The sequence below is a fragment of the Podarcis pityusensis genome (genome assembly GCF_964106645.2).
Source record: "Podarcis pityusensis genome assembly, chromosome: 3".
Taxonomy (NCBI): Eukaryota; Metazoa; Chordata; class Lepidosauria; order Squamata; family Lacertidae; genus Podarcis; species Podarcis pityusensis.
Genome location: NC_138026.1, coordinates 120,197,327 through 120,457,711, shown reverse-complemented (window position 1 = coordinate 120,457,711; position 260,385 = coordinate 120,197,327). Strand labels below are relative to the sequence as shown.

The following is a 260,385-nucleotide window of genomic DNA, read 5'->3' as shown; positions in this document are numbered from 1 at the left end:
ACAGCAGCGGTTGACATTTGTGCCATCCCGATACAGGAGGGAGGTTAATCGGAATCTATGTTGGAAGATGCGGGGCAGAGAAAAGGAAGGGCGTTTTCGTGCAGTGCAGTGTTAATCTGTGGAACTCACCGCCGCAGGAAGCAGTGATGGCCACCAGCCTAGATGGCTTTGAAAGAGGGTTAGACAGAGTCATGGAGGAGGAGAGGGCAATCGGTGGTGTGATAGGAATCTTAGATATATATTCATAAGTGTACCAACCAAGCACGTACATAGATCAGCACAGGAAGACTAACCTGAAACCGTTTTGATTCCCAAACTGAGCAAATGTTTTCTCTGCTAGGTCAAAGGAAAATGGAAAAGCCTCCCCATTGTCTTTTCCTTCACAAATCCTGCCTTAAGGGCACATTTAAGATATGAATAGGGTGTGAGGCTGTGACCTGGCTCAGGAACTAAGTATTTATCATTACAAAAGACTGGCCAGGCTCCCCAGGCAATCCAATCAAGTGAACATTAAACAGGTAACCTGGCAGACAAGATAAACAACACACTCAGATTTCTGCTGTAGACCGCCTTTTCTGTAATGTAGGTATGATGTATCTGGGGGGTGGTCTTAGGTTACACCCCTTCTGTGATATATGTATGATGAATGGAGGGGTGGTCTTGAGCTCCAGAGCAGGGAATTTAAAATGTCTATATAAGGCCTTGCACGCTATTGTTCTGGGTTCCTCCTCTTCTCCTGCATGTGAGGGGAGCACCCTGTTGCAACAGATCAATAAAGATCAGGCTTCTTAGCTGCTTTGCTTCTCAATATTCTCTGGTTGGCCTCTGTTATTTTCTCCTACCAATAGGGAACCTATGCAAGGACTCTATATGGGCTCTTGGGTACCCCATAAGGGAAAAAGGGCAGATTTTTTGTTTACAACAGTGGCTACTAGCCAGGATGTCGATGCCTCCACTGTCACAGGCTGCGATTCTTCGGGATCCCAGTTTCTGGAAACCACAGGTGGGGAGAGTGCTGGCCTTGTGCTCTGGTCCTGCTCACTGGCATCTGGTGGGCCACTGTGAGAAGAGGATGGTGGTCTAGATGGGCCCACTGGTGGACTGATCCTGCAGCAGAGGTTAGGAGTGGAGTGCTCCAACCAAAGTCCTGCCAGGTCATTTCTGCTGATTCCAAGGATAGAGAAATAAGACCTTCTGCCTGCTTTCCCCAAGGCCATTTTTCAGGATGGGCGAGGAAGGAGAAACTGTCCATCTCAATGTGGGTTTGTGTTTTTTAGCTCAGAGCATATAAACCATCCTTTTGTGGCTGAGTCCTGATAATGGCATTTGTTGTCCAAAACAGCTGGAGGGAATGGAAACAGATTGGGGAAAACTCTCATGAATCATCAGGCTACCTCTTTTCAAATAACATTCTGGTTATTTTCTCCCCATCTCTCCCCCAACGTGTATGTTTTCCCAGAAGAAAAAGGGGGTGGGCACGTAATTTCTGCCCTTCCACGCTCCTAAATTTCTGAGAATCGCATCTCTCTTTCCCGTAGAACCAGAGCGTCGCCGCCGTGTCATTTGTTGGGTGTCGTGCTCCAGCTCCTCATCGCTTCGTTTGTTCAGCTCATTTGCATACAGTTTCTCAAAGGTCATCGAGGCATAAATTGAGGAGGTTTGATCTCTCCTCTCCCCACCAAACTGCCCGATTAAATAGGCCGCGATTGCAGGAAACATCTGGCAATGAGCGCCTGGCAGTTAATTCTCCCGGCGCGGAGGTGGAACTCGGGCGACAGCGCGGAGCGGAACGGAAGATTTATCCTGGCACTAAACCTCGTATGTGGGAATAAACAGCTTCATTTGCCCCTTTATTCATTCTCCAATTTAGTTCATTGTTTAAAGCGGGGCAGAGCGCTGGAGCTGGAAGCAGACAGGCTGCCGTTCTCACTTGCAAAAAAAGCAGTAAAAAGACTGAGCCCACCCCACCGGTTTCATAATTGGGTGGGTTTCTCCATCCCGTATAGTAAAAGCTCTGGTTTTCCCAGTAGTGATGTATGGAAGTGAGAGCTGGACCATAAAGAAGGCTGATTGCCGAAGAATTGATGCTTTTGAATTCTGGTGCTGGAGGAGACTCTTGAGAGTCCCATGGACTGCAAGAAGATCAAACCTCTCCATTCTGAAGGAAATCAGCCCTGCTCACTGGAAGGACAGATCCTGAAGCTGAGGCTCCAAGACTTTGGCCACCTCATGAGAAGAGAAGACTTCCTGGAAAAGACCCTGATGTAGGGAAAGATGGAGGGCGCAAGGAGAAGGGGACGACGGAGGACGAGATGGTGGGACAGTGTTCTCGAAGCTACCAGCATGAGTTTGACCAAACTGCGGGAGGCAGTGGAAGACGGGAGTGCCTGGCGTGCTCTGGTCCAGGGGGTCACGAAGAGTCGGACACGACTAAACGACTAAACAACAACTCCATCCCCTTCCTTGGAAAATGCCCCAGACTGGAGGTTACATAAGGCAGCCGCTGGGTCTTGTGGGCACATGGGACACTCAGATTTCGGATTGGTTGGTCTCCAGGATATTTATCATTTTTAAGACTCTTTCACTCGCCTAAAAAACCAAAAAAAAGTTACACTGGTAATCAACAGCCCTTACACCAGAGACCTAGTTCTCCCTTGGAGTGGGGCAGAGAACTCCCAGGGAATGTCCCTGAAGGACTAACTACCAAAAAACCATAAATGTGAATGCGGAAAGGAGCTGTGAACATAGATGGCAGACACTGCCTTTTCTGTGATGGCCCCCTGTTTGTGGAAGGCTCTCTCCAGGCAGCCTCACTTGGCACCATCTCTAGGTGTCAGGCAAAATCTTTCCACCATAAGCAGGCCTTTGGCTTTAACTATCTGTGACCTTTCAGAAATGCTTGGGATGGTATAATGTATTCCCCTCACCCAGGGCCGTCTTTACCCGGGGGGTGCAAGGGGTGTGATGCACCCAGGCACCAAATTCTGGGGGGGTGGCTGCCGCTGAAGCCTCCTAAGCTCTTAACAGTGATCCTGGGGTGATTGCAGTCAATGGGTAATTTCTGCAAAATCAATGTATCTGGCAGTGGCGCCTAGTGGTGTCTCATTTTCGCATAATTGCAAAATGGAAAGATGGAGTTATTGCTACCGCTTCTTTTCTTTCTTTTTTTCATGCTCTCCTCCTTAAAAGCTCAACAACTTTGTTGTTGTTGTTTAGTCGTTTAGTTGTGTCCGACTCTTGTGGACCCCATGGACCAGAACAAGCCAGGCACTCCTGTCTTCCACTGCCTCCCGCAGTTTGGTCAAACTCATGCTGGTAGCTTCGAGAACACTGTCCCACCATCTCATCCTCTGTCATCCCCTTCTCCTTGTGCCCTCCATCTTTCCCTACATCAGGGTCTTTTCCAGGGAGTCTTCTCTTCTCATGAGGTGGCCAAAGTACTGGAGCCTCAGCTTCAGGATCTGTCCTTTCAGTGAGCACACAGGGCTGATTTCCTTCAGAATGGAGAGGTTTAATCTTCTTGCAGTCCATGGGACTCTCAAGAGTCTCCTCCAGCACCAGAATTCAAAAGCATCCATTCTTTGGCAATCAGCCTTCTTTATGGTCCAGCTCTCACTTCCATACATCACTACTGGGACCTCCCCTCCAAAAATTTGGGGGTGCTGGGCGGATCTTAGCACCCCAGTGCCTCATATGCTAAAGACAGCCCTGCCCTCACCCCCTGGTTTTAATGTCCCTATGGGGGGAGGTTGGGGGCTGTAAGTTGCTTTGGGTTGCCGTGGGCGACTAACAAATTTAATACATAACAATATATTGGCTGTGAGTCCTGGAAGACCTGCTCCTTGCCTTGCAGGCTTTTCCTAGCTGGTGTAGGAGGGTGGAGCCTGGACTGACTCCAGCTACAAAAACTGTCCAGCAGGCTCTTGGGGTATTGTTTAGGGGAGGTTGTTGGGGGTGGGGTTGTCGCCGTTACTGATATTATTATTTTTTCCATTCCTAACCACGTTGGTGTCCAAGATTTGAAACCGGGCTGCATTTGGCTTCATTCCTCAACAAAAACAAGGCTTTTATAGGCTGCTCCTGGCCTTATGTTTACAATGACAATGCTTCTTTAAATTCTGGGTTACTCTCTCCACAATTCATTAAGATGCCTTTTGAGGGGGAGGGGAGCAGAGTAAGGAGGACACAGTTTGTCAAGGGAGAGAAGGCAGGTGAAGATGAACCCAATCTATTCTGACAGGCAGGAGACTCCGATCAGCGAAAGAGCCCGTTCGCAATTACTCCAATTTGTTCGAGCGCCGCTGGCTGTGCCTCGTCCCCTTGTTTGTGTTTACTCTCCAGCAAACAATGTTCAAATCCACAAAAGGAATCGGGCAGCCCTGGATCTACTCTGGTCATGAGTTGATCAAAGCAATTAAGCACATCAGAAGCTCCTGCTGGAACCAACCAGCTCAGATGGGTGAGGTACAAATAATAAAAATACTATTATAAAAATATCATCATTGTTAGGTAAAGGAGCCCTGGACAGTTAAGTCCAGTCCAAGGCGACTATGGAGTTGCAGCGCTCATCTCGTTTTCAGGCCGAGGCATAGCTGTCAACATTTCCCTTTTTTAAAGGGAAATTCCCTTATTCCGAATAGGATTCCTCGCAAGAAAAGGGGAAAGTTGACAGCTATGGGCTGAGGGAGCCGGCGTTTGTCCACAGACAGTTTTCCAGGTCATGTGGCCAGCAGGACTGAACCGCCTCTGGCGCAACGGAGGACCGTGACGAGTGCCAGAGTGCATGGAAACGCCATTTGGGGGGACGACGACCTCTGCCCCTATTCCCCAAAGAAATGCTTCAATATTCTTGTGTGTGGGTAAGACTGTTTTAATCAACCTTTTTAATTAATTTTGAAGACCTTCCTCTCTAGAGGCAGAGAAAGGCAGGTGTCTGTCTAGAGAGAGGATACTTTGATGCTGGAAGACTCTCCCTCGACCGTTGCAGGTAGTTTTGAATACATGGACGGGACAGAACTTGCACTGGTCATCTAATTAGGAAAAGGTAAAGGACCCCTGGACAAATAAGTCCAGTCAAAGGCGACTATGGGGTGCGGCACTCATCTCGCTTTCAGGCCGAGGGAGCCAGCGTTTGTCCACAGACAGCTTTCTGGGTCATGTGGCCAGCATAACTAAACCACCTCTGGTGCAACGGGACACTGTGATGGAAACCAGAGTGCATGGAATCACCGTTTACCTTCCCACCATAGTGGCACCTATTTATCTACTTGCACTGGTGTGCTTCCCAACTGCTAGGTTGGCAGGAGCTGGAACAGAGCAACGGGTGCTCACTCCATCACAGGATTTGAACCGCCCACCTTCTGATCGTCAAGCCCAAGAGGCTCAGTGCTTTTTAACACAGCACCACCTGTGTTCCATGGCATCTAATTAGTACACTGGTACCTTGGTTTATGAACTTAATCCGTTTCGGAAGTCCGTTCTTAAACCAAAGTGTTCATAAACCAAGGTGTGCTTTCCCATAGGAGCTGGGGACTCAATTTACACTCAGCAAGAAGCGGAACGTGTTCTGCTTCCAAGGCAAAGTTCACAAACAAAAACACCTACTTCCGGGTTTGCAGCGTTCTTAATCCAAGTTGTTCATAAACTAAGATGTTCTTAAACCAAGGTACCACTGGCAGTGGGGTAACTGAAGTCCTGCATCTAGTTCTGGGCACCACCGTTTAAGAAGGATATTGACAAGCTGGGAACAGTAATCAAGATGATCAAAGGTCTGGAAACCAAGCCTTATGAGGAATGGCTGAGGGAGTTCCAAATATCTCAAGGAGGATGGAGCAAGCTTGTTTTCTCCTGCTCTGGAAGGTAAGATCTGAACCAAAGGATTCGCATGTCAAGAAGGCAGATTCTGACAAAACCTTAGGAAGAACTTTCTGAGAGTAAGAGCTGTTTGCCAGTGGAACAGACTCCCTCGCAAGATGGCGGACTCTCCTTTGTTTGGGGTTTTCAAGCAGAGGTTGAGTGGCCACCTGTTAGGGATGCTTAACTGAGATTCCTGCATTTCAGGAAGCTGGACCAAATGACCTCTGGGGTCCCTTCCAACTCTACTATTCTCTTGTTTCTTCTTTCATCTGTGATAATTGTTGTTGTTGTTTAGTCGTTTAGTCGTGTCCGACTCTTCGTGACCCCCTGGACCAGAGCACGCCAGGCACTCCTGTCTTCCACTGCCTCCCAGTTTGGTCAAACTCATGCTGGTAGCTTCGAGAACACTGTCCCACCATCTCGTCCTCTGTCATCCCCTTCTCCTTGTGCCCTCCATCTTTCCCAACATCAGGGTCTTTTCCAGGGAGTCTTCTCTTCTCATGAGGTGGCCAAAGTACTGGAGCCTCAGCTTCAGGATCTGTCCTTCCAGTGAGCACTCTGGGCTGATTTCCTTCAGAATGGAGAGGTTTGATCTTCTTGCAGTCCATGGGACTCTCAAGAGTCTCCTCCAGCACCAGAATTCAAAAGCATCCATTCTTCGGCGATCAGCCTTCTTTATGGTCCAGCTCTCACTTCCATACATCAATAAGCATCTCTGCAAACTGTGCACATACACCCCATTTTGGCTCAGCACTGTGATTACAGCTTGAAACAAGGTTCCTTTATTCAACAAGGGATTTGGCAATGCCAAGGTAGCTTCATCGCATCGCGTGATTGAGACTTTGCACATCACATAATAACATTTCCCATGTTGTCTGTACGTTTTTTCCCTTCTGGATCATCTAAGGCTCAAATTGTCTCAATCACACACGCATAAACACACAGATGCCAGAAGTGCTGCTTTCGTTGGAGAGGATGAAATTAAACCCGCTAATTGCAGAGCACCTTCGGGTTATCGCTCTTGTTATTTGCAACAAATTATCGGTTAATTGCACACCGAGCAGGCTTATCTCTGTCCCCACAAGAAGATGCAAACGACACAATGCCTTGTTTCTTCAGATTAAAAACTAAAATATGCACAATTTGATACATGGATGCACACAGAGACATGTAACATTGTGCATTAACTCGGGGACAAGGGGACCCAGAGATGCCACAGCATTAAGTAAGGGTGATTTCATGGTAATACAAGAGAAATATTGCCTAAGGCTGATGGCTAACATCACGAGAATGACCCACGCCACTTTGTAGGTGTTTATCCATCAGCAAATGGGATGGTCTTTGCTTTCTTCACCAGCGGACAGAGTTTTCCTGAGAGGGACAAAAGCAGCCCACTGGAACGGCCATGAATATGGGATAAATATAGGAGCAACAGATGGATACAGTGGTACCTTGGTTCTCAAACTTAATCCATTCCGGAAGTCCTTTCCAAAACCAAAGCACTCCAAAACCAAGGCATGCTTTCCCACTGAAAGGAATGCAAAACGGATTAATCCATTCCAGACTTTTAAAAACAACCCCAAAACAGCAACTTAACATGATTTTTACTATCTAACGAGACCATTGATCCATAAAATGAAAGCAATAAACAATGTACTACAGTCACACAATCAATCAATCAATCAGTAGCCGAACTGGGTTCCACACAGTCACAAAAACAAAACAGAAGAGTTGCAAAAACAAAAACGCAAAATAAATAGCAAAAACAGACAGACCTCAGCTTAACACTCAAAACGAAAGTGTTGCCCTCAAAATGGAAGTGTGGCACTCAAAACGGAGAATGTTTGGCTTCCAAAAAAAGTTCACAAACCAAAACACTTACTTCCGGGTTTGCAGTGTTTGGATTCCAAGTTGTTTGAGTACCAAGGCATTTGAGAACCAAGGGACCACTGTATAGGAAAAACGGGCCACAACATTATCAGCTAATAAGGACCTGCAGCCAATAAAACACGTTAGCAGCAGGTTCAGCCAGTCACACCAGTGCAGGCACTGTGATCTGAGCATAAGATGATAGAATCATAGAACTGTAGAACTGGAAGGGACCCAAAGGGGTCATCTACTCCACCCCCTTGCATGATGATGATGATGATGAATAATCCCTAGCTGTGAATTCTGGGACACAATCTAGCCCCTCCTGTCAAAATAAAAAAAATCCTTCCAGTAGCACCTTTAAGACCAACTAAGTTAGTTCTTGGTATGAGCTTTCGTGTGCAAGCACACTTCTTCAGATCTGAAGTATCTGAAGAATTGTGCTTGCACACGAAAGCAAGCAAGTGTGTATCTGAAGAATTGTGCTTGCACACGAAAGCTCATACCAAGAACTAACTTAGTTGGTCTTAAAGGTGCTACTGGAAGGATTTTTTTTATTTTGACTATGGCAGACCAACACGGCTACCTATCTGTAACTAGCCCCTCCTGAGCTTCCTTGCCTCCACCTGTAGAAGCTGCAGCCATGCTATTCACATTGAATGTTGAGGCCTCTGCTTCTGAGTCAGGATGCCATGGGCTGACTCAATTCTACACTTTATTGTTGTTGCTAACAGGTAGGTGCTCAGTGCTTTTCTCTGGTGGGACACAGGGGTACGCATACCCCTAAACATTTTGTGAATCTAAGCTTGGCCTCTTTGAGGGGCAGTATTTCAAAATGAGTAGGAAAATGAGAGTACTGCTAAATGTTGTTTTTTTTTAAAAGAAAAAAAGCACTGTAGCTGCTTCTTCTAATGGAAATGAGAGGTGGGTGGTGACACAGGCACTATCCAGTAGGTACCAACCACACCCAGCTTTTGTTCAACAGGCTGAAAAGGCGTAGACCCCCCCCCCCGGCATCTTTCTAGAGCTTGTCCCATTGCACCTGTGTTTTCAGAGCAGCAAAAGTGCTCAAATAAACCATCTTCAGAAAGCAAACTGAAAGCAAGTCTTGCATCTTTGCAAACAGCCTATTACCTGGTATGTCTGCCACTAAAGTGTGTGTGTGTGTGTGTGTGTGTGTGTCTTTCAAAATGGGAAATTTCAATAGCAGGGGCTTTCACATAGTGGAAGATAAGCTTACGAACGACTTGTTGGCCAAGAGTAATCTGCTGTTTGTCTGAACTTGGAGCCTCCTCAGACCTTGCAGGCTGTTGTCGTTTGAACGCAGTGATTGATATCACAGCCGAAGGACCATTTGCTAAATACTCTGTTGCAAAGGAAGCCCCTTCTATCTCAGCAGGGAAACAGGCAATAGCTCTGGCTGACTGTCAGGCCAGTTTGTCCTTGTTAGGCGAGACCAAATGAATCTGTCCGATCTGCGGATAAGAGTCTATAGCTGTAGCGCGGAGTAAGAAACTGGGGTGATAAGAAAGGAATGGACACTGTGCCCATCTCTGGTCACCTTGCCTCAAAAAGGATATTGCAGACTTGGAAAAGGTTCAGGGAACCCAAATGACGGAAAGAATACGACAACTGCAAGGATGCTGGCAGACTAAGTTGTTGAACTATGCAGAGATGGCAGAAATGACCGGGAAAATCAGAAATCAGGAGGATCAAAACTTCAATAAAGAATGGAGGAAACTGATCTGAGAGACCACTGTAAATGTTTGAACTCTTTAGCAGGGCTTAAATATCTCTTGTAATGTAACAAAAACTTTGGGCATAATGGAGAACTGAAAAATTAGAGCGATGTAGTATGCAGCTGAAAAGGTTAAGTAAAGAACCTATGGAGGGAAGTCTAGACATTTGGAAGAATCTTGTGTATTTGTTATCATTTGTGATTTTGAATGTAAACACTAATTTGTAAAACCAAATAAAAATGATTTCAAATGGCCAAGGGGATGGAGCGGTTCTCTTATGAAGGAAGGTCGCAATGTTTTTGGCTTCTTAGTTTAGAAACAAGGCAAGGAAGAGGTGACATGAGAGACTGCGGGGGCGCAGTTAATGCCAGCACCATCCATTAAGAGTTTGGGTGTAATCCTCAACACCTCCCTTTCCATGGAGGTGCAGATTGCAGCTATAACAAAGGCGGCATTTTTTCATCTACGCCAAGCTAAGCAGTTGGCTTCTCACCTCTCTCGCCCTGACCTAGCCACTGTGATCCATGCGATGGTCACCTCCAGAGAAGAAGACGAGGAAGAGTTTGGATTTGATATCCCGCTTTTTCACTACCTGAAGGAGTCTCAAAGTGGCTCACATTCTCCTTTCCCTTCCTCCCCCACAACACTCTGTGAGGTGAGTGGGGCTGAGAGACTTCAGAGATGAGGGACTGGCCCAAGGTCACCCAGCAGCTGCATGTGGAGGAGCGGAGATGCGAACCCGGTTCCCCAGATTACAAGACTACCGCTCTTAAACACTACACCACACTGGCTCTGAGAATGACCCAGAAACTGGGCTTCCACCATTATGTCCCAGCTCCTGCCAACCTAGCAGTTTGAAAGCACACCAGCGCAAATAGATAAATAGGTACCGCTGCGGTGGGAAGGTAAACGGCGTTTCCATGCGCTCTGGTTTCCATCACAGTGTCCCGTTGCACCAGAGGCGGTTTAGTCAAGCTGGCCACATGACCCAGAAAGCTGTCTGTGGACAAACGCTGGCTCCCTCGGCCTAAAAGCGAGATGAGCGCCGCACCCCATAGTCGCCTTTGACTGGACTTATTTGTCCAGGGGTCCTTTACCTTTTACTAATTAGATGACCAGTGCAAGTTCTGTCCCATCCATGCATTCAAAACTACCTGCAACAGCCGAGGGAGAGTCTTCCAGCATCAAACTATCCTCTCTCTAGACAGACACCTGCCTTTCTCTGCCTCTAGAGAGGAAGGTCTTCAAAATTAATTTAAAAAGTTGTTTAAAACAGTCTTAAGGTAAAGGTAAAGGGACCCCTGACCATTAGGTCCAGTCGTGACTGACTCTGGGGTTGCGGCGCTCATCTCGCTTTACTGGCCGAGGGAGCAGGCGTACAGCTTCCGGGTCATGTGACCAGCATGACTAAGCCGCTTCTGGCGAACCAAAGCAGCGCACGGAAACGCCGTTTACCTTCCCGCTAGACCGGTACCTATTTATCTACTTGCACTTTGACGTGCTTTCAAACTGCTGGGTTGGCAGGAGCTGGGACCAAGCAACAGGCGCTCACCCCGTCGCGGGGATCCGAACCGCCGACCTTCTGATCGGCAAGTCCTAGACTCTGTGGTTTAACCCACAGCGCCACCCACGTCCCTAAAACCCACACACAAAAATATTGAAGCATTTCTTTGGGGAATAGGGGCAGTGGTTCCCCCCATGAAAGTTGGTTAAATTGTTTATGGATGCTTCCACTCCAGCCAGAATATTGCATGTTCAGAAATCAAAAGCAGTTCCAACGAAAGAGGAGTAGACTTCAGAGCTATTGGACTATGTGGAGATGCTTAAATTGATGGTGAAAAGAAGAGACCAAAAGGACGAAATGTTTGTGGGAGAGTGGAGACCCTTTCCAGGTTATCTGAGAAAATATTATAGGCAAATGAAATCGCAGGCAGGGCTGGAAATATAAGCAAAGGAATGTGAATGATAAAGGAATATAATGTAGTATATATGTTATAGAAATAAGTATTAAAAGGTTTTTGAAAAACGCTGGATGGCTAAGTCCAGTCAAATTTGCCTATGGGGTGCGGCGCTCATCTCCACTTTCATGCTGAGGGAGTCAGAAGTAAGTATTATATTTAAAGCAGTCGATAAAAGGTTTTGCACAGAAACATCAAGGACAGGAAGTCGAAATGCTAAGGGAATATTGTATGGAAACTGAATTGGATTTGTTAAATTGTATGAAAATCAATTACAAAATTATGAGGCTGATTCATTTTTCAGGTATCCGGTGGAAATCCCATTCATTTTTACTTTTAAAGAGAAATTAATAGCACGTCAAAGAGGGGGGCATGTGCCCTTCTTTGCACAAACGGTTCAGACGTGTGGACCTGGCGCGCGTGCGCGCGCACACACACACACACACACACATATATATATATATATCCCTTTTGGAAATTGGGAGCGAAAAGGGGACCAGGCCTCCAAAGAGATGTGCCATTTCAGAAAAACACGCAGAGGTTCTGCCGCCTCCTCCTTGTACTGCACACACAGCGGGGGCATCGTGACATTTCCTTATCTTCAAGGCCGCTCTATCCCAGAGCAAATCATGTTTGCTTTATTTATTTATTTTCCCTGAGAGTGAGATGCTGAGAACACAAGCGAGATAAAAGGAGGAGGATGTTGCAAGGGGGAGAGAGGAGGGGGGGCAAGAACAGAGCAATGAGAAGATTTGGGGGGGGGGAGTTGGCGGCTTTCAATGCAATAAAAGTCTTCCAATGGAAACGCTTCGTGATAGGGCCGGGTTCCGCCGCTTCGGGTTAGCTAATAAATCCAGGGTGCCGTCCGCGGAGCACGATGCCCTTTCGTTCTGCCTCTTATCTGACGGATGGTGACACTCCTTAATTAGCTGGGGGGGAGCGGTCCACCAAAGCCCTTTCTATTAGCCCGACAGCTCTGCTGCTGCAGGGGACAAAAATAAAATAAAATTCTACCCACTGACATTTGTCTCCCAAGTCTTTTGCAATATGATCGGTGGCCCGGTTTCATAAGACGCCTCCTTTGTTAGCAAAACCAGGGCCATAAAAGAGAGATGGCATGGGCCAGTTTTCCAGGTGGCATCGCCTTCAACAAAGAAGCGGCATGAACCGATTCTCAGAGTTCAAAATCTCTCTCTCCCTTTCTGCCAGTTAATTTCATTGATTTTGTTTTGTTCGTTTATTAAATTTGTATGCAACTTTATACCACCAAGTACTATCAAGAGATGGTAAGGTAAAGGGACCCCTGCCCATTAGGCCCAGTTGCGGATGACTCTGGGGTTGCGGCGCTCATCTCGCTTTATTGGCCGAGGGAGCCAATAGGAGAAAGGGAGAGGAGAAAGGAGGAGGGAGAAAGGTTGTTTTCTGCTGCTCCAGAGAAGCGGACACGGAGCAATGGATCCAAACTACAAGAAAGAAGATTCCACCTAAACATTAGGAAGAACTTCCTGACAGTAAGAGCTGTTCGACAGTGGAATTTGCTGCCAAGGAGTGTGGTGGAGTCTCCTTCTTTGGAGGTCTTTAAGCAGAGGCTTGACAACCATATGTCAGGAGTGCTCTGATGGTGTTTCCTGCTTGGCAGGGGGTTGGACTCGATGGCCCTTGTGGTCTCTTCCAACTCTATGATTCTATGATTCTATGATTCTATGAGCCGGTGTACAGCTTCCGGGTCATGTGGCCAGCATGACTAAGCCGCTTCTGGCGAACCAAAGCAGTGCACGGAAACACCGTTTACCTTCCTGCCAGAGTGGTACCTATTTATCTACTTGCACTTTGATGTGCTTTCGAACTGCTAGGTTAGCAGGAGCGGGGACTGAGCAACGGGAGCTCACTCCATCGCGGGGATTCGAACCGCCAACCTTCTGATCAGCAAGTCCTAGGCTGTGGTTTAAGCCACAGCACCCTTGATTCAAGAGATGGTACCTCAGTCTAAACCACTGAGCCTCTTGGGCTTGCTGATCGGAAGGTTGGCGGTTCAAATCCTCGCAACGGGGTGAGCTCCCGTTGCTCGGTCCCAGCTCCTGCCAACCTAGCAGTTCGAAAGCACACCAGTGCAAGTAGATAAATAGGTACCGCTCTGGCGGGAAGGTAAACGGCGTTTCCGTGTGCTGCTCTGGTTTCACCAGAAGCGGCTTAGTCATGCTGGCCACATAACCCAGAAAAACTGTCTGCAGACAAACGTCGGCTCCCTCGGCCAGTAAAGCGAGATGAGCGCCGCAACCCCAGAGTCGTTCGCGACTGGACTTAACTGTCAGGGGTCCCTTTACCTTTAATATATATTCTTATGAAACTGCAGGTTATTACAATAATCCTGCTAATGTTTTCATCTGTTTGCAATTTATCTGTAAATATTCAATAAAACATTTCCGTTCTTAGATTAAAATTTCTGTTATCTTCATTTCTTATTCTTCCGGTAAATTTCGCCATTTCTGAATATTCCACAAGTTTTTGTATCCATTCTTCCTTTGCTGGGACTTCTGCTTCTTTCCGCTTTGGGGCAAAAAGTGCCCAAGTGATTCTGTTCTCCTTGATGCCTGTGGGCTGCCCTCGCTTCAAGCCGATAGAAGACACGTCTGACATCTGAGGACTCTATGAATATTCAGCAACAGTCGCGGCCCTCCCCAAATCTATGCAAGTTGCCCACTTAGCATTGATTCAATCAGTGTCTCGTGCTTCTAATTGTCAAACGCATTCAAAACTCGCAGCCATCAGATCACTGACATCACTCTGCAGTCGCAGTCAATTGGCTGCGAACGCAACTGCCTCCTCAAAATTCCCGTGTATTCTCATGCAAATTTGCATTTGCAGCCTGCGCCATGCATTATTCAGCTGCATAAATGCACCGCATTTCCATGCTCCTGACCTAAGCCGATCATGGCAGGCCTGTCTGCTGTACCTGTTTAGCAGACACAACGGCCTTACAGATGCTAAGCGCCATCCTCAGTTACGCAGATTGCTTCCTATTAGTCCAAGGTGATTGGTGGTGTCTCATCAATGAGGGCTAATGATAGAAGACAGGCTCCTGGTAGCTGGGATTCTATCCAGAAACTTTGGAATGAGACACCCAGCATAGTTTGGAGAAGTTCATACTGCTTCAGTGGGGTGAGATGGGGAGAGAGGGAGCAAAAGGTGGTTAAAGTGGATCACAAGAGCTAAGAGTTTTCTAGTGAGAGTTGACTGGAAAGTAGATGGAGCCTTGGAAGATGCTAATTATAATATAATATAATAATATAATAATATAATATAATATAATATAATATAATATAATATAATATAGGTATAATCAAAGGAGGATTCCCTGGATGGCAAGATCCAGGTTTGGGACAAGAACTCTTTGCTGAGAGCACCCCAGCAGAAATTTAAAATCGCAAAATAGGCATCAAAGTAAAGCATGGAAATATAGACTGTAAAACCTTTAAAATGCAGTCATACCTCATGTTACGTCCGCTTCATGTTACGTTCTTTCAGGTTACTTCCGGGTTTCGCCACTTGCGCATGCGCAGAAGCAGCGAATCACAATCCGTGCATGCACAGACACGCCACTGCGGGTTGCGCTCTTTTCATGTTGCGAACGGGCCTCTGGAACAGACCCCGTTTGCAACCAGAGGTACCACTGTATCCCCTTCTAAGTTGCTTCCAAAGTTCCCCACTCTCCTTAGCATAGAAAAATACCACTCGTTTGGTGAGTTAAACATGGTTTACTTACAAACTCTTCAAAGGTCAGGTTCATGTGCTTTTCCATACAGCAGTCAGAAAACACAGGCCGTAAAACTTAGGTTCCAAAGTGGTGAGTGTTTCTAAATCGTTTGTATAGGAGGACAGCCTACTCTATGACCTTAACCCCTTTCATGCATTAATGAGACTTAAGCATGTTGGTTATATGAGGCTGCTTATCCCACGGCTTCTGAACCCCAGTTGCTGGAAACCACAGGAGTGGAAGAGGACTCTTGAGCTCAAAACCTGCTTGAGAGCTTCCCATTCAGGCATCTGGTTGGCCACTGTGAGAAAAGGATGCTGGACTAGATGGGCCATTGGCCTGATCCTGCAAGCTCTTCTTATGTTCCTATGCTTGTTAAGCCACTTGTAGCCCTTTTGCATTTCCCAGTAAGCCTCTTATAAGCACTGATGTACGGAAGTGAGAGCTGGACCATAAAGAAGGCTGATCGCCGAAGAATTGATGCTTTTGAATTCTGGTGCTAGAGGAGACTCTTGAGAGTCCCATGGACTGCAAGAAGATCAACCCTATCCATTCAGAAGGAAATCAGCCCTGAGTGCTCACTGGAAGGACAGATCCTGAAGCTGAGGCTCCAAGACTTTGGCCACCTCATGAGAAGAGAAGACTCCCTGGAAAAGACCCTGATGTTGGGAAAGATGGAGGGCACAAGGAGAAGGGGACGACAGAGGACGAGATGGTGGGACAGTGTTCTCGAAGCTACGGACATGAGTTCAACCAAACTGCGGGAGGTAGTGGAAGACAGGAGTGCCTGGCGTGCTCTGGTCCAGGGGGCCATGAAGAGGCAGGCACGACTAAACGACTAAACAACAACAACAGATCAAGACCACCCCCAGAAACATCATACATACATCACAGAAGGGGTGTAACCTAAGACCACCCCTCAGATACATACATCACAGAAAGGGGTTGAGGGAGGAGTTGTGGTGGTAACCTGAGTGTCCTGTCACCTGGCTGGTTCCCCCTTTCCCCCTCCCCATGAGTACTTTCCAGGTGACAAAGGGGAGTTTGCAGTTTCCTGCCCCCAGAGGGAAGAGCTGATTATTGTCCTTTGTTCCAGTCCGTGCTGAATCCACTCCCATATGCAAGTTCTTTGTGATCTTGATGGTCTTCTGTCTAGGACCATCAGGGTTGGCATAGCAACTGGGCAGGGCTCCTGTGGATGTGCTGGGATGCTCAAGGGATTATGGCTGCCCTGTATCAAACCTTCCCCATTTTGTAGTCCTTCCTTCATGGAGTAAAATAAAAGTGGAACAGTGCAAATCCGATGTATGGTTGATTTTCTATGAATTTATAACAGAAGCGTAGCGTATGTAGTGTGTGAGTGTGTGTGAAGTTTGTACAAACTGAATGATTGGGGGGGGGGGTTTCCTGCTACACCAGTGAGCTGTGTACATAAAACAGAGAGCCACACACACATACGGAGCTACAAAATTAATCATCACAAAGTCTGCTCTGTAGCTAGATTAGCCTTCTCTTCTCCAAAGTCTCCTGAGCACTATATTTTGATGACTAGCAGTAAATTCTTTTAAAAGGAAAATACTCAAATGTGCCCAGAAGCGTTTTGGGGAATTTATGGGGACTCTGAACCAGTCCAGGCAATAGTTAACTTATTGGCTGCCGCATGTTAACCATTCTGTGATTAACAGGACAATTATCTTAGCTGAACTTTGGCCTGCAGCTGGAGAAAGGGGACAAAATGCATTTTCCGTCTGCTTCTTAAGAGTCTGGGATTTAAGATTTGGGGAGGGGATGCCTGCCCCACCGATGCAGACACTACTATTTATTGATTTGAAGTAGGGTTGTGGTGGTATTCATTTGCCCAAGTCCCATGGTGGTTTGCACCAGTTAGAACAGCAATAAAAGCAACAGTAAGGGAGGAGGAAGGGACGCGGGTGGCGCTGTGGGTTAAACCACAGAGCCTAGGACTTGCCGATCAGAAGGTGGGCAATTCGAATCCCCGCGACGGGGTGAGCTCCCGTTGCTCGGTCCCTGCTCCTGCCAACCTAGCAGCTCGAAAGCACGTCAAACTGCAAGTAGATCAATAGGTACCGCTCCGCTGGGAAGGTAAACAGTGTTTCCGTGCGCCAGAAGCAGCTTAGTCATGCTGGCCACATGACCCGGAAGCTGTACACCGGCTCCCTTGGCCAATAAAGTGAGATGAGCACCGCAACCCCAGAGTCAGCCACAACTGGACCTAATGGTCAGGAGTCCCTTTACCTTTTAAGGGAGAAGGAACCCAAATATACAAAGAGCAAGGCTGCAAACAACATGAGAAAGAGCAGCGGTTGGTTCCAAGAAGCCATCCGAAACTTCTCATCTGCAGAAAGTGGGCAGGAGGTGTTTGAATGTTAGGAATGAAGCACCTATAGGAAAATGTCTGCTCCCTCAGGCTAATGGGGAAAGGGTGTGGCTCTGGGGAGATAATTTGCCTTGCACTCAGAAGGTCCCAGGTCCAAACCTCAACATCACCAGTTAGGGCTTGAAAAAGTCTTCCTGCTTGAAACTTTTTCCTCTGGTCCTGTCAACTGCTAGCAAGCTGCCCCTGGAAAGTTATTTATTTTAAAAAATTGTACACGGCTTGATTGTAAAATAAAATGAAACTCTCAAAGCAGTTTACAAAAAAAGAAAAGAAAGATGATAAATTGGTCACTAAAACAATTAACAGTAATTGTTAGGGGGGAAGCAAGGGGGGAAGCAATAAACAGAGGAGGAGGAGGAGGAGGGGGAGGAGAAGAAGAAGAAGAAGAAGAAGAAGAAGAAGAAGAAGAAGAAGAAGAAGAAGAAGAAGAAGAAGAAGAAGAAGAATTTATTATTTATACCCCGCCCACTTCCCCAGCCACTCTGGGTGGCTTCCAACAAAGTATTAAAATACAGTGGTCTGTTAAACATTAAAAGCTTCCCTAAACAGGGCTGCCTTCAGATGTCATCTAAAAGTCTGGTAGTTGTTGTTCTCTTTGTCATCTGGTGGGAGGGCGTTCCACAGGGCCGGTGCCACTACCAAGAAGGCCCTCTGTCTGGTTCCCTGTAGCTTGTCTTCTCGCAGTGAGGGAACCTCCAGAAGGCCCTCGGAGCTAGACCTCAGTGTCCGGGCAGAACGATGGGGGTGGAGACGCTCCTTCAGGTATACTGGGCTGAGGCCGTTTAGGGCTTTAAAGGTCAGCACCAACACTTTGAATTGTGCTTGGAAACGTACTGGGAGCCAATGTAGGTCTTTCAAGACCGGTGTTATATGGTCTCGGCGGCCACTCCCAGTCCTCAGTCTGGCTGCCACACTCTGGATTAGTTGTAGTTTCCGGGTCACCTTTAAAGGTAGCCCCACATAGAGCACATTGCAGTAGTCCAAGTGGAGATAACTAGAGCATGCACCACTCTGGCGAGACAGTCCGCAGGCAGGTGGGGTCCCATCCTGTGTACCAGATGAAGCTTAAATTATGGAGATTATAACACCCACCCACATTCTACATACCTGGATAGGATAGGCTATTATTTTTTTTGCATCTGCCGGATACAATACAGTGAAGGCGCCTGCCTGATTTCCATAGGCAGGGAGTTCCACAGTGCAGGTGCTGCCGCAGAATGTGGAATGAAATATACTCAGAGTCGCAAAGTGATTTCATGCTCTTTATTCAGCTCATAGTGGTGAGGAGGAATGAATGAATGTCCCCTCACAATATCTGCTTTATATACATTATTTACACAATGGGCTGCACATGATTGGCTAATTCTGGAATTCTACTGTAAGCCAATCAGGTTGTGGATTTACTTCTATCTGGAGCAGGATTGGGTGGTTCCTGCCAACCAATCATACTGCTGCATTGTTCTAGGACCAATCAGACTGCTGCATTCTGAATCCTATTGTTCTAGGACCAATCAGACTGCTGCATTTTGGATCCTATTGTTCTAGGACCAATCAGACTGCTGCATTTTGGATCCTATTCAACTCAGTACATAACATGGAATTATGTGGTACTTTTTAACAGTGCCCCTTCCATAGATTGATATGGCCAAGTGGGCATGTAACGGGTAAGGCGATCTCACGGTTAACCAGAATGCGGCTCTCTGGATTTAGAAAGCTCGCTGTCCTTCCTAGAACGCTATCCAGGCTCATTTGTTCTGCTCGCCCAACTTTCAGCCAAGGAGGTGTGTCAGCAGGAAACAGATGAAGAGGGGAAAGGGATGGAGTCGCAGTTTGAGGAGGTTCGAAAAGCAGATTCTCGTGGAGAATCCGAGCTGTGATGCTCACCTCAAGGACATCGGAAGGAAGATCTCCAGCTCAGCAGATGGGAGAGAGAGATACGGGGACAGTGTTAAAAGCAGAAGGGGACTGTGCTGACCCTTTCATTCCAGAGACAACATATCATTTCTTGGCAAAAGCCCCAGAGTGGGTGCCCAGAAACTATCTGGGCGTCATTCCGGAAGCTGCCTCCTTCCCTGGAGATGATTTCACAAATACCAACAATCTGGTATTTTTAAGTTGAACCTGGCAAGGGCTCTGCTATAGAATATAGAACTGTAAAGTTGGAAAGGACCCCAAGGGTCATCTAGTCCAACCCCCTGCAATGCAGAAATCTCAACTAAAGCATCCATGACAGGTGGCCATCCATCCTCTGCTTAAAAACCCCCAAGGAAAGAGAGTCCAGCACCTTCCGAGGGAGTCTGTTTCAGCATCAAAGGGCTCTTTCTCATGTTTAGTTGGAATCTCCTTTATTATTACTTGAAGCCATGGGTTCGAGTCCTACCCTCCGGAGCAGGAGAAAACAAGCATGCTCCACATTCCATAAGGCAGCCCTTGAGATATTTGAAGATGGCTCTCCTATCTCCTCTCAGTCTCTTCTTTTCCAGGCTAAACATACCCAGCTCCTTCAACCATTCCTCATCAGGCTTGGTTTCTAGACCCCTCGTCGTCTACGGTTCCCCTCCTCTGTGCATTCTCCAGCTTGTCAATATCCTTCTTAAATTGTGGGGCCCGGAACTGGACACTGGATTCCAGGTGTGGTCTGACCAAGGCAGAATAGGGTGGGACTATTACTTCCCTTAGGGATGTGGGTGGCGCTGTGGGTTAAACCACAGAGCCTAGGGCTTGCCGATCAGAAGGTTGGCGGTTCGAATCCCTGCGACGGGGTGAGCTCCTGTTGCTCGGTCCCTGCTCCTGCCAACCTAGCAGTTTGAAAGCACGTCAAAGTGCAAGTAGATAAATAGGTACCGCTCCGGCGGGAAGGTAAAAGGCGTTTCACCAGAAGTGTTCACCAGAAGTGGCTTAGTCATGCTGGTCACATGACCCGGAAGCTGTACGCCGGCTAAATCGGCCAATAAAGCGATATGAGTGTCGCAACCCCAGAGTCGGTCACGACTGGACCGAACGATCAGGGGTCCCTTTACCTTTGTGACTTCCCTTGATCAATGGCAGAACCTACCCCAGACCCAGTTTAGAAACCCCCTTGTTTTGGGGCCCTTCCCCGATACATGTCAAGTTTCCTCTGCTTTCAACGCCTCATCCTTCCTTCAGCACAAATTGCCAGGATCATCATTAAAGTTTGCTTTAAAGAATCTCTACCTGTTGTCTGTCAACTATCTCAAACTGTCTCAAATTAACCACAAGCCAGCCTTGCAGAGGTTACTCATTAACCCTTTTTTTCCTGGAAAGTGGCCTTCCTTGCCTCCTCCCAATTCCAGCAGCTGTTCTCCTGAGATCTGCTGTAGACCACACCCGCCTTGTCTCGGAGGAAGACCCTCAGTCTCCTGCTAAGCTTTCCTTTGGATATTCAAAGAAGCCACAAACACAATGGTAAGAAAACTCTCTTTTAATATATATATATATATATATATATATATATCCTGGAATGGATCTTGTTCTTCATTTTGAAGCTGGTGGGTGCGGGGAGCAGAGGGAGAACTGGACACAGTGGCTTAAAAGGCCATCCATGCACTTAGAATCACAGAATCGTAGCATTGGGAGGGACACCCGAGGATCATCTAGTCCAACCCCCCTGCAATTCAGGAGTCGCAGCTTTCCATTAAACCATGGGAGTGGAGTGCACAGAACAAAACTGTTCCCTTAAGTTGGCTTGGAACGTCTGTCGCCAAAAGCAGTGCAGATGTGAACGGGTTTTCTTTTTTTAAAATAAAATGTATTTATTTAGTTTTTCAGATTAAAACGATACAGTCACATATCCAACATGCCAAGAAAAAAGCACACCAAGAACTGAGGCCAATGTAAGTTTCAGTTGTGGGAGTGGTCCCTATTCACAAATCAATAGTCAATAATAACAAAAACTACCGTATTTTTCGCCCTATAGGACGCACTTTTCCCCCTCCAAAAATGAAGGGGAAATGTGTGTGCGTCCTATGGGGCGAATGCAGGCTTTCGCTGAAGCCTGGAGAGCGAGAGGGGTCAGTGCGCACCGACCCTTCTCGCTCTCCAGGCTTCAGGAAGCTATCCACAAGCCTTGCAAGCCCGGCAGGAGGTTCCGCGGGCTCGCAAGGCTTGCGGGCAGCAGCCTGCAGCCCACAAGCTTGGGGGATAGCGGGGAGGCGGAGCGCCGCCACCCCGCTATTCCCCAACCTGATCTGGAGGCTGGCGGGGGGGAGAAGCAAGCTTGCTTCTCCCCATGGCCAGCCCCACAAGCTCGGGGGACAGCGGGGCAAGCCGCTGCCCCACGGAGGCTAGAGAGGCTGTCCCTGAAGGCAGAAGAGGGAGACGGAGTGCTCCGTCTCCCTCTTCTAGCTTGGGGATGGCTGCGCAAACCTGGGGGGGGGGGGGAATAAAAAAATTTCCCTTGATTTCCGCCCCAAAAAACTAGGTGCGTCCTATGGGCCGGTGCGTCCTATAGGGCGAAAAATACGGTAATCCATTCAAAAGCTTTTCTGTGCGTTTTCAATTTGGAAGTGAGCCTGTTACCTTTTATATGCACTTAAAGGGGTAGATGAGATCCCTAGATCTTAACGGCACAGAGTTCTAAAGTTCAGCTGCAGTTTAATTTGAGGTCTTAAAGAAATGATGTATAATCCTGATAGCTATTCAGACCCGTAGGGGTCATGGTTTTAAGTAAACGCACAGAAAAACTCAAGATACACATTGATCTACCCACACGTAGTTGTTACCCCTGAGAAACGTAGAAAATAACAGGATATATTTATCCGAAAGTCTTCAAACTTACACAACCCTTTAAAAATTGGTTGATGAAGGTGAATACATCGAAACGGGGTCCTGTCCTGGTTTGTAATCCATAATTGACTTCTGACAATTATGCTCTATGTTTAAAACTGGGACCTTTACGTCGAATTTGACTTCTGACTTCTGTTCAATGATTGAAACTAAGACTTCCACGCCAAATCCGACTATGGACTAACATAAACTTACCTCTACTCATAAACTCTTATCCCTAATTATGTAACAAATTATTGTGTTACACATATCCTTATGAGTTTGAGTTTGTAACCTCTATTTGAGTTTGTAATCCTTGTCAGAATACATACTTTTGAATGGATTAGTTTTTGTTACTATTGACTATTGATTTGTGATTAGGGACCACTCCCACTATTGAAACTTACATTGGCCTGAGTTCTTGGTGTGCTTTTTTCTTGGTATATTTAATAACAAGTACTCCAACTTATCTTGTGGGACGCGGGTGGTGCTGTGGGTTAAACCACCTAGCCTAGGACTTGCTGATCAGAAGGTCCCTGCAACAGGGTGAGCTCCCGTTGCTCGGTCCCTGCTCCTGCCAACCTAGCAGTTCGAAAGCACGTCAAAGTGCAAGTAGATAAATAGGTACTGCTCTGGTGGTAAGGTAAACGGCATTTCTGTGCGCTGCTGTGGTTCACCAGAAGCGGCTTAGTCCTGCTGGCCACATAACCCGGAAGCTGTACGCCAGCTCCCTCGGCCAGTAAAGCGAGATGAGCGCCGCAACCCCAGAGTCGGCCACGACTGGACCTAATGGTCAGGGGCCCCTTTACCTTTACCTTTACTCCAACTTATCTTACATATCCAACATGCAAAATAAAAACAAGATTCCAGAGAGTCTCCTGGGTTTCCCTCCTCCCTTTGTGGGTCCTATTGTGAATCATTTCCTCCTGCGTCTTTTATGATAATCCAAATCTTCTACCTCTCCACTGTGTCCAAAATTCACATTAAACTACAAGTGATATTCCAATCCAACTTATGACTTCAGCTGTTTACAATGGATTTTAAGATAAGTTATAAAATTTTGGTCTTCCTGACTTCTGATTCTTCCGGTCATTTTAGCCGTTTCGGCATTATCCATCAACCTGATCTGCCATTCTTCTCTGGTCAGGACTGCATCTTCTTTCCATCTCTGGGCCAATAACATCTGCGCAGCCATGGTCGTGTACATAATTTGTCTTTTCTGCTCCCTTGGGATTTCGGCTCCTGAATGTCAAAGGGTTTTTCACTTCACCCAATGTAAATGCCTACCCAGTACTTTCTGGTGGAAGAAATCCACACCTTGGAGCAATATCATCAGCAAGACCATCAGCAATAAAAGGGCAAGGGATGTCTGTATGTGGCCATATAATGGGCAATAGGTGTCCATGAGGATGTCCCAGCGCTGAAACCATCCTGAATGGTGATGTAAGCAAAATCTGCTCCATTTCCCTTATGGGGGTATCCAAGAGCCCCTATAGAGTCCTTAAGTGGGTTCCCTATTGGTAGGAGAAAATAACAGAAGCCAACCAGAGAATACTGAGAAGCAAAGCAGCTAGTAAGCCTGATCTTTATTAAACTGTTGCAACAGGGTCCTCACTCACCACACACAGCAGGAAGGAGGAACCCAGAACAATGGTGTGCAAGCCCTTATTTAAACTTTTAAAACTGCCCACCCTGTAGCCCAAGGTAAAGGGTAAAGGCAAAGGGACCCCTGACCATTAGGTTCAGTCGTGGCTGACTCTGGGGTTGCGGTGCTCATCTCGCTTTATTGGCCGAGGGAGCCAGCGTACAGCTTCCGGGTCATGTGGCCAGCATGACTAAGCCGCTTCTGGCGAACCAGAGCAGCACACGGAAACGCCGTTTACCTTCCCGCCAGAGCGGGACCTATTTATCTACTTGCACTTTGACGTGCTTTCGAACTGCTAGGTTGGCAGGAGCAGGGACTGAGCAACGGGAGCTCACCCCATCGTGGGGATTCAAACCGCCAACCTTCTGATCGGCAAGTCCTAGGCTCTGTGGTTTAACCCACAGTGCCACCCGCGTCTTGTAGCCCAAGACCACCTCCCAAAACATCATACATACATTCCAGAAGGAGGCAGTCTACAGCAGAGGAGACGGTCTACAGCAGAAATCCTGCCTGCCGGGGTACCTGATAATGGTCACTGATTGCATTACCTGGGCAGCCTGGCCATTCTTTTGTGATGGTAAATACTTCAGTTCCTGAACCCAGGTCACAGGCTCACCCTATTCATACACAGATACGCCCTTAAGACAGGTAAGCAAAAGACAATGGAGAGGCTTTGCCATTTCCTTCCTCCTTGCAGAGAAATATTTGTGGTCAATTTGGGAGAGTCAAAATGGTTTCAGGATTGTTCTCCTGTGCTATTTCAGACACACGGTCTACATACTTATGTGTTTGCCTTGTAAATTTATGAACATTTAGTTTATATATTTGAGACCTTAGCTTCTTATAACAATGGTATTTGTTTTGTGTCTCTGGGCGTTAGGTCCATGGCCAAGGTGGTGTCAGATTCCAGAACTGGGCTAAGACTTATGGCTCCTCCCCGGAGACGTATTTTCAGCCAACTACGGTGGATGAGATCAAGGAGGTAAGTGGAGGGAGGTTCCAGTCAGTGTGACTTTCCCAACTTTCCCTAGATATCAGGTGTAGGACAGACAAACAAAGCTCACCCTTCTAGCCTTCCATCTTTATGGTCTTGGAAGACCAGGAGAAGGATGCCATAGCCACAAGCTCAGTGGGGAGCCAGGGTCAGCAAGGGTTAAAATCACATGGGAAAAGTCAACATCTCTGAGATATGACTCCAAAAGGATAGAGCAAGTAAAAAAAGAACAATGATTTCGGCCAAGGCCTTTGTCAGCGGCTTTTGTTTTTTCCTACAATTTACCCAACGTGAGCACCAGAAAACCATGCACAATTGAAATCTCATCTGAATAATCTCCATTAGTTCAATCGGCGTGACATCAAGGATTTCGAAACGGGGCCTTTCTGACTTGAATATGCAAACACTTGTTTTTAACTTGGGTTCATCAGAGGGGGCATCGTTGCGTGGTGAGTTCCCGCCTCCCCCCAGTGGAAATAAAGACACATGACACAATTATTTAGGTTAATGGGCTAAAAATGGCCACAACTTTATTGGTTGCAGGTAATGGGCAGTATTGGCTTAGGCATTGGTCCTAACCGACTATATCCAACTTCTGCCCATCCGCTTGAAGTCCAGGAAGGGTTAACCACCAGTAGGGGGAGTCCTGCTGATGCACATCAACTAGGAAACCCCGGGGTCACCAATAGGGGCGTGGCTTAGGCCCTCACCTCCATAGGCTTCGGACAGGGCCACGCCCCCTGGAATCCTTTACCAGAATACCCTTCAATATGCGGGGGAGGTGATGGCGCTACCTCCCCTCTTCCATCTACATAACAATACCCTTACCAATGCCTAACCGCCAATGCCGAGGAACTTGTGGCGATTTGCTACGAGGTAGGCGAAAAACCAAGTGGCTGGAGCCAATTTGCCAAGAGGAAAAAATTCCTACCAGGCCCCTCAACGGCGACCAGCCAAGGTCCATAGCAATGTCGGAAAGAAAAACCTAATGGGGGTGAGGGTGGGAAACCGGAGCAGCTGAAGCGGTCAAAAGAGGGAGATCCCCGGCCGTGCCAGTGCTAAATAGCGCAGGCCACGCCCCCCAGGCCAGCCGATTGGCTGGCCAGGGGATGATGCGGCCGGGGATTCTTTCAATCACGCGGAGGCTGAGGCCAGCCCCAACACACGTGGAGGGGGCGTGAAGCCCGCAACCCCACCTCCTCTCCAGCTCGGAAGTGGCTTTGCCAGTGGGGGCTGGTACAGCAGAAAGTGGGAGGCCACTGGTGGGCAGGGCCAACTCATTCTAGGCTGGTCCCCATCCTCCTGCTACCTGTTCAATTCTACATCTATGTATGCTGGCTGGACCTGTGGGAGTTGAGTTCAAAACATCTGGAGGGCGCCATGTGAAGGGTGAGACTTCAGAGATCATGGAGGGGATGGGAAGTGGAAAGGTGGGGTGGAATATCAGTGCACCTCAAGGCCTCAGGGTATGGATGTGGAACCTGTGACCCTCAAGACTCCAACTCCCATCATCCCTGACCATTGGCTATTCTGGCTGGGGCTGTTGAGAGTTGGATCCAGCAACATCCAGAGGACCACGGCTTCCACTTCCTTGAGCTCGGGGGTCACCTCTGTACCAATGCCTGGTTGTCCTCTCTGCAGATCTTGGATCTGGCCAGGCAGAAGAGTAAGAAGGTGAAAGTGGTGGGAGGTGGACATTCCCCCTCGGACATTGCCTGCACGGATGACTACATGATCGAGATGGGAAGGATGAACAAGGTGCTCAAGGTAAGAGAGCAGGATTCTCCCTTTCTGGGTCCTTCTCATGGCCCACCTAGCTCAGATTCCACCTCACAGTACCTGGCCAGAGAGATGACTTGGAGCAGAGCTCATCCATGGGGTGACCTCCAGAACGTATTAGGAGACATACTGGGAGAGGATGAAATTAAGTAAGACAAACCTTAAACCGCAATTATGTGCAATTTGGGTTATAAACGTCAACACTGGGTGAGCAGGAAGTCACTAGTTGCGTTGAATTGGGATATAATTGTTGAGTAACAAATGTAACTTCCTATATGGTAAAAAGAACAAAATATTACCGTATTTTTCGCTCTCTAGGACGCACTTTTTCCCCTCCAAAAATTAAGGGGAAATGTGTGTGCATCCTATAGAGTGAATGCAGGCTGTGCGGCTAAGCCCAAAGCCAGAACAGGGAGACGGAGCACTGCGCAGCGCTCCGTCTCGCTGTTCTAGCTTGGGGTTAGCTGCGCAAAACCTCCGCAGGGCAGTGGGGTGAAGGCACCCCGCTGCCCTGCAGAGGCTTCAAAGGCCGTCCCCGAAGCCAGAACAGCGAGGCGGAGCGCTGCGCAGCCTTCATCCCGCTGCTCTGCGGAGGCTTCAAAGGCTGCACTCCGTTGGCTTCAGGCAGCTATCCACAAGCTTTTGGAGCGCAGCAGGAGTTCCCGCTGCACTCCAAAGGCTTGTGGATAGCCGCCTGAAACCTGAAGAGCGAGAGGGGTCAGTGCACACTGATCCCTCTTGCTCTCCAGGCTACGCTTCGCTGGAGAGGCGCTGCACGGTTTTCCCTCTGTGTGCAGCGCCCCTTCAGTGAAGCAGGAAGAGAAATGGAAGGGGCTCCGTTTCTCCTGCCGCTTCGCTGAAGGGATGCTGAGCAGAGAGGGGGAGAATTCCCCCCCCCGTTCTCCCCCTCCTGTGGTCCAGTGCATCCTATGGTCCGGTGCGTCCTATAGAGCGAAAAACACGGTATATATAAAAAAGGTAAAGGGACCCCTGACCATTAGGTCCAGTCGTGGCCGACTCTGGGGTTGCGGTGCTCATCTCGCTTTATTGGCCGAGGGAGCCGCCGTACAGCTTCCGGGTCATGTGGCCAGCAGGACTAAGCCGCTTCTGGCGAACCAGAGCAGCGCACGGAAACGTCGTTTACCTTTCTGCCGGAGTGGTACCTATTTATCTACTTGCACTTTGACGTGCTTTCGAACTGCTAGGTTGGCAGGAGCAGGGACCGAGCAACGGGAGCTCACCCCGTCGCGGGGATTCGAACCGCCGACCTTCTGATCGGCAAGTCCTAGGCTCTGTGGTTTAACCCACAGCGCCTCCCAAGTCCCATTATTATATATAGATACAGATAAAAGAGCCAATCTTATCACTTGCAGGTGGACATAGAGAAGAAGCAAGTAACAGCAGAGGCTGGCATCCTTCTCTCTGATTTGAACACCGAGTTGAGCAAACACGGCTTGGCTTTGCCTATGTAAGTAAGACAACTTTGCACGTGCTGAAATGCCACCAATATCGGCGCTTGGGGGGCACCAGGTTGGCAAAGGCCTCTGTGAGTCAAAGGCCCCAGCTGGGATCTTTCACCCCCGATGCCCTCTCTTTAGCCGAGACGGCACTCAGAAGCCTTTGTGGCAAATGAGTTCTTTTGAGGAGTGACCTGCAGGCTCGCAGCATCGCATGCAAATTTGCTCAGATGCCCTGACATCGGGGCCAAAGGAGCCTTTTAATCACAGAAGGGCTTAATAAGATTGACTCCTCTTCTTTTGTCCTTCCATCTGCAGAATAATTGCAGGCTCTCTGCAATTCAGGACTGTTGTTCTGCTGGAGTTTGGGTGAAACTATTAGTTGGAAGGAAAGGTTCGCGTTGGAGGGGAAATGTCGAAAAGACAGGTTTGCCTGCTAATTTGGGGCACATTGGAGTGCTATTTCAGTCGCACCAAGCTGCACACACCTCGAAGGAATATCTGTATTTTCAGAAATGCAGATCAACAGCCAAGGCTCCTTCCTATTTCAATGCGCGTGTTCTGCGGCTTGATGTGCCGTGACATGCGTGTCTCATTTCATTTTGGCGTGTTCGGGATCTGGAGCAGGTGGCAATTAATTACCTTTTGTGCCAAACGTCACGTTCGCTAATATCATTGTCTCAGCAGCCGCCTTGGGGAATAAACAATAGAGAAAGCCTCTGCCTTCTTGCCTACAGCTCACATTCCCCCCTTTCCCCCACCTTCAGTCTAGGAGCCGTTTCGGATGTGACAGCCGCTGGCGTCATTGGCACCGGAACCCACAACACGGGGCTCAGGCACGGCATTTTGGCGACGCAGGTAAGAACCACACGGGCTGTAGCCAGAGGAGTCCAGGTGACTGGCAAGCAAGCAGGTCACATGACAACTTGTCAAGTAGCACAAAAGAGATGGCGCTGCTGAGCAGGACTTGAAGAGTGAAAGCTTTGGCCTAATATTCTCCAAAAAAGAGAGCTTATAAGGAGAGCCGGATGGATCAGCCCCCAAAGTCCACATGTCCTAAGACGTATCTCAGTGAAAGATAAACGACCCCTGGACAGTTAAATCCAGTCAAAGGCGACTATGAGGTTGCAGCGTCTGTAACCCGAGGTACCAATGTACATATATACCTAGGTATTACCAAAATGTAGTACAGTGGTACCTCGGGTTACAGACGCTTCAAGTTACAGACACTTCAGGTTATAGAGGCTCCAGGTCACAGACTCTGCTAACCCAGAAATAGTACCTCAGGTTTAGAATTTTGCTTCAGGATGAGAACAGAAATTGTGTTCCGGCAGCGCGGCGGCAGCAGGAGGCCCCATTAGCTAAAGTGGTACCTCAGGTTAAGAATAGTTTCAGGTTAAGAACGGACCTCCGGAACGAATTAAGTTCTTAACCCAAGGTACCTACTGTTTCACTAAAGGACTTTCAAATTTGTGCACTCATTTACCAAAGATGCGCCGCGCCAGCTGCGGCACTTGTCATTCACAACGGCGGCGCTTGTCAGACTTGGGAGCTCTGGGCAGATCTTTGCACCCTGGCGGTGCATATGCTAAAGACTCCCCTGGTTAGAAGGGACCCCAAGGGTCATCTAGTCCAACCCCCTGCAATGTAGGAATCTTTTTGCCCAACGTAGGACTTGAATCCGTGACCCAGAGATTGAGTCTCATGCTCTACCGAGTGAGCCATCCTAGTGACTAGATGTGCCATTGGTCTCATCTACCAGGCTATTATTATGTTCTTACTTTCATTTCTCTGATCTGAATCTTCCAACTTTCAGATGTCCACAAAATCTTGTGTTATAAGAGAGAAAGAGAAACATTCCTCTATCTACTTTCTCTCACGTCGCCTTTAACTTGCCTTTTCGTTAAACTGAAAAGTCCCAAACCTCGCAACATTTCCTCGTATGGGAGTCACTTCCAGTTTAGGAAAACATTTTCCTAAACAGATTTGTCCCGTGGGCAGATGTATCCTTCTAGCTTTAATAATAAAACATAGGAGGGGGATTGCTATAAGATCAATGATGTGAGAACAGGAATGGAACCAAACCAGATGGCAATTTGACAGGCGGTGAGATCATTAGAAGTTTCCCCCTAGATTTAAGGTGGCAGGAAACGCCGCGGAAAATTGGGCATTTTAAAAATCGTTTGTCTTGCGCCAAGCACCCACAGCGAAACGCTTCCTCAATATATGCAGAGGGAGCCCCCATATTTCACACAGCAGCAGTCAGGGCTCCCCAGAAATGAAGGAAGGTGAGAGGAAAAGGTACAGGGTGTTGCAAATTCAGCTGGGGGCACCTGGACACCCAAGGGCTTACGTTCAGAAATGATGGAAGTTTGTAAGGTCCCCTGAGCACTGAGACAGAAAGGAAGCCTGCAAAAGAGATTGTTATTAATTCAAAGAATGCGATTATTTATAGCCCACTGTTTAGCCAAGACCAGCCCCCAAAGCAGATTACAATTAAGCTGCAATAACAAGGTGCAATAACTTTGGGGGATATATTATGGGGAAAGAACTGTCTTTCCTGGCCCCGGGCTGTTACCACTGAGTTATTTACTTGCTTGGAGCAAAAAAATCACTGATAAAACTCCCACAAACATTGTGCATCACTGTTAGACTCAGCTCAGTATGCTGTCTTCCAGCCTCTGATAGCCAAGTGCTCTCTGAACATTTTTGGACTACAACTCCCATCAGCCACAACCAGCATGGGTGATGGGAGTTGTAGTCCACGACAACTGCAGGGTGCCAGGATGACAAAGGCTGCTGTAGTCATTTATTTTGCAACCATCTGTCATCTATTGATTTAGAAGCCAGGAGGGTCTTTGCCCATCAGATTATCTATTTTATTTGTTTATCTGTAACATTTATATGCCACCTTTCTTTCCAAGGAGTCCAAAGTGGTGTGCATGGTTCTCCTTCTCCCTCATTCATCCTCACGACAACCCTGTGAGGTAGGTTAAGAGATAGGAACTGGCCCAAGCTTCAGGTCTGAGTGGGGATCGAACCCTGGTCTCCCAGGTCCAATACTCCAACCGTTAATACCACACTGGCTGGCTTATATACACATGAGAAAGAAGAAGAAGAAGAGTTTGGATTTGATATCCCGCTTTATCACTACCCAAAGGAGTCTCAAAGTGGCTAACATTCTCCTTTCCCTTCCTCCCCCACAACAAACACTCTGTGAGGTGAGTGGGGCTGAGAGACTTCAGAGAAGTGTGACTGGCCCAAGGTCACCCAGTAGCTGCATGTGGAGGAGTGGGGAAGCAAACCCGGTTCACCAGATTACGAGTCCACCACTCTTAACCACTACACCTCCCTGGCTCTGTTAGATGTAAGAGGTGACATGATTAGCCCATCTTTGAGTATCTGAAGGGCTATTGTCACGTGAAAGATGGAGCAAGCTTGTTCAAGGATCTGGAAACTAAGCCTGATGAGGAACGGTTGAAGGAGCTGGGTATGCTTAGCCTGGAAAAGAGGAGACTGAGAGGAGATAGGATTTGTTGTTGTTGTTTAGTCATTTAGTCGTGTCCGCCTCTTTGTGACCCCCTGGACCAGAGCACGCCAGGCACTCCTGTCTTCCACTGCCTCCCGCAGTTTGGTCAAACTCATGTTCATAGCTTTGAGAACACTGTCCCACCATCTCGTCCTCCGTCGTTCCCTTTTCCTTGTGCCCTCCATCTTTCCCAACATCAGGGTCTTTTCCAGGGAGTCTTCTCTTCTCATGAGGTGGCCAAAGTCTTGGAGCCTCAGCTTCAGGATCTGTCCTTCCAGTGAGCACTCAGGGCTGATTTCCTTAAGAATGGATAAGTTTGATCTTCTTGCAGTCCATGGGACTCTCAAGAGTCTCCTCCAGCACCATAATTCAAAAGCATCAATTCTTCGGCGATCAGCCTTCTTTATGGTCCAGCTCTCACTTCCATACATCACTACTGGGAAAACCATAGCTTTAACTATACAGACCTTTGTCGGCAAGGTGACATCTCTCTTCAAATACCTCAAGGGCTGTCACATGGAGGAGGGAACAAGCTTGTTTGCTCTGGAGAGTAGGACCCAAACCAATGCCTTCAAGTTATGAGAAAGGAGATTCTGACTCAATATCAGGAAGAACTTTCTGACATTAAGAGCTGATCGACAGTGGAACAGTCTCCTTCATGAGGTGGTTGACTCTCCAAATTACAAGAAAGATGTTCCTAGCTAAAACCTTAGGGAGAACCTTCTAGTGGTGAGAGCTGTTCAGTGGTGGAACGGACTCCCTAGGAAGGTGGTTGACTCTCCAAGGTCACTCAGTGGTCTTTATGGTCTAGTGAGAACTTGAACCCTGATCTCTCAGGTCCTAGTCTGACACTCACTAACCACTTTACCACACAAGCTCTCATTGGCACGTGCCAGCAAAATCGAGGAAGAAACTTGCTGCACCTTGGAGACAAACACATTATTATTATTTTAAAAATGGCATCATAAGCTTTTGTGCACTTGAATCCGCGTCATCAGGTGCAGGAGAAAAACGATGCCAGCAACTCACCCTAACGAAATTAATTGGCATTTATTTCCAAGAGGCAATAACAGGGACACTGATTTATCAGGGATTGGCAGGTAATGTGAAACTCTCAATGATTTACGAATCCCACCCAGCCCCCTCCTCGCTCACACACAGAGAGAAGCAAATTCACCTGATCTGTGAATGAAGTATTTACCAATTTACCAATCTCATACGTCTCGTAGTTTTTTTGTGGGGGTGTTATGTGGGAGCTGTGGGCTTTGTGTTTTTGGGGAACACAGAGCTCCCCCACTTCCTCGTTATTTGTGATATCATTACCATCATCCCAAGGCTCTTTGCGAGATGAATGGCTGTTCCCAGCTCGGATTTTGCAGCGGCGGGATGGATTATCCGGCTTCCAACGCAATTGATAGATTCCATGCACCTTGCAAAAAAACAGTGACTTATAAGAAGTGACGGATAGGTGGGGGGCGGGGGAAGGAGAAGGGGGTGGAGGAGAAAGGAAGCTAATAAAAGGGGGCAGGTGATCGATAGGAAGACAAAAGAGGCAGGGCAGCCTCTGCCGTTCGGGAATCGACATTAGTTAAAATTCATGAGCAGCAGTCAAAAACAAGTCCATAAAATAACTAAAGGAGAAAATTCTAAGACATGAGAGAAGGGTTGGTGGTTTGGCAGTGGGAAGAGGAGGCTGTCAATCTGCAGTTGCCAGCAGAGACCCCAGAAATCTTGCAAAGGTCCTCACTTCCCGCACAGCCTGAAATTTCTCCTTTGCAATTGGCCCTTGAGTGCATGAAGACTAGCTGCTGCCGCGCTCCCTCCAAAATGTCCTACTTTCAGCCACGGTAACTATAGTAAAGGTAAAGGGATCCCTGACCGTTCGGTCCAGTCATGGCCAACTCTGGGGTTGCGGCGCTCATCTCGCTTTATTGGCCAAAGGAGCCGGCGTACAGCTTCCGGGTCATGTGGCCAGCATGACTAAGCCACTTCTGGCGAACCAGAGCAGCGCACGGAAACGCCGTTTACCTTCCTGCTGGAGCAGTACCTATTTATCTACTTGCACTTTGACGTGCTTTCGAACTGCTAGGTGGGCAGGAGCAGGGACCGAGCAACGGGAGCTCACTCCGTCGCGGGGATTCGAACCGCCGACCTTCTGATCGGCAAGTCCTAGGCTCTGTGGTTTAACCCACAGCGCCACCTGTGTCCCAGGTGCATTCCGCCGGTAACTATAGAGGCCCTATAACTCTTGTACCCCATATAAGCATGCAAGAAGCACCTGCTGAATCCGGGCAAATGCCCATCTACTCCAGCATCCTGTTCTTGCAGTGGCCAACCAGATGCCTGAATGGAAACCCCCCAGCAGGATTTGAGCACAAGAGCAACTCTCCCCTCCTGTGGTTTCCAGCAACTGGGATTCAGAAACATTATTCACTCTGAATATGGAGGAAAACTAAGATTCGATTTAACTCACCTTAAGGGCAACACACCAAGCGACCACACTTAAAAATCAGCCTTCGGGGCGGAATGCACCTGAACTGCAGTATCCCTCTCTGCGTCGACATCTCCAAATGCAAGAAAGTTGGGCTCTGGTGAAATCTGGAGGAGGAAAAAGAAGACACTGAAGGCTCTGTCTCTCAGGACTGACCTTCTACACCTTCCACAACTTCTTCCACAGTGGCCCTGCTCGCTTGGACACCCGGAGGGCACCAGGTTGGGGAAATCTGGTGGAGGAAGAATGCAGGGCTGGAGCAGAGAGTCAGTCCCTTCTGCTGCCTCCCTTCACCTCCAGGACAGGGTCTGAGCCAAGGTGGTAGGGAAGGCTGCGTCAGAGTCACTGGCTTCCCTGGGCGGCCACTGGCAAACTGGGAGAGAGAAGCCCCCTTGCCCAGGAAACTGGCCCGTTCTTTTACCCACTGCAAAACTGAGTTTGCTGAAGCGCATTATTACAGATTTGAAAGCAAGAGCTTCCGTGGATCACATAAATGAGGTGATAAGAAGAGAGTGGCTGGTGGATCTTGCCAAAGGGGGCCCATCGAGTCCAGCATCCTGTTCTCACAGTGGCCGATGCCCCAATGGGAAACTTGCAAGCAGGACCCGGGCACAAGAGACCCTCTGATTCTGAGTCCCTTGGTCGCTTTGGGGCAACAGCATCCCAGCGAAGCAACTCTGATTCTTCGGCGCCCTCGGCCTCTCTCCCAGGAAGTAGTCAAGCTCAGAACCGTCGCTGCCTCCCCTCTCCGTCTCTTGCTTTCTCAGCGCTCCAGGATTCAAATAGATTTGCAGTAATTGGTGTCTCACATCTGCCTCTAATGGGTCCCATTTTTCGGGGCTTTAGGCTGCATTTGCTAGGATTAATATGGCACAGGCAAGAGCCTGCGCTCGCTGGATGATTCAGGATAACCGAGACGTCCTCTTTTGGGCAGCTACCAAGATGTGTGCCGTTACAGGAATCTGTAATGTGGCCACAAGTGTGTATAGTTCAGATTGCACCTTATCTTTCAAAGCAAAGAAAATCAATGGGGAGAGGGGTATAGGGGAATTTGAAATATTATTTATAATATAAAAGCTTTAATATACAATTTCTAACTGTGTTGTATTTGTATACAGCAAAGAGAAGTTTAGAGCAGTTAGGTATATTTTAATTTAGTTAATTATGTAGTAGGTTTATGTTAGAAAATGAATATGGATGTTGAATTTGATGTTTGTAATTTTTCTTTTTTCGGTTTTGGAAATAAAAAAAAGAAATTCAAGGAATGGCAGGAGTAACTATGACTCTCTTATGACCTGTTATCTGTGGGAATTATAATTAATAAGGATGTAACATTTTCTCTCTGCCCCCCCTTACAAGACTAGAACTCAGGGGCACCCAATGAAGCTGAATGCTAAACGTATTAAACTGCGGAACTCCCTCCCACAAGGGGCAGTGATGGTCACCAACTTGGATGGCTTTAAAAGGGGATGGGACAAATTCCTGGAGGAAGAGGAGGGTGGCTGTGTTCTGCCTCCACAGTCAGAGGCAGTGACGCTTTTGAATACCAAGTGCTGGAAACCAGAGGAGGTTGAGAGTGTTGCTGTTGTGCTCACGTCCTGATTGCGGGTTTTATACAGGCAGCTGGTTGGCCACTGTGAGGACAGGAGGCTGTACTAGATGGGCCACGGGCCTGATCCGGCAGACTTTTCTTAAGTCCTAGTACTGAACAAGATGGACCAATGGTCTAACTCTAGCTCAGCGTAAGGCAGCTTCCTATGGGAGCAGCAGGCTTGGCAAAGTCATATTGCTGTATTAATAAAAATAGGCAAGCCTCTGAGTTATACAGGACTCTGTAGCGAGCAGATACCGTGATCCGAAACACTGTCACAGAAAGGTTAGCGGAATTTGCCACCTGGTTTGACTCTGAGTGCAAACAGGCAAAGGGACACCTGCAGAGACCTTACCGTAAATATCAGGCCTCCAGGTCGCCTCTCTTATTTACTGCATACGTCTCACTTAGACGGAAGTAAAGGTAAAGGTCAAGGGACCCCTGGCCATTAGGTCCAGTCATGGCCGACTCTGGGGTTGCGGCGCTCATCTCACTTTACTGGCCAAGGGAGCCAGCATACAGCTTCCGGGTCATGTGGCCAGCGTGACTAAGCCGCTTCTGGCGAACCAGAACCAGCGCACGGAAACGCCGTTTACCTACCCGCTGGAGTGGTACCTGTTTATCTACTTGCACTTGGATGTGCTTTCGAACTGCTAGGTGGGCAGGAGCAGGGACCGAGCAACGGGAGCTCACCCCGTCGCGGGGATTCGAACCACCGACCTTCTGATCAGCAAGTCCTAGGCTCTGTGGTTTAACCCACAGCGCCACCCGCGTCCCTAGATGGAAGTACAAACAGCTAATTAAATGGAAAAGACAGAGAGCCAAAAGAAACGCCTGGTACAGCCTAATAAATGCCTCGCACAACAAGGACACATCCTGTTTCTGGGGTACCATATCAGGCCTACTGGAGCATGAGCGTAGTGGGCCAATTTGTACTGTCAAACCCCAAGAATGGACGCAGTACTACCGCTCCCTTTTCCAAGACCAGGATGCTCAGCTTAATCACCCAACAGTATCTCCAGAAAACTTACCAGCTTGGCCCTCAGTGTCCACGACTGGAATGAGGATATTGGCTTACCAGTTCTGCCGCTCTCTCTCTTTTTAACAAAAAAACAAAACACCGTAGCAAACAGCATGATGTGGAAATGACAAAACCTCAGCTGCAAACTTTGCAGAGTGATACGCAGACCGCTTTCAATTGCTTTTCCGTGTGATTTCCCTGGAGCATGTTTTCTCCTCCGGACCTCTTTGACCTCGCAAAATTACCTATATGGAGAAAAGGCTGAGCATCAGAGCGGTGCTTTGCTCAAGGTCCCTCTGGGGCTCTTAATTCTACACTCCTCTCGTTCTGCGGCTTCCCTGTGCGAGGTTAAGCACAGTCAGAGCTGTCATTGTTAAGGAGGAATTCAGTCAAACTGACAGTGCTGCGGTTTCACCTTGAGCAGGAAAACTCTGCAATCAGGACAGCAGAAAACAATTGCCAGCCAAGCCGGTCCATGAAGGAAGAGCGAACAGGAGCCAGGAGGAAATTTGCTGTGCAGAGAGGTTGGTAGGAAGGCTGGCGCTTAAAGTTGGCTCACTTGCACCGCCTGCTGGAGCAAAGGCTCAAGAGCTCGGAGGAGAGTTAAAGGGATGAGCTTTGGGTTCCCAGAAGTTGCTGAACTACACAGCGTATCATCCCCAGCCACCTTAGCCAATGCAGAAAGGTTGCAGTGTTTGGGGCTTTTCCGTTTTAAAGAAAAGGCGAGCGAGAGGCAAGATGGTAGGAGCTTATAAAATTACACACGGCACGGAGGAAGTTTATTGTGTCCAATTCTGGGTGCCACAATTTAAGAAGGATGTTGACAAGCTGGAAGAAGTGCAGAAGAAGGCAACTGAGATGATCAAAGTATCAGCTTCGCCTTTGAGCCAGTGCCACCGACTGGACTCAACCTCTTCAGCCCCGACTGGGCCAGGCGAGCTGGAAAGCACTTCCAGAGACCTTCCACGCAGGAAGCAGGTCTAAGTGCTGTGGACTCACAACTCAGAGCTGTGAGCACCAAACTCACTTCCAGTAGTCAGCGGAGCACAGCAGAGCACGAACCACACGAACGACAGCTCTGAAGAATAACTTCTTTTATTCTCTACAGCTACTATACAAACTAACTACAGACTAAATGGAGACGCTGGATTGCACTGAATGTTGGGAGCTTATCTACACACAGATAACACTCAGACTCCCCCTTTGAAGTCAGGCTGGAGCGGAATAAGTAATGAGCAAAATCCGCCCCCTCCTTTCTGAAACATCAGCAGATTCTTGCAATGGGAGGGGTGAAATATCCTCACAAAGGTCTGGAAACCAAGCCTGATGAGGAATGGTTGAAGGAGCTGGGTATGTTTAGCCTGGAAAAGAGGAGACTGAGAAACAGGACTAAGATGCGGAGATATGCTCCAGAGATCCAGACCGTGGGGAGCCCCAAGAAATTTATAAATACAATTTGGACTATAATTTGATCTTTTTATTTTTTGTTTTTTGTTTTTTAATTGAAGTATTATGATTGGATATTTAAGTGGATGTTTTTTTAATTGGAAAATCTATAAAAATGATTTAAAAAAAAAAAAAGAAAAGAGGAGACTGAGAGGTGATAGGATAGCTATTTTCAAATATCTCAAGGGCTGTCACATGGAAGAGGGAGCAAGCTTGTTTTCTGCTGCTCTGGAGGGTAAGAATTGAATCAGTGGCTTCAAGTTACAAGAAAGGAGATTCCCTCTAAAGACCAGGAAGAACCTTATGACAGTAAGAGCTGTTCAACAATTGAATGGTCTCCCATTGTGGACTCTCCTTCCTTGGAGGTTTTTAAGCAGAGGTTGAAAGACCATCTGTCATGGATGCTTTTGTTGAGATCCCTGCATTGCAGAGGGTTGGCCTTTCTCAACCTGTGGGTCCCCAGATGTTGTTGAACTACAACTCCCATCACCCCTAGCTAGCAAGGCCAGAGCTCAAGGATGGTGGGAGTTGTAGTCCAACAACATCTTGGGACCCACAGGTTGAGAACCGCTGGACTAGAGGATACCAAGAGCTCCCTTCCAATTCTATGATTCTGTGAATTGGAACACTTCTTCCAATCGAAATCTCAGCTGTGGGGGATGGATGGAGAGGGGGCCCCTTCAGGCGCGAGGAAAGATCTCTGTGGACAGATGTGCACCCATGCGCCCCACCTGCCAGACCTGACTACAGGCAATCGAATGTGAGAACCAACTCCAGCAGGGAGTGCCCAGTTTGGGTCACTATGAAGACTCCCCCTGCAGTGTTGCGTCTGGGACACGCCATTCACCAACATTGCCAGCTCACAAACGATCTAGCAGCTGAACCTAAATGTCACCTGAGATAGAAGATGTCATGGCTTGATAAAGCTAAAGGGACCCCTGACCATTAGGTCCAGTCGTGGATGACTCTAGGGTTGTGGCGCTCATCTCGCTTTAATGGCCGAGGGAGCCGGCGTAGAGCTTCCGGGTCATGTGGCCAGCATGACTAAGCCGCTTCTGGCAAACCAGAGCAGCGCACGGAAGCGCCGTTTACCTTCCCGCTGGAGGGGTACCCATTTATCTACTTGCATTTGATGTGTTTCGAACTGCTAGGTTGGCAGGAACTAGGACCGAGCAACGGGAGCTCACCCCGTTGTGGGGATTCGAAACACCGACCTTCTGATCGGCAAGCCCTAGGCTCTGTGGTTTAACCCACAGTGCCACCCCCGTCCTTCCGTGGCTTGATAGACCCCAGACTAAAGCATGTCTCCCTTTCCTCTTACTTCCCCCTGGCAGGTGGTCGCCTTGACACTGTTGACGGCTTCCGGGGAAACGCTGGAGTGCTCTGAATCTGTGAATACTGAGCTGTACAGGGCAGCCTGCGTCCACCTGGGCTGCTTGGGCATCATCCTGACCATCACCTTCCAGTGCGTGCCAGAGTTCTACTTGCAAGAGACGACCTTCCCGTCAACGCTCAAAGAGGTAAAATAACGGTGTCAGGGAAACATTTTGTTGTTGTTTAGTCATTTAGTCATGTCCGACTCTTCGTGACCCCATGGACCAGAGCACGCCAGGCACTTCTGTCTTCCACTGCCTCCCGCAGTTTGGTCAAACTCATGCTGGTAGCTTCGAGAACACTGTCCCACCATCTCGTCCTCTGTCGTCCCCTTCTCCTTGTGCCCTCCATCTTCCCCAGCACCAGGGTCTTTTCCAGGGAGTCTTCTCTTCTCCTGAGGTGGCCAAAGTCTTGGAGCCTCAGCTTCAGGATCTGTCCTTCCAGTGAGCACTCAGGGCTGATTTCCTTCAGAATGGAGAGGTTTGATCTTCTTGCAGTCCATGGGACTCTCAAGAGTCTCCTCCAGCACCAGAATTCAAAAGCATCAATTCTTCGGCGATCACCCTTCTTGATGGTCCTGCTCTCACTTCCATACATCACTACTGGGAAAACCAGAGCTTTAACTATACGGACCTTTGTTGGCAATGTGATGTCTCTGCTTTTTAAGATGCTGTCTAGGTAAACATTAGGAAACATTAGGAAGAACTTTCTCTGGTAGGAGCCTTTGGACAATGGAAAGGACTCCATTGAAAGGTGATGGGCTCTCCTTCATTGGATGTTTTTAAGCAGAGGTTGAATGACCATATGTCACAGATGCTTTAGCTGAGATTCCTGCACTGCCGGGGGTTGGACTAGATGACCCCTGGGGATCCCTTAGCCCTCTAACATTTTACGAGTCTATGAATCAAACTAACACTTTTTTGAGGTGTGTGTTTTATATAAATGCAGTCTCCAAGAACATCTCTTGGCAGGACAAATGATCCTAGAACACTTCAGCCAGCCTGCAATTGCAATTAGTTAATGAATATTCTTCCCACACGCCTACCGTCTTCGAGTGTCTCATTTGTTAGAAAATCTTTTAAGCTGAGGACTTTAACTAGGAAGATTAAGTGACTTGCAAGGAGTATCTGTTCTTTGGAAATAGATTTTTCATTGTCTGCTGTGTTTGTGTGCCTTTTCCCATGCAACCTGAATTCTTAACCATTTGTTTGCTACACGTAAGCCTGGGAAAATAATTCTGCTTTAAAAGTAAAGGTAAAGGGACCCCTGACCATTAGGTCCAGTCCTGACCGACTCTGGGGTTGCGGCGCTCATCTTGCTTTATTGGCCGAGGGAGCCGGCGTACAGCTTCCGGGTCACGTGGCCAGCATGACTAAGCCGCTTCTGGCGAACCAGAGCAGCGCACGGAAATGCCATTTACCTTCCCGCCAGAGTGGTACCTATTTATCTACTTGCACTTTGACATGCTTTCGAACTGCTAGGTTGGCAGGAGCAGGGACCGGGCAACGGGAGCTCACCCCATTGCAGGGATTCAAACTGCCAACCTTCTGATTGGCAAGTCCTAGGCTCTGTGGTTTAACCCACAGCGCCACCTGTGTCCCGCTATTTCTGCATTAGCCTGCACCAATTCCCCCCCTTTTTTTGTCTTTTAAAATTCTCCTAAACAATTTTGTGTACCATTTTGGCTCATATACACACTTTTGCAAGCCGTTTTGCAAAGCATTTTGAAATCCCGTTCTCACTAAAATACAGTGGTACCTCTGGTTACATATGTTTCAGGTTACAGATGCTTCAGGTTACAGACTCCGCTAACCCAGAAATAGTACCTCGGGTTAAGAACTTTGCTTCAGGATGAGAACATAAATCGTGCTCTGGTGGTGCAGCGGCAGCTGGAGGCCCCATTAGGTTAAGAACAGTTTCAGGTTAAGAATGGACCTCCGGAACGAATTAAGTACTTAACCCGAGGTACCACTGTGTCCATTTTTGTGCATATTTTCTCCTAATGCAGTCATTTTTGTGAACATTGCTTTTGGCTGGCAAGCCCTACCACAAAAATCAGGGAAGGGGCGATTTCTTGAGGGATAGCTGTGTGCATTATTTGTGCATGATTTCCGGAAGCAAGGATTAGAATCGTAGAGTCGCAGAACTGTAGAGTTGGGTTAGGTGGGGCTTGCATTAAAATGCGACGTGGACCAGGTTTTGCTCCATAGCCTCTCTCCAAGGTCTGAGGCTGAAATAAGCCTTTTCTTTTCCTCACTTTCCTAGCTGAGGTCTCTTTGAGCTGCACTGAGGTCAGGACATTTTGCATGCACTCTGCTACTTTGCTGGGGACACCGCCGGGCACTCACTACAGCGGCACAGAAGGGACACCTTCGGGTTGACAGTGATGAATTGGGTTTGCTTTGCAGTTCACCTCTGGGGGTTCACGACCAGGCAGTGCAGGATGGGAGCATCCGGGAGCCTGAAGGCGGTGGCTGCAAGGGAAATGGAGCGAAGGGATCTAAAGGGGCGTCAGTCATGGCCAGGAGGACTGAGGTTAGCACAGTGAGCATATGCCGGGGCGAGGGAGTTCCTCCCCAGCCAGCCCATCTCAAAAAAGGATATTGCAGAGCTCAGAAAGGTGTCGGAAAGGAACACCCAAACCAGCCAAGGAGCTGGAGCACAAGGAAGCAGAGGCAGCTGTCTTTATACCAAGTCCATCTAGGCTAGTATTGCCAGCACTGACTGGCATCAGCTCTCCAGGGATTCCAGAAAAGGACTGAAAAATAATCGGAGTCGAGAGTGGATTTCATGCGCTTTATTCAGCTCATACTAGTGAGGAATGGAAGTTTTCCCGAACTGTCTGCTTTATATATATTATTTCCACAATGGGCCCCACGTGATTGGCTAACTCCGGGATTCTCCTGTAGGCCAATCAGATTGCGGATTCACTTCCACCTGTAAGGTGTAAGTTGTTAAAATGACCACACAGGAAGCGTCCCTCTGCCAGGAAGTGGTGAAGTTGTGGAGAGATTGTCTCTTCCAGGCCTATATCTAGATAGGCAGAGACCAAAATAAATATAAAATAGAGCTGCGTTTAATTATGTAATCAGATAATCAAATTAATTTGCTGAATTTCTTGAGAGGTCGTGTCTTGAGAGCAAAAGCACAGAGCATCAAGGTTTCTAAATATATCTCGTGTTTGGAACAAGGGTGGTTTCTGAAGATGGCAAAAGTGAGGGGGAAATCTGTATATTGGGGAGAAAGAGGTAAACCATTAAGATAACCAAAAGTCTGCTTTTAAAGTCGCTGTCTAAAGCGCTCAGAGGTTTGGCGATTTCTATCGGTGATTCCTAGCCACAATGCCTCCACTTTTGGAGAGGAGATTTGGTCTTGTGTTCAAATCCTGGTTGTTGGTTTCCCATAATGGACATCTGGTTGGCCATTGTGAGAGCAGAGAAAGGGCTCTTTCGACATTCACACTCCCTGCGCCTGTGTCTCGCCTGGCTCTTTGGGTCAACCTCAGTTCAAAGGTAAAAAACAGCCGACTCTCTTCCCTGGGCCTTGCGCTGCAAGGCGGATCGCCTCCATCGGCCAGAGAAACAAGCCAACCTCGGCCGTGATCGATGTTCAAGCAGGCGTTTGACGAAGGCAGCATCTGCCCTGGAAGGGTCTATTTTGGGGCTGGCCTGTCCTCTGAAATCAAGCTCTCTCATAAACAGGCAGCAGGACTGACAAAACGCAACCCAACCCCCCCCCCAAGGAAATGCAGATCGCACATGATATGTGGCCCCCGCAAATCTTATTAAGAAGACCTGCAGAGCTGCACTCTTGTGGCATTTTGACCTCTCTGGGCTTCCATTTGCATCCCAGTAGGAAGTTTGGGTGGAAGAAGAAATTCCGACGAAAGAAGAATGGCAGATGAAATGAATGGACTACGCAGAATTGGACAAAATGACAGGAAGGATTCAAAACCTGCGGGACCAGAGATTTAGGGAAGATTGGAAGAAGTATATGAATTATTTGAAGGGCGACTGTAATCAACAAATTACGCTAGTAGGACTACAAGAAGTTTTGTAAGGAGAAATATACGATGTGTTACAAAGTAGAAAAAGATAGAGATATTGGTCATGAAGAGTTGGACATGACTAAACAACTGAACAACAACAACAACCAGCTTTTCCCCCAGGTTTGCTTTGCCTGCTTCCCACCAGTTGCATAAATGCTCTTAAATATTAAATCGCTTCCCCCCAAAGCTTTGCCTCTTCTCCAGCGCAGCTTAATGGCGCAGAGTTAGGAGAAGGGTGGCGGAGGCTGTTTGTTTCGTCGTGCCTCCCGCTGCTGCCATGAACAATTCCCTTTGGCCCTCGCGCATTATGCGTCTCATTGCTCCTGGTTTTGCCCCTGAGCCGCAGCAATGGGCTGTGCAAGCAGATGCGGCTTTTATGTCCAGCAGAACTGCCTGGCTCTGCCTTTGAGCCATTGAAGTCCCGTGTCGTCGTCTCCTCATTTGCTATGTCCAATTTGTGCTCATTAGCTCTCCTATTCTCTTTGCCTCGAGCACATCATCATGAGGGTAGTAATGAGGTTTCATGGAACTCCCTCTGCCTTATCGCATCCTTCAGCTGATACCCTCCTTCCCTTTATTTTTAAATAAAAAGCTACTGTGAGAGCGAGTTACAAAAGCCAACCCAAAGAGTTTTTGGAGGTTACATTTTTATTTCCTTTTTATTAAAGTTTCCCCTTTAACAATCCAATCAAATCACATTAAATAGTCCAAATTATACATTGTTGTTGTTTAGTCGTGGACCCCCTGGACCAGAGCACGCCAGGCACTCCTGTCTTCCACTGCCTCCCACAGTTTGGTCAAACTCATGCTGGTAGCTTCGAGAACACTGCCACCACCTCGTCCTCTGTTGTCCCCTTCTCCTTGTGCCCTCCATCTTTCCCAACATCAGGATATTTTCCAGGGCATCTTCTCTTCTCATGAGGTGGCCAAAGTCTTGGAGCCTCAGCTTCAGGATCTGTCCTTCCAGTGAGCGCTCAGAGCTGATTTCCTTCAGAATGGAGAGGTTAGGGTGACGAGTGCCAGAGTGCATGGAAATGCCGTTTACCTTCCCGCCACAGCGGTACCTATTTATCTACTTGCACTGGCGTTCTTTCGAACTGCTAGGTTGGCAGGAGCAGGGACCGAGAAAACAGGAGCTCACCCCGACACAGTGATTCGAACCGCCAACTTTCCAATCAGCAAGCCCAAGAGGCTCAGTGGTTTAGACCACAGTGCCATCCGTGTCCCTCCAGTTGCTGTAAACCGCAGGAGGGGAGAGTTGCTCTTGAACTCAGGTCATGCTTCAGGGTTTGTCTGAAGAGTCATCTAGTTGGCCACTCTGAAAGCTAGACTAGATTGGCCCCTATTGCCTGATCTATCTTCTTATGTTCCTAAGCTTTGGAGGGATTTAAGCTAGAGAGTTGGAGCTGAGCTGAACGATTAAGCACCCTCTCCTCCTTACCCAAATTGCATCACCCAAATTACTCGGGCTGTTTCAGTCATGCAACTTGGTTATAACATGTAGTTCAGCTCTTAGGCAGATAGACTGGTTTCTTACTAATGAAATTAATTTGACGCTGACAGTTCAGGGGGATCCCTGCTGCATCACCATTAGAAGAGCCAGCTGGATCAGGCCAGCACCCTGTTACAGATGCCCCACTGGGAAACCAGCAATCAGGATTCGAACACAAGACCAGCCCTCTCTCCCTCCTGTGGCTTCCAGCAACTGCTGTTCATAGGCACAATGCCTTCGACCACAGAGTTAAAATATTGCCATTGAGGCCAATCACCATGGGTAGTAGCCTTTTCCTCTGTTACTTTGACTAAGCAATTTGTGATGGTATCCAACTTGGTGGCCATAATACAATCAACAACGCCTACTACTTATGGGATTACCAGCAGGGATGGAATAACTATGCACAGTCATTACAAAACATCCAGCATACCTGAAATAGTTGTGCGGCAGACCATAAATAGCCAGATGAACGAGAAGCAGTTTCTCAACACTACATCATCCTGGCCTCTGACCTCTTCTGTATCGCCCTAAGACCAACATTGCCTTTTCCCCCCAAACATTGTTATGGGCTAAGAATGGATAACTTTGAGGAATGTGCCATGTCTGCAGACGGTGCCCAGACCTTTGTTTCCCGAGCCATCAGAATTTATTCTTGTCCTCCTTGTGGTCAAAGTCCTCTTCGTCTCACCAACAAGACTCAGCACCCCAGCTTACATTCCTGGCAGGAGCGCCTTTTTAAAATCTCTTTATTTATTTCTAAATCTGCCTCAAAACGATCCTGGGACAGTTTCCAATGTGTGATGGCCTGGGAATCCGATTCAGAGGCTGAACCCGGAGGAATCCCAGCCTGCACAGGAGTCCCCGCCTCCAGGGCCGGCTGAACTGGGGCAGGGCCTTGATTCTGAAGCGCCTGCACCTGTGCCGGATCCTCAGGAGCAGGCACCAGGTGAATCCACTCTGGCTCCGGAGGTGGTTGAGGACTCAGTGCCTACAGGTGAGTCTCCCCCTGGGTCCAGTAACCCTTCAGCCTCTCCTGAGCTGCAGAGGCTCAGGGCAGAGAGGCGGAGGGAACTGGGTTCTCTCAGGAGGAGTGCTTGCCTTAAGGCCAGGAGAGGCGGGTCTCCTGGGGGCCGGGACCGCCCCTGGCCTCAGAGAAGATAAAGGCCAGTCAGCCCGGTCCCAGGTTGCGGGAGCAACGTCCTTGAAGAGCTGTTTCGGCCAGCACCCAGTCCGGTTCCCCCAGAGTTCCTGTCCTTGCCCGGCTCCTCGCTGTGGACCCCACTTCGCCCGTGGAGGACTGTCTGCTGACCCTCGACTCAGGTCCTGGACCTCGCCCCACAGTAACCTCCCCCCGGGACCAGCACACAATGTTTGTTGTTGGCATCTGTCTGTCTCAAGATGTAATGGAGTGAGCCCCCGGGGGTGAAGTCCAACCATTGTGTTTGTAGCACTGAAGTGACCTCTCCAGAGTGCAAGCTTGGGCAGTGTACATGGAGACCCCCCTCTCAGCCTCCCTGTTGTGGTCCAAAGGAAAGCTGTGCTGGTCCCGTGGGCTAACCGAGAGGCGAGATCCCAGTCCAGTCTGAGGTCGAAGGTGCAGTATGGAGGCTGTCCGTAAAAGTTGAAGCTGGGTCCAAGGCAAGGAGTCTGCTGTGGTCAGGAACTCCGGTAGGACAGGGTGCAGGCAGGAACAGGCTACCAACAATGTTGCTCCCACAACTTGGGACTGGGGCTGGCTGGCTTTTATCTGCTCAAAGGCACAGGGCGGCCCCGATCCTCAGGTGACTTGCCTCTCCTGGCCTGGAGGCGAGCATTCCTCCTGCGGGAACTTAGTTCCCTCTGCCTCTCTGCCCTGAGCCTCTGCAGCTCAGGAGAGGCTGTAGGGTTCCTGGACCCAGAGGCAACCTCCACTTCCTCTGACGGGGCTGAGAGTGGAGCACCTGCAGGCAGTGGGTCCTCCATCACCTCAGGAGCCAGAGCAGACTCAGCTGGTGCCTGCACCTGAGGATTCAGCACAGGTGAGGACCCTTCAGGCTCAGGCCCCAGCCCCGGCTCAGCTGGTTCTGGAGGCGGGGAATCCTGTGCAGGCTGGGATTCCTCAGGTTCAGCATCCGAATCCAAATCCCAGGCCATCACAAAAGCAGAGCAAGACGTTTGACACCAGCTTGGTGGCAGGAGTTGGCGTACGAGGTGCCATCCAAGCGTCTTAGGGACCCCAGTCCAGATGTGTGTAGGGTTTACTCCCTAGCCTTTTCTTCTCCTGAAGATATCCTGCAAGGTGGTGGAGGTTCAGGATCAGAGCCTTCCTAGACCAGGCATAGGCAAACTCGGCCCTCTAGATGTTTTGGGACTACAATTCCCATCATCCCTGACCTCTGGTCCTGTTAGCTAGGGATGATGGGAGTTGTAGTCCCAAAACATCTGGAGGGCCGAGTCTGCCTATGCCTAGTCTAGACTCCCCATCTGACTTCTCTCTGCAGCACATTCAGAAACTGCTGACTTAACCATTGGACGCACTCTTGGTCTCGTCTGCTCAATCTGCCGGAGCCTGTCTTCGCATGCAGGGAGGTCCCTATGTCATGGAGGGTTTGAGACCTATCGGCTGCCCTCACACCGTTTCCAAGCCGTTTCCTGGGGTTGTGGCTGCTGTGACAGCTTCTAGGAGCCACAAGTGAGAGCTGAGTCAGGGAGAAGACCAGATGTGGACAAACTGCCCCAGAAGGAGCAGGACACATTCCCTACCAGAGGTGCTTCCCCTCCTCGAACACCCAAATTTGCCAACAATACATAATGTACAACATACACATCAAAGACCCAACAATGATGAAAGCGACCAATTAATTTAACTCCCAAGGACAACACCGTGACGATACCAGAACCAATGGATGGTCTCTCTCATTTACTCCAGATGCCCAGGAGAATGGTATATGGTGGGGCCCATCCAAAGCTCCACCACCTATACTTCAACAGGAAGGGCATTCTGGTCAGGGGGCCATAACACAGAAGGCCATGCTGTCCCTCCAGCGTCGGAGGCAGTCTGCCAGTTTCTGGGGATCGCAAATAGGGAGAACACTGTTGCTCTCTGACTCTGAAGAGTAGAAGAGAAGAGTTTGGAGTTGATATCCCGCTTTATCACCTCCCCAAGGAGTCTCAAAGCGGCTAACATTCTCCTTTCCCTTCCTCCCCCACAACAAACACTCTGTGAGGTGAGTGGGGCTGAGAGACTTCAGAGAAGTGTGACTGGCCCAAGGTCACCCAGCAGCTGCATGTGGAGGAGCAGGGAAGCGAACCCGGTTCACCAGATTACGAGTCCACCGCTCTTAACCACTAAAGCACACTGACTCTCTCTCTCTCTGCTTATGGGCTTGCAGTTGGGGCATCTTTTGGGCCGCTACGAGAAGAGGAAGCTGGACTAGATCCTTTGGCCTGATCCAGGCTCTCCTTACAGTCTTGAATTCCTTTATCTGCGATTCCTGCATTGCAAGGGTTTAGACTAGGTGACCCCTGGGTTCCCTTCTAACCATACACTTCTATGATTCTATTCTATGTGCGCCGGCAAATAACCATCAAGGCTTGTTTTTTTTTGTTTAAAAAAACCACCATCGTTCTTCCTGGGGAGGCGAAAACCATTAGTGGCCTCGGCCAAATTGCCAGTCCACCCACTTGCCATAACCCTGGACGAATCTGTTTGGACTTCTGTGCTGGACCCGGAGGAGAAAACAGAAGCCAGGCTGATCATGTAACTCGCACTCATCTCAGGAGGCGGCCATGAGACAAATCAGCCATGGGCACCGCCTGCTCCTCCACGTTCGCTGCTACCTTCCTTTTCAACCTTCAAGTAGAGAAGCAACATCCATTACCAAAGATAGCGTCCGCATGATAAATGGGCGCAGTAATTGTCCAATTCGTCTTCTTTAGGAGCGGTTTAGCTCTCAAGCGTTCTGTGTCGTCAGGGACATCCCTGACTCAAACTTTCCTTTCTTCTTAAAGTTCATTATCTTTGCAACACCAGTAGCTCCAGGACTCTGTTTGCAACCAGCAGCCTTCAGTTGCTTCATATTTTCTCTTAGATTCAAGGCGTCTTCCCAAACCCCAGCGTCAAAGCGGCTGCAGAGAATGCAGGCCTCTCTGGCTCAGGAGAGGGGCATGTAAACACCGAGGACCAGATCCAGATTTGTTCAGAGAAGGGAAGCACCATGTAAATGCTAATCTCCCCATTAATCCTGCCTGTCAGGGCCCATTTCCCAGTCTCTGTGTCGGTGGGCCCAGCGAAGTGGAAGGGGAGCGAGCGAGCGTGGAGAGGCTTGAAATATTCATGCCAAGGGAGGAGATGTCCTCAGCTCTGGCAGCGGATATACGTTGTGGAACGAAGCCTCGGTCTAGTCTCTGCCACAGATTAGTGCTTATGTAAGGCTACCCTCCTTCTCGCTCTCTCTCCCGTGGCTGCCTTTTTCTTGTTGTTGTTTGTTGTTTAGTCATTTAGTCATGTCCGACTCTTCGTGACCCCCTGGACCAGAGCATGCCAGGCACTCCTGTCTTCCACTGCCTCCCGCAGTTTGGTCAAACTCATGCTGGTAGCTTTGAAAACACTGTCCAACCATCTCGTTCTCTGTCGTCCCCTTCTCCTTGTGCCCTCCATCTTTCCCAACATCAGGGTCTTTTCCAGGGAGTCTTCTCTTCTCATAAGGTAGCCAAAGTCTTGGAGCCTCAGCTTCAGGATCTGTCCTTCCAGTGAGCACTCAGGGCTGATTTCCTTAAGAATGGATCGGTTTGATCTTCTTGCAGTCCATGGGACTCTCCAGAGTCTCCTCCAGCACCAGAATTCAAAAGCATCCATTCTTTGGCGATCAGCCTTCTTGATGGTCCAGCTCTAGAGAGCCAGTGTGGTGTAGTGGTTAAGAGCGGTAGTCACGTAATCTGGGGAACCGGGTTCGTGTCCCTGCTCCTCCACATGCAGCTGCTGGGTGACCTTGGGCCAGTCACACTTCTCTGAAGTCTCTCAGCCCCACTCACCTCACAGAGTGTTTGTTGTGGGGGAGGAAGGGAAAGGAGAATGTTAGCAGCTTTGAGACTCCTTAAAGGGAGTGAAAGGCAGGATATCAAATCCAAACTCCTCTTCTTCTTCTTCTTCTTCTTCTTCTTCTTCTTCTTCTTCTTCTTCTCTCACTTCCATACATCACAACTGGGAAAACCATAGCTTTAACTATACAGACCTTTGTTGGCAAGGTGATGTCTCTGCTTTTTAAAATGCTGTCTCCTTCTTGGATCACCTCCTTGCCATGGCAAAGGGACTTGAATAACTCAAAGAAGCTATGAGCTATGCCGTGCAAGGCCACCTAAGATGGTCATAGTGGAGAGTTTTGACCAAACGTGATCCACCTGGAGCAGGAACCGGCAAGCCACTCCAGTATCCCTGCCAAGAAAACTCCATGGACAAAGACAACTGGCTTTTTTCTTAGAGGTTACCAAAGCAATATTGGGCAGTGAAGGATCCTGCCGGCTGCAACGGCAAAAGCCTTTTTCCTGGCAAGATTTCTGCATCCTGTCAGAGGCAGGTGGTTTCCCCCTTGGAAGATAAGAGGCTGTTGGATCAGGCCAAAGGCCCAGCTAGTCCAGCAATCCTGTTCTCACAGTGGCCAACCCGGTGCCTGTGGGCAGGATTCGCACACAAAGCCAATCTCCCCTCCTGTGGTTTCCAGCAACTGAAATTCAGACGCATTGCTGCCTCCAGCCGTGGATTTGCTTTCAAAGGGCACACCTGGAGCAGAACGACTCCTGGAACCTCAAGAGAACCTCCATCTTTTACTCGACAGCCTTCGCTCGTACATTCCAGCCTGGGAATCATGGCAACGATTCTTTTTGGCGCTCGGCCCCTGTGCCAGCACCTGTGGTTTTTCAAAATCGTTATTTCTGCTTGCCTTCCAAAGCGCTTTTCTTGAAAAGGTGCAAATCAATGGTGCCACGGGGTTTAGATGGTACATTTCTTTGCGCCAATTGAATTTCATAATCCCGCTATTCACTGCCGGAGGAGCTGTGTAGGCGAGCGAGGACGGCCATCGGTGCCCTTTCCCCCGCATAAAAACTCGTTCAGAGCCACCCTGCAAGATACGCTAGGCTCAGAAGGAATGTTTGTGATTTTTCAAAACATACATTTAAAGCGGCAGAGGGCTGGGAGCGCGGCGATTACTGTTGGTTTGATGCACCTGGTGGGAATGCAAACCACAGCTCCTAGAACAGCTGCGGAGCCTGCGATCCAATTTTAATCCACTTAACTGCAGGACAATCTGTGCCTCTCCTCTTCCTTCCTTCCCGTTCTGACGGCCAAGTTCCATGTCAGCAGGGCTCAATTCCTTACCAACTTCTCCATGCAATTTGGCGGCCAAAAGTTTCCTCACTTCCCATCCCCTTTAAATAAGAAGCAAAGATTTACATAAGAACACAAGAATAGCCCTGCTGTGGCCGCCTCTCCTGGTATGCCCCACGGAGGACCTTACGGTCCGCAAATAATAACATCTTGGAGGTCCTGAGCCTCAAGGAGATTAGACTAGCCTCGACCAGGGCCAAGGCCTTTTCAGCTGTGGCCCCAACCTAGTGGAACGCTCTGTCGCAAGAGACCAGGGCCCTGCAGGATCTGACATCTTTATGCAGGGCCTGCAAGATGGAGCTGTTCTGCCAGGCCTTTGGCCAGGGTCCAGTCTGACTCCCCCAGTCTGACTCCCCCTTTCTCCTTATAAGAACTTGCATGAAAATGGCCCCCCAACATTTTTCACAGGCTCATATAAGATCAGTATAAACAGTTAGGCCTGGTGAGCATTTAGGGTCCCCATCCCTAATTTGCGGGTTGCCATCTGATTGCATTTCACTTTGATTCTGATTTGATTTTAGGATGTATTTTAATTGATTGCTTGGTTTTATGGTAATATGTTATATATTTGATGTTAGCCGCTCTGAGCCCGGTTTTGGCTGGGGAAGGCGGGGTATAAGTATTTTTTATATATTATTATTATTATTATTATTATTATTATTTATTATTATTTTGATGGCATTTTACCATTGCACTGTTGAGAGTGTATCAACTTATGGTCTCTGTGTGGTTTGGGGACTGCACGGTCAGGGAAAAAACAATGCTGTCCAGGGTTGTAAAGACTGCAGAGAGAATAATTGGTGCACTCTTCCCACCTTGGATCAAATCTACGCTTCCAGGTGCCATAAGAAAGCGGCAGAGATAGCGCAGGATAGTGCGCACCCCAGAAATGTTCTCTTTCAGCTTCTGCCTTCTGGAAGAAGGTCCAGGGTTATAAAGACTAGGACTAGCCGTCTGAGAAACAGTTTCTATCCAAATGCGATTTTGGTTTTAAACACAGTGTAAGGAGTCTGTATGGGAGTATATTGTATTTAATTATGGGGTATCAGAGTTTTAGGGGGCTAGCCAGGCTGGAATAACTGGGATAGCAGGCTTGTTGGTTTCTGAATGTCTGATGTAGTTTTTTTTCCCAATTTCGTTGTTCTGTATGGGACAATGACAATAAAGATTATTGTATTGTATCGTATTATTATTATTTACTTCATCCTGTCCTCACAGGAGCCAAACAGATTCTCCAAAGGTAAATCCACAAGCAGGATTCGAGCAGAAGAGCTCTTTGTCCTCTTGTGGTTCCCAGCAACTGGGATTCAGAAGCACAGCTGTCTCCAACCGTGGAGCCAGAACATAGTCATTGTGGCTGGTAACCATCAATAGCCGGCCCCCCTCCATGGCTTTGTCTAATCCTCTTTCAAAGCTATATAGGTTGGTGAGCATCCCTGCCTCCTGTGGCAGTGAGTTCCACAGTCCAACTGTGCGCCGCATGAAGAAGTCGGACATCCAGCTTCGTTGCATGCCCACAAGTCTTAGTGATACGAGGAGAGGGACAAACGCTCCACCTAAATCTCATCCAAAATGGGGTTTGTTTTTTGAGACATGTACTCTGCACCACCAGCAAAAGCGAAGCCATAATTGGCACGTGTCGATCCATTAGTTCTTCAGAGGACAGAGCGTGGCCGCGAAGGAGCCTGGATAATGAAGTAACTGGGAGCAGGAGCCCGTTGGCCTTCTTAAATTAGGTGGATCTGCTGCTAATTTGCCGCATTTAACTGCATTAAATTCATTAGCATGGACCATTGCACCGACGTGCACTGATGTTTTGCTTTCTTTCCTGAACATAACTTTTTAAGATGGAGCCAGTGTATACAGCCGCTCAGTGATGAGAGAGAGAAATGGCTTCACAATCGGCAAAGTGAGAGCAATTCTGGACTCAGGGCTCTGGGCACTAGCCAGCTGTTGCTCTTCAGCAAAGCTTAGGGCCGGATCGGGCGATGCCTTCATTGCTTATGACATGCACCTTCTGTGAACTGTCCTGGCAATGCCCAAATATACAGATGAATGTCATGCGAGAAATGAGTGATGATGGAGGATGAATCGCAGCAGCTGGCGTGGCTCCTGGGTGCTTTCCATTCAATTCCGTGTCCAGTCAATTCTGTTTCAGTCAATTCTGTGTCCAGGGCAGCTGTTTATCAGCTCCATCTGGTATGCAGGCTGAGACCCTCCCTGCCCACGGACTGTCTCGCCAGTGTGGTGCATGCTCTAGTTATCTCCCGCTTGGACTGCTGCAATGCGTTCTACGTGGGGCTACCTTTGAAGGTGACCCGGAAACTACAACTAATCCAGAATGCGGCAGCTAGACTGGTGACTGGGAGCGGCCGCCGAGACCATATAACACCGGTCTTGAAAGACCTACATTGGCTCCCAGTACGTTTCCGAGCACAGTTCAAAGTGTTGGTGCTGACCTTTAAAGCCCTAAAATGGCCCTGGTCCAGTATACCTGAAGGAGTGTCTCCACCCCCATCGTTCAGCCCGGACACTGAGGTCCAGCGCCGAGGGTCTTCTGGCGGTTCCCTCATTGCGAGAAGCCAAGTTACAGGGAACCAGGCAGAGGGCCTTCTCGGTAGTGGCACCCACCCTGTGGAATGCCGTCCCATCAGATGTCAAAGAGATAAACAACTACCAAACTTTTAGAAGGCATCTGAAGGCAGCCCTGTTTAGGGAAGCTTTTAATGTTTAATAGGTTATTGTATTTTAGTGTTTTGTTGGAAGCCGCCCAGAGTGGCTGGGGGAACCCAGCCAGATAGGCGGGGTATAAATAATAAATTGTTGTTGTTGTTGTTGTTGTTGTTGTTGTTGTTGTTGTTGTTGTTATTCAGAGCCGCAGATCTTGCTGTTCCCCACCCCCCACCCCAATAAAAGTCAGGGCTGGACTCCTGCCTTCTGAGAGTGCTCAGGGCACCAGGTTGGGGAAGCCTGAGCGAGAGAACTGAGCAGTAAAGTCTTTGGATCACAGCAAAAGCAGCCGATCCACCAGGAGCCTGTGGGCTGCATCTCAAGGTGGTGCTTGGAAGATGGAGAGAGCAAGCTTTAAGCAGTTCCATCTTCTTAATGATGCTGCTAAGTTAGCGGCAGTCGAGAATAACCATCACCACCCCGCAAGGGATAATTCCTCAGAATGAAAAAGCTCTGTTGCCTGTACCAAACCTGTCCTCCCCCAACCAATAAATGGAGGCTAGAAATCAGAACATTACAGCTACTGACGCTGGACTTTGGGACTCTGCAAGGTGAGAACCTGGAAGGAAACGTTCCATAATAAGATGCCGTCATGTCGCCGAATTTGAGTCCCCACCTGTAACCTATTAAAAGCTAGGAGGGTTGTGTTGTAGCTCCAATCACTGTTACTCTGAATTCTCAATCGGTGTGTCTTCAAATACATTTGAGCTTTGGCAAAAATTTCCCCAGAGTGAAGATTTTGCATGTCGTGACTGTTTGGCACCACTTTCTATGGTTGCCATGCCTGTCAGCTGAGGATAATGTCTCGTGCATCTGTTGAAATGGATGTTAGTTCTCAAAGGTTTGCACCACGATAAATCAGAAAGGTGTTTTCGCTGCATCGGGCTTCTTCTTCAAACCTCCCCCCTCCCTCATCTTCCTTCTCCTTGTTATGTTACCACCTTTCACATAAATTTCAATGTCATACCCTAAAAACAACTAAAAATAGGTATAACCAGAATCCACCCCCCCCCCAAAAAAACCCTGATAGATTTAAACAGGGGCAGACTTTGTCTTTTCAAATTTAAGCGGCGCTCCTTGCGAGGTGAAAATTTAGCTCCTCTCTGTTTCTCGCCTTCTGTTCTGCTCAATTTACTATGTCATCATTGCCCGGGGCAGGGGAACCAGTCGTGCTGCCCTAAATCCACCTCTGGTTTAAAAACAATAATAATAATAATAATAAATTTTATTTATATCCCGCCCTCCCCAGCCGAAGCCGGGCTCAGGGCGGCTAACAACAATAAAACAGTACAAAAGTACAGCATAAACAACAGTCTAAAATCATTCGTTATAAAATTAATTAATTCAAGCCACTGGCAACCATTGGGCCAGAGCTCCGCGAAGATTGCCGAGGGAGGGAGTCAGGCTGTGCCCTGGCCAAAGGCCTGGTGGAACAGCTCTGTCTTGCAGGCCCTGCGGAAAGATGTCAAGTCCCGCAGGGCCCTGGTCTCTTGTGACAGAGTGTTCCACCAGATCGGAGCCACAGCCGAAAAGGCCCTGGCTCTAGTTGAGGCCAGCCTAACTTCTCTGGGGCCTGGGACCTTCAAGATATTTTTATTCGAAGACCGTAAGTTTCTCTGTGGGGCATACCAGGAGAGGCGGTCCCGTAGGTACGAGGGTCCTAGGCCGTATAGGGCTTTAAAGGTTAAAACCAGCACCTTAAACCTGATCCTGTACTCCACCGGGAGCCAGTGCAGCTGGTATAGCACCGGGTGAATGTGATCTCGCAGCGAAGACCTCGTAAGGAGTCTCGCTGCAGCATTCTGCACCCGCTGGAGTTTCTGGGTCAGTCTCAGGGGCAGCCCCACGTAGAGCGAGTTACAATAATCCAGTCTGGAGGTGACCGTCGCATGGATCACAGTGGCTAGGTCAGGGCGAGAGAGGTAAGGAGCCAACTGCTTAGCTTGGCGGAGATGGAAAAATGCCGCCTTTGTTATAGCTGCAATCTGCGCCTCCATGGAAAGGGAGGTGTCGAAGATTACACCCAAACTCTTAACGGACGGTGCTGGCACTAATTGCGCCCCCGCAAGAGATGGGAGTTGCCCCCCCAATCCCATATCGCCCCGTCCCAGCCACAGGACCTCTGTCTTCGAAGGATTTAGCTTCAACCGGCTCCCACGAAACCATCCAGCCACAGCTTCCAAACATCTAGTCAGTGTGTCTGGGGCCGAGTCAGGATGGCCATCCATCAACAGATAGAGTTGGGTGTCATCGGCATACTGATGGCAACCCAGCCCAAAACTCCGAACAAGCTGGGCGAGGGGCGCATAAAGATGTTGAAAAGCATCGGGGAGAGTATCGCACCCTGAGGTACTCCACACACCAAGGAGTGGCGCGATGACAATTCCCCCCCAAGCGCCACCCTCTGTCCCCGACCAGAGAGAAACGAGCGCAGCCATTGAAGGACTGTGCCCTGGATCCCCACGTCGGCAAGGCGGTGGTCTAGAAGTTCGTGATCGACCATGTCGAAAGCTGCTGACAGATCTAGAAGAATCAGCAGCCCCGACCCGCCTCGATCCAGCTGTCTACGAAGATCATCTGTTAGGGCAACCAGAGCCGTCTCGGTCCCATGACCAGTGCGGAAGCCGGACTGGAATGGATCCAGAGCCGATGTTTCATCCAGAAAACCACCAAGCTGTTCAGCAACCGCTCTCTCAATCACCTTACCCAGGAACGGAAGATTCGAAACCGGGCGGTAATTGGATAGATCTAAAGGATCTAATGATGTTTTCTTTAAGAGCGGGCGCACCACTGCCTCCTTCAGTTCCCCTGGGAATGTCCCCGTGCCAAGGGACAAATTGATGATATCCCCCAGGAGGGCCCGCACCTCGTCTGGACACGCTCTAATCAGCCAAGACGGGCACGGGTCGAGAGGACAGGTGGTGGGCTTTCCAGCTCGGAGGAGTCTGTCCACATCGGCTGGGGATATCCGGTCGAAGTGGTCCAATACTGGACCCGAGGACAGTCGAGGGGCCTCCAGTTCCTTTATTGTATCCAAATTGGCCGGGAGGTCATGGCGGAGCAACAAGACCTTCTCCGCAAAAAAGCTCGCAAATGCCTCACAGCTGTGTGTCAAATTGTTATTTAAATTTGGCTGTCCCTCAAGGGACGTTAAAGACCTGATTATACTAAATAATTGCGCCGGGCGAGAGCTTGCGGATGCAATGGAGGCCGAGAAGTATGACTTCTTAGCAGCCTTCACCGCCATCTCGTAGGTTTTCATAAAAGCCCTATAAGATGTTCTTGAGGCTCCGTCACGGGCACCCCGCCATACTCGCTCTAGCCGTCTGAGGTCCCGCTTCATTTTCCGGAGCTCCTCGGTAAACCAGGGAGCCCGGTTTCTGCGGGGTCGCAGAGGGCGCTTAGGTGCGATCTCATCGATGGCTGCCAGGAGCTGGGTATTCCAGCCCTCAACAAGCTCAGTCAATGAGTCGCCAGGGGGAGCAAGGTCCCGCAAGGCTTGGCGGAATCTATCAGGGTCCATCAGCCTCTGCGGGCGAGCCCAAATCGGCTCGCCACCTAAGCAGGGTGGGGGTGGAAAGTCAATCCTGGCTTTCAGAGCGTAGTGATCAGACCATGGCACCTTCATCGAAGGAGACATGATCACATCTATACCTACGCCAAAGATCAAATCCAGCGTGTGGCCTGCTTGATGTGTGGGGCCCGAAACAAACTGGGAGAGCCCTAGTGTCGCCATGGAAGACACCAGGTCCAGAGCCTGTGAGGAGGGAGTGGCATCAGCATGGATGTTAAAGTCCCCCAATACCAATAGGTTAGGGAACTCCAAGGCCCAGCCGGCCACCGCCTCCAATAGGCCTGACAGGGTGGCTGCTGGTGCGCTAGGTGGCCGGTACACCAGCCAGACAGCCAAGCTCTCCTCGGAGCCCCACACTAGGCCAACACATTCAATGCCGGGGATCGATGGCAATGGTAGAGCCCTGAAAGGACAATCTTCCCGGATTAATAATGCCACCCCTCCCCCCCGGCCCACAGTCCGCGACTGGTGGAGGACGGAGAAACCCGGGGGCGCCATCTCTCGTAAGGTAACTGTTGCCCCTTCGCGCACCCAGGTCTCCGTCACACAAGCCAGGTCGACCCCCTGCGAGATAAAGAAATCTCGCAGGGTGGCGGTTTTATTGCCTATAGACCTGGCATTGCACAGCACCAGTGACGGAGGTGAGTAATCCTTGCTCACCCTACCCTCGTCCCTCGGGATGGGGCGCAGATTGGAAGGGGTACGAGCGTATCCATATCTCGATCCCCTTCGCCTATAACATCTGCCCCCACCGCCATACCTCCCTCGCCCCTCCACGGTAGCAATCCCAGGTCTCATGGTAGCCTCCATTGATGGCATTCTTTCGCAGCCTAAAACAATAAAACCTTAAAACAATAAAAACAAAAAAACAAAACAACCCAGAAAACAATAAAACAATACAAATAAAAACTGCAAAAATTACAAATTCATCAAAATCTAACAAATTCCCAAGCCCACCCAAACATCCATCCCACCCCCATATATAAAAAATCTAAAGGGAAAGGAAAATATTTAATAATAATAATAATAAACATGTTAAAAAGAACTCTGCACCCCTCCGGGTCCTCCTGGGCAGTAGCAGCATCAGTGGCAACAACCATACTTGTGAGGCCCCACCCTGGGCCAGATAGTAGGTGGCAGGAGCAGTCCTTGTGAGGCCTGCCAGGCCCCGCCCCAGGCCAGGTGGTAAGTGGCAAGAAGGAGCAGGGCCCTCAGGCACTCACCACAGGGGAGTCTTCCTGGGCAGCAGAGCAGTCCTTGTGAGGCTTCAGGCCCCGCCCCAGGCCAGATGGGAAGTGGCAAGAAGGAGCAGGGCCCTCAGGCACTCACCACAGGGGAGTCTTCCTCAATACAAATAAAAAGGCCCAAAGCCTCAGAGATCTAACTTTCTCTTTTCATCCTGCTGGAAAAGCTTGCCAAACAAAGGCGTCTTCCATTGTTTCTGTTATGTTACTAAGCTTGGATCCTAGAACAATAGACAAGTAGGATCCTAGAAGGCAGCAACTGATTGGCTTGCAGGAAAAGACCAATCAGGCTCCAGGAGGAAGTTGATCAGCCTATTAGGCTGGTAGGATCGTAGAAGGCAGCAACTGATTGGCTTGCAGGAAAAGACCAATCAGGCTCCAGGAGGAAGTTGATCAGCCTATTAGGCTGGTAGGATCGTAGAATGCAACAACGGATTGGCCTGCAGGAAAAGACCAATCAGGCTCCAGGAGGGAAGCAGAATCAGCCAATCAGACGGGACTCATTGTGTAAATAGTGTACAGTGGTACCTCTGGTTGTGAACGGGATCTGTTCCGGAGGCCCCTTTGCAACATGAAAAGAGCGCAACCCACAGCGGCGTGTCTGCACACGTGCGGGTTGGGATTCGCCGCTTCAGTGCATGCCTGTGACGTCATTTTGCGGTTCTGCATATTCGCGAGCAGCAAAACCCGGAAGTAACCCTTTCCGGTATTTCCAGGTCACCGTGGGACATAACCTGAAATAATGTAACATGAAGCGGACGTAACATGAGGTATGGCTGTATATAAAAGCCTGAGGTTTGGGGGGCAATTCAATCACTGTTTTACAAGCTGCAATGTTGTTGTTGTCTAGTCGTTTAGTCATGTCCGCCTCTGGAAAAGGTTCAGAGAACCCAAATGATGGAGGGAATACTGCCAGTGTTTGAAAAAGAAAAGGTTCTGACCTCCTTTTTACTCCTTTGCCTAGTCCTCAGACCTTTTTGTTGTTGTTGTTGTTGTCTAGTCATGTCCGACTCTTCGTGACCCCCTGGACCAGAGCACTCCAGGCCCTCCTGTCTTCCACTGCCTCCCGCAGTTTGGTCAAACTCATGCTGGTAGCTTCAAGAACACTGTCCCACCATCTCGTCCTCCGTCGTCCCCTTCTCCTTGTGCCCTCCATCTTTCCCAACATCAGGGTCTTTTCCAGGGAGTCTTCCCTTCTCATGAGGTGGCCAAAGTCTTGGAGCCTCAGCTTCACGATCTGTCCTTCCAGTGAGCACTCAGGGCTGATTTCCTTCAGAATGGAGAGGTTGGATCTTCTTGCAGTCCATGGGACTCTCAAGAGTCTCCTCCAGCACCAGAATTCAAAAGCATCAATTCTTCGGCGATCAGCCTTCTTTATGGTCCAGCTCTCACTTCCATACATCACTACTGGGAAAACCATAGCTTTAACTATACAGACCTTTGTTGGCAAGGTGATGTCTCTGCTTTTTAAGATACTGTCTAGGTTTGCCATCGCCTTTCTCCCAAGAAGCAGGCGTCTTTTAATTTCGTGACTGCTGTCACCATCTGCAGTGATCATGGAGCCCAAGAAAGTAAAATCTCTCACTGCCTCCATTTCTTCCCCTTCTATTTGCCAGGAGGTGATGGGCCCAGTGGCCATGATCTTAGTCTTTTTGATGCTGAGCTTCAGACCATATTTTGCGCTCTCCTCTTTCACCCTCATTAAAAGGTTCTTCAACAAGCTGCAATAAAGAGCATGAAATCACTACAGGACTCCGGGTATATTACAGTTTCCAAAAACTGCACCAAGTGGGGCACCTCTCGTATTTTCGTATGGATGCTGTTCTGCAGAACAGGGTCAGCCAGACTGAAAGCCCCCGATGTGGCCATTACACTGGGAATCATTTTCTCTCGAGGTGCTGCAAGTTTTGCACCCGGGACTGAGTTTTTCAACACACCTGACTTTCCTTCGGGATGCTCCCTTATGCTGAGTCAGATCTTTGGTCCATCTAAATCAGGCCTGGCCAAACTTGGCCCTCCAGATGTTTTGGTACTACAACTTCCAACAGAACCAGTGGTCAGGGGTGATGGGAATTGTAGTCGCAAAACATCTGGAGGGAAGCAGATGCTGTTCTGTTGACCAACATGCCTGGACAGGAAACCTGAGCAGTGCTTTCCTCCATTCAGTTTATAGCCCATCCACTCTTGTCTCCTTTTCCCTCTGCCAGGTCCTGGACAACCTAGACAGCCACCTGAAGAAATCTGAGTATTTCCGTTTCCTTTGGTTCCCTCACACTGAGAACGTGAGCGTCATCTATCAAGACCACACCAACAAGGTAAGTCGATGCTCGGGTGGCCAGCAGAAAGGACCGTAAAGTCTTTTTTTTTTTTTTGGAGGGTGGAAGGAATTGAAAGAAGGGATTATAACTCCACAGGTCACTATGCTCCATCAGATGTCAAGGAGATAAAGGACTACACAACTTTTAGAAGACATCTGAAGGCAGCCCTGTATCGGGAAGTTTTTTTTTTTTTTTTAAATGTTTGACATTTTATTATGCATTATATTCTGCTGGAAGCTGCCCAGAGTGGCTGGGGTATAATAATAACAATAATAATAATAATAGGCATAAACTGAGGCAACCTCCAGCCCACAGGCCAAAATTGCTTCACCAGGCCTCTCCATTTGGCCTGCAAGGCTGTTTTGCCCAGACCATTCCCACCCGCCCTGCACCTCACATTATATGTCACACCAGGTGTTTGGTACGCAGAGAGGTGGCCGCTTTCTCTGCAGAAATCAGGATCGAAACATGCACAGCCGTCCATCAGGTGACATGTAGGAGTTGAACCCTGCTCAGTTAGTGTCTCCTTGCCAAACTTGAGACACAGCTTTAACAGCTGGACGGGATGGTATCAGGGGATCAACAGGTGGATAGGACCACCCACCTGTCAATCAGCTGATGTCATAGTGATGCCAGGTGACAGACAGGTCGTTGGTCCAAGGGATGGAGGGAAGTAAATATCTGCCCCCCAACCCCCAGGGCCTAAGAAGGATCCCTACTCCTGGCACAGGGGGTCTTCCTGGAGCTGCCTGATAGTGGTGGGTGTGATTGCCCCCCACACTCTCCCACATGAATACACACGAGCACAGCATCCTGCACAGATGATTCATGCAGATCATCCCTGCTCATCAAAAGATCAATCTGATGACCAGAGAGGGGAAGATTTGGTTCCTCATCAGGACCCTGGGCTGACCAGAGAGCAGTTTTAAGCTCTCCACCTTGCCCTCTGTGGGAATGTTCAGGGTGGCAGGAGAGGATATATTGTTTATTAATATCCTTCCTTTCTTGCACTACCAAGTTACTTTACTTAGCAGAGTTTACATTCCCCTTCTAACATGCACAGCAGATAGCTGGTCGCAGGCTCGTGTGAGCCTCTCACTATTATACAATTCCGTCTGTCTCAGATTGAATTGTATGTTCCTGGTAAGTTCCCTTGAATCCCTCTTTAAAAATAAAAATGCCACAATCTTATTCAAAGTCAATAAAAGGAGTTTACGCACATCAGTTCATAGTTGGATTCCTGAAGGCAGACTTAGTTACAGATATGTACATGTGGATCTACCCCATATGGGGGAATAATCCCAGTGCTGCCGCTAGCTGAGAGCTGGTCCAACGAAGAAGGGAGTCAAAAAGAGGGAAGGGCCTTGTGACTCGTCCTTTTGTTACCTGGACAGGTAAGATCATGCCCACCTTCTATCACATGCAAAAGGAAGGATGCTCCAGCCAGGAGGAACAGGAAGTTTTGGCTGGCTAGATCAAACATTCCCTCGCATGTCCACTCTAGGAAAACAAGGAAATCATGGATCACATCCCACACCCTCCCCATTGCTAGGTCTGTGTTTTTTATGTGTGTTTCACCGTTGCCACCCAAATCGGTGGAGTCTCAGGGCAGGGGGGGATGTAAACTACATGGCTGGGGGCTGATCTGGGCCAAGGTTTTGAAGGTCACATTTTCCCTGCTGCGCAATGTCTGTAGCCTGTCTCTCTCCCGTCTTGCATGTCTTTGCAGCCTCCCGCTTCCTCTGCCAGCTGGTTTTGGGACTACGTGATCGGATACTACCTGCTGGAGTTCCTCCTTTGGGTCAGGTGAGATTCAGCGTGCCTTGGCAAGGCATTCGTGTGGGAAGGACCACAGATTTCAAAGAAGCTGCTTGGTGGGAGGTTGAAGGTCAAAGGCTGGCAAATGAAGCTTGCTGACTTACAAGCACACCCTACGTTCAGAATCTCATCTTTGGCCTGAAACTCTTTCTGGTCCTTCCATTATTCCAGAGCAGGTTAGGGGGGCAATGTGTGCAGTTGTTCTGCCATCTTGTGGGCAGCAGCTGAAAGGACACACTCTCTGGCATTGGTTTGGGAGAGAAAGCCACAAATCCAGAAGCCATTGACCCCAATGGCCTTATAACTGTTGGCTGGTGGTGGTTTCCTGCAAGATGCAATCACAGATTGACTTAATAGGAAGGGGCACCAGGATCCAGCAAGTCAAACTCCTGTGGTGTTTTATTTTATGCAATAAATGTGGGCTGTTTAAAGACGGGTGCTTCAAGCATTGTACTGAGGCAAGAAGGAGCAAGAAGGAGAAGTGTCATTGTTTTGAAGACGTTGATTGAAGACGGAAGGGAGTTCCATAGGTTAACTATGCTAGATGGTCCAAGATTATTGCAGTAGAGTGTGTGCAAAATCTACTAGATATGCAATTGAAAGCATCTGTCTCTGAGCTGCAGAAGCAGCATGGAATTCATTCTGCTGGAGAAGCTGTGTGCGAGCAAAGGCCTTGCTTTGGTATCAACAGCGTCTTAGCAGCGCCCTCTGTGTCCATGCAAAGAGGCTACTGCTTGTAGCTGACTCACCTCCCTAGTTGCTAAGGAAAAAGCTGCCGGGGGCTTCTGCAAGGGGAGGTGGGATGCCCTTGAGGCCCCTCCTCATCCTAGAGGGCACTGCTCCCATCAAAGCACATAGTTAAACTATGGAACTCCCTGCCACAGGAGTCAGTGATGGCCACCAACTTAGATGGCTTTAGAAGAGGATAGGACAAATTCGTGGAGGAGGAGAGGGCTATTGGTGGCCACTAGCCATTCTGGCTATGCTATGCCTCCACGGTCAGAGGCAGAAATGCTTTTGAATACCAATTGCTGGAAACTACAGGAGGGGAGAGGGTCCTTGTGCATGAATCCTGTGTTGTAAACAAAAATCTGCCCTTTTTTCCCTAATGGGGGTATCCAAGAGCCCATATAGAGTCCTTACGTAGGTTCCCTATTGGTAGGAGAAAATAACAGAGGCCAACCAGAGAATATTGAGAAGCAAAGCAGCTAATAAGCCTGATCTTTATTGATCTGTTGCAACAGGGTCCTCGCTCACCACACGCAGGAGGGAGGAGGAACCCAGAACAAAGGTGTGCCTGCCCTTATATAGACATTTTAAATTCCCTGCCCTGGAGCTCCAGACCACCCCTCCATACATCATACATACATCACAGAAGGGGTGTAACCTAAGACCACCCCCCAGATACATCATACGTACATCACAGAAAAGGCGGTCTACAGCAGAAATCTGAGTGCATTGTTTATCTCGTTTGACAGGTTACCTGTTAATGGTCACTTGATTGGATTGCCTGGGGAGCCTGGCCAGTCTTTTGTAATGATAAATAGCCTGAGCCAGGTCACAGCCTCACACCCTATTCATATCTTAAATGTGCCCTTAAGGCAGGATTTGTGAAGGAAAAGACAACGGGGAGGCTTTTCCATTTTCCTTTGACCTTGCAGAGAAAACATTTGGTCGGTTTGGGAATCAAAAATGGTTTCAGGTCAGTCTTCCTGTGCTGATCTATGTACGTGCTTGGTTGGTACACTTATGAACATTTGACATATATCTAAGACCTCAAAATTCCTATCATGCTTGCTTGTGGGTTTCCCAAAAGCATCTGGCTGACTAATGGCCTGATCCAGGCCATTAGTTTCTTATATACAGGCACAATCCCAGCTACTCTCAAAGGGGCAGAAGGAAGGGTCAGCCCATGTTCCCTGTATCCGAATTCCCACCCACCTCGGATTTCTGCCCATCTGACTTCCACCTTGTCCTCTCCTCCTCTTCCTCCTCCATCAGCACATTCCTGCCCTGCCTGGTTCCCTGGATCAATCGCTTCTTCTTCTGGCTCCTCTTCACCGGAAAAGTGGAGAATGTCAACTTGAGCTACAAGATATTCAACTACGAGTGCCGCTTCAAGCAGCACGTGCAGGATTGGGCCATCCCCATGTAAGCTGATTTGACCTCGTGTACGGAGGGTTGGAAGAATAGGGCTGATTCCAGGATGATCAGGGCTGGGGTGGGTTTTCACATGTGAAATTCAGGTTGTAGTTGTCTCTGCAATTTGAATGATGTTGTGGGTTTGGGGCACCAGTCTGCATGAAGCCCTGAGTGTCTTCAAATCCTTGGGGTCCTGTACCCAGGTAGCGTTAGAATCTAAGAAAGGAGGTTGCTGGGCAAGTTTCTTTGTTAGGCAACGACCTTAGCTGGCCACTCAAATATCCTCATCAGCATCCCAAAAGGATGAGCCAGGTTGCTATAACTAAATGATGGGGCCCTTTGGGATAATGGGGTGGCGGCTTCCCTCCACCCCCTCACTTAGCTGCTAGGTAGGAGAACATGAGTTTTGGGGTGCGAGATGAACTGGAAGCTGGAAACACAGAGATTTGCTTGCTTAGTGTTGGAGTCATAGCTGTGTCCAACGGAGAAGCAAGATCTGTTGGGGTGTCAATGCTCTGAGCCCCTTCATCTTTGGCTCTGGTAGCTAAAGGTAAAGGGACCCCTGACCATTAGGTCCAGTCGCGGATGTCTCTGGGGTTGTGGTGCTCATCTTGCTTTACTGGCCAAGGGAGCCGGTGTACAGCTTCCGGGTCATGTGGCCGGCATAACTAAGCCACTTCTGGCGAACCAGAGCAGCACACGGAAACGCCATTTACCTTCCCACCAGAGTGGTACCTATTTATCTACTTGCACTTTGACGTGCTTTCAAACTGCTAGGTGGGCAGGAGCAGGAACCGAGCAACGGGAACTCACCCCGTCGCGGAGATTCAAACCGCCGACCTTCTGACCGGCAAGCCCTAGGCTTTGTGGTTTAACCCACAGCACCACCCGCGTCTCTATGTATGGGTAGATAAAACCAAATATCCTAAAAACACCACAGTCTGTGCTGACCAAGGAAACAGAACCTGGGTAAGCACCGGGAACCCCTGGAGTCTCTCACCGCTTGGAGATTGGGGTTGGCGTGCAACAATATATTTAACTAACTCGGTAGTCAGGGTCTTGCTCTTAATATAAAGCAGGCAAGACAGTGAGCAATGCTGGAAGGCGGCTGCTCTGGAGCAAGGATAGGGGCTCATCTCTGGTTCTGACAGGAGGACCAAGACCTGACTCCTTCAGGACCTTGGAGAGTTCCCAAGGGAAGAAAGGGACTTCCCAAAAAAATGATCAAAGCCCATTTGAGTGTCTTAAGCCAGGGAAGGAGAACCTTCATCCTGGGTGCCACAAATCTCCAGGCCGGCAGCTTACCGCAGTTCCTTGTGAAAGGGAGGGAGGCATTGACCGTTACACCCATTTGGGTGTAATCCCCTTGCACAAGATCTCCACGGCGTTGGGTCTTTTCGTACAATCTCCTCACAGTGAGAAAACGAAGGAGGCTCTTCTGGAGCTGAAGGGGGTTCTGGAAAGCAACCCCAAAGTGGTGGCCCACTACCCAGTGGAAGTGCGCTTCACCCGGGGAGATGACATCTTGCTGAGCCCCTGCTTCCGAAGGGACAGTTGCTACATGAACATCATCATGTACAGGTAAGAGGAGTCGGGTCCAGGCGGGTCCAGGCGGGTTGCCTGATGGGTATTGGAGGATAAGCCTACTGCTGGCCTCTAGCAGTGATGGCTGTTCTCTGCCTTCACGGTCAGAGGCAATAGCGCTTCTGACTACCAGCAGCAAGAGGAGAGAGGTCTCTTGTGCCTGGTTTCTGCTTGTGGACATCCCACGGGCATCTGGTTGGTGGTGGTGAGGACCAGAGGCTGGACCAGAGGAGCCTAACAGTGGATCAATGAGGCAGAAGCTAAATATTAGCGATCGGGCAGCCGATGTCCTCAGGCTTAACATCTAAAAGGCACGACCCCAAAAGGAAAAGGGCTTGGCAAGGAGGAAAAACTCTTCCTTGGTTGGCATTCCTGTAACGGCCAGCTAGAATGGAAACATTTGGAGACAAGCTATGGAACTCCCATTCAGCGCCCATCAGAATTGAAGCTCCGCTATGTTGTTCCACAACGGAGAGTAAAGTTCAGCTTATTTTTTTATCCCGTTCAGGCCCTATGGGAAAGATGTCCCGCGCCTTGACTACTGGCTCGCCTACGAGAGCATCATGAAGAAGGTTGGAGGGAGACCTCACTGGGCAAAGGTACGAAGGTGGGGGCAGTGTTCATAGAACTGTAGAGTTGGAAGGTATACCCAAAGGTCATCCAATCCAACCCGCTGCAGTGCAGGAATCACAGCTAAAGAATCCCTGGCAGATGGCCATCCGATTTCTGTTTAGAAAGCTCCCAGTAATTAATTAATTATTATAATAAAATTAATTAAATATTTCTACCCCGCCCATCTGGCTGGGTTTCCCCAGCCACTCTGGGCGGCTTTCAACAGAACATTAAAAACAGAACAAAACATCAAACTTCCCTAAACAGGGCTGCTTTCAGATGTCTTCTAAAAGTGAGACAGTTGTTTATTTCCTTGACATCTGATGGGAGGGCATTCCATAGGGCGGGCGCCACCACCGAGAAGGCCCTCTTCCCTGGTTCCTTAGTGTCCGGGCCGAACGATGGGGCTGGAGACGCACCTTCAAGTATACTGGGCCGAGGCCGTTTAGGGCTTTAAACGTCAGCACCAACACTTTCAAATGTACTGGGAGACAGCGCATCGGTGCTATAAGGTCCCGGTGGCCATTCCCAATCACCAGTTTCCAGGTCACCTTCAAAGGTAGCCCCACGTAGAGTGCATGGCAGTAGTCCATGAGGTGAAGGAGAGTCCACCACCTTCTGAGGGAGTCTGTTCCACTGTTGAACAGAAGTTACCATCAGAAAGTTCTTCCTAATGTTTAGCCAGAATCTCCTTTCTTGTATTTTGAATCTATTGCAAGAAAGGAGGTTCTGACTAAATATTAGGAATAAGTCCCGTTAGTGCAAGGATTTCCACCTGCAATGGGGTTTTCTCCCCCTCACCCTGAGCACATCCTACACCTTCCCCAAATCTGGAGGGTTGGGGGAACCACTTGGACCTGCCCCACTAGTCCTGATCTGGGGAAAAGGAGGGATATAATGATGATAATAATTACTATTATTATATATAAGGATGGGGGCAGGGGAAGATTGTGTGCCTTTTTATTTTTGCAAATTTCTTCAGCGAGGTGTCTTAATTTTGGAATGTGAGGAATTCAAATCAGCTATTTTTGTACTTGGACAACATTTAGTTTGGTACATTTACGTTTGATGAAGCAGCACATAAACCGCTTTCAGACCTCCTAAACATTTCAGGTGATGCTAAATAATAACAATATTAATAAACACTACGACTGCAAGTACTTGGCCATTGTTTTTAATGATTTCTATGCAATTTCACACACATTTTACTTACCGAGCATTACTTAATTATATTAATTTAACCGAAATATCCTTTTTATTCCCAAGTCATGTTACAACTTTTTAGCACCCCTCATTTCAGGAAGTTGAAAAATTCAACACTTCCTAGAGGAGATTGCAGCTGGGGAAGGAATAGTAAAACCTCCTTGTTCGCTGTGGCCTCATACACAGACCAAAAATTTTAAAAAAATCACCATCCCACAGTAGTTAGGCTTTGTAATAAAGCTCTGTGGATGTCAATGGGATTCTTTTTTACGGCCCAGTGGTGTATGGGAGGCAGGACAAAAGAGGGGAGGCAGATGGGCAGAGGAGGAGTTGAGAGCATGGAATAAACACAACCCAGGTGGTTAAGAAAGCCCAACAGAGACTCCATCTCCTCAGAATATTGCAAAAGAATGATGTCAATCAACATCTGATGATCTCCTTCTACCGGTCAACAATAGAAAGTGTCCTTTCATAATGCATCACAGTGTGGTACGCTGGTTTGACATCATCTGATAGGAAGTGCCTACAGAGGGTGGTGACAGCACAAGATATTATGGGCTGTCCCATTAATCCGCTGGATGAAATACAGTGGTACCTTGGGTTAAGTACTTAATTCGTTCCAGAGGTCCGTTTTTAACCTGAAATTGTACTTAACCTGAAGCACCACTTTAGCTAATGGGGCCTCCCGCTGCTGCTGCGCCACCGAAGCATGATTTCTGTTCTCATCCTGAAGCAAAGTTCTTAACCCGAGGTACTATTTCTGGGTTAGTGGAGTCTGTAACCTGAAGCGTCTGTAACCCAAGGTACCACTGTAGCGGAAGAATGTTGCCCCAGAAGAGTGAGGAAAATTCTCAAGGATGATTATTCACACCCTGGCCGGCACTTTCTTGATCTCCTGCCCTCGGGCAGAAAATATAGAAGCACGATTAGTCGCGCCAACAGGGTAAAGAACAGCTTCTATCCTGGGCTGTTAGGCTGATGAATGAAAAGATAACAACAGGGCAACTGATTTTCGGGTTTGGTGGGTGTGCGTCAGTAAATGAGGGGAATTAAGACTAAGAGAGCTGAGTGGGGGGTGCACTCGTGTAATCTCACTGTACACAAGTTGTACAAGTGACAGTAAAGTATTTCAATTCAATTGGTGTGCCTGTGAAGTGGCTCTGCCCCGCCCACTCTCAATATAGGCCCCACCCACTCTCAATATAGGCCCCGCCCACCACTGACATGCTCGCCCTGCAAGGTTTCCGACCCGGGAACATGCCTCTCAGACTGAAAAGTCTCCACCCACCCGATACAGACCCACATAGAGGGAGGAAGGGCACTTTCGTAAAACCGGTTCTCTGCCCACAGGCCCACACGTGCACTCGGAAGGACTTTGAGAAGATGTACCCTGGCTTCCAGGAGTTCTGCTCCATCCGGGAGAAGCTGGACCCCAGAGGGATGTTCCTGAATGCCTACCTGGAGAAGGTCTTCTACTGAGAGGTGACCTGGAGAAGTTGGTGGCGGCGGAGGAACCTCTCGTGTGGGCAGTGGTTCTCAAAGTGGGTGGCAGTAGCGCCCTCTTGGGGGTGGGGGGATTACCTGGGGGACACTAAGAGGCAAGGGGGCAGACGGGGGGCACTGGAGGTGACTATCTGGAAAGCTGGCATCGCTGGATCAAGTCCATCAATTTCATTGTATTCATTATTTTCAATTGGATTTTGAATAAATGCGCAGCTAACTGCTACTGTTTGGAATTTTATTGCCTTATTATCTTCATTAGAAGGTCGTGCAAACCACTATTCTGACTAATGCTGTCTAGAGGGTAGGGGGCACTGGAGTCTATGGGACCAAGGGGGCAGTGACCCTAAAAAGTTTGGGAATCCCTGCACTAGGGGATTCTCCAGTGGTTGGTGTCATGATGGATGGGGGACGCTCCTTCCCCGAGATTCTAGCAGCCAAACGAAGCTACCCAAAAGGCGAATTATTTTCAGGACTGCCGAATGCATTTAAATGTTCTTTTGTTTCCCAGATTAGAAGGCTTAATTATACAGCACAGTCCCACGCCTGCTCAGAAGTTTGAGTCATGGTGATTTCAATGGGGCCAACTTCCAGGTAGAGTTAGGACTGCAGTCTAAGAGAGGAAATAAAATCCAAATGTAACAGCAGGGAATTTGATTTATTAGGACCAACTGAAAGGCTGCGAAGAAGTGAGCAAGCCTTAGAGACCTCTCCATCTGGCTATGCAATAAGCTTAAAGGGGGTGGAGAGAAACAGATGTTGCTGAGCGCATATAGAATCATAGAATTTTAGAGCTGGAAGGGACCACCAAAGGCCATCCATTCCAACCCCCTACAATGCAGGAATCACAGCTCAAGGATCCCTGGCTGATGGCCATTCAACCTCTGCTTAAAAACTTCCTAGGAAGGAGACTCCACCATCTTCTGGGGAGTCTGCTCCACTGCTGAACAGCTCTTATTTCCAGAACAGTATTTCTATTTAGTTGGAATCTCCTTTCATGTAACTTGAATCCTTCAGGATCAGGTCCCACAGCAGCAGAAAACAGGCTGAAGCTGCGTGATCCCAGACTGCACCAATGGCAAGAGGACAAAGAAGCAGGGCTGCTTTTTCCCTCGGGGAAGATAAAAGCCAAGGAAGTAAAATATGTGAACGTTTCTTTACACTGCTAATTGGATTTGTTAATTTTGGATTTCTTTCTCTGTCTCCCCACTCCCCAGGAATGCGCCAGCATAGTTACCTGCAAACTTTCCCTAAACGCTCCGTTGAAGGGTGGAGGTGAGGGGTCACCTGAAATGCGTGGTTAAGCTTGGAGACTCCCCCAAGCACACATAAATTACTACCCTTTATTTTTTTTTTAGGTGGACCCAGTTTGCTGCCAAACTGATAGGCCCAGGACCATCCATACGTCACCACAGTATACAGGGTTTATAAAGTCTCTGCCCCCAAACTGCTTACAGTCTCAATGCTGATAATGGGGGAAAACAAGAAAGGGTGTTTATGGAATGGAGGGAGAGGGACAAGCGTGAGCGTCACACTTGCTACTTTGGCATAGGCCATTTTGTTTAATCATGTTCTTACCATTGATTATGTTTCAGCTACCTACTGGAACTAAATCCTTCCTTTGCGTTCTTTTCCTCTTTATGTAATAACTCAAAGTTGCCAGTAACTTTGTAAGTCCCTTTGAATTTTTATTTTTTTAAAATAATATTTATTGCTTTTAAACCTTACAAAGAGAAGAGAAGAAAAGAAAAAAAGAAAAGAAGAAGAAAAGCAAAAGAGAAACAATACAATACAATATATAAACAATACAGAACGCAACATTAACATTAACACATTAAACAAAACAAAAGCAAAAACAATTCAAAAAACACACATCATACCATCTCAATATCCTCTCTTTCATTCCCTTGTTTCATCGACCTCCTCTCACCTCCCTTTTTTGTATTCCATTTCTATTAATTGTTTCAGCAAATCCTTTCCATCTTTCTCTATTTTCTGTCATGTAATTATCTTAACATATTTTAACCTTATTTTCCATTAATACTATAATACTTATTTATGCTTAATTCCTTAAAACATTTCTACTAAAGCCGTATAATTCCCTCCCAACATTTTTCTAACACTCATTAATTTTACATTATTTCCATATATAGATTTTAAACTTTTTCCAATATTCTTCCACCGTCTCTTCTCCCTGGTTGTAAGTCCCCTTGAATTCAGTGGGGCTTACTTCTGAGTAGATATGCATAGCACTGCACAGTTGCTGACCATCAATTCCACAACAACTCGATGAGGTAAACCACCACCTTTCCCAGCTTAGAAACTAAGGCTGAGAAATAGTGCCCTGTCCAAGGCCACATGCAAAGTTCCTATCTGAACAGTATTTTTTTTTTAAAAAAATCCAGGTTGTCCCAACAGTCCCTTGGTTAGTCATTGGTTATTCCACCATGGAAATGCAGACATGATAAATCCACATGATTCTTAATCCTCGTCCAAAGAGCCCCTTTTCAGAAAGCTGGGCTCATAGCTCTGGGAACACGATTGTAACCTGCAATGACATCTGTCTTTCCCTTGGGGAGATTAATTCAAGTGTGTTGCTTTGAAAAGTCTCTTTTCTCCACCCTCCTGTTCTGCATCAGATCCCGTGTCTGACGGGGGAAGTTCCCAGGGCTGGCTTTCAAAGAGTGGAGATGCTGGAACAGGTAGAGAAGATGAAGTAGTTAACGTCAACAGCGAGAAACTAAAAGGAAACGGCCCCTTGCAAAATTAAACCTGGCATTGACATTCTTTCAACATATCTGTATTGCAACGGAGGCTTGTCTTAAGATATGGGGATTGGGGGTGGGGACCTGGGTACATCCAGCAGTGCCTTCTCTCTCCCCAAACATGTTCAGATGATAGCAATAATAATAATAATAATAATAATGACTTTGTAATGTTTGCTAGTGTGCCAGAACATCAGCGATCTGCTCCAAAAGCACATAGCAGAATTTGGCTAGCCTGTTGCTCCAGCCTTTTAAACAAACCCTCTAACCTACGATACAAAAAGAGAAGGAAATATATTAGCCTTGTTTCTTACCAGCTACATTGGCTATCAGTAATAAGTTACTGATGCCAATGTAGCTGCCAAGTCTTGCTGTCGTTTTTAATTCCAATTCTGCTTTGCCTGTGGTTAAGACTGCAGCTTGTCACAGCTTTATTACTTCATCCAACTTGTGAGGGATGTAGTTTTGGGCACCTTTTTCATTGAAAAGCTCTCTTTAAAATCGCTTAGGCTTAGCTAGCGTTCTTGTCATGGCTGAATTTGTGCATGGTGAGAGTGATATTGAACTTTTGTCTACAATTTCAAAAACTCAGTAATAAATAATTATTAATTATTATTATTATTACTATTTTATTTTTATTATTTCCCGAGCCACTCTGGGTGGCTTCCAACAAAATATCAAAATACTGTAATACATCAAACATTAAAAGCTTCCCTAAACAGGGCTTTTATAATAATAAAACAACAAAATGGTGATGTGAGTGAAAAGGGGCTGAAATTTTCAATGCTCACCCCCCCCCCCTTACATGAAATGACCGGGTTTACTGACTTGGAGAGCTTCTGCTTGTCCGTGCAAAGGCCTTCTTCCCCTTCTCGCTCAGCTGTGGGACTGGACCCTGGGCAGGCGCCGGCCGTATCCCAGCGTTCCACTGGGCGCTCTGGGCAAGGATCTTGGCCATTGCTTTGGTGGCAGGATAGCCCGCAGGGTGGTAAGTAGCCCAGTTGGGGCGAGCGGGGGCTTTTGGCTGTGAGCCGAGGTCTGCAGAGAGGGACATCTGGGGAGCAAGGCAGAAAAAAAGCAAGAAATGTAGTTTCTTGTGGAGCTTGTGGACATCCGATGGAGGTGAATGATGAAAGATTCAAGGCAGGCAAAATAAAGTCATTCACACAGAAGTAGTTAAACTATGGGACTATGGGACTCGCTCCACCTACCGTATTTTTCACTCTATAGGACGCACCGGACGATAAGACGCACCTAGTTTGGGGGGGAGGAAACAAGAAGAAAAAAATTCTGAACCCCAGAAGCCAGAACAGCAAGAGGGACCTGGCTTCTGGGACTTGCTGTTCTGGCTTTGGGGACAGCCTTTGAAGCCTCCGCAGGGCAGTGGGGTGCCTTTGTTGGAATTCTGCCTGGGTCAGAGGAATGTGCCACAAGCGTAGGCACCGGCAGATATTCCTGTCGACCTCCCCGCGTCTCCCAACCTCTGCTGATAAGCAGGCGAGGTCCGGCGATTCTTCTCAGATGTATGAGAGGAACACACCGTTCTTCCTCTCTCCCCTTTGGTGTCCCCAGGGAGGGGAAAGAAGCAGACAGAAAACTATTTACATCATTTATTTCTGCCTCTTACATCAGTACAGAGAATCATGTCTGCACTCAACAACAGCTAGAAGAAACTCCTCCCAAGTACATCCAGTACGGGTCATATGACACACACACACACTGAGCTAACATCCGGTGCTCAGTACAGAATGGACTGCCCCTTTGTTCCCATGGCAACAGTCACAAACATCCTGTCTGGCTTTCCAGCCACAAGCAGCTGGCTGAGCTGCTAGAGCCTTTGCTTGCTGCAGCATTGGTGCTTTATGGTAACATACTCCCCCTAAAGTATCAATGTGTGCTGCGAGCAAAGCGTCATCCAGAGAAGAAAACAAACAGTTGTTATATTTATAACATTCCCCTGTTGTTTCAGTTCCACCCTTGGAACTACCCGCCACTGGTTTAACCAATGTACCTCTCTGGTTGTGTGACTTCGCATTACCTCGGTTAACAACTCTCTGTTGTGCCTTTGTCTCTGACTCAGACACAGCTTCAATCTGTCCTTGGTCGTTTACAATAGCAACATATGCAAGGTTAGCAAACTCCTTTGAATACCTCTTGGGTGGTACACCCTTCGTTGCTCTCTCAGACCTACGTATGAGGTTCTGATCCTCTGAGCCCACTGGTTCAACCTTTGGACTCTCTGGAGAACCAGTACTAAGCTTAATCAATGGTTCATCCTCCTCTTCTGAGGGTCTAGTCATTATGTGAGATTTCCTCTCAATGACTGTGACAACTGAGCTGTCTGAGCTATCGCTGTCATCATCAGTACTACTGAACTCAATAAGATCAAACTCATCATCATCATTATCATCAGAATTGCCACCTGTGGGAAATGTTTGTACTATCCGCTCTTGCTTTGGAGCACTCTCTAGGAACTTTGTGAGAATCACCTGACCAGATTCAGACAAAATTACTCTGTAGAGACCCTTTTCATAACCCACAAAAATGCCTCTGGCATTCTTTACTCCACCTGGAGCTTCTGTTCTCACTTGAGACCCGAAAACCTTAAAGTAGGCAACAGAAGGTTTTCTATTGAACAGCTTCTCAAAAGGAGAACATCCCAACTCTGTTGAGACTTTTCTCAACCACACATGAAGATAGGACGCTAGCGATTCGGCCCAATATTCATGTGGCAAATGTGAACTCAGCAATTGCGCATTCATCCCCTTTTGCAATTCTTTGTTCACCCTCACACAGACCCCCCTGTTCCACGCTTCTTGCGAAACTGCCACTTTGTGGTCTATCCCTTTTCCATCCAGGAACTTCTGAAACTTCTGTAACAGAAAAACTTGTTTGTCATCTGTGAAAAGACAATCAATGTTAGCATCATGCATACTTTTAACCTTGTCACAAAACTCCTGAAACTTTTCTAAAGTTTCTTGCGGTTTCTCCATCATATAAACCCAAGAATAATTAGTGAAACAATCCACACACAAAAGGTAATATCGTGCACCGCCTCTAGATGGTTCTAGAGGACCAATCACATCAGCATACACCCGCTGAAATGCTCTGTCGACCTTTTTCGTCACCTTCCTGGTGCTCACACTGGTCACGCCTGCAAGAGAGATTTCGTTAGAATCATCAGAAGAATTACATTTCATGTAATCACTTTGATCAAAAGTCAACAAATACAGTCCATCTTTCTCTTTGGCAGTAAGAAACAGTTCTCCATCTTTGTAGATCTTGCAGCTTTTAGCATCATAGGACAGTTTCAGTCCTTTCTTTGCAATCTGCGACACGCTCAGCAGATTAAATCTCAGTTCTGGAACCAGGTAAACATCATTTATAGTCAAGTTCAGACTCTCAAGATACACAGTCCCAATTCCAGTCGCTTCCAACTCTTGACCGTTGGCCTGTTTCACAGTGAAGCTTTGCTTCTTCAACGTCGAAAACAGTCCTCTGTGCGGGCACATATGAACCGTGGCGCCCGTGTCAATTATGAACGAGTTCCCAACATCTGGCGTGGTTCCTTTCGCCATCATAGCCTTTGCAGGTTTCACCTGGCACTTGGTTCGGCTTTTGCCTGACGCCTGAGGCTTCGTAGAGCTGCTCTTTGCTCCTCTTGACTGGCGCGGCTTCTTACAGTTTCGCTGTAGATGCCCAGTCTGTCCACAATTGTAGCATCGGACAGCACTCAATGCTACTCCATGCTTCCCAGTAGCATCATCAGTGGGGGAATTAGAACTCTGTTCTTCCCTCCCCCTGTCTTTTTCTTCCAGTGCAGCAAGTCTGTCGTGTTCATTCAGGACCACAGCACAAACTCTCTCCGCGGTCAGCTGCGCGGCCGGTAGGGAACCAAGCTGACTGGCAACAACCTTGTAGGTGCGGCTAAGGCTGTTTATCATCATGAAGCAAAACACTTCCTCCTGAAGACGGAAATTGCGTTCCACCATCTGTTGACGCAGAAACTTCATTTCTGTCAGGTGCGCTTGAACATCTCCATCAGGCGCAAGTCTCAGATTGGTTAATTTCTCAAAATACAGCAACGCTGAAGAACCTGCATCTCTCTGATGCGTTGTACGCAGCGTGTCCCATACCTCTTTCGCATTTTCTAAATGCTGAACATGCACCAACTGATCATCTGAGACACACAGAATTATAGCAGTCCTGGCCCTTACATTCCGTGACTCCCAACCTCTGGTTGGTGCTGCAGGGATGGGGTTTTCAATTACATCAAAAAGCCTCTGATTCTGCAGCAGGGCCTTCATCTTTACAGACCAAGATGAATAATTGTCATTGGATAAGGAAGGAGGGCAAGGCAAACCTCCCCCTTTCTTGGCATCCATCTTGAAGCCAAGCCTCTAGCTCAGACTGTCAAACAAACTGTAAAATCCAACAGTTGTTTTTTTCTTTCTCACGCAGGAAACTGCAAAGTGTTTACGCTCTTTGCACCTGGCAGCTAAACTCAGGCTGCTATTGAAAAGTCCCTTCCAAGAGCTCGTAAACCTTGTAGCCAAAACATTCTCTGATTTTGTTTCGCTTTCCCAGGCTTACACTCACAGTCCAGCCCCTTTGCCAGTAACTTTCCGTTACCTAGCAACAATGCATTTCAATAGGACTTCTTATCTACCACAAAAATTTGTGGAATGCAGGCCTTTTCTCCCGGAGCTGTACTTTTCCAAAACGCAGCTCCCCGTGAACCAGTGAATTAATCAGACTGCGTTCACACTTTTAGCCCGAAATGCAGCATACCTTGAACTTTGTTGCTCTGGAAAACACCTCTTCTTTCCATCAGCTGTCTGTGGAGCCTCTGGCCTCTATCAGACGCTTCTCTTCCTCCTTGGAGCAGAGGAGGACAATCCACCAGCCTCTCATACAGATGTCCGATGAATCGCAACCATCCGAAGGCTGCCACTGTTGGAATTCTGCCTGGGTCAGAGGAATGTGCCACAAGCGTAGGCACCGGCAGATATTCCTGTCGACCTCCCCGCGTCTCCCAACCTCTGCTGATAAGCAGGCGAGGTCCGGCGATTCTTCTCAGATGTATGAGAGGAACACACCGTTCTTCCTCTCTCCCCTTTGGTGTCCCCAGGGAGGGGAAAGAAGCAGACAGAAAACTATTTACATCATTTATTTCTGCCTCTTACATCAGTACAGAGAATCATGTCTGCACTCAACAACAGCTAGAAGAAACTCCTCCTAAGTACATCCAGTACGGGTCATATGACACACACACACACTGAGCTAACATCCGGTGCTCAGTACAGAATGGACTGCCCCTTTGTTCCCATGGCAACAGTCACAAACATCCTGTCTGGCTTTCCAGCCACAAGCAGCTGGCTGAGCTGCTAGAGCCTTTGCTTGCTGCAGCATTGGTGCTTTATGGTAACAGCCTTCACCCCGCTGCTCTGTGGAGGCTTTGCGCAGCTAGCCCCAAGTGCTCTGTCTCCCTGTTCTGGCTTTGGGCTTAGCCGCGCAGCCTGCATTCGCACACACATTTTCCCTTACTTTTTAGAAGGGAAAAAGTGTGTCCTATAGAGCGAAAATTACGGTAGATGGTTTAGACAAAATGATGGAGGAGAGGGCCTTTGATGGCTCCAAACCATGATGGCTATGCTCTGCCTTCAGAGTTTGAGGCAGCAACACTTCTGAATACCAGTGACTGGAAACTGGAGGAGGAGTGAGTTGCTCTTGTGCTTGGATCCTTTCCCACAGGCAAGGAGTTGGCTACTGTGAGAACAGGAGTGCTCTGATGGTGTTTCCTGCTTGGCAGGGGGTTGGACTCGATGGCCCTTGTGGTCTCTTCCAACTCTATGATTCTATGATTCTAGGGCGCTTAACTAGATGGTCCAGCAGGCTTTTCTCATGCTCTTATGAGATTTAGAGGGATACGAATCTCCTGCGCTTTTGAATCTGTCAGCAGAACCAGGAATTGGGATCACAGTCCCTGACCTAAAACCACACACACACATGACTTGAATCATAACTTGAGTCACCACCCAAACTTTGCTGTTCTCTAAATTCTGAGCAGGTAGGTAGGAAGACAAAGGCCACAGTCCTACACACAGATACTTGGGGAAAGTCCATGAAACTCCAATGGGAGACTCATTTCAGGTAAGGATCTTTCGTTCTGTTGGGTTTATGTAATTACAGTCAAACCTCAGTTTTCGAATGTCTTGGCTTCCGAGTGCCGAAAACCCAGAAGTGAATGCTTCCGTTTTCGAACGTGCCTCGGAAACCAAACGGCTCCCAATTTTCTCAATTTTCCCCATTGAACTTGCTGACAGCCCTTTGATCCTCGGTTTTCGAACGTTTCGGAAATTGAACGGACTTCTGGAATGGATTACGGTTCCGCTGTACTTTTTTGGCAAATTATTTATTACCTGCATTGTGATAAAGCTCCCAGGGTGGCATTCAATTAGGAGAATTCAAACAAAGAAATAAAATACAACAAATTGCACTTATAAAAGCACATAGAAAGCAGCAACATGGATTGACAACGACTAAAAGCAGTATATGAGATGATGGCATGTCTGGGTGGTTTTGTTTTGTTTTAACAAAAAAGTATTTGCCTGGTATCAAGGAGATAACAGAGGAGGCACCAGGCAGGCTTCTCTGGGGAGGAGAATTCAAACACAGGACACCCCAATCCCAAAGGCAGGCGGAATCAAGTAGCCTTTTGGTTTTAGTTGCAGAAACTGAGTTTCTTTAGGAAAGGAGCAGTGTGTGAGCAGGCCTGCCAGCCAGCTGGGACACACACACACACACACACACACACACACACACACACACACTGGCCAGCTCTTTCAGCTGCCTTGGGTTAGCGGCAAGTGAAAAATTTTAGAGCTATTTTCTTGCCACAGCTAAGCAATAAATAACATACCTGGAAGTGAGAGGGTGAGGACTTTTTACCCTGGAAAAAGGATTAGGGGTTGCATTTTAACCAAGCCCTACTCAAGAGTAGACCCAATGAAAGCATGTGGGGGATATTTTTGCATGCCAGAGCACTTTCATGGTGTGCTGAGCCCACACTCGAAATCCAAACGGAGCGATAACTATTCCTTTTCTCTTTAACATAGAAAAACAGCTCTTCAAACTTACTCAAAAATAAGTTCCGCTATGTCTATTTCCAGAACTTACAGGCAGCTTAATAATAAACATTTTCTGAAGTGATGTACAACAAATAGAAAAATATGAACAGTAAAATACGAATACTGTTTAAAAAGTAATAGAACATTGGGATGCCTGTTCAAAAATATGGCTAGGTCACTAACACAGAAATGACTTGGGAAAATAAGGAAGTACCGTATTTTAACATGCGTTTAAAAATCAAAATGGAGAACTGCTCCAGATCACGGCTCTGGCCTGGGAGCACATGGCATCACCAGAAAGGCTTCATCAGATGACCACAATGACCTTGTAGGTCTATAAGGGACCAGCTCCCACCCTGGTCCATGTTAATGGGCCACTGCCAGGAAGCCAAATCCAGTGCGTTGTCTCTCCCCCAACCCAGGAACTTACTCCCAGGAAGTGTGCATAAGAGTACAGCTTCAATCTGTTTGTTTAATCTCTTGTTTAGGGTGTTGGGAAAAGCCAGGCGCAATAAAACACGTACTCAGAAATCCATTCAGGCAATAAAGGCAGATAAGGGCACAGCAGTCAACACTTCAACTGCTGAGCGTAAAAAAAAATTGTTTATTGGCTACAGTCTCCAAAATTAAAACTGAAGAAGAAAGTCTGGTCCCTCTGGCATGTGAAGGAGCACTGTTGCTCAAGGCAGTAGTAGGTCCTCTATTTATGCAAAACTTCCATTAAAATCAAGCTTCTGCACAAAGAGCAACAAACTCTTTGTTTTTTTAGAACAAGCCAAGCCATAATCATGAATCTTTAAATGCTACCTTCACATAATTTTTTTAAAAGGGTGTGTTTGAAGAGAGTAATACTTGCATTTCTCATTTTGCTAGCATCCGAATTATGAGACCGGGACGGGAGACGCAGACAGTGGGTGAAAGGCAGACATTCATTTTAAGCGGCTTAAAAAGAAGCAACGTAATGATTGGCAGGGATCAACCTAAACAGAAGCAGGTGAGCATGCAAGGGCTTAAAATGTCAGGGTCGCGGATGCCGTGTGACGGGACAGGCAGGGTCAGAGTCTCCCACCCCACCAGGAATGAGTGCAGCACACAAAGCAAGGCTTTGACAGGCTCCGTATACCTGATTCCTGCACTCCTGGGTCCTTGTCAGCTCAGCCCCAGGCTGCTGGAGGACAAGGAAGCAAAGCATGTTGAGTCACAAAGTCCTTCCCAAAGGGGCAGACATATGCAGCCGAAGACGCTCAGTCTGCAGTCGGATGCACCCTCGAGGCAAGCAAGGGAGCTCCACGGAGCTCAAACGCAGCGACCCACCTAAATAACCGCTAGGAAGCTGCCTTGGACCAGGTCGGGACACTATTGTGTGTTCTGACTGGTGGCGCCTCTTAGAGGAGAAAGACCAGAGACTTAACCTGGCACCTTCCGCATGCAAAGTGTGAGTTCTGCATCAAGGTTGCACAGCGGGACTGCAGAAGCACAAGGGCAACAACCATAACTGATGCTCCAAGACTGAACGCCAGCTTTGCTCAAGTTGCAGCCCTTAAGTGGTGGACTTAGGTAGCTAAGGACTCAAAAGGCGACGCAAGGCAGTGGGGCTTTGGGGAGGGGGCCACCACCATCAAGGCTGCTCCCTTCCTCACCAAAGGCATCGCACCTCACCAAGTTTGCTGCTTAGCCCAGAAGGCTGACCATTGGGGGTACTTGCCAGGGACTTTGCTTTTCGGAGTTTGTACGATGCACTGCTTGGTCTCCTTTTCTTCTGGAAGGCCGACTGGCTGAGGTCTGGGGTGAGCCCTCCTCCTTTCTTCCTACTGCAACAACAACAACAACAACAACAACAACAATAATAATAATAATAATAATAATAATAATAATAATAAATTATTTATATTCCGCCCTCCCCAGCCGAAGCCAGGCTCAGAGCGGCTAACAACAATAAATGTAACATAGCATTCTAAAATCAATTCAAAATCAAATTAATGGCAACCATTGGGCTAGAGTTCTGTGAGGATTACCAAAGGAGGGGGTCAGACTGTGCCTTGGCCAAAGGCCTGGTGGAACAGCTCTGTCTTTCAGGCCCAGGAGAAAGATGTCAAGTCCCGCAGGGCCCTAGTCTATTGTGACAGAGCGAATGGGGGGGAAAGATGTATTAAACAAAGTTAAAAGGATTTCCCAGGACAGGGCAGGGAGAGGCAAATCCTTTTTTGAAACACAAAAAAATGTATGGGCCTGAAGCTTGTTCTGCCACCTCTCATTTCAGAGACTGGAGCTGCAACCCTAAGCACAGCTACCTGGGAGTGAGTCTGAAGTCCCAGGCTCCCGATACAAGAGTGGCCTGGACTCAGAAGAATATATTTCTGAATCAATATGCATGATTGTGCTTCAGTGGGGCTAGTGCCCAGATATGCAGATATTTCAGCACTCAAAGAACCACAGGACTGTTGAGTTGGGAACCCAAGGGCCATCTAGTCCAACCCCCTGCAATGCAGGAATCACAGCTAAATCACTCAAAGGTTTCTGTAGATTTGCATCAGTGTTTCTCAAACTTTTGGACTACAACCCCCCAGCATCCCTAGCTAGCAGGACCAGTGGTCAGGGATGATGGGGGTTGTAGTCCAACCACAGCTGGAGACCCAAGTTTGAGAAACACTGATTTACATGAAAGCCACTATGGTATCATGGCTAGAGTGTTGGGCTAGAGCCAGGGAGAGGTGGGTTCGATTCTCCTTTCTGCCACCAAATTCAGTGGGTGACCTCGGGTCAGTAGCTCTCTTAGCCTAACGTATCTCACAGGCAGGTTTTTGTGACAAAAAGTGTGAGAGGGAGAACTGCAGACACTACCCTAAGATTCCCGGAGGAAGAGTAAGCTAATTCTACTCAGGCAGCTCCCTACACGCATCACATCAGTCTTGTGAAAAGTGAATGTCTTTCTGCCTGGGATCTGATCTGTGCTCCTGGCAACAGGTTACTTTCCCAGAACAAGAAGGCAGAAAAATGCTTGGCACTGTCATCTGCTCTTGTGAAAAATAATCTTCCTCCCTTCAGCCCACAAAACTCGCCCCCACGCCTCTCTAATGCAGCTCTGGGCTATGTTTGGTGGGCTGGGTTTTGAAAGACGTTCTGTTATTAAGGAAGAAACTGGGACTACTGAACACGTAGACTGCAGGATAGTTGGCATGTGTGTCAGATCTTTTCTCAAGACTTTATGCCAAGAGTAAGAGCAACAACTGTACATCCTACCACTGAAGAAGCAACGCGTTTAAACTAAGGGTGGACATATTTACTGTAACTGCAAGAAAGCATCCTGATCTAGATTACAAGAGCAATGAGAAAAGAACCAAGCATCTAAAGATGTTGTGGAGGTGTAAGGTGTTAAGAAGACTTCTCCGGGGGACTGTCATGGAACAGGGTATGGTTGCAGCAGATGAACCTATTAAGTAGCTTTATACCAAGTCAAGTAACCTTGGTCAACGGAGCTCAGTACTGTCTAAACTGACTGGGAACGGCTTCCCTAGGTCTTAAGAAGAGGGAGAAAGCTTTCCCCCATGATCTGCTTTCTTGGCATTATGCCTCTGAACACCTGTTGATGGGTATCCCAGAGGGGCAGAGTGCTGTTGCACCCAGGCCCACCTTGCGGGTTTCCCACAATGGGCATCCGGGTGGCCACTGTGAGAAAAGGATACTCAGCTTGATGGACCATTGGCCTGATCCAATAGGAGCATCTTATGTTCTTACATTCTTAGCAAGGATTGAACGCGGAGCCTTTTGCATGCAAAATAATGCATTCTATCATTAGAAGCAAGCTACCTCTACCTCTCTCATTCACTGGATCATCACCTTGTCATGGTGAGTGGGCTTGCATGTCCCTATGACCTTGTGAGCGAAGCCACCGGGAGTCTCGTACTCCCAGCAGGGTCACCCAAGGCGGTAAGGTCAAAGGGAAGGAGCTAGACAAAGAATGATCCAAGAAGTCCTCAATGGCAGAACAGGCGGATGATAACAAGTGGTATGTTACAACGGCTGTGAAGGTGGATGAAGGTTACCAAAGGTGTCATGGGCTTTGAAGACACTCGAACTCAGGACGCAAGGAGGAAACATGCTAAGAGGAAGGCACACTTGGCAAACCCTCACTGTGATCAACTCCTGCTCAGAAACCAATGTCCCCACTGTGGAAGGACATGTGGATCCAGAATTGGCCTCCACAGTCACTTACGGACTCATTGTCAAAACCGTGTTTATGAAAGACAAACTCAGCTACGAGGGATCACCAGAGAAAGAGAGAAAGAAAGGAAAGACCTCTACTTCTGGAAGCGGATGGTAAGGAACAGAATGTTTAACCAGCATTCTGTGTGCCGCCGAGATGCTACTTCAAATATCCAAACACAGAAATACCGTATTTTTCGCTCCATAGGGCGCACCAGATCATAGGGCGCACCTAGTTTTTAGGGGGGGGGATAAAGAAAAAAAATTATTTCCACCCCCCAGCCCCCAGAACAGGTCCAGGAGCGGCGGCAAGATTGCGTGCAACCTCGCTGCCGCTCCCGGAGCTTGCGGGGCTGGGGAAGCCCAAGCTTCCCCCGACCCCAGCCCCCAGAACAGGCTGCTATCCGCAAGCCTTCGGAGCCCGGCGGGAACTCCCACCATGCTCAGGCTTGCAGATAGCTGCCTGAAGCCTGGAGAGTGAGAGGGATCGGTGCGCACCGACCCCTCTCGCTCTCCAGGCTTCAGTGAAAGCCTGCATTCGCTCCATAGGACGCACACACATTTCCCCTTCATTTTTGGAGGGGGAAAAGTGCGTCCTATAGAGCGAAAAATACGGTAGTTGAAGGGATGGCATTCCAAAGAGAATTTGAGCTGGCAATCCAGTCATTGTAGAATGGTTTTTGGACCATACCCAGGCCTACTGCATTTCATCTGGGCTGGAAATAATTTGGAAGGAGAGGCTTAGCAGGTCTTGGGGACACCCCTGGGCTGTTCTACACCTTGTTTCACACACATTGTTGACCCTTTCCCACACTGGGCACCAAGGGCATGTACAGAGAAGGCTAAAGTTGCCTGGGGTTTCTCCTTCGTCTTCTGACATGCTCTGCACATGCCTAAAATGGACAGCAGAACCAACCCCACCATCAACTCCAGAATTCTGCTGGGGTGGGATCAATCCATTCTGGGCTTGGTCCAAACTTTATGGAGCAGAACCAAGAAGCCCTATTAATTTCCTACCTGACTGAAATCGGAATCCATCTTGGATGCACCATTAATTAGGAAGAGATTCACAAAGAGGCTTTAAACTTGCAGACTCAGCTCTCCCCTACAAAAATTAGAAAACTTGAGGACAATTTCTCCTGAATATGGCAGGATTGTCACCTACCCCAGGGGGAGAGGGAGCAGCTGAACATCAAATTAGTTTTGTTTGAGAGAGAAAAGAAGACGACAGACATGAGGGTGTGCCTTACGCCTGCCTCGCTTGCTCGATGGGATCAAAGTTGTCCAGGTAATTGAATCTGACGGTGTCTGTAGGATGCTTATCTGAAGAACGCCAGGGAGGGAGATCTTGCTTCTCCTTGCTCATCTTCTTTCCGAGAGGAGATGCTGAATGGAGGACTGACGGTGACAGGGACTGTTTCACCTCCAGACCCTCTTTCGTTATAGGCTGGACATCGACCACCACAAAGTCCTCTTTCGGAGGGGTCTAAAGGGATGGAAAACAAGTAGGCAAAATCAGTTGTGTGCTATTGGGGAGGAGGGAAGCCCTAGGATATTATTACAGTCAAACCTCGGTTGTCGAACGTAATACGTTCCGGAAGCCCGTTTGGCTTCCAAAATGTTCGACAACCGAGGCACGGCTTCTGAGTGGTTGCAGGAGTTTCCTGAACTCAAGCGGAAGCCGCTTTGGACATCCAGCTTCCGAAAAATGTTTGAAAACTGGAGCATTCACTTCCGGGTCTTTGGCGTTCGGTAACCAAGGTTTGAGTGTATTATTATTTACCTTCCTAGGCCACCCTTCATCTGAGGCTCATGGGGCGGTTTGCAATATAAAGAAACAAAAACACATACCATAGTAACAAACAAAAACAATACCCCTACCCCAATGTAAAAGGCTGTGGATTGTTTAATTCATGGGTAGGCAGACTAAGGCCTGGGGGCAGGATGCAGCCCAATCGCCTTCTAAATCCGGCCCATGGACGGTCCGGGAATCAGCGTGTTTTTACATGAGTAGAATGTGTCCTTTTATTTAAAATGCATCTCTGGGTTATTTGTGGGGTATAGGAATTCGTTCATCCCCCCCCCAATATAGTCCGGCCCCCCACAAGGTCTGAGGGACAGTGGACCGGCCCCCTGCTGGGAAAGTTTGCTAACCTCTGGAGTTAGCTAAAAGTCTAGTTAAAATGTATTTGCCTCGCACCTAAACATGTGTAACGATGGCGCCAGGCAAGCTTCCCTAGGGGGAGCATACTACAAGCGGGGAGTCACTGCAGAAAATGCCCATTCTTGTGTTGTCGCTCTCCAGACCTCATGCGGAGGAGGCACACAAAGAAGGGCCTCAGGTGAGTCTTTGAGGTATTACGGTGCTGAGCCGTTTAAGACTTCATAGGTCAAAATCGGCACTTTGAATTGGGCCCAGAAACCAATTGACACATTTCAGCAATAGGCGACAGAAGTTAGGCTATCTCTGCCCAGATAGGTATGCTGCTGTCAGGTGTGCATGTAGGAGCCAGGCCCTGTGACCAATAGGACTTTGTAGGACAGGGGCCTTCCTAAGTTTGTTCTGAAGAGGCAAGGCGCAGCCACATAGGTGAGGCCAATTGGTAACTCACAGCACTTGGTGGCAAGAGCTGGGAAGGGATATAAGGTCAGCATTTTCCTTCGGCTCTTTGCCACAGCAACACGTTCCCTGCCTTGCTGCGTTTGACTCCTTGCTTCTTGATCCTTGGACCCTTGACTTCGTGATCCTTGGCTTCTTGACTCCCGCCTCTCTGACCCTCGGACTCTTGGCTTCCTGACTCCTGGCTTCTGGACTCCCGTTCCTGCTCCCACCCCCCGCCATCTTGCCCCCAGTCCCGACGTCCCCAGCCGGGACTTCGATCGCCCGTGAACCAGACCGTGACAGCAGCCGGGACTTCACGCCTCCAAGGCCACCTGAGCCTCAAGCCTCTTTTCATCACAGGCCACTACTGAGCTGGAAAACTGGAGGAGTGGCTTAAGAACATGAGAAGAGTCCGCTGGATCAGACCCATGGCCCATCTGCATCCTCTTCTCACAGCGGCCTTTATCTGGACTCTTTGAAGGTACGTATCAGAAGGAAGGCATGTGTGCACTAGGCTGTTAGGGGATCTAGGTACCTCAACTCACACTTTCAGGGAAAGCCCATGGTACATTTCTACTGGGACTGTTCCACTTCAGAATGCAGGTCCGTTTACAAGGCTAAATGTCAAAAAGTTCCTGCATAGGGAAAAGGCAGCACACCCAAGATGAGGCTAAACTAGAGGTTTCAGCTCAGCTCCAAAAACCATTTGCCTCTCAAGGATTGCAGAGGTACCTTAGGGCTGGTGACCCAGAACTCATTCACCACCTCAATGTAGTGTCTCTTCCAGATTCCTTGCTCAAACGGGGTTGGAGAGAAATTGAGATACCACCCAAAGCGCAGACATTTTGGCATCCAGAGCTGATCTAGTTCTGCCAAGTTCTTCCAGTGCCAGCTCACCTGAGAATGAAAAAGGCGCCATTATTATTGTTCTGAGGGACCTATCGGGGCAAAAATCAGAAACAGAGGAGGACACATAATCCAGACACAAAAACTATTTCAATATCTTCAGAAAGCAACAGAGTTCTTTTTTTTAAAAAAGTGAGTTGGCAACTGCAGTTTTTCCTTGTCTAACCCAGATGGAGGCCTGGTTCATGCATGCAGGAGTGGAGTTGAATTTCAAACAGGTATATCCCTCAGGCATGTGCTTTCCCTCATTTGAATGGGCAAAACTGCAACTCCAACTGCTGTGCTTCTGCTGCTCAAAAGAGGGAGGCTGGCACTACAGGAAGAGGAACAACTGCATGTTGCTGGGCCGCTTTTCTGGTTCATATACTGCATCAACAGACCACTGCTGGAGTTCTGTGTCCAGTCCTGGACGCCACCATTTAAGGAGGATATTGACAAGCTGGAAGGTGTGCAGAGGAGGGTGACCAAAATGATCAAGGGTCTGGAAGCCAAATGAAATATACTCTGAGTCCTGTAGCGATTTCATGCTCTTTATTGCAGCTTGTAAAACAGTGATTGGATTTCCCCCAAAACCTCAGGCTTTTATATACATTATTTACACAATGAGTCCCATCTGATTCTGATTCCCTCCTGGAGCCTGATTGGTCTTTTCCTGCAAGCCAATCAGTTGTTGCATTCTAGGATCCTACTTGCCTATTGTTCTAGGATCCAAGCTTAGTAAAAGGTAAAGGGACACCTGACCGTTTGTTTCACACACACATTTGAACCGCCGACCTTCTGATCGGCAAGTCCTAGGCTCTGTGGTTTAACCCACAGCGCTACCTGCGTCCCACCAAACCTAATGAGGAGCACTTGAAGGAGCTGGGTACGTTTAGCCTGAGGAGATTGAGAGGTGATATGATAGCCATCTTCAAATATCAAAAGGACAGTCCCATGGAAGATGGAGCAAGAGTGTTTTCTCCTGCATCAGAGGGCAGTACTCGAACCCATGGCTTCAAGTTACAAGAAATGAGATTCCAACTAAACATCAGGAAGGATTTCTGAAGGGGAGAGCTGTTCAACAGTGAAATGGTCTCCCTCAGGAGGTGGTGGATTCTCCTTCCCTGGAGGTTTCTAGGCAGAGGTTGGATGGCCATCTGTCATGGGTGCTTTAACTGAGATTCCTGCATCTCGGGGGGGGTTGGGCTGGATGACCCTCGGGGTCCCATTCTATGATTCTACACTCTATGATTATAGGCTAAACATATCCAGCACCTTAAACTTTGTTATCTCTCCTCTGCATCCTTCCCAACACACTGAGCTTTACCTGAGCACATCGGGAGAGACTACGAGGGTCCAGGAAAGAAAAGATGTAGAGGGACAAAACCCTGGGGAGCTTGGTGGTGAAATCCAGGGCCTCCACTGGAACTCGAGCCTGCAGCTGCTTGACGCAGAACCTGAGCTGCAAAAGGGAGCAGCGCTCTAGGAAGTCCAGCAGGACTCTTCGCCTCTGGTTGTCTGTCCATTTGTCAAACTGCGGAGGAGGGAAGGGAGAAAAGGTGAGTTGAGGGTTTTGTGGCACCTAGACACGGCGCCACAGAAGTGACTTTCCCACCATGCAGCACTTTGCAAACACATGGACCACAAGACCATATTGCACTTCATCTTTGTGATGAGGACGCCCCAACCCCCAGGTATTTGTTAGAATTCCTGCTCCGTGATTGCAGTCATGGGATTGTTGTCTATCACATGACGGTATATGTTTTGACTCCACAGAGTGGGAAGTGACGGAGACAGGATGTTTGTGTTACTGTGTTTTGTGAAGTGGGACTATTGTCCTTTGTTCATTTTCTCTTTGCTGTCTGATGCTAGAGAGAGAGGGAGCCATGTTGCAGTGCTCTGTGCATGTTTATATGTAAATAAAGTAGATTAGCCAAAATGCTGAGTTGCTGGGGTTCTGTCACGCGATGATACGTGAACTCTGGGAATCCCTAAGTGTGCAGGTGTCTGTTGGCATCAGTCGCTGTGATGTTTGGGCAGAAGAAAGCTTTTGAAGCTCCCGAACGACTGATCAGGAGGGAGAGAACATGCCAGTCGGGCATGTGTCTCTGCTAGGGTTCTACTCGAGTGTAAGCTGAACTCCTGCCAGTATTCTGTGTTTTGGCTGCTAAAAAGCACAGGAACGGTTGGCTCTGGTCCATCTTCTAGACCAGTGTCCTGCCTCCATTAGGGAGTGGTCTCCAGCATGGCTTGAAAGGGGTAAATGACCCTTCTGCCTGATAAGGAAAGACATTCTACTGCATCTGTTCAGAGACAGAGATCTGCTCCATTCAAGTAGCAGAGTTAACAACTATTGATAGATACTGTATAAGACACTGTGGGTTAAACCACAGAGCCTAGAACTTGCCGATCAGAAGGTCGGCGGTTCGAATCCCCGCGATGGGGTGAGCTCCCGTTGTTCGGTCCCTGTTCCTGCCAACCTAGCAGTTCGAAAGCACGTCAAAGTGCAAGTAGATAAATAGGTACCGCTCCGGCAGGAAGGTAAACGGCGTTTCGGTGCGCTGCTCTGGTTCTCCAGAAGCGGCTTAGTCATGCTGGCCACATGACCCGGAAGCTGTATGCCGGCTCCCTCGGCCAATAAAGCGAGATGAGTGCCGCAACCCCAGAGTCGGCCACGACAGGACCTAACGGTTAGGGGTCCCTTTACCTTACCTATAATTATAATAATAATTTTATCATTTGTACCCCGCCCATCTGACTGGTTTGCCCCAGCCACTCTTTGAGACTTCCAACAAATATACAAGCCTTCTCCAACCAGGTGCCCTCCAGATGTTTTGGACTTTGGCACCCACCTTCTCCAGCCAGCACAGCCATCTAGCACTGACAGGAGCAGTCATCCAAAACATCTGGAAAGCACCAGGTTGGAGAAGGGTGACATAAATAGCTTGCTTGCTGGATCCCAGGTCCAACTATTGCAAATCCTGTTTCCAGCAGCGGTCAGTGGCCTCTGGGGATCTGGCAGAAAGGACGTGATGTCATCACTAGGGGACACGACCACACATGGGGCAAACCATCCTTTTTGGAAAGAGGCACATACCTGACATACTCTGAGACAAAACATACTCTCTAAACGGATTAATTGCATGCAGACTTCCACCATTTTCCCCCCTTACATTTTCAACTACAAGTTTTTAAAAATCCAAACATTGCATGGAGGGCAGTGCCTTCATAACCCTCACAATGACTGCGTACATTACACAAGGTTGACTCTGTGCTTACATGTCCTACTACAGCCTGATCACCTCAAAATAAGCCGTGAAGCACATGGGATTTGTGGATGAGGGAAGAAAATGTCATTACCCATTTCCCCAACAGATTTCTTCTTTCTTCAAATACCTTAAAAACATTTAAATAAAACACAGTTCAGTACAGAGTGAACACAGGACTGAACGAGAAATGAGCAATCAAACCATTAGGCATGACCCAATATATGACTCCCCAGACTACTAAAGGGCATGAGTGACTTAAGAAGAAATTCTAACTTAGAAGTTCTGAAAACAGTCATATTCCCTGGGGGTGGGGGGGGGCGGTATGTTCTGGGGCTGGCACATGTGTATACTCAAACTACCTCCTTAGAACTGCCCCACACTTAAATAAGTAAATAAATTTTTATTTATATCCCGCCCTTCCCGGTTCAAAAACCAGGCTCAGGGCAGCTAACAACAAATTTAAAACCCTTTAAAACACTTAATTATAAAAGCAGAATAAAATACAGTATAAAAACATGAATAACAATAAAAATCAAAAATCAATTAGATAATCCCCAGGGCTAGCTGACTGAATTGGTCCTACTTGGGCCAACGAGGAGGCCAGGGGAGAATTAGCTGTGGGGTCTCAGAGCAGGTAATCATAAAAGGGGAGGGGGAGGGAAGAGAAGGGAAGGGAAATAAAAGATCAGGCTGAATTCAAATTAAAGGCCAGGCGGAATAGCTCTGTCTTACAGGGCCTGCGGAAGGAGGTTAAATCCTGAAGGGCCCTAGTCTCATGGGACAGAGCATTCCACCAGGTCAGAGCCATCGCTGAAAAGGCCCTGGCCCTGGTGGAGGATAGTCTGACTTCCTTAGGGCCCGGGACCTCTAAACTATGGTTATTCACTTGGCTATCCTTGCCTTCTGGAGCTTGCGCCCTGCATGGGTCTTACCCCCCAAGCAAGGCAGAGAGTTTTTAAGCTCTCTGCCATGCTTACTGGCCTCTGCCATGCTTACTCACAGAGCCATCCAAGATCGCGCAAGAGCCTCCAAGAACTCAGCAAGGAGGCAGAGAGCTTTAAAGCTATTTCCACACTGGGAAAACCCTGCGCTAAAAGAGCTTTTAAGCTCCCTGCCTTCTGTGCATTTAATTTGTGTGATTTCAACCGGCTAGCCGCCAAGCCCGTAAAGTTAAAATCACATCACTCACAACTTAGACGCAAGGCCTTGTTTGAAGGGCCACCTGCACCCATTATCAACTGGTCTAGAACTTGAAACTAAACTCAGGGGACCTGCCTGTGGCCCCTTCACTGAGATCCAAGAGACTGGCTGGCACAAGGGAGAGGGCCAGTTGGGAGTTGCTCCCTGCTTGTACAGCTCCTCCCTAGAGTATTCCCTATTTTAATGTCTTTAGTATGTAGCGTTTTAACTGCTGCTGATTAAATGTTGTTTTATTTTTCAATCCCTTTCTTAATGGCCCCTGGCATGGAATTTGACATTTTCACAGCTGCCGCACACTGGGTCAGCACCTTCATCAAGCTACAAGCCCAAGGTCTCGTTTTGGGTCAGATGCTACCAGTTCAGACCCCATGAACTGTGAAATTAAGATTTTCTTGTCTTGACATGAATCACTTTACACTTGTTTACACTGAATTGCATTTGCCACTTTGCCATCCGTTTGGAGAGATCCTTTGGAGCTCATCATCATCTCTCTCTGTTTTAAACAACTCTAAATAGTTTAGTATTGTCAGTAAACTTGGCCACTTCACTGGTCACCCCCAGATTGTTTATGGACAAGTTAAAAAGCATAGGTCCTACCACAGTGATACCTTGGTTTTAAAGAGTCTTGGAAGCCAAGCGTTTCGGTTTTTGAATGCTGAAAACCCGGAATTGCTTCCGTGTTCGAACACGCCTCGGAAGTCAAACAGCTGCATGTTTTTCTTTTTTCTCCATGTACTTTGCTGACCGCCCTTTGCGCCTCAGTTGTCGAACGTTTCGGAAGTCGAATGGTCTTCCAGAACAGATTACGTTCAACAAGCAAGGTACCAATGTACCAACCTTGTGGGGGACTCTGCTTTTTGTGTCTCTACATCAGGAGAACTGTCTGTTCATTCCTACTCCCTGCTCCCTGCTACTTAACCAGTGTGGATCCACAAGAGGACGTTGCCTCTTATTTGACTGACTGACTTCAGGCATCAGGCCTGTTGGCAGACCAACTCTGTGTTACAAAGATGTGTGCAGTTGTGACATGAAGGCTGGCGACATCAATCCTGCCATGTGGGAATCTATAGCTGTCAACATTTTCCCTTTTTAAAGGGAAATTCCCTTATTCTGAACAGGATTCCTCGCAAGAAAAGGGAAAAGTTGACAGCTATGGGGAATCCCCAGCAGACAGTCACAGTGCCTGGAGGCAGATAGTCAGGTTATGCATCCATACCAGTGACCAGAGGAGGAAAGACCGCTGGGAGGAGAAGAAGCGCCATATTACTTATTACTGCAGCATCTGCGACAGCACAACCAGACACCTTCATCTGCCTCTGCTGCAACAAAGCATATCTTTCCCAAATTTGTCTCTACAGCCACAGCAAGCGCTGTAATTCTCCAACAGTTTGACTTCGCCCTCTGCATTGTCTCCTGAGACAGATAGGTGCAACAATCTCACTTAGGAGTCTTTGGTGAGGTACTAGGATTCAGTAGCAATTAGCGTTCAGAAGCACACTCCCTCGGAATATGGAGGTCCCACTGTGGCCAACATCTTAGACAGCAACATCAAGACAGCATATTAAAAAGCAGAGACAGCATCTTAAAAAGCAGGTTTCCCACAGGCATCTGATTGGCCATCGTGAGAACAGGATGCTGAGCTAGATGGGCCACTGGCCGGATCCAGCAGGCTCTTCTAACATTCTTATGTTCTATCCTTGCTCACTTTGTTGTTTCCGAGGTGTCTACACATATATGGTTGGCTTCATTTAAGATGAAACAAGAAGCACCTGCCCGTGCCAACCCTTTGGTGGGGGTGTTTCATTATTGTCACAAGGAAATGCTAAACAGATATGGGATCACATTTTGGTTCAGGGGCCTAAAGGGGGAGGACAGAAGAGCTGCTTGCATTAGTGAGCCTTATAGGCTTTGATCACAAAAACATACAATGTTTGCTTTCCAAGCTCTTATGCGTCCACCTTAGCCGCCTCTTGACACGCTCCATTAGAAAACAAAGCATGTATTTGTTAATCCCTTTTGAAATCATCAGACGCCAGTGTGACCATCCCAACGCTTTCCCCCCTCATAATAGCCCTGTTCAGGGAAGTTTTTAACGTGTGACATTTTAATGTATTTTTAATCTTTGTTGAAAGCCACCCAGAGTGGCTGGAGAAACCTAGCCAGATGGGCGGGGTACAAATAATAAATTATTATTATTATTATTATTATTATTATTATTATTATTATTCTGAGTATTCAAGTACTGCCAGGTTAGAGGAGGGTCAAGGCTGGCCAACTGAGGGCTTAGCTGCTTTTTATGGAGAATTTGTTGTTACTGCTCACCCAAAGGTCCCCTCTGATTGTGTCTCCAACGTAATGTCTGGGGGAAGGCCCATACTTAAATTGACTGAATGGTACTCACCTTGTCATTCATCAACTGGTGATTCAGGGGTGTCCATGTGCTCATCTTGGTTTGCATCTTCGGGCCATCCAGGTTCCTGGGAGGTGCAAATGCCATTGCTTTCCTGAAGGAAGACGCAAAACAATTATTTGAGGCGTTTCTGCAAATGCTAGAGCTGTGTACAAAGGCAAAAGTACTACTGCCCCAGACTTGGCTCTTCGGCCAATCCCACTGATATTAGAAACACAAACATTATTTTTACAGTTGTGCTTTTTCTGAACACAGAGCAGCCTTGGCCAACCCAATGCCCTTCCAGGTGTTTTGGACCGTAATTCCCATCAGCCCCAGCAGAGCATAGCCATGCTCCAATCAGCAGCATCATGCTAGCTTGGACTGATGGGAGATGTAGTCCAAAGTATCTGGAGGGCACTAGATTGAGGAAGGCCAGGCTATGACTATTCAAAATTGTGAGGCACAGTATGACACAGTTGGACTTGCTGGTCTCAAAGGATGTGATTGTTCAGCGCAGGCAACAAATGTGGTTCATGCCAGAGACCGTGACTAAATCACAGTGTGGTGTCAGAATGCCCACACTAGGGTGGCACCCTGCATCATTTGTTGTGGGTTCTTTTGGCCTCACCCACCACCCAATGAGTAAGCTATACTATTGCTAAATAAGAGGGTGCAGGGTGCCAGGGTTGACTCAATGTTTTTTCAGAGGCACTGCTTGCCTATGGCAAAAGACTTAGATTCATAGTATGTCCCAATTCCTAACAAATCCTGTGAAAGGAAAGGCAGCAGAACAGGCCAGCTGTTAACTCAAAAGCCATAATTTGATAATGTTTAAGAAAGATTAATGCACTGTAATGCTCATATCATATTAGCTAAGGGCATTAGACTGATTTCCTGGATTGTGTTAATCCCGGTTTAACCCTGCAAAAATGCTAAACCAAAGGCCGTCAACAAAAGCAGGCCTGTTTTGTGAATGCCTTGTGTCAACATTACTAGGAATATAAATTCAATTAGGTATTGTCTGGTAAAGCTTTTTTATGTCACTCACTCATTCACACCCACACACTTAGCCTAGAGACCACAATCCATTACATGTTGACTTGATCATGGTGTTGAATTTTCCTTCTCTAGGGAGGGGGAAATGCTGCATCTCAGATTACAGAAATGTTAACTCAACGGAAATTAATAAAAACACATGTCTAGAGCACCTGTGCACCGGGACTTGAAACTAAGGTCACCTATAAAGCTACCGTACTCTTGGCAGTTGCCCTGCAACCTATGGAAGCCTCTTCCACTAGACATTTATGAGTATATTCAGTAAGAATATAAGGAGAAATAATAATAATAATTTATTTATACCCCACCCATCTCGCTGGGCTTCCCCAGTCACTCTGGGCGGCTTCCAACAAAATATTAAAATACAGTAATGCATCAAACATTAAAAGCTTCCCTAAACAGGGCTGCCTTCAGATGTCTTCTAAAAGTCTGGTAGTTGTTGTTCTCTTTGACATCTGGTGGGAGGGTGTTCCACAGGGCGGGTGCCAATACCGAGAAGGCCTCTGCCTGGTTCCCTGTAACTTGGCTTCTCGCAGGGAGGGAACTGCCAGAAAGCCCTCGGTGCTGGACCTCAGTGTATGGGCAGAACGATGGGGGTGAAGATGCTCCTTCAGATATACTGCACCGAGGCCATTTAGGGCTTTAAAGGTCAGCACTTTGAATTGTGCTCGGAAACGTGCTGGGAGCCAATGTAGGTCTTTCAAGACCAGTGTTATGTGGTCTCGGCGGCCGCTCCCAGTCACCAGTCTAGCTGCCGCAATCTGGATTAATTGTAGTTTCCGAGTCACCTTCAAAGGTAGCCCCAGTAGAGCGCACTGCAGTAGTCCAAGCGGGAGATAACCAGAGCAAGCACCACTCTGGCAAGACAGTCCGCAGGCAGGGAGGGTCTCATCCTGCGTACCAGATGGAGCTGGTAGACAGCTGCCCTGGACACAGAATTGACCTGCGCCTCCATGGACAGCTGTGAGTCCAAAATGACTCCCAGGCTGCGCACCTGGTCCTTCAGGGGCACAGTTACCCCATTCAGGACCAGGGAGTTCTCCACACCCGCCCGCCTCCTGTCCCCCAAAAACAGTACTTCTGTGTTCTCAGAAAGTTCTGGATCAGGCCAGCGGCTCACCCAATCCGGCATCCCCTTTTCACAGTAGCCAATCAGATGCTTGTGGAAAACCTGCAAGGATTTGAGCACAAGAACAACTCTACCTTCCTGTGGTTTCCAGGAACTGGTATTCAGAAACATTGAACAGCCGTCCTGGTTAGTAGCCATCGAGAGCCCTTTCCGCCATTAATTTGTCTGCAATATTCTTTTTTTAACCCCCACACTTGGCTCAGTGGCCACATTCCTTCTGTTGGGGTATTGGTGGGGAAACTTTAAATTACTGGATTCTAAATGTTAAGTGGCTGGAAATTAATCAAGGGACCTGTCTGGACTGCAGCACCTGTACAGGCACCAGGTAAAAGGTAAAGGTAAGGGATGCAGGTGGCGTTGTGGTCTAAACCACTGAGCCTCTTGGGCTTGCCGATCGGAAGGTTGGCGGTTCGAATCCACACAACGGGGTGAGCTCCTGTTGTTCTGTCCTAGCTCCTGCCTACCTAGCAGTTTGAAAGCAAGCCAGTGCAAGTAGATAAATAGGTACCGCTATGGCGGGAAGGTAAACGGCGTTTCTGTGCGCTCTGGTTTCCGTCACGGTGTCCCATTGCGCCAGAAGCGGTTTAGTCCTGCGGGCCACAAGACCCAGAAAACTGTCTGTGGACAAACGCCATTCCCACGGCCTGAAAACGAGATGAGTGCTGCAACCCCATAGTCACCTTTGACTGGACCATCCAGGGGTCCTTTACCTTTTACCTTTTACAGGCACCAGGTTTGGGCACTAAGGGTGCCTAAAGAGCTTCTCCAACTCTTGGCAGTTGCTCGGCAGCTTGTGGAAGCCTCTTCCACTAGTCATCCATGAGCATTTTCAGTGGGTCTGCCATGTTCTTTTTAAAATCCATTTTAGGAGGTGGTACTTCATTCTAGGGGACGAGGGTGGCGCTGTGGGTAAAACCTCAGCGCCTAGGGCTTGCCGATCGCATGGTTGGCGGTTTGAATCCCCGCGGCGGGGTGAGCTCCCGTTTTTCGGTCCCAGCTCCTGCCCACCTAGCAGTTCAAAAACACCCCTAAGTGCAAATAGATAAATAGGAACCGCTTCCTAGCGGGAAGGTAAACGGCGTTTTCGTGTGCTGCGCTGGTGCCGGCTCGCCAGAGCAGCTTCGTCACGCTGACCACGTTACCCGGAAGTGTCTCCAGACAGCGCTGGCCCCCGGCCTCTTAAGTGAGATGGGCGCACAACCCCAGAGTCGGACATGACTGGCCCGTACAGGCAGGGGTACCTTTACCTTTACCTTACTTCATTCTAATGGGACGTGGGTGGCGCTGTGGGTTAAACCACATAGCCTAGAACTTGCCGATCAGAAGGTCGGTGGTTCGAAAGCATGTCAAAGTGCAAGTAGATAAATAGGTACCACTCCGGCGGGAAGATAAACGGCGTTTCTGTGTGCTGCTCTGGTTCGCCAGAAGCGGCTTCGTCCTGCTGGCCACATGACTGACCAATAAAGCGAGATGAGCGCCGCAACCCCAGAATCGGCCACGACTGGACCTAATGGTCAGGGGTCCCTTTACCTTTACTTCATTCTAGGAAAGTCGCAGGTGTGTCATATTCATATACATATATATACAAACACACACAAAATCACACACACATACAGAGAGAGGGGGGGGGGATAGCTAGGCCATAGAGGGAGAAAGGCAGCATTTGAATGCAATAAATAAATTCAAAATTTCCTTTCCAATAGCTGCCTGACAGAAATGCCAAAAATGAAACGGCATGCGCATTTCCAAGTCCCCCAAAGCTGCTTCTTCAAGCCAGCTTGACAAGGGCCTCGAAAAGCCTGAGCGCTATTGGGCCCGTGAATTAAAATGATTATTATTACTATTGTTATCACCAATGGCGCCTGCTAGTCGCTTTACCTTGCCCAGGAGCCACCCCGAAGCTCCTCGCAGCCAACGAAGGCACCTCCCTGCCTGCCCCTCCTTGCCGGGCCTCAAGGGCCGCAGCGACACGCGCACACGCATTCACACGTGCCTTTCCCCCCCCCCCACTCCCGACCCGCGTGCGGCGCGCAGGCCCCTCACCTGAACTCTCGCCGCTTCTCTCCGCCCACCTTGCCCCCCCCCCAGCCGGCGCTCTCGACACGTGTCTGCCCGCTTGCTTCTTCCCACCTGAGGCGATGCGAGTTGACAAGGCCGCCGCCGCCTCCTGCGAGTCGGTCCCGTTCGCCATGGAAACCGTTGCCTGGCGGCGGCGGCGCCGGCGGCGGCCTATCAGAAGCCGCCGTCCCGCTCTGGCGTTCACCTTCTACCTAGCAACCGGGCGGGGGTGGTGTCGGAGGCTGGGGCGCAATTGGCTGGCTTTTTTCTCGGCGCCCCGCCCTCCCCGCGAGGGGGCGGGGCGGAAGGCGGCGGCCTCGGAGGCGGAGGCTCCTTCATTCGGGCCCCTTCAGCCGCCGCGCCGAGGAAGGGCCGGTCAGCGCCGCCTGAGGGACGCGCTCAGGTAACGGGCGGGGGGGGGGGGGGAGAAATAAAAGAGGCTCAAATCACCTCAGTGAAGGGGGGGAGGGGCGCGCCTCACACTTCTTTTCTGGGGGGGGGTTTAAAATTCCTGTCAGGGACCTACCCCCCCCCCCCGAGAGGATTGGCTTCCTCACACCTGCGCGCGCACGCGCGACCCCTTCACCTCCCACCCGCATTAAAAGACAATGAAAGGGGGGGGGGGTGTTTCATGGCAGGATTTCCTCATAGGAGCGGCCCCCACCCCGTCCTCCTTTTTTCTTATTTTTTCTCAAGCGCACCCGCGCGTGGGGGCGATGAGGTTTGCTTTTTTTGATGTGGGTGGGTGGGATTCGCATCCCCACCACCAACATAGGAACCGACTTCCAAGGGCCAATGCCCCTTTGGCCTACCCCCCCCCCCACATAAAATATTTGAGGGGTCTGCCCCCTCCAAAGTTGAGGGGCAGTGCCATTCAAATTGCGTGTATGTGTGTCATGTCATGTGATCAATTACATTTTACTGTTTTTGTTGGAAATGTTATTTACAACATATGTGATCAGTTATGTGGGGCTGTGCTTACCTGCTCTCCTCCCCCCCCCCCATATTTTATTCAAGTTGGCACCCCTGCCTCCCTCCTGGTATTGTGTCCAGGTCAAAGGGGGGGGGGTGGGCTTTGAGGGTTGAAAAGGGTTAAAACAGAGGAACTGGGTGGGTGTTTTTCAGGCCATGTCTTTTTTAGGAGGGGGAAGGGGGTTGGTGTGTAGGAGGGAGACCCCCCCTCCTCACCCAAAGAAGGATTAGGGAGGGGAGGGTCTCCTCCTCCTCCTCCTCCTCTTTTTCATTGTGCCCTCTTCCCCCTGCATTGCATAGGTTGGGGCCGGGTAGGTGGCCTGCTGAAACTGCAGCTGATAATTATGTTATAATTAAACATTATTTATATCCTGCTTCTCCCCCCCCCCCTTTTCTTCTTCTGTCTGATCGAGGGCCTGCGAGGCAGCTTAGCCGTAAGTTAATATAGACTAATGAGCATAATAAGGTTGAAACAAAACAAAAAGGTTGTGATGACTGATGAAGACTCAGGCCCTCGTTATTAGTAATTAATGCGCTTTAGCTTGCTCTGCTGCTTCCTCATCAGCCAGAGAGAGAGAGAAGAGAGGTGTTTTGATAATTTCCTCCTTATTTTCTGACCAACCCTCCCCCCCCCCAACACATGTACAGGCACTGAAATACTAGCTATGCGGGGCTCGCTTTCATAGCCATGGCGCTGTGCTTTGTGGGGTAAGCCGGGGAGGTTCCCAGCCTTCAAGGGAGGTGTTACTTCGGAGAAAGTGTTGGCAATTAAAGGACCCTGTTGAGAAGTAGGGGTTTTAAACCACCTTCATGTATGAGGGGGGAAACCAGAATGAATGAATGAATACTAAGGGGACACTGTTTTCCACCTTCTTCCCCCAAAAGAAAGGAGATGGGTGGTGGCAGCAGAGGAGAGCCTCTACTGTCTTCATTGCATCCTGGACTTCCCTTTGGGCGGATTACTACTTCAAACTGAATGCTTGTCTAGGCAGAAACCTAGCCTTTCCGCCAACCATGCACCCTCCAGATATGTTGGATTGCAACACCTATTATGTCTGAGGCTGGCGGAAGTTATAGTCTTTAAAACATTCATTAGTATATTGAGAAAGATGCATAAAGTTGCTTAATCAAAGAGCTGTGTACATAATAACATTGTAATAAAACACAGCTAAAATCTGCAATACTATTGAACAGATATTCGTAAAATAGTTATCATTAAGGCACACAAAATGTCAGCCAGAAATGTAAAACGTATATAGGTAACTAAAGGATATTTACTTTGTTGAGGTAAGTGTTCAGAAAGTGTCTAAAACAATAGTTAGGGTGCCTGTCAAGTGTCAAGAGGCAGGGAGTTCCAAAGGTACTTCCATACTAGAAGTTGAGCTCACAAATGCAGAACCGACATTACGTAGCATTTATGAAAGTTCCAAGGAGTAAAGTGGTCAGATGGGCACCAATGGGGCAAGGCTGTCCCTTAAGTAAAGAAGGGCACTGAGTTGAGAAAGGCTAGGACAGTTTTTATATTTTTAAGACTCCTTAAAAGGTGTCCCAATTTTGCTGATATCAGCTCCGCCTCCCCTGCATCCTCACTGCTCCCTTGGAGGATCCCAAAAGCAAAGGAGTTTTGTTAATGTGTTCTCTCCTGCTTCACCACCTCCCCTGCAACAATGGAGGCAAAATGCTTCTTTCTAAGTAAACTGAAGTACTAAATATCCAGGAGTAAAGAGACTGGAGCTCTCCTTGCAGGAATAGGCGCTGAATGCAGTGTGGTCAAACCTTTTGTGTTTCTTATAATTTGTAGGAGCGTTGTGTTGATGGGGGAGGGATGATGGAGAACCTCTCCACTTCAATACATGGCAGTATAGAGAGTGAATCTCCTCCCAGTATACGGGACACATATTTCCCTGGAGAGGTAAGAGAAGCCTACTCCGTTGCAGCAATGACAGTTTAGTGTGGATTTCTTTTTCCCTTGTTGGTGCAGTTGGGGTGAAAAAATGCCTACCATCTGCATTCCTTGCAAAAGATTATCCTCTCCTTGCTTCCATGAGCCATGCTTTTCTTTCCTCTTTAGAATTAAGACAAGGGCCCAAAGGTTAGATTAAAGTCTGCAGTTGTTGTGTTACCCCTTCCTGGACATAGTGGGGATCAGAAGGATGGGGGTGGGGACAGTATGAATCTTCAGGGTAGGATGGTTTAAAAATTAGAAATCTGACTATAATCATTGGAATAGATTCAGAGGGATTGTTTTCTTTTGTACTGAAACAGCCGTTGGAATAATTACTGCAGATAGCACTTTGCCATTGAGCTGCTAAAATCTTGCAGCAGTTAAGGATTGTGTTGAGTGAGCAGACCTTTCTGGGCGGTAAATAAATTCTCTTCAAAAATTCTAGAAATTTATCATGATATTTATTCATTTTTGTTAGTCACCTCTGATTACACTTGCAATAATTCTTTTTGTAAGTTTAGGAAAGTGGCAGGCTTGCATTCAATTGGCTGAAAATTCAAGTGTATAGTAACTAGTTAGCTTTTTCTCTTGTTATGATTTAAGTACCATAAATGATCTAGGTTAGTATATAGAGAATGATTAAGATTTTGGCATGGTAAATCTTTATTTGCATAAGATGGTTTGTTCATGGTTGCTATATTGTGTTTAAAAACAGTACAAAAGTCAGGTGAGAAGAAACCGAGTTAGCACCCAAGGAAACTAAAATTGCGGGGTACCCATGGATCACCAGCATTTATTAATTGTAGTTAAGATATCTGTGTGGTCAGACTCAATCCAAATATTTCTTGGATTGCCTCCGTATTGCCACTGCCTCCTGTGTTCTTTTCTTCTTGGCAAACTACTTTTAATATAGGTTTTTAAAATCTTTGACAGTGATGAATTGTTTGTGTTGTCCAAAATAGCCAAACTTTGCCAAAATAATCAAGTCTTGAAAGCCCTTGAAGCATATTCAGAGGAAAGTGACTAGGGTGGTGAGGGGCTTGGAAACCCAAGTCCCACGAGGTATTGGTTGAAAGAGCTGGCTTTGTTTAGCTGGAGAAGAAGAGGTTAAGGGGAGGCGTTATAGCTGTCTTCATATATCTGAAGGGCAGCCATGCGAAAAAAGAAGCAGACTTGTTCCCATTTGCTTAAGAAGGCACAACTGGAGCCCATGGGTGGAAGTGGCAGGGAAGTAGATTTTGGCTAAACGTTAGGAGAAACTGCCCAATAGTAAAAGCTGGAGGTGATGGGCTTTCCTTTTCTAAAAGGGTTTAAGCAGAGGCTGTGTGGCTATCTGTCGGGGATGTTGTAGTTTCATCCTGCATTGCAGATCTGCATTGAGCAGAGGGCTGAACTTCAAAGTCCCTTATAGCTACAGTACAGTATATGATTCTATCAAATACTATTTCCTCCTAGATCAGCTGCCATTTGTATCATAAAGAAATGTTTTCACAGTCTGTGACCCTGGTGATATGAGTCCTTTGCCTTCTATAGACTGCAGCTATCAGCTAGAGATTTTGCTCTGAAATAGCCGTATAGTAGTTTACCCTAAGTGTAATCCATAAATCATAAGCTATTTAGAAAAAATGGAGGTAGTAGTAAAGCTAAAGCGAAAAACATCAAGCCTCATAAATCTTGAGACATGATGAGCAGTTGCAGCTTCAGACTACATGTTTGGAATGATTGAAAGCGTGGCAATATCTGGTAAATGTCTGGTGTACTTGCACACATGATCAGGAGAAAACTCTCTGTCAGTGGGGTTTGCCTTTGGATTTTATTATTTGTTTACTATAGTTATACAGTGCCTTTCTGCTTGGGAGAGGAGAAGCCAAGTGCTGGTTGATCAGGCTGTGGTAGTCTCTTGCTATCATTTTTCAGTTGTGCTTAGCACTTTTCTCCCAAAGTTATATGAGAGCCCATGAGACATAACTAATAACTTTCTTTGAATGGTTAGCAATACAGTTTTAACACTTTTATTATTTTGTCTTTAGAGCGCTTAATGAAAGAAGAGAGCCTGTCAACATGGGGTCTGTTTGGGAGTGCGGTTAGACAGCCAACTTTGATGACCTAATGCAACTTGCATGGCAATATGAAACAAAAGGCCAAGATGAAGTACCTTATTAGTGCTTTGGGAATGAAAGCCTTCTGTGGGACTCAGCTAAGTTGCATCAATGCAAACAAACAGCCTTTCTCTGAAGAATCTTAAAATGAAGACCTGAAATGCGGATGAATCAAAGTGTCTTTTGGTCTCTGAAGAACCTGACAGTGGTGCACAGGTACCCAGCAAAGTCTACTAAATAATCTGGAGAATCTCATGATTGCTGCAGAAAGATGGCTGCAAGCTGGGTCTTCCATTGTCTGTGGCTTTTGGCTGTTCTGATAGGATGCACAGGTGGCCACAGCCAGTTCTCATGTGAGCCCATCATCTTGAGGATGTGCCAGGATCTTCCTTACAACACCACTTTTATGCCTAACCTTTTGAACCATTATGATCAGCAAACAGCAGCTCTAGCCATGGAGGTAAGAGTTAACATCCACCTAAATGTACGATAGCATTCACAGTGGTGGAATTGCCTTTGGTACAAAAATAATTGAAGAGTTTCCCTACATCTGCTTGCAGGAATAATGCACAAAACAACAGAGGTGCATTCGTGCTCTTGAGGACGCTTTACACATTATGAACAACCTACATGGCGAAACAGCATAAAACCTGCATATAAAGTGGTATTAGGTGGCTATATGCATATGCAGTTTGAACTGCTGTTCTTTTACACAAAAGTGCTTTCCATTTAAAATAAATGGTATTTGAAGCAGTTCCTTGAGATAAAAACACGAGTTCTTTGAATGGTATAGATAAATACAGCCATCATGGATCATCATAGCAGCCCTGAGTCTGGGACTAATTTTGTGGCATGCTTATATCTGGGGGGCATTCAGAAAAAAAATTGTGCTGAGGTGGTAGTTCATCCTGGATTTTTGATCCTGAAAATTGGTGGTGGGTTGGTTGTACCCGTGCTTTTGGGTACAAAGTGTCGTGGCAAAATCTGCTCCCCTCCCTGCTTGACAGGGTTGCAATAAAGGCGAACAGGAGTGTCCGTTTATGAAGAGTGGATGATTCTGCTGCAGTGGAATCCTTGCCTCTGGTTTTTGACCAAGTGCCTGAGGTCTCCTTAGCTTTAGGGCAGGATTGCCTAATGTATGGCTCTCCAGCTGCTGTTGTACTGCAGTTCCCATCATCCCTGACCTTTGGCCATACTGGCTGGGACTTGCGGGAATTGGAATCGAAGAACACCTGAAGGGTCACAGGTTAGCCAACCGTACTTCAGAGCGACTTCAGTAGCAGGTTCCCCTTCCTCCAAGTACACCAAGAGATGAAGAACCAGTGAGGAGAGTGCTCCTACCATGAAGTCCTTGCCCCTCATTTGCCCACATGTCAGCTTTTATCTCAGTGCAGTGGCTGCCCCTCTTATCAGTAATAATAATAATAATTTTATTATTTGAACCCCGCCCATCTGGCTGGGTTTCCCCAGCCACTCTGGGCGGCTTCCACAGAGACCAAAAATACACTAAAATGTCACCCATTAAAAACTTCCCTGAACAGGGCTGCCTTAAGATGTCTTCTGAATGTCAGGTAGTTGTTCTTCTCTTTGACATCTGGTGGGAGGGCATTCCACAGGGCGGGCGCCACTACCAAGAAGGCCCTCTGCCTGGTTCCCTGTAGCTTTGCTTTTTGCAATGAGGGAACCGCCAGAAGGCCCTCGGAGCTGGACCTCAGCATCCGGGCAGAACGGTGGGAGTGGACACGCTCCTTCAGGTATACTGGGCCAAGGCTGTTTAGGGCTTTAAAGGTCAACACCAACACTTTGTATTGTGCTCGGAAACGTACTGGGAGCCAATGTAGGTCTTTCAATGTAGGTGTTATGTGGTCTCGGCGGCCGCCCCCAGTCACGAGTTATGAGCATTGCATCTGCTTTTGCCTGCAACATGCTTCTCATTAGCAGGGCTCACCTGTATGACTACTCCAGTAGGCACCGCCTTCATTCTTTCTTGGCTTTGTCTGCTCTTGGTGACTTCAGCATGTAGCCAAACTTTATTTGACTGTAGTGTCATAATTTCATCATGCTCACTGCAATAGATCAAACGTAAACATAGACGAGGTTTTAATTTGTATGTCCCTGTTGCACGAACACAAAAACTGTGTACAAAATAACAGTTCATTTGAATCACACTTTTCCTCTTGGGGTCAAGAAGTTGTGATTGCCTTCTGATTTATTTAGGGGAGCACTAGGTAAACTGGAAAAGGGTGATTATAAATTACTTCCAGTAATTTTGAACATGCTTTTTAAGCTTCCCAATGTTAGGAGCATTCCCAAAGGGGAAAATTTCCTCAAAGGAAATTGCCATTGCAAGATACATATTCCTGCTAGTGATCCTGCTGTTGCATTGCAGACACTGCTATGATCAAGACTCCAGCTGTTTCATATTCCTGCACTTTGTGTTCCAGATTAGATTTGCCACATTTCTCCAAATATATTCCATTTCCAATATGGTCTTACCTACTGACAAGTGTATGTTATTACAAATGAAAGTTCCCCAAATTCTATTTTGAATTAAACAGAACAATATCCTTGTTATGTTGGCCTTCAAAGCATGAGAATTACCTTCTGTTCTACAGTATAATTTTAGTAGTTAAAATGTGGGTCTAGTCTACACCCAATGGCCTCTTGTGGCCCACCAAGCAGTGCTGAGAATGACACAGTTTTTCTTCAGCTTCTGTAGAGCAATCTTATATGGTGGGCAGATATTTTTAATCATACTTCCTCAGAACTTCTTAACTATTGAAATGGCTCCCTCATCCAGACTATTATAGAATCATAGAATTGTAGAGTTGGAAAGGATCTCACGGGTCATCTATTCCAACCCTCTAGTAGGCCTTGTCATTTTTCAAAGTACATTACTTGTATCTTACAGAGGCCTAATTTGTATATACTAACAATACTGCGACAATATCTCTCCACATCTTTGTAATTTCTCTCTGGTTTCAAGTCTCTGCTGTCTCCTTATTTTGATCAAAAGTTACTAAAGTCTCTATAAAGGTTGGGCAGGCCTTTATTTTCTATTCTTTTGATTCCCACTCTGTGTGGCATCCACCCTAGTAGTTGGATGAGCTGTTGTGATACCATAATTAGGGAGGTTTCCTTTCCAGGATAAAATAGTTAGCATCAGTTAACTTAGTTTGGGAAGTAAGGTATGTCACATTTATCCTTCTTTCTGCCCTTGAATTTCTGTCTGCATAGGATGCATTATTTCTTCTAGTGTATGGCTTACGGTAACAGTATCTTCTTCTTACTCTCAAGAGTTACCAAAAGCGGCTGTGGTGAAATCTGGTTATCAGTAGAAGTGGAATGTTGAAAATTACAAAGGCCTCCCATCCACCTTGTTTCTTTGTCCATTTTTTTGTTCTGTCATCATATTAAAACTGGTATTTCGTTGTTTTACCTAAGGTTATCAGTTTCATGTATTCCAGCGTTCCCCTATAATGTGTTGGCAGCCTCAAATAGTTTCAGATGATTCTTGCATTGCAAGGGGTTGGAGTAGATAACCCTTGGGTCCCTTCCAGCTCAATGATTTCATGATTCAGATGTGGGCTTAAGCTTGTACTTTGAGTTATATCAACGCCAAATATGGTTTGCTGGAGAATTTGAGGTGGGGGACCCTCCCCCCGTACACCTCCAAGTCTGATCCTGAGGCACACAGAGTAACACTGTCTCTTGGAGCTACTGAAAGCAACTCTTTCCTAAGCAGAGGCACAGTTCTGTTTGACTAGTTTCTTTAAATTCTGGCGTATTGGTCAGATTGAGCTGTCCAAATTGTAGAAGCAGAGGAAGTAGGAGCTGTCCAACATTGATCAGGGTGCTAAGAAGATATGCATTGACTTACAAATTAAAAAAAAAAAACCCTGTATGTTTCAGCATTCACTCGTCTCTTGAAATATGTGATAAATTTGCTGATGGTCTCACTGAATATTGCCCTGCTCCACCATACTCCCTCTGTGGAAGAGCTTATCATACAGAAAAACTCATCTAGCTAATGTTGTACCTATGTCATCGAATTAAGTTTATCTTTCTAACTACCTATTCAGCTGTTGACAAAAATATGGAGAGGGGAGCTGTGATAGAGTTCAATGAAAGTTTGTAGTAGGAACCAGGGTTTAACCTAGAGAAAAGAAAATATGTGTATGTTTTTCTGTTTTCAAATATTTACAGTGTTATCCATTTAAAAGTAATAGCTCAGTATTAAGTAGGTATGGATTTGAACATTTAAGCAGAATGATCAACATCAAGAGCAGACAAGCTGTGGAAAAGGTTGTTTAGTGAGGTAGATTCTCCCTGCACATTTTGAGGGAAAGACAGAAACGTATCTTCTTATGAAGCTCTCCTTGCTTCAGATGGAGGGCCTTCGTCCCCCCAGTTGACAAACCAGCAGCTACACTCTGTCTGCTCCCACTGGTGTCCTTCATTTTCCTTGATGTTAGAACAGTTAGACTTTCTCTCATAATCTTGGCTCAGTTGTGCTCTCCCACCCTCACGTTGCAAGGAATTAAAGAGGCTGTTCTCGCTCCTGCTTTGTGCCCATATAGTAAAATGGCACTTGAGAAATGCAGTAAACAGTATTGCATGCAAGCATAGCAGGTAAATAATGAACAATTAGACATTTTGCTAAATGTTTTTAAAGACTGCTTTGGGGGATTTTACTTCTAGAATGTGGTGGGTTTGTTGCCATTTTTCGTTTTTAATTTATGCATACTGACTTTGTTTTTTGGGGTCACCCAGGCAGATGGCTTGGTATTATGGTTAATTCAAATGTCTAGGAGACGCTTAACAGCAGGGAACTTATGCTGTGTTAGAAAAGATGAACATAAGAGGCTGCAGGATCAGGCCAGTGGCCCATCTAGTCAAGCATCTTGTTCTCACAGTGAGCAACCTTTACAAAACCCGCAAAGAGGGCCCAAGCGTAGGAGCACTATTGCGGTTTCACTGACTATAAATGCACCAGTAAAAAAACTTCCATGGATGAATGGAGGCAATGAAAGACTTTCTTTTTGGTTGCGACCAGGCTCCCTCTTTCTTTCTTTCTTTCTTTCTTTCTTTCTTTCTCTCTCCCTTTGCAGCAATGGCAGTTTTGCATTTTGAAATATATAGTTATTGCCACTGTGACTGGTGGGGAGCTGTATTCTGTGCCAGGTGAAGCATCCAAGTTTTCATTAGCCCCAGGTAGAACTGGACTCTAGTTTTCGGCTGACAAAAACCACTTACTGTTTTTGTTCTTCATAATGGCCTTTCAGTTTTTCTGAGCTACTCCTTGATTAGGAAGTGAGCTGAATGCAGGGGGTGTGGGCAGCCCCCCCCCCATTAAACTTAGATCTTTTAGAAGACATCTGAAGGCAGCCCTGTTTAGGGAAGCTTTTAATGTTTAATAGACTATTGTATTTTAATATTTTGTTGGAAGCCACCCAGAGTGGCTGGGGAAACCCAGCCAGATGGGTGGGGTATAAATATTATAATATTATTATTATTATTATTATTATTATTACTATTATTATTACTATTATTATTACTATTACATCCCCACCGTTCAGCCCAACAGTGATCCTTGCTTTGCTTCCAAACAGCTTACCTCTCCAGTAGCTGGTTGATTTACATAAAGCACCCTCTCTCTCTCTCTCTATATATATATACATATGATTTGCTGAAATGGCAGAAAAAGCAATAAAATTCATGGGACGTGCATATCTGCACGCCTGTGCCTTCCCTGGCACCTTTGCCTCTGTTTCCCATATCATGTCTCTGGCCATGATATTAGCAAACCCCTTTCTCTGCTGGCAAAAGGACTGTTCCTATGGATTCCAGCCTTTTGTGCTGGGACAAAGGTTGGCATTCTGATTCCCCTGAGCCAAATTGTGCCCTTTGACTCTCTCCCCTTTTCACACTCCTCGCTGAGCTTGGCCTGTTGCTATGCTTCAAAGCCTGTGGGTGTAGGGTTACCATGGCAATGGAGATGAAACTCCCGAGAGAGGAGGGGCCACAGTGTGAATAGAACACACAGGCCTTGTTAATCTGAATGTGAATGAAGGAGGAAGGCTCCTTTGTACTTCATCTCCATGTTGCCCAAACCTACAATTTATCAGCAGGGAAGCAACTTTCTCGTTTGCTAACTTGTTTATATTTGCTGTTTCTTGAGGCTTATGGAACAAAAGTGGTCATGTCAGAGGCAGCGAACAGCAAACGCCTTGGGTTTTAATAAAAATAGTTTCTTTGACTTTATAGAGGCTTTTGTTCCTTTTACAGCCAGAACGCTGCTCCCCAGATACTACTCTGTAGCTTTCCTTTTTAGATCACAGCTCACCCTTCTGTGTTGACAAAAGAGGTTTTCCCCTGAAGTTCGGAATCCATAGATCCAGTGCGGGAGGGGGCCGTGGGTGGGTGCAGGACCAGATTTAGGGTGGTTCAGGCAGTTTCCCTGCACAAGGTGCTAAGCCAAGGGGGCGCAAAATGCATAATTTGGGGTGCCAAATTTTGGCCTTGCACATGGCACCATATTACAAAAGGTTACTCAAGTCCGTCCCTGGTAGGTGCAGGGAAAAAATCCTTCTTAATTTATATCCCCTAATTCCCATCTATCTATCAGCTCTGCTTGTCTAGACATGAGCAGTTGTGTGTAGATCAACCTAATGTTGATCACATATACTGTATCTAAGCCTAAACAAATAGGTTCATGCCATGAGAAAAATAGGTGGTAGGGGGTTCCTGGATGCTTGACTTGTATATCCTGAGGCTTTTTCTTCACTCTGGAAGGAAATATGAGGGCTGGCGAAAGGAGCCAGCTATATACAACCTCCAGAGACCATCATAGTTCTGTCGTAGAGTAGAAGACAAAGGAATGCCAGGCTCAGCTCCTGATCAGAATTCTTTTCCCTCCGCCCTTTCAAATTCAAATAGTTACTAGGGTAACGTAGAGGCAACAGTCCTGTTCTAAAGTGCAGGCATCATGTTCATTAGAATAACAAAATGAGACATGAATTCCACCCTGTCACTAATAGTAAGGGAGAATGAATTAAAAATGTAGGAGGAAAGCTCTTTTGCACGGCTCAATCCCATCAGTAGAGACGTATGCTTTTCCTGATTGCAGCTTTTGTAGCTATGCTCGTTGCATGATGTCTGCTTTTAAGTCTCTCTTTAAGCTAATAGAAGACTATTCTGTCTTTCTTTCTCTCCACCCAGCTCCCAGCCTTGCATGGTACCCCCCCCCCCCCACACACATGAGAGAGAAATCTTGGGGGTTATGGACCAAGGCTATTTCAGTATGAGCATGTCTGCCATAGTTGCAAGGGTTAGCACCACATGGCACCTGACTTACAAATGGCCATTCATTTGTCATCTCTGACAAGTAGAATTTCCCCATCCGTGCTGAAAAAGTTTCTGGTTCTTGAAGATTTAATAGCGAGAAGCAGTTCAGTCCAGGGCCTCCATAATGCAGCTCTGTTTAATACAGTGTCTTTGCCAACTCAGGGAGGAATTCAAGGTTGCTTTCTTTCAACAGAAGCATTTCGGCTTGTTCAGTGGAGTGACCTGCCCCTCTCCTTCTGCACACTGTTTTGGGTTTTTCCCTGATTCCCCAGAGCCAATTGGGGGGGGCATGAGGGGGGAGCACAGGAGTCTGGTTGCGCTAGTATAAGGCCTTGTGCTGGCTGCAGCTAATGGAACTACATAGTTGAGCCTGGATTACAATTTCCATCACCCCAGCCAGGACTGCTCTCTGGTGCTGTGGCTGATGGGAGTTGTAGTCCGGATCTGTAGAAAGGCTGTTCTAGAGGCTATGTATGAAACTTTCCCTCTTCCAGCTTTGGAGCTGGAATGACATTAAGTGGAAGAGCACTTGCCATCAAGAGATTTCGGAGGGGATGTTGTCCCCTCCCCCACACCACACTTCTCCAAAGGGAGAGAGTGATCAAATGGCTTCCTGGTGCTTGCTTTCATAGGTGACTGCCAACTAAAAATCTGCATACACTAATATCATGTACTCATTTGCATATGTTCACTTCCTCTGGGGACACTGGTAACCGTAGCAGTCGCTGACAGGATGTGTGTCTCATTACTTTTTATGTCTAGACAGCTTATTGTAATATTGGGGTGCGGGGAACTGACTTATCACATCGTATTTGTATCGCACCCTTCCTTCAAGGAGTTCAGGGTGGTATACATTGGCTTATCACATCCTCCCAACCACTCCTTGAGGAGGTAGGATAGGATTAATGTAGGAGATAGTGACTTGCTCAAGGCCACCCTGTGATTTCCTTGACGGAGTGGGAATTTTAACCTAAGTCTTTCCCAATCTAAACCAAACACACTATTTATCTACTACAGCACTCCAACTATGTATTACTTAGAATCTTAGAGTTGGAAGGGACCCCAAGGGTCCTCTAGTCTAACCCCCTGCAATACAGGAATCTCAACTAAGGCATCCATGGCAGACGGCCATCCAACCTCTTTTAAAAACATGATTTATAGCATCTGTTTCTTTATAGTATTGTATCTGGTTTTTATACAGCAAACTGTAGCATAGCAGTGTTAACTTAAACAAGCATGTATTGTTGATTTGGTTTCTTTTTACACCCCTGCTCTCATCTCTTTAATTCATAAGGAATGTGCCATATTTTTCTGCTCCTATCTAAAAATTGAATACTTGGCAGCTTAATGTCTAGGATAGCCTCAGGGTGAATTCAGATTTACTACTTACATTGTCCCACCAAGGAAGGGTAGCGTCTTAGAAAATACTTTAACATATAAGAACTGATCTATAGAGTTACATTTCTAGCTGCCTGAACGTGTATGTCTGGCACGACATAGTGAATAGTGTTGTGTATCTGTGGTGCTTTTGCCATAGAAATAGGTCAGGGATCACCAAAACAGTGCCCATGGGCACTACCAGATCTGCCCTGTGAATGGACATTTCTTATTAAACTAGGCCTGTATAATTTGCACCTTGCTAAACAAAATGTGCGTGGTGCAGGTGGCGCTGTGGGTTAAACCACAGAGCCTAGGACTTGCCAACCAGAAGGTCGGCGGTTCGAATGCCTGCGATGGGGTGAGCTCCCGTTGCTCGGTCCCTGCTCCTGCCCACCTAGCAGTTTGAAAGCACGTCAAAGTGCAAGTAGATAAATAGGTACCGCTCTGGCGGGAAGGTAAACGACGTTTCTGTGCGCTGCTCTGGTTTGCCAGAAGCGGCTTAGTCATGCTGGCCACGTGACCCGGAAGCTCCCTCAGCCAGTAAAGTGAGATGAGCGCCGCAACCCCAGAGTCGGCCACGACTGGACCTAATGGTCAGGGGTCCCTTTACCTTTACCTTTAAACAAAATGCAGCTCATCGGCCATGTCTGGTGGCCATCAGGGGCTTGATAAATTCTAGGTTTTGCCACATGCAGAGGGCTACTAATGGGTGGGATGAGGATGTGGTTTCAAGCGATTGTCTGGTGGGCTTATTCAGCTCAGTGGCCCATGATTTGTGTGGTGACCTCTGAAGGTGCAAGTCCACCAAGCAAAGGGAAAGTGCGTTACGATGGCATTGAGCAAATATTTGTGTTGGCATTCCGTGCAGTCTGTTGCCAGAATTATCTGTCAGATTTGATCTGTTCCTCCCCACCCTGAAAAAGCTGGGCAGAGATTATGAGATCTTATATTATGATAACCACCCAGGCTGTTTCACAAGACGGAATCTGAAATGGTGGCTTGGAGCTATTTAATTTTGTTTTGTCTTCATAGCCATTCCACCCAATGGTGAACCTTGAATGCTCCCGGGACTTTCGGCCATTCCTGTGTGCTCTCTATGCTCCTGTTTGCATGGAGTATGGCAGAGTCTCCCTCCCGTGTCGCAGAATTTGCCAGCGAGCCTACAGTGAGTGTTCAAAACTCATGGAGATGTTTGGTGTGTCCTGGTCAGAGGATATGGAGTGCAGCAGGTGAGAAATCCTCTGGATTTGTGTGTGTTTTTAAACGGCCACCTACAGATTTTAACACGTTCCAGGAATTATAAAATTACTTTGTTTTTCAGCCTTAGTGCTATACGCCCCGTCCCTCCCTTTTCTGGACACTAAACCAACTAAGTGACCCACAGTAACTCTCCTGCTTTGACTGGGTTCCTACCCAGCAGGCAGAGGCTACTACATTTCAGAGTCTCGTCAAACACTTGAAAATTCCTGTTCCAGTCTTCCTTTTCATTTTTTTCTCCCCACAAGCCAACTTGCCCCTTTCAGACAAAAAGGTGACGGCATGGTGAATGACAAAACAATTGTTCAGTCTTCAAACCAGCTGAGCATGTTCCCTACTTTAACTGAGTAATCTCAAATCTTTTTTTGCTTTCGTTCAAAAGGAGAATATGCCAAGTGAAGGTGTCATGGCACATAAAGAACACAAACAATGCATACACAGGGCAGCTGAGACAGACTAGAAAGGCTTTACTAGCTTAATAAAGGCATTAGAGTGAGAATAATCACTCTGGCCACAAGGACAACTTGGCTTCTTGTGTTATTTTTGCACCTCTCCTTTTTCTCTTTCCTCATTTGGCTAAGCTACAAGAAAAGGCTCATAGTTTATGTTCAAAAAGTCAAGAAAGCTGGTCATAATCTACAGGAGACCAGACAACCAATGTTCTGTTCTGCTTTGCAGTGAACTTGAGTCATCTTTTGTTGTTTGCCCTAAGCTTGGCTCCAGAGAGAGGCCTTCTCAGTCATAAAGCCATAGAGACATAAAGCCTCTCAGTCCATTCTGCCCACTTCTCTTCAAGTCCAGCATGAAGTTTTACTGTCCATCTGCTGTCCTACACTCTTCCTCTTGTTCACATGCAGGCGGTCCAGTGGGCAAAGTGCTGGTCTAAGGCCTGGGAAACCTGATGGAGACCATCTAATAGATAGGAGAGGTACTTATAGTAAGGAGTCAGAGGACTGAAGGTCATATGTATTGGTAAAAACAGTGAAGTGTGCTAAATAAAAGTTGGTCAAAGTGACTGATTTGATTTATTTTAATTAACAAAATGTGTATACTGCTTAATTTTAAATAAGACCTCTAAGCAGTTTGCCAAGAATACAAACATTAACATGATCAATAGAAATCAAAGTTTAAAAACAAGTTTAAAAGCGATGTCCAAGAATCCCAGACTACAGTGTCAGGATGTTACTTTGATTCTTAGGTATACAGCCTGTCTCAAAACCTTGAGGCGACAACATCTCCTCCTCTCCATTCATAATAATAATAATAATAATAATAATAATAATAATTTATTATTTGTACCCCGCTCATCTGGCTGGGCTTCCCCAGCCACTCTGGGCGGCTTCCAAAAAAATATATTAAAATACTCTAATACAGCATTTTGTTACTCCTCCAAGGCTATTCTGGTTTAGGGCCAAGGAAGCCGCATGATTTTTTTGTTGACATTAGTAAAATGTGTGTGTCCAACAGCAGCTTCTCCTTTCTTGCCATTCTAGGTTCCCGGATTGTGACGAGCCTTACCCTCGCCTTGTCGATCTCAATGTAGTTGGGGAAGTGACGGAAGAAGCACCAGTGGCAGTGCAAAGAGATTACGGCTTCTGGTGCCCCCGAGAGTTGAAAATCGACCCAGATCTGGGCTACACATTCCTGCGGGTACGGGACTGTTCCCCTCCTTGCCCGAATATGTATTTCAGGCGCGAAGAGCTCTCTTTCGCACGATACTTCATTGGTGTGATCTCCATTGTCTGCCTTTCGGCCACCTTGTTTACTTTCTTGACTTTCTTGATTGACGTCACGAGGTTTCGCTACCCAGAAAGGCCCATCATCTTTTATGCCGTCTGTTACATGATGGTATCGCTCATTTTCTTCATTGGCTTTCTGCTAGAGGACCGGGTGGCCTGCAATGCCTCCAGCCCCACCACGTACAAGGCTTCCACGGTGACTCAGGGCTCCCACAACAAAGCGTGCACGATGCTTTTCATGGTGCTCTATTTCTTTACCATGGCTGGCAGTGTCTGGTGGGTGATCCTTACCATTACTTGGTTCCTGGCAGCTGTGCCAAAGTGGGGCAGCGAAGCCATTGAGAAGAAAGCCCTCCTCTTCCACGCCAGTGCGTGGGGCATCCCAGGGACCCTCACCATCATCCTCCTAGCGATGAACAAAATCGAAGGCGACAACATCAGCGGCGTGTGCTTTGTTGGCCTCTATGACGTGGATGCCTTGAGATACTTTGTCCTTGCTCCCCTCTGCCTGTATGTGGTGGTTGGGGTTTCTCTGCTACTCGCCGGCATCATCTCTTTAAATCGGGTTCGTATTGAAATTCCTCTAGAGAAGGAGAACCAGGACAAGCTGGTGAAATTCATGATCCGGATTGGTGTCTTCAGCGTCCTCTACCTCGTGCCACTCCTGGTTGTGATTGGCTGCTATTTTTATGAGCAAGCTTACCGAGGTGTGTGGGAGACGACGTGGATACAGGAACGGTGCAAAGAGTATCACATACCCTGCCCTTATCAGGTGAGCAAGCATCTATCTCTCTGCAAGGTATTTGCACATGGTCCACTCCCATTTATTCCCAGTTTTATAAACCTGCCGTCGCTCTCCTACTTCCTTATAGGAACATGCTGCAATGGCATAATCATATAGACAACTGGAAAGTATGAGTTAGGGAAGAATTCTGGTGGAAAAATGACATGAAATAGGAACAGGAGTTGGAACCATCAGAACCCTTTTACCGGTGGATTATTTTTGTCCATGAAGGTAGAAAGGCCAGCTGTTAAGGAACTGAAGGTTTATAATTTACAAAGCACATAAAACTGAGTAAGATAAGCAAGACAATCCCTGCCTTGCAGGCTTACAGTCTAAGGAGGACATGGCACAGAAGAGAAAAGGGAGCAAGCTTGCATGAGGGATAGTTTTAGAAAGAACAGATACAGCCCGTTGGAAAGAGGCCATCTCTCTTCTAGGTTTTCAGGGGAATTTTGGGTAATAAGTAGACTTTTGAGGTTGGATGGAGGTGACACATGGCCTTTTCTTTGCCAAAGTCAACAACAGGCTTATAAAGGCAATAGGAGGACAGGAGAAATTGGGTTGGTGGTTGGGTGAGATAAATAAGGCAGGCAACTGTGCAGTCACTCCTATCTCTGTTGCCAAAAGCACAAGTGAGCAACAAGGCAGTCCCTCCTCTTTCACCCCAAAACAACCCCCAAGTCCTCATTGCTAATATTACAACCACCATAAAGCAGGTGAGCTGACAACGCCCTCCTCCCCTGTCCAAAGCCACCTACTTCATAACAGGGCACAAAATCGAAGGGCCAACTGGCCCGCCATTCCTTCTGCTGCCTCCATCACCAGCACAAAGCAGACAAGCAGCTTAGAAATCCAACTCCGTTGCCCTGACGGAGCCAACTGGCCCATTTTGTTCATTAATACTGCTGTGCTTGAACGATGGGGTTTTCTTTAAGCAAGTAGGGCTGAAATATAAAAGATTCTCAAGTGTTTCAGCAGTTGTGGTTGGCATAATGCAGCGGGCTTCACATGCACACTCTTGCAATTTCACCTGTCCCTGGTCTTTGCTGCTTTCTTCCTCCCGTAACTTGTTCTAGCACAACGAGATTAAAATCTTTCTCATTACTGTGACATATACCTGTACCAGCAAATATCACATTTCTTTCAGTAATATTAAGGGTGGGTGTGATTAACGTGCATAGCTGTGTAACAATATGCAGAATGGCTGCTTCCCAACTGCTCAGAGTTGAGAATTTAATCAGTAAGCTTATCTTGAAAAGAACAGATTAATTATGTTTATTGGGCTGCTGAAAGCTTAATGAGGAGAACATAAAATTCACAATGCTGCTTGATAGTTAAAAGGGGGTGTGTATGAAGGAAAAGTGTAAATCTGCCAACTGCTATTTTGATATCATAGAATCATGGAATCATAGAGTTGGAAGAGACCACAAGGGCCATCGAGTCCAACCCCCTGCCAAGCAGGAAACACCATCAGAGCACTCCTGACATATGGTTGTCAAGCCTCTGCTCAAAGACCTCCAAAGAAGGAGACTCCACCACACTCCTTGGCAGCAAATTCCACTGTCGAACAGCTCTTACTGTCAGGAAGTTCTTCCTAATGTTTAGGTGGAATCTTCTTTCTTGTAGTTTGGATCCATTGCTCCGTGTCCGCTTCTCTGGAGAATGGAAGATACGCCATTTTCTAGTGACAGGCTTTATGCCTTTTGCAACCTATGCTTAAGATGCTTGAAAACGCTCCACAGTTTTAACATCCATGTACAAACTTCTAGGAACTCTAACCCAATCAGAGGTTCTTGGACCCCCGTGTTGCATGCCTGTTGCATCCTCCTCACGCATGGGCTGGAAGGGCGAACATGAGGACGACACAGCTGTGCAGGCATGCACCCTTCCAATCAGCCTTTTGCATCCTCCTGACGCCCTGCCAGCCCCACGTGGCTTTGCCAGGCTGGGATCAGACTCACAAAGCAGCGTGGGTCTAGCAGGGGCGGCATGAGTAGCAAAATGCATCCTCGAAGAAACTGTTCCTGAGCCGACGGCCCCCCTCTCCCCACCCACACTACACCTCTGCTAAGATCTCGTGTAGTGGGAGTGAGCCGGTTGGGTTGGACTTTAGGACCCACCAGCAGAGAAGGCAGGACAAACATCTTAGGAAGGAGGCAGAGCTCCCAGCATTCCTCGGTCTATCCTGCCTTCACAGCAAGCAGCACACATCTTCCTTAAGCTGCAGTGTTTGTCACGGGAGGTCTGTTGCCCTGCCAGCTTTCCCCCTCGCTTCTGTGGCTTCTACCCATGAACCGTGTACACACTTTGGTTGTAGCGTCAAAGGTTGTTGGCAGACTCCTTTTCGTCTGTGGAGTTTCCCCAGCAGGAGCTGGTGCCGTCCATTTCTGCTTCCCAGCTTAGTCAAGATGGGAGCAGATCAGTTATCTGTCTTTCAAATCACCACAACCCTGTTTTATTTTTGGAGTTCTGTTCCAAGGAAAGTGCTCTTCTGCTCCCCAGGTAGCCGCAGGCCTAACTCTGAGCAGTGGCTGGAAGTAATTTGTTATATAAAGGGAGCAAGAGTGTGCTAGCTCTTAATTGCAGCTGGCAGTTCTCCAGAGTCAAACCTAATCTATGTGAGCAAACGGCAGGAAAGTAAAGATGTGCACAGCTCTTAGTTTTGTCCAAAGTGTGATGACGTTGGGCCTGTCCACCGCCAGACCAGGAGTGAGATGCCACCTCCTCCAAGCTATGAACAGCTGGTTGAGGATCCTGCAGCTATTTGGAGCTTGAGGATCTTGCAGCTATTTGAAATCTCATTTCAGAGAGAAATTCTCAAGTGTTCAGATAATCGGAGGATCTCTCAGTTTGGATTCTTTACTTCACCTTGTGATGAGAGGGACAGAGAACAGGCAGTGCTGACTGTGCGAGCCAAAGACCCGCACCTGGTCTCTCCTTGAGGGTAGTCCCAGGGGTGAAATGTTGAAAGAGGTTTGGGCTGTTCTTAGCTTTCCCTCAGGAGTGAAATTGCCCAAACCAGAAGCTACTTGCCATCTGGTCTAGTCTGATACGCTATCTGAATTATAGCTTTAAGACTAGCAGAAGCAGCTGCTATTTGGAATTGGGAAGATCTTGAATTCTCAACACCCTGTCCTAGTTGTTCTTTGCCCTGTGCTCAGTGTCAATTAAGGGAGTACAGGGCACAGACTGAGACTGCAGCTCCATGCACATTTTTTTTTCCAGCTTTGTGTCGCTTCCTGTCAAGTGGGATCAACTGCCACTTCATTGTCCAGCCACCGCTTGGCATCTCTCATAATACGTTTTTCTGCCTCAGAGCCATAACAGAAGCTGATGGCATTTGACAGGCACAATAAATGCCTCCAGATTCAGCTGCTCTGAAAGTGTCCTGGGTGGCATTTGCAGGGGCTTCAACTCCACTCTATTTCAAGAATAGGATTGATACTTGTTGAGAAACAGCCAGCATTGGAGAAGCAGAAGAGCAGTGCTTCTTCGTAAGTTAGCTTTTCAGTGAGTGTATGCAGGCAGTCCTTTCTGAATCTGCAATGGAACAACTGCTTTCTCAGCCCTATTGTGTTATCAGCCCCAATCAGCTATGGTAGCTTTATAGCTCTACAGATTAATGGAGTAGATGTGTGAGCCCCATTGCAGGAGCAGAAAAGGACTTTTCCCTTGGCCTCGCAGTGCCAAGCTAGAGATGATGCTAAACATGCTTTGTTGTTGTTTAGTCGTTTAGTCGTGTCCGACTCTTCGTGACCCCATGGACCAGAGCACACCAGGCACTCCTGTCTTCCACTGCCCACAATTTGGTCAAATTCATATTAGTAGCTTCGAGAACACTGTCCAACCATCTCGTCCTCTGTCGCCAGGTAGTGTGGTTGCTGACCTTGAGCCAGACATCCTGGAGAGTGAAGTCAAATGGGCTTTAGAAATCACTGCTAATAACAAGGCCAGAGGAAGTGATGACATTCCAGCTGAACTATTTAAAATTTTATACCCACCTTGGAAGAATGGCAGATGAAGGTGATGGACTATATGGAATTGGCGGAAATGACTGGCAGAATCCGAGACGAGGGAGAAGAGTCGATGGAAGAAGATTGGAAAAAGTTTAAAGACTATTTACAGAAATATTGCAAAATTAATGAATGTTAGAATGATGTTGGATAGAAACTAAGTGGTCTTTAGCTGAAATGTTATAAGGGAATATGAAAAAAATGGTTTATTAATAGGTAAAAATCTAAAATTACAATATTTTATGATTAATGATTAAGATACATAAAGAGGGGAGGGATTTGTTGAACTAATAACTGAACTGGAATACAAAAAAGGGAGGTGTGAGGAGGTCCTGGAAATAAGCAAATGAAGGATAAGTAATGGAAGGAAGGAATTGTTTTTAACCATTTTTACTTTGTATTTTTTCTTTTTTCTTTTTTTTGGTCTTGTAATATTCTGAAAATCTTAATAAATATCTTATAAAAAAAATGAACTATTTAAAATTTTAAAAGATGATGCTATTAAGGTGCTACACTCAATATGGCAGCAAGTTTGGAAAACTCAGCAGTGGCCAGAGGATTGGAGAAGATCAGTCTACATCCCAATCCCAAAGAAGGGCAGTGCCAAAGAATGCTCCAACTACAGCACAATTGCACTCATTTCACACACTAGCAGCTACTGCCAAAAGCAGCACCCCAACATTTTGTTCTCCCATAATCCTAGCAGAGTTTACAGACCTTGTGGTGTTTGGCCTTTCCTTCCCCTTGCCAGCCGTTAGCCCATGGAAGATTGCAAAATCAGGGTGCTTACAAATTACACCGGATACTATGGAGGAGGATCTGGATGGTTTTCATTGCCATCTTCACAGTTTGCATGCACTCTGCCCTGGCTCATAGCTCAATGTGTGATTGAGCCTGATTCTCCACGACTCATTACACTTGTGTTTATAAAATTTCATATATGCAAGTAAGAGACAGTTGCTGTCTTGGGGCTGTTAATCTGAGACTGTGACTCTCCACATTTAGTGAGGATTTTCAAAGCATTTCCACTGAATGGTTGGTCAGCAAAGGGGATATCTTGTGGTGCTCACATGTCAGAGTGCTTTCCCCCCACAGTCTTGTGAATTCAGTCCCTGGCAAGTGATAGCATTGCCGTTATGATCCATACGTACTTCAGCTAAACCGAGCGGGAGTTAATTCCATGTGAATACTTCACACGCTTCTCCAGAAAAATCTATTGAAATCATTTGTTTGGGTGTGATTTGTGGCTATTTTCCTTGCCAATGTTGCCTCTCTGTTTTAATGGTTATGCACTGACATGTTCTCTGGCTTTGGAAATACTTCAGGTACGTGAGGAATTGAAATTGGAGTTTTGAGTGAAATGATTTTCTGTGTGACTGAAATACTTCAGATAAATTGCCTTGATCTATCTGGATTCTGTGGGCCCATTCTGTAGATGGGAAATGGAGGGACTCGACCGATCTTTGTTTTCTGCTAGTGAGTTAGAGAGATGGAGTTGTGGATCTGCAGCAGTGTCTCATGTTTGCCCTTGTCTGCTCCTTCCAGGTCACGCAGATGAGTCGTCCAGACTTGATCCTCTTTCTGATGAAGTATCTGATGGCTCTGGTGGTTGGGATTCCATCTGTCTTCTGGGTTGGAAGTAAAAAGACCTGCTTTGAATGGGCCAGCTTCTTCCATGGGCGCAAGAAAAAAGAGTGAGTTGTGATACATAAAAGGTGGCATGGAACAGGTTCTGCTATAACTCAGATTTTACTCAAAGCAGTTCTTAAGCAAGAGGCAGATTTTCTTCCCTCATTTTTCCCTGCTTGCCTTTTTTCAAGCTTTCTTTGACAGGGGTAAAAACAACAACTCCAAACTGTTGTTTTCATTTCATTTCATTTTCTCAAAGGGGAATATGGAAAGAGTAGATTAGGCAATCTCCACGCCACCTCCCACAAACTCTTAAACTCCTTTCCCCAAATGTACATGGCAATGGGGGGAGCAAAGTCCCCATCCACTCTTAATATCTCTCACTCCCCCACCCCACGCAGCATTCTGCATGCCAGAAAGAGGGAGGGAAGGGCCTGCTGGGTAGCAGGGAAGAGACTTTGCTGCCACCATTGCTCCTGTCTTGCTGCTGGGGCAGAATGAGGCCACCAAATTGCTGACAGGTTCAATCTTCATCTGAGACCCTTCGCATTTCTTCATCCCTCTTGACAGAGGCCATCCATTAGCCCAGCCAACACTAAGTCTGTGCCAAACTGCTGAACCTGGATTGAAATGGACCCAGTTAATCTGCTTAATTCAGCCGTGCTTGTTGTTGAGCCGCCGCCACCTTCTCAAGAATTTTGCCCCCAAAGGGGATATTGGCAACTGGGCGATGGTTGTTAGTAGTTGCTGGGTCCCCAAAAAAAGGCTTGTTAAGGAGAAGCCACAGTTCCTTCAAGGCAGACAGCACCACTGCCTCACACAATGAAGGGTTCACCTTAGTCAGGGGTGCAGAATCGGATGTGGCCAGCAGGCTTCTTTACCTCTGAGGGAGGCGTCTTACAAGGCCACTGTCTATAGAATCAGATCAGCTACACTGACTGGGAGTGGCTCTCCAGCATTTCACAGATGGGTCATTCGTTCCCAGCTTTAGCTTGAATTGCCAAGGGTTGAACCTGGAACCTTCTGTGCTCTGATACTGAGCTGTGGCCCAGCCATACTGTCTTAACCTATGCAGCATAAACGCTGAAGGTAAGACATGCTGAGAGGAATCACCAGTGGGAAGAGGGCTGTTGCACTGAGGCCCTTCTTCTACAGCAGCAGTTCTCAACCTGTGGGTCCCCAGATGTTGGACTATGACTCCCATCATTCCTGAGTTATGGCCTTGCTAGCTATGGGTGATGGGAATTGTAGTTCAACAACATCTGGGGACCCACAGGTTGAGAAAGGCTGTTCTACAGGTTTCTCAGAGGCTTCTGGCTGACAATTTTTTTAAAAAAGGATGCAGGATTAGGTGGCCCCCCTTCGGCCTGGTCCAGCAGCGGGACTCTGCAGCTACTAGTAAAAAACGATGCTTGCCCTCCTCCAAAAATTATTGCTGGCTTGTATTTCTACAACAGTGAACACCATTTCTAGGTCTGAATGATCCAGATACAGTAAGAACAGACCCCTCCCATTCGCATTGGGTATTCAGTAGATTTTTTTCGCCACCTAACCTCTGCATGCTCTTGCCTATTGCCATCTGTCTCTCTGGAGTCAAACTGACCGGGCTTTACTGTTGTAAACAGGGTTGTGAACGAGAGCCGGCAAGTGCTTCAGGAGCCTGATTTTGCTCAGTCGCTCTTGAGAGACCCCAACACACCCATAATCCGCAAGTCCAGAGGCACCTCCACCCAAGGGACATCCACCCACGCTTCCTCTACCCAGCTGGCTATGATGGACGACCAGCGAAGCAAAGCAGGCAGCGTCCATAGCAAAGTCAGTAGCTACCACGGCAGCTTGCATAGGTCACGGGATGGCAGGTGAGAAGATTGAAATGGCTGTGTAAACGCAACACACCTAGGCAGAGAACACGTCGCCATTTAAACGGGGGGTTGCCATTTGCTGGATGAATTTGTGGGAGCTGATAGCCTTTCCCCCACCCCTTAGTGGTCTGTTTCAAGTTCTGTCAATAGAGGTGTGAGCTCTTTTTTCTCTCCCACACTGTCCACATAGAAAACAGCATTAAATGGAGTTAGATCCTCGCCGTTCTTTCTTACCCAGGTTGGCAGCAGTTCTCCAGGGTTTCAGAGTGGGTTTTCTCCTGACCATCGAATCACAGAGCTGGAAGGGAACACACACACCCCGGGTCATAAGCATAGCTGTCAATTTTTTCCTTTGTTTAATAATAATAATAATAATAATAATAATAATAATAATAATAATTTTTATTTATACCCCGCCCTCCCCAGCCAAGGCCGGGCTCAGGGCGGTTAACAAGCAATAATAAAAACAAGTTGAATGAATACAACTTAAAAACAAGATTAAAATACAATTAAAATATTGAAACATTAAAATATTAAAATGCGCCTCATCACAGGAGGAGAAAGGGAAAAGGAAAAAGAAAGAGAGGGAGGGAATCAAATTGGCTCCAAGCCAAAGGCCAGGCGGAACAACTCTGTCTTACAGGCCCTGCGGAAAGAAATCAGATCCTGCAGGGCCCTGGTCTCATGAGGCAGAGCGTTCCACCAGGCGGGAGCCAGTGTTGAAAAGGCCCTGGCTCTGGTTGAGGCTAATCTAACTTCCTTAGGGTCCGGGACACTAGGGTGTTGCTGTTTATGGACCTTGAGGCTCTCCGTGGGGCATACCAGGAGAGGCGGTCCCATAGGTATGAGGGTCCTAGGCCGTGAAGGAAATTTTTTTAAGGGAAATTCCCTTATTCCGAATAGGATTCCTTGCAAGAAAAGGGAAAAGTTGACAGCTATGCATATGGTCTAGCCCCCTGTAATGCAGGAATCACAGCTAAAGAATCCCTGACAGATGAGTATCCGACCTCTGTTTAAAAACCTGTAACAAAGAAAAGCTGGCCTTTGTCTAAATTCTCAGACCTAGGGAGTGAGACCGAGTTCTGCTGAATCTGATCTGTGTTATGCATTGTGTGGGGTGGGAGGGGAGGTCCTGCAGCTATCTGAATGGGAAACCCATTCTTGTCTGCGTTACTGAAACCGATGAGTCTTTATGAATTAGGTATACCCCCTGCAGTTACCGCGGGATTGAAGATCGACTACCTCACGGCAGCATGTCCCGACTGACGGACCACTCCAGGCACAGCAGTTCCCACCGGCTCAACGACCAGTCGCGTCACAGCAGCACCAGGGACCTCAGTGGCAATCCGGTGACCCACATCACGCACGGCACCAGCATGAACCGGGTGATCGAAGAGGACGGTACTAGCGCTTGAACCGCGCTTTTCTCTGTTCCATGAGCAGTGCTCGTTCCATTTCAGTTCAACAGAACTCAGTGTTAGCCCTTTCTCTTAGGTGCTAAGCTTGCCCTGATGGAACCTAACCAGCTGCTGCCTTTTCCCCCTAGCCAGCAATTCCTCAGAAACATTTTCTCCCAGCAAAGGTATGCTGCTCAATCAAGTCTACAAGCTAAACGGTTTCTGGTACTTGACTCCTCGATACAAACTTTATTTATTATGCTTGACAACTGGAATTTCTTAGCGCTGTTTTTTAATTGTCCGTATGCTTCTCTAAGAGATGTCTACTATGAAGATCCTGTGGAAGGGGGACAAAAAAAACCCCAAGCAGAAGACTGGCTTTTTGTTTGAAAAAAATTCCACCCCTGCAATCTTTTTGTTGCTGTCTCTGATTAGATAATAAACTGGTTAGCTGTTCTCATGCAGCGCAGATGGTGGGCTGCATGTTTTTAAAAAACTGCACAAAGGACATCTGTAGGGGATCAGCAGGAGATTTTAAGCGGTTACACTGGAAATGCAGCAGAAGGATAATGAGCAGAGAAGGCACTGCATAAGGGTGTCTGCTCTTAACTGAAATTGCTAGTCTTTGGGAGGGAGGGAGGGAGGGAGGGAGGGTGGGTATGAACAGTTGGTACTTAGCTTCTTGTATCGTCTGTGCTTTTGTAGAAAATGTTCCAATTTCCTACTTGTTTACAGTTTTTACGCAGGGAAGAAGGGAAGTGGGCGTTAGTTCCCAAACTGTATCCGTCGCCTCCCAAGCCCAACATGGATGCGAGAGGGAAATGGATTTTGACAATTTAGCTACCTTTTGTTCTCCTGACGAATATTGTGTAAATACCCCCATCCCTGACCCCTTTCAGCCTCAGTGCCTTGAACAGCTCCTGCTGTATCTAGGGCATTCTATGGGGGTGGGGTTAATGACCTCTATTAAGACATAATGGGAACTGGGGTGCTGTTTGAGAAGGGAAGGGCAAGTGGACCCATTCATACACTTGCTAAACTGTTGGCTTGTTTAATGAAGTGTGTTTTGGCCAAGGCCTGAGAACAGTCATTAAGGAGAGAAAAGTTTGAATTTGCTCGTCGCTTCGCATGCCAGGCTCAAGAAAGGGAAGTGGAAGACATGCAGAGCAAATGAGGCTTTTTCCACCCGGTTCCTTAAATCAGGTTCAGAATAGGGCTGAGGGAATTCTTTGTGGAGTGCGCTTAGCTTCCTTTTGCAAATGTTGTTGTTAGGATAACTTTGACGGTGCAGGTGCTGAAGGCAGGCACATTTGAACCATACATTTAGTTCAGGGGTAGCTGACGACAGCCCAAGCACTTCTGAGTCGGGACTTCCATGTGGGTTATTTGAGGGAGGGGGACCTTAGTCCATACAGCTGTGGCCATGGTGACCTTCCTGGATTCAAGACGCCACCAGTGCACCGAAGACTCTGACGTGAGAAACAGATCGCAGGGGCTGGGATCCCAAAACCTGCACTTCCCTCCAGCCAAGGGGACCTGGGGCTTGTGCTTCCTGCTAGAAGCAGCCCTCCTGCAGGGCATGCCAAACAGCTCTGGAAAATAAGGGAACTTTCTCACAGCAATTTGGGATACAGCAAGGGGGGCTGCTGTTAAGGGGCAAAGGTCCTGTGGGTGAACCTCAAGTGGGGTTTTTGAATCCCAGCCCAAATGTGAAGCTGGCCTCAACTCCTCCCCCCCCCCTTTATTTGAAAAATTCAGGATTCAAGGGGCAGCTTAAGGTTCCCAACCTCGGGGTTTGCGCTTTCAAAACAGGGATATCCGATTAAGATTGCCATCTTAAACATACAAGCTAGTAAATCTCATTGGACAGAGTGGGTCTTGCTTCTGAATAAATGTACATGGGGTCTGGTTTTAAGTATGACTTGTCCACCAGCTTTGGCCATGTACTTGTGCACTCCTGTGAATGATATGCAAATGAGTAATTCATATATGCAAATTAACAGTCCTTGCTGAAAACGTTGCCCACACCGCTTTTGGGAAGTAGACTTGATTTTTCTAAGGCAGCTATTGGCAAGTGTTTGAATTGTTGCCACAAGGAAGCACTGGCTTGTGTTCGAACCTACCTCACCTATTGCTCTGTAACACTATTGCTGGGAAATGTACAGTTGCTTTCTCTTAATATGCTTCACCCATCTGATCTATGTCTGCTATATGATGTGCAGGAAACATGCCAAACACCTACACTTTGATGCTAGCGCTTAAGGATTGTGACAAAGCATTGTTTCGTTTTTATAGAATTTGTGGTTCCTAACATTTGATAGTATTGCAAGAAAGCAGGTGTTGGGTGGAAGGTGAGGGGACCTCACTCCCTGCAGCGACTCCACACGAGGGGGGGGGGACCTTGGAGAACCTGGGATTTAAATGCTACCCCATAAGAAACCACCCCACGGCTACCTTTGGAAAATCTGAAATTGCTTGAGCTCCTCATTTCCTCAAATGAAATGGGTAGCCCAACTAAGGCTGGATGCTGGGCGACCTGGCAAACAGCAGCAGGTGCAAGTTTTATCTGATGCAATGAGACTTCTTTGCTCCTCCCTTTCTCCTCCTCAAATAACACATATACTCTCCAAATCAAATACTAGTTTTCTCATCTTCTCTCCTCCCCCCCCCGTCGTTTTTCTACTAATAGTTTAACCTATTTCAACAAAATAAGTTGCTAATCCAGTATCTTTCAAAAAAGAAAAGCATACTCTGGTGAGCATGGAGGTAGAAAATGTGATGTTACAAGCCCCTAACCCATGGGTAGGCAAACTAAGGCCTGGGGGCTGGATCCAGCCCAATCGCCTTCTAAATCTGGCCCCCAGACAGTCTAGGAATCAGCGTGTTTTTACATGAGATAGATAGATAGATAAACTTTATTCGCATTAGCCAACGGCCATAGCAACATAAGACAAGCAATATATACAATTAAAAAGACAACAATGGGTACAAAGGAGTAGAATGTGTCCTTTTATTTAAAATGCATCTCTGGGTTATTTGTGGGGCATAGGAATTCATTCATTCCACCCCCCCAAAGTATAGTCCGGCTCCCCACAAGGTCTGAGGGACAGTTGACCAGCCCCCTGCTGGAAAAGTTTGCTGACCCCTGCCCTAACCTGTCTTAGCTTCCCACCGCCTCTTCTGCACTTCTCCTAAGCCTGATGCTACTTAAAAGATGGGGTGGGGCTGGGTGGCAGTGCACTTCTACAGTTGCTGCACCCCTCTACATAAATGCACATCTGGGGTGCAACCTAAGCTCGGTCCAGTATATCTGAAGGAGCATCTCCACCCCCATCGTTCTACCCGGACACTGAGGTCCAGCGCTGAGGGCCTTCTGGTTCCCTCACTGCGAGAAGTAAGGTTACAGGGAACCAGGCAGAGGGCTTTCTCAGTGGTGGCACCCGCCCTGTGGAACGGCCTCCCATCAGATGTCAAGGAAATAAACAACTTTCTGACTTTTAGAAGACATCTGAAGGCAGCCCTGTTTCGGGAAGCTTTTAATGTCTGATGCATTACTGTATTTTAATATTTTGTTGGATCCGCCCAGAGTGGCTAGGGAAGCCCAGCAAGATGGGCAGGGTATAAATAATAAATTATTATTATAAGCTTGCACCAGCTCCCAAGTAAATTTGGGGTGCTGCTCTGTTTATATCACAATGCACATAGAGGCTTGGATTCCTGTGGCATTCACTGCAGAAATGGCCTCTTGGGTGGAATCTACACGCATATTAAAAATGTTCTGAAAATGCTGCTTTTTTAAAAAAGCGTTTTTAAAAATACAATGGATTTTCCATAAGGCTTACTATCGCCATCTAGTGTCACATTGTATATTTGAAACACACTTAAAACGTTTTATTTGCGGCTGTATAGTTGAGTCCTTGGACTGCATGCATGCCTAAAATACTAGGAAAAAGCCACCAATTGCTTGAAATGCCTCTGCCACGTTGTTCTGCTCTGGCTGTGGGGAAGTGGATAGATTGCTAGGCCAGCTCTGCAGCATGTACCGCTTCCTGATTCGCCAGAGAATCTGCTCTGCTTTAGCTACACAGGCTCATAAGAAGCCAAACCCTCTACTGCTTGGGGCAGGGATTAAAGTAAATCAGAATAGGACAGGAGGTTTTTTTTTTTGTAACAGCAAAGGGATTATGTTTATTGATACTTAGTTTTGCAAAGGGTCCTCGCCTTCCCGCTCCCCTTGGCTTTTGCAAAATGCCATTGGAGTGTAACTAGATTTAGCTTAAATGGCTATAGCTTCAGGCATCAGCAATAATTCTTCTGTCAAGTGTGATGAGGTACAACAGAGCAGGGTTTTTAATGTAAGCTCTGTTATTTTCAATCCTTGGCTGTAGTCCTGGGTATAAAAGGGGCACACAGTTGTGAAGAAGATTGCTGTCGTTTTTCTTCTCTCCTCCCCTAAAATCAAAGAATCATATACTTGGACAGACTCCAAAAGTTGTCTGTCCAGCCCCCTGCAATACAGGAATCACAGCTAAAGAATCCCTGACGGATGGCCATCTAACCTCTGCTTAAAAACCTCCAATGAAGGAGAGAGCCCACCACTTCCAAGGTAGCCAAAAATATATTCCTGATGCTTAGTTGGAATCTCCCTTCTTGCAATTTGAAATCATTGGTTTGAATCCTACTCCTTGGGTCAGCAGAAAACAAGATTGATCCATCTTTCATGTTGCAGACCTTCAGATATGTGAGGATGGCTATCATATCTCCTCTCCGTCTTCTCTTCTCCTGGCTAAACGTTCCTCCTAAGGCTGGGTTTCCCATCTTAGTCACCCTCCTCTGCACACATTCCAGCTTTTCGATATCCTTAAATTGTGGTGCCCAGAACTGGACCCAGGACTCTAGGTGTGGTCTGACCAAGGCAGAATAGAATGGTACTATTACTTCCCTTGATTGGGACACTAGGCTTCTGTTGATGCAGCCTAGAATAGCATTAAAGGTAAAGGGACCCCTGACCATTAGGTCCAGTCGTGGCCGACTGGGGTTGCGGCGCTCATCTCGCTTTATTGGCCGAGGGAGCCAACGTACAGCTTCTGGGTCATGTGGCCAGCATGACTAAGCCGCTTCTGGCGAACCAGAGCAGCACACGGAAACGCCGTTTACCTTTCCGCCGGAGCGGTACCTATTTATCTACTTGCACTTTGACGTGCTTTTGAACTGCTAGGTTGGCAGGAGCAGGGACCAAGCAACGCCGACCTTCTGATCGGCAAGTCCTAGGCTCTGTGCTTTAACCCACAGCGCCACCCTCGTCCCTCCTAGAATTGCATTAGATTTGTTTTATTTTTTTCTGCTGCATCACACTGTTGACTCGTGTTAACCTTGTGATCTGCTAAGACCCCTGGATCCTTCTCACATGTACTGCTGTCAAGCCAGGTGCCCCCCATCCTATGTTTGTTCATCTGATCATTCATGCCTGAATGGAGAACCTTACATTTGTCCCTATTGAAAGTCCAGTTCTCAAACTATAGAATGATAGGATTGTAATCTGTTGAGGTCTTCCTGGATCCTAATTTCTATCATTTCAGAAGAATGGCACCATGTTTCCTCTCCATTGCCACCAGGGTGGCCAAGACAGCCTCAAATCCCATATTATTGTGAATTCATTCAATTTTGTGGAGGGCACAGTTCGTTCTTCCTAGCAGACTTAAAAATCGCCTTGCTTCAGCTCCCATGGAGTTCAGAACCATGTAGCCAAGCCATCTAGAACAGTCTTCCCCAACCCTGTTGACCTCCAGATATTGGACTACAGCTGCCATCATCCCTGACCACTGGCCATTCTGGGTGGAGCTGATGGGAGCTGTTGCCAAAGCAGCTGAAAAGCACCATGTTGGGTATTCCTTTTTATATCCCGTGCAGGTAGCAAAATCCATCCACTGTATGCCTCAAAGAAAACTAGATCTGACCTCTAAGCAAGTTGACCCTTCAGTGCTGTATTTTTCAGTACTGCCTTGGATGTCGTGAGCTAGTGGGTGTGGACTCTCTCCTTGTCAGTGAAGGATCCAACTGAGGGGTAAGAGGTCGAAATGGCAGGAAATCCCAACAGATGTGGGCTGGTTCCCCTTTCCTCTTTCATATTAATGGGATTTTCTGCTCTTAACAGCTGTATTTAGGAAACCAGAACCTCTGGTCATCTCCATCCCTCTCCCAAATTTCTTGGATTGATTCATGTCTCTTGTTTCAGGTTTTCTGGTTTGCTATCTCTCTGAAATAGGAAAAACACTTCTGTGTTTGTGCAAGGTTCACCTGTAGCAGAAACACTTGCATTGCTAGCATGGTTCCTGACCTCTACTGCTAACTGGTTCAACTTGCACTAAGCTCCTCGTATATTTGATCTCCTCGTTTACAGTGCCCCCGTGTCCTATTCGGTTTTGTTGTTTTAGCACCTTAACTGTGAGTGTACAAATGGATTACATAGCATCAATTTAAGTATTTTGGGGTATGTTTTTGTTTTGTTTTTTAATTTTTAATAAAACTGCCAAAACAAAGACTTAACCGTTTCCTGTGCTTCTTATTTTGGTTACTACTGCGACTTTTTTTAAACAGAAAGAATAAACTACAAAAGGTAAGCTTAGCAGCCATTATAGAAGAGAATATAGCCTCGCTGGACTGTCCAAGAACGCACATAAGTTGGTCGGCTGGTGCTGCACAGCCAACCATCTTGCCTGCTTCATTAGAAGTTGTGTTCAGTAAAATTTGAAAATTTGGGCTCATCCCACAACCAGAGCAAGACAATTTCCCCTCCAGCGCTTGGGAGACATGTCCCCATGTCCCCAGTAACTTCGCCTACAGCAGTGATTCTCAACCTATGGGTCCCCAGATGTTGTTGGAGTACAACTCCCATCATCCCTGAGCTCTGGCCTTGCTAGCTAGGGGTGATGGGAGTTGTAGTTCAACAACATCTGGGGACCCACAGGTTGAGAAAGGCTGGCCTACAGTTTAAGAGCAAGGATAGCCAAACAGGTCCCCTTCAGATGGACCCCCAACATCCATCAGCATCAGGTAGCATGACCAGTACTCAGATATGATGGAAGCCATGGTCCAATAACATTCAGAGAGCACCACTTTAGCTGCCTAGGAATTCCTTTTTTCCTTTTTTTTGTTTTGTTTAGTCGTTTAGTCGTGTCCGACTCTTCGTGACCCCATGGACCAGAGCACGCCAGGCACTCCTGTCTTCCACTGCCTCCCGCAGTTTGGTCAGACTCATGCTGGTAGCTTCAAGAACACTGTCCCACCATCTCATCCTCTGTCGTCCCCTTCTCCTTGTGCCCTCCATCTTTCCCAACATCAGGGTCTTTTCCAGGGAGACTTCTCATGAGGTGGCCAAAGTCTTGGAGCCTCAGCTTCAGGATCTGTCCTTCCAGTGAGCACTCAGGGCTGGTTTCCTTCAGAATGGATGCGTTTGATCTTCTTGCAGTCCATGGGACTCTTGAGAGCTGAGTCTCCTCCAGCACCATAATTCAAAAGCATCAATTCTTCGGTGATCAGCCTTCTTTATGGTCCAGCTCTCACTTCCATCCTTTTTTCCTAGAATCATGTAATTGTAGAGTTGAAAGAGACTCCGAGGGTCATCTAGTCCAACCCCCTGCAATGCGGGAATTGCAACTGAAGCATCCATCACAAGATGGCCATCCAACCTCTGCTTAAAAAACTCCAAGGAAGGAGAGTCCACAACCTCCCAAGGGAGTCCGTTCCATTGTCAAACAGCTCTTAGCGTCTTTCCAGTTCATTTCCACAATTTCCCCAGCTTTAAAGACGTTTTCACTTTCTGTGCATTGCCAGGGCAATTGAATGGGGACAGTGTTACTTTATTTGATAAAAAATAAATTGGTTGGTTTTATTTATCTTTTTTCCTACATGAGTGGCTTGCGGCAAGTTCCCACTCAGCTAACTGAGAGCAAATAAGGCTTCTGCTCTGTGTGTGAGTGGGTCACACTAAAGTCAGGAAGGAATTCTTTTCGCTTGCTTGTCAGCCATCTGGGCTGTCTAGGAGGCATTCCATTAGGAGCAAACGTCTGAAGCTCTGTAGAGTTTTATAGGGCAAAACCAGCACCTTGAATTGGAAGCTGGTGCAAGCAGGCAATAACTGGTGTGTATGAATAACCATAGTTTAGAGGTCCCGGGCCCTAAGGAAGTCAGACTATCCTGCACTAGGGCCAGGGCCTTCTCAGTGATGGCTCCGACCTGGTGGAATGTTCTGTCCCATAAGACCAGGGCCCTGCAGGATTTAACTTCCTTCCGCAGGGCCTGTAAGATAGAGCTATTCCGCCTGGCTTTCAATTTGAACTCAGCCTGATCTTTTATTCCCCTTCTTTCCCTCCCCCTCACCTTTTTATGAAGGTAACCCACTCTGGGAACCCACAGCTAATTCTCCCCTGGTCTCCCTGCTGGCCCAAGTAGGACTAATTTAGCCAGCTAGCCCTGGTGATTATCTAATGTTTATTGGATGGATTTTCCCCCTAATTGGATTTTTGAATTCTGAATTTATTGTTATTCCCGTATAAATATAAATTTATTATTATTATGGGTTCATAGAATGCCTGGTCCCAGCTGTTGCCATATTTTCCATCACCTGCTGTTTCTGAACCATCTTTCCAAGGTAGGCTCACTTGTAAAGCATGATGGTAACCCAAGGCAGAGGCTGCCCCAGCGTGGATCATTGCAGCTTGATTTTCCACCTTGTGGCCTTGGACTGGCTGGAGGAGGAGTGGTGGGAGACACCAGCCAGGGAACCCCCAAGGGAAATCCCAGAGGAGGAAGGCTTGGAGCCCAGGGATTGATGGTGGGCTACAGAGGAGAGGTCAGAGGGGGAGGAGGGACTGGATATGGACCCAACAACAGGGTTTGGTGACCAGGAGGAACCTGTGACGGAGCAGTTCAGACTCCGAGGCTGGAGCAGAGGACGGAGGTCAAGAGACTGCTGAAGAATCCTGGGAAACTCCCTCTCCAGCTCCAGGAGAGAGCCAAACAGAGGCCAAAGGTGTACAGGCACAGTTTGTAGCTGCTTGGGAAACATCGGGGAGAGGAAGAGCCTTGGTAGGGGTGGAAGGCAGGGACCTTCAGTCCTGGTAACTGCTCCATAAGGGCAAGACCTGCTAGGAAGTGTTGCTGAGTTGTATGCCGTTTCCTTGAATAAAGAGTGAACTGCAGTCGTACCTTGGATCCCAAATGCCTTGGTACTTGGATATTTTGGCTCCCGGACACTGCAAACCCGGAAGTGACTGTTCTAGTTTGCGAACATTTGTCTGACGGGGCTTCCACAGCTTCCGATTGGCTGCAGGAGCTTCCTACATCCAATCAGAAGCAGCACTGGTTTTCGAATGTTTTCAGAAGTCAAACGGACATCTGGAATGGATTCCGTTTGACTTCCTTCTTTTAATATAATTTTTATTAATTTTCACTTTAAACAAAGATAAAACAATAAATTTCAACAATCATGCAGATAACTTCTTTTCCACCACTCTGCCGAGCGAAGACTTCCCTCCCGCCAACCGGTTTTCCTATTATGGTCCATATCTCGCAGTTTCCTTATATTTTGTCAAGTCCACATTGTAAGACTTATTTCAGTCCTGCTAATGTCTTCAGACTTCTACAGTTATTATTTATATAGTCTATAAATTTACTCCAATCTCTTTGGAATTTTGATTCCTCCTGATTTCGGATTCTGCAGGTCAGTTTTGCTAATTCCGGGTAATTCATCATTTTCATCTGCCACTCTTCCACCGTTGGTAAATCCTGTAATTTCCACTTTTGGGCTAATAACATTCTGGCAGCAGTTGTTGCATACATAAATAATCTTTGGTCCCCCTTTGCAATTTCCTTTCCCATCAAGTCCAGCAAAAAAAGCTTCCGGCTTTTCGGGAAAGGTATATTTTAAACATCTTTTTCAATTCGTTATGCATCCAATCAGAAGCAGCGCTTTGGTTTTCGAATGTTTTCGGAAGTCGAACAGACTTCTGGAATGGATTCCGTTTGACTTCCAAGGTACGACTGTACACTGAATTTGGCCTCTTGGTTCTGACCCGCATCTAACTCCAACCCTGACAACTGGCTGACAACTGGGATACCAGCCTAAGGTGGCTAAAATATGCTTTATGCCACTTGAACTTCTGGTGACATTGATGGAAGCCAAGAACTCGCCTGAGCTTATTCTTCGGTGGTCTGCCAAAAAAAACAACCCTGGATTTCCGCCCCCACCCCCCAATTTGCTGCTCTTGTATTTCTTGCTCCCACCCACCAAGCATTTGTTGTTTATTTGGCTTTCTTTCCACTGACTTCATTCTTCATGAGTACCCCCACCCCGTAAATCCCTTAAGGCCTTAAACTGCAGCATAATCCAGCTACAAATCCCACCTGGAACTGCCAGACCCAACGAGTCCAGGCATCCCTCTTGTGCATTCCTCCGATGCCTTCGCAAATCCTCCAAGCCTCTCCTTTGGAAATGCTCCGATTGGAGGGGGGGGAACGCACCCAAACTTCTGGCTGCTTTGACTGAAACAGGAATAGCTAAAGCTAAATTAACTGCTTTTATGCAGAACGTAGGGGCTGTGACTCAACCCCACCCTCAGCCTCAACACCCCCAGAGCTCCCCTTCCCACCCCATCCAGTGCTATTTTTCTAGAAAAAAAGGTGCGGCAACTTACCATCACCATCACCATCATTTATTATTTGTACCCCGCCCATCTGGCTGGGTCTCCCCAGCCACTCTGGGCAGCTTCCAACAAAGATTAAAAATACATTAAAACGTCACACATTAAAAACTTCCCTAAACAGGGCTGCCTTCAAATGTCTTCTAGATGTCAGGTAGTTGTTTATCTCTTTGACATCTGATGGGAGGGCGTTCCACAAGGCAAGTGCCACCACCAAGAAGGCCCTCTGCCTGGTTCCCTGTAGCTTTGCTTCTCGCAGTGAGGGAACCGCCAGAAGGCCCTCGGCGCTGGACCTCAGCATCCGGGCTGAACGATGGGGGTGGAGACGTTCCTTCATCTCTCTTGTTACCTTATACAGTGGTACCTCGGTTAAGTACATTATTCGTTCCGAAGGTCCGTTCTCAACCTGAAATTGTTCTTAACCTGAAGCACCACTTTAGCTCATGGGGCCTCCCACTGCCGCTGCTGTGCAATTTCTGTTCTTATCCTGAAGCAAAGTTCTTAACCTGAGGTACTATTTCTGGGTTAGCGGTGTCTGTAACCTGTAGCGTCTGTAACCTGAGGTACCACTGTAATGGTGATGGCACCCACCTAAGAGGTGCCTGGAATTCAGTTTCAGAGAGTTCCTGCTGGGGAAAAAGCCCTGCATGGAGCTCCTAAGCTTGCTTTTCACTTTCCTAACTCCATTTGTGAAGCCACTTCTGTTCCGCAGCCTGCTCTGCACCCATTTTTACCTTCATGCCCATCTCTCTCCCCCCCCCCTTAGGAACCTGTATCTTCCTCCTTCCATACACTGCAGCTAATAAGCACATTTCCACCTCCCAACCAATTACAAAGCCACAATCCTCAGCTATTCTTCAGGCTCTTTCGTGCCCCTGCTTTCATCTTCACCCCCATTCCTACGCCTCCTACTCCCTCCTCTTTCCTATTCTGCAGCCCCTTTGCACACATATAATGATGATCTATATTATTATATATATTTTTAAGACGAGCAGAATCTTAAGCACAAGCCTGGAAATTAAGTGTTCTATTAGGGAATGCTAATCCCGGCGTGTGGGTGTTATACGCATAGGGGCGTTTAAAAGAAATCTTCTAAATCACTACGTTGAATGTGGAACTTCGCCTTGAAGACACCACATGGTCTTCAGGATCATAGCTGTCAACGTTTCCCTTTTTTTTTAAGGGACATTCCCTTATTCCGAATAGGATTCCTCGCAAGAAAAGGGAAAAGCTGACAGCTTCTGTTCAGGACACCGTGCGAGTTTTTGACAGCTGAAATCCAGTTTTAAATTGTTGCAGGATCAAAGGGGCCGGGATGGAACGCTCTCGACCAATCCCTTTGGCTGGGAGGCGGAGCCAAAGTCAGAACAAAAAGGGCCGGGATGGAACGCTCTCGACCAATCCCTTTGGCTGGGAGGCGGAGCCAAAGTCCGGTCAAAAGGGCCGGGATGGAACGCTCTCGACCAATCCCTTTGGCTGGGAGGCGGAGCCAAAGTCCGATCAAAAGGGCCGGGATGGAACGCCCTCGACCAATCCCGCTGCTGGGAGGCGGAGCCAATGCCGGATTGGCTCAAAAGCTCGGCAAGGCCAAGGCCGGGCGAGCAGGTGTGCGCGTGCGCGGACCGCTTTACGGCAGCGAGGCGGGCGGTTGCCCGTCAGTGCCTCCTTCTTCCGCCCTTCTCCTTCCGCGACGGCGTCGTGAAGACGGAGGGCGCTTGACGGCCAGCCGGAGAGACAGCTTGTGGGGAGACGTGAAGGGGGCAGCGTCGCCATGAGGCAGAAGAAGAAAGGTAAAGGCGGTTGGCATGGGGGGGGTCACGTGTTGACGGGGAGGGGCCGGTTTCTCCTCTCACCCCCCATTTTCTGTGGGGATTTTGGGGCTTGGGGGTCTTTCTCTGAGGCCCCCTCCCCCCTCAGTACAGGGGGAGGGTCGTGAAAGAGGCAGCAGGTCTCCCTCCTCCTCGTCCCCCCCCCAACAGTTTCAGGATCAGGCAGAAATCCTTCAGGTGCTGCTGGGGGGCGGGGGGGGGAAGGGAAAGGGGGGGAAGAACTGCGGGACTCCCTGCCTCATGATATTTAACCATTTAATTATTTAATTTATTAAAGTTCTTACGTTATATCGGTACACGTTATCATATTACATCACAAGGCTTATTATACTATAATTTTCAACACGTATACAAAGTTTATATACACACAAAAAACAAAAAACTATTCCAAAATCATATATGTACCAAAACTTCCAACTTCCTGTTTATCCCATTGTACATTCCCTTTTTACAAATGAATGTACTCTCATTATTGTATATTTCTTTACATTTTATCTAATACATTCCTATATCCATATGTACCCTTGGTCTTATTTCTCAGCTCAGTCTCTCTCCAACGTCAGTCGAATGATAACATAGATAGCAAACCTTTACTGTATTTTTGAACATGTATCTTATAGCTATCCCACTTTTCCATAAATTGTTGTTTTGAGTTGCCTCTACGGCTATTTGTCAACTGCGCCATTTCATCAAATTCTAGTAGCTTGTTATGCCAGTCTGTTATTGTCGGGACTTCTTCCTTTCACCCCTTTGCCACCAAAGTCCGAGCTGCAGCCATTGCATATAAAAATCCCTCCCTAAAGGCATTTGGGATGGGACTCCCTGCCTCATGATAAGTGGGCGGGCGCCTTCGCTGTGCCCTTTTCCGGTTAGGCTTGGGGCTGCCTCTGAAAAGCAGAAACACCAGGTGGCCCCAAAGAGGTTGCTGACCCCCGGGCTGGTTATAGGGAGCAGGCTTCATAGACCTATATACCGCAGAAGAGGAGAGCTGGAAGGGACCCTGACGGTCATCTAGTCCAGCCCCTTGTGATGCTGCTCTGGAGAAGAGGGCTGCGCTCCGCTGGCTATGGGTCTGTTTCTGGGCAGAGGTCAAAGTGCTGGCGCCGGTTGTGGGAAGCTCCAAGCAGGAGCCGAGTGCGAATGCAGCACTTTTTCGCCCCCTGCAATTTGCAACAACCAGCGGCCTTTTGCTTCTTGTTTCAGGAGACCTCAGCCGGGCAGAGCTGATGATGATGACCATCGCGGACGTCATCAAGCAGCTCATCGAAGCTCACGACCAGGGCAAAGACGTCAACTTGAACAAGTAAGTTTGGCCGGCCGGCCGGCCACCATCTCCTGCTCTTCTCTCTCTTTTTAATACGTTTTTATTGGTTTTTTAACATATTAATTCTAACATTCATACAACATAACTTCTCATCTTATACAACATTTTAGGACTTCCGTCAACACCTCTGATGATTTTCCGTTCTTTCTCACTTATTATGCATTTTTTAATTTCCCATTACCTTTAATTGTCCTTAACTAATAATTCTCCTCATTATCTTTTTTGCAATATTTCAAATAATACAAAACTTCTTGCAAACCTACTAGCATAATTTGTTCATCACAGTTGCTTTTCAAATAGTCCGTAAATTTACTCCACTCTTCTGAGAATTTCTGGTCCCGCAGGTTTCAAATCCTGCCTGTTAGTTTATCTAATTCTGCATAGTCCATCAATTTCATCCTTCATTCTTCTTTCGTCAGTAGTTCTTCTTGCTTCCTTTTTGGTGCCAGTAATATTCTTGCTGCCGGTCTCCTGCTCTTCTCTGCCGTTTGTGTATGCCCTTTATCCTCCCTGTATAGCACCTCACTAAATCACACTCTCTTCTTTTCAAGGATAAAGACCAAGACAGCTGCAAAGTATGGGCTTTCGGCACAGCCCCGCCTCGTGGACATCATTGCTGCGGTGCCGCCCCAGTATCGCAGAGTGCTGGTTCCCAAACTGAAGGCGAAGCCCATCCGCACTGCTAGTGGGGTAGGCCTGTTTCTTGTTTGATAAGGGGGCTTCCTGGTGTTTTAGACTGCAGCGTCTCTCAGCCTCAGCTAGCATGGTCAGTGGTCGGGGATGATGGGAATTGTAGTCTGAAACATCTGGAGGCCACGTTGATTATCCCCCGTGTCATCAGTCAGTGTTGTGGTCTAGTGGTCTAGTTGTGGGGTGTGAACCTAGGTCCCTCAATAAGGAGAGGTCTTCACAACAACTAACCCAGACCCTGTGATCATCATCTGAGGGCCTCCTATAAGGAAATTCTGCCCTTGGTATGTTCATTTTCCACCTCTCCATTTTGATTCTCTGGCCCCATATCTGCACAAACTTATTATCCCCAAATACAGATGTGCTTTTACACTTGCAAGACTGGATGTTTTGCCATCTGCGGTACTTGAGGGTCGATTCCAAAAGATCCCGCCTGAGAAATGTCTTTGCCCCTGTGGAGACGGTAGCACCGAAACAGCGGCCCACATCCTCCTGTCCTGTACTCTCTTACAAAGACCTGAGGAACGAGATCATCACCCCACTCGTACTAACCATCCCAGGGCGCTCAACCACTGCCACAATGTCCTTTCTTCTATCAGATCAAAATGAGCAGATAACAGCAAAGGTTGCTAGGTTCATAGCAGGAGCAATCAGAATAAGGGCCACTAATTGACTGCTGATTCAGGGCTTTAAATTGTGCTCTTATATCAAATTTCCTTTTCTGTGTATACTGTAATGTTTTAATGTTGCTATGGCCATTGGCTAATGCGAATAAAGTTTTATCTATCTCTATCTGAGGGCCTTCTTCATGTGCCTCCACCATGAGAGGTCCGGAGGGTGGCAACATGGGAACGGGCCTTTTCTGCCGTGTCTCCCCATGTGTGGCACGCTCTCCCCCAAGGAGACTCGTCCGGCACCTTCATTGCCAATCTCCTCGTGTTCCCACAGCAGCTTCCCATGTTCCTAAAAATGACTCAGTTGGACACTCATTTCGGTATAGGGTATTCTGCACAAGGCAGGCAGTTGTGAAGTACAGTGGTACCTCGGGTTACATATGCTTCAGGTTACATACGCTTCAGGTTACAGACTCCGCTAACCCAGAAATAGTACCTCGGGTTAAGAACTTTGCTTCAGGATGAGAACAGAAATCATGCTCCGGCGGCGCGGCAGCAGCAGGAGGCCCCATTAGCTAAAGCGGTGCTTCAGGTTAAGAACAGTTTCGGGTTAAGAACGGACCTCCGGAACGAATTAAGTACTTAACCTGAGGTACCCCTGTATGTACATCTTTCCGTTCCTTTAAATGTAATGATTGTGTTATTTTCTTCTCAAGGGAACGGTGATAACTTCTCTGCAATGCTTCTCTCCCTTTTTTCAGATTGCTGTTGTGGCAGTGATGTGTAAGCCTCACAGATGTCCACACATTAACTTCACAGGAAACATTTGTGTGTAAGTAGAGCCTTGGAATATTCAGAAATGTTGGCGGCTTGGGTTGTAGACGACCAAAATGTAAGAACCTAAGAAGAACCATGAACTGGATCAGGCCCATAGGGACCCATCTAGTCCAGCATCATGTTTTCACAGTGGCCAACCAAATCCACCAATGGCAAGAGCTCAAGTAGGATCTAAGTGCAAAAGCAGTACTCTCCACTTGTGATTCCCGCTGCCTCCGGCATAGGAGGTATGTGTCATAGAACAGGCATAGGCATACTCGACCCTCCAGATGTTTTGGGACTACAACTCCCGTCATCCCTGACCATTGGTCCTATTAGCTAGGGATGATGGGAGTTGTAGTCCCAAAACATCTGGAGGGCAGAGTTTGCCTATGTCTGTCATAGAATCACAGAACAGTAGCATTGGAAGGGTCCCAAAGGATCATCCAGTCCAGCCCCTTGCAGTGCAGCAATCGCAGCTAAATAACGTTCTGGTCTACTGTTCATCTCCCTTGATTAAAAGTGGGACGGGAAGTAAATCTTCATGAATAACTAACTGTTTAAGGAAAGATCTGTACTCATCACTTCAAAGAGAAAGATACACTGGTACCTTGGGTTAAGAACTTAATTCATTCTGGAGGTCTGTTCTTAACCTGAAACTGTTCTTAACCTGAAGCACCACTTTAGCTAATGGGGCCTCCTGCTGCCGCTGCACCGCCAGAGCACGATTTCTACAATACGATATGATACGATACGATATCTTTATTGTCATTGTCCCTTGCAGAACAATGAAATTGAAAAACTACATAAAAACTACATAAAACTACCACAAACCTACATAAAACTACATTAAAAAATCTGTTCTCATCCTGAAGCAAAGTTCTTAACCCGAGGTACTATTCCTGGGTTAGCGGAGTCTGTAACCTGAAATGTATGTAGCCTGAAGCGTATGTAAGTCGAGGTACCACTGTATTTGAATAGTCCCTGACCTCAGCCAGTTGTACAATAATGCACAGTAATTAACTGGAGGTTTCATCCAAGACTAACTAGGGTTGTCCAGTCAACACTCTCTTGGTGGCTTCAGAATGTCTGACTAGGACCTAGGAGACAGGGGTTCAAATCGACTCTACCATGAAGTTCACTGAGTGACCTAAGGCCAGTCACTGCTTCTCAGCCTAACCTTCCACACAGGGTTATTGTGGGGATTAAATGTGAGGAGGAGGAGAACTGGGTACCCCACCTTGGAAGAAAGGTGAGAGATAAATGTAATAATGCAAATAGGTAACACAAGCACCTTTCAGTGGGGAATGCCCACCTTGTGGGTTTTCCCTCGCTGCTTTTGGGCCCTACAAATGGGCAGAATCTCCTGCTGCCTCCAGATTGTGGAAGAACACGCCAGCTTTAAACCAGCTTCCCCCCACCCAACCCTGGGTGCTCTCTGGATGTTGCTGGTTCCCATCAAGCCCCAGCCAGCAGAGGTTTTTGTGGTCGGCGATTATGAGACACATCACCCAAATATTTGGAGAGCACTAAAGTGGGGGAAGGCTAGCTTAAACCGTCTGCCTCTGCTTGACTCTGTGCTCTGATGGTGCTCTGATGGTGATTCCTGCTTGGCAGGGGGTTGGACTCGATGGCCCTTGTGGTCTATTCCAACTCTATGATTCTATGACTCTGTTTTTCTCTTGAAAATGCAGGTACTGTCCAGGGGGTCCCGATTCTGACTTTGAGTATTCAACACAGTCTTACACAGGATACGAGGTACTGCTTTAAAGACTCTGTGGGCCCTTCTTCAGGGAAAGTATGTTTACTCAGTGCTGGGCGTGATGTCAGAAATTTTACTGGGGGGAACCAGCAGTTAAATGTGCATGTTTTTCAGTGCATGTGGCACTGGTGGCTTGTATGCGATGTCATGTGACACTAGGAAAATGCTTGGTTTTTAAAGAGGTTGAATTGCCCTAAACTATTCAGCATCTACATAGGCTGATCTTGCAGGTCCTCTCTCGCCCTGCCTCCCCCATACTAAATTTCATCAAATATGGACTTAAATTATAAAGGGGTAGCCTAGTTTATCTCACTACCAAAGAAATGTAATAAACGAGTAGAAAGAGAACCTACCCAGTTGACGCTGACACAAAACCCCACACGTACACTATATAAAAGAATATTAGTTTTACCACCCCTCCTCTCCCCCAACCTTATACAGTACTCAGCACTAATGTCTCATAACAAATGTAACTGATCTGTAGAAAAGACCTTACAACCTGCAAAAAGAGACAATGCACACACTTTTGTAAACCAAGGAAAAATAATAATTAAAGGCCTTTGATTGGCCACTAGGTGGAGACTAGGTGGAAACTTGCTTATGATGAAAGCCAAAATCGTATCGGGATGGTCACCGGGACCCTGATGGGAGCATGGCCTCAATTCGCTGCTTTGAAATTAATTCATTGTCTACTCTTTTTAAGCCCTTGATCATTATGGTGTCAGGGCAGCATTGAGAGTTTGAGGTGCAGACCTTTCTAACTGGCTTTTGTCTGTTTCTTGCATACAGTAAGCCTGCTGCTTACACTGGGGTTACGTTCTGGTGATTGCACCTAAAGCCAAAATCTTGTAGTCAGAACTCAATGGGTTCAATGGTGGCTAGGATTGCCAAAGTCATTTTCCCCAGAAACCCTGCTCCCTTTCTGACAGCTGACATTTTATTTTTATTCTATGTATGCAAAGCTGAATGTACGTAACTTGTGGGCTTATCGTACTGATGAATGCTTTTTAAATAACTTTGAATTCTTCTGACTTTATTGAATCGTTTTGATGAATTTGTTGTTGTTTGCTCTATTTATATGCTACTATGTTTGATAATCTAGTGATTGCAATGTTTGTTTTTTAATGCTGTTGTGATTATTGTGAGCTTTCTTGAGCTCAGCAATTGTTGCAAAAGCAGACTACAAATATTAAATCAAAATAATGTACCTCTCCTTGCTTCCGGCAGCCAACTTCCATGAGAGCCATCCGTGCCAGGTACGATCCGTATCTCCAGACCAGGCACCGCGTTGAGCAGGTAAATATTTGCTAGGATGGGAAGAATGTGTCAATGTCTCCTTGATCATAAAGACGGTCATGATCTTGTTTGCCATATTTTTTTAAAAAAAATTATTTATTTGGTTTTCCAAATTAGCGTTTTACACTCACATATCCAACATACAACAAAAAAACAAGATTCCAAAGAATCTCTTGGACTTCCCTCCTCCCTTTTGTGGGTCCTATTGTTAGTCATTTCCTCCTGCATCTTTTATAAGAATCCAAATCTTTTACATCTCCATTATATCCAAAATTCACCATTCACTTATGGTCTCTCTGTGGTTTGGGAGCTGCACAGTCAGGGAAAAAACAATGCTGTCCAGGGTTGTAAAGACTGCGGAGAGAATAATTGGGTGCACTCTTCCCACCTTGGATCAAATCTACGCTTCCAGGTGCCATAAGAAAGCTGCAGAGATAGCGCAGGATAGTGCGCACCCCGGAAATGATCTCTTTCAGCTTCTGCCTTCTGGAAGAAGGGACAGGCTTATAAAGACTAGGACTAGCCACCTGAGAAACAGTTTCTATCCATATGCGATTTTGGCTTTAAACACAGTGTAAGGGAGTCTTTATGGGAGTATATTGTATTCCATTATGGGGTATCAGAGTTTTTAGGGGGCTAACCATGCTGGGATAGCTGGGATAGCAGGCTTGTTGGTTTTTGAATGTCTGATGGAGATTTTTTTCAATTTCGTTGTTCTGTATGGGACAATGTCAATAAAGATGATCGTATCTTATCCTGTGAAGTGCTTTTCAGGCACCCCTCATGGATGATGGTCCCTGCAAAAACACCCTTTCAGGTTTTTACTTGCCCCATACCTGTTATATATGATGTCAGCTGTAGGGTGTGTCTTGGCCAAAATGGCCTTAGGAGCCAAATGGAGAGATCTGGATGTCCAGCGATCGTTTTTCCCCTCCAGGAGTTGCCCAGAGTGGCCGGGGCAACCCAGTCAGATGGGCAGGGCACAAGTAATAAATAATTATTATTATTTCAGCTTCTGCATCTCCCTATCTTCTGAAAGCCACAAGGCGGCTGTCTCATGTGTTCATCTTACTTTTTGCAGCTGAAGCAGTTGGGTCACAGTGTGGACAAAGTGGAGTTCATTGTGATGGGCGGGACGTTCATGGCTCTTCCCGAAGAATACCGGGATTATTTTATCCGCAACTTGCACGACGCTTTATCGGGCCACACCTCCAACAACGTGGCAGAGGCTGTCAGGTAAGGTGCCCCCTCGGTTGCAGGCGCTGAATGGCTGTTCTCGTTTTTTGTGTGGTTGGCTTGGTTTTCTTGCATCGGGAAACTACGCAGTGTAAGGAGCTGCGTCAGGCAGCCTTCGTCAGCCTGGTGTGCTTCCGATGTTTCGGGGCTGGGCTTCCAACTCCCATCAGTCCTGGCCAGCATGGCCAATGGTGAGGGATGATGGGAGTTGTAATCCAGAACATCTGGAGAAGCACACTGGATGTGTGCTAAGTCCTTACCTGTATTCATTGTATACATACGATTGTGTATCATCTGACCCGTCTACTGCAATTATTAAGTTTGCAGATGACACCACCACAGTGGGTTTAATAACAGGTGGAGGCGAATCAGCGTATAGAGGGGAGGTCCAAAAAATATCTACATGGTGCCTAGGGAGCAACTTGCACCTTAAAATCAGCAAGACAAAGGAGATGGTGTTGGACTTTCAGAGAAAGAGAGGAGAACTAGCCCCGCTGTACATCGGGGAGGGTTGTGTGGAGAGAGTTTCTTCCTTTAAATTCCTAGGAGTTTATCTCAGTGAAGACCTTCCTTGGAAAAGAAATACAACCCAGGTGGTTAAGAAAGCCCAACAGAGACTCCATCTCCTCAGAGTATTGCGGAAGAATGATGTCAATCAACATTTGATGATCTCCTTCTACCGGTCAACAGTAGAAAGTGTCCTTTCATAATGCATCACAGTGTGGTACGCTGGTTTGACATCATATTATAGGAAGTGCCTACAGAGGGTGGTGAATACAGCACAAGATATTACGGGCTGTCCCGTGAATCTGCTGGATGAAATAGCAGAAGAACGTTGCCTCAGGAGAGTGAGGAAAATTCTCAGGGATGATTCACACCCTGGCACTTTCTTGATCTCCTGCCCTTGGGCAGAAGATATAGAAGCAGGATTAGTTGCCCCAACAGGGTAAAGAACAGCTTCTATCTGTGGGCTGTTAGGCTGCTGAATGAAAAGATAACAACAGGGCAACTGACTTTTGGGTTTGGTGTGTGTGTGTCAGTAAACGAGGGGAATTAAGACTAAGAAAGCTGAGTGGGGGGTGCTCATGTAATCTCACTGCATACAAGTTGTACAAGTGACAATAAAGAATTTCAATTTCAATTTCACTAGGCTGGTGAAGGCTGGCCAAAAAGGTTCATTGGCAAGAAAGATTTATCAAGCTGTTTGGAATGAATCTTCCAGTGCTGAGTTGGTTTTTCTCTGAGTTGGTTTTTCAGAAGCTTATTGGATAGTGGAAGTTGGGGTTACCTGGTACAGAGGACTGTGCCTCTCTGATAGTTGTGCAGGGGTGGGATTTGGGCACATGGGGAAGAAGCGTTTGAGGAGTGTGTCGTTAAAGCTCTGGGTTGCAGCCAACATTAGTCCTACTTAAGAGTAGACCCATTGAAATGAGCCCAGCTGTCTACTCACTGAACCAGCTAGGCTTCTGTAGCCACAGATCTTTCTGTGCAACGGTAAAGATAAGAAAAATCAGGCACAGTGTTCAGCCTAAGTTTTTGATAGGGCTCTTCCTCTGGAGGGCAGCAAATACTTAAAATATCCCTTTCCATATTTTCCCGTTCCGTTCACTGATGTTGCTTGCTTGAGGCGCCTCCTCATATTACGCTGCTGTTCCGGAGTGAGATGGCACCCCCATTAGTCATTTCAGTGTCTGCAAGCATGCAGCAAAAGTATTGTCTGGTGAGTAGCCCACGCCACTGGCTGTGTGGTGCTGCATTGAACTGCCATGTTGCAGACTGGGCTCTCCCATTCACAGGCAACCTCTGGCCCTAATTGGCCACACCAGGCCCCTCCGTTTGGCCCATGAGGCCATTTTGACCAAGCCACATCCACCTGCCCTACACCTGACATCATGTTGAGTGTGGGGAAAGTACAGATGCAGCTGGCCTGCTCCAAAAACATGGTTGTGGGTGCTTCTGACCACCTGACTGGTGGCATCTGCCAAAGCTGTAGCTTGCATAGAACGCTGCACGGTGCTTTGAAGCCCCAGCTGATTGTTGGGCCTTCAAAGCACCGCATGGGGGGAAACAGCTCCTGGAAGATGTCACTGTGACGTGTGATGATTGGCAGGAGGTTGGCCCTACCCATCTGTCACGCTTGGCCCTCAGAAGGCTAAGGAGAATCAGGATCCAGCCTGGGTGGGCTGATCAAGTGGAACATGCCTATTAATTTCAGTGGGTCTGTGCAATGATTAATGTTGGATACAGCCTCAAATAAAAATGTCCCGGGCTTTCTCTCTAGACCAGGAATTTGGAATCAGTAGCCTGGATCCACCCCACCTCCATTGCCCAACAGGCAATTTGGCAGGTGAGTAAGGGTGTCCACCTGTTAATCACCTCAGAGGAGCTCACCTTGTACTTTTTGTGTTTCGCTTCGGCTTTGTCTTACTGATTTTATTTATTCATTTATAAAAAAATATTTATGTACCGCTATGTCTTAAGATAAAATAAAATAAGGGATGCGGGTGGCGCTGTGGGTTAAACTACAGAGCCTAGAGCTTGCCTATCAGAAGGTCGGCAGTTTGAATCCCTGCGACGGGGTGAGCTCCCGTTTCTCGGTCCCTGCTCCTGGCAACCTAGCAGTTTGAAAGCACGTAAAAGTGCAAGTAGATAAATAGGTACCACTCCGGCGGGAAGGTAAACGGCGTTTCCGTGCGCTGCTCTGGTTCGCCAGAAGCAGCTTAGTCATGCTGGCCACATGACCCGGAAGTTGTACGCCGGCTCCCTCGGCCAATAAAGCGAGATGAGGGCTGCAACCTCAGAGTCGGTCATGACTGGACCTGATGGTCAGGAGTCCCCTTTACCCTTTACCTCTATGTCCTAAGAAACACACAAAGCAATAAAACACAAAGGCCGTGCGATAAAAACCACAAAAAGGTTAAAAACAGGCATCACTCAACCATTGTGGGAGAACGTACCCCTAATTGCCTGCATAAGCCTAGTGGAAAAGAAAAGCTTAACCGTTTAAAAGTTGGAGCGGAAGGTGCCCGCAGAATCTCTAGTGGCAGGGAGTTCCACAGGACTGGGCCATTGACACTGAAGGCTCAGTTTCTTGTTGTTGTCGAATGAGCCTCGCCAATTCGGGGAATGCCAGACAATGCTCCTGCCAATGATCACAGTGATGGAGCTGGGACATAAGGTTTAAGGTGACCCCTATTCGACACTGCTTTAATGGCTTCAGGCTGTGAAGCACTTTATTGTTTGTAAAATAAATTTTAAAGCGCCCAGTTGGTGGAGAGTGCGAAAGCGGGTCCCTGCCCCTTGCAAATCCTGCCCAGCCCCACACCCTGGTCAGTATGTGTGCGTGGCAGTGGGGACTTCATTTGTGACCATCCGCATGCTGCCAAGCTGTTGTTAATCTCTTTGTTGGAGACACAGAATCTCCTGGCTGCCGTGTTCCTAGGCTGGAATGGGCTCCTGCGCTCGCAGAGTGATCTTGCTGCTCTCTGGGCTTTCTGACAAAGTAGCAGGTAGCCAGAGCCAGTGGAAAGTTCCAGCAGGAGCAATTTCTCTCAGGCAACATCGATACCTGGGGGAGCTGGCAGGGGTTTGGGGTGTGTGTGTTGCAGGATCCGCTCACCCAACCGCAAGGGATTTTCCTTTTGTCAAGAGCGCCTGTCACTGCTGATGAACGAAGTTTTAATTTTATCTCTTGAGAACACAAGGCATTAAGGGGATTTCAGAACATTTCCTGGATCTCTATCAAACAAGGGGGGGGGGGACTTGGCGATAAGGCAGAAAGCAGCCCTTCGTGGGAGGACAGCTGTCTGTATGGCAGAAGAGCCATTATTCTGCTGTCGGCTCCCCCCCCCCCTTCCTTCTTCTGGAGAAAGGCTTTCACCTGTAGGCATCGGAATGCAAAATTCCGCTGGGGAATTGTGAAGGTTGGGGGGGGGATGTTTGAGCCCAGAGAGGGGCTTAAATCCTAGGTGCAAATTCTCTTTATCTCTCTTTCCCCCTCTGACTCATTTCTGGCAAGGGGAGAGATGCTGATCCCGTTGTGTGACTCACCCTCTGCAAAACGGAGGAAAGTGAAGTTGAACTTGCTGTGAAGTTGCCGGCAACTTTTGGCAAGGGAAAGGGAGAAAAGATAAAGCTGCGTTCCAATCAGGCGCTGTTCAAAGAGGCTTAAGAGGCTTCCAAACAAATTGGAAGATGGAGGGCAAATCTTTCAGCTGTGCTGGGCTTATTTTGCCGATGGGAAAGAGGCTAGAGCATGAGTAGGCAAACTAAGGCCCGGGGGCCGGATCCGGCCCAATTGCCTTCTAAGTCCGACCTGTGGACGGTCCGGGAATCAGCGTGTTTTTCCATGAGTAGAATGTGTCCTTTTATTTAAAATGCATCTCTGGGTTATTTGTGGGGCCTGCCTGGTGTTTTTACATGAGTAGAATGTGTGCTTTTATTTAAAATGCATCTCTGGGTTATTTGTGGAGCCTGCCTGGTGTTTTTACATGAGTAAAATGTGTCCTTTTATTTAAAATGCGTTTCTGGGTTATTTGTGGGGCATAGGAATTCGTTCATTCCCCCGCCTCAAAATAAAATATAGTCCGGCCCCCCACAAGGTCTGAGGGACAGTGGTGGACCAGCCCCCTGCTAAAAAAGTTTGCTGACCCCTGGGCTAGAGGACTCACTTGTCGAAAGCTTAGTTCTGCGGTGTCCAACATATCTATGTGTCCCCCCGCTTCTGTAATTCAGAGGCGTGGGAAGGTGGCCCCTCCTTCCTTGGTGGCTTTTAAGCAGAGGTTGCATGACCATCAGTCAGGGACCCTTTGGCTGTGATTCCAGTTGTTTCAGGGGGTTGGGCTGGATGATCCCTGGGGGTCCCTTCCAACTCTACAGTTCTGTGATTCTATTCTACCTACAGTCTTCTTGTACTTTATTTATTGCGTTTACATCACACCTTCAAAGGAGCTCAGGGTGGGGCACATAGTTCTCTCCCCGCTTCTCCATCCTATCTCACAACAGCCCTGTGAGGTAGGTCAGGCCGAGAGAATAACTGGCCCAAGGTCACCCAGGGAGCTTCATGGCTCAGTAAGGGGGATTTGAACCTTGGTCGCCCAGGTCCAACCACTGCGCCACACTGTCTCTCTTGGACTGCCTTTTCTGTGCCACTTCTTGCATCACTGTTCCCTTGACGCAACTGCTGTGCTGATGGCATCTTGAAACAATATTCATTCTGCTAGTTCCGCCGCTTTCGTTTTATTATAGGTGTTAAATGGAAATGAGATGCTGCTGCTGCATTGTAATATTGTCACAAGATCCAGTATCTCCCAAGCAATTTCTTATTTTATTTTTTTTAAGGAGATGCAGGGTGTTATTTTATATCTTAGTATTTCCTGAACTCTTGATAACTTGGCCAGAATGCATCCCCCACCACCATATTTAGATTGGGGAAGCTCTTCCACTGTTGCACTTCAAAGATGTGTGTCTGTGTCTTGTCTCTGAGTTCCCAGATCGGTATTCTGTCTTCGGGATTACCCCAGTTCATGTTTATTTATTTGCTGTTCGGTTTTACAGCCCCACCTTTTCACCAAATGACCCTAGGGCGGGCTACAAAAATATTACAACTGAAATTGTTAAATGAAAATACAAAAGCAACCAATATTGGAATAAGAAAGATAGCTATGCAGGAGGAAGGGAGATGTCATCTCAACCAAAGAGAGCCAGTGCACTGCATTGGTAAGATCACGGTGGTCCAGTACGTGGCCAAAGGGCCGCATGTGGCCCTTGAAACCTTTTTTGGTGGCCATCAGCAACCTTTGACATCTCCCCCAAGTCTTCTTGCTGCCTTCTCAAAGCTGTGTAAATGAGGTGCTGGGTTCTAACAGGGTCCTAGGGTAGGGTTACCAGACGTCCCCGTTTCCCAGGGACAGTCCCCAGATTTGTTAATAAGTCCCCGGACGAATTCTGTCCCCGGATTTCATCTAATGTCCCCGGGAAACGCAGCAGCGGCAGTCTCAGCAGCCCGGAGCAGTTGGCTCTGGCTGGCTTCAGGAGCTGCTGGGAAGTCCCCATAGGATGGTGGTGCAGGGGCTCTAAGACGCAGCTTCCGGGCTGCCTCCACCTTCCCTGACCCCAGCAACTAAGCCGTGAAGGGAGGCGTCATGCTGCCTATTGGGGCAGCCAACTCCTACTTGCGTGCAAGCAGGGCGGGGTGGGGATCTCTCAGCTGTGAAGGGAGGCTTCACACTGCCTATCTGAGCTTGCATGCAAGCAGGAGGGGGCAGGGATCTCTCAGTTAGGCAATGGGAAGCCTCCCTTCCCAGCTGAGGGATCCCCGCCCCCTCCTGCTTGCACGCAAGTAGGAATGGGATTGGGGCTGCTCCAATGGGAAGGAAGGCATTGTGCTGCCCGAGCCTCGCTGCCGCCACAGCTCTTGGCCCTCCTTCTCCGCCTTCCATGCCTGACCCACCGCACACCGCTTCCCCACCACCACCACCGCAGAACCAACAACTCAGGGGCTGCCCAGGCTCATGGAGAAAGGAGATAGAAGCTTCGGAGGAAGGGGAAACATGGTGGTTGAGGTCAAGGCGGTGGCCACCCTCTGCCACCGCCATCGCTGCAGCATCAACGTCCCGAACGTGTAGTATTTATTTATTTAAAGTGTCCCTGGATTCATTGAAAAAAATCTGGTTACCTTATCCTAGGGACCTCCATCCTCCTGTCAGAGCCTCGTGCCTCCTTCCCAAAACCCTGCACCTGGCTTACCTGGCTTTGGGAAGGCAGCACAAGGTGTGGCAGGGGCGGCATCATATTTTGGCCTCGCTCCCCCCTGCAACAAGGCACTGTGTCCAGCAGGTTCCGTGTCAAAGTCCTCTTGCAGCACGCTTAGCATGAAAGGTTGGTCTGCCTGGGTGAGTGCCGGGATCAAATCCCCACTGAACTGTGAACTGGGTGACCTTGGACCTCTCACCCTCACCTGCCTTGAAGGGTTGTTGTGGGATTAAATGAGGAGGGGGAGAACCAGGTATGCCACCTTGGGCTCCTTGTGGAAAAGGTGGGTTCGTAATGCACTGGAAGCAGCTGATGGGCATTATAGTCCAGAACATCTGGAGGGCACCAGGTTGGTGGATTCTGATTGTAAGCAACCTGTCATCCTCGGGCAACTCATTTCTAGTTCTGAATTGCCGCCATCTCCAGTGGGGTGACTTAGGAGTAAGTTGAAAGAGGATGAACAGACTCCCAGCAAGATTAAAAGCTATTGATCTGTCTCTCCCCTTTACACATTTCTTTTTGTGGTGTTTAACAGTAAATCATGTTTCGAACAATAAGAGCGCTGCTGTTAATGGATGCAATTCAGTTCTTGAGAAGACAATGGGAGGGATCAGTGGCTTAATCGAGAACTTTGGCAAAGGGGTGTGCAGACCCAAAGAAGCTGAGATTCCTTTATACATATAGATATGGCTCATCTAGTGCCAGTGAGCCAGTGTGGTGTAGTGGTTAAGAGTGGTGGACTCATAATCTGGTGAACCGGGTCCGATTCCCCGCTCCTCCACATGCAGCTGCTGGGTGACCTTGGGCCAGTCACACTTCTCTGAAGTCTCTCAGCCCCACTCACCTCACAGAGTGTTTGTTGTGGGGGAGGAAGGGAAAGGAGAATGTGAGCCACTTTGAGACTCCTTCGGGTAGTGATAAAGCGGGATATCAAATCCAAACTCTTCTTCTTCTTCTTCTTCATCCAGTGTTGGTATCAAGGTAGCTGCCTCTGAGTCCTTAATGGATGCAGTTATGCTCAGACTCTCCTCCCCATCTATGAAATATAGAGACGTGGTCAAACTAGGGAACTCTCTCCCACAGAAGCCAGGATGGCCACCAACTTGGTTGACTTTAAAAGAGTAGACAAATTCATGGAGGAGGAGAGGTCTAGCGATGACTGCTAGTCAGAAGGGCTGTGCTCTGTCTCCACAGCCGGAAGCAGAAATGCTTCTGAATCCCAATTGCTAGAAACCAGAAGAGGGAAAGGGCTCTTGTGCTCATGTGCTGCTCCTTGATTCCCACAGGCATGTGGTTGACCACTGTGAGAACAGGATTCTGCATTAAATGGACCATTGGCCTGATCCAGCAGGCTCTAGGATCCATTGGTCTTTTTAGCTCAGTGTTGTCTTGTTAGCAGAGAAATCTGAGGGCTCCCTTGGACAAAAAACAAGGACACCAGCCAGGAATACCAGAGCAAAACAGCAGCCAGTAGGCTTGGCCTTTATTGAAGACTGTCGCGACAGGACTCCCACCTGCCACCAGGTGGAACAAGATGGAAGCCCCGAACAAAAGAGAACCTAAACTTTTATTAGCTGCTAATCCCCATGTTACACCCCCCCCAACTACATCACTCATACATCATGGTTACATCATGAAAGGGGAGGTCTGGTGGCAGTAATATGAGCATCCTGGACCCTGCCCTATGGTTCCCCTTGCCCTCCACCAAACACCCATCAAGTGTAACAAAAAAGACCTTTACATTTCCCTGTTTCCCAGCCAAGTTCATCACACCCTTTAGTCTTCATCTGGGTTTGTTATTTCTGGAATCGCTACCTGTCTGGCACTCAGGTATCAGGATGCCAGAGATTATCCTTCAGGCAGAGGGGCTGCTGAGTAGCTGAGCTCACATGTCTATATGAATTTCTGAAGTTTCCCCAGTGAGCCAGTACACAGATACATTGATCAGTGAATTCTTACATTTGGTATCATGCAGCAGAGGCCCTTTGAATAGATAGGAAGAAACTGTGATGAAGTGTTTTGTGGGGACAAATCACAAAAGTGATTGTGATGATTTTGGTAGTGGGGCTGCATGTGCATGATATCTGCTGGAGGGGCAACCCCCCCAACCTGTACATAAATTCCTGCAACAGTCTACAATGACTGGTGATGGTTCTTCAGGATTTCAGGCGGGGGTCTCCCCCAGCCCTACCAGAAGATGCCATTGTGGATTGGACATGGAACCGACTTCCTGCAAAGTAGATGCTCTGGCGCTGAGAATCTGTGGCCCTCCAGGTGTTGCTGGACTCCTGTTCTTGGCCTTTGGCGATGTTGGCAGGGGGCATGTGGCCGGGGGCTCCCCATCCCTGGTTAACACTGACAGACAGAAGTTCCCCGGGGTGTCAGGCAGGCATCTTGCCCTAGCCCTACCTGAAGAGACCATCAGGGATTGAGCCTGGCACCTCCCACATGCTGTGCCGATGCTCTAACCACTGACCTACAGCCTCACCACCATGCAAGAAGAATAGTCCACTTGCCAAAATTGGTCTCTTCATTGTCGTCTGTGCCGCATTGGAGCAGCTCACTGCAAATATTTGCACCTGGTAAACATTTGTTCATGTGCAGCTGGCGAAACAAAGATAGGGAAGGTGTGAGTCACCAGGAGAGGTGATGCTGAAATGGAGGGCTGACCTCTGACCATTCAGCGCCTGGGTTTGCTCTTGACATTTTGATGGAGCAAAAGCAGTTCTCTTACCTTTCAACAGAGGTGTGTTGGATTGAATTGCCTTTCCCTGTGATTTTAGGCACACATTTACATTTCTATCAGTGTACTACATCCTTTCTCAAGCCCATTATGAGCATTTTAAAATATAAATTCTTCAAGATGTGAATTGAATCATGGTCCAGTATGTTGTTTGCAACAGCAGGTGGATGGAGTTCTTGAGCTGACTGTTGGAAAACTCAGGACAGAGAAAATAAAGTCCTCCTTCGCACATAGTGTGGTTAAACTGTGGAACTCCCTCCCACAGGAGCCAGTGATGGGTGGCTATGCTCTGTCCACACAGTTGGAAGCAGCAATGCTACTGAATGCCAGTTTCTGGAAACCACCGCAGGGGCGAGTGCTCTTGTGCTCAAATCCTCTTGTGGGTTTTCCACAATGGGCATCTGGTTGGCCATTGTGAGAAGAGGATGTTGAACTACATCCTGACATGCTGGCCTGACTCTTCAGGCTCTTCTTAAGAAACTTAAGGATTCTTATGAACATGTGTGTTCTTACGAACACTAAGGAATGGGCTGTGAAAAAGCCAGTGTCTATGCCATGTGATCTCTCTTGGCATCTGATATGCAAGGAGGCTTCTTCTTTGGCGATCCCTCGTAGCCGAGTAAGATTGTCTTCCATAAACATGGTCTTAACAGTGAGTCCATAAGTGACTATGGAGGCCAATTCTGGATCCACACGTCCTTCCACAGTGGGGACATAGGTTTCCGGGCAGGAGCTAATCACGGTGTGGATTTGCCAAGTGTGCCTTCCTCATAGCACATTTCTCCCTTGCGTCCTGAGTTTGAGGGTCTTCAAAGCCCATGACGCCTTTGGTAAAGGCCGTTCTCCAATTGCAGCACTCGCAGGCCAGCGTTTCCCAGTTGTCAGTGTTTATACTACATTTTTTTAGATTTGCCTTGAGAGAGTCTTTAAACCTCTTTTGCTGACCACCAGCATTACGCTTTCCATTTTAAAGTTAGGAATAGAATAGTTGCTTTGGAAGAATCTTCAGGCATCCGCACAACATGACCAGTCCAACGAAGTTGATGCTGAAGAATCATTGCTTCAACACTAGTGAACTTCCAGTTTCTTCCAGTACACTGGCCTCAGTTCGCCTGTCTTCCCAAGTGATACAAGGAGGCCCCATTGGTCAGCAATGGAACACCTGCCTCTGATGCAGGAGGCCCCCTGGACACAATGATCTTGGGGAGCCAGTCCTCTGCCTGTGGCCCCAAAGGGCTGCTCTCAAGCCCTGGGCTAGTCATATAAGAAGAGCCTGCTGAATCAGGCCAATGGCCCATCTAATCCAGCATCCTGTTATCACAGTGGCCAACCTGATATCGAAATGGGAAGTCCACAAGCAGGACCTGAGAACAAGAACACTTTCTCTCCCCTGTCATTTCCAGCAACTAGTCTTCAGAAGCATTGCTGCCTCTGATAGTGGAGACAGAGCAGAGCCATCATGACTTGTTATTGGTTAGTCGTTTAGTCGTGTCCGCCTCTTCGTGACCCCACGGACCAGAGCACGCCAGGCACTCCTGTCTTCCACTGCCTCCCGCAGTTTGGTCAAACTCATGCTGGTAGCTTCGAGAACACTGTCCCACCATCTCGTCCTCTGTTGTCCCCTTCTCCTTGTGCCATCCATCTTTCCCAACATCAGGGTCTTTTCCAGGGAGTCTTTGTTGGCTATTTGCAGTATGGTAGCGCTGCAGAGAGCTTGCTGGGGAGACCATGCATTAAAAAGGGACTCAAAAATAACTTAAACAAGGTTTTAATAACAAAAACAAAAACTCCTTATACACTAAATACATCAACAAACCAAACCAGACCCAACCACCAACCCATCCCCCAGGGTAATGGGAGAGCTAGGTGCTGCTCCTTATATACTCTACCCAATTGCTGACACAGTTTAATCAGTACAACTCAGCAGCACCTGCTATGTTTCACAGCTGTAAAGCTGGGTCTCGTTATTTTGCTCTGGCCCTTGCTCTGGCCCCTTAAAGACATACACATGGAGTGGAACAATGATGAACCTTTACATTTAAAGTAACCATTCAACAGTCTTCTCTTCTCCTGAGGTGGCCAACGGATTGGAGCCTCAGCTTCAGGATCTGTCCTTCCAGTGAGCACTCAGGGCTGATTTCCTTCAGAATGGAGAGGTTTGATCTTCTTGCAGTCCATGGGACTCTCAAGAGTCTCCTCCAGCACCATAATTCAAAAGCATCCATTCTTCGGCAATCAGCCTTCTTTATGGTCCAGCTCTCACTTCCACACATCACTACTGAGAAAACCATAGCTTTAACTATACGGACCTTTGTTGGCAAGGTGATGGCTAGCTTCCATGAATTGGTCTCGTTTTCTTTTTAAGCCATTAGGGCATCTGGCTGGCCACTGTGTGAAAGGGGATGCTAGGCTCTGTTTGGCCTGATCTGGCCCCTGCAGGGCTCTGCTTATCTTCTTACTTCACATCCACCTCACGTTGTCCAGGCCAGCCCCCATCATGCAGACAGCAGGTTAAACTTCCTACATCTGCAGGGGATTGCCGGGTGGGAGGTACTTGTGGAATGTGATCAAGCCTGTTTTTGCACTGTGCTAAGAACATGCAGTCCCGTGCCAAAGGCAGCTGATTGTAGCACAGATCATTTTATAAGAGTCTGCTGCGGCAGCTGTGAAGAAATTATTCTTAGCTGCTCTTGCATCTGCCTGTCTTGGCTGGTCAAAGACACTTGAGAGGAAAAGCAGAGTCCTTTCCTGGTTACACTTATTAATGGGATAAAACCCTGAATAAATTGGCAATGATTCCAGTTCTTAACTCCAAAAACCATGTAACTGGGTGGTGTTATATTTCCAGGGAGATGATCAGGCAGGCAAAAGCTCAGAATGAGCTCAGGTTTGTGAGAAGGTGTAATGGTTCTAGGGGTTGCTTGTGCGTAAGCCGGTGCTTATCTCCCCGGCTGGGTGCAAACACCTGGCTGGGTTGCCTAAGTGAACCTTTTCTGTCCGGACAGCCACTCACCCTTGGCTGACTCAATTGCTGGCAGCATCCGTCAGTGGGCGTTTCTTAAACTTCTTCCAGCAAAGAAGCTCTTTGACACCTAGTCTCCTCCTACTCTCTCTGCGCAGAAGCCTTCTGCGCAAGGAGGGCGTGGGCAGTGGAGGACCCCTACTCTCCCCGCTGGTCCCAGGCAAGGAGTCATGGGACCGCCTCGCCGCTTCCCCCATCTGCCCCCCTTCTCCACTGGTGCTACGCTGATTCTCTTCCCCAGAAGATGGGCTGCTTCTCCCGATCCCTGGACACTCTCTGGAATCCCTCTGGCTTTTGCTCTCTCCCTCCGGCACTGATGGCAGTTCCCTGACAGAGGGGTTACAAATAATTTTTAAAAGTTTATTTTTTGAAGCAAGAAGCGAGAGGAAGAACAAGCAAGTGGTAGGTCCTCTGTATGGAGAAGATGGATAAATACTATTGGGTGACAGAGAGAAGGCGGAACTGCTCAACACCTACTTTGCCTCTGTCTTTACCCAAAAGGAAAGTGATGCCCAACCTGGTGATAACGTGGTTTAAGGAGGGAGCTGCAGCCCAAGATAGGGAAAGAGGTAGTGATGGAAAACCTAGTTACTTTTGAATGAGTTCAAATCTCCAGGGCCTGATGAGCTGCATCCAGGAGTACAAAAGGAGCCTCTGGATGTAATCTCAGAGCCTCTGTCTATAATCTTGGAGGATTCTTGGAGAACAGGTGAGGTTCCTGTGGACTGGAGGTGGGCAAATGTTGTACCCACCTTCAAAAGGGGGGGGGAGGGTGAAGACCTAGTGACTGATAAGCTTGACATTGATGCCAGGAAAAGGCCTACAACAGATAAACAATTGCTCTGCAAGTGGACGCAGAATAGGTTTCTCAAAAAGTCATTCCAGACAAATCACATTTCTTTTTTTGGTGGAGTTACAAGTTTGGTGGATCAGGGGGAGGCTGTGGACATAGTGTATCTTTAAAGCCATAAACGTCCTCGGTCCAGTATACCTGAAGGAGCGTCTCCACCTCTGTCTGGACACTGAGGTCCAGCGCCAAGGGCCTTCTGGCAGTTCCCTCCCTGCGAGAAGTGAAGTTAGAGGGAACCAGGCAGAGGGCCTTCTCGGTAGTGGCACCCGCCCTGTGGAACGCCCTCCCAGCAGATGTCAAAGAGAACAACAACTACCAGACTTTTAGAAGACATCTGAAGGCAGCCCTGTTTAGGGAAGCTTTTAATGTTTAATAGGTTATTGTATTTTAGTGTTTTGTTGGAAGCCGCCCAGAGTGGCTGGGGAAACCCAGTTAGATGGGCGGGGTATAAATAAATTATTATTATTATTATTATTATTATTATTATTATTATTATTATTTTGATTTTAGTAAGGCAGTCTGGACCTGGAGATGGATGATGGCGGACAAAGGGATACCATTTTGCCTTGCCAGCACAAGCATTGATTTTACTTAATGCCAAATTCACAAAGGTCTTGCTTGGCAAGACCTGCCAAGTCCTGAAGTTGTATCTGCAACGTGACTTGAGTAGTTTTGTTTAATTGCTAGTGAAGAGGTTGCTGAAGATGGTAATGGGCAGGTGCATATAATCGGGTCCTGTTTTGACCTGCGGGTGCTGGACGAGGTCTTCTGAAGCCTGGCTGTGACATGAGTGGGTGGATGGATGGCAGCCAGCAGCAGCAGGTGGCACTTAAGCTGGCAGTCTGTAGCCAGAGAGGGTAGCAGAGTTCTCTGGAGCCACCTCCACAGAGAAGGGGCAGGGAGGGGGGCAGACAGACAGACAAGCTTGGGTCAGACACAGATCTACCAGACCATGGATAATTCCAACAGGCTGTGAAGACTCCTGGCTCCAGCCCTGCTTCAGAGCTCCAGGCACTGAAAACAAACCTAACGCAATTCTAGGCTGCATCAACAGAAGTTGAGTGTCCAGAGTAAGGGAAGCAATGGTCCCACTCTATTCTGCCTTGGTCAGACCACACCTGGAGTCCTGTGTCCAGTTCTGGGCACCACAGTTTAAGAAGGATATTGACAAGCTGGAAGGTGTGCAGATGACAAGACAGCTGTAAGAAGTGTTTGACAGTGGAATGGGCTACTATGGGAGGTGGTGGGTTCTCTTTCCTTGGCGGTTTTTAAGCAGAGGTTGGGTGGCCATCTGTCAGGGATGCTTCAGCTGTGATTTCTGTATTGCAGACTTGATGACCCTTGGGACCAGCCTGCGCTGGTCTACCTAAGGACATTGTTCTTTTTATCCTTTTCTTTATTATAATTTTTTATTAGTTTTTTAAAATATCATTTTCAACAATTATTAAATATACTTTAATAACTTATACATTTTTTTTACTTCCATCAATCACATCTGAAAATTTTCCAATCTTTTCACTTAATTTACATTTTTTACTTTCACTATTACATTTAAATCTCATAACTAATATCTCTCTTCTTTCTCTTCTTTGCAATATTTCATATATTTCTCCTTATAAAACTTCTTGTAGTCCTACTAGCGTGATTTGTTGAGTACAGTTGCTCTTCAAATAGTTCGTATATTTCTTCCAATCTTCTGTAAATCTCTGGTCCTGCAGGTTTCGAATCCTTCCTGTCATTTTATCCAATTCTGCGTGGTCCATTAATTTTGTTTGCCATTCTTCTTTCATCAGTATTTCTTCTTGCTTCCATTTCTGGGCCAACAATACTCTTGCCTAAGGACATTGTTCTAAGCCAGGCATGTCCAAAGCCTGGCCCAGGGGCCGAATCCAGCCCGCCAGTTGGTTTAATCCGGCCCCTGTGGCAGTTAATTCCCGGGGGGGGGGGGGGAATCCTAAAAGAAGGTCAGCAGTTTCAGTCCCTTGGTCGGCCCTCACGCATGTTCACTTCATCAAATCTGACCCTCTTTGAAAAAAGTTTGGACACCCCTGTTCTAAGCCCAAGTGTGATAAACCTTTGGGCCCTTCAGATATATTATAGGATTATTAAGCACCGTGACTGCACTCAGACCCGGTACATAGGGCAGGAGCTTAAGCTGCAACATCCTTGCTGCGCTTCTGCAAGAGAACGACCTTCCCAGCTGTTGTGTTAGCTCCACTTGCCGTGACTCGCGGGGATCAAGGTAGGAGTGGGAATTCTCCCTCTCCGCTTAGCTGCAGCATTTTCAGCGCACACCTTGTCTTGGGTCTTTGTCACTGAGCGGCACATTTGTGTCACTGGGCATTAGGTACAGCGTGACATTTCAGCCAAGCAGGCTGGTTCTGCTAATCCTGAAACAGATGGCGATTGCAGAGTTCTTTGCCGAGATCAGCCAAACGATAGCTTCAATCAATAATGTGGGCTTTTCTGTTGTGCCGCAGCTGCCTCGGGGCTTGGAAACGGCTGCTTTCAGGGAGTCAGAATCATCTTCTGTGCCTCTCAGAAAGGGTGTTGCAGAGTTGGGGAAGGTTCAAAAAATGGCAACCAAAACGCTGGAGGGGATGGAGTGGCTCACCTCTGAAGAAAGGCAGCAGCATTTGGGACTTTTTAGTTAGAGAAAAGGCGAGTAAGAGGCTACACAATAGAAGTTTATAAAATTGGGCAGAGCATGGAGAAAGTATATAGAGAGGGTACGTTCTGTCGTATGCGGTGGACCTGTGAAAGGGTCAAAGAGTATTGGGAAATAATTCATAATGAATTGAAAAAAATGTTTAAAAGTACTTTTCCAAAAAAAACAGAGTCCATTCAGATGGAAATTCCCAGGTATCAAAAAAGGTTATTTATGTATGCCACTACTGCAGCCCGTGTTAGCCCCAAAATGGAAAACGAGCAAAGTCCCAACCAAAGAAGAATGGCCACTTAAACTGACGGAATATGCGCAGCTTGCGGACCTAACATATAGAAGAAGAGAACAAGAAGAATATATGTTTAAAGAAGATCAGAAAGTGTTTATTGAATATACGCGGAGAAATTGTGTATAGTTGAAAACGTTTGCAGCATTAAGATAGATTTAACAGTGTAGATAAGTTTTGATGGATGTAATAGTGGGATACTGAATGGTTTAGTTTATATAAAATATGCAGGGATTTATGTTATGCAAAATGAACCATGGAACAAGAAGAAGGGAAGTCATTTTAAAGTTGTTTAAATGGATATTCTAAAATTTAAACAAAATTTAATAAAAATTATACAGAGAGAAGGTATATAGAGAAAAGTCCCGTCCCCCTCCCAACACTAGAAGTGGTCAGGCAACAAAGCTGAATGTTGGAAGATTCAGGGCAGATAAAATCCCGCAGTTTGGTCAAACTCATGCTGGTAGCTTCAAGAACACCGTCCCACCATCTCGTCCTCCGTCGTCCCCTTCTCCTTGTGCCCTCCATCTTTCCCAACATCAGGGTCTTTTCCAGGGAGTCTTCTCTTCTCATGAGGTGGCCAAAGTCTTGGAGCCTCAGCTTCAGGATCTGTCCTTCCAGTGAGCACTCAGGAAGATCAAACCAATCCATTCTGAAGGAAATCAGCCCTGAGTGCTCACTGGAAGGACAGATGATTGCAATTCTGCATTTGCTGCAAACCAGCCTTCTTTAAAACATTTTCCTCCATCAGCTACGTCCCCCCTGTGGCGGACAAACTGTGTTGTATCTGTAATAAGCTTTGGCCTTAGATGTCAAATGTTTGTGGCACATTCTTTTACTTGAGAGGTGGGCAACCTCAGGACCGTGGGCCAAATGTGCACTTCCAGTGTTCTCCAGGCCACAACTTCTCTCCAGTCCTGCTTTGCATGGTACCTTAAACATTTATGCCTGCCTGGGAAGTGTGTCCTTGGACTCCGATAATTCTGGTGCCTTATGGCTTTGGGAAGCCCACCAGAATCCTTTCTTTTACTTCTCTCTCGATTGCCTGCATGACAAAAGGGAGTTCAGCTATTCTGTCAGCCGCCCCTCCTTTGTCCAATTCAGTCATTAACCAGCTAACCTTAAGAGCGGCTTTCTGTATTCATTGCTCTGGCAGCTCCTTTCAGCGCCGGGAAGATCTTTTCGATTTCTTTATCTTCACAAGAACACCCTGAGATGCAGACAAAGCTGCCAAAGGGAGAGGAGGGGGCCGGTTCAGCAGAGGCGTGCGTCACCGTAAACATACTACATTCAGCCTAACTCGCCTGACAAATGCTTACACGGCAATACATTTGTTAGCCTTCAGGGTGACGCAGGGCACTTGGTTTCTTTTCTTTTTTTTATAATGATATTTATTAAAGTTTCACAAAATTATACAAAACAAAGAAAAAAGTATACAGTACAGCAAAAAAGTAGAAAATAAGAAAAAACATACAAAATAAAACAGTTAAAAACACAATAATGTTCCATAACCTATCTTCCTTACTCTTATTTCCCCGGACCTCCTCATACCTCCCTTCTTTGTATTCCAGTTCCATTTGTTGGTTCAGCAAATCCTTACCATTAATCTTTTACCCAATTGTTAACCTTTTTTTTTTCCCATATCTCTTAAAGCATTACAGCTAAAAACCTCTTAGTTTCTATCCAACATCCTTCTAAAGTTCCTTAATTTTGCAATATTTCTGTAAATAGTCCTTAATTTTTTTCCAGTCTTCTTTCACCGATTCTTCTCCCTGGTCTCGGATTCTGGTCTCGGATTCTGCCGGTCATTTCCGCCAATTCCATGTAGTCAATCACCTTCATCTGCCATTCTTCCAAAGTGGGTAAATCTTGTGTCTTCCAATACTTTGCAATAAGTATTCTTGGTTTCTATGGGTCCTTGTGTTCCAGCCCCGGGCAGTGGCATCACCGCAGAGTCCCACTGCCCTGGCTTGGCCAGCCATGCTACATATTGAGTAGGTACAGGGTAAAGGGACACCTGACCATTAGGTCCAGTCGTGTCCGACTCTGGGGTTGCGGCGCTCATCTCGCTTTACTGACCGAGGGAGCCGGCGTACAGCTTCCGGGTCATGTGGCTAGCATGACTAAGCCGCTTCTGGCGAACCAGAGCAGCGCACGGAAATGTCGTTTACCTTCCCACCGGAGCGGTACCTATTTATCTACTTGCACTTTGACGTGCTTTCGAACTCCTAGGTTGGCAGGAGCAAGGACCAAGCAACGGGAGCTCACCCCGTCATTGCAGGGATTCGAACTGCCGACCCTCTGATCAGCAAGTCCTAGGCTCTGTGATTTAACCCACAGCGCCACCCGCGTTCTTACATATCAAGTGCTGGTACTCAACTGCGTGAAGTAATGTAGGACGCTGTTCTTCAACCTTAGGTCCCCAGATGTTGTTGGGACTACAACTCCCATCATCCTGTCCCATTGGCTAATCTAGCTGTGGACGATGGGAGTTGTAGTCCACATTGTCTGGAGGGCAGCAGGTGAAGGAAGGCTATTCCTCAACTTGGAGTCCCCAGATGTTGTTGGACTATAACTCTCATCATCCTGTCTCATTGGTTGTGGGCGATGGGGTTGTAGTCCGACACACCACCTGGGAACCCAGAGTTGAAGAACACAGCTTTAGGGTGTCAGGATACCACTCCCTGGAAGAACCTTTGGAAACTTTGCTAGTAATGTGCTCACTTTGGGAGCTGTTCAGTGGCCACGTTTTGACTCACGTTTATTAACAGTCACTGGCTGAGCAGTGAGAGTGATGCTTCAAACTCCTTGGGCTGCATTCACCCAACCCACTGCGCTAGCAGAAGTCACCACAAAGATTCCCACGGGTGCAACAGGAATTCCTCTCCTCCCTCTGCCCACACTATCCCCAAATCTGCTCTGGGGGAAACCCAAAACCATGGTCTTTCAGGTCATAATACAGGATAGTACACCATACTGACTCTCCAATTTCCTGTCTGGAGCCAAAGGGATAGAGTGGGATACCAGTCCAAACGTGCCCCTCAAAAATAGATCTGGTTGGTAGTCGAAGTCTAGGAAAGCATTGAGTTATGCAACAGCTTATTTGAGATAGGGGCAGCCCAGCCGTGATATCCACCAGTGCAGTCCTGCTAAGTTAATTTCTTCCAGCTGTAACCTGCTGCATAGCGTTATTCCAACAAACCAGTTACTGCAATGCAGTGTTTCAGCGGCGAGTAGATGGATGCCTGAAAGTGGTATTATGATTAATGCATGAATAATAATATATATATAAAAAACATTTTGTGTCGTTTCGGAGCCCTTAATTGTGTTTTTCCTCCTAAAGTACCTCTCCTACAACTTCAAAGTAATATGATTAGACTCGAATCCAATAACATTACCCTTTGCCTCCAGCCGCCTAGTTGGGGTGTGTGCACGCACGGTGTATTAGTCATCGGTTGAAGGTTAGCGTTCAATCATTCATTCGCTGAAAACAGAAAGACATCTGGAACCTGCTTCTGTCTTGCAAGGCTGGACTTGGCTGAAGCTGAAAGCCTGTGTTTTGGATCTCATGGAGGAGAAAGAGTAGGGCAGCGGGTGGCGGTGGCTGTGGAAAAGAGAGAAAGGATGGGATGGGGCTATCTGGAGTGTTGAATAGAATCATAGTTGGAAGGGCCCTCCAAAGATCACCTAGTCCAACCCCCTGCAGTGCAGGAATCACAGCTAAAGTTGCCCTGACAGGTGGCCATCCTACCTCTCCAAGCATCCATGAAGTCTCTGAACCCTTGGTCTTGAGCTGGTTACCTTTCTCTCCCTTGGAAAAAGTACACAGAGCTGAAGTTGGAAGAGCAATACTCTTCCCCACTTCCTCTTCCAACTCTCTGACGTTTACCCAGATCCTTTGGAAACGTGAAGTATGTGTGTTCATCCTTTTCACTCTTGGGAGTAGCGATCTACGGGGGGGGGGGGGGGAATCAAAAGTGACCGGAGGAGGCTTTGCATTCTCTCAACAAATGTGCCCAGGGCCTTAAAAATGTTGGTGATCCTTGCAGCAAAAAATACTATTCAGCATCCATTGGCTACCTGCCTGCTGCTTCCCCTTACTTAGGCCAGCCTTTCTCAACCTGTGGGTCCCCAGATGTTGTTGGACTACAACTCCCATCACCCCCAGCTAGCAAGGCCAGAGCTCAGGGATGATGGGAGTTGTAGTCCAACAACATCTGGGGAACCACAGGTTGAGAACCGCTGCCCTAGGCCTCACAACCTCAGACAATTGCTGGAGATGTGGTGCTGTAGGGGGAGGCCTGCTCTGGGGGGATGCAGGATGCTTGCAAAATTCTGGAAGGAGGTTTTAGTTCTTATGAGTACAGTCCACAATCTGAAGTGGATCCTGAGTTCTAGCCCAGTACTTCTGGACTGTGTACCCCTTGGATACGGAGACTGAGCAAGAATTGAGCTTCCTAGTTTCAAAGGTGGCCGGGAGGCTGAGCTGGGAAAAATGAGTGACCCAGGTATAGATGGCTGGTCTGTTGGCTTCTTGTTCCTTGGAGCCACTGAGAAAGAGGCATATGAAAAGAGAAAATGCAGAGAAGTCTGAAGACACCTGGTAAAGAGACGCAGGTGGCGCTGTGGTCTAAACCACAGAGCCTAGGGCTTGCCGATCAGAAGGTTGGTGGTTTGAATTCCTGTGGCGGGGTGTGCTCCCGTTGCTTGGTCCCAGCTCCTGCCAACCTAGGAGTTTGAAAGCACGCCCAAAAGTGCAAGTACAGTGGTACCTCTGGATGCGAACGGGATCCGTTCCGGAGCCCCATTCACATCCTGAAGTGAACGCAACCTGCGCATGCACAAGCGGCGAAACCCAGAAGTAACGTGTTCTGTTACTTCTGGGTTGCCACGGAGTGCAACCCGAAAACACTCAACCCAAAGCTACTTCAACCCAAGGTATGACTGTAAATAAATAGGTACCACTCCAGCGGGAAGGTAAACGGTGTTTCCATGCACTGCTCTGGTTTTGCCAGAAGCTGCTTAGTCATGCTGGCCACATGACCCGGAAAAGCTGTCTGTGGACAGACGCCGGTTCCCTCAGCCTGTAAAGCGAGATGAGCGCCGCAACCCCAGAGTCGTTTGCGACTGGGCTTAATTGTCAGGGGTCCCTTTACCTTTAAGATGATTTTGGGATCTGCAGAGTTGGATGGGTAGCCAAAGAGGAAGACTGCTTATTCTGTACCCAGGGGCTACTAGGATGCAAGTTATGTATTGTTATCTTTCAAACATAGAAAACTGTGCATTTAGAAAAGACATTCCAGCAGGATCTTAGCATTTGCTTCTACTAGATCCCAGCAGCGGATTCCTTTCCAGGCGGCCAAACAGCACACGATCTTCTGCAGTGGGGTTTCATGGGGATTTGTAGCACTTGGAGCTTGCTATTCAAATGAAGATTCACCTGGCAGCATCGGAGCAGGGTTTGGGGTTCAAGGAAGGCCCCTCCCCTATGGATCTCATGCATGTGACTCCACTTTTCCTCCTACACAGCTGGAGGCAGAGTTCGAAACTTATAGAAGGCAATATAAAAACCAATTAAAAGCGTAAGAGTACAATATGAACTCACTTGGCTGAAATAGCAAAATAACGAGTCTGATAAGAGCAGCCCTGTTCCCCCAAAGCCAGTGCAAAATGATGGGCTTTGTGCCTCTCCCTTAAAAAGAGATGTCTGTAGAGCACCTCTATTACTGATTGTTCTGGCAAGTTTATGAGGAATATTGGTGTTCCCTGGGCTGCAATTTTAAAAATGATTTACAGTGAGCTAAACCATACGTGGGTCAGATTCCCAAAATTGTTGCGAAGTGGTTGCATGTTCTTAATAGTTCAGTTTGCACATATAATGACAAACCATCCTGGTATGTTCTCAGCAGTCCTGGCCGGTAAGGCTGTGTGATGCTGATGGGAGTTGTAGTCCAAAACAGCTGGACGGCACCCGGTGGGGGTTGTGCTGTGAATCTGGGCCCATAACCTGTTGTTGGGATACTGCCAGGGAGACAAAGTCCACCATGGCCCCAAGCCGTCTGCCAGACGATCCATCGATCTCCCGTAGGCACGCAGTATCAGCAATTAGCGACATGAGTTTCTAGAAAATATCTTGCCACATTCCAGAGCTCATGCACACTCTTTATCAGCAGATAATGCACAGCAAAAGTCGCACTCAGGAGAGCATTATTTACAAGTTTATTCAGCGTTGATCAGAACACAGAAAAACATGACTGCCCGCTTTAGTGTCTACGACACACAGAGAGAAACGAAAGCAACAGAAAACATAAACATCATGTGAACAGGAAATATGCAGACTCTGTGACTCACAGCCTGCTCCCTTTTAAGGTGGAACGGAAATATCCTAACAGTTATTACCCGCCCTTCACCCTAAAGTCCCTGGGTAGGTTACAATGATTCAAAACACAGCATTAAAACAGTTTTAATATTTTAATATTCTTTTGGAAGCCGCCCAGAGTGGCCGGGGAAGCCCAGCCAGATGGGCGGGGTATAAATAATAAATTATTATTATTATTATTATTATTATTTAAAACAACTATGTGGTTGCGGGACCGCCTCTCCTGGTATGCCCCGCGGAGTACCTTAAGGTCCATAAATAGCAACACTCTAGAGGCCCCGGGCCCTAAGGAAGTCAGATTAGCCTCAACCAGAGCCAGGGCCTTTTCAACACTGGCCCCGGCCTGGTGGAACGCTCTGTCTCATGAGACCAGGGCCCTGCAGGATCTGATTTCTTTCCGCAGGGCCTGTAAGACAGAGCTGTTCCGCCTGGCCTTTGGTTTGGACTCATTCTGACCCTTATGTTTCCCTCCCTTTATATGATCTATGAGCTACTTTTAAAAATGAGGCTGCATTTTAAATAGCATTTGAACCTGTATTTTAAATTGGGTTTTTTGTCCCCCCCCCCCTTATGTTTTACTGGTGTTAGCCACCCTGAGCCTGGCTCTGGCCAGGGAGAGCGGGGTATAAATAAAATTTATTATTATCATTATTTATTTACAGGTAGGTAACTGTGTTGGTCTGCCGTAGTCGAAACAAAAAAATTCCTTCCAGTAGCGTCTTAGTGACCAACTAAGTTTGTAACTGGTATGAGTTTTCGTGTGCATGCATAGTTCTTGCTGCTTGTTTTTGCATTAACAGCACCAAAGTGGAGGTCCTGGGCTTCCCCCTCTTGGCCTCGCTGATGTGTTTCAAAGGAAAGCAGAGCAAGACATTTGGCAACAGCTTGGCTGCAGGAGTTGCCGGAAGGAGGCGTACAAGGCGCCATCCAAGCGTCTTAGGGACTCGACCCTGGATTTGTGTTGGGTTCACTCCTTAGCCTTTCTTTCCCCTAAAGATATCCCGCAAGGCAGCAGAGGTTTAGGAAAGAGTTTTCCTTCTCCCAGATGGGCTGCCTTCCCAGGTTGATGAGTCCTATTGGCCTCTTCACTTCCAGGCACAAAAACAGGGTTGCTTCTAACATTATCAGGGGGGAAAACAATGCTGTCCAAGCTTGTAAAGACTGCAGAGAGAATAACTGGGTGCACTCTTCCCACCTTGGATCAAATCTACGCTTCCAGGTGCCATAAGAAAGCTGCAGAGATAGCGCAGGATAGTGTGTACCCTGGAAATGATCTCTTTCAGCTTCTGCCTTCTGGAAGAAGGTACAGGGTTATAAAGACTAGGACTAGCCGCCTGAGAAACAGTTTCTACCCAAATGCGATTTTGGTTTTAAACGCAGTGTAAGGTAGTCTCTATGGGAGTATATTGCATTTAAAAATGGGGTATCAGAGTTTTTAGGGGCTAACCAGGCTGGGATAGTTGGGATAGCAGGCTTGTTGGTTTGTGAATGTTTGATGTAGATTTTTAAATATCATTGTTCTGTATGGGACAATGACAATAAGGATTATCGTATCTCATCGTATACATGTCAGGTGATAAAGGCCAGGGTAAAGAGCTGTGTCTTCAGCTTTCACCAAAAGTTGTAGAGTGATGGTGTCGGGTACAGTGAGGGGGGAAAGTATTTGATCCCCTGCTAAATTTGCCCGTTTGCCCTCTGACGAAGAAATGACCAGTCCATACTTTTAATGGTAGGTTTATTGTAGCTGTAAGAGACAGAATAACAGGAAAACCCCCAGAAACCCAGAAGACAGAGAATGCCCATTCCTGGCCATCGGCACCCTGAACTTCTGAGCACAGCGGAACTGCCAAGAGGGCCCCTTCTGCTGAACTTAACACCCAAGAGGATCTCTAGGTTGGTGAAGGCTGCACTGAACCATGTGGGACTTCCCCTCCCCTCTTCCACAAAATCTGTTCTTTCCCCAACCCTCTGGAGCAGATATTACAATAATAATAACAATTATTTATTATTTATACCCCACCCATCTAGCTGAGTTTCCCCAGCTACTCTGGGCGGCTCCCAATCGAGTGTTAAAAACAATACAGCATTAAATATTAAAAACTTCCCTAAACAGGGCTGCCTTCAGATGTCTTTTAAAGATAAGATAGCTGCTTATTTTCTTCACATCTGAAGGGAGGGCGTTCCACAGGGCGGGCGCCACTACCGAGAAGGCCCTCTGCCTGGTTCCCTGTAACCTCACTTCTTGCAATGAGGGAACCGCCAGAAGGCCCTCAGAGCTGGACCTCAGTGTCCGGGCTGAACAAATGGAGGTGGAGACGCTCCTTCAGGTATACAGGACTGAGGCCATTTAGGGCATGAAAGGTCAGCCCCAACACTTTGAATTGTGGTCAGAAACATACTGGGAGCCAATGCAGATCTCTCAGGACCGGTGTTATGTGGTCCCAGCAGCCACTCCCAGTCACCAGTCTAGCTGCCGTATTCTGGATTAATTGCAGTTTCTTGGTCACCTTCAAAGGTAGCCCTACGTAGAGAGCATTGCAGTAGTCCAAGCGGGAGATAACTAGAGCATGCACCACTCTGGTGAGACAGACTGAGGGCAGGTAGGGTCTCAGCCTGTGTACCAGATGGAGGTGGTAGACAGCTGGCCTGGACACAGAATTAACCTGTGCCTCCATGGACAGATGTGAGTCCCGAATGACTCCCAGGCTGCGCACCTGGTCCTTCAGGTGCATAGTTACCCCATTCAGGACCAGGGAGTCCCCCACACCTGCCCACCCTGTCCCCCAAAAACAGTACATGGAGAGGATGTGGAAGTCCCACTGTGCAGGTGGAAGTCTTTGCACTAACTGTCAGTATCTTGGTTTGTACGTCCAAAATGAAAAAATAGACCTGCGGAGTACGTTTAATTCTTCTGCGGAACAGGATGTACAAAGCAACCTCGGCAAACGTAGGGGCATCTTTTTCAAAAAGAAAAATGCCCAAGAAGATACCCTCCCTCTCCACAGCCTTTCCATGAGATCGAACTTCAAAACGTTCTCCGAAGCCACAGCCATCTGCTGGTGAGATCGGCTGCCAGCCTGTCCGTCAGCGAAAGCTGTCTGCTTACAGGGCGCCCAGATGATGGGGGATTTGTATTGTAATCAGGCGGTTCTGAATGCAGATCCGTCACAATTGTCGTAAACACAATTTGCCAACCATATGCTGCGAACCCAACTGTTACAACGAGCGTCTCCTGTTTGGGGCCTCTTTGTTTTTTGGACCGTAATATTAACTGCCTTGGCTTAAAGTAGCAGAGACCTCACTTATATATCTCTCTTATGCATCCCTTCCCAACCCCCAACCCCTGTCTCTAATCCACAGATACTCTGAGCGAAGCCTTACAAAGTGCATTGGCATAACTATAGAGACCCGGCCGGATTACTGCCTGAAACGGCACTTGAGCGATATGTTGTCATACGGCTGCACAAGGCTGGAGATTGGCGTGCAGAGTGTCTATGAGGATGTGGCCAGAGACACCAACAGGTAAGGAGAGGGGTCTTGCAAGGGGGGCTTTCAAAGGAGACATCCTTGCTCTTTCTCGCTGAACTTGAGAACTTGAGCAGGGTCTACCAAAAGCTATTTAATACTCACATCTGTGTGATACCCAGGCAGAACACAGTTCAAAGGCACAGCAAATGCTACACATGGCTGCACCAGTGATCCCACAAAAAATCATAGACTAGGAAGGGGTCCCAAGGGTCATCCAGTCCAACCCCCATCAATGCAGGAGTCACAGCTAAAGAATCCCTGACAGATGGCCATCCAAGCTGTGCTTGGAAACTTCCAGTGAAGGAGAGTCCACAGCTGTTACCCTCAGAAAGTTCTTTATTTTTATTTTTCATTCATTACATACATCTCAAATTCTTAACATTTATTATATATTCCTCCCTCCCCTCCAGGGCTTTCCCCAACTTCCGCTTCTGGTTTGTTTCTCTTTTCACCCGCTTTGCTATCTCCTAACAGAAAAGGTTGTTAATAACATAACATCAAGCCTAAAAACATAAAAATAAAAGTAAATACACCATAATATTTCACTATTTTCTAAACATTTTCTAATAATAAGAATGTGAATGTTAATTTAAACCCTGCCATCAAGTCTATTGACTTTCTTTGTTTCTGCAAATATAATATAAATGGTTCCCATTTGTCAGGGAACTGCCATCGGAAGGAAGGGAAGTGAAAGGGCTCACACAGGTTGGGAGAGACTCAGCAGCTGAAGAGGGAACCAGTAGGGGGAGAGGAGCTGAGCTGAGGGAAAGGGAGCTGGAGGGATGGCTCAGAGACACTTCCAGCGAAAACAGTGGGGAGGTTTCAGGACCTCCTGTAGGGACACCCACTCCTCGCCGGAAACTGTCACGCAGAGAGTCCAGAAGACGTGTTTCCGTTAAGGAGCTTTTATGTTGGAAGCGATTCCGAAAGCAACCACTGTCGGAATCTGCCAGCGACTGACGGAGCCATGTTTAAGGGGCTCCGTTACAGACAGAGGTTTGCAAACTTGACCAAACTCTGAGGGACTAGGATTTTACACACAAGCAGCTCATCGTCCCATCACAGCATTCCGACAGTCTTCGTGAGCAGCTTGTGCAGGAGAAGGCATCATGAGCAACCCAGCCGGAACCGGAGAAGCAGGAGCTGGAGCGGGTCCAAGCCTGGAAGAAAGGTACCGGGTGTTGGAGGTCCAGCTAGCGCTGCAGACGGCGAGGCTTGAGGAGAGGAGGGTTCAGGATGCAGACAAAAAGGGGAAAGACACCCAGCTCGTCAGAAAGGTACCAGGATTGGTGCAGAAGTTTGGGGGGGAGCCCAAAGACTATCATGGCTTTCGGACAGAGATGCAATATGCCCTCAATCTGCAGTTTGATGAATTCCCTGACGAGGAATCACGAGTGGCTTTCGTGATTGGGCATCTTGAAAAGGGGGCGAGAGACTGGGTTAGACCCCTGATGGCAGCGAATAGTGACGTCCTAAAGGACACGATGAAGTTCTTTCGCGCCATGGATCTGATGTTTTCCAGCGATATTGAACAGGGAGTGGTCCGCAGACAGTTAATGGCTTGCAAACAGGGGAGCCGATCTGTCCGTGAGTACTGGACTGAGTTCACCATGTTGATCCATAAATTGGGGTGGGATCTATCGGCGGAACCCATTCAAATGCTCTTTGAAGAAGGGCTTTCTTCGGCTGTGAAAGACGAAATTTCCCGGGCGCCCAGGGCGGAGTCTATGGACCAGCTGACCAAATCAGCGCTGACCATAGGAGCGCGCCAGGAGGCGAGAGCATTGGAGAGGCGGGAAGGGAAGGGGGAACGTTGGAAGGAGTTCCACATTCCAGACATTCCAGAGCCAACTTTCCCGCCGGCAGAGCCGATGGAAATCGGAACAGCGCGCGCGCAGTTTCAAAGCCCAGTGAGGGGGGAAAGAAGGAGGGAAAAGGCGCCCGGAAATGCTATCTCTGCCAACAGCCAGGTCACTTTGCCAGAGTCTGCCCCCAGAGGAAGGAATGGCAAGGGATGGTAGGAGCGGTGGAGGGAAGAGAGGAAGAAATACCGAAGCAAGTAAAAGCCAACGCCTGGCTGCCACCGTCGGGGCACAGCAGCCAGGCCAAAGAGCAGTGAAAGTGCCCACGCCAGAACCTCCTAAACCCGCCCTAGTGATAGAAGTGGCGCTAGAGCTGCCAAACGGACACCCTCTAAAGATAAAGGCGCTGTTGGACTCAGGCAGCTCCTGCAATTTCATGAGCAAAGAGTTTGCAGCTGAACACCAGATACAGACGATCCCTTTAAGCAACCCCCTGCAGGTGACCACGATCGATGGCAGGGAGCTGTTGGGAGGAGAAGTCAGCTTGCAGACCGTCCCAATGATAATGAAGGTGGCAAGGCACACCGAACTGATAGCGTTTAATGTGGCCACCTTGGGAGGAGCTCCCATTATATTGGGGATGAGCTGGCTAGCGTTACATGATCCGCTGGTGGGCTGGCATCAGAGAGTGGTTTCTTTTGGTTCAGCACATTGCTTAGAACACTGCAAAGAGGGAAAGGGTTTGGCAGGGGCCCAAGCCACCCTAGCAGGGACTGAAGTAACGGAGAACGTGAAGGTACCACGACAATACGCAGATCTCCGCGACGTCTTCAGCGAAAGGGAAGCTGACCAACTACCCCCGCATAGACCCTTTGACTGTCAAATCAATTTACTCCCTGGGGCACAGCTCCCTGTAGGCAAGCTGTACGCCATGTCAGACAGAGAGATGCAGGAGCTAAGAGAGTTCATTGACAAGAACCTGAAGAGAGGGTTCATCAGAGAGTCCAGGGCGGTGGGGGGCAGCCCAGTGTTTTTTGTGGATAAAAAAAACACGAACAAGCCGAGGCTTGTGTGTGACTTCAGGGCCTTAAATGCAGTGTCAGAACCAGTGGCTTTCCCTATGCCCAGGATTGACGACATTTTGACAAGGGTCAGGAAGGGAAAGATTTTTACTAAACTGGACCTAAGGGGGGCGTACAACCTGATACGAATAAGGAAGGGGGATGAATGGAAAACCACCATGTTCACCCCTTTGGGGGCATTTGAATATTTAGTTATGCCCTTCGGCCTACAAGGAGGCTCCGCGTGCTTTCAATCGTTTATGAACCACGTCCTGGGGCCTTTGCTTTACAAGAATTGTGTGGCCTTCTTAGACGACGTGTTGGTGTATTCTGAGAATGAGGAGCAGCATGTGAGAGACGTCAGAGAAGTGTTGAGCAGGCTGCAAGCCAACCAGCTGTGGGTGAAACTGGAGAAGTGTCAGTTTCATACCAAGGAGGTGGAATTCCTGGGGTATCGCCTGTCAGACAAGGGATTGGCCATGGATCCCGGCAAGGTCCAGGCGGTGCTGGAATGGAAAACACCCAAAACAAGGAAGGATGTGCAGAGGTTCCTAGGATTTGGGAACTTCTATCGTAAGTTCATCCGAAACTTTGCCCACCTGACGGCGCCCATTACGGACTGTCTCAGCAGTAAGAAGAAGTTCGTTTGGACTGAGGAGGCGGAGCGAGCATTTGAGGAACTAAAAAGGGCCTTCGCCTCGGAACAACAACTCCTGCATGTGGATTTACAAAAACCGATGAGAGTGGAAACTGACGCATCAGACAGAGCTATTGGGGCGGTGCTTCTGCAGCCAGGGAAGGAGGAGTCAGAGTGGAGACCGTGTGCCTTTTTTTCGCGAAAGCTGAACAAATCCGAGAGGAACTACACGGTGTATGACCGAGAACTACTAGCCATTCATGAGGCGTTCCGGAGATGGAGGCACCTGCTAATTGGCGCACAACATAAGGTGCAAGTGTGCACTGACCACAAGAACCTAGAGTATTGGAGGACGGCACGAGTGCTCAACCAACGGCAAGTGAGATGGGCCCAGGAGTTCTCCAAATTTAACTTTGAGATTTGTTACGTGCCAGGCCCAGAGAACATTAGGGCGGACGCTCTCTCACGCAAACCTGAATATTTGGAGGGGGAGGGAGCACCCGAAGAGAGACATGTCATTCCAGAGGACCGCTGGGTGTGTGGGGCGGCATTGGTGGGACAAAGAGAACTGGTAGAGGAAACAGAGAATGATGAATACGCCCAGAATAAGCTCAGAGGTCTTAGGGGTGAGGGAGAGGAACCAGGGGGTTTCGAGGAAAGAAATGGAGCTTTGTATTACAAAGGGGCACTGTATATCCCTGAAGGAGACTTAAGGGGGAGGGTACTCAAGCAGTTGCACGACAGCCCCACGGCGGGGCATTTTGGACAACACAAAACCATGTGGTTGGTCACCAGGGAATTTTGGTGGCCTAAGGTGAGGGAAGATGTACGGGAGTATGTAAGAGGGTGTGAGCAATGCCAGCGAGCCAAAGGGGAGAGGCGGGCACCGGCGGGGCTATTAGAACCCTTACCAACCCCAGAAAGACCTTGGGAGGCAGTGTCGATAGATTTTATGACTGATCTGCCGAAGTCCAAGGGGAAAACAGCCATCATGGTGGTGGTAGACCTACTAACAAAGATGTGCCACTTTGTAGCCTGCTCGCATGCAGTCACGGCGGAAGAGACAGCGAAGTTATTTGTAGAACACATTTTTAAGTTGCACGGGGTGCCATTGAGGGTGGTCTCAGACCGAGGAAAACAATTTACTTCCAGGTTCTGGAGGAAGCTCATGAGCTTACTGCAGGTGGAGGTCAACTTTTCGACTGCCCGGCACCCTGAAACCAACGGGCAGGCGGAAAGAGCAAACGGGATCCTCCAGCAATACCTGAGGTGTTATGTCAATGACAGAGAGAATGACTGGGTAGAAAAGTTGGCGCTGGCGGAATTTGCCTACAACAATGCCGAGAATGTGTCCACAGGGATGAGCCCCTTCTTGGCTAATTATGGGTGTCATCCCAGGGCTTTCCCAGGGGGAGAAGGGGAGAGATGGGGTGTCCCGGCAGCCGAGCATTTTGTAGAAGAAATGGAAGCAATCCATCGTCAGCTCCAACTCAACTTAGAAAGGGCGAAGGAAGAATACAAGAGGCAGGCAGACAAGAACCGAAGGGAAGGTGAAACCATAAGGGTGGGAGATAGGGTGTGGCTGTCAACCCAAGGGTTGCCGTTCAAAGGAGGTTGTAAGAAATTAAGACCCAGGAGATTGGGTCCCTTTGAGGTCATTCAACAGGTCAACCCAGTGGCTTTCAGGCTCCGGTTACCCAACCACATGAAACTGCACCCAGTATTTCACAGGTCGTTACTGTCACCGTATGAGGGGGGACGAGAAGGGATGGCCACTCGGGGACCGGTCATAGAAGAAAGGGAATGCAGCAGCCATGTGGCAGAAATCCTCGACGCCAGGTGGAAGGGGGATCAGGTGGAGTATTTGGTAGCGTGGGAAGGAGAACCGGAGTCAGAAAACACTTGGGTAATGGCAGAAGATATCAATGACGAGGTATTGATAGAAACGTTCCATCAAAGGTTCCCAAGGAAACCTCAGCCTGTGGAGAGGTTCCGGAGGGAATACTTTGGGACCACCGATGAGGAGGAGGAGTTGGAAGGATTCTCGGAATCGGAAGGGGAAGGGGAGATGGACTCTGAGGAGGAGGAGTACTTCGAGACCAGGAACCGCAACAGGTGGAGAGAAGTGTTCGGGACATCGGAAGATGAAGGAAGTTCATTCCGGGGTTTTGCCTCCTCACCGCCCGTAGAGGAGGGGGCGAGAGGGGATGAAGGGGGCCCTGGAGGGGAGGTGGATGTCAGGGAACTGCCATCGGAAGGAAGGGAAGTGAAAGGGCTCACACAGGTTGGGAGAGACTCAGCAGCTGAAGAGGGAACCAGTAGGGGGAGAGGAGCTGAGCTGAGGGAAAGGGAGCTGGAGGGATGGCTCAGAGACACTTCCAGCGAAAACAGTGGGGAGGTTTCAGGACCTCCTGTAGGGACACCCACTCCTCGCCGGAAACTGTCACGCAGAGAGTCCAGAAGACGTGTTTCCGTTAAGGAGCTTTTATGTTGGAAGCGATTCCGAAAGCAACCACTGTCGGAATCTGCCAGCGACTGACGGAGCCATGTTTAAGGGGCTCCGTTACAGACAGAGGTTTGCAAACTTGACCAAACTCTGAGGGACTAGGATTTTACACACAAGCAGCTCATCGTCCCATCACACCATTCTTTTTCAAAGTCACTATTGTCTTTTTCTCTTTATCTGTCATTTTTGCCAGTTCTGCATAGTTCATCAACTTCTCTTGCCATTGTACTTTAGTAGGTATTTCTCCAGTCTTTCAATTTTGTGCAATCAACATTCTTGCTGCTGTAGTGGCATACATAAATAAAGTCCTCATTTCTTTTGGTGTGTCTTGGCCTAAAATACCTCGCAAAAAGGCTTCTGGTTTTTTTACAAAAGTTATTTTCAACATTTTCTTCAATTCATTGTATATCATTTCCCAATAGGCTTTTACCTTTTTACAATCCCACCACATATGATAAAACGTACCTTCTGTTTCACATCTCCAACACTCTTTCTTTTCGTTTTTATACATTTTTGCAAATTTAACCGGTGATAGATGCCATCTATAGAAAGTTCTTTTTAAGGTTTAGGCAGAATCTCCTTTCTTGTAACTTGAAACCATTGCTTCGGGTCCTACCCTTTGGAACAGCAGGATACAAGCTTCCATGTGACAACTTTCCAGATAACTCTCTAACCTGAAAAACCCAAATGTTGCCACCTTTCCTCATAACAGGAGCTGGTCCAGCCACATGGTAATTTTGGTTGCCCTTTTCTGAAGCTTTTTCCACCACATAGCCACAAAGAGTAAAGGAAATAAGGATTATAAAACGTACACAGGAAGGCGTTAGTCATAATAATACTGAATTAATTAACGATAAGGTAGCTTGATTTTTTTTTTGCTGCACATTGACCAAATTCCTGGGCTAAAACTCTCCACGGAATGGCAACAGACAAGATTAGTTCTGCAACGCCACGGAGGGTGGAATTGGCATTTGTCCGCCGCGTCCTTTGTATCCCGGGAAGATGCAGTTCAGAAAAACGGAAGCGGATTTGTTCACCTTCTCAGAGTCCAAGAAAGAGATAAAGTGTGTTTGATGAAGTGGAAACACTCCCTCCTCTTGGATAATAGCCTGTTGATGGGGAAAGAAAGGATTCCTTGCTAGAAAAGCTGATTGAGCGGCCATCAGCGGGCCAAAGGGAGCCTTGAACAAGGAGCTCACCCCTAGTGACGGAACTGGCCCACATTGTGTGCCACAAGCTATGAGGCAGGGGTGGAGAACCTCAGCCCCAGGGATCAGATGCGGCCCTCCAGGCATCTCTTCCCAGCCCCAGGCTGCCCCCTGCCCCCATCCCTGCTCAGACGCATTTGCCAGAACAGGACATGCAGGACGTGTAAAGATGCACACAGGTAAATTGTGGAACTCTCTCCCAAAGGTGGCACTGATGGCCACCAACATAGAGGATTGGGCAAATTCCTGAAGGAGGAAAGGTCTGTCTATGTCATGGGTAGGCAAACTAAGGCCCGGCCAGGGGCTGGATCCGGCCCAATCACCTTCTAAATCCGGCCCACGGACAGTCCGGGAATCAGCATGTTTTTACATTAGTAGAATGTGCCCTTTTATTTAAAATGCACCTCTGGGTCATTTGTGGGGCCTGCCTGGTGTTTTCACATGAGTTGAATGTGTGCTTTTATTTACAATGCATCTCTGGGTTATTTGTGGGGCATAGAATCATAGAATCATAGAGCTGGAAGAGACCACAAGGGCCATCGAGTCCAACCCCCTGCCAAGCAGGAAACACCATCAGAGCACCCCTGACATATGGTTGTCAAGCCTCTGCTTAAAGACCTCCAAAGAAGGAGACTCCACCACACTCCTTGGCAGCAAATTCCACTGTCGAACAGCTCTTACTGTCAGGAAGTTCTTCCTAATGTTTAGGTGGAATCTTCTTTCTTGTAGTTTGGATCCATTGCTCCGTGTCCGCTTCTCTGGAGCAGCAGAAAACAACCTTTCTCCCTCCTCTATGTGACATCCTTTTATATATTTGAACATGGCTATCATATCACCCCTTAACCTCCTCTTCTCCAGGCTAAACATGCCCAGCTCCCTTAGCCGTTCCTCATAAGGCATCGTTTCCAGGCCTTTGACCATTTTGGTTGCCCTCCTCTGGACACGTTCCAGTTTGTCAGTGTCCTTCTTGAACTGTGGTGCCCAGAACTGGACACAGTACTCCAGGTGAGGTCTGACCAGGGCAGAATACAGTGGCACTATTACTTCCCTTGATCTAGATGCTATACTCCTATTGATGCAGCCCAGAATTGCATTGGCTTTTTTAGCTGCCGCGTCACACTGTTGGCTCATGTCAAGTTTGTGGTCAACCAAGACTCCTAGATCCTTTTCACATGTACTGCTCTCAAGCCAGGTGTCACCCATCTTGTATTTGTGCCTCTCATTTTTTTTTGCCCAAGCGCAATACTTTACATTTCTCCCTGTTAAAATTCATCTTGTTTGTTTTGGCCCAGTTCTCTAATCTGTCAAGGTCGTTTTGAAGTGTGATCCTGTCCTCTGGGGTGTTAGCCACCCCTCCCAGTTTGGTGTCATCTGCAAATTTGATCAGGATGCCCTTGAGTCCATCATCCAAGTCGTTGATAAAGATGTTGAATAAGACCGGGCCCAAGACAGAACCCTGTGGCACCCCACTAGTCACTCTTCTCCAGGATGAAGAGGAACCATTGATAAGCACCCTTTGGGTTCGGTCAGTCAGCCAGTTACAAATCCACTGAGTGGTAGCATAGTCAAGACTGCATTTTACCAGCTTCTTTACAAGAATATCATGGGGCACCTTGTCAAATGCCTTGCTGAAATCAAGGTAGGCTACATCCACTGCGTTCCCTTCATCTACCAGGCTTGTAATTCTGTCAAAAAACGAGATCAGGTTAGTCTGACATGACTTATTTTTCAGAAATCCATGCTGACTATTGGTGATCACAGCATTCCTTTCTAGGTGCTCACAGACTGTTTGCTTAATGATCTGCTCCAGAATCTTCCCTGGTATTGATGTCAGACTGACTGGGCGGTAATTATTTGGGTCCTCTCTTTTCCCCTTTTTGAAAATAGGGACAACATTTGCCCTCCTCCAGTCTGCCGGGACTTCGCCTGTTCTCCAGGAATTCTCAAAGATGACTGCCAGTGGTTCTGAAATCACATCTGCCAGTTCTTTTAATACTCTTGGATGCAGTTCATCTGGCCCTGGAGACTTGAATACATCTAAACTAGCCAAATATTCTTGTACTATCTCCTTAGTTATTCTGGGCTGTGTTTCCTCTGCTGAATCATTTGCTCCAAATTCTTCAGGTCGGGCATTGTTTTCTTTATCGGAGAAGACTGAGGCAGAATTTGTTGTTCTTCTTTTTCCCCAAAATATAGTCCGGCCCCCCACAAGGTCTGAGGGACAGTGGACTGGCCCCCTGCTGAAAAAGTTTTGCTGACCCCTGGTCTATGACCACGAGTCTTCTGCAGCTTCCAGCAACTGGTGTTGTGGATCATTGCGGCTTCCAATTGTGGAGGCAGAACATAGCCATTATGGTTTCGGGGACCTCAATAGAGTTAAATTCTGTCAATGGAGCAGTATTACACTGAGACGGACAAAGGCATTAATTCCCACCAGTGGGGAATGGAACAAGCCCCATCACCCACACGTGTCCATCCGGGGCGGGGAGGGGGAGCTTATGAAAGGCCTTCACACAGTGATTGACACACCAGCTCTCGGTTGTGCTGTTAGTCCCCTAACTCTCCCCTCAAGCTGCCTTCCTCTCCGAGTTTCTCCTCTTCCTCCCCAGGAAGGCCCAAGAGATAGCCCCCTGCCATTGGTTCCCTCAACCAGTGGGCATAGCTGTCAACTTTTTCCTTTTTTTAAGGGAAATTCCCTTATTCCGAATAGGATTCCTCGCAAGAAAAGGAAACAGTTGACAGCTATGCCAGTGGGATGTTTAGCCTCACACTCTTCATGCCCTGATGGGACAACCCCTTGAAAAGGAGAGTAATTTTTCTTTATGTAAATTTAAGCGAGTTTATGGGTTTTGTTTTGTTTATTTATTGCATTTATATGCCCCCTTTTCCTCCAAAGAGCTCAACATGGTTCCCTTCCTCCCCATTTTACTGCCACAATATCCTGTGAGGTATGTTGACCTTAGGGGCAGCAACCTTAATCCTAGGTTGCTTTGTCACTGAGTGGGGATTCGGACCCTGGTCTCCCTCCCAGGTCCTAGCCTGACACTCCCAGCTGTTAAATCACACAAGCTTTAGTTTGGATATTTCCACTGAAGAGCGTATTTTTATTTATGAAGCTGCTGTGCCTTTTCTGCCTACACAAGATTGCCGAATAACAACTTCGTCATAATTCAGGCATATAAAATGCAGCACCTTTGAAAAACCAGTTAAGCGTGGAAATATTGAGAAATGGCAAGGCATAAAATGGAAGCGGGGAGAATATACAGAGCTGAAGAGAACGTCTTAAGGGAGAACTTGGGGAAGGTGGACCGGGACAGCTTTGATAAGCCCCCCCAAGTTGTTGACAGCAGGTAGAAGTCTCTCCTGACCCGTGTTGTTGTTGTTTAGTCGTGTCCAACTCTTCGTGACCCCCTGGACCAGAGCACGCCAGGCACTCCTGTCTTCCACTGCCTCCCGCAGTTTGGTCAAACTCATGCTGGTAGCTTCGAGAACAATGTCCCACCATCTCATCCTCTGTCATCCCCTTCTCCTTGTGCCCTCCATCTTTCCCAACATCAGGGTCTTTTCCAGGGAGTCTTCTCTTCTCATGAGGTGGCCAAAGTAATGGAGCCTCAGCTTCAGGATCTGTCCTTCCAGTGAGCACTCAGGGCTGATTTCCTTCAGAATGGATAGGTTTGATCTTCTTGCAGTCCATGGGACTCTCAAGAGTCTCCTCCAACACCATAATTCAAAAGCATCAATTCTTCGGCGATCAGCCTTCTTTATGGTCCAGCTCTAGCTCTCTCCAATAATAAAAACCTCAAGGTTAGATTACTGCTTCACATTATACGTCGGGCTGCCTCTGAAGACAGCTAGGAAACTTCAGCTGGTACAGAATTCAGCGACCAGGTTGCTCACAGGACAAGACAGTTCAAGCATATGACACAATGATGCCACAACTGCACCAGCTGCCATTTAATTTCCAGGCCCAATTCAAAGTGCTTTTTTTTAACCTATAAAGCCTTAAATGGTACCGCAATACCCCAAAGACTGCTTCTCCCCATATGAACTGACCTGGATCCTGTGATCATTATTCTTTGTGACTGCCTCTGCAAGACGTCTGGAGGGCGGCAACATGAGGTCCAGCGCCGAGGGCCTTCTGGCAGTTCCCTCATTGCGAGATGCAAAGCTACAGGGAACCAGGCAGAGGGCCTTCTCGGTGGTGGCGCCCGCCCTGTAGAGCACCCACCCATCAGATGTCAAAGAGATAAACAACTACTTGACATTTAGAAGACATCTGAAGGCAGCCCTGTTCAGGGAAGTTTTTAATGTGTGACATTTTAATGTATTTTTAATCTTTGTTGGAAGCCACCCAGAGTAGCTGGGGAAACCCAGCCAGATGGGTGGACGGGGTATTATTATTATTATTATTATTATTATTATTATTATTATTATTTCCACTTCCCCATCTTGTACCCGGGCCTTTATCTGTCTGCCTCTTTCATATGACTGCAGTCGCTGACCCTCACCCCTTGTGGTTCGTCCCACTGACCATCACTGGGCAGCCCCCTGCCTGCAGGGTGCCTGGCTTCTCTCTCCCCATCCCCGAACACACCCTCAGGGTGGGTAGAATCTTCTTGGCCTGACTCTTTGGGCTAATTCGCACATGTCCCCTATACCAAATCACCAGCAAATGAGTGTTAAAAATTAGTCTTAGAGAGAAGAAGCCTCGGCTAGGAAGGGTAAGGAGCAAGCGAGCTCACATCCTTTTTATTTCCCTGCTATTCTGGCACCCGTCATTACTGCTAAGATTTTTCTTCATTGCTGCCCACACCGTATCCAGCTTTGTCTCCCACCACCACCACAGAAACTCGCTCTCAGGACAGGTGGGGTCAGTGGCAGCCAATTCACACTGTCCCGCCTGCGCCAAATTGCTGCTAAGTCTGTCCAAAGAAACAGAAGCCTTGGACAGGATCTGCAGCTGCGAAGGGCAAGGGAGCAAGATGTTTGCGTCTCACTTCTGTGCCTTTGATGGCCAGGCTTCTGGCACCTCTGCCGTTGCGAAAAAGGCGTTTCTTGAAAAGCCTCTGTTCCTGCCTTTGTTTACTTAACAAGCTGTGCACTTACCCATTTTGTGAGTGCTTCCATTTGAACGCCTTCCCCTTTCCTTTTTTAAACGCCCCTGAGGCTGCAGGCACCAAGGAGTGAGCAGAGAACTTTGCTCAGGAAGGCACAGCCATTTCCAAGCGCTGCATTGTCCCATGAATTGCTTGTGTATTGTAATAATACAGTAGGGAAGGGTAATAGCTCAGTGGTGGAACATCTATCGTAAGGCAGTTTCCTATTTTTATTTTTTAAAACACTCTTGCATCACAATCATTGCCCTCTGGAAGGTTCAGAATATGGGGAGCAAACAACTCCAGGCGGAAAGATGTTGTTGTTGGCCTCCGTCTGGCTCAAGAGACAATGGAGAGTGCCTCCCGGGGTGAATTCAAACCGCTGGACAATTGCATCACCTGCTGTGGCTGCAGAGACCTGTATCTCATGACTGCTGCCTCCCACATTGTTTTTGCTGCAGTAGCAGCACTGAAGTGACCTCCCCAGGGTGCAAGCCGGGCAGTGTGGATGGCTCCCCAGACGGCAAGCCCCCCCCCCAACTTGGCCTCACTGATGTGATCTAAAGGAAAGCAGAGCAGTACATGTGACACTTATTATAACTAGCTATCTATCTAATAGTGGCAACATGTACTTATTTTTATTTACGTTTATCTAAAAATAATTCTGAACCTCTTGGTGTACAGAACCTCTCTTAAGTGGTGTACAGAAATATAGGATTTAGACCTTAAAAATAAGTCCTTTAAAGTGAGTTCCAAAAGTTTCCCCTAGCACAGAAAAAAAGAACACACATTTGGTAAGTTAAAAATGGTTTACTTACAAATTCTCCAAATGTCAGATTCATGTGCTTGTCCATGCAGCATTCAGAGAAATTGCACAGGAAGTAAAACTTGGTTTAGTTCCAAAGTGATGAAAGTTTCTAAATTGTTTGTATGGGAACTCAAGAGTGGTTTGCAAGAGCCATGCGGACTAAACTGGAGCAGCCACCTCAGGCCTCCTCATATGGTGAGGTTATCAGGTAGGCTGAGAGAGAACAGTCCCCGCAAGGTGAGGGGAAGTGGACATAGCTAAGTCTAGCAGAGCAACTTAGTAAAAGGTAAAGGGACACCTGACTATTAGGTCCAGTCGTGGCCGACTCTGGGGTTGTGGCGCTCATCTTGCTTTATTGGCCGAGGGAGCCGGCGTACAGCTTCCGGGTCATGTGGCCAGCATGACTAAGCCGCTTCTGGCAAACCAGAGCAGCGCACGGAAACGCCGTTTACCTTCTCGTTGGAGGGGTACCTATTTGTCTAATTGCACTTAGACGTGCTTTCGAACTGCTAGGTTGGCAGGAGCAGGGACCGAGCAACAGGAGCTCACCCCATCTATGGTAATTCACTCCTTCATGCGTTAATTAGGCTTAAGCACATTGGTTCTATGAGGCTGGCTATCCCTCAGAATTTGGGGTAGGTGGGAATTGTAACAATGCGAATGGGAGATAGCCTTTCTATTCATTCTGCAAAGCCTGCCAAGGCATTTTATCCGCGGGGCAATGACAGTGCTTCAGTCGTTCGAGGAAATGAAAGCCTTTAGGGTTCGGATCTGTTTGCTTTCAAATGGTGCAAAATACAAGTCCCAGCTGTTCAGTTTTGGTTCGAGTGTTCTGCTTCTGTTCATGGCTTTATATAGATATGAATGGGGGGAAAGAAGGAGAAGCCAGGTCCCTGCTCCCAAAATGCCAACAAATCTTCAAAAATACGCAGAGGAGAAAACTGTTGGAGGCAGGAGCGGAACCTGTGGCTTCCTTTATGTGGTGCCTCGGGCTTAAGACTTTGTTATAGTGCATAAGAACATTAAGAAGAGTCTTTGCTGGATCAGCCCCAAAAAGAAAAGCGATGCTTCTGTATCCCAGTTGTTGGAAACCACAGGAGGGAAGAGTAGCTCTTGTGCTCGAATCCTGCTTACTGGTCTCCCGCAGGCATCTGAATGGCCACTGTGTGGCTTTTTCTTTTTAGAGCTTTGGCAGGCACATGTGCTGCCCGCCAGTAATTTTTTTGTTGCCACAGCCGCCCTTAGGTTGGTCTGGTTGCTGTGAGTCTGCCTCTCAGTCCGAAGCGGGCTGACTGGGAAGCCAGTGATGGTGAAGCTGAAGTGGGGGATGGAATACAAAGGCTACCTTGTCTCCGTCAATGGCTACATGAACATGCAGCTTGCAAATACAGAATACTATATTGACAGTGCATTATCTGGACACCTTGGTGAAGTTCTGCAAAGGTGCAATGTTGTTGTTGTTTAATCGTTTAGTCGTATCCGCCTCTTCGTGACCCCCTGGACCAGAGCACGCCAGGCACTCCTGTCTTCCACTGCCTTCCGCAGTTTGGTCAAACTCATGCTGGTCACTTCAAGAACACTGTCCCACCATCTCGTCCTCTGTCGTCCCCTGCTCCTTGTGCTCTCCATCTTTCCCAACATCAGGGTCTTTTCCAGGGAGTCTTCTCTTCTCATGAGGGGGCCAAAGGATTGGAGCCTCAGCTTCACGATCTGTCCTTCCAGTGAGCACTCAGGGCTGATTTCCTTCAGAATGGAGAGGTTGGATCTTCTTGCAGTCCATGGGACTCTCAAGAGTCTCCTCCAGCACCAGAATTCAAAAGTATGAATTCTTCGGCGATCAACCTTCTTTATGGTCCAGCTCTCACTTCCATACATCACTGCTGGAAAACCATGGCTTTAACTATACGGACCTTTGTTGGCAAGGTGATGTCTCTATTTTTTAAGATGCTGTCTAGGTTTGTCATTGCTTTTCTCCCAAGAAGCAGGCGTCTTTTAATTTCGTGGCTGCTGTCACCATCTGCAGTGATCATGGAGCCCAAGAAAGTAAAATCTCTCACTGCCTCCATTTCTTCCCCTTCTGATGAGCCCAGTGGCCATGATCTTCGTTTTTTTGATGTTGAGCTTCAGACCATATTTTGCGCTCTCCTCTTTCACCCTCATTAAAAGGTTCTTTAATTCCTCCTCACTTTCTGCCATCAATGTTGTGTCATCTGCATATCTGAGGTTGTTGGTATTTCTTCCGGCAATCTTAATTCCGGCTAGGGATTCATCCAGCCCAGCCTTTCACATGATGAATTCTGCATATAAGTTAAATAAGCAATCATGTCCTTTATATTAGGGGTGTGGAAGAAGAAGATGAATGAGAGAATAATTATTTTGGGGGGGAAGTTGTTGTTTTTTAACTGTGCTAAGAAATTTAGTTGTCCGGTTTTGCTTTGTAAAGGTTTTGTCAAGTAACATTTTTGTAAGGCCAAAAAAATAAACACTGTCATTGAAGAAAAATTACCACTATGGAAGAAAAAAAATGAAATAAATATGGATGGCCACTGTGAGAACAGGATGCTGGACTAGATGGGCCATTGGCCTGATCCAGCAGGCTCTTTTTATGTTCTTACGAGATGCTTGCTTCTGTGTGTGCACCCACGTTTGTAACCCCCATTTCCTCCTCTCTTTCCCCCACCCAGGGGCCATACGGTGAAGGCTGTGTGCGAATCATTCCACCTAGCCAAAGATGCCGGGTTCAAAGTGGTGGCACACATGATGCCAGACCTGCCCAACATGGGACTTGAGAGAGACATTGACCAGTTTGTGGTAAGAGCGGCTCAAGGCATGGGTTGTTTCTGTTTGAACTCGTTTTGGCTGCTGTTGCGTTGGTCTCTTATTGTGGTCCTTTCTCGGGGTTGGGGGAAGACACAGTTCAGAGTCAAGGTTGAAGGGCTGAAAGGGTAACCAAGGTCTCTTCCCCATGAACACCCAGATTCCCTTTTCTATCAGGAACCTGGCTAACTTGTAATAAAAGCCTTTCCCCAGGTAATAATAATAATAATAATAATAATAATAATAATAATAATAAATTTTATTTATATCCCGCCCTCCCCAGCCGAAGCCGGGCTCAGGGCGGCTAACAACAATAAAACAGTACAAAAGTACAGCATAAACAACAGTCTAAAATCATTCGTTATAAAATTAATTAATTCAAGCCACTGGCAACCATTGGGCCAGAGCTCCGCGAAGATTGCCGAGGGAGGGAGTCAGGCTGTGCCCTGGCCAAAGGCCTGGTGGAACAGCTCTGTCTTGCAGGCCCTGCGGAAAGATGTCAAGTCCCGCAGGGCCCTGGTCTCTTGTGACAGAGTGTTCCACCAGATCGGAGCCACAGCCGAAAAAGCCCTGGCTCTAGTTGAGGCCAGCCTAACTTCTCTGTGGCCTGGGACCTTCAAGATGTTTTTATTCGAAGATCGTAAGTTTCTCTGTGGGGCATACCAGGAGAGGCGGTCCCGTAGGTACGAGGGTCCTAGGCCGTATAGGGCTTTAAAGGTTAAAACCAGCACCTTAAACCTGATCCTGTACTCCACCGGGAGCCAGTGCAGCTGGTATAGCACCGGGTGAATGTGATCTCGCAGCGAAGACCTCGTAAGGAGTCTCGCTGCAGCATTCTGCACCCGCTGGAGTTTCTGGGTCAGTCTCAAGGGCAGCCCCACGTAGAGCGAGTTACAATAATCCAGTCTGGAGGTGACTGTCGCATGGATCACAGTGGCTAGGTCAGGGCGAGAGAGGTAAGGAGCCAACTAATCTAAGCCAGGGAGGGGAAACATCTGTAGCTGCCCATCTGCTATTGAACTCCCAGCTCCTATCATCTTCAGCCAGCATGGGCAATGCCCAGGGATGATAGGAGTTACAGTCGAACATCACCTGTTGCACCTCTGGTTCTCCATCCCTGCTCTGAGTGATGGTATATATGCTATGACAGGGACTGGTGGTCTTTCAGTTAACGGTCCTTGCAGAGAATCGGCGGAGAGGTCCCATTGCTTCTGAGATCTTCATTGTTAAATAGATTAGACGGATTATAAATCTTCCAATAATAGCACCGGCTGCCTGAATGCTTCCTGTCTTGTGTGAGGCTTCATTTAGTTCATCATCTATCTCTGCGATAATGAGAATCTGAAGATGGAGCGCCTTGGTAATCTCTCTCCCTGGTATTGCCAAGCAGATCAATAGCCATGTCCGGGGGTTTTGGTTCTTTGTGCACCGCTTGAAGGATGCGAGATCGAGAATGCAGCAACGTCAACAGTTGCCCTTAGGCGAGGGGAAATGCTGCTTTCCTGACAGTGTTAGAAGTTGTGTGTTGTTGTTTTTCTAGAAGTTGGAGTTTTCCACTGCCCTGGAGGCAGCTTATTCCTCCAGCCTCTTAGGTGTTAACATAAACCGTTTCACAGTTGAAGGCAGCAACGCTTCTGAATGCCAGTTGCTGGAAGCCAGTCTTCCCCATGCCCCAGAATTTATTTTTTTTAATTTAATCAAAGTATATATATATGCCATTAAAGCTATGGTTTTCCCAGTAGTGATGTATGGAAGTGAGAGCTGGACCATAAAGAAGGCTGATCGGCCGAAGAATTGATGCTTTTGAATTATGGTGCTGGAGGAGACTCTTGAGAGTCCCATGGACTGCAAGAAGATCAAACCTCTCCCTTCTGAAGGAAATCAGCCCTGAGTGCTCACTGGAAGGACAGATCGTGAAGCTGAGGCTCCAATACTTTGGCCACCTCATGAGAAGAGAAGACTCCCTGGAAAGGACCCTGATGTTGGGAAAGATGGAGGGCAACAAGGAGAAGGGGACGACAGAGGACAAGATGGTGGGACAGTGTTCTCGGAGCTACCAGCATGAGTTTGACCAAACTGCGGGAGGCAGTGGAAGACAGGAGTGCCTGGTGTGCTCTGGTCCAGGGGGTCATGAAGAGACGGACATGACTAAACAACAACAACAACAATATATATGCCACCAACTCACATAAAATACCCAGGCAGTGTAATAATAATGCAGCCAATTCTATTATTAGAAGATTTGTAATCTGTCTAATCTATCTAACAATGAAGATCTCAGAAGTGTAGGGTATATATGGCAAGGCACCCGTAAAAACAAAGCAGAACGATCGTTAACATGATGGAAGAAGAGTAAACAGCTGCATAGGCCTGTCTGCATGAAAAGGGCTTTGGGAGGCGCATGACACCGGAATGCAGCAAAAAGGGGGGAATCCCGAGCGCATCTTTTCCTGCCTTCGTCTCTCCTCTCAGTTCTGTTCCGAACAACAAGTGTGATTCATGGATCATCCCCGCCCCCGCCCCCTCCCTCCCTCCATCCGTCTACCCCCTGGGTCGCCTCATTTTTCATCTGTGACGACAACTCACAAGTGCTCCTTTTTATTGCCTGATGCGGTCTTGAGGTGCAGGCTCTGTTAAAAACCTCATTAATCCTGCCGAGCACTTGATTTATGCCAGCTATTAATCTGATCGTTTTATAAACTCCCCTGCTGGCCCGTCAAAGCGAATTGCCTCGGCCAGCCATTGCCAACCCGAGGCCCCCTCCACTTGTCCTGGACTGCCGCTCCCTAACCATTGGCCATGCTGGCTGCGACCGAGTGGGAGTCCAGCAGCACCTGAAAGGCACCAGGTTAGCAAAGGCCAACCTAAACCTTTAAGTAAGGGGGTGGACCACCAGAACTGATGGATGTCCAACAAAGATGAATGTTGGAGGATTGAAGACAGATTTTAAAAAGTCCTTCTTCACACAGCACACGGTTAAACTATTATTATTATTATTATTATTATTATTATTATTATTATTACCCCGCCCATCTGGCTGGGATTCCCCAGCCACTCTGGGTGGCTTCCAACCAAATATTAAAAACACAATACAGCATTAAACATTAAAAACTTCCCTAAACAGGGCTGCCTTCAGATGTCTCCTAAAAGTTAGATACAGTGGTACCTCGGGTTACAGACGCTTCAGGTTACAGACTCCGCTAACCCAGAAATAGTACCTCGGGTTAAGAACTTTGCTTCAAGATGAGAACAAAAATCGTGTGGCGGCAGCAGAAGGCCCCATTAGCTAAAGTGGTACCTCAGGTTAAGAACAGTTTCAGGTTAAGAATGGACCTCCAGAACGAATTAAGTTCTTAACCCAAGGTACCAATGTAATTGTTTGTTTCCTTGATATCTGATGGGAGGGCGTTCTACAGGGCGGGTGCCACCACCGAGAAGGCCATCTGCCTGGTTCTCTGTTCCGAGGGAACCGCCAGAAGGTCCTCGGAGCTGGACCTCAGTGTCCGAGCTGAACAATGGGTATAATAATAATAATAATAATTTATTATTTATACCCCGCCCTGAAGTCACTTCCCCAGGAGGCAGTGATGGTCACCAACTTGGATGGTTTCAAAGAGGATTAGACAAATTCATGGAGGAGGAGAGGTCTAGCAATGACTACTAGTCACAAAGGCTGTGCTTTGCCTCCACAATCGGAGGTACCAGTTGCTGGAAAACTCAGGAGGGGAGAGATGATCTTGGGCTCGGCTCCTGTTTGCATCTGAGAAGAGGATGCTGGACTAGATGGACCATGGCCCTGATCCAGCAGGCTCTCCTCATGTTCTCACAGGCCAGGACTGCCGTTTCGGGCTGTATCCCCATCCCTATCATAAATCTGTGCAGGGGAGCTGCTGGGCAGGCTGCAGAGAAGGAACAGGGCATAGGAGGTCAAGGGAGACGAGCGTCAGGGAAAGGAGAGCTTCAGGAAATGGGTGGCTGGAGAAAAGAGGAGATCTGAAGCAGAGGCAGTGTGGAGAGGGCTGTTTCTCTTTGTAATGGGTTAGGAGCGTTGTTCCTAGTGGTTTTCCCAGTAGTGATATATGGAAGTGAGAGCTGGACCATAAAGAAGGCTGATCGCAGAAGAATGGATGCTTTTGAATTCTGGTGCTGGAGGAGACTCTTGAGAGTCCCATGGACTGCAAGAAGATCAGACCTCTCCATTCTGAAGGAAATCAGCCCTGAGTGCTCACTGGAAGGACAGATCCTGAAGCTGAGGCTCCAATACTTTGGCCACCTCATGAGATGAGAAGACTCCCTCGGAAAGACCCTGATGTTGGGAAAGATGGAGGGCACAAGGAGAAGGGGACGACAGAGGACGAGATGGTGGGACAGTGTTCTCGAAGCTACGAACATGAGTTTGACCAAGCTGCGGGAGGCAGTGGAAGACAGGAGGGCCTGGCATGCTCTGGTCCAGGGGGTCACGAAGAGTCGGACACGACTAAACGACTAAACAACAACAACAATAAGGAGGGTTGTGGAACTAGAAGGGCATCTGGCCAGTAGAGCAGGATGTGCCTGAACGTCTCATACTGGCTCAAACTGGCCAACGAACCCCTCAGGCCTCTGGTGCTTCTGCTGCAGCAGGGATGGGGAAACTCAAGCCAGGGGCCAGATGTAGTCCTCGCTGGCCCCCAGGATCCTCCACAGACACACCCCCTCACTGGTCCTGCCTGGCACCACGTTCTTGCCCTGGCTGTGGGCTGTGTCTGCTGAGGTTTGCCTAGGATGGAGGAGAGAGGGAGTGAGCGTAGAAACTAGCCTCCTGCACAAAGGTAAGATTGACATTTGTTCCCCTGCCTGCTTCTGCCTCTGGCCCTGCCCACCGCTGGCGTGTGGCCCCCAGAAAGCTGCACAAAAGGGAATCAGGCCCTCAGGCTGAGAAATGTCGCCCACCCCTGTGCTGTAGATCTGTAGACGTGGATTTAAAAACTTGAAATAAAAGGGAAGGAAGGAAGGTGCCTTCTCTCCATTCTTGCACGAACCAGGCAACTTGATCCTGAGTCGTTTTTAAACCGGCGCCGCGAAATCTCCCATCCCTCGAAAACCTGCCTTTTTTGGCAGCCAGCAGCGACTGTGTGCCAAATCCGTCCTGTGACTTCCCCACAGGCACATTATCAAGGTCAGGCCAGAAGGTGCTGAGGTGATCAGGCCTCTGAAAATGCTTTCTAGAGCTCTGTTCTGCTGCTCCAGAGAAGCGGACACGGAGCAATGGATCCAAACTACAAGAAAGAAGATTCCACCTAAACATTAGGAAGAACTTCCTGACAGTAAGAGCTGTTCGCCAGTGGAATTTGCTGCCAAGGAGTGTGGTGGAGTCTCCTTCTTTGGAGGTCTTTAAGCAGAGGCTTGACAACCATATGTCAGGAGTGCTCTGATGGTGTTTCCTGCTTGGCAGGGGGTTGGACTCGATGGCCCTTGTGGTCTCTTCCAACTCTTTGATTCTATGATTCCCTAAGTGCCTGAAATAATTGCTTTCAATTGCAGACAAATTGCAGTCAGCTGAACTATGGACAACTTAATGGCTGATCTCTCTGTCTCTCTCTCTCACACACACACACGCACACCTTCTCCTTTTGATAAATAAGCATCTTGGCAGCAGGCACTTAATATTTTTAGACTGTTTTCCTAGACCTCGGTGCTCGTGTGTTGCTCACACTGTACAGCCCCAAGCACAACGTCTGTGCATGAGCTATGGACTCTGTGATGCAGGCTTATCCCCCTATTCTTTCTTTCTTTCTTTCTTTCTTTGCAACTCAAAATCAACAAAACTCCCTGACCCTCACCCTGCCGGCAAGGACTGCTTATGAATCATGAATCCATAGTTCACAGGGCAACTTAGAGGTCTGAGCGATGAACCTTTGCAGCCCTCGCCTCCATTCTGCCTATGGATTAATTGTTTCTGTTGCATCCCTGACATTTCAAACATGTTAAATAACTGCAAGAGGAAAAGTCAGCGGTGTTCGTTTAATTGTGGCCCTCTCACCTCTGAACCCAACTGCAAATGGCCAAATTCCAATATAATGTTGATCCCAAGCCTGAAGCTTGGTACTCTCACAGGCCATCACTCACCCAGAGGATCCTCATGCATGAGCAGTTCTTGTGCAATGGTACCTGCAAATCATATTGCCCTGACCTTGCCACAATAGCTGATATTCCTTTTCTAGCTTCATCCTAGACTTTGTTGTTGTTTAGTCGTGTCCGACTCTTCGTGACCCCCTGGACCAGAGCACACCAGGCACTCCTGTCTTCCACTGCCTCCCACAGTTTGGTCAGACTCATGCTGGTAACTTCGAGAACACTGTCCAGCCATCTCGTCCTCTGTCGTCCCCTTCTCCTTGTGCCCTCCATCTTTCCCAACATCAGGGTCTTTTCCAGGGAGTCTTCTCTTCTCATGAGGTGGCCAAAGTCTTGGAGCCTCAGCTTCAGGATCTGTCCTTCCAGTGAGCACTCAGGGCTGATTTCCTTCAGAATGGAGAGGTCGGATCTTCTTGCAGTCCATGGGACTCTCAAGTGTCTCCCCAATTTCATTTTTTCATGCTAAAACTGCTGGCACATAATTTCCCTTTTGTTTGCTGCTATTGCAAAATGCTTTCCTTGGTATGTGTGCGTATGTATTCTTTTGCAAATATAACCGAAAGGAAAAAGAAAAGCAACATCAGCTTACATTAGCAATAAGAATAATCCCGGAAGGTCAGCTCCCACCTGTGTTCTAAAATTCTCATCATCCAAGAGTGAGATATTTAAACACCACATGCCAGAGGTTTTTACCTTATCAGATAACTGCCTAGCAAGATAGTGCATGATCTGAAATAGCAATTGTACTGATTCAATGTGTTGTAACATGCTGTAATAGTGGAGAAAGGGCCAGAAAATATTCTGTTCATATTCTATTCTCAAACAGTTGTGATGAACTGATTATATATATATATATATATATATATATATATATATCCACCTTTTCTACAATGTGATCTGCGCCAAACATCAACCCATCCAAATTCAGTCATGTATTCTTTCAATGCAGACCTCATCAAGGATTGAAATTTATGGGGAACAAATGCCTATATTGTTGCTGGCATCCGTCTGTCTCGGGGGACAAAGGAGGGCTGTGCCTTTGTGGATGAAGTCAAACTATTAGAGGGTTACAACGCCTGCTGTGGCTGTAGAGACTGATACACAGTCAAAGCAGTTTACAAAATGCTACAACAAAAATTAAAACAGCATGCAAAAGGTTAGAAGGGATCCAAATGGTCCGCATCCTCCAGGCGTGCTTGGAGCTGTTTGGCAACCACCCGCTCAATCACCTTGCCCAAGAATGGTAGATTTGAGACTGGGCGATAGTTGGCCAAATTGGCCGGGTCTAAAGATGTTTTTTAAGAAGCGGTTTAATGACCGCCTCTTTCAGCAGGTCTGGGAAGGCTCCCTCACGGAGGGAAGCATTCACCACCCCGCAGAGCCCATCACCCAGTCCTTCCCAGCTAGCTTTTATCAGCCAGGATGGGCAAGGATCAAGGAGACAGGTGGTCGGTTTCACTTGTCCAAGCAGCCTGTAAGTTGTAAGAACTTGTTTAGTGCTGCCACACTAAACAAGTTCTTACAACTTCAGAATGGAAATTGCTTGGCACCTGTAGCTGTGCCAGTTCTGCGGATCAAAGCAGTCGAGTGAGCACTTGTGGGGTAAAGGGATCTCAAGTTGGGATGCCGGTGGCACTGTGGTCTAAACCACTGAGCCTCTTGGGCTTGCCGATCGGAAGGTCAGCAGTTCGAATCCCTGTGACAGAGTGAGCTCCTGTTGCTCTGTCCCAGCTCCTGCCAACCTAGCAGTTCGAAAGCACGCCAGCGCAAGTAGATAAATAGGTACCATTGCGGTGGGAAGGTAAACTGTGTTTCCGTGTGCTCTGGTTTCTGTCACCGTGTTCCGTTGCAGCAGAAGCAGTTTAGTCCTGCTGGCCACATGACCCGGAAAGTTGTCTGGACAAACGCCGGCTCTCTCGGGCTGAAGGTGAGAGGAGCGCCGCAACCCGATAGTCTCCTTTGACTGGACTTAACCGTCCAGGGGTCCTTTTACCTAAGGTGATCTCATAGGTGAACCGAAGTTGTTAAGGGCTTTATATTTATATGCTAACAGTAACACCTTGAACTTAGCCTGATCGCAAATTGACAACCAGTGCAGATCTCCGATAAGGGACAAGGCGGTCTCTTAAGTAACCGGTGTCCTCCAGTTGGTGGGAGTTTGTTTTTTTTATATATATAGTATTTATTAATTTTCCAACAATTTAAACACAACAGTACAAAAGAAAAAACGTAAATAAAAAAAACAAAAAAACCAATGCAATACAATACAAAGACACTACAAAACACTAACACTAACACATAAAGCTAATAAAACAAAAACAAAACCATTTCATTATCTTATCTTTCGTTCACTTGTTTCCACGACCTCCTCACACCTCCCTTTTTGTATTCCACTTCTATTAATTGTTTCAGCAATTCCTTTCCATCTTCCTCTGTTTTCTATCCTATATTTGTCTTAACACATTCTAACCTTATTTTTCCCTTTAATACTCTTATTAATCTATTTATACTCAATTCCTTATAACATTTCTGCTAAAGCCATATAACTTCATTCCAACATTTTTCTAACATTCATTAATTTTACAGTATTTCTGTAAATAATCTTTAAACTTTTTCCAGTCTTCTTCCACCGATTCTTCTCCCTGGTCTCGGATTCTGCCAGTCATTTCCGCCATTTCCATATAGTCCATCAACTTCATCTGCCACCAGTTGGTGGGAGTTTTGTCCAAAACGTCTGAAGGGCTCTGGGTTGTGAGAGCCGTTCTGCGCACTTCCTCATTTTGCATTTGGTATTAGTTAAAGCTATGGTTTTCCCAGTAGTGATGTATGGAAGTGAGAGCTGGACTATAAAGAAGGCTGATCGCCGAAGAATTGATTCTTTTGAATTCTGGTGCTGGAGGAGACTCTTGAGAGTCCCATGGACTGCAAGAAGATCAAACCTCTCCATTCTGAAGGAAATCAGCCCTGAGTGCTCACTGGAAGGACAGATCCTGAAGCTGAGGCTCCAATCCTTTGGCCACCTCATGAGAAGAGAAGACTCCCTGGGAAAGACCCTGATGCTGGGAAAGATGGAGGGCGCAAGGAGAAGGGGACAGCAGAGGATGAGATAGTAGGACAGTGTTCTTGAAGCTACGAACATTAGTTTGACCAAGCTGCGGGAGGCAGTGGAAGACAGGAGTGCCTGGCGTGCTCTGGTCCATGGGGTAACGAAGAGTCGGACACGACTAAACGACTAAACAACAACAACAACATTTGTTGTGCTAGTATAAGCAATCCCTTTTGTTTTTTGCCCCCGAAACCTCTCCGTGATCCTTGCTGCTCTCGGTAGCTCATATTCTTTCACACCCAGACTTGGGAGTTGTTTTGTGGCAATAGGCTCTGTGTTGTTTGCACGTGCTGAGCAAATGATTACGGCACTCTTGAAACGTATTTGTCCCCCTCTTCCCCAACAGTTCTTACGCTAATCTTCAGGGTTCATCGCACAGTCCAGATCGGCACAAAGGAGAGCGAGCATTTGTATGATTTGGGGGTGGGATGGGGAGGGGAGAGAGAAAATCTAATCCCCTGTAGTCTTTTAATTCTGGAGCCTCATAGGAAAGCGACAGAAATTATTGCATTTGTATGTGTCAACAGCCAAGGGACTGTTTTATGCCCTGCAGGTTTGGAGACAATCAGCGAAAGCAGTCATGGCTTTGAAGTGTTAATCTTAGCTGCTGCTATTCATTAATCTCCTAAGAATGCAGGAGTGAACAAGGAAGCCAGTACTGCAGAGTTTAAATCTGCTCTGTGCGCTCCTGGATTTATTGTTGTTTCGTCGTTTAGTCATGTCCGCCTCTTCGTGACCCCATGGACCAGAGCATGCCAGCCACCTCTGTCTTCCCCTGCCTCCCGCAGTTTGGTCAAACTCATGCTGGTAGCTTCGAGAACACTGTCCAAGCATCTCGCCCTCCGTCGTCCCCTTCTCCTTGTGCCCTCCATCCTTCCCAACATCAGGGTCTTTTCCAGGGAGTCTTCTCTTCTCATGAGGTGGCCAAAGTCTTGGAGCCTCAGCTTCAGGATCTGTCCTTCCAGTGAGCACTCAGGGCTGATTTCCTTCAGAAGGGAGAGGTTTGATCTTCTTGCAGTCCATGGGACTCTCAAGAATCTCCTCCAGCACCAGAATTCAAAAGCATCCATTCTTCGACGATCAGCCTTCTTGATGGTCCAGCTCTCACTTCCAAACATCACTACCGGAAAAACCATGGCTTTAACTATATGGACCTTTGTTGGCAAGGTGATGTCTCTGCTTTTTAAGATGCTGTCTAGGTTTGCCATCGCTTTTCTCCTGGATTAGGAACGCAAAATTGATCTCACGTCTGTTGTGGATAACCTGTGCAACGAGAAGGTGGCCCCTGGTTCCCCTCTCTCTGGTCTTTGGGATCATGCCCATGACCTTCTTTGAGTGCTTGTCCTTGAACTAGAGGGTGTGTGTGCATCTGTTGGTGCAAATGTCTGACTTTCGTTGTGCATCAGATGCAGCCTGCTTGGCATAGGTAAGAGTTGCGTCCGTTGCTGGGCCCCTTGTTGCTTCTGGCAACATTCAGCAGCCCAAATGACAACAAAATGTAGCCTTGCAGATCTCTTTCACAATGTAGGCACCACCACTAAAAAGGTCCTGCCTCTTGCTCCAGCCTGTCTCATCTCAGACAATGATGTGGGTGGACAGCAGGAGCTGTACCATAAAACACTACAGTGGTACCTCGGGTTAAGTACTTAATTCGTTCCGGAGGTCTGTACTTAACCTGAAACTGTTCTTAACCTGAAGCACCACTTTAGCTAATCGGGCCTCCTGCTGCCGCTGCGCTGCCGGAGCACGATTTCTGTTCTCATCCTGAAGCAAAGTTCTTAACCTGAAGCACTATTTCTGGGTTAGCGGAGTCTGTAACCTGAAGCGTATGTAACCTGAAGCGTATGTAACCCGAGGTACCACTGTATTCTGGATGATGTCACTTTTTCCTGAATTCATTGTCAACTTGCCTGCCATAATAATAATAATAATAATAATAATAATAATAATAATAATTTATTATATGTACCCCGCCCATCTGGCTGGGTTTCCCCAGCTACTCTGGGCAGCTTCCACAAAGACCAAAAATACACTAAGATGTCACACATTAAAAACTTCCCTGAACAGGGCTGCCTTAAGATGTCTTCTGAATGTCAGGTAGTTTTGACATCTGATAGGAGGGCGTTCCACAAGGAGGGCGCCACCACCGTGAAGGCCCTCTACCGGGTTCCCTGTAGCTTTGCTTCTCGCAATGAGGGAACCTCCAGAAGGCCCTCGGCGCTGGACCTCATTGTCCGTGCAGAACGATGGGGGTGGAGACGCTCCTTCAGGTATAGGTATAGGGTGCCTCTCCTTTCTCCAGTACCTCTGGCAGAGATAACCAATTCCGAGGATGTTTCTCCCGCTAAGACAAGATAATCTACCTGTTTGCCAGGCCACTGATTTTCAGGGGAGGAGAGGCAGCTGTTACACAGCTGAGTAACTGCCCATTCTACCTTGATGAAAAAGCAGCAGTTTCCTGGCACCGAAATGACTAATTTATACCAATCACCTCCCGATTATTTATGCCAGCCCGCAGGTTTACAAGGGCGTGAATGAATGGGAACCTGTCAGCGCCATTAGTGTTAATAACAGCAAGGCATGTCTCCCCCCTTCTCCCTTTTCCGAGGCGGACTTCTGCTAGCGAAATCAATTACTGTTCCTATAAAATGCGTGTCGTGGCTGGCGTGTCTGACTGCCGCACTGACAACGTGCGCCGCTGGGTTTTTGACATTTTGTTGTTTTGCAATTCGTAGAGCAGCGGTTGCCCGCCGGAATAAAGCGAGGCGTGCACCCTGCCCCACTTCAGACTCCGCCAGAGCTGCTGCGTTTTGATCAGCAGGCGGCCCTTGATGGCTTTGGTTTTTGTTCTGCGGCGGAAAGTCGTGCTCTGTTGTTCGGGGCCTGCCGTCTCGGCAAACAAAGGCAATTGCCACCCCTCTCCGAGTGCTCCTGTAAGGCTTGACCTGGAGCAGTCTTCGCCGCCCCGAAGCTGGGCTGGCTGGGGCTGAGGTGAGCTGGAGCTGCAACCCAAGACATCTGCAAGGGACACAGGGTTGGGGAAGGTGGATAAAAGGAAAACAGAAAGTACTTCTTCACGAAGCGCCTATTTCAGCTGTGGAACCTCCTGCCGCAGGACACAGTGGTGGCTCTAAAAGAGGATTAGACAAATTCGCAGAGGAGGAGGAGAGGGCTACCGGTGGCTGCTAGCCAGGACGTCTCGGCTCTGCCTCCACAATCAGAGGCAGCAACCATTCTGAGCACCCGTTGCTGGAAACCACAGGAAGGGAGAGAGTTGGGTTCGAATCCTGCTTGAGGGTTTTTTCCTTTGGGGCATCTGGTCAGCCACTGTGAGAACAGGATGCTGGACTAGGTGGGCCACTGGCCTGGTCCAGCAGCAGCCTCTTCTTAGGTTCTTTTGTCTTCTCCGGAGGGCCACTTTCAGCCTGTTACGGAAATTACGGTGGGGGGGGGCACATCTTTAAAGTTGTTAAATGTTACAAATACTATGCATAAATGTATCCTTTTGACTTGACAGCTTAGGGAAGGTAAAGGTAAAGATAAAGGGACCCCTGACCATTAGGTCCAGTCGTGACTGACTCTGGGGTTGCGGCGCTCATCTTGCTTTATTGGCCGAGGGAGCCGGCGTACAGCTTCCGGATCATGTGGCCAGCATGACTAAGCCGCTTCTGGCGAAACAGAGCAGCGCACGGAAACGCCATTTACCTTCCCGCCGGAGCGAATCCTATTTATCTACTTGCACTGGTGTGCTTTTGAACTGCTAAGTTGGCAGGAGCAGGGACCGAGCAGCAGGAGCTCACCCCGTTGCGGGGATTCGAACTGCCGATCTTGTGATCGGCAAGTCCCAGGGAAGTTACCTAGCTTTAAAAACCATATAAAATCAACTCCTTTGCCACTTTCCTTCATTCCACCGCCAATTTGCTTCATTGGCCAAGGACTTGGAAACCACTCAGTCCCCCCCATAATCCCTCAAGCGGGAGGTCACTGTACTCACAGGACACTCATAGGTGTCAATCGCTGGGCAGAGGCACTCCTCCGGACAGACTCGCCCAGGTGGCAGACTATGCAAACCAAAGTTCTATTGTCCCTTTGTAGTAGGTGCTTAGAATGTACTTCCCCATGCACTTCCTGTATCCGCCTGTTGCCCCAACACATTCCTCCTATGTTAATCATGTATATCCCTCCCCTTTTCTGATGTCGCAATCATGTAGTGATGATGCGTAATGAACTGTATGCTGGGATATGATAGGAAAGTTTGAAAAGTCCTTGTCACCCCACCCTCGGAGTTCAAAATTCCTCTTTGAACCTGTTGCGCAATAAACTTTGGTCTACAGCTATTTGCTCCAGTTGGTGGCTGGACTCCTTCCTTTATTCCGCAGGGACCCACGGGCTCTGCCCGACCAGTTGGGTGGCTAAGCAGCCTCGCACCTAGATTTTTCCGTAACAAGCCTCAGTTATATCCCTGCGTGCAAACAAGAGCTGCTGAACTCAAGCACCACCGTGTGCTTTTTGCATTCTGATCTCGTGTCTCTCTTGTTTCCACCCCCCCCCCAGGAGTTTTTTGAGAATCCCGCCTTTCGCCCCGATGGCATGAAGCTCTACCCGACCCTCGTGATCCGTGGCACCGGCTTGTACGAGCTCTGGAAGACAGGGAGGTACAAGAGCTACCCTCCGAGCACCCTCGTGGATTTGGTGGCGAGGATACTGGCTCTCGTGCCCCCGTGGACGCGAGTATATCGTGTGCAGAGGTAAAGTAGCTTGCAGTCAGATGGTGCTTTCGGGGGGGGGCGCTCAAGGGTACGCAGTACTGGCACCTCCCGCCCCCAGTGTTAAAAGTGCGGCCTTTACTGTAACAGCTTCATGGTGAGTACTGGCCTCGATTTTTCCTTTTTTTAAATCACTGGTGCCACTTACTGTGAAACAGAAACTTTCTGAAGGCTTGGGTGTCAGAATCACTAGAGTCGCTCCTGCATCTCTCCCCCTGCCCCCAAATCGTAGTGCCCTTATACAAATCTATGGCATGGCCATGTTTTGAATACTCTGCACAGTTCCAGTCACCAAACTTCAAAAAGGGTATTTTAGAGTTGGAAAAGGTTACCCGGAAACTACAACTAATCCAGAACGCGGCAGCTAGACTGGTGACTTGGAGCGGCTGCCAAGACCATATAACACTGGTCTTGAAAGATCTTCATTGGCTCCCAGTACGTTTCAGACCACAATTCAAAGTGTTGGTGCTGACCTTGAAAGCCCTAAATGGCCTCGGTCCAGTAGACCTGAAGGAGCGTCTCCACCTCCATCGGTCAGCCCAGACACTGAGGTCCAGCGCCGAGGGCCTTCTGGCAGTTCCCTCCCTGCAAGAAGTGAGGTTACAGAGAACCAGGCAGAGGGCCTTCTCGGTAGTGGCACCCACCCTCTGGAACGCCCTCCCATCAGTTGCTGAATCCCAGTTGCTGGAAACCACAGACTTGGGTCCTGCCTTTGGGGCATCTGGTTGGCCGTTGTGAGAGTAGGATGCTGGACGAGATGAGCCGGTTTTGGCCTGGCCCAGCAGGATATCCTTCTGTGCGTGTGTCCCCCCCCCCCCCCGCCAAGCCCTCACTTCCTTCCATGCTCTTGACAATCCTCATTTGCCTGCTTGGCTCAGCCCAGCCTGCTGTGTTGTCATCCACTTCTAATTCTCATTAGGAACACGGAGCTATTTCATGTGATTCAGGGTGCGCTCACAGGCCAGGCTAATCACATGGTAATTGCAGATGCTGTTTGATGATTCAGTAATGTGCTGCTCCTAGACTCTGTTGTCACTTGGTGAATCACCGTAGATCGTGACCTCTTGCCTCTTGGGCAGATGCTTCCCCACTGGAGAGCCAAACTAGGGAGAGGTGATAAAAAGTGGCAGTGTTGCCGTAATTCACCTTTTCGATTATATAGACCCAAGAAAAGGTATTACAGTTAAGATGTGGGGGATGAGCTCACAATTACACACACACAGCGTCATTAAAAGGAGGGGGTCTGGGCATGTAGAGAGGGTAGCTTGGTGCTTACCACTTTGGGGGAGGGACGTGGTCTAAACCACTGAGACTCTTGGGCTTGCTGATCGGAAGGTCGGCGGTTCGAATCCCCGCAACGGAGTGAGCTCCCATTGCTCTGTCTCAGCTTCTGCCAACCTAACAGTTCAAAAGCACACCAGTGCAAGTAGATAAATAGGTACCGCGGCAGCAGGAAGGTAAACGGCGTTTCCGTGCGCTCTGGTTTCTGCCATGGTGTCCCATTGCTCCAGAAGTGGTTTAGTACTACTGGCCACATCACCCAGAAAGCTGTCTGTGGACAAACACCAGCTCCCTTGGCCTTAAGCGAGATGAGCGCCGCAACCCCATAGTTGCCTTGGACTGGACTTAACTGTCCAGGGGTCCTTTAGTAAAGGTAAAGGGACCCCTGACCATTAGGTCCAGTCGTGACTGACTCTGGGGTTGCGGCGCTCATCTTGCTTTATTGGCCGAGGGAGCCGGCGTACGGCTTCCGGGTCATGTGGCCAGCATGACTAAGCCGCTTCTGGCGAACCAGAGCAGCGCACAGAAACGCCATTTACCTTCCCACAAGAGTGGTACCTATTTATCTACTTGCACTTTGACGTGCTTTCAAACTGCTAGGTTGGCAGGAGCAGGGACCGAGCAACGGGAGCTCACCCATCACGGGGATTCGAACCGCCAACCTTCTGATTGGCAAGTCCTAGGCTTTGTGGTTTAACCCACAGCGCCACCCGCATCCCTTTACCTTTTACTAAACATGTGCATACAAAGCAAAGGGCGATGGGAGTTGCAATCCAGAATATCTGGAGGGCACCTGATGGCCAAGTCTGCTCTGGAATATAGAGGGGATCATCCCCAGTCCTGTTGTATCACAGGGATGCAGCGACTGCCATATAAGGAACGGTTGCAGTGTTTGGTACTTTTTACTTTAGAGAAAGCGCGAGCGAGAGGCAACTTGACAGGAGTTTATATAATTCTTCATTGGGGAAACGGGACAGAGAAAAGCCGCCGCCCCTTCTTTCATAACTGTTGAACTTATGGCCATCCAATGAAACTGAGTGTTTGAGGTTTCAGTACATTTGTTTTTTTAAGAGAGTTGATCTTGTGTTTAATAATAATAATAAAAAATTTTATTTATACCCTGCTTTCTCTGGCCAGAGCCAGGCTCAGAGCGGCTAACACCAGTAAAATTACAATAAAAACATAATAGGAGGGGGGGAACCAATTTAAAATAGAGGGTAAAATGCAATTTAAAATGCAGCCTCATTTTCAAAGTAGCCCATAGATCAAAACCATAAGGGGAGGGAAACATAAGGGTCAGACTGAGTCCAAACGAAAGGCCAGGCGGAACAGCTCTGTCTTGCAGGCCCTGCGGAAAGATGTCAAGTCCCGCAGGGCCCTAGTCTCTTGGGACAGAGCGTTCCACCAAGTCAGGGCCAGTGCTGAAAAGGCCCTGGCCCTAGTTGAGACCAGTCTAATCACCTTGCAACTTGGGACCTCCAAAACGTCATCATTTGTGGACCTTAAGGTCCTCCGTGGGACATACCAGGAGAGGTGGTCCTGTAGGTACGTTGGTCCTAGGCCATATAGGGCTTTAAAGGTCAAAACCAGCACCTGCATGTGGGCTTCCCTTTAGGGCACCTGCCTGGCAACAGTGAGAACAGGATGGTGGACTTGATAGGCCTTTGGCCCGATCCACCAGGCTATTATTATCTGTCCCAAATGCACCTGTGGCGTTCTCATATCTTCTCATATCCCACCCACCTTTTAACAGATAACAACTTTCATTAGCCAGAAAAGCAATTCGTTGTCCTACTTTAGCCAAGGCGCCAGTGGCCGGCCGATAACATTGCACAATATTAAACCCCGCATTTATCACCGACCCGTTTCTACCCAGCGAGGGAAGAATATCCAATTTGTAATTGTCACAGCCAAACGTTTCTAATAACAGCTGGCCTGCTTGAGGGTGGCAGTTAATCAAAAGAAAGGGATGTCATTACCAAGTAATTCATCTTTGCCCATCAGGTGACCAGAATCAAAGTAAACCGTTTTTAGGACAGCGCTGTGCAAGTCTGAACAGGTATCATCCTCCAAGCTTGGCCTCTACACTTGAGACACTTGAGTGTGACGCCCAGGCTAGGGGATAAAGAGAAGAGCTTCCATTAACCTGAAGGAGCGTCTCCACCCCCCATCATTCTGCCCGGACACTGAGGTCCAGCGCCGAGGGCCTTCTGGCAGCTCCCTCATTGCGAGAAGTGAGGCTACAGGGAACCAGGCAGATGGCCTTCTCGGTTGTGGCACCCGCCCTGTGGAATGCCCTCCCACCAGATGTCAAAGAGAACAACAACTACCAGACTTTTGGAAGACATCTGAAGGCAGCCCTGTTTAGGGAAGCTTTTAATGTCTGATGCATAACTGTATTTTAATATTTTGTTGGAAGCCGCCCAGAGTGGCTGGGGAATAATAAATATATTATTATTATTATTATTATTAACGCCTAAGGAGACCCTGCAGGATCAGGCCAATGGCCCATCTAGTCCAACATCCTGTTTTCACAATGATCAACCAGATGCCCATTATGGGAAACCAGCAAGCAGGATTTGAGGCCAAGAGCAACTCTCCCTTCTGGGGTTTCCAGAAGCATTACTGTCTCCATCTTGGAGGCAGAACATAGACATCATGACTTAGTGGCCATCGACAACCTCCATGAATTTGTCCGATCCTCTTTTAAAGCCATCCAGGTTGGTGGCTGTTACTGCCTGCTGTGGCAGGGAGTTCCACAGTCTGACTGAATGTTGAGCAAAGAAATTCTTCCTCTTCTCTTTCCTGAATCTCCGAACATTCAGCTTCACTGGATGTCTCCCGAGTTCTAGTCTTAGGAGAGAGGGAGAACAGCTTTTCTTTATCCGCCTTTTTCCATGCCACACATAACTTTAAAAATATATGTCATGTCGCTGCTTGCTCATCAGGCAGAGGGCCTTCTCGGTGGTGGCGCCCGCCCTGTGGAACGCCCTTCCATCAGATGTCAAAGAAATAAACAGCTATGTGACATTTAGAAGACATCTGAAGGCAGCCCTGTTTAGGGAAGTTTTTAATGACTGATGTTTTATTTTATTTTATTTTTTTTATAATAATTTTTATTAAAGTTTCAATCAGAAATTAAACAACAAAGAAAGAAAAGAAAAACATCAAAAAAGATACACAAATACACCATAAAAATCTCAAAGAGAAAATAAAAAAAAACACAAAAGACAAAAATCAAGAATAAAAAAGAACATAACAATTAAAAACAATATCTCTTTTCCATTTCCGTTTTTAAATTTACTTATTTTCTGGACTTCCTCGTACCTCCCTCTTTTGTATTCCAATCCAAATTGTTTGTCCAGCAATTTCTTTTCCATCTTTTTAATCCCAATCTTTAATTTAATATAATATTGAAATATATAACTTCAACTTCTTTAAACCTAATCTTTAGTCTTAATGTAATGTAACATTAAAATTTTACCTCTTAATTGTCAAATTTCCATTTCATTAAACATCTTTCATCCTAATCTTTAGTCTTAATCTGTCATTAACCTTAACCTGTACAGCTGGAAACCGCTTATTTTCAGTCCAACATCACTCTAACATTCTTTAATTTTGCACTGTTTCTGAAGATAGTCTTTGAATTTCTTCCAATCTTCCTCCACCGACTCTTCTCCCTGGTCACGGATTCTACCAGTCATTTCCGCCAGTTCCATATAGTCCATAAGTTTCATCTGCCATTCCTCCAGCGTGGGAAGTTCTTGTGTCTTCCAATACTTTGCGATGAGTATTCTTGCTGCTGTTGTTGCATACATAAAGAAAGTTCTATCCTTTTTTAACACCATTTGGCCGACTATGCCCAGGAGAAAGGCCTCTGGTTTCTTAAGGAAGGTATACTTGAATACCTTTTTTAATTCATTATATATCATTTCCCAGAAAGCCTTAATCTTTGGGCACGTCCACCAAAGGTGAAAAAATGTACCTTCAGTTTCTTTACATTTCCAACATTTGTTATCGGGCAAGTGATAAATTTTTGCAAGCTTGACTGGGGTTATGTACCACCTGTATATCATTTTCATAATATTCTCTCTTAAGGCATTACATGCCGTAAATTTCATACCTGTGGTCCACAACTGTTCCCAGTCAGCAAACATAATGTTATGTCCAATGTCCTGTGCCCATTTAATCATAGCCGATTTTACCGTTTCATCCTGAGTATTCCATTTCAGCAGCAAGTTATACATTCTTGACAAATTCTTAGTTTTGGATTCTAACAGTTCTGTTTCTAATTTGGATCTTTCCACCTGGAAGCCAATTTTCTTGTCCAATTTAAATGCCTCCATTATCTGAAAATAATGAAGCCAGTCTCGCACCTTGTTTTTTAACTTTTCAAAACTCTGCAATTTCAGTCTGTCTCCGTCTTGTTCCAAAATTTCCCAATATTTCGGCCATTTGACCTCCATATTGACCTTTCTCAAGGCTTTCGCTTCCATTGGTGACAGCCACCTTGGAGTTTTGTTTTCTAACAAATCCTTATATCTTATCCAAACATTAAACAGCGCTTTCCTGACAATGTGGTTTTTAAATACTTTATGTGCTTTGACCTTGTCATACCATAGATATGCATGCCATCCAAATACATTGTTAAAACCTTCCAAGTCCAAAATGTCAGTGTTTTCAAGAAATAGCCATTCTTTCAACCAGCAAAAAGCTGCTGATTCATAATAAAGTTTGAGGTCTGGCAGGGCAAATCCACCTCTTTCCTTTGCATCCGTTAGTATTTTAAATTTTATTCTGGGCTTCTTGCCCTGCCAGACAAATTTAGAAATATCTTTCTGCCACCTCTTGAAACAATCCATTTTGTCCACGATCTGCAAAGTTTGAAACAAAAACAACATTCTAGGCAATACATTCATTTTTATCGCAGCAATACGGCCCAGCAGTGAAAGCTTCAAATTTGACCAAATTTCTAAATCTTTTTTCACTTCAGACCAACATTTTTCATAGTTATCTTTAAATAAGTTCCCATTTTTTGCTGTCATATTAATCTCCAGGTATTTAACTTTCTTAACCACTGTTAAACCTGTCTCATTCTGAAACCTCTCTCTTTCAAACAGTGTTAAATTTTTCTCTAAAACCTTGGTTTTTGACTTGTTCAATTCAAATCCTGCCACTTGACCAAATTCCTGAATCAGTTCTAAAACTCTTTTAGTACTAGATTCTGGCTCCTGTAACGTCAATACTAAGTCATCTGCAAATGCTCTCAATTTGTACTGTTTAGTTCCGACCTGTATACCTTTAACCGACTGGTCCCTTCTAATCATATTCAGCAAAACCTCCAGGACCGAAATAAAAAGAAGTGGGGAAATAGGGCAACCTTGTCGTGTCTAATGACTGATGTTTTAATGTATTTTTAATCTTTTGTTGGAAGCTGCCCAGAGTGGCTGGGGAAACCCAGCCAAATGGGCGGGGTATATATAATAAATTATATTATTATTATTATTCCCTAAACTAAAAAGTCTCAAATGCTTTCTGCATAGGGGAGCTGCTCCCTCCCTTTGATCAGTTTGGTTTCTGTTTCTGAACCTTTTCCAATTCTACAATATCCTCTGTGAGTTGAAGCAACCACAGGAATGAGACATAAGCAATTTTGATGTTTGTGGATGCCGAAAAGGCATTCGACAACATATCATGGGAATTTATGTTAAAAAATTTAGAGCACATGGAGATGGGGAATGATGTCTTTAATGGAATAAAGGCAATTTATACGGAACAGAGAGCAAAATTGATTGTGAACAATGTAATTACGGAAGAGGTGAAAATATCAAAAGGTACAAGACAGGGATGTCCTCTCTCGCCATTGCTGTTCATACTGGTTCTGGAAGTCTTTCTGAATTCAATTAGGAAAAATGAGGAAATAATAGGGGTGACAGTAGGTCAGAATGAATATAAAGTTAAAGCCTTTGCAGATGATTTGGTAATAATGATGGAAGATCCAATGAGGAATGTAACTGAAGTGTTAGAAGAAATTGAACAATTTGGTAAAGTGGCAGGATTTATACTAAATAAGAAAAAACTAAAGTTATAGTAAAAAATATGGATCAAACTATGGCAGAAGTAATGCAACAACAAATAGGTATTGAAGTAGCGAAAAAAGTAAAATATTTGGGAATATGGCTAACCTCAAAAAACATCGATTTGTTTCAGAATAATTAATATAAACCGGTGTGGAATGGAATTAAGAAAGATTTAGAGGTGTGGGGAAGGCTGAAATTATCCTTTTGGGGTAGAATCTCAACGATTAAGATGAGTGTACTCCCAAAGATGTTATTTTTATTTCAGATGATTCCAATACTCAAGGGGACAATGATTTTTAGAGAGTGGCAAAGAGTGATTTCAAGATATATCTGGCAGGGTAAAAAGCCGAGAATTCAATATAAGTTACTAACAGATGCAAAAGAAAGAGGAGGCTTTGCCCTGCCAGACTTGAAATTATACTATGAAGCATCATGTCTCTGTTGGTTAAAAGAATGGATAAAATTAAAGAATACAAAATTGTTGGATCTAGAAGGATTTGACAACAGATTTGGGTGGCACGCGTATTTATGGTTGGAGAAGAAGAAAAGTCATAAAGCTTTTGAAAACCACATCTTCCAGAAATCGTTAATTGAAGTATGGGAAAGATATAAAAATTTCCTGGAACCAGAAGTTCCACACTGGTTGTCCCCACTAGAGGTCATGAGTGTTAAGAAGATTAATATGAGAGGGAATTGGATTACTTATGGAGAATTGGTGGTTAAAGAAGGAGAGAAATGGAAAATGGAGCCATATGAACAAGTAAAAGAATATGTATTTGATTGGTTGCACTACTATCAGATAAATGATATGTTTAAAAAAGATTTGAAAGAGAAGGGCTACATAGAAAAAGATTCAAAATTCCAAATAGAAATAGTAAATAATGGCTGTAAGATAATCTCAAAAATGTACAAAATATTATTGGAATGGCATACGATGGATGAGGAAATTAAGTCGGTAATGATTCATTGGGCCTGAGATTTTGGGTATAATACACATTTTGAAGATTGGGTTAAAGTATGGAATGATAATCTGAAGTTTACAGCATGCACCACGTTAAAAGAAAATGTCATGAAAATGGTATATAGATGGTACATTACACCGGTTAAATTAGCAAAAATGTTCAAAACTTGTAATAAGTGCTGGAAATGTAAAGAGAAAGAAGGAACCTTTTTTCATATGTGGTGGGAATGTAAGAAAGTGAAGGGGTTCTGGGAGATGATATATAAGGAGTTAAAGAAGATGTTGAAATATAGTTTTGTAAAAAAACCAGAAGCCTTTCTTTTAGGAATAACAAGAAATGAAATAAACAGAAAGGATTGTAAACTTTTTCAGTATGCAATAACAGCAGCAAGAATATTAATGGCCCAAAAATGGAAGCAGGAAGAGCTACCGTCTCTGGAGGAGTGGAGAAATGAAGTTAATGGACTATGCAGAACTGGATAAACTTACTGGAAAAATAAGATATCAACGAGATCACAAGTTCATTGAGGACTGGGAAAAATTTTCAGAGTATTTGAAGAGTGTATGTGATGAGCAAACAACGCTAGTGGGTTTTAAAGAAGCTTTGTGATAAGATAAGGAATATTGCAAGAATGAAAATATGTTTGTAAAGGTATCTTAAAAGGCGATACTAAATTAGGGGAATGCGTAGATAAAAATTTAAATACGGATGATTGTCAGAGCAGCTGAGGGAAGTCCAAAAGATGAAAATATGTTATTTGGGAAATTGTTTGATTGGCGGAATTTGTGTAAAACTTAATAAAAATTTATTTTAAAAAGAAAGAGAGAGATGAAGCAACCAGAACTGTCCACGGTATCCTCCATGTGATGGCCTGGGACTCGGGCTCTGACTCGGAGCCAGAGGAGTCTCAGTCTGCACCAGATTCTTTGCCTCAGGCAGCAACTGAACCTAGTCTGGGGCCTGATTCTGAAGAGCCCCAGTCTGCACAGGTTCCCCTGCAACAAGCACCAGCTGGGCTGAGTCAGGGGCCTGAGCCTGCCCTGGCTCCAGATGCGGGGATGACCTCGTTGCCTCCAGCTGGGCCATCACTTACAGCTGCTCCACTACTGGTTGGGTCAGGGGAGGCTGAGGCGGCCTCTGGATCTAGTAACCCACCGACGTCTCCCAAGGACTGAGAGAAGGAGAGACCTGAGGACTCGCAGGAGGAGTGCTCGCCTTCGGGCGAAACAGGGAGGTGAGTCGCTGGGGGCTCAGGACTGGCCACTACCCCGACAGAGATAAAAGGCTGCCGGACCTGCCCCAAGTTGCGGGAGCAACGTTGCTGTTTGCCAGAACCTGCCTGAGATCCTGTGCCTGACCTTGCCTGGTTTCCTGCCTCGTGTCCTGCCTTGGCCCTGTTGGACTGACTCCTTGCGGAACCCTTGGATTCGGGACTGGTCCTGGATCATATTACTCAGGATCCCCCCGGGCCCAGCATACTCCACTTGGCCATGAAGCTCCTTGGCCGGTCACACTGCACCTCAGCCTAAGACTACCTCACAAGGTTGTTGTGGGGATTAAGTGGGGAGAACCATATACACCCACTTCAGCTGCTTGGAGGAAAAGGGTGGGATATACAAGCAAAAAACTAATAATATAATGGCCAGCTCAGCATCCTAACGTGTCGCATTCTAAGCTTCACATGACCTTGTAGGGAGACAGGACTCCCAAAGAGCATCTTGAAACATTCAGTTTCAATTGGATGTGGGGAGAGCAGGTTTTCCTCTGTCTTGAGTCATGCCTGCAAAACTGCCCAAATTTGCATCCCTCTGTGCTGTCAGCACATGGCAGGTGATCCTACTGCCATGTCCTTGGGCACCCTAGTGCCCTGTGTCGCTGTTCCAGAGATGGCAAGACGCGCCTGTCTGGATATTGCAATGTATTCCTTTCAATGAGGCAGAGAGCTCTTGCTGGCATCCTCATTGCAACTCACCCAGCCGCCTCTGGACTCTCTGGAAGTCTCTGGTAATTGGGACGAAGCAGGGTTCTCCTCCGACAGCCTCGCTCCTGACGTGCCTAGACGACGGAGAGATTGCGTTCCCCTCCAGTGTCTCCTATTTTAGGCTGAGCCGAGAAACGATGATTGCCTCTAATTGCTTCTGTTCGGAGACCTGTTAACGGCTTGATGATGTTGTATTTACTCTCGGAAACGGGCTGAATATATTAGCGAGGGAGGGGTAGTTATTGTGGTTTGGGGAAGGGTGTAGGCAGCGGAGTCAATGCAGGAGAAAGCAGGGGGTGGTTGTTGTTCTCGTTTAGTCGTGTCCGACTCTTCGTGGCCCCCTGGACCAGAGAACGCCAGGCACTCCTGTCTTCCACTGCCTCCCACAGTTTGGTCAAACCCATGCTGGTAGCTTCGAGAACACTGTCCAACCATCTCATCCTCTGTCGTCCCCTTCTCCTTGTGCCCTCCATCTTTCCCATCATCAGGGTCTTTTCCAGGGAGTCTTCTCTTCTCATGAGGTGGCCAAAGGATTGGAGCCTCAGCTTCAGGATCTGTCCTTCCAGTGAGCACTCAGGGCTGATTTCCTTCAGAATGGAGAGGTTTGATCTTCTTGCAGTCCATGGGACTCTCAAGAGTCTCCTCCAGCACCAGAATTCAAAAGCATCAATTCTTCGGTGATCCTGAACAGACAGAACCACAAATTGTGGAGCATTGGTCTAGCTGGCTGGCATTGATGAGAGACCCACGTTTGGGAAACACTGATACGTATCTTAAAGTAGCATAGATGCAATTAGCCCATATTATCCACACTGGAAGGACAGATCCTGAAGCTGAGGCTCCAAGACTTTGGCCACCTCATGAGAAGAAAAGACTCCCTGGAAAAGGCCCTGATGTTGGGAAAGATGGAGGGCACAAGGAGAAGGGGACAACGGAGGACGAGATGGTGGGACGGTGTTCTCGAAGCTACCAGCATGAGTTTGACCAAACTGTGTGTCACAAAGAGTCGGACACGACTAAATGACTAAACAACGACAAAAATCCTCACAGGTAGGTTAAGGTGCGTGTGCAAGTAGCTGAAGGAAAAGCCAGGGTTTGAACCCAGGTTTCCTCAGATCAAGCCTAGTGCCCTGTATCTGCCTCCCCCAACCTCGGGCTCTCAGAAGTCATTTGACTACAACCCCCATCATCCGTGACTGGGTCGGCTGGGGATGATGGAAGGCGTAGTCTGGGAGCACCTGGGCACCCCAGGCTGAGGCCGGCCGCTCTGCCAGCGACTCCAGGCTGGTGCTGTCATTGGGACTTGTGCTTTTTTACCTTCTCCACAAATGGCCTGGAGTCAGGGGTGAGCAGGAGAGTAGCCAAGCCTGCCGACAGCATCACATCGTTCAGCACGGTTGAAATTAAAAGGCTTGCAAGCAGCTCCGAAAGGACCCATCTGTATGGAGCGAATGGGCAGTAAAACAGCAAATGCAACTTCAAGTGAAATCTTAATTTCACATATTACGTTCATGGGGTCTGAGCCGGCGGTGGAAGACCTGGAGCGAGCCTTTGGGGCCGTGGCGCAGAACTCGATGGAGATGTCGACCCGGTGTGCGAAGAAGGTGAATTGCATGTCGGGGATCATTAGGAAAGGAATTGGAAACAAAACTGCCAATACCGGCATGCCGTTCTACAAATCACGGTGTGACCATGTTTGGAATACTGTTAACAGTTCCACCTGCGTCGCCTCGGAAAGGATGTTGCAGAGTCGGAAAAGGTTCAGAAAAGGGTGACACAAAAAAATAAATTCTCTTCTGTGACGAAGCGTTGTTGTTTAGTCATTTAGTCGTGTCCGCCTCTTCGAGACCCCCTGGACCAGAGCACGCCAGGCACTCCTGTCTTCTGCCTCCCGCAGTTTGGTCAGCTGGTAGCTTCGAGAACACTGTCCCACCATCTCGTCCTCTGTCATCCCCTTCTCTTTGTGCTGGCTAAATTAGTCCTATTTGGGCCAGCGAGGAAGTCAGGGGAGAATTAGCTGTGGGATCCCAGAGCAGGTAATCTTCATAAAAAGGGGAGTGGGAGGGAAAGAAGTGGGATAAAAGATCAGACTAAATTCAAATTGAAAGCCAGGCGGAATAGCTCTGTCTTACAGGCCCTGCGGAAGGAAGTTAAATCCTGCAGGGCCCTGATCTCATGGGACAGAACATTCCACCAGGTCGGAGCCATCACTGAGAAGGCCCTGGCCCTGGTGGAGGATAGTCTGACTTCCTTAAGGCCCGGGACCTCTAAACTATGGTTATTCATGGACCTTAAGGTCCTCTGTGGGGCAGACCAGGAGAGGCGATCCCGTAAGTACGAGGGCCCTAAGCCACAAAGGGCTTTAAAGGTCAAAACCACCACCTTAAACCTGACCCGATACTCCACAGGGAGTGGGAAGAGGGTTCTGGATGAGGGTCTGGACCGCTGGGCCTGATTCCTTGCGAGCAGCCAGAAGTGGTGCTGAGTCGCGCCCCCACCCCACCCCGGCAGCCTCAAATGTTCTCTTTTTCCAGACTTATAACGTCTGTAAGGCTTAAATTATTACTCACCACTGCCCCAAAGCGATTAAGCTAACGATTTGCCGGCGACTGGCTGTTTCCCTCAACTTCTCCATCAGTCTCTGCTGACTGTCCTTTTGTACAGGGTCCTTTTGCCAGTTGTCACACTGTCCCCCAGAGTGTAATGTGCAGCCAGTGTTTTTGTCACGGAGAAGAGTTTTTAAAATGCACCAGGACGTCTTGCCTCGCTCGGGAGCGCCTTGCTTCACAATGATCCACTTAAGAGAGCTTTACAAGTACGGAGAAAAGAGAACAGCCACAGGTTTGGATAACAAGTGGGAGGTTTGTGTCCGTCTTGATTCTAGAGCGCCATAGATCTGCACCTTTCTTCCACGGAGTCTGGTGTGAATCAGAAGTAAAATCGACTTACTGTATCAAGAACATAGCAATTAGTTCAGGCTTCCTCAACCTCGGCCCTCCAGATGTTTTTGGCCTACAACTCCCATGATCCCTAGCTAGCAGGACCAGTGGTCAGGGATGATGGGAATTGTAGTCTCAAAACATCTAGAGGGCTGAGGAAGCCTGAATTTAGATGGTTTGTCCTTGGGATGGAACGAAGCATGCAACAAGTTGAAGGAGACCCCAGCAAGCTTAGGAAGTTGTTGGCCTCTAACAACGGACGTCCCCCTGATATTTTTACAATTATTTGCCGCTGTGAGAATCACTTGTGCAGTGGCTCAGATGGAAGGATGGAGGCTTGGGGAAGTCACAGAAGCACAGAATTGTAGAGTTGGAAGGGACCCTGAGGGTCATCCAGTCCAACCCCCCGCAATGCAGGAATCGAAGCTAAAAAACACCTGACAGGTGGCACCTGTTTACAAACCTCCAATGGAGGAGAGACCTTCCAAGGGAGTCCGTTCCACTGTCAAACAGCTCTGACGGTCACAAAGTTCTTCCTAAGATTTAGTTAGAATCTCCTTTCTTGTTTACTTGAATCCACTGGTTCGAGTCCCACCCTCTGGAGCAGGAGAAAACAAGCTTGCTCCCTCTTCCATGTGACAGCCCTTGAGATATTTGAAGCTGGCTCTCATATCCCCTCTCAGCCTCCCCTTTTCCAGGCTAAACACACCCAACTCTCTCAACCGTTCCTCATAAGGCTTGGTTTCCAGATTCTTTGATCCTCTTGGACGCCCTCCTCTGAACACTTTCCAGCTTGTCAATATCCTCCTTAAATTGCAGTGCCCAGACACGGGATTCCAGGTGGGGTCTGGCCAAGGCAGAATAGAGCGGGACTATGACTTCCCTTGATCCTGACACTGTACTTCTGTTGATGGAGCCTAGAGTCCGTCAGGCCCAGTGGTCAACCAGATGGCTCAAAGGAGGCTTGCAAGCAGGACCCAAGTGTAACCCAAATGCCCTCAAACCACTTGTATTGCTCAGCACCTTTAAAGCCCTATATGGCCTAGAACCCTCGTAGCTACAGGACCGCCTCTCCTGGTATGTCCCATGGAGGACCTTACGGTCTTCAAATAAAAACTTATTGGAGGTCCCAGGCCACAGGGAGGTTAGGCTGACCTCAACCAGAGCCAGGACTTTTTCAGCTGTAGCCCCGATCTGGTGGAACACTCTGTGCCAAGAGACTAGGGCCCTGCAGGACTTGACATCTTTCCGCAGGCCCTGCAAGACGGAGCTGTTCCACCAGGCCTTTGGCCAAGGCACAACCTGACCCCCTCCTTTGGTAATCCTCATAGAACTCTAGCCCAATGGTTGCCATTAATTTGATTCTGAATTGATCTTAGAATGAATTGATTTTAGAATGCTGTGTTACTTTTATTGTTGTTAGCCGCTCTGAGCCCGGCTTCGGCTGGGGAGGGCGGGATATAAATTAATTACCGTATTTTTTGCTCTATAAGACTCACTTTTTCCCTCCTAAAAAGTAAGGGGAAATGTGTGTGCGTCCTATGGAGCGAATGTAGGCTGTGCAGCTATCCCAGAAGCCAGAACAGCAAGAGGGATTGCTGCTTTCACTGCACAGCGATCCCTCTTGCTGTACTGGCTTCTGAGATTCAGAATATTTTTTTTCTTGTTTTCTCCTCCAAAAACTAGTGGTCTGGTGCATCTTATAGAGCGATAAATATGGTATTGTTATTATTATTCATTGGCATACTTCCATTGCCAGTGGAAAACGTTTGTAATCCTTTTCTTAATGTCTTGCTTTCAGAGATATTCCGATGCCCCTCGTCAGTTCTGGAGTAGAGCACGGGAACTTGAGGGAACTCGCTCTGGCCAGGATGAAAGACCTGGGGACGGAGGTAAAATGTGATGTTCCAATCAAGCTTCTCTGATTTCTCTTTCCTGACTGTTCCAGAGATGAACTGACTCCCACGTGAAATGTGCTTTGTTCCCAGGAATGGCACAAGAGTGGGGCCGGGCCGCAAGCCACAGCCCCTCACTCAACAAGAGCTTGTGGACAGGAGGCAGGGAAACATTTCCTAATTTTGTATGGTCTTTTGGGCGCTACACCATCTTGCCCTCCTCAAACTAAGCGGGGGCACCTGATGGCTCGTTGCTCTTACGATCGGAAGAGAAGTCTCTACTACGGATCAAATCCAGACATGCACGTCATAAAATTTATACAACACTCAATTATAAAAGCAAAACAAAAAAACCTCAAAGCAACATAGGAAAAAAAATGAAACAATAAAATTGTCACTAAGAAAAAATAACAGTTAAAGACACTTTGAGAAGTTAACATAACAGTAGACTAAAAGCGGAATAAAACTCGCACCAGCTTTCTAAAACATTTGGGCAGGCTTGCCTAGACGAGGATGTTTTTTGCAGGCACCGAAAAGAGTACACTGAAGGCGCCTGCCGTGGTGTCAAGAGGCAGGGAGTTCCCAAGTGTAGGTGCTGCCACACTAAACGATCAAGTTGTTGCAAATGCAGAACGGTTCTTGCGTGGTACCTGTCACCGTGCCAGTTCTGCAGATAAATGAAGGGTTTGAATGCGTGCATTTGGGGCAAGAGGATCTTGCAGGTGATCTGGTCTCAAGTTGCTATGGGCTTTGCATTCTCATAGTAACACCTCAAACCTGGCCCAGTAGCAAATCGGCAGCCGGTGCAAACCTCTGAGCACAGGCGTTGTATGCTGACAATGCCTTGCTCCTATCAGCAATTGCGCTGCAGCATTCTGCGCTCGCTGCAGCTTCCAGATCAAGAACGCAGAACTGGTGTGTGAGTGCAGAGGAGATCTTAATCGCAGAGTCTGCCCTGGGGCCCTGGCACAGCTCTGGTGGCTGGGGCTGAAGGGAATTGTAGTCCAAAACCTCCGGAGGGCACCCGGTTGGGGAAGACCCTCTTAGATCACAGCTCCCGTCCGCACACTGGTTTCACTCCATCTGCTTTTCTGCAGGCAAAGACATTTTCTCCCGCTTCCTCATTCATTTATGTACGTATGAAGATTAATATCCTGCCCACCGGCTCACAGTCAAGCTCTCGGAATGGCTTGCAATTAGAAACAAAACAACAAGAGCGTCATCAGATTATAATGGCGCAGCTGAAAACGGCAGCGGCCATAAACAAAAAAGCAGATAACAAATTCGGATAAATAGGAAAAGGTTTTTTGCCTGGCGCTGGAAGGATAAAAGGCTTGCCCAATTCGTGGCTCTCCAAGACAAGAGTCCAACAGCCAATCCTTCCCGTGGGGTGAAATGGGGGGTGACCAAGAGACAGCAGCACCTAAGCCATGTGGGGACAAAACCAACCCTTTGACCTGCTCCAGACTTTCAGGTAGCCCACGTAGGTTGTTAGGAACTGGCTCAATATGTTATGACCCTTTGGACCAGTCCCAATCAAGTCTCTTGCAGTGAAGTTCTGAACCACCAGAAACTTCTAGGCAGTCTTCAAGGGCAGCTCAACATACAGAGCACTGCAGCGGTCTTATTCAAGTTCTGCATTCAAGGTATCTGAAGAAGTGTGCATGCACACGAAAGCTTATACCAAAAACAAACTTAGTTGGTCTCTAAGGTGCTACTAAGAGACTAAGGGACTCTAAGGTGCTAAGGGACGCTGGTGGCGCTGTGGGTTGAACCACAGAGCCTAGGACTTGCCGATCGGAAAGTCGGCGGTTTGAATCCCCATGACGGGGTGAGCTCCCGTTGCTCGGTCCCAGCTCCTGCCCAACCTAGCTGTTCAAAATCACATCAAAGTGCATGTAGATAAATAGGTATCGCTCCGGCGGGAAGGTAAACAGCGTTTCCATGCGCTGCTCTGGCTCGCCAGAAGCAGCTTAGTCATGCTGGCCACGTGACCTGGAAGCTGTAAGCCAGCTTCCTCGGCCAATAAAGTGAGATGAGCGCCGCAACGCCAGAGTCGGTCACGACTGGACCTAATGATCAGGGGTCCCTTTACCTTTAAGGTGATGCTGGACAATATATATATATATATATATTGACTGCATCAGACCAACACTGTTGCCTACCTGAATCAAGTTCTGCAAACCTTCAGGTTACAAGTGGCCAGACTTCCTTTTTCCCAGAAGGGTCACAGCTGGTGTAACCAGCATAAGCTGGTGCTTTGTGGCCCAGATCTATCACCTGAAAAGCTAGAACTAACAGCATTCCCAAGCTGTGAACTTTATCTTTTAGGGCAGGATGGCTAGCATGTGGCCTTCCAGATGTTTTCGGACACAAACTGCCGTCAGTGCCAGGCTGTATGGCCAGTAGTTTGGGCTGGTGAGAGTTGTCCATGCCTATCTAGAATAGTTTGAAGACGACACAGGCCAAGGTACCATGGACAGGTGGTTTGCATTGCTTGATAGGTCAAGGTCAAGGTGTTCTAGATAGGGGACTCTTTTGATGTCCTCCCTATTACTCACATCAGATTTCTGCACCTAGAAATTGTTATTAATAATAATAATTTATTATTTATACCCCGCCCATCTGGCTGAGCTTCCCCAGCCACTCTGGGCGGTTCCCAATCAAGTGTTAAAAACGGTACAGCGTTAAATATTAAAAACTTCCCTGAACAGGGCTGCCTTCAGATGTCTTTTAAAGATAGGATAGCTGCTTATTTCCTTCACATCTGAAGGGAGGGTGTTCCACAGGGTGGGCACCACTACCGAGAAGGCCCTCTGTCTGGTTCCCTGTAATCTCACTTCTCGCAATAAGGGAACCACCAGAAGGCCCTCGGCGCTGGACCTCAGTGTCCGGGCAGAACGATGGGGGTGGAGATGCTCCTTCAGGTATACAGGACCGAGGCCGTTTAGGGCTTTAAAGGTCAGCACCAACACTTTGAATTGTGCTCGGAAACGTACTGGGAGCCAATGTAGGTCTTTCAAGAGACCACTTTCAAGGTCGGTGTTATGTGGTCTCGGCTGTCGCCCCCAGTCACCAGTCTCGCTGCCGCATTCTGGATTAGTTGTAGTTTCTGGGTCACATTCAAAGGTAGCCCTACGTAGAGTGTGTTGCTTTAGTCTAAGCGGGAGATAACTAGAGCATGCACCACTCTGGTGAGACAGTTTGCGGGCAGATAGGGTCTCAGCCTGCATACCAGCTAGAGCTGGTAGACAGCTGCCCTGGACACAGAATTAACCTGTGCCTCCATGGACAGCTGTGAGTCCAAAATGACTCCCAGGCTGTGCACCTGGTCCTTCAGGGGCACAGTTACCCCATTCAGGACCAAGGAGTCCCCCACATCAGCCCGTCCCTGTCCCCCAAAAACAGTACTTCTGTCTTGTCAGGATTCAACCTCAATCCATTAGCCGCCATCCATCCTCCAGCCGCCTCCAGGCACTCACACAGGACCTTCACCGCCTTCACTGGTTCTGATTTAAAGGAGAGGTAGAGCTGGGTGTCATCTGCATACTGATGAACACCCAGCCCAAACCCCCTGATGATCTCTCCTCCTGCATTCTGAAGGAACTTGCTCAAGAGTTTCTCTGCAGAACATTATATTACTGCTCCGCCTTCCAATTCTATATCTCTCCAGCGTGGAACGCAGTGAGAGTTAGCACCTCATTCTGTGTCTTGGCGCTTTACATCAAATGGCACATTTCCTCCTGAGATGCTCAGTGAAACTGATGCCAATCAGTATGTCCTTTTTTGCATCTTAAAACACCAAGGATTGGGCTTTTGTTTTTCCCAGAGGTTCATTAGGGACGGATCGGTGAGCATTTTTATTTTGAAGCCTCCCCGTTTGAAATGATCGGGTTAAGAACTCTTATCCCAACTTCATTTTAACTCTGGGGGTGATTATGGGGAAGGCAGTGTCCCTTATCCTGTCTGTCTCTCCCTTGCATAATTGCCACCTGCCTCTTCTTTCCCCCCACCTAGTGTCGCGATGTGAGGACAAGAGAGGTGGGAATTCAAGAGATTCATCACAAAGTGAGACCTTATCAGGTAAGACTTGTTCCTTCTCAGCGGGCCTCGCTCCATGTGTGTGTATATGTGTGATTTTTCATAAAACCACATCAAAATTATTTTTTGTGTGAACACTGAGACAGGGAGACCAAGAGAGGAAGAATCATAAAATTGTAGAGTTGGAAGGGACCCCGAGGGTCATCTAGTCCAACCCCCTGCATTGGAGGAATCGCAGCTGTGGTCTCCCTGATAGATGGACCATCCAACCTCTGCTTAAAAACTGCCAATGCAGGAGGGTCCTCCGCCTCCTGAGAAAGTGCGTCCCCACCACCAAACAGCTCCTACCACCAGAAAGTTCTTCCAAAAGTTGAGTCATGTTCTTCTTTCTTGTCATTTGAATCCGTTGGTTCAGGACCGACCCCTGGAGCAGGAAAAAACAAGCTTGCGCCATCTTCCACCTGACAGCCCTTCAGATATTAGTAGATGACTAATAATAATAATAATAATAATAATAATAATTTATTTATTTATATCCCGCCCTTCCCAGCCGAAGCCGGGCTCAGAGCGGCTAACAACAGTAAAAATAACACAGTTTACATAAAATCATAATCATTTAATTGAAATACGTTCTAAAATCAATTCATTCCAAAATCAGTTCAGAGTCAAATTAATGGCAACCATTGGGCTAGAGTTCTATGAGGATTACCGACGGAGGGGGTCAGACTGTGCCACAGTTTAAGAAAGGTCTTGACAAGCTGGAAACTGTGCAGAGAGTGGAGACCAACTGGATCAAGGGTCTGGAAACCAAGCCTTGTAAGGAACGGTTGAGGGAGTTGGGTGTGTTTAGCCTGGAGCAGCGACATAAGAGGTTAGGCTGGCCTCAACCAGAGCCAGGGCTTTTTTGGCCGTGGCCCCAGTCTGGTGGAACGCTCTTGTCCCAAGAGACTAGGGCCCTGCAGGACTTGACATGTAGAGAGGGGCTGCTTAAAATGGTGCTCAGCCAACTGCGGCTCAACAAAGCCCAGCCCCCTTCCTCCTCTAGGCAGGGCAAGGAGAAGCATGGAGGAGAGGGGGGGGATGGAATGGTGCAGGAAAAAAATGGCGCAGCCCGAATGAACAGAATCCCCACGCCAATCCACACAGTGATTCCCGGACCGTATGCAGGCCGGTTCCAGAAGGCAATTGGACCGGATCTGGCCCCCGGGCCTTAGTTTGCCAACCCATGATTTATGCTGTACTTGGGACGTCTCATTATATTGCTGCTGATCATTGATTGTAATAATAATAATAATTTGTTATTTATACCCCACCCATCTGGCTGGGCTTCCTCAGACACTCTGGGCAGCTTCCAATAAAATATTACAATACAGTAGGCTGCTTTGGGATTCGTCTGAGTGGAAAGTGGCATAGAAACAGGTGAAATAAATTTAGATCAATCAGTCAAAACATCTGGAGGGTACAGTGGTGTGCAGTATTGATCGAGCATAAGTGATCCTGGCAGGCCATGAAGGGTCTTATGGTCTGGACCCTTCTGTTGTTGTTTTCCCTTCTCTCTCTCTCTTAATGTTGGCAATGTTCGGGACGTTTTTCCTTGTATGCCTGACCTGCCAAGGGTCTTTGGGAAGCCTGGGCGTGTGATTTCTACAAATGCTTTCTCATTTAAAGTCCCAACACCAGCTTCCCTTGTGTGAAAATACAATAATCTCACCTTCAGCTCTTATCTGATGCTGCTGAAAATCCATCTGCAGCGAGGCGGACGAACGTGAAGCGATTTCACACAAACACAGACACACACATACACACAAACGCTCTCCTCAAAGCCCCACGCAGACAATTGCCTTCATGGCCGTGAAATTGACTTTGGGCTCCTTCGTGGGCTGCACAATTATGATCACCCCCGTGGTTGCCATCTCAATTTTTTATTTTTTGAAGTCAGCTTCTCACGCCTTTCTCCTCCTCTTCCTCTCTTTCGAACAGGTTGAACTGATCCGGAGAGACTACGTGGCCAACGGCGGCTGGGAGACCTTCCTATCCTATGAGGACCCTGAGCAGGACATCCTCATCGGACTGCTGCGCTTGCGGAAGTGCTCAGAGGAGACGTTCCGGGCGGAGCTGAAGGGGGGCGTCTCCATCGTCCGAGAGCTCCACGTCTACGGGAGCGTGGTCCCCATCAGCAGCCGCGACCCCTTGAAATTCCAGCATCAGGTACCTGAAGCCTGCCTATATATATAATACTTTTATTAATTTTCTGTTTACAATTTAAAATGCAGTGCTCATTTTAACATCCTCAAAATATCAGTGACTTCCCTTCTTCCTTTTCCATGGTTCATTTTGCGTATCATAAATCCCTGCATATTTTACAATAACCAAACCATTCAGTATTCCCTTATTGCAGGCATGTCCAACAGGTAGATTGTGATCTACCAGTAGATCACCGGACATCTGCTGTAGATCACTGGTAGATCACTGGCTCCCCCTCAAAGAAGCTGAACAACTGTGGCTCCCCTTAAAAAAGCTCAACATTTTACCTCCTCCCTGGAAAAACTCAACAACTTGGACCCGAACCCCAAAAAAAGGGGTCAATCACTGCCAGTTTTTAACTTTGTGAGTAGATCGCAGTCTCTTGGGAGTTGGCCACCCCTGCCTTATTGCATCTATCAAAACTTATTTACACTGTTGAATTTATCTTAATGCTGCTAAGCTTTTCATAGAATCATAGAGTTGGAAGAGACCACAAGGGCCATCGAGTCCAACCCCCTGCCAACCCCCTGCCAAGTTTTTCAGGTGTACACAATTATTTCCCATACAGCGGTACCTCGGTTTAAGAACAATCCAGTTTAGGAATAATTTTGGTTTACAAACTGTGCAAAACCGGAAATGGTCTCTTGGTTTGAGAACTTTACCTCGGTCTAAGAACGGAATCCAAACGGTGGAAGGGCACTGGCGGCGGAAGACCTCATTAGGGAAAGCGCGCCTCGGTTTAAAAATGGTTTTGGTTTAAGAACGGACTTCTGGAACGGATTAAGTTTGTAAACCAAGGTACCACTGTATATTCAATAAACGTTTTCCAATCTTCTCTAAACGTATGTTCTTCTTGTTCTCTCATTCTGTATGTTAAGTCTGCAAGCTGTGCATATTCTGTCTGCTTTAGTTGCCATTCTTCTCGCTCGTTTTCCACTTTTGGGCTAACAAAACATGGGCTGCAGTAGTGGCATACATAAATAACCTTTTTTGACACCTGGGAATTTCAGTCTGAATTATCCCCAACAGAAAGGACTCTAGGGTTTCTTTGGGGGGGAAGTACTTTTAAACATTTTTTTCAATTCATTATGGATCGTTTCCCAATACTATTTTACCCTTTTACAAGTCCACCACATATGAAAGAACGTTCCCCCCACCTCTTTGCATCTCCAGCGCTTACCTGATTCAGTCTTGTACATCTTGGCAAGCCTACTTGGAGTTAAATACCACCTGTGAATCATTTTCAAGTAGTTTTCCTTCAAGGAATAACATGCTGTGAACTTCAAATCGCTTTTCCAAGGCTTTTCCCAGAGGTTAAAATCTATATTGTGTCCTATATCCGTGCAAATGTGTATGTGAACCCGGTCTTTGGGTGGGTGTTTGATTTTCGTTGTTGTGTATACTGTGTATATACGGACAATGACAATAAATTTATCTATCTATCTATCTAGTTATATAGGTCCGTATAGTTAAAGCTATGGTTTTCCCAGTAGTGATGTATGGAAGTGAGAGCTGGACCATAAAGAAGGCTGATCACCGGAGAATTGATGTTTTTGAATTCTGGTGCTGGAGGAGACTCTTGAGAGTCCCATGGACTGCAAGAAGATCAAACCTCTCCATTCTTAAGGAAATCAGCCCTGAGTGCTCACTGGAAGGACAGATCCTGAAGCTGAGGCTCCGATACTTTTGGCCACCTCATGAGAAGAGAAGACTCCCTGGAAAAGACCCTGATGTTGGGAAAGATGGAGGGCACAAGGAGAAGGGGACGACAGAGGACAAGATGGTGGGACAGTGTTCTCGAAGCTACCAGCATGAGTTTGACCAAACTGTGGGAGGCAGTGGAAGACAGGAGTGCCTGGCGTCCTCTGGTCCATGGGGTCACGAAGAGTCGGACTCGACTAAGCGACTGAACAGCAAACATCTATTGCCCAGTGTGTCATAGAGGCTTTGACAAGCTCGGCTTCAGGTACCTGAAGCAGCAGTGTTTCTGTATGCTAATTGCTGGAAACCACAGAAGGGGAGAGAGCTGCTCTTGTGTTCGAATCCTGCCTGCTGTATTCCCATGTGCAGCTGGGTGGCCACTGTGAGAACAGGGTGCTGGGCCAGCTGGGCCATAGGCCTGATCCAGCTAAAGGCTGGATCCTTACGTTCTTGTGCAACGCATTGTACGTCTTTGAAGAATATTCAGAAATGGCAGCCCGGCAGCTAGGTAGTTAATTGGCCTTTTTCAGGATTCAGGTCTTCACTAGCTTCCAATTATTTATTTTACACCAGATTCCTTTTAACAACACTTTTCAGCCCTCGAGAGCAGTGGGCGATACAAATCTGACTGTTTTTCGAAGAAGAGAGGACACGTGCGAACAGAGAAATAAAGCGATTTAAAAGCAGGAGAGATAAAAAATTCAACGGCAGAAACGACATTGGAGCCAAGATCTGGGCGAAGGCCAGGAAAAACCCAAGTGAGTGTATTGGGTGGATATTCCAGAGATGGGGCACCACAGCACCCAAGGGCAGCCAGACTGGTGTCTGGGGGCGACCGCTGAGACCACATAACACCGGTCTTGAAAGACCTACATTGGCTCCCAGTACGTTTCCGAGCACAATTCAAAGTGTTGGTGCTGACCTTGAAAGCCCTAAACGGCCTCGGTCCAGTAGACCTGACGGAGCGTCTCCACCCTCATCGTTCAGCCCGGATGCTGAGGTCCAGCGCCGAGGGCCTTCTGGCGGTTCCCTCACTGCAAGAAGCAAAGCTACAGGGAACCAGGCAGAGGGCCTTCTCGGTGGTGGCACTTGCCCTGTGGAACGCCCTCCCATCAGATGTCAAAGAGATAAACAACTACCTGACATTTAGAAGACATCTGAAGGCAGCCCTGTTCAGGGATGTTTTTAATGTGTGACATTTTAATGTACAGTGGTACCTCGGGTTAAGTACTTAATTCGTTGCAGAGGTCCGTTCTTAACCTGAAGCACCACTTTAGCTAATGGGGCCTCCTGTTGCTGCTGTGCTGCCGGAGCACAATTTCTGTTCTAATCCTGAAGCAAAGTTCTTAACCTGAAGCACTATTTCTTCGTTAGCAGGGTCTGTAACCTGAAGCGTATGTAACCCGAGGCACCACTGTATTTTTAATCTTTGATGGAAGCCGCCCAGAGTGGCTGGGGAAACCCAGCCAGATGGCTGGGGTACAAATAGTAAATTATTATTATTATTATTATTATTATTATTATTATTATCATCATCATCATCATCATCATCATCATCATCATCTGGGGTCAATCTCTGCCTCATTTACCCCACAAATAAACATAACCCACAAGGCACAGGTTGAAGCACTGGCTAGGAGCTAGAGCGCCCCATAAGGAATCAGCCTGTTCCGCAGATTGACCTCTGAGATGTGGCCCCAGGTATCTCCTAGGCTCCAGAGAGGGTTGGATATTCATTCATTCATCCATCCATTTACATCCTGCCCTCCCTCCCAAAGGAGCCCAGGGTGGAAAGCACGTTAGCGATAAAAATCATTGTTATATTCATTACATCCTGCCTTTTCCCCAGTGGGGACTCAAGGCGGCTTACACAAATAAATAAATAAAAACCAGGTAAAATTCATATAAAATGGTTTAAAAGGGAATCAAACTCCAATAGAATAAAAACAATATTTCAAAAATGGTTAAAACACAGATATGGACCACAAATGAGTTAATATGCCACAATTAACATCCCAAAACACAGGTACTGCTTGAATATGATCCTCAGGCTTTGGGCTTCTAGGCCCCGGCTGTGATTCCCGCATTGCAGGGGGTTGGACTAGATGACCCTGGGGTCCCCTTCCAACTCCACAGTTCTATGGCTCTATCCATATTCTTCCATATGAACCCGCCCAGGCTTTGAGGTCTTGGGGGGGACCTTCTCCCAGTCCCAGGTCTCCCAGGTCTGCTTGGCTGCGATGTGGGAGAGGGCCTTCTCTGGTGGCTCCTTCCAAGGAACTTTGGAACTCCCTTCTTAGAGAAGCTAGACTGGCGCCCTCTTTGCTGTACTTGAAATGGGCAGGTGAAGACGGTCTTATTTCGACAGGCCTTTGGGAACTGACTGTATTGTTAAGGGAAAGTCTCTTAACAGCGCTGCCCTGTTTTTATTATCTGTATTTTAATAAATTGGGGGGGGGGGGGGTTATATTATTTTAACTCCATTAGAGTTTAACTGCTTTTTTGACTGCAATCTTTTCTATGCTTTCTGCATTTTATCTGCGTTGCTTTAATTTGTGCAAGCTGCCTTGCGTCTGAGGCGGGGAAGGCAAGATATAAATAAATACAATAACCATAATCATAATTTTAGATGGTATAGTAGAAGAATGGTCCTTGTTTCCTTTCCACCTGAATCCTCCGGGGCTGGTGTTTTAATTTCGCTATTGTCTTCGTGTGTGTTTTTTTTTTTAAAAAAAATTGTTTTGTTTTAAATTAAGCGTTCTCCGTCGGCTGCATGTGCATTAGGATGCAACTTCTGTTTGATAGTAATGACCCCGGGCAACAAGGCAGAAGTGGTAAAATGGAATTTGCGGGTTGGGGGAGGGTACGGAGAAGAGAGAGAGAGAAAGAAAGAGAGCAGAAAATGAATGCTTACCTCCTGAAAGCGAAATTTCAAAAGCCGGGAGCGGAAAAATGGTTGACGCACGTGGAAGGTGGAAGGGGGAGGAAAATCAATTGACTGGAGCCCAGCGCTAACAAATTGAAATAGATTGGAAATGGAGACTCGGGCGCATGACGCACAAATGTGGGCTGAAGGAATGTTTATGGGGGGGCAGCCATCAGTACCCTAAAAATGAATACTCCCCACACAAATAAACACACACTCACTTCTTCCCCAAAGCGGCATGCTAGGGAAGGGTATGTTTAGCATAAGAGATATCCCTGTTGTGCGAGAATAATGCTCTTGTTCCTTGCAGATGGGTCCTTTTTTGTTTGAGGCAGGATCGCACCCCCTTCAGAAACCCTCTCCGACTGGCCTTGTGGGCACAGCAAAGCCAGGGATTGCAAATCGTCCTCCCAGCTGCGGCTTGCAGGGTTTCCTGGGCCGATTCGCACTGCCGTTTTTTGCAAGGGTGTGTGTGTGTGTGTGTGTGCAGCGGCAAAGGCAACAGGAGCCGAGTGCCTCCAGATTTTAAGCAAGCTGGCCAAATTGTGCAAACACCCCAGTCGGTAGTTTGCAAACGCCAGACTCTCCTGAGAGCAAGGTTTACGGCTCGGGGTGCCTTTCCATTTATTTTATTTTTATTTTGCAAGACTTGACGGAGAAAGGGGGAGAAACCTCAAAGCAGTTTGCAAAAATTAAAAAAAGAGGATCAAACAATAAAATTATCAACGAGAAGAGTTAATAATGACCTAAGACTTTCAAAAAGTTAATAGTCTAAAAATGGGTTAAAACTTGGACCATGGGCAAAGCTGCCTCGGTTGAAGCTGGGCAGGGAATGTTTTTTGAACCTGAGGGCCATATTTCCTTCTGGCCAACCCCCCAAGGGCCACATGCCAGAGGTGGGTGGAGCCAGAGGTGAAAGTGGGTGGAGCCACAGGTGCTAATGTTATGTCTGTGCCATCCCCATCCAGACAAGCGAGGAGCAATATGGGAGTTTAAGGGCAGGGAAGGGAGTGGCCTGGGGAGGGTTCTGGGGGCCAGGTGGCCTGGCCCTTGGAAGCTTACCCAACTCTTGTTTATTTTAATTTTTTTTAATCCAAACTCCCATTTGTGCATTCAGCAGTTTCCTGCACTGCAAGCTGGAGTGTCCCAGCAAAACCACCTCTAGATTACTCGGGAAACAAAAGAGAAATGTTTGGAGTGTTTTTATAAAATTCATCTCTCCTGTCACACTGCCTTTTTCGCGCCCGCAAGTACTTCTGTGACCTCCATTCCCCATTCCACCAGCAAGAGTTTTTTTAAACAAACTCCCTGCTAATCCCTAAATTACAAGTTCCTTGTGATCTTGAAGGCAAACTCACTTGTCTTCCTTCCTCTAGGGATTTGGGATGCTGCTGATGGAGGAGGCGGAGAGAATCGCGAAGGAAGAGCACGGGTCGTGGAAGATCGCCGTCATTTCAGGTACACCAGGCAAATTTACCTCCCACTTTTAACAGCAGGGGGGGCGGCTGCAGCAAAATTGTGCGAGGTGTCGCGCCCTGGCTCAACGCTGCCCCCTTGCAACACACTCCATTTCTTCTCCCTCCCATATGGTTCCCTTGCCCGCCCTCAGGTTTTCCAAAGACTTTCTCCTACTCATGTAAACTTTTAGGTTCTCCAAGACTGCTTGTACCAGGCTTCCTCAACCTCGGCCCTCCAGATGTTTTGAGACTAAAATTCCCAGCATCCCTGACCACTGGTCCTGCTAGCTAGGGATCATGGGAGTTGTAGGCCAAAACATCTGGAGGGCCTCAGGTTGAGGAAGCCTGGCTTATACCTCCCTCTTGATTATTTTATTTTCTGAACACTATTGATATCAGTCAGGTGCTTTTGCTGTACAGACAACCCTCGATTTGCACAGGACTTGCTTTCCAGGTCATTGCATGCAACGGCAGAGCACACATAACCCCCTCTGACCCCTTTTCCGCCACTTCCAGGTCACTGCAATGCACACATGCATTGTCACTTGCCACTGGGCGTGCGCAAATCAGTCATTAACCTGTACTGTCCGGCACCTGCTAAAAACATTCCTGTTTAGGCAAGTCTGCCCAGGTGGCGCTGTGGTCTAAGCCTAGGACTTGCCGATCAGAAGGTTGGCAGTTCGAATCCCCGTGACGGGGTGAGCTCCCGTTGCTCAGTCCCTGCTCCTGCCAACCTAGCAGTTTGAAAGAACGTCAAAGTGCAAGTAGATAAATAGGTACCACTCCGGTGGGAAGGTAAACAGCATTTCCGTGCGCTGCTCTGGTTCACCAGAAGCGGCTTAGTTATGCTGGCCACATGAGCTGTATGCCGGCTCCCTCGGCCAATAAAGCGAGATGAGTGCCGCAACCCCAGAGTTGTCCACGACTGGACCTACTGGTCAGGGGTCCCTTTACCTTTTACATGTGCAGATTAGCTCTCTCTGAGGCACTTAGCCTGTGTCTGGAATATGTACCCTTTCCCTCTACAGCAATGATGGCCAAACTTGGCCCTCCAGCTGTTTTGGGGACTACAACTCCCATCACCCCTAGCCAACAGGACCAGTGGTCAGGGATAATGGGAATTGTGGTCCCAAAGCAGCTGGAGGGCCAAGTTTGGCCATCACTGCTCTACAGGAAGAGACTCCTAGAACTTAATGCTCCTCCCTGCCAAACACAATTCTCAGGGAACAGAAAACATCTTGCAGTCATACCTCGTGTTGCATTAGGTTCATTTTGCGTCTTTTCGGCTTGTGAACACAACAAACCCGGAAGTAGAAGGTGTCCTTTTATTTAAAATGCATCTCTGGGTTATTTGTGGGGCATAGGAATTCATTCATTGTTTTCCCTTCAAAATATAGTCTGCCCCCCCCCCCACAAGGACCAGCCCCCTGCTGAAAAAGTTTGCTGACCCCTGTCGGAGAATCCCGACCAGAGGTTGCCTGAAGCTTTCCTCAAAGGCGTGTTCTGATCCTTCCCATGAGTTTTAGACTTGCGGGGTGACACTCGTTGAAAATGAAATGAGCAGGGAGTCTGTCTCCCTCCTAACGCGGCCACTGCGCTCGATGAGTTCTATTGGGGATGAGAACGCTCCATTTGGCTAAAAAGCACACCGTGACAGAAAGCAGAGAGGAGCTGTTAAGCGAAAGGGCTCGTTTCTCCGCTGACTCCAATTTGAGACTGTATCTGAATGAACTGGGAGGAAATTGGGTAACCGTTCTCTCCTTGTGAGGTTATAGGCATGGCAAGGGTCTCGTTCTAATGCTAATATCGCCAACCTAAGCATGCACCAGAGGGAAATGTTAAAAGGGGAATGTTGCTCTTCCCCAGTGGGGGAGCGGGGAGATGCAGCCGCAGTGTGAGCTCTGTGTTGAGCGGGCTTCTTTAACTGCCTGCTTCTTTGAGCGAGCACAATATTCCCAACCAGACGGTTGCGTGTCTCTTCCGCCCCGAAGCGATCAGGATTCAGAACTGGGCTCTAAGAACGAAAAGGGAAAGAGAGTCGGTCAAAGAGCCTTCAAAGAATAGAGGCTTTCCAGCTGTTACCTGGGAAATGCAATCTAAAACGCTCAACTTCCTCCGTGGGGTTTTATCATAAATAAAAATACAGGCAGGGTTGCACTGGCGGAGATTATCTGGCTTTGTTAATTTCAGGAGGCGGGTGGCTTGCATGGGACATTTTCTTTTCTTTCCTTCCTTTCTCCAAACCGCCTTTCTGAGCATTCACAAGGCAGCAGCGAAATTATCGTGGCCTCCCTCACCGGCCAGCAGGAGCAGAAGTCTTGATTCATACATAGACATATGCATATACAGAGAGGAATGGAGCCTTCGTCTGCACCCTGCCTTTGAAAAACAGCCAAATCTGCTTGGCCAGGGGCATGGCGCTGGTCTCCCCTGCAGAGAGTTTGCTTTGCCTGTTGGATTCCTTGGCGCGAGCTACAAACAATGCAAATTGTCAGCTATTTAATTTGTCGGCTGGATGGGTGGTAATCTGCAGGGACCGTTGGAGGGACCGCAGATCATTGTATTTTATGCATCGGGACTCAGATGTTAAGAACACAAGAACATGACAGTTGCTGGAAACCTTAGGCAGGGAGAAAAGGCTCTTGTTCTCGGGTCCTGCTTCTGGGTTTCCCACAAGGGGCATCTCTTTGGCCACTGTGAAAACAGGATGTTAGACTAGGTGGCGCATTGGCCTGAAACAGCAGGCTCTTCTTGTGTGCTTATAGGTCAGCCTTCCCCAACTTGGGGGCCTCCAGATGTTTTGGACTACCACTCTCATGAGCCCGAGACAAGGATGGTGGGTCTCCAAAACTTCTGGAGGGCACCGGGTTGGAGAAGGCCGAGACGCGATGCGAGCTGAGGGATCTCCATTGCCCATTTGGACTAGCTGTCTGTGAACAGAGCTGACGACGGAGTAAATCTTTCCCCACCAATGTTTTTTCTCCCATTTGGACTTCGTAGACCGTCTTCCCTAAGTGCCCTTTTTTTTGGAAACTTGTGTTTTTCTTTTCAACTTCTTCCAGAGATGCCGGAGAACTGGTTATCCTTCGTAATTGTATCTCATTTGCTCCATAAAAGAAGCAAATAAGAGGAAGCTCTTGAGAGCTTGAGAGCCCATATTGAACCAGCGTGACACCTGCGTGGGCTGGCTTTGTGATAGAGACCCCCGTGAAGTCTTTTAAGTTCTTAACTTAGCCACACATCAGGCGATGGAAGTTCTCTCTCTCTCAGCCGGTGATCGTTCTGATTTGCCGAAGTGGTGGATCTTGTGGGAGGAGAGAGGGGGCACTTAGCACTTAGTGCTGGGCTGGAAAGGGGGCTGGCTTTCCCCCTTGAGTGCTTGTTAAAAGCTGCATTCTTTTGCCGAAGCAGCTTCGGTTGGTTGGAGGGGGAGCGGCGCTGTGACGTCTCGCATCGTTTGAAGAGACCCTCTAATCCCACCTCTGCCCTAAGACAAAGCTATCCCACTGACACATTTCCATCTACCCTTTCCTAGGCATTCTCCAAAAAAGAGGAGATTAAGGAGGCTATAGAAATTGTGCTTTTATAGCAGGGAAGAGAATGCTTGGATGGAAACCCAGAGGAGAAATCTCTGCGAGCAGGAAGTTCAATCTAAAACGAGGGCGGGGGCAAACCTTTGGGGTAACTTGCCGGCTCCGAATGTTTCCCCCCAACCTGTGTCTAGTGCCTCCCCTTCTGTGGTTTCCAGCCACGGGTACTCAGAAGCATTGCTTCCTCCCGCCATGGAGCCAAAGCACGGCCATTCTGCATGTTGTCGTTGTGGGTATTTGTATGTCTTGATAGACAATGGAGCGCACCTCCAGGGGTGAAGTCAAACAACTGCGTTAGCAGCAGCAGACTGACCTCCTGCAAACCTGGGCAGTGTGCATGGAGGTCCTGGGCTTCCCAAATGACCCCCCTCTCAGCTTGGCTGATGTTGTCCATAGGAAAGCAGAACAAGATGTTTGGCACCAGCTTGGCTGCCGTAAGAAGGTGTACAAGGCGCCATCCAGCCCCCTGAAGGACTCCATTCCGGATTTGTGTAGGGTTTACTCCTTAGCCTTTTCCTCTCCTGAAGATGTCCTGAGATGGCCCTTTCATTCCTGGAGTTGTCTAATCCTGGCCCCCCTTGCCTAATGCTGCTCTAGATCTTTGCCCCCTGACTCCCATAGGCCCCTTTTGCAACTCCCCAGCCCCTAGGACTCCCCAGCTGAAAGGATGACCAAAAGGAGCGGCTAGGCACGGACCAGGACTGCCCTTTGCCCCCTATCTCTCACCTTTCCCCATTGAAAAAAAAAATGCTTTCTGCATGCCATCACTCCCCGATAAGAGACTTAGGTCCAGCAATGTTTGCAACATGCTCCTTAGTCATTTCGAAGATGTTTAATGCCTTCCTATTTTATGTTGGGTCTGTGCGTGAGCCGGTGGTGGTGGGGAAGGGAGATAAAAATATCCTCCCCCCCCCGCTCGCCGTCATTTCAATGACGTCCCACCTCTCCTGTGGGGCAGCGTTGGGGCAGGGGGAGGGGGGCCCGCCTTGCCAGCGTTGCGCTTCTGTGCCGCGAATTAATTACCACGTAGCGGGGCTGATCAGCTTTCCCCCAGACCAGATTTCGATTTGTGTGCCGTCAAGTAGAAAATTAACATGGACACAGGCCAGAAATGCTGAATGCCTGAGTGGGCACTGCAGCCGCCGGGTCTGGGAAGGAGGGGAGGACTCCGGGAAGCGATGACGTCCGAGCTGCCTGTCCCTTCGTTGGCCAGCTCCTTTGAGAAACAAAAGGGGGAAATTGAGCTGCGACAGGACTGAGGACTCAGCTCTCCTTCCTGCCATTGAACCTCGGAATATCTGTAGCTCGGTCGGCCAAACATGAGCCTCTTAATCTCAAGGGTTGTGGGTTCGAGCCTCACGCAGGGCAAAGGATTCCTGCAGTGCAAGGGGTTGGACTAGATGACCCTTGCAGCCCCTTCCAGCACGGCAGTTCTGTGGTTCTGTGTTCGTTTTGGGTGGTGGGGGGCAGAGGGAGGCATGCTGCGCACGCACAAGCTCTCTGTTGGAAGAAATACAGTGGTACCTCGGGTTAAGTACTTAATTCGTTCCGGGGGTCTGTTCTTAACCTGAAACTGTGTTTAACCTGAAGCACCACTTTAGCTAATGGGGCCTCCCGCTGCTGCCACCTCGCCGGAGCACGATTTCTGTTCTCATCCTGAAGCAAAGTTCTTAACCCGAGGTACTATTTCTGGGTTAGCGGAGTCTGTAACCTGAAGCGTATGTAACCTGAAACGTATGTAACAGAAGGTACCACTGTATGCCTCATATTATTGTTTAGTCGTTTCTGACTCTTTGTGACCCCATGGACCAGAGCACGCCAGGCACCCCTGTCTTCCACTGCCTCCCGCAGTTTGGTCAAACTCATGCTGGTAGCTTCGAGAACACTGTCCAACTATCTCGTCCTCTGTCGTCCCCTTCTCCTTGTGCCCTCCATCTTTCCCAACATCAGGGTCTTTTCCAGGGAGTCTTCTCTTATCATGAGGTGGCCAAAGTCTTGGAGCCTCAGCTTCAGGATCTGTCCTTCCAGTGAGCACTCAGGGCAGATTTCCTTCAGAACGGAGAGGTTTGATCTTCTTGCAGTCCATGGGACTCTCAAGAGTCTCCTCCAGCACCATAATTCAAAAGCATCAATTCTTCAGCCGATCAGCCTTCTTTATGGTCCAGCTCTCACTTCCATACATCACTACTGGGAAAACCGTAGCTTTAACTATACGGGCCTTTGTCAGCAAGGTGATGTCTCTTATGCCTCATAAGAACATGCAAAGACCCCTGCTGGATCCGGCCAGTGGGAGCCCATCTAGTCCAGCATGCTGTTCTCACGGCGGCCAACCACAGGCCTCTGGGGAACCTGCGACCAGGATTCGAATCCAAGAGCAACCCTCCCCTCCTGTGCTTTCTAGCAACTGGGATTCAGAAGCATCGCCGACACTGGCCATGAAAGTGGCGCATAGCCACTGTGGCTCGGAGCCATTGATAGCCTTAACTTCCAGTCCTCTTTTTAAAGCCATCCAGCACGGGCTCCTGTGGGAGGGAGTTCCATAGTTCAACTATGCATTATGTAAAGGAGCGTTGCCTGAAACCCTGGAGAGACATTGCTGTCTATCAGGGTTGACTACCTGCGAGGCTTCCTTCCTGCTGAGTCCGTCCCTGTGACTCCCCATGGAATGACAAAGCACACATGCAGTTGCCTCACTCCTCACTGTCCCTTCTTCCCAGTACTGGCTTTCCAGGGCCTCCTCTGCTTGACTGATCCCTATTATTATTATTATTATTATTATTATTATTATTATTATTTTAAAATTATTAATTTTATTAGTATTCTTCACACAACAACAACAAAAAATAACAATACACAAAACACAAAAACAAGCATACAAAAAAAATCCAAATCTTACAAATTAATAATATAAACACTAAAAAGAAAAACAAACATTGACTTCCACCAATCCCACAGCACCGCCTTTACCTCTCATTGTGTCTTCCTGTTTTCCTTGTCATCTCTATCCTAGCATCTAGATATAAATCCCTCTGTCTTATCCTTTGACTTCACAAGGTTATTCCAGACTCAGCCAGATTTCTGTCCTCGAACCTTGGCTTTTAAGGTATTCATTTAGGCACTCCCATTCCTTTTTCGCTTCGCTTTTGGGCTTTTGTCGTCTTATATCTGTCAATTTGGCTAATTCTGAATATTCTGAAGGCTTACATAACCATTCTCCCCTAGTGGGTAACTGATTCCCTTTCCAGTACTAAGCCAGCAGGATTCTTGCTGCAGGTGTCGTGTATAAGAAAAATTAAGTTTTAAAATGGGGGATCAAACCCGGGGTCTTCTGCATGCAGAGCCGATGTCCTGCTATCACACCCCTTTTTCCTCTCGTAGACCTGCCGTGTGGTGTAGTGGTTAGAGTGTTAGGCTAGTGCCTGGGGGGACATGGGTTCAAATCCCTGCACGGCCAAAAAGCTCACTGGGTGAGCTTGGGCCAGTCACTGCCTCTCTTAACCTGGCCTACCTCACTGGTGTGGGGATTAAATGGGGGCGGGGGGAGGACCATATACTCTAGGCCAGCAGTTCTCAACCTGTGGGTCCCCAGATGTTGTTAGACTACAGCTCCCATCATCCCTGAGCTCTGGCCTTGCTGGTTAGGGGTGATGGGAGTTGTAGTTCAACAACATCTGGGGACCCACTGGTTGAAAAAGGCTGCTCTAGGCTTTCCCAAACTTGGCTCCCCTGATGTTTTCGGACTACAACTCCCATCATCCCTAGCTAGCAGGACCAGTGGTCAGGGATGATGGGACTTGTAGTCCGAAAACAGCAGGAGACCCAAGTTTGGGAGACCCTGATATTCGCCATCTTGAGCCTCTTTGAAGTGGACTAAAGGTAAAGGGACCCCTGACCATTAGGTCCAGTCGTGGCTGACTCTGGGGTTGTGGCGCTCATCTCGCTTTATTGGCCGAGGGAGCCGGCGTACAGCTTCTGGGTCATGTGGCCAGCATGACTAAGCCGCTTCTGGCGAACCAGAGCAGTGCACGGAAACACCGTTTACCTTCCCGCCGGAGCGGTACCTATTTATCTACTTGCACTTTGACGTGCTTTTGAACTGCTAGGTTGGCAGGAGCAGGGACCAAGCAATGGGAGCTCACCCCGTCGTGGGGATTTGAACCGTCGACCTTCTGATTGGCAAGCCCTAGGCTCTGTGGTTTAACCCACAGCGCCACCTGCGTCCCTTGAAGTGGACTAGAAATGCAATAAATAAAAGGCAAATAAATAGAAATAAACTTCCTCTGTAAGAAGGAAGAGCTAACGATGGAAACGTATGGTATGGATTTTGAAATGGCAAACAGTTTACGCTCGAATTTTCTACTTCATTAAAAGGGAGCTTAACAATCAGCATCCTGACATTAATATTTGGGCGTCGGGGAGGCTGGGCGCTCTGCCCATCTGCAGGCTAATTCCATCTCACTTAGGCTTTTTGTTTTATTTTGGTGGGGGTGGGGGGCCTGCCATCAGCACCGCTCCGGACGCATCCATTAGGTTTCCTTTTGTACATTGGAAACAATCTCGGAGCCACCACAGAGCTCCAGATGGAGCGATTACATCTCATTGGTCTCCTAGAGAGACGGCGATATTTCATTAATGACTCCGCAGCCGCTCCGCCTCACCCCAGCTGCATCGGTTGGGTGGTGGGAGTTGCTGCTGCAGTAGGGAAAAAAAGAGGAGGAGGAGGGAGGCTAGAATCATAGAACTGTAGAGTTGGAAGGGACCCCGGGGGTCATCCAGTCCAGCCCCTGCAACGCAGGAATCACAACTAAAGCATCCATGACAGATGGCAATCCAAGCTCTTCTTAAAAACGGCCTCGGCCCAGTATACCTGAAGGAGCGTCTCCACCCCCATCGTTCTGCCCAGACACTGAGGTCCAGCGCAGAGGGCTTTGTGGCGGTTCCCTCATTGCGAGAAGCAAAGCTACAGGGAACCAGGCAGAGGGCCTTCTCAGTGGTGGCACCCGCCCTGTGGAACGCCCTCCCATCAGATGTCAAGGAAATAAACAACTACCTGACATTCAGAAGACATCTTAAGGCAGCCCTGTTCAGGGAAGTTTTTAATGTGTGACATCTTAGTGTATTTTTGGTCTTTGTGGAAACCGCCCAGAGTGGCTGGGGAAACCCAGCCGGATGGGCGGGGTACAAATAATAAATTATTATTATTATTATTATTATTATTATTATTATTATTATTAAAAACCTCCAAGGAAGAAGAGCCCACAACCTCCCGAAGGGAGACCGTTCCTCAGTCGAACAGCTCTTACTGTCAGAAAGTTTTTCCATATACAGTGGTACCTCTGGATACGAACGGGATCCGTTCCGGAGCTCCGTTCACATCCAGAGCAGAACTCAACCCGCGCCTGCACATACACGGGTCGCGATTCACCGCTTCCGCGCATGCATGTGACGTGGTTTTGGGTTTCCCCCCAAAAAATTTTTTATTCATTTTATAACACAAATAAACAACACAAACAGAAAAACAAACAATACAGATTCTTATCTTATCCTTTTTTTTCTAAACATTGTTAGGTGGGCTTCCCCAAGTCCCCCCCTATCTGATTTTCATTTTACCTCATATTTAGCAGTTTACATACCATAATTTCTAACCATTTTTTTTTATCACACTTACTTTAGCCATGAAAAACCTTCACATTTGTGGACATGTGAGAAAATGAAAAGAAAAAAAAAGGGATATGATTTACAATGAATTGAAAAAACTGTTCAAATACACTTTCCCCAAAAAAGCTTTTTTGCTGGGATTGATAGGAGATGAAATAAGAACAGCAAACCAGAGATTATTCATGTATGCCACGACTGCTGCCAGAATCTTAGTAGCCCAAAAATGGAAAACTCAGGAATTGCCAACATTAGAGGAGTGGCAGGCAAAAATGGTTGAATATGTGGAATTAGCAAAACTGACCCCCAGGATCCGTAACCAGGAGGAAACAAAGTTCAGAAGAGAGTGGAGTAAATTTTTGGAGTGTATAAGTAATAATTGTAGAAGTTTAAAGACTGTAGTAGGATTAAAATAAATCTTACGATGTGAATAGGATGTTATTAAGAACCTGCAAAAAATGAAGATTAATATGAAAGCCTGTTGAAGGGAGGGAGGGAAGTCTGTGCTCAATAGAGCGCCGAGAAAATAAGTGGACACATGATGGTAGAATTTTAGTGTATTTATTTTGTTTATGTTAAAGAAAAGTCAATGAAAAGCATTTTAAAAATAAAATAAAAGAGGATTGGGCAAATTCATGGAGGAGGAGAGGGCTATCGATGGCTATTAGCCAGGATGGGTCTACTCTGCCTCCACAGTCAGAGGCAGCGATCCGTCTGATTGACAGTTGTTGAAAACCACAAGAGGGGAGGCTCTCCTTGCATTCTTTGGAATGCCTCTGAGCATGTTCCAATAGACTTTTTCTCATCGCTGAATAGTGAAGACCCCACACGAGCACGCAGCCAGGGCAGCGGCAGCCAAGAGAGAAGCCTTTGCATCTCCTACGTACTTGATGCTGACGAAACATAAGTACGTAGGCAAACCGGAGAGTAATCTGACTTCTGTAATGAAGTCTTTCCTGCTAAGAGGATTAGACAAGGTCGTGGAGGAGAAGGCAGTGTGCTCCCTTCCCATGTCAGAGGCAGGATATTCCTGTGAATGCAAGCCGCTGTGAATCGCATGCAGAGAGAGCACTCAGTTTCCCTTTGGAACATCTGGTTTGGCCACTGTTGAGAACCAGGGCTCAGCAGATTTTTCAGCAGGGGGCCGGTCCACTGTCCCTCAGACCTTGGGGGGGGCGGACTATATTTTTGGGGGGGAAATAAACGAATAACTATGCCCCACAAATAACCCAGAGATGCATTTAAAATAAAAGGACATGTAAAAACACGCTGACTCCCAGACCATTCGCGGGCCAGATTGAGAAGGTGATTGGGCCGGATCCGGCCCCTGGGCCTAATAATAATAACGATAACAACAACAACAACTTTATTTATACCCTGCCCTCCCCAGCCAAGACCGGGCTCAGGGCGGCTAACACCCGATATAAAAACAAATTGATTGAAATACAATTTAAAAACAAGATTAAAATACAACATTAAAACATTGAAATTAAAATTAGTTTGCCTACTCATGGTGAGAAGAAGATGCTGGACTAGTTGGGCCCTTAGCCTGGTCCAGCAGACACTTCTTACCTTCTCATCCACCAACCCTCAAACTAAACATGTTTCATTCATAAAAGAGAATGAGAGAGGTGTGTCTATTTTGGAATGATTAAGGCTGTTAGAATCAGAGAATTCTAGGGTTGGTACACCAAAAGGCCATCCAGTCCAGCCCCCTGCAATGCAGGAATCTCAGCTAAGGCACCCATGACTGATGGCCATACAACCTCCGTTTAAAAACCTCCAAGGAAGGAGAGTCCACAATCTCCTAAGGAAATCCGTTTCAGTGTCAAGTAGCTCTTCCTGTCAGAAGGTTCTTCCTGATGGTGAGTCAGAATCTCCTTGAAGCCATGGGTTCGAGTCCTATCCTCCGGAGCAGGAGAAAACAAGCTTGTTCCACCTTCCATGCGGCAGCCCTTTCAGTATGTTGATGTTTAGTCGTTTAGTCATGTCCGACTCTTCGTGATCCCCTGGACCAGAGCAGGCCAGGCACTCCTGTCTTTCACTGCCTCCTGCAGTTTGGTCTCCAGGCTTCAGGTTCCTTTCGACCTGCTCTTTGGGGCTGGCGGGGGGAAGCCCACCACCAGCCCCAAAGTGCAGGTCAGGGAGCAGCGGAAAGGCGCAGCGGAGAGGCTGCTGCCATAGTTGCACGTCACTTCTCCAGCCGGGAGAGGGTCGCGGGGCTATGGCGTCTTCGCTCCATAGGACACACACACATTTCCCCTTCATTTTTGAAGGGGAAAAAGTGCGTCCTATAGAGCGAAAAATACGGTAGTTTTTTTGATGCTGAGCTTCAGACCATATTTTGCGCTCTCCTCTTGGATTCTGGTAGTGAACCCTGCATATTATTTAAAATCTCAGCGGGACTGTGTGCTTAGACCTTGGGCAAACCATCTTCAGATGATTATGATTGTTCCACACAGTTCTCTGGGTGGACCCTGAGCTTCTCACTGCCTAACAACCCTAAACCTCAGTGGGGTTGTTAGGGTAAGATGAGTTGCTCATTGCGCACAGCACTTTGTATGCTGACGTGATAGAGAATAAGTTCCCCTTTTTATTTATTTATTTATTTATTTATACAACAAGAAAAACACACACACAAAAAACACAAATACCAAATTACACACAAATTACAAAAATAACCATAGACACATAATTTTCTTGGCAAACACAGCTGTGGGCTGTGTCTGCTGAGGTTTGCCTAGGATGGAGGAGAGAGGGAGTGAGCGTAGAAACTAGCCTCCTGCACAAAGGTAAGATTGACATTTGTTCCCCTGCCTGCTTCTGCCTCTGGCCCTGCCCACCGCTGGCGTGTGGCCCCCAGAAAGCCTCACAAAAGGGAATCAGGCCCTCGGGCTGAGAAATGTCGCCCACCCCTGTGCTGTAGATCTGTAGATGTGGATTTAAAAACTTGAAATAAAAGGGAAGGAAGGAAGGTGCCTTCTCTCCATCCTTGCATGAACAAGGCAACTTGATCCCGAGTCGTTTTTAAACCGGCGCCGCGAAATCTCCCGTCCCTCGAAAACCTGCCTTTTTTGGCAGCCAGCAGCGACTGTGTGCCAAATCCGTCCTGTGACTTCCCCACAGGCACATTATCAAGGTCAGGTCAGAAGGTGCTGAGGTGATCAGGCCTCTGAAAATGCTTTCTAGAGCTCTGTTCTGCTGCTCCAGAGAAGCGGACACGGAGGAATGGATCCAAACTACAAGAAAGAAGATTCCACCTAAACATTAGGAAGAACTTCCTGACAGTAAGAGCTGTTCGCCAGTGGAATTTGCTGCCAAGGAGTGTGGTGGAGTCTCCTTCTTTGGAGGTCTTTAAGCAGAGGCTTGACAACCATATGTCAGGAGTGCTCTGATGGTGTTTCCTGCTTGGCAGGGGGTTGGACTCGATGGCCCTTGTGGTCTCTTCCTACTCTATGATTCTATGATTCTATGAATAAAACATCTATTGGTCTTAACACTAAAGACCCAACTTCCCGTCTATTCCATATTTCAAATTCATATTACGTATTGCCAATACAAAAAAAAAGAAAAAAGAAAAAAAAAGAGAATAAGTTCCCAATGTGGTGGCTGCAGTGTGTATGTGCCGGTGGCGGTAGGCCTTGAACCTGTTCTGTCCTCTCCTGTGGGGTAAGAAAACACTCCTCAGTGATGGGGATATGGTAGGCTTCCCCCTCGCAGAAGCTGAGGTTCCTGCATTGCAGGACTAAATGATGCTTGGGATCTCGTTCGACTCCACAGTTCCATGATTCTATTAAAACCATCTTCTTCCACATACTGAATGAGAATTCCACAGGAGCGGCAAGGATCCCAATTGCTAAAACTGGAAAAAAGGAACTATGCCAACAAAAAAGGAATGGCAAGATAGAGTATATTGAACTGGCTAGATTAACAGAGGCAATTAGAGATCACACTAGACAAGAGTTTCAAAAAGCATGGGGGAAATGCAGAGAATACTTCACAAAACAGTGCCCTAAAATACATACCTGGACTTGTTTCGATTAATGTCTGCAGAAGACTTTGTTATAATTAGAAAAATCTTAATAATTATTCATAAAGGAAACAGTTTATACGAAGTAAATAAGGAGACCAGATGCAGAATAAAAGAAGTCTTTTATTTGGTTGTTTGTATTGTTGTATGTTATGCTCACTGTATGTTATGTTCATGTTTAATAAGGGTAGATTTGTGTATTGGGGGGGTTGTGTTATCCTGTAAATAAAATTCCAATAAAAATTATTTTAAGAGAGAGAGCGAGAATTGCAGCAGCAAAGGCGCAGAAAAGGCTAATAGGATGCCCTTTTCATTGACCGCCACTTTTTGCCTGATGCTCGAGTGTGCGTCACTCAGAGAGGCGAATATACCTAACTCTCTGCTAAGTCTGCATTTTGCTGAGCCACAGGATTTTGAGACCTTGGATGAGTAGGGCATGAACGCAACTCAAGGCAGGCGTAGCTTGAGCCTCCCCAGGAGCGACGGTTTGCTTGGAGGGTTTGTCGTGACCCAGCAGGGACCCCAAAATTTTGGCGGCTGCACTTTGCAGAGGCAGCCTGACTGACTGGAGTGCAGTCCAGTGGTCAACATTGCAGTGCCCGTTCTCCTTCCTGCATAAAAACCCCAGGGAATGGATTTCAGGGCATATGATACAAATGAGGAACCTGCAGCCTTTTCCTCTTCCAGAGCTACAGTCCCCAGAGCTCCCTGGGAAAAGAGATGGATTGCTCAACGTCTCTAGGAATTGTAGCTCTGGGAAGAGAAGGGGGGGGGGGCGTATCTCCTAACAACTCTTAATGAACTACAGCTCCCCGATGAAGTTGAGTTTTGGAAGATCCAGCATGGATAATAGAAAGTACTTCATACAAGCCTGGGCAGTGTGTGTGGAGGTCCTGGGCTGCCCAGAAGAGAATACAGTGGTACCTCAGGTTAAGTACTTAATTTGTTCCGGAGGTCTGTTCTTAACCTGAAGCACCACTTTAGCTAATGGGGCCTCCTGCTGCTGCCGTGCCACCAGAGCCTGATTTCTGTTCTCATCCTGAAGCAAAGTTCTTTTTTTTGTTTTAAAGATATTTATTAGAGTTTAAGTATTACAAAAAGAAAAGGGAAAAAAAAATACAAGCAATGAACAGTTACAAAACCTCAAAGACAAAAGAAAATACAATAAAACAAAACATCAACAGTGCATCAAAACATAAAAAAAAAACAGAAACATTTAAAAAACACAAACCTTTAAAAAAAAAAGAAGGGGGGAAAAGAGAAAAAACAAAAAAGAGACCCCGTATTTTCATATCCTTATCTTTCATTTGCTTATTTCCTCGACTTCCTCACACCTCCTTTTTTGTATTCTAGTTCAATTAATTGTTCCAGCAAGTCCTTTCCCTCTTTCTCAAATTTAGTTCCATAATTTATCTTAACACAATTTAACCTTAAGTTTACACCTTTACCCATTGTCAGTCTATTCATACTTAATTCTTTATAACATTTCTGTTAAAGTCATATAACTTCTTTCCAGCATCCTTCTAACATTCATTGATTTTACAATATTTCTGTAAATATACTTTAATTTTTTTCCAATCTTCTTCCACCGACTCTTCTCCCTGGTCTCGGATTCTGCCAGTCATTCCCGCCAATTCCATGTAATCCATCAGCTTCATCTGCCATTCTTCCCTGGTAGGTAGATCCTGTGTCTTCCAGTGCTTTGTGATAAGTATTCTTGCTGCTGTTGTGGCATACATGAAAAAAACTCTATCCTTCTTTGGCACCAATTGGCCTACCATGCCCAGGAGAAAGGCCTCTGGTTTCCTGAAGCAAAGTTCTTAACCTGAAGCACTATTTCTGGGTTAGCGGAGTCTGTAACCTGAAGCGTATGTAACTCGAGGTACCACTGTACAACCCACTCACCCTCAGCCTCACTGGTGTGGTCCAAAGGAAAGCAGAGCAATATGTTGGACACCAGCTTGGCAGCAGGAGTTGTCAGAAAGAGGTGCCGTACAACTGCCTTAAGGACTCCACTCCAGATTTGTGTAGGGTTTACTCCTTAGCAACAACAAACAAACCTATGTTCACGTAAAGCATACTCATGAGACGTAACCAGCTGTGTTCATAGATAAATAAGATATACTATTCATAGTATCAAATTGTATATTTCAGCAGAAGTAACTCATAAAGTTCAACAAACGAACAAAGCAGAACACCCAGTGGATCAGATCATTCTATCGTCAGTTCATGCATAAGGTCCATCCGTGTAATGGTGTCTGTTCCACCTGTCTGTTCATAAAGTCCAAACCATCCACATGAAAGGTTGGTAAAGGTAAAGGGACGCCTGACCATTAGGTCCAGTCGTGGCCGACTTTGGGGTTGCAGCGCTCATCTTGCTTTATTGACGGAGGGAGCCGGCGTACAGCTTCCAAATCATGTGGCCAGCATGACTAAGCCGCTTCTGGCAAACCAGAGCAGTGCACGGAAACGCCATTTACCTTCCCGCTGGAGCGGTACCTATTTATCTACTCGCACTTTGACGTGCTTTCAAACTGCTAGGTTGGCAGAAGCAGGGACTGAGCAACAGGAGCTCACCCCGTTGCGGGGATTCAAACCGCCAACCTTCTGATCGGCAAGTCCTAGGCTCTGTGGTTTAACCCACAGCGCCACCCACGTCCCTTATGAAAGGTTGTTATAGTTCCACAAAATCCTTTCACAAAGCCTTCTGCTTCGTTTGTTTGTTGAACTTTACAAGTTACTTCTGTTGAAATTTACCATTTGATACTATGAATAGTATATCTTATTTATCTAAGAACACAGCCAGTTACGTCTCATGTGTTTTTATTGGGTTTACTCCTTAGCCTTTTCTCCTCCCAAATATATCCCTCAAGGCAGTGGGTACAGGTTGTTCATCAGGGTTTACTCCTGAAGCCTTTCTCACTGCCGTAAGGCAGTGGAAGCTCAGCACCAGAGTTTTCCTTTCCCTAGATGGGCTGCCTTTCCAGGTGGACACGCCCCACCTGCCCTTCCCTTCCCTGTACAGTGCAGGTGCAGAAACCACCTTCATGATGATTGGACCCACTCTGTCTCATCTGCTCAACCTGGCGGAGCCTGTCTTTGCACACAAGCGAAGCCCCCAACTCACCAAGGGCTTGAGATCCATTGGCTGCGTGCACCTGGTTTAGCCAGCCAGTTGAAGCTGTAGGTACTGTATTTTTCGCTCTTTAAGATGCACTTTTTCCCTCCTAAAAAGTAAGGGGAAATGTGTGTGCGTCTTATGGAGCGAATGCATGCTGCGCGTGGCTAAGCCAGAAGCCAGAACAGCGAAAGGGAGCGTTGCGCAGCGCTCCCTCTTGCTGTTCTAGCTTCTGGCTTAGCCGTTGTGCAGCCTCTTCAGGGCAGCGGGGAGCCTTCATCCCACTGCCCTGAAGAGGCTGCGCAGCTATCCCAGAAGCCAGAAGAACAAGAGGGATCGGTGCGCACCGATCCCTCTTGCTCTTCTGGCTTCAGGGAAAGCCACGCAAAGCCTCTTGAGCGTAGCGGGAGCACTCCTGCCTCTTTGCTCTTGAGGCTTTGTGTTGCTTTCTTGTTTCTTGTTTTCCTCCTCTTAAAACTAGGTGCGTCTTACAGTCGGGTGCGTCTTATAGAGCAAAAAATACAGTAAACTATGGATGAGGCAGTGATGGCCACCAACTTGGATGGCTTTAGAAGAGGATTAGACAGATTCACGGAGGAGGAGAGGACTATGGGTGGCTGCTAGCCAGGATGAAAACCACAGGAGGGGAGAGTTGGCCATGAGATCGAATCCTGCCTGCCTTGGGCCTGGGCCTTCTTATGTTCTTAGAATTCTTTGGTGGGAATGTGATTTGCTGTAATGGGTGTTGCGAATGCGGCCTAAGAGGGAGGAAGCTGAGAGTTCGTTGCCTTAGGCTTGTAACTAAGATGGAAGTTTGGGGCTGGCTGAAGGTGGGCCGAGTTTGGCGAGGCAGCGCCCTCTCTGCCCTGACCGATCGGCCTCCGCCAGGATAAAGCTCTCGAACAAACTTCCTGCGAGGGGTCCTGGAAGCCGCTGTGCTGCTTTCAGCCCGGCAGGGGTTTGTGCAGCTGTTGTTTATCCTGTAATGGTTCTGCCTCTCCGCTGGACGCTAACGGAGAACCGCGTTCGTCGCAAGCGGGGCTTAGCCAAGATTTGAGCGCGGCAGGATCTGATTAAGGAGCAGAGGAGAGGAATAGGAGGGAGGGAGGGAGCCTTTGTGGGAGACAATTGTGTTTTGCAAATCCCCTTCCCACGCAAGGAGTGGGTGGGGGGGGGGGAATTAATTGTGGCCTCCGAACGCAGAAGTGCTTCTGGAGTGGAGGTAAAGGATGAGCTGTGTGGGCTCCGGAGAGGCCAGCCGGCGCTCGGGACTGCGACCGAGCCTCTTCAGTCCTCCATAATGATCTGGGCTCCTTCCACAGATTTACCACTCCTTCGCTTTTGTTCAAAAAACGAGAGGTGAATCCGGGTTCAAGTCTCTCCCTCTCCCCCCGCCCAGTTCATTTCATTTCCCCTAGCCTCAGTGGAAGCCCAGAATGTGCATTCGGATGTTTTGCAGTTAAAAAAGAGGGCACTTTTTCTTGCAAACGGAAGGCGGGTGGGTGTTTTTGCATGTGGAAGCCTGAACTGTGGTAGGGCGCGTTCTTCTAGGCACAGAAAGCCGCAGGTTCAGTTCCCAGTTTTAAAAGATGTCGGGTGGCAGGGCAGGGCAGGGCAGATCTGGGGAGCGCTTCTGCCAGTCAGAGTAGTGTTGTGTTCACTACAACTCCCATCAAACCCAGCCAGCACTGTTGTGGTCCGAAACAGCTGGAAGGCAGCAGGCTAGGGAAGACTGGAGTACCGTAGAATCATTGCAAGGGACCCCGTGAGTCATCTAATCCAACCCCCTGCTATGCAGTAGACATTACTAAGTTGGATTTGCATATTGGGAGCAGCAATGGAAGAGGTCAGATGGGCCAGATGACGTGTTGATTCCAAACTGGCTTATCTTCAGCTTGAGGAAATAATCTCAAGTAAGTTAGGGTGGTCTCTATCAGGCATAAGAAACTCGGCCCTCCAGATGTTTTGGTACTACAGTTCCCATCATCCCTGACCACTGGTCTTGTTAGCTAGGGGTGATGGGAGTTGTAGTCCCAAATCATCTGGAGGGCCGAGTTTGCCTATGCCTGGTCTCTGTGGAGCATCTCTTGGGACACCCTCTATGCAAGTTGGGATACTGTCACAGAGCGTGCCTGTTAGTACACCATGCAGTTCAAAGTTGGAATGACCTCTTTATTGGCAAAAACACCATCTCCGCAGACTCAGCTAAGGGTCAGACCTAATGAGCACAGCAGCTCATTCCCTGTGGGTCTTACGCCCTGAAATCAGTTGCCGAAACTGAATGTCCCCTCCTCCCCACAGCCGTCTAAGTCTCCTCCAGGGCTTTTTCCAAGCAATTGGAGACTGTGCCTGCATGAAGCCAACCCCTCCTCTGCCCTTTTCATGCCTCTTCTGGCACTGAGAGATGGGTGCAAGGGAGCTTGTTGCGGCAGGAGGGGGAGACCCCTGTGACTCCCCGCCTGACTCATCTCTGCCTCTTAGTCTGCCTCCTCTCCTGCTTCTTCTTCTGCCTCTGATTCTGAACTTCTCTCTGCCACCGACTCTCCTAGCTCACTAAGCCCTGTTACTGTCGGAATCTGCGTTCGACCGAGCTGATAAAGCTCATCCTTCTCCGGCCGAGTCCTTCGGAATCGCCCTTCGACGATAATTAACGACCTGAGCCTTTGATAAGGCTCCAGGCACATCCCCCATTCAGCAGAGAATCAAAGCAGCACACGGAAGTGATGAGATTTATGGCTACATCACTATGCTTTATTTCTTACTACGCAGACAGAAAACACATCCTCTCTCTGTGAAAGACAGAGAGCAACTGAACAACAAAGGAAGAAGAAACCGTCTCCCTGAGACTTCCGACAGTATGGAATGTCTCTGGAATGTAAGCAGAGTCTTGTGACTCTAAGCAAACAGTGGCAAACAGAAACTAACAGTTAACCCTTCTGCTTCCGATGTCTCCTTTCCCCAGTCTCCTCCCTCTTCTCCGACTGCTCATCACTGTCCCGCCACCACTCCCTGGGCTCTGATCCTTCTTCCCTTAGTGGTTTCCCAACCGCCGCCTCCCACCATTCCTCTGCGTCCAACCAGTCCATGACGGATACCCTCTGTGGAGCATCTTTTCTTGCACAGACTCCTTGCACTTCCACTGACCCATTTCCCCACTTTTGCTTACAGGTGTGGGCACCAGGGACTACTACAGGAAGATCGGCTACGAACTGGATGGGCCCTACATGGTGAAAAGGCTGGACTGAGAGAGACGGGCGGAGCTGGGAGCATTCAAGGCCGTGTCTTTGAACCTCGGTCCTCTTGAGGCCTCCAGGCAGAAGGGGAACGGCAACCTCCTTCTGCAAAAGCCTAGTCTCTGGGAGTACAGCCGCCTGCAATTTGAAACCTGCCTTTTTGCACTCAGCGGTGTCCCATTTTACACCAGGATGGTCCCGTCCCCCCATTTCTAATGAACATCGCCCTTTTTAAAACGATTCTATGGTTTGTATTGGTTTTCATACATGAACACCTGCTTTTATCAGCAGGGGCCTTCAAGAGGAGTAGAACCTTGAGGCAGAGATCTTTTATCAACTTGCCTTGGGCTGAAGAGTGCATACATTCGCCATTTTTTCCCCCCTCTGCCAGGGAGGACTTAAGAGGATAATTTTGCTTGCGTGCACCTTGCTCTCTTGAAGCTGTTTGCATCTGATTGGCTTTCAACCCTGCCTCTTGTCCAGAACTCCAGGTTGTGAGCAACCCTGACTCATCTGCCCTCTCTGCATTGTGGGAGCTTAAGACCCCTCTGGGTTGTTGTTTTTCGAGGATTCTGCCCGGTTTTAGCAGTTTGGCTTCTTTTGTTTCAACACGCTTGTCAGTGGCACATCTTTGCCTCGCAAGGAGAGAAAGAGGCAGCAATTGTAACATGTGCTGCTTTCAGAATCCCACGGTGCAGAAAATATGCAAACAGTGCCAATGTCCATCGTGGTGTCGATATCTGCAGCCTCTTCCATCAGAGGAGAGTCAGCATCATTTTACAAATTCCCTCCCCCCTCCTCGGGGGGCAGGGACACCAAAGAGGAGGGGATCCTAGATCCAAATGCAATAGCCTCTCCTGGATAATGTAAGCTATATATTTTTTCATATTTGCAAAAGAGCAGGACTGCTTTGTCCTCATGCACTTAGAGCAGAGGCAAGGCCCCTCCAGATTTTGTGGGGCTCAAACTCCCATCGATTACGGCTGGTGGGAGTTGTAGTGCAGTAGGTCTCTCCCCCCGCGCCCTTGGGTCGACGCTAAGGTTCTCTGTGGTTTGCATTCATAGACGCCACCAAAGATGGAGATCGGAGAGCCAGCTTGTGAAAGATCTGCAACCTCTGCAACGCTCCTGCTAATAAATACCTAGGTGTTTGTTTTTTTGCTGTTTGGCTGTGTCTTTACAAACTGGGAGTTGGGGATTTCATCTACAGGGGCAAGGATTTCACCCCAATCTCTGTGCACAAGGCAAAAACGGGTGTGCGTTCTCCTACTTTCGCTGGGGAGGGGGGCGTTTCACAAGATGCTGCGTCTCTGTGTTAAAGGGCCTTTTGCAATATCTGTTAAAGCTTCATGAACTAAGAAGAAGAAAAAGAAGTTGTTCTATTTATACCCCGCTGTCCCCAGCCAAGACTGGGCTCAGGGCGGCTAACACCGGGTATAAAAACAATTGATTAAAATACAACTTAAAAACAAGATTAAAATACAACATTAAAATGCAGCCTCATTTCAGTAGAAACGCAAATCAAAAACTTTTTAGGGATGAAAACATCAAGTCTTCACCAGGGATAACTATCCAGACTGGTCCTACGTGGGCCAGAAAAAAGCCAGGGAAGTCCCCAAATAGGAGTTCCATCACAGAAGGAGAAAGGAAAGCGGGGAAGGGGATCAGATTGATTCCAAGCCAAAGGCCAGGCGGAACAACTCTGTCTTACAGGCCCTGCGGAAAGAAATCAGATCCTGCAGAGCCCTGGTCTCATGAGGCAGAGCGTTCCACCAGGCTGGAGCCAGTGTTGAAAAGGCCCTGCCTCTGGTTGAGGCTAATCTGACTTCCCTAAGGCCCGGGACCTCTAGGATGTTGCTATTTGTGGACCTTAAGGTCCTCCGCAGGGCATATCGGGAGAGGCAGTCGCATAGGTACGAGGGTCCTAGGCCCTCCACTGACCTGCTTCCACTGACAGCACAGCTTGGTTGGAACCAAGGCATCTGGACAGGTGGGTGAGGAAGCCACAGGAGGGGAAGTTGCTGGAAGCCACAGGAGAGGAGAGATGCTCTTGTGCTCAGGTCCTGTGTCCTGGTTCCCCTCACGCATCTGGTTAGCCACTGTGAGAACAGCATGCTGGACGAGAGGGACCGTTGGCCTGACCTGGCGGAGTCATTTTATGTTCTCATGTCCAGCATCTGGCTTGCACGGAAAAATGTCCTGCTCCCGTTCTAGCTAGCAACACTAGAGAAAGCCTTATCTCTCTGTGCACGGGGCATCGGGAGAGATCTTTCCAATTGGAGGGAGACAACGGACAGCTCAAAGGTCTGATTTGATCCGAGTCAAACTTGAACCCGCACAATATTTGCTCTATCGAAGTGCCTCGCAACCGAGCCCTGTTCTCAAAAGGGTCGTGGGCTGGATAATGCTTTTAGTGGCCGCCAGGTCCCTCCAATTATTGCCTTCTCTCTTAAAGTCATGCATTGCATCTTTGCCTCTGCCAGCGCCGCCCCCTTTCTTTGGGGCTGATCCCCCTCCTCGTGCCCACTTAACCCCCCATAGCTGCCTCTTAACAAAGGAAAGGGCTTTGTCTGAGCAGCAACAAATGCGGAGGCCTCGACCTGTTTGACTTCAAGGAGGAAGCAGCGGCGGGGAAACGGTCCCCTTCCTTCTCCGCAAAATGTCAAGGTTGCTGTTTTGGGCCGCCAGGGCATTGGAGCATGGTATCTCATTTGAGGGGGGGTCAGAGGTGGCGCTCTCTGCCTCTCGCTCTGCCTTGATGGAATCAAGCACATGGAAACAATGCAGTTGTCCTCAGCACAAGCACAAAAGGGAGAGCATGAGACGCGCCCCGCCAGATCACGCCAATTTCCCATCTAGCCCACCATCTCTTCCTAACAGTGGCCAACCGGATGCCCCCAAGCAAAGCCTGCAAGCAGGTTCTGAGGGCAACAGCCACTCTCTCCGCTTGTGGTTCCCAGCAAGTGACTTTCAGAAGTGTGTTGCCTCTGACAGTGGAAGCAGAGTGTAGCCACTGTGGCTGGTCGCCATAGATAGCCTTCTCAGGCCAAGTTGGAGCCTGGGCTGGGCCAGTTGTTGGCCTCAGGTTCTCCACCCATGATATAAATCTTAATTTTGGGTTGAGTCCCAGGTTTTCTGTGAATGCAACTCCACTGACGTGTTCCTTCAACTGCAGGGAGTGTGGTGGTTATTTATAGCTTTGTTGTTGTTTAGTCGTGTCCGTCTCTTTGTGACCCCCTGGATCAGAGCACGCCAGGCACTCCTGTCTTCCACTGCCTCCCGCAGTTTGGTCAAACTCATGCTGGTAGCTTCGAGAACACTGTCCCACCATCTCGTCCTCTGTCGTCCCCTTCTCCTTGTGCCCCCCATCTTTCTCAACATCAGGGTCTTTTCCAGGGAGTCTTCTCTTCTCATGAGGTGGCCAAAGTCTTGGAGCCTCAGCTTCAGGATCTGTCCTTCCAGTGAGCACTCAGGGCTGATTTCCTTCAGAATGGAGAGGTTTGATCTTCTTGCAGTCCATGGGACTCTCAAGAGTCTCCTCCAGCACCAGAATTCAAAAGCATCAATTCTTCGGCGATCATTCTCATCCCAAAAACGTGGTCAGACTTTCCAGAAAAGTGGTAAAGTGGTTGGTTGGGAGCATGGGGGGAGGGAATCACTTCCCGTGTTTTCTCTTGGGGTCCCTGCCAGGTCTCAAGCGCACCAAGGGAAAGAGGTCTCTTGTTCTGGGGAAGGCAAGGCTTGATCTGATCTAGTGGTTCTCAGGCTTTTTCCTCTGCCCAACACTTTCAGAATGAGAATCTGCTCGCTCCACACCGAATGTTTCATTGATAAGAAATACATTGGGAAACAAAAACAGTGCACTGCAGCGCTTGATTTCTAACACACAGCACAACTGCTTTATAATAGGCTCATGGGGCACCCAGAGAGCATGAAACAATGCAGCTACGTAATCCCTCCCAAAATATGATTAGAAACGAGCCTCTTACATATGTACCTTAAGTAGGTATGCAAACTCATTGAGAGGTGTGAGCTTGCTTTTGCCAGGCAATCTCATTTGAATTAGGTCTAATTTGAGACAAACTCAACTCATCAGCACAAAGAAGCCTTTCTCTTTTCTGATCTTTAGACTAGACTATACTGCACTGAAATGTTTAGATGTTTCTTCGATTGTCCTTGAATCTCCCCGTCACACTTGCCATCCTCTCCTGACACACCTGTGTGGCGTGCTGCGCCCTTTGAGAACTACTCATCTAACCTTACAAATTTGACAGCTTGAACTTGGCAGTTTTTCCTTGCATGTCTAGAATTCGTTCCTTGTGGTCTTTAAAGCATCCTGCAAACCAGCACAACAATTTTAAACAGGTGACTTCCAAGATGCTTGTCAAATTCTCTTGACCGTGCAGCTATTGAAGGATTGCCATGAACACACGCACACACACACACACACACGCACACACACACACACCTGCTTGTTGTTTCCTTTCTCCTATCAGGCCAGTCATTTGTTCTGGTGTCAGTAAACAGCAGGACCTGCCTCGGTTCTGCCACATAGTAAGCAACCATAAAGTGAAGAATGGAGAAAATTAGCGTGAGCTCCTACTGGCCCAATGGTACCCAGCTCTTGAAAACAACAGCAGGGATCAGTCCCTGCACATCAGGCCCCCACAGAAGCAAGAAAAAAGGATGCCTGTCTGGACCATTGCAAGCGCCACCTGCCAGGTTTCACAAAACGCTTCAGAAAGAGGTGTTTTCTCCCGGGTTTCTCTCTGGGTTGCCTCGCAGAGCTGTGAATGAAAAAGCCTCAGACAAGCAAGCGCTTGCCCAAACCAACCTCCTGTGCAATTTTGAAAGAAAGCAGGGCAGCTGATATCTAAAGCAAAAGGGCTTTGTGGGGGGAAATTCCCTGGTGGGGTTCAAGCGCCAAAATCCCAGTTAGACTTTATTCCATAATTCAAGGAGTATGCAAGAGCTTTTCCATTAGGACACACACAATATGGAAAATTGTTGTTGTTTTGTTTAGTCGTTTAGTTGTGTCCGACTCCTCGTGGCCCCATGGACCACGCCAGGCACTCCTGTCTTCCACTGCCTCCCGCAGTTTGGTCAAACTCATGCTGGTCGCTTCGAGAACACTGTCCCACCATCTCATCCTCTGTCATCCCCTTCTCCTTGTGCCCTCCATCTTTCCCAACATCAGGGTCTTTTCCAGGGAGTCTTCTCTTCTCATGAGGTGGCCAAAGGATTGGAGCCTCAGCTTCAGGATCTGTCCTTCCAGTGAGCACTCAGGGCTGGTTTCCTTCAGGATGGAGAGGTTTGATCTACTTGCAGTCCATGGGACTCTCAAGAGTCTCCTCCAGCAGATATGGAAAATAGGTGCCAGCAATTTCATCCTCCAGCTAACCTCCTCCTACAACCTTTGCTGACCCTGATGGCTAGGTGCTGCCTCCACTGTCGGACGCAGGATGCTTCTGAATCCCAATTGCAGGGAATTGCAGCTGGAGAGAGTTGCTATTGCGCTCGTGTCCTGCCTGTGGGTTTCCCATAATGGGCGTCTGGTTTGCCGCTGTGAGAACAGGACGCTGGACATGCCTTTGGTCCAATCCAGAAATCAGGCTCTTCTTTTTTTCTTGCAGGAGCAAAGCCTTTGTTTTTGATGTTACGCTTGTCAGAACTAGATCCCTATCTTCAGTTCCCATGAGCGTTGCCTTCTGCAACTCAATCTGACCAGGCAGCTCTCTCTTGAAAGAAACACAAAGTGAAGACAAATGTAAGGTTCTGCACTAAGGCAGGAAGAAGCAGTTGTACAAATATAAGATGGGGCCCACTTTGATTGCCAGTAGTGCATGTGTAAAGTATCTAGGGGTCTTGGAAGACCACAATCTTAACATTGTGATGCAGCAGCAAAAAAGCCACAAATGCTATTCTAGGCTGCATGAACAGATGAAGGGAAGTCATAGTCCCACTCTACATACTGTGTCCAATTCTGGGCCCCACAATTTAGTAAGAATGTTGGCAAGCTGGAACGTGGGCAGTGGAGGGCAACAGATATAATCAAGGGTCTTGAAGCCAAGCCTTATGAGAAATGGTTCAGGGGCTTGGGTGTGCTTACCCTGGAAAAGAGGAGACAGAGATAGGGTAGCCATCTTCAAATATTTGAAGGGCTGTCACATGGAAGAGGGCACAAGCTATGAGGTAAGTGAAAGCCAAGTGGTTCCAATTTGCCAAGTGGAAAAAATCCTACCAGGCCACTCAACAGCAACTAACCAAAGTCCATAGCAAGGTCAAGAGAGGTGAAAACCTAAAGAGTGGGAGGGTGGGAAAACCGGAGTAGCTGGAAGCGCAAAAATGAGAGAGCTCCCAGCTGCGTCCTGCTTAAATTGGGCAGGCCACACCTCCAGACTGACCAGATTGGTCGCCTGGGCAGTGACACAGCAAGGAACCCTCCAATCGTGCGGGGCTGACCCCACACCCTGGGTGCATGGAGGGGTAATGAGAGCCTGCAGCCCTACCTGCTCCCTAAGGAATTGGCTCTATCAAAGGCTACCAACCATGATGGCTCTGCTCTGCCTCTGCTGTCAAAGCCAGGGGTCAGCAAACTTACTGCGCCTCGGGCCGGTGTCTCCAGCACTGATCGTGCAGCAGGCCAGAGGGCGGGGGAGCGTGTGCCCATACGTGTGCGCACACGCTATTTTTGGCGCACTTCCGGGTCGGAGAAGCACCGGAAATAGCTTGTGCGCATGTGCACAGGCCTCCTCCGACCTGGATGTTCATCGGAAACCGCATGCGCAAATAATGTGCATGCGCACAAGCTATTTCCAGTGCTCCTCCAATCTGGAAGTGGGCAGCCACGCAGCGCTAGTAAGAGCGGGCGGTGGGGGTCGCCGTGGGCCGGATAAACAAGTCCCTCGGGCCTTATCCAGCCAGCGGGCCTTAGTTTGGGGACCCCTGTTCAAAGACATCAATGCTTCTGAAGATCAGTTGATGGAAACAACAGAAGCGCAGAGATGCTCTTGTGCTCAAGTCCTGCTTGCAGGTTTCCCAGCTGGGCATCTGGTCGGCTGCTGGGAATGGGATTTTGGGCCAGGTGGGCTACTGGCCTGATCCTGCAGGCTTGCCTTCTGTTCGTAATTTCATTATACAGTGGAACCCTGGTTTTCGAACGTAATCCATTCCGGAAGACCGTCCGACTTCCGAAACATTCGAAAACTGAAAGCGGGAGCCTCAATTCAATAGGGAAACTCAAAACGGAAGCTGCGTTGGAGATTTGGGTTCCGAAAAACATTAAAAAACTGGAGCATTTACTTCTGGGTTTTCAGCATCCAGGTGCCAAAACGTTTGGAAACGGAGCTGGCTGTTCGAGAATCGGTGTTTGTATTCTGTTCTTAATTCATTATTATCTCCTTCCATGGTCAATCTCCCATTCCCCTCTTATCACTTGTACATTAAAAGCTAAGCATCAGGTGCCATTTGGAACTGCTAAGCCGAGATGCGGGGGTCACTAGAAAGGTCACTCCTTCCTTCTGCTTCCCCCACAACAACAAATCAATAACTGAGGAACTTTTCTCCAAGAGAAGGACTCCTTTCTCCAACGATACTTGCTGAGGTTGTGAATTGTGACGCTCAAACCACCTCCACCCTCTGCTTGCAGTCGCCAGGAGTGATGGTCTCATCCTGCCCAAGCAGCTTCCCACACCAGCCCTGTCCCCAAGTGGTGCAATATTCCAGGCGCTCACTCAGGTTCCGTTTCCTTGCAGCGAAGGTCAGCAGAGACTGTGGCGTCTTCATGATAGAATGGCACCGGTTCTCCCATTTGTGCATGCTCCTGGAATCGCCCTAAGCATGAAACGAATGCCCGGGTCTCTCTGCTGGCTGGGAGTGCATTTGCACAGTGAAAGCCAGTGCGCCATCTGTGCCCGTTCCTTGAGGTGCCTGATTTGGTCACAGCCCCCCCCCCCCATGCTTTGGTTGCACTCCATTCAAATTACTGCAACACGCCCTACATAGGGCTGTGTTATAAGAAAATGTTGTTGTTTAGTCGTGTCCGACTCTTCGTGACCCCCTGGACCAGAGCACGCCAGGCCCTCCTGTCTTCCACTGCCTCCCGCAGTTTGGTCAAACTCATGTTAGCAGCTTCGAGAACACTGTCCAACCATCTCGTTCTCTGTCGTCCTCTTCTCCTTGTGCCCTCCATCTTTCCCAACACCAGGGTCTTTTCCAGGGAGTCTTCTCTTCTCATGAGGTGGCCAAAGTCTTGGAGCACAAGGAGAAGGGGACGACAGAGGACGAGATGGTGGGACAGTGTTCTTGAAGCTACCAGCATGAGTTTGACCAAACTGCGGGAGGCAGTGGAAGACAGGAGGGCCTGGAGTGCTCTGGTCCAGGGGGTCACGAAGAGTCGGGCATGACTAAACAACAACAACCTTCTTCCAGAAGGCAGAAGCTGAAAGAGATCATTTCCGGGGTGCGCACTATCCTGCGCTATCTCTGCAGCTTTCTTATGGCACCTGGAAGCATAGATTTGATCCAAGGTGGGAAGAGTGCACCCAATTATTCTCTCTGCAGTCTTTACAGCCCTGGACAGCATTGTTTTTCCCCTGACCGTGCAGCTCCCAAACACACACACATAGACCATAAGTTAATACACTCTCAATAGTACAGGAATTGAACCTGGTGTGTTCTTCATGCACAGCAGATGTTCCACCACCGAATCTCAGTCATTTTCTTCTCTAAAACAGCTCAGGGAAGCTGCTTGAAACCTTTATTTGCACAGGTGCCTTAAACCTCGCTGAACTGATGTTTGGTCCCTTTTCCCTGTCGGCTGATGGTTCCATCCCAGGAAGGGAAGGAAATGCAAATTCGCTCCTGCTAATCAAAGTACGAATGTGCATCGGGGTCGTACGAATCCCTTAGAACAGCCCAGATAACTGGGGAACGTTCAGTGCATCCAAATTGATGCTCCATCCCAGAGAGGAATCGGTTTTTTGTCGGAGGAAGTGACTGATCGGTCCCTGGGAAACGGTTGAGGATGTGCGCTGAGCCCTTATCTCAAGACCACAGGTGTTGACTGAATTATCTATTTAATGAAGTCGGCTCACCTCACAGTGTCCGGGGCAGAATGTGCCTTCCTGTGTGTCCCTCTAAGAATTAACCCCCCTTTGCTCGTTGAGCAGTGAGCGGCTGGTATTTTTAAATGCGGCATTTCTGAACCTTTGCATTTAAACACGCAAATAACCCCAAAGTGCCATCGGTAAAATGATGAACACGGCTCGGTGAAAAACGTACGTAAAGTGATGCGAAAAAAATCTGAATTGCACATGGAATCGTAGAGCTTTCGAGTTGGAAGGGGACCCCAAGGGCCATCTAGTCCAACCCTCTGCAATGCAAGAACCGCAACTATTGAAAAGCCTTCAGTGAAGGAAAGACCGTCTGCTCCACCCTTCATAATTCAGGGGTGGGGGGTTGAAGTGTAGGGCATGGAAGCAGTGCCGGATTTACATATAAACTAAACAAGCTATAGCTTAGGGCCCCGCTCTCTTGGGGGCCCCCAAAAAATGTAAAAGAAAAATTGAAAACTTGAAGTCGCTAAAGGATGGAAGGGAGTCAAAATGTATGTATGGTTATGTTTTGTTATAGTTGATGTTTTTCTCTTTTCTTTTCTTCTTTTTCTTTGTATTGGTTTTCTGTTTAGTGTTTTATCTTATTTATATTTTGCGTTGTAATTTTGCATTGAAAAACAACAACAACAACAACAACAACAGCAACAACAGCAACAACAACAACAACAACATGCCCTCACTGGGGTGCAAGCCTGACCAGTGTGCATGGAGGTCCTGGACTTCCTGGTTGGCAAGACCCTCAGCCTGGTGGATGTGATCCAAAGGAAAGGAGAGCAACGGGTTTGGCCCCAGCTGGGCTGCCGGAGTTGCGGGAAGGAGGCGAACGTGGAGCCAACCAACTGCCTTAGAAACTCCACTCCGGATTTGTGCAGGGTCTTCTCCTTAACCCAAAGATTTAGGATCAGAGTTCTTCTCCTCCGACCTTCCCAGGTGGACACACTCCACTTGCCTCTCACTTCCCTCTACGGCTTGTGGAGAAGTAGCTGTTGGACCCACTCTTGGTCTTGTCCGCTCAATCCTCCAGAGCCTACCTAGGAGCCACAGGCGAGAGCTACCTTTGCAGGTGACCTCCCCAGCCACTTTGGGTGGCTCCCAACAAAATATTAAAAATACAGTAAAACATTAGAAACTTCTCTATACAGGGCTGCCTTCTGAGGTTTTCTAAAAGTTGTGTAGTTCTTTATCTCCTTGACATCTGCCAGGAGGGCGCTCCACAGGGCGGGTGCCACTACTGAGAAGGCCCTCTGCCTTGTTCCGTGTAATCTCACTTCTTGCAGTGAGGGCCAGAAGGCCCTCGGAGGTGGACCTCAGCGTCTAGGCAGAATGATGGGGGTGGAGACGCTCCTTCAGGTATACTGGGCCTTTGAGGCCGTTTAGGGCTTTCAAGGTCAGCACCAACACTTTGAATTGTGCTCGGAAATGTACTGGGAGCCAATGTAGGTCTTTCAAGACCGGTGTTATGTGGTCTCGGCAGCCGCTCCCAGTCACCAGTCTAGCTGCCGCATTCTGGATTAGTTGCAGTTTCCGGGTCACCTTCAAAGGTAGCCCCACGTAGAGCACATTGCAGTAGTCCAAGCGGGAGATAACCAGAGCATGCACCACTCTGGCAAGACAGTCCGCAGGCAGGGAGGGTCTCATCCTGCGTACCAAATGGAGCTGGTAAACAGCTGCCCTGGACACAGAATTGACCTGCGCCTCCATGGACAGCTGTGAGTCCAAAATGACAGTTACCCCATTCAGGACCAGGGAGTCCTCCACACCTGCCTGCCTCCTGTCCCGCCAAAACAGTACTTCTGTCTTGTCAGGATTCAACCTCAATCTGTTAGCCGCCATCCATCCTCCAACCATCTCCAGACACTCACACAGAATAGCAATAACACTTGTGCAGCATTGCCAGGGCTGACCATTTTCATTCTGAAAACAAAACGCGGACATTTTTAACCCTTTCTGCAGACTTTCCTTTGCTGCTCAACTTCGGCCAGCATTGGACCTGCTTCTGTGCCCTTGGGTCAGCACAGCTGCGTGGAGCCATTCAAGGGACCGGAACGCTGAGTGCATTAACCACCAGTAGGGCGGGTGGCAGCTGTGCCCTTGCTAGGGGAAGAAAAGAGAGGAGTCGGGGGTGGGAGTGTTCCCTACATGGTGAGTTCTTCCATTTAGCTGGGTAAGGGCACAGGGGGCCGCCGCGAGTGCAGAATCATGAAAAGCGCTTCTGGGAACCAAGGCATGAGCGTGACTCTGGGAGGTGACGCTCTGCGGCACCGTCAAACTGGGTGGTTTGCAAATGGCAA

General features: G+C 47.7%; 4 protein-coding genes and 1 long non-coding RNA gene across 14 annotated transcripts; 3 read left to right on the top strand and 2 right to left on the bottom strand.

The window, feature by feature from the left end:
- The first annotated feature begins 20,849 nt into the window (after window positions 1-20,849).
- LOC308474589 (L-gulonolactone oxidase) lies at window positions 20,850-71,979 on the top strand. 2 transcript variants are annotated; one of them, XM_081001096.1, is made up of 12 exons: window positions 20,850-21,000; window positions 24,885-24,986; window positions 26,640-26,765; window positions 28,151-28,245; window positions 29,002-29,092; window positions 39,647-39,832; window positions 61,349-61,456; window positions 63,189-63,265; window positions 65,279-65,428; window positions 66,836-67,000; window positions 67,512-67,602; window positions 70,169-71,979. In XM_081001096.1, exons 1-12 carry the CDS (start codon window positions 20,998-21,000, stop codon window positions 70,295-70,297), a joined length of 1,323 nt encoding a protein of 440 aa, XP_080857222.1. In that variant the 5' UTR covers window positions 20,850-20,997; the 3' UTR covers window positions 70,298-71,979. The 2 variants fall into 2 exon arrangements, with proteins under 2 accessions (XP_080857222.1, XP_080857223.1); XM_081001097.1 differs by lacking the exons at window positions 20,850-21,000; window positions 24,885-24,986 and adding an exon at window positions 25,746-25,968.
- Window positions 71,980-71,993: 14 nt separating this feature from the next.
- Window positions 71,994-99,169, bottom strand: FBXO16 (F-box protein 16). Of its 6 annotated transcripts, none has more exons than XM_081001113.1 (10): window positions 99,080-99,169; window positions 94,774-94,876; window positions 91,264-91,299; window positions 89,231-89,437; window positions 87,751-87,915; window positions 85,667-85,902; window positions 81,919-82,024; window positions 81,337-81,381; window positions 73,912-74,137; window positions 71,994-73,011 (listed from the first exon to the last, which is right to left on the bottom strand). In XM_081001113.1, the coding sequence occupies exons 2-10, from the start codon at window positions 94,867-94,869 to the stop codon at window positions 72,899-72,901; spliced, it is 1,230 nt and encodes a 409-aa protein (XP_080857239.1). In that variant the 5' UTR covers window positions 94,870-94,876; window positions 99,080-99,169; the 3' UTR covers window positions 71,994-72,898. The 6 variants fall into 6 exon arrangements, with proteins under 6 accessions (XP_080857239.1, XP_080857238.1, XP_080857241.1 ...); XM_081001112.1 differs by having other exon boundaries at window positions 98,993-99,125; XM_081001115.1 differs by having other exon boundaries at window positions 81,337-81,378; window positions 98,993-99,125.
- Window positions 99,170-99,274: 105 nt separating this feature from the next.
- FZD3 (frizzled class receptor 3) lies at window positions 99,275-125,895 on the top strand. 4 transcript variants are annotated; one of them, XM_081000996.1, is made up of 7 exons: window positions 99,275-99,410; window positions 103,955-104,483; window positions 113,783-113,979; window positions 115,501-116,518; window positions 122,089-122,237; window positions 123,798-124,031; window positions 125,251-125,895. In XM_081000996.1, exons 2-7 carry the CDS (start codon window positions 104,295-104,297, stop codon window positions 125,447-125,449), a joined length of 1,986 nt encoding a protein of 661 aa, XP_080857122.1. In that variant the 5' UTR covers window positions 99,275-99,410; window positions 103,955-104,294; the 3' UTR covers window positions 125,450-125,895. The 4 variants fall into 4 exon arrangements, with proteins under 4 accessions (XP_080857122.1, XP_080857120.1, XP_080857123.1 ...); XM_081000994.1 differs by having other exon boundaries at window positions 125,236-125,895; XM_081000995.1 differs by lacking the exon at window positions 99,275-99,410 and adding an exon at window positions 101,789-101,891 and having other exon boundaries at window positions 125,236-125,895.
- On the bottom strand, window positions 125,608-131,986 carry LOC308474711. The gene is made up of 3 exons (XR_013984881.1): window positions 130,005-131,986; window positions 128,987-129,870; window positions 125,608-128,888 (listed from the first exon to the last, which is right to left on the bottom strand). It is a non-coding gene; the product is annotated as an uncharacterized lncRNA (long non-coding RNA).
- Window positions 131,987-137,775: 5,789 nt separating this feature from the next.
- On the top strand, window positions 137,776-250,134 carry ELP3 (elongator acetyltransferase complex subunit 3). Its single transcript, XM_081001037.1, has 15 exons — window positions 137,776-137,921; window positions 139,164-139,263; window positions 139,836-139,974; window positions 141,350-141,420; window positions 143,099-143,162; window positions 144,394-144,462; window positions 145,544-145,698; window positions 171,757-171,918; window positions 187,727-187,853; window positions 201,634-201,827; window positions 216,890-216,980; window positions 221,001-221,066; window positions 223,005-223,232; window positions 229,272-229,353; window positions 248,914-250,134. Exons 1-15 carry the CDS (start codon window positions 137,903-137,905, stop codon window positions 248,988-248,990), a joined length of 1,644 nt encoding a protein of 547 aa, XP_080857163.1. The 5' UTR covers window positions 137,776-137,902; the 3' UTR covers window positions 248,991-250,134.
- The last annotated feature ends 10,251 nt before the right edge of the window (window positions 250,135-260,385 follow it).

Excerpts from the sequence above, each read along its gene's own strand:
- FZD3 (XM_081000994.1), top strand. The coding sequence starts at position 104,295 with ATGGCTGCAAGCTGGGTCTTCCATTGTCTGTGGCTTTTGGCTGTTCTG. Across the intron at positions 113,980-115,500 it reads GAGGATATGGAGTGCAGCAG|GTTCCCGGATTGTGACGAGC; the intron begins GTGAGAAATCCT and ends TTGCCATTCTAG. Across the intron at positions 122,238-123,797 it reads CATGGGCGCAAGAAAAAAGA|GGTTGTGAACGAGAGCCGGC; the intron begins GTGAGTTGTGAT and ends TGTTGTAAACAG.
- FBXO16 (XM_081001113.1), bottom strand. The coding sequence starts at position 94,869 with ATGGCATTTGCACCTCCCAGGAACCTGGATGGCCCGAAGATGCAAACC. Across the intron at positions 82,025-85,666 it reads ATCGAGCAAGCGAGGCAGGC|TAGGAAGAAAGGAGGAGGGC; the intron begins GTAAGGCACACC and ends TTGTTGTTGCAG. Across the intron at positions 74,138-81,336 it reads CCCAGGAGTGCAGGAATCAG|ATGTCCCTCTCTGCAGACCT; the intron begins GTATACGGAGCC and ends CTTGCTCCCCAG.
- ELP3 (XM_081001037.1), top strand. Across the intron at positions 145,699-171,756 it reads AACGTGGCAGAGGCTGTCAG|ATACTCTGAGCGAAGCCTTA; the intron begins GTAAGGTGCCCC and ends TCTAATCCACAG. Across the intron at positions 223,233-229,271 it reads CCTTGAAATTCCAGCATCAG|GGATTTGGGATGCTGCTGAT; the intron begins GTACCTGAAGCC and ends TCCTTCCTCTAG.
- LOC308474589 (XM_081001096.1), top strand. Across the intron at positions 24,987-26,639 it reads CGGTGGATGAGATCAAGGAG|ATCTTGGATCTGGCCAGGCA; the intron begins GTAAGTGGAGGG and ends TCCTCTCTGCAG. Across the intron at positions 67,603-70,168 it reads GGAGACCTCACTGGGCAAAG|GCCCACACGTGCACTCGGAA; the intron begins GTACGAAGGTGG and ends CTCTGCCCACAG.